General features: G+C 45.0%; 5 protein-coding genes across 17 annotated transcripts; 3 read left to right on the plus strand and 2 right to left on the minus strand.

The window, feature by feature from the left end:
• The first annotated feature begins 2,310 nt into the window (after positions 1 to 2,310).
• Positions 2,311 to 205,432, plus strand: COL23A1 (collagen type XXIII alpha 1 chain). 3 transcript variants are annotated; one of them, XM_041119310.1, is made up of 30 exons: positions 2,311 to 2,661; positions 6,679 to 6,748; positions 140,652 to 140,696; positions 148,743 to 148,750; positions 152,659 to 152,685; positions 169,215 to 169,241; positions 171,157 to 171,183; positions 171,877 to 171,903; positions 177,318 to 177,389; positions 178,679 to 178,795; positions 179,241 to 179,276; positions 179,790 to 179,816; positions 180,248 to 180,274; positions 181,401 to 181,445; positions 182,055 to 182,117; positions 183,376 to 183,420; positions 183,920 to 183,997; positions 185,561 to 185,614; positions 186,403 to 186,447; positions 186,945 to 187,034; positions 187,399 to 187,470; positions 188,208 to 188,249; positions 189,121 to 189,147; positions 189,570 to 189,641; positions 189,733 to 189,786; positions 190,055 to 190,081; positions 190,599 to 190,652; positions 191,331 to 191,417; positions 195,416 to 195,454; positions 196,411 to 205,432. In XM_041119310.1, the coding sequence occupies exons 1-30, from the start codon at positions 2,446 to 2,448 to the stop codon at positions 196,411 to 196,413; spliced, it is 1,623 nt and encodes a 540-aa protein (XP_040975244.1). In that variant the 5' UTR covers positions 2,311 to 2,445; the 3' UTR covers positions 196,414 to 205,432. The 3 variants fall into 3 exon arrangements, with proteins under 3 accessions (XP_040975244.1, XP_029853697.1, XP_040975245.1); XM_029997837.2 differs by lacking the exon at positions 177,318 to 177,389; XM_041119311.1 differs by lacking the exons at positions 177,318 to 177,389; positions 178,679 to 178,795; positions 196,411 to 205,432 and having other exon boundaries at positions 195,416 to 195,463.
• Positions 194,369 to 225,747, minus strand: HNRNPAB (heterogeneous nuclear ribonucleoprotein A/B). Of its 7 annotated transcripts, XR_005931118.1 has the most exons (10): positions 225,521 to 225,747; positions 225,069 to 225,388; positions 221,716 to 221,884; positions 221,473 to 221,631; positions 220,921 to 221,052; positions 219,012 to 219,120; positions 218,766 to 218,918; positions 218,603 to 218,687; positions 199,875 to 199,949; positions 198,579 to 199,270 (listed from the first exon to the last, which is right to left on the minus strand). XR_005931118.1 is itself a non-coding variant. In XM_029997846.2 (9 exons), exons 2-8 carry the CDS (start codon positions 225,347 to 225,349, stop codon positions 218,617 to 218,619), a joined length of 1,074 nt encoding a protein of 357 aa, XP_029853706.1. In that variant the 5' UTR covers positions 225,350 to 225,388; positions 225,521 to 225,747; the 3' UTR covers positions 194,369 to 194,833; positions 218,603 to 218,616. The 7 variants fall into 7 exon arrangements, 6 of the variants coding, with proteins under 6 accessions (XP_029853706.1, XP_029853709.1, XP_029853703.1 ...); XM_029997846.2 differs by lacking the exons at positions 198,579 to 199,270; positions 199,875 to 199,949 and adding an exon at positions 194,369 to 194,833; XM_029997843.2 differs by lacking the exon at positions 199,875 to 199,949.
• On the plus strand, positions 206,813 to 215,949 carry PHYKPL (5-phosphohydroxy-L-lysine phospho-lyase). Of its 2 annotated transcripts, none has more exons than XM_029997842.2 (13): positions 206,813 to 206,932; positions 208,783 to 208,901; positions 209,729 to 209,888; positions 210,537 to 210,611; positions 211,462 to 211,549; positions 211,642 to 211,758; positions 211,979 to 212,061; positions 212,368 to 212,593; positions 212,863 to 213,017; positions 213,506 to 213,595; positions 213,784 to 213,914; positions 214,321 to 214,377; positions 215,765 to 215,949. In XM_029997842.2, exons 1-12 carry the CDS (start codon positions 206,874 to 206,876, stop codon positions 214,347 to 214,349), a joined length of 1,332 nt encoding a protein of 443 aa, XP_029853702.1. In that variant the 5' UTR covers positions 206,813 to 206,873; the 3' UTR covers positions 214,350 to 214,377; positions 215,765 to 215,949. The 2 variants fall into 2 exon arrangements, with proteins under 2 accessions (XP_029853702.1, XP_040975248.1); XM_041119314.1 differs by lacking the exon at positions 206,813 to 206,932 and adding an exon at positions 207,009 to 207,173.
• A 3,815-nt stretch (positions 225,748 to 229,562) lies between the features above and the next one.
• On the plus strand, positions 229,563 to 244,979 carry NME5 (NME/NM23 family member 5). 4 transcript variants are annotated; one of them, XR_005931120.1, is made up of 7 exons: positions 229,563 to 231,728; positions 233,641 to 234,525; positions 235,236 to 235,324; positions 236,091 to 236,257; positions 238,954 to 239,054; positions 240,047 to 240,165; positions 243,267 to 244,979. XR_005931120.1 is itself a non-coding variant. In XM_041119315.1 (7 exons), the coding sequence occupies exons 3-7, from the start codon at positions 236,129 to 236,131 to the stop codon at positions 241,178 to 241,180; spliced, it is 723 nt and encodes a 240-aa protein (XP_040975249.1). In that variant the 5' UTR covers positions 233,727 to 234,525; positions 235,236 to 235,324; positions 236,091 to 236,128; the 3' UTR covers positions 241,181 to 242,075. The 4 variants fall into 4 exon arrangements, 2 of the variants coding, with proteins under 2 accessions (XP_040975249.1, XP_029854279.1); XM_041119315.1 differs by lacking the exons at positions 229,563 to 231,728; positions 243,267 to 244,979 and adding exons at positions 238,368 to 238,573; positions 241,013 to 242,075 and having other exon boundaries at positions 233,727 to 234,525; XR_005931119.1 differs by lacking the exons at positions 229,563 to 231,728; positions 233,641 to 234,525; positions 235,236 to 235,324 and adding exons at positions 238,368 to 238,573; positions 241,013 to 241,051; positions 242,093 to 242,888 and having other exon boundaries at positions 236,072 to 236,257.
• A 19,063-nt stretch (positions 244,980 to 264,042) lies between these two features.
• Positions 264,043 to 267,566, minus strand: WNT8A (Wnt family member 8A). Its single transcript, XM_029997973.1, has 6 exons — positions 267,481 to 267,566; positions 267,356 to 267,389; positions 267,001 to 267,139; positions 265,881 to 266,006; positions 265,611 to 265,753; positions 264,043 to 264,616 (listed from the first exon to the last, which is right to left on the minus strand). The coding sequence occupies exons 1-6, from the start codon at positions 267,549 to 267,551 to the stop codon at positions 264,050 to 264,052; spliced, it is 1,080 nt and encodes a 359-aa protein (XP_029853833.1). The 5' UTR covers positions 267,552 to 267,566; the 3' UTR covers positions 264,043 to 264,049.
• Positions 267,567 to 274,460: the final 6,894 nt, after the last annotated feature.

Here is a 274,460-nt window from a genome sequence, read left to right on the forward strand (position 1 = left end):
TTGTTCAATGCTCTTTTAATCCATTTGACACAGCATGGATGGCTTGCTGAGCCAGAGGAAGGGAAGCTTCCATGGTAGGGTTTGTTCTGGCTGTCAGTGTAGATGCAGTAGGCAAGTTTTCGCCATTTATTTTGGTCCTGACTTTACCATGCAAGCCTTTCTTAAGAAAGGAAACGGTAAATTGTTTCGGCTCCACAGGAGCCCGACTTCAGGTTTTGTGCTTGCTGAGTAAGTCCTCATGCACAGTAAGATTTTCAGCTGATGTCCTTGTTCCACTGATGTGGAGGAGGCTTAATTTGCAAGAGGCTCCAGACATGCATATCTCTGACTTGGGGGTAGAAAATAGCTGGGAGAGGCTTTGAAAGCTTATCTTCTGTAACCAGTGCCACCTCCTGTGCTTGATTATATCTCATAATAGACACCCCCCCTTCCTAGGGTGTTGATGTTCGCATCATTGTTTCTTCTCTGCGTGACAGTTGGTACCATCCAGGTCAGCTCGGTAGGACTGAGGAGGACGGGAGTGCATTCCTTCCCCTGCTTCTTCCCACAATACTTTCTATCCCACACCTTCAGAGGCAAAGCAAGGACTTGGCTGAGCCTATCGACTAAGCAATGCAAATCAAAGGCAGATGGGGGGCGGGGGGGGGAAGTTTATATGCTGCTATAACTATAAAACTGTAGCTATAAAACAGTTCTATCAAAATTAAAAAGGGAAACATTGTGTATTCTTGCTTAAGGAGTACTTCTAGCCTTTGTTAACGTAGTTACCAAAATGCATTGTACTTGCTAAAGGAGGTACATGCTAGGAAAAAATACTTATTACAGAAACCTGTTCACTTTCCTTCTCCCAGTAACCTTAAAAAAAAAAAAAAAAAATTGCGCTATCAAGATTAATACGGCACCTGCAGCGAGGTGCCAAGTAGTTTTGCAGGCCTTGCAGCACATATAAAAGAAGTTTTAGTTGGCAGGGGCAGGCATCCAACGCAGCGCAGAGCTGTTAGCAGTTGAGCAACAGCCAGGTGCCAGGGGGTCTGTCTTTAACAGGTCTGGTTTCTCCTCTGAGCTTCCCTGAGCTTGTGAGCAAAGTCTTAGCAGGCTCATAGGAAGGAGAGGGGGAGAAGAAGGTAAGGAAAAGGTTGCTCAGGAAAACCTGGAGTTCTCTTCTTTGTATCTCCAGGCAGGTGGAGGAGAGCACGAAATAGTTGTTAGCAGATGCTACAGCTGTGCCTGGCTAACTGTTTGCAAATAGTGGCTACAAAAAAGCGGTGCATGTATCTAACACGGCAGTTTAGCTGTGTGCATGGGTGCGTTTCATTAACGAGCTCACTGGATACTGACACCACTCCTAGTAGCACCTTCTAACTGTCCTAGGCTTCACTCACCTATTCTAGGAGTAAGAATTACTCCTAGAAGGGCAGGGTCTGTGGCCGGGAGGCAAAGAGTGCATTTGGGTTTGTAGGCTGTGTGCGTGGAGCCTAGACAGGCATCAAGTTATCCGAGGACGGCTTACCGGGGAGGTATGAGCTGAGGTGATGCAGTCTGTAACAGTGAGGAAAAGGCGAGGAAGTTTGGCGAAGTCCGGGGCTGCTTAGTGCTTGTAGAGGAGCATAGCTGCCCTCATTCAAAGGCTCCCTGAGGTGCACGGGGTGCTTTACTGTGATAAAGCGGGGAATTTACAAGGTGCGGTGGCAGACCGCTGGGCTTTGCAGAGGAGGTCTCTTCCCTAAACCAGCTCGCTCTCCGACCAGGGGCTGCAGCACCGAAACACCACCACCACCACCAAAAAACCCACCCCAAACCGTTGCCGCCTCTCCGAGGAGAGGCGAGGCCCTTTCCCCCCGGGGCAAGGCTGGCCGCAGCCGGCTGCCCGCTGTCCCGGCTGGGGTTGGGGGGGCGAACCCGCTCCGGCCGCACCGACCCCGCTGGAGGGCGCCCGGCTCCGCGCCCGCGGCCGCCCCCGCCGGCTGCCCTGCGCGGCTGCTGCCCGCCTCGGCGGCCGGAGCGGGGCTTCCCCCCCCCCCCCCCGGCTCGCCTCTGCGGAGCTCCCCGCACCCCGGAGCGGCTCCGCAGGGCTCCACCGGGCACCCCGGGGAGGGGACGGGACGGAGAGGCGGAGCGGTGCGGGCAGCGGGGGTGGGATCCGCTCCGCGTAATCCCCCATGGGGGGGAGCGGCGGAGCCGCGCTCGGAGCATCCCCCCTTCCCCAGCGCGGGGGAGGCGGCGGCGGCGGCTCGGGGGGGGGGGAGCCGCCACCCGCCCCCCCCCCCCCCCCCCCCCGCTTCCTCCGTTTAAGACCCGGGGCCGGCGGGGTTGAGGGGAGGAGAGGGGCCGCTCCGCAGCTGCCGGCCCCATTTCCGCGGCGGGGGGCGCGCAGGGCGGGCGCTGGATGCGCCGGCGGGGGAAGGCGGGCGGCAGCCGAGCGGGACCTGCGCGCGGCGCGGAGCGATGAGCGCGGGCAGCGGCCCCGCCGGCGCGGCGGGTACCGCCACCTCCGCCCTCTGCCTGCTCCTCTCGCTCACCGCCGTGGCCGTCTGCCTGCTGCTGGGAGCCAAAACGGCGGAGCTGCAGGGCCGGCTGGCCGCCCTGGAGGAGCGGAGCGCGGCCGGCCCCGGGCCGCTGCTGGACGCGCTGCAGCCCCGCGTGGAGCAGCTTTTCCGCGAGGTGAGTGTGTCGGGGCCGTCCCGTAGCGCCCGCGGGCGGGCAGAGCCGCTCGGGGAGGAGAGCTCCGGTCCGCGGCTCAGCCGGCTCCTGTTGCCCGCTGGGAAACCCTCCTCCCTTTTCCCGGACTTTTCCCCTTTTTATTGCCGGTGCCACCGACGGGACCGTGGGGCCAGGCGTGGGCGAAGCCCTCCCGGTTCAGAAGAGCGAATGCCCCAGGTGGGAAGGCGAGCAGTTCAGTGGCTGAGACCGTGCCTCGTTCTGTTCACCGGCACGGGGAACCCGAGTACTTAAATACTCTTTATCTTTGGATGTAATGGACCGTAATTTCCTTGTTGGAAATTCACGAACATGATCCCTCTTATCCGGACTGTCTAGCACGGAGTAAGTATCATGTGGTCCAGCAGTGCTCAACTGATTTGCGATGGGTAGAAGACACTAGCAACTAGTTACTTCCCTTTCAATCCCAGGGTTTTCTGAAATTACTCAGTAAAGATTTCTGTGCCGAAAGATTTCTCCTACTTGGAGAACAATTGTCCACGCTGACGCCCTTCTCCGTAGCTAAACCAAATCTCTGGGAGCCGCTACGCTTGGTCCCAGGGTTATATTTTTTTCCCCGGACTCTGGTGTTTAGGTTTGGGGCTCTTCACAGGCGAGGGGGACGGGGAGGGCTCCCATCGCTCATAGGAAACGCTTGAAGGTCCCACAGCTGGTTTGCTGGATTTGTGTAAACAGTAGTTCATAAAGTGCAGCAAGATTCACCACGGCTTTCGGGGCTGCCGCAGGACACTCCTGAGTGATCGATTCTGACATCTGGGAAAGGTTTTACACTGGGATTTTATTAACGGCCTGACTGGGGTGCGAAACGTGGTGCTGCATTAAAATCGTTACAGCCACGAAGCCTCAATCGTGCAAAAATGTATTTGCGCGCAGTGCCTTCCAGCTGTGAGCGGCTCTGGGGACGCGAGGGGGGTGGAGGCAGCGCTGAGGGGACGGGGAGACGATTCCTCGTGTGCGTGTTACTGTTGGAGTTGCAGTGAGGGTATCGCTGGCACCGCCGCGGCGTGTCCGTTTGGTTGCATCGATGTGCCTTGATAAAAGGGAAATGTTAAAAAATATTTTTGTGAAAACCTTGAATACCAGACCAGAGGGGTGCCTGTGAGGCGTAATCACAAAATCTAGTTAACGTCTTTTCTCCAGGCAGGAATTAGCCTGCCAGTCGTGGCAGTGGTTCTGTTCCAATTACTCCAATAAATGTGCTTAGCAATGGGAATGGTTTCTGTGGCACTGCCTAAGATCATGTGCAACCTCTTGCTGAGATTTAGTTAAGTGTGGAAAGCTTGTTTTGTACTGGGAACGCTCAGATGGAGATTGTACAGGGGAAAATAAAGCAAAACCACATAATTGGGTTTCTAATGCAAGAGTGAGCTTGTTGAAACATTTAGTATGACCAAACTTTTGTCAATACTGAAAGTAAATTTGGAAACGACTAGCAGATTCAAGGAATGCATGGTAGTGGTTGGGCTATCTGTTAATAGTCATTTTAAATGAACTTACGCATTTATGTTAAAGTTTCAGAACGCGTCCGTTTCTTGACCAAACTCCTCTCCGTTACATAAGACCGCTCGCTCGTCGGGCAACTTCTGTCCTTTCTGTGCTTGAGAGTTTGTGGAGAGCGAGAGAATATTTCCATCACCATGAACATCAACTGATGCCTGGGGTCAGTTTTTTTGTTAAGTTCTGTGTTGGTCCTCCTTTGAAGTTTACCACAATATTTCAGAAGTGAAACCAAAGCTCCATACGCTCTCTGTGCATGACCCGGCATACTTTGTTCTCTGCCACTACCCAAAAAGCATTAATCCATATACCAATCTAGGGGTTTGCTGGCATAATTTATGGCAGAGCTGCATATGAAGAGCAGCAAATAAAACACCAACGTGCTGGCTCTGTTCCCTTTAGTGTTGTTTAAAAGTTTGGCAAGTAGGAGAGGCTAGGAAATAATAAAGGAAGGGTGAGTGTGTAGTTAAGGCAATGAAAGCCAATGTGGACAACTAGGATTTAGTTTCTGGCCCTGTGACAGGCATCTGTCTAACTTTGGAGAAATTGCTGATTTTAATATGGCAGCACCTTGCCCTTCCCTTGGCTGTTCCTTTAGCGGGACGTGCTGCCGGGTCCCGCTTTGATGCCCTCCGCAACATTTCCAAGAGCGTGGTCCGAACGTGGCAGCATCTCCACTTGCTCTATGTCAAAAGCCCCAGTTCAAAGCGTATAGTTTTCATACTGAAGGGAAAATGTTAACAGGAGGAGGATTGCAGAAGCATCCAGTTGTTGTAAACAAAGCTGGACCGTTTTGTTCACAAAGGATTTATTGTCCGTGGTAGGCAGAGAGTGTCCAGATTAATCGGTTTCATGACAAGAACAATTCAATGGGAGAACAGAGGACTCGCTTCAGGATTCAGATCTCCTCTGCTGTTCCCAGTGATGTCTGCTGAACTAAAAGGAAGGAAGAGCTTATTTTCATTTCCTCAAGCATCTTCATCATCCAAATGACTTTAAAAATAAACAGATAAAAATTGAGCGACTCTCTAACATTTAGACTGCAAGTGGCTGTCAGAAAAGTCTCTTTAGATACTTTCTTGCCACTTTTTCTCAAGGAAAGCATATGTTTTGCAGAAGGCAGCTGGATCGTTCTGGTATTTATACTTCCCTTAGGACGACTTCTCTGTCAGGTCCTGTGAAACCCTGTTGATACTTTCAGGACCTCTTAGCATCACACCCGAGCAGCTAGAGAGGAATGCACAGGATTTCAACAACAGCTAAAACTACTTAATCCCCAGAATAAAAGGAAAAGAACCTAATTCACAGGTAGCCTAATTCCTGAATAGTCCACAGCGTTCAAATGTTTGAATGTAGACTGGGTTGTCAGCTGTATAAATTTCAAGTCTGAAAACCCTGAATTCAGTAAGTACTTTGAATTTTCTCTCTTTGAAATGTGGGGACTCCAGTTATCAGATTATTGGTTTCTCTCTTGGTAAATACTTTAGGTGAGACAGGGCATTCCTGGAGGACTGAGGGAACAACGATTGCGGGTGAAGATGAGATGTTCCCACCCTTGCCGGGCTGCCCCAGCCATGAAGCGCTATGCCTGAGCTAATATAACTTACCTGTCATCAGGGCTTATTAACTTGGGCTTGGCAGCGTCCTAAATGCAGGCACGAACATTTTGGTTGGCTTAGAGAGCAGGCAGAGTGCGCTCACATCTGCCTGCAATATGCCACGTAGACATTGCTTTAGTTTTGCGAATTTTTACGGGTTCTGGTTGTCCCACTGATGAGTTTTTCACCTTGGAGGTGGATGGAAACACTGGGCGGACCTGGGGGCGGATGAGCACCCCGGTCTCGCTGGCAGTGCCCACCCCACCGTCCTTCACCTCCTCATCCCTCTCCTAAAGAAACCTGTAATACTCCACGTGGCATGAATTTTAAGTATAAAATCAGCCAAATCAGGCCACGTCTGTTGTGCAAATATCACCCTGCTATGCAAACTCCAGGGCATTTGGAAGCAGCTTCGCTGTCGGTGGCAGTGGGGCTTTCCCCGGGGCGTTTGCCCCGCTGTCGGGGCCGGCCGTGGCGGAGCAGAGGGCTCTTTCTCCCCAGCACCGTTCCTGCCACCAAACACGCCGAGACGATGCTGACGTCTGAACACAGGACTCGTAAGAGCTGCTCAGGATGAATCCAGCCCACGGTGCTTGGCTCAAGAGACTTTTGGGATGTGCAGAAGGAGTCTCTGCCTGCCCCGTGCGAGGGTCGTAGGCTGGCCACTTGCTAAGAAACATTTAATATTTTGTGTCCTACTATAGCATGGGGTATTATCCAAAGCGGCTGAACGCAACAGGATGAAACTATTACCTCTCACTGGAAGGAAGCGTGCTGGATGGTTTGGCTGTTGGCATGCACGCGCAGTCCGCATTTAGATATAATGTATTCTCTAAATGGCTATTTTTATTCCTCCTCCAAACAGAAACTGGGTGAAGGATTAGCAAAACTGCGGACGGCGAGAGAGGCTCCGTCAGACTGCATGTGTCCCCCAGGTAGGTGCAAACGTTCCGGCATGGCCAACGCCAGACTGCCCAGGGGCCGCCTGCTCGCTGGACCGATGCCCCTGAGCTCCTCCTCTTCTACCTTATATATTCCTCCGTATCAAGGAAAATGCGTTAAGAAGTGTTTTTTTTTCCAAGCTGAAGCCCTCTGTTGTGCTTGAGACTGTTAACTTCTTCCATTGCCTTGCTTTGGCCTGTTTACAGATAAAGGAGTTTGAGGTTTGGACAAAAGCAACGTTTGGCTATAAGAATAAAAGAGCGAATAGCTTTACTCGGTTGTGAGCCGTGGGTGTTGGGCCAAAACAATTTAGAAGTAGTAACAAAATCACTGGGGCTTAATGCAAGTGTGATAATTAAAAGCTGCAGCCTCTCTGTCTTTTAGGAGGGTAGCGACTTCTCCAGCGCTGCCTTGCTGTATGAAAGCTGTCACTGATTGTTTAAATTTCCTCCCAGAGTTTAATGAACTTCTTAAACTGTCAAAACTTCCTGTTCTGCTGTGGAAGTGCATGCTCCTTGGAAACAATAAACAGCTTAGATTAGTTTGTAAAGGAATCTCATTTATAGAAATGCTCCATTAAGTGCTCTGCTGTCTTACTGAAAGGCATGAATGACTTTGGGCTGAGGCATTTCAAGCTTTCTCTCGTCTTCTCTCTCGTCTTCTCTCTCGTCTTCTCTCTCGTCTTCTCTCTCGTCTTCTCTCTCGTCTTCTCTCTCGTCTTCTCTCTCGTCTTCTCTCTCGTCTTCTCTCTCGTCTTCTCTCTCGTCTTCTCTCTCGTCTTCTCTCTCGTCTTCTCTCTCGTCTTCTCTCTCGTCTTCTCTCTCGTCTTCTCTCTCGTCTTCTCTCTTTTCACAGAAGTAGCAAAAGATGGGTGAAAGATGCGCAGTGCTTTGATGGGGGAGAGTGCATAGCCCTGTTACAAAGCCTTGCAAGCAGCAGATAGTTCAATTCTGGTTTTAAAGAAAAAAACAAAGCTTAAATGCTACATGTAGATGCATAATAGGCAAATGGACAGTCACAATTTCTCCTGCCATCCTGGATACGAATCCTACCAGAACACACAGCGTTAGTCCATGCTCGCAGGACAAAAAAGATGGACTTTTTTCCCTGTAAGATTATGTGTAATAACCTTGGAAACATTTCAGCAACGACGCTCTTAAATGTGCTGCTGCAGTTGTACTCACTGGTTTTCTAGTGGAAGGTTCCTATGAGAGTCCCGTATGCCTCACTGCCTTGTAACCAAACCCTGTCAGCTGAGACACAAATCATGCTTATTTTCAGCTCTTCGGACACTGGTGGTCAAATTAGTTTTCTCCCTTCTGATGCGCAGACACAACCAAGTCCGTCAGCCTCACGGGGCTCTGCGGGCTGCATCTTGCTCTTGCCTGTGCAACTGGGGCACTACTGGTGTGCTTAAGCGGTCAAGAGGCTTTTCCTTTGCTCTGCAGAAAGCAATTGGGATTGAAGAGGCTCCTTTGTGGCCAGGAAAGTCCCGATTCTGTTCTGGGTCACTGAGTTTGCTGGTTGCTGCGTTTGAGAGATGGGGAGAAGAGAGGGGGGGAAGGTTTTCCCACGTGCTGCTGAAATACTTGTTTCAGTCATTAGTAACGAATGTCAAAGTAATTTGTGAGCTGAAGGAAGGAGAAGTGATTTCCTGGTGGGTAGGAAATGTTGTGGCATCGGTGGCTGCTCCCGGCTACCACCGCTGGGAGCCGAGCGCTGTGCTAAGGCGAGGATGTGCTGCCGAGCTGTCGTGAAGCCTTTCAGCTATTTTTGAGCAAAGCAAAGGAATCTTCACACGCGTTTCTTTTTTTTCCTCTTTCTCCTGAAGAAGGCTGAAATGCTGTCTGGTCTGTAGTTAAAGAGCTTGGTCCGGAAGCATCCTGAGAGCTTGTGGCCCTCACTGGTATTTGCTGCAGGGCTACGCCAGGTTGCAAACCAACAGCTAAGCTTCGATTCGCCTCCGTGCACCAAAAAAGCAGCCCCTGGGGAAAAGAAAATCCCCCCATGGAGGGGACAAGGAGATGGGGAGATCCTGCCAGCCCTGCCGACGGGGATGCAGGGAGCGTGGCCGGCATCGGCAGCCCTGGCTGCAGCCCCGCTCCCGCTTCCCAGGGGCAGCTGGAAGCTGGTGGGTGTCCTAAACGCCTGGGCTGGGGGGCTTTTCTCCTCCAGAAACCCTGCTAAGCTTAAGCAGACTTCCTTCGTATCACGGGATTTGAAGCGAGCCCACCGAAGAGCTGTCGATCGTCACGCCGGTGCGGTCCCTCCCTCGGTGACTCTTCGGGAAGAGGGGGACTTGCCGCCCTGCAGACCCGCGGGCAGCGGCGGGAGCAAGCCGTGTCCTGGGCTTGTTTTAAACAAGACCTGTTTTTCCTTGAAGCGAGTCACTTTGGGGGGTTGTTGGGGTTTGAGGGGGTGGGGGTTGTTTGTAGAGGATCGCTTTGGTAAAATTGACTTGCTACACATGAAAAGCAGTTTGGGACAAGATGACTATGATCCACTTAAATGAAGCTCGAGTTATTTCAACTACAGCGAAGTCCCAAATGAGTGCTTGTAAAACACACAAACAAAACAAATACACCCTCCCCCCCCCAAAAAAAAACCCAACCCCAAACTGACCCATTTTGTGCTTTGTGCTCTGCAGTAAGTCACTTCTTTGGCTTATAGGGCTCAAGTGGGTTGTTAAAAAGCAGCTGGACTTCTAAAATGGGACTCTTTGGGGCGAGCAGGGCTGTGGGGGTGCGGGCGGTGGGGCCGGTGGCCAGCAGAGGGGGCCCGGCCATTTTGCCAGGGCCACGGAGACATCCCAATCGTCCAGAAAAATAATAACAATTTAAAAAAAAAACAAGCTTAAAAAATGACTACTCTGGCTCTGACGCTGGGCACGCTGCAGAAAGGTGTCTCCGTAGTCGCTCTCGGCATCTGCGCGCTGCTTTGAGTTGAGTTGTTTTGCTTTATTTGCTCAACCAAAGCGGTGGGAGGAACGATGACAACAACTTCGTGTCACTTTGGCTCCTTCGTGGTTTGGGCATTCCCGTGGCTGAGGGAGACAAAAGCATCCTGGGGGGGTTTGGGGCAGCTGGACCCAGGTGCGGGTCGGGCTCCGAAATGCCGTGACGGGGTGGGTTGGTGACCCCGCTCCGGTGAGGAACGTGGCCTTTCGTCCCCCGTCGTCCCCCCCCCAGCTATTTGGGACGGGACGGCAGCGGTTGCGTGCTGCTGGCGCCAGGCGGGCCCAGGACAGGCTGTCCCCATATGTTGGCTCGCTGTGAAACAGCAGCTCAATATTTTTATTATTGTCATTCCCTGAGCCAGGCCTGTAATATTTTGCAGAGAGGCCCCTCGTCCCCTTATGTTCAGCCTCTTTCTCTGGTGGGATCCTCACACAGCCTTCGCTGCGAGATAAAATCCGGCAGGTGCAGGAACACTTGTTTATGTGGCATTTAGGACAGCTTTCAGCTGATGAGCACTTGGAGGTGGGTTGAAAGCAAGACTAAAGCTTCGTGCTTGCAAACACTTTGTTTTTTAGTTGTGTGGCCTCTGGCTGCCTTCTTTTTTTTTTTTTTTTAAGGAGTCTTTTTTATTTTTCCCCCTCGTATTTTTAAGCACAGTCTTTTGAAACCTGAGGTGCAAAAGGCTCTTGTTAAATACAGTATTTGCCATGCCAAAAGTCTTCAGGGTCTGTAAGAAGGTCCCTGAAGGTGCTAGCTGCACCATTCCTCTTAAATCCAGTAAAAAAAGGCTTAAAACAAGCCCCAGTCCACAGAAAATGCCCTGCCCGGCAGCTGGTCCTTGCTGTATTGCAGACTGAGGGTGTGAAAATCTCCAGCTCTTTCGGCTGCTCTTGCACTGCGTATTTCAACGTATGAGTTGTGTTCCTGTGTGCCTTCTTATTTAAGAGTACCTCCGCAGGCTTTGCACTCCAGAGCCTTGACTGCAAATTTCCTGGCTGCTGGATGATGCATAACCCTGTCTTCATCTTGAATTCACGCTGAGACGGTGTCATATGCTTTTGAACGTATGTATATATTACAAAACAGTGTTAAATGTTCAGTGTAGTAATCTGATGTTCCAGTTAATATGTGACAAATATTTCCCAATAATGGCTTGGCAGCGGGAGGAGCGGAGTGGTACTCCAGCCTGCAGGACGGCGGATTGCTCCATTTCTCCGCAATTCAAACCATGTGTACTAGGGGAAGCTGATCATTTAAAATCCTCCCTACCTCTGCAGACTCAGCAACTCCAGAGGCTCTCTTGTTGTGCTTATTATTATTTAAATAATTTTTTGTTTATTATTATTATTTTTATTTTTTTTTATTTTTACCCTAACTTTATACACAGGGATCAGCTTTCTCCAGCTTGCTGTGGAAGTTTGGCACTGGACTTTTTGTGGTTTCCAGCGATTTGAAATGTCTGCCTAATTTTTACTGGGGTAAATGTTGTCTTCAAGTGTCACTCGGTATCTGCCTTCTCCCCACGTTGTCTCCCCAGGTAATTAGCACAACAGAATTTCCCTAATTGCTGGAGATCAAGGAAGAGAGGGCTCTGCTTGCTTTGTAGTTCTGACAAATGGCAGATGTTTTCCAGCAGGCCAAATGGGATGTGCTGAGCTCTGTTAATGCTGGCTCTTTGTTTCGCACTCTTGCGTGATAGCAGCTCTCTATTATTACTCTCCTTTACATCTTCAGTATCTGGGTCTGTAGTGCTGCGTTTCTGAGTCATGAGTCCTTCAGGATAGTTAAGTAAATATGGAGAAATATCAAATGCAAGCAAGTATTTCTTTTTTAAATTAGTGGTGATCTCTGCTTTTCTGAGTTGCTTTGCATCTACTGAGCTTAAACGTCTGAAGTATTCCTTACTGTGACCTCAAGAGATGCTTTTCTGCCTACTGAAACCATTAAAACTCAGTATTTGTCTGTAATTTCTATGATTTAGAATGAGACAAAGAGCTTTACAACATCTTCAAGTTTTAAAATGTTTCCTAAATCCTCCTTGCCTCAGTTTCCCATACCCTGCCAGTCACTTTGCTTCAGCAGGGTTTACTTTCTTGGTCGGACTTTGCATGCAGGAGGCTAGGGCATTATAATTACAGTATTAGTATAAACAGGATTTTTTTGCACTAAACTTACAAACACAATCAGAATTCTCTCCTGCACAGAAAAACCTGTGCCAGGATTTTAAAAAATGAGCCAGAAGCCAAGCGTTCAAGCTTCTAAATAACGAAGAACAACTGGCTGGGAAGGACTTTTGACAAATGGTGCCATTTAAATGCAGGCACTTACTTTCTGTTTAACGTGTTTTCGAATCCTACCCCTTCAAAAGTACAATCTGATCGCAGATCTTAGCAACTTTTGGAAAAACGCTCTTTGAGCATAGAAATTACTGCTGGCTACCTTCCATCAGCTCCTTCCTGGCGACCATTCCCCAGTCCCTTTTGGATATTTGTGGAAGGCCCCGAGGACATCTGGAGCCGTGTCTGCATGCCACATGTGCGGGAGCCGCCAGCCGCCTTCTCCCAGGAGCTACCTGGGGTGGGCACGGATACCCTCCAGCTTCTTACTGTGGGCACGGATACCCTCCATCATCTTCTTACTGTGGGCACGGATACCCTCCATCATCTTCTTACTGTGGGCACGGATACCCTCCATCATCTTCTTACTAGAAGGTCCCGGAAAGCAGCCGCCGCCGCACCGTGGTGGTCCCCCATCTCATCCTTGGGAACCTCGAAGCTCTGCTTAGGGAGTTGTTTTGTGGCTTTGGAGCTCTCCGTTGATGGAAACCTATGGGTCAGGGGGTTGTTTTCTTGAGCGGTTGCTGTCGATGGAAATAAATGGAGGAGAGGGAGTCTTGCTTGGTTTGGCGTCTCCTCCCAGCCGTACAACTCGTACGTGTGTTGAGCGCTGCAGGGTGCCAGCCGGCAAGGGGGAAGGAGCCCAAAGTCCCTCTTGAAAGTAGAGGAATGATTTTCTCGTGGTCCTGTGGGTTACCGTGTGTCCGGAGAGGGCTGCTGGCACCGAAGCAGCAGCAGCCGGGTATGTCACGGCAGTGTCAGGGGGACTTCTGCTCAGGCTGGCTTGCTTTTCTCTCTCGCAAAGCCACTTTTGGCACTGTTCCGCACCCCTGTTGAGGAGCTGGTGGCGGTGGAGGGAGCGGCAGGCAACAGCCAGGTGTGCAGCAAGGAGCAGGTTTGGGTCTGGGAATTTGGGGATTGCTCTCAAACGGAGCTCCCCAGCACGCTAGCATCCAAGGGAAGGCACGTCCTCCGTTCAACACCCGTCCAAACAATACCCTTACCAGATCAGCTGCTGTGTCAGCCAGCACTGACGTTTAATGTCCTACCGAGGTGACATTAAATGCTGGCTGTGGCCAGGACTTTCCGAGGCAGGAAATAGCGTGGTACCAGTGTTATTCCCAGAGCTGGCAGCACCTCTGACACGGAGTCAGAGGCGTGAGCTAAAAGGCAGTCTGGCCTCAAAACCACTGGTGCAGGAAAATGGGCCGGAGCCATCTCCCAGGGAGACTGCGGCAGCATTTCTCCTGGTGGCATTTGGTGCATCTCCGGCGTTTGGACGCGAAGGCCCAGAGCAGCACACCAGGAACCAGCCCTTTCCCAGCAGCATTCATCTTTAGACCGCTTCAGCAAAAATTAATTAAAACTGGTGACATCAATGGGAGAAGGCTTTGAAAATTTATTTTTTCTAAGTCTGCCAAAGTTATTTTGAGTGTAATGAAAACTACAAAAATAAACCTGATGACCATATCCTCTGCGAGAGGCTCTGTGTAACTTTATCTTTGTCTCGACATATGAAGTCATTTATCTAGGCACAGATATTTTTTGCTGCCAGCCCCTTCAGCGCTGCCTTTCCAGAGAGGAGGCTCTGAAGCAGGTTGGTTCAATGCTCATGGACTGACTCACCTGGGAGTTTCCCATCAGTTTCCAGTTGGTTTCCTCCTCTTTCTTGTTCAAGTGATAGATTAATGTCACCCACGTGAGCAGCGACTTGGCTTTGTAGAACCGATTATTGAAAATAGCCTGCGCTTGGCGTGGTACCCACTGTATCTCCATGCTGTCTCATTGAGGCGGTAGTGCTGTCATCTCCTGTCCATCCTGGGTGTAACAGGATGGGAATGTGTTTCAAACCCAGCATGCTTTAGGTTGATCTTATCATTCATGCAGTGTTGATAGAAACAGGTTTTATGACAGAAATGATTTTTGGGCAGTCAGCTACCGCTGATGTATTCCTGAAGCAAGAGCTGCCTTATTTCTCCACCACCGAGAAGCTCCAGGCTGATGTTTCATGACTCGCGTCGCACAAATACACGCTGCGTAGTAAGCACGATCACTTGCACGTGTGGCTGGGAGTGTGTAGATAACAGCAGTCAAGATCAAACCGGAGCAGAGGGGCTGTATGACTGTGATGCCTCTGCTCTCGCTGCACTGGGTGGGTTTTGCTTCATTCCTCAACAGACACTGTTAAATAACGATCCCTCTGGCCTCTTCCAGGGAGCATCAGCCTAGGCAAAGGCTGGACAAACTGCCCCACCAACCTCTGCCCTTGGCTTCCCACTTGAGAAGTCCCAGACTATCCATAAACCTGGTGTTATCTCCTGGTTTGCCATTCAAAGACCAGAGACGTCGCTCTTACCCTGGTGCTGCTTGTTTGCTCCTGGTTTGTTGCTCTAAGACACGGTCGTTTGTTTTACTTTGTAGGGTTGCAGGGGCAGTAGGTGTAATGCACTTTAAAGAATCCAAATATATCTCCATCACTTGTGTCAATCCTATAAAGGCTGGAATTAATCCCCAAGAGGCAAATCTATCAGTAGCTTTTGGGTTATTTTACAGATTTCTGGACCAGAGAGTCCCTTTCAGCTCTTGTTAAATAGAGTTTCCTTAAAGGAAGGTATTCCTCTGAACTCCAGCACCTGAACAGCACGCCTTCGCGTTGCCAAATCTGCTCATCCTTTGACTGTCATATTTTCACAGGAGGGAGGAGGGTGAATTGGAGAGTAAGACCCATAGTTGGCTGTAGCGGAGAGTCCTAATAGGATTTTAACCAAGTAATGATGTTGCAACAGTTGCTCAGAGAAGTGTGGCTTGCCTGGCTTATGAGGACCAGGGTATGAATCCAAATACCAGCCACGAGCGTGGATCGCCGTGCTTCTCTCTTGCCCTGCTGCTACCACCCCAAAACACAAGCCAAGCATCAATCATGCCAGCTGGGATCATCCTTAAGGGTCCAGGTGTTATTTCAGACATAAAAGCAGAGAGAGATCAGGAAACTTTTGCCTGTTTTCTCAAAATATGTGTCTCGGTTCACTGGGAAGATGCAAAGGGGTTAAAGGGGGAAACCTGTAAATACAGTGAATAACTTCTAGGAACTGCTGGGAGTCAGTGAAGGCAAAGAACAAGAGTGGGTCATACCTCCAAAGAGTTTGGGAAAAAATGTGTTTAGATCATTAAACATTTGTACAACAGAACTTCTTGGGAATTTGGCTTGAGTGAGCTGTTCAGTTAAGCCAGCGGCAGGGAGGAAGGAGGCAGGATTTTCTTTTGCCGAAGGGTTTCATAGCTAAAGCTGCAATAACCCAAGTGAATGGGCATTTTACAGCATGAAAATCCGACTTTTGTCAGAGTCTTTAGTAGATGCTGAGCTTGGTGCATCCTAGTCTTAATCCTGAGCATGGACCAGGATTTACCTTTATTTCAGCAACTGGCTATCTAAATCAGCAGTGAAATTATTTAACTTATCATAGCTGGCACGCAGAGCACCCGGACCTTGGTCCATGGGAAGGTGGTGTGACACCAGCAGGTTTGTCCCCAGATGTGTTAAGGGGGTGGCAGTTCTCCTGCGGCCGTGTGACCGAGTACTCCTGCACCTTCATTTTTCATGAAGCCAGTCTGGCTGTAGGAAATCACTGAAAAGCTATTTTAAAAGCAGCCGCCGTGGAGGATTTGGCCACGGGTTTGTCCATCCGTGGTTGTGAGGACTCTGGAGACAGCATTGCTGCGGTGGTGTCCCTGGGGTCCCTTGGCCCCGGGGTGCCGGGGGGGTGGCAGAGACGCGGTGGCTGTACCTGGCTGAGGTTGGTGCTGGGTGTGCAGGAACCGACCCTTGAACTGACCTCGCCACGCGCGTGCACGAGGTACACGGGTCTCTGAGTGACGGGTCCTCGTGGTGACACGCCGCGAGGAGAAGTAGCATGAGGAGACAGATTCAGCTGCCGATCTTTTTTTAATTGCACCTGTCCTGCCATGATAAACTAGACCGTAAAAAGGCTGGATTTCTTTCTGCTTTTCTAAATCGGACCCAAGAGGCAACAATTCTCGTCATTTCCCAGCTATGACCCCATGGTAATGCCACCACTCGTATGCAGCATCCAGCCCTGGGGGGAGGCGATCGTCTCTGCAGGCTGCGGCTTTCCACCCCGAGCACGGTGGGCGCAAGCGTTTGCGTTAATGCAACCTCGCAGGTTGCACTCACGCGGTTTAGTGACCTCATTAAACCTCCACCTGTTCTTCGTTTGTCACCATCAGTCTTTGTTTTATCATGTGGCAGAAGATACGCTGGTGCCAAGATACTCTTGAACGCTCGGATTTGGCAGCCTGTGCAAATACAATGTGCTTCTTGGGTTTCATCCCTGCGGCAGATGGATCGAGCTCGCAGCCTTTTGTACGAGCGGGGCAAAGAGCTGCTGGAAATGCAGGGAATGGCAGGTCCTGAATGTCCCCCTGCCCACCCGGTCTGTGCTCGTTTGCTTTTTTTAATGTGACCTAGCGGGGCAAGAAGGAGAAAAAACGGCACACGCAGGATGAATCGAGTGCGGCCAGGGGGCTCCCGGAGGGGGCTCCAGAGAGTCTGGTTAAATGCTAATTTGGTGCCAGAAGTCCACCTTTTTCTACAAATTGGAGTTGGGGAGGTATTCATGAAAGATCTCACATTCATCTTGTAGGCCACACTAAATCTTGGTTGGGGTAGGGATTTGGGGCTGCGCTGGTTGCATTTGAAGCTGTTATTTGTGTTTCTGGCACGCTTTTAAATTTGGTCTATTTATGTAATTATTTATTGAAGACATTAAGAGAACTTGGCTTCTCCTGAATGGCGGCTGCCCTTTATGGTTTGTTTTTTCAAAATGATCGCAATCATGACAAGACTCGAAGGCCGAGAAGAGGCAAGCTTTACCTGGGGATGGCTGTATAACACAAATTACTTTTTAAGCCCCCCTGAGCGACCCCATGGCAAGAGCCACTGACCCCCGACAGCACGGGACTTCGTTCATCAGAAGGTCCCCTTTGGTGCAAGTTGACTGGGACCATTTATGTCAAGACAACTCCAGTGGTGGACTTGGCTCCAGCCCACGTGTGATGTTTCTTATGCACTTGCAAGAAATCCCACGTTTCTCCCTTTGCTGCTGGCCCTTTGTAGCACGACCGTGGTCGTTGGCTGTACAAGCAGCACGTGGAGGCCAGTGGCCCCTGGGTGGACATCTTACACTCAAGCTCTGTGCACCACATAAAAATTTTACCCCTCGTGCCCCAGGGTCTTGGGTGGCTTCCCAGCAAGTATGACATGGAGAGGGAAGTATTTACAAAGAAAAATTAAATTGGTTCGATGGAGTTCCCAACCATCTGTATGCTTGTGGTCAGACTTCTAAAAAAAAATACTAATAGAGATGAGGTCTATCAGTACAGTACATCTGGAAATGTTTCTTTCTGGCTTGAGTTTGTCTGGGTTTTCTCCCCGTTTTGTGCTGTCTCTGAGCGGTCCCCATTCGTGCTACTCCAGCGCGTGGCGCGCTCGGTGCAGGAGGATCGAGCAGGTTTGTGCTGCTTCACTGCTAAGAGAGACTGAAGAGCTTGGATGAGATGTTGAACAGATTTTTCTTTTTTTTTTTTTTGTCCTCAGCAGATCTGTCTGGAAGATGAGAACAGTTGGTATTGATATGATCTGCTTCATATTTTGGGAAGCTTTGGCAGTAACTACTAGAAAATAATGATGTTTCTGGGTCCCTATTGTGCAAACATTTAAATATGTTCAACCGTGTTGCGCCGAGACCCTGTCAAGAGACTTAACGCGCCGTCCCAGGGGGACTTGAGGGCATGGCTGATTGCAGAAATGGGTCCTGATAGGGAACTGTAAGGAACGTATGTCCCATTTCTTAAGAGAAAGCCCGTTTTTTTGGCTACTGGCAGCTGCTGTTAACTTATCTGAAAACAGCTGGTTATTTGTTGGAGGAAGAGTAGATGGGAAACGTGCTGTTGGTAGTGGGCTGTGTGCTGCTGGTATGGGTGACGATGCTCATCGGTGCCATGGATGCTGGGACTTCTTGCGTTCATTTGCTTTTTTAAATTTTTGTCCTAAACTTTGCATCCTAAGCCACAGCTTTCCCAGCTCAGTCCTGGAGGGCTGGAGTCGGGGGTCATCCTCGTTACTGGGGTGACTGCTGCGTGTGGGTCGGCCCCTGCCCTCGTCCTGGGCGCATCCTGATCCCACGCTGGAGCGCGGTGTGAAGGCAGAGATGCCCTGACCCCGGACAGAAGTTGCACGTGCTTTTCTTTTCTGATGCATTTTCTTTTTTTAAATTTTTTTTTGATCTATCCATTTTGTAGATCAGGACTGTATAAAAGTCTTATTTTAATTCCAAAGATAGGGTTAAATTCCTCAAGAAGGGGTGTTCAACTCTGACTTGGGAGTTTATGCAGCCCACTTTGACTTGGAGGATAAAAAGCACTGTATTTCAGCTCCTTGAGGGTTGCTTTAATGTGAATTAAGCCAGACTTTAAGGAACTCCGTTTCATTTTCGGAGTGAAAAGATTCACAGTCTTTAAACAATTTCTTCATACAGACGTAAGGTCAGAGTGCATCAGTGCCTTGCAGCATCCCCAGGCGCTCGGTCGTGCCCCAGCGCCGGGGCAGACGGCCGTGCTGGAGATGATCAGACACACGAGGTCTGGAGTATCTGGAGGAGTAGGGGCACAATCACCCCCCTGGTTTGGTTCCCCTTGGTTATAGTGACACAAAGGCACTTTCAGGCCTTTGATAAAAGCCAGGCTTCTCTGCTTTTATACACACACGCAGAAAAAAAAAAAAAAAAAAAGCAGAGAGGGGGAGGCTGTGTTTTGTTAAAGTAGGGACTTGGGATTTAGCAAGAAAAAAACCCCAAACCTCACTTTCTTGAATTAACGGGGGATCTGAAGTTGGAAGCACCCCTTCTCCATCCCTCCCACCCCATCAGGTCAGTGGACATTTCCAACCCCCTCCCGCCCCAGGAACAGCCCCCCTCCTCTTCATCCCTATGGTGGTGTTTATAAGGAAGAAGGGGTTTTTTATATATACAACTATATATATCCCATCCCATTTATAATCCCATATATATGTGTATATACTCTTTAGTGCTTATTAAGTGGCAAAGCAAAATGCAATGAAAACAGAGGAGCAGGGAGTATCAAACAGGTTCCTTCTCCTTGGTGACTAAATGCCCATCCTCTTTTACTGGGTTTTATTCTGAGCTTTGCTTATTGCAGGTTTTAGCTCCTCTTTGCTCCAGAGTGGCCCTGAGTGACAGCCCTGTGCCAAGAGCTCGTCCCCGGGGGGTTTCACTGCAGGAAATGGGTGAAATTGGGTGGCTCCATCCTGATTTGGTTTAAGCTGGTTATTACGTATTGCTTGAACCCAACAGTCCGTTGAACTGTTTTGCTTTAAAATTGATTTGATACCTAATTTTGGGAGTTTTGCCTGCTGTATTTGGGGATTCCCGATGGCTGTAACCACTGCGTGTGTCTATATGCCATTACAGCCCTGAATTTCAGCCACTCTGTAGAGCGAGCTCAGTGCTGCTGGCAGGAATCCCATGCAGAGCCACTGTAATGAACTGACAACGTCAAATCTGGCTCTGATGCCCTGAGGAGTTTGGCCTTTGCCACCAAATGCTGAAAATGTTTCCTTTTTCCTGGGTGTAAAACTGTGCGCAGTCGAGGGAGGGGAAAGGCGTGCATTGAAGCTGTGTCATTTAAGATCTAAAATGCCATTTTGTAGCATCATCACACGCAGGAGTGTTTTATTCTTTAGCTGCTGTCCCGATGGCTGACGTGCTGTCAGCCCCAGCGGGGAGCCCTGGACCTCTAAATGCCTCGCAGCATCCTTCTAGGGGCAAAATAATAAAAAACACTTGGTAGACTTTAGAACTTATGTATATTGACGCTTTTAATGCAATTTTAAAAAATTTGATTGCACATTGGAAAAGTGATGAAATAAGCAACATTTCTTCTCTTAATTGCATAGCTCGCTGTCCTTTTTGACGGTGGAAGGAAAAGCAGCACCGACCGCCAGCCTGGGGAGCGGAGGAGCTGTGCGGCTCCGGGGCTGTGACCCTGGAGGGACTGGGGCCAGGACCTCCTCACCTCGCGAGGCACTCGTCTGCAGGCTGAAAACCGTAACACCGAGCCTGTATTGCCAGATTCTTCTCTCATCCCTTTCTCAAATCCTCCCTGCCCCCCAAGAATCATAGAATCATAGAATCATTTCACCCCAAAACTGGCTGCTGCTTCTTTTTCCGAGGAGCCAGGAGGAACGGCAGGAGCATCTCTCCCTCCTCTGAATATCTCGGGGAGGGGGACAGAAAAGGCAGTAGGGCTGCTCCCCCTCTTCTTGCAGGAGGGAGCAGTGCTTGGTGCGTGCTCTTCCCCCCCCGCACACACAGCCCGTTAAGGAGCATTGCTGTCACCTGCTTTGCTGGGAACTTCACAGCTTCTGCTCCTGATTCATCGCCCTTATCCCAGGTGTGTCTGGAAGGTCCCTCCTGCCCTTCTGGCAAAGTCCGGGCTCGCTGAGCTCTTGTGAGGTCTCGTGTTGATCTACTGAGGCTTTGGTGGGTTTTTCAGGAGCATGGATGGAGCTCCAGGCTGGTGGGATGTGGTTCTGTTCTCCATGGCTGAGGTGAGTCTTGTGATATTTGCTGTTTCTCAGTTCTCGGGGAGGTGCAGCAAAGGGACGATTTGCAAGTGCGTGCTCATGCTGGTGTTAGTTGGGATTGCCTTTCAGCCTGGGAATGGGAGTTACGCACAGATGTCTTTAAAATATCCGAATCCCCTTGCCTTTTAAAATACATGGGAGGGATTAAGATGTACTGGAGTGAAACTCATTGCACGCAGGCAGGAAAGCAGAGGTACGTGTATATTTATGTTCACGCGTGTGTGTGGAAGGGCTTTTGTAAGGTCTGGTCTGTGGGCGGCTGTTGAAGCAGCCTGGGTGCTACCTTGAGAAGCTCTTTGTGTTTTTGCTGTTGGAGATGCGAGGCTGTAGCAAGGCTCTCCGTGCCCAATTTGTTGCAGGAGGTGGTGTTGCTGCCACGGGGGGCTTTTGGTCCGACCGGGGGCACAAGTGTGTTATTTTGAAGTCTGTTTTAACTCATCCCCTCTGGCGCTGGGTGTCAGCTTGCTGCAGACCGTGCTGTAATTGGTGGATGTGAGAAATATTTAACAAATGTGCACCTCGAGGAGAAATCCTGAGTAGAAGGATGAAGTGGCTCAACTTCAAGATGTTAAACCACAGGATGCTTCTGAGGGGTCTTGGCCTTCCTGGCTGGTTTTTGTAGTGCTTTGCTTGTGTAAAGTATTGCTTTTAACCTGGAATAGCTGCAGAGCCTGTGTGTGTTCTCGACCCTCCTGAGCAGGTGGTTTCACTGGAGACCCCTGTGAGCTACCACTTGTAGTCCCCCTGGTTTGTCTGTGAAAGAAGAGGTGTCTGAGGAGTCGAGAAACTTTGTTGAGATGGCTGCTCCCCGAATCCTCCATCCCAGGTTTCCATTTCGTTTGGTGGAGAGCAGGGGCAGAGCCTGGCCATTAGCCCTGGTGAAACAGCAATGTGAGATTTGTGTAGGAATGGCAGATGAAGTGCTGGGTTGTAATCCCAAAAAGGTGACTCCTAGAGATGATGAGGTTTTCCAGGCAGCGGGGGAAAGTTAGTAATAACAGTAATTGGCTTCTGTGTGTGGCAGCCTTTCCAACTCTGTTATGTGACTGCACTATTGACTTCGAGATTTTTTTTTTTCTTTTTTTTTTTTTTTTTTTAATGGAGCGTCTATATTGGGGCAGGGTGGAGCAAGACAAACCTTTATGGATGAAGGAAACATTGTCTGGGGTGGGTGTTACAGAATGCAAAGAGCGGGGGGAGATCCCCCAAATACCCCAAAGCAAGCCCCAATCTTGGAAAAGCATCTTCCCCTGCGATGGGCAGTGACTGCTACCCGCTGTTCGTGCTGCTCATCCGCGCTGATGAAGCGCAAGCTCGTGGCTGGCGGGCGCAGAGGTCACTGCCGACGGGTGCCAGCTTTTGTGTGGTCGGTGCTGAACTCTCTGCTCTTAAACCTCGGTGCTTGGTAGAAGTTAGCAATAGCCTGGCTTAATGTAAAATGGGACGCTGGGTTTAAGCCGTTAATCTTTTCTGCTCGGGGCTGTACCCTTGCCGAGGAGTAAGGAACAGCCTAACGAACGGGGCCAGCTGAAATATGGTTTTCAGCTGGGAGACTGATGGGGACCTCTCTGATCAAGGCCACTTACTGAAGCTGTTTCCACTCAAATTAGGACATGCTGACAGGGCATGGGGATGACACAGCCGTTAGCACCTGAGATGTTGAATAATAATGCCTGTTGAAGGCAATTTGTACTTATCTGATAGTTTGAAGTGCAAAAGCTGGAAGAAGGAAGATGAAGGGACGGAGGCTCAGCCCAGGAGCGGAGGGTTTGATTTCCCTCTCCCGGCTGCCAGCATTTTGATGGGGAGCCAGGAATGCTGTGGGCTGTGAAATGTTTTTGTTTCGCTTCATCAGGTTTGTGCAGCCAAGTCCTAATCGGGGCTGTCATTTCCACGGAGGGAAAATGGGAGGTCTGTGTTTTGAACACCTCTGTGGGACTGTTGGGGGGGAAAGGGTCCTTCCTGGTAGTTTTAAGAGAGCTAAATGTTGCTGGATATTCTTTTTTTTTTTTTTTTTCCTGTTTTCCTTAAAAAGCCTTTTTTTTTTTTTTAGCAGCACAAACTGATTTGCTGGTTAGAGCTGTAAGTGGTACAAAATGGGGCTGAGCTGAAGCTTTCTAGTGCCAAGCATTGCATGTAGCTCTGATCAGCTGGAGGGCTGCAGCCACTATCTGCTTCTTCCAGCTCATCTAGGTAAAAATACATTGGAGATGAACATGTCCCACTGTCTGCATCTTTTTTTTTTTTTTTTTTTTAGGCATCAGCCTAGACGTATGAACATTGCTAATGTGTTATCACTTAAGTCTCTAATTTCTGTTCACATGTGACTCTTCAGCTCTTGTCTATAAATAATACATCTTAAATTGTCAATAGCAAACTGAAGTTGTTTGTCTGCAGATATTTTGGGTTGGAGGAGCCCTCTTTGGTTTGCTTGTCGTCTTTACCAGTTTATATATCTTGACATGTTATTTCCTTCGTGGTCTTCCAACCCTCTCAAAATGGATTTGCATATAAATAATTAAAACCAAAAGGAGACAAATCTCCATCATAAATGTCTTTCACATTGGGTAAGACACGACTTTGGGGGTGAAAGATGACTGATGTAGCCTGTAATTCAAACATTGCAGGCCAACTACCTGGGAATGAAAGGGAACCTGCTCTACAGCTCCAGCTTCTCTCCTGTATCATCTTCTCTTGCTGAACGCTCTGCTTGTACCTGCTGCCCTTTCTTGAATCCCCTCAAAAGAGCAGGAGGGAACCATAGTGATTAAACTAGATAGGAATATGTATTTTTGCAGCAAGTTGCTTAAGGGCGTTGATTTAGTCGACAAGCCCATCCTCTTCTGACAGCCTTCAGTGCAGCCCGTGCTTGCTGAGCCCTTGCCTTACCTTATGCTGCTGAGTTAATCCCAGGTCTCCCTGCAGTATGCAACGAGTCAGGTGTGATTTTAAGGTAGCTCATAATGAGAATGTAACTTTAAATCCGTGGGTTACAGTCAGTCCTGGTTCTAACTTTTGTTGGTCAGTATTGGTTCTGGTTATTGTTAGCAGATTTATTTATTCTTTATTAGGATTGAAAGGTTTTTATTGGGACGTAGAGATTTTTATTAGGCTTGCGTGTGCATTGATTTGTCCAATTGTTGCAATGTTTCTTGTTGAACAGATCACCCAGAAGATCACATTTCCTGCAGGCGGTTTAACTGTATATTCTGTAATGTTGTGATACCACTCCTTAAATAGATTGACCTTTTGGTTCCAGTTCTGCTCTCTTCTGCCAAAATAATTTCCTCCTTACTCTGGTTCACATTATCAAATCGCAAAGCCATTAGTTCTAGTTCTCGGTAAGGGTGCTGCTATCCAAATCTGGGCTTCACTCGGGCTTAATGAAACTCATGGTTATTTGCACAGCCTGAGGCGAAGGACTGGGAAAAATCAGATACAGGATTGAATAGTCCCATCAATGAGAAATGCGTATATCTTTTAAAATTATTTTATTTTGATCACAGCAATGTGTGCTGGGGAGCTCAGGGTGCAGTGCCTATGTGACAAGGACAGCTGTGAATCCTCTTTAGGAAAAAGCAGTGGTGCTGGCTAGTGCTGGTCACTCTCGTGGGGGGCTGGAGGGCTCCACTAAATATCCTCTGCGTCCCTGTACAGGTGTGTGGACAGCACTGGTCTGTGACACCTGCTTTGCAGGAGGGACTTTCAGGAGGAAATAAATTATTTGCGTTTTGGTAGAAACTGGAGTGTGTGTAACTTTTTTCATCCCCCCCCCAAATTACTGGGTAAAAATTCTATTTGAAAATATTGGACTGTTATTTCAAACATTGGCATAAGGAAACTTTTATTAAGCTTGAATTCATCGCTCCCCTATCCCTGCTACATACAAACAGACAACCCAAACGAGCAAATGGTCCTGTAGGAACCCGGCTTGCTTTTGCTTTCTGGGTCCCTCTGGGCTCGCAGGTCGCCGAGTCACATCAGAGAAGCAGGAGCAGCGCTGCTCCGGGGGTCCCAGCACCGCGCAGCCTCTGCGGCTCCCACCAGCATAGAAGAGCTTGTGGAAACTGCAAGCCTGCTGGGATCTAAGGCTTTAGTTATTGAAAAACAACAAAAAAGTCCACCCCCAAAACCACAAACAAACAAGAAACCCCCGCACCACTCCCCACTAAAAAAAAATCCTACAATTTTGAGTATTTACTTTCTTTGGCTTTGAGTGCATTATTCTGATGCTGTTAGTCTACTGTGAGCATCCTACTGTGAGTCTGCAGGTTCCAGTGCAAATCTGCAAAAGGCAAATGGGAACCTGCTGTACTGAACAGCTCTAACTTGTTTCTTTTGCAGGGCAGTAACTCAGATCTAAAATTGTTACTGAGAGTTCAAGAATCACAGTCTTAGTGATAGAAGTGTGTCTGAATAACACAGATGCATTTTGCCATCTGGTGTCAGACCTTCACAAACCAGATTTTTCGTAGATATTCACCTGCTGACCCAGCAGAGCAAACGGTGCGCGCTTGTGGCAGATTCGCTGCTGGTGCACATCGTGCTGAGGGATGCTCGAGGCATTGCTGCTGGTGGGGCAGGAGGAAGAAATCTGGGGTGGGAAGGGGGCAAAGTGGCAAAAAGAGTTTAAAAACTGGCTAGATCCTTGTAATAGTCAGTATATGAAATACTGGCTTGCACTGAATGAGGAGATAGTCTTGGCATAATTTAGCAAAGAACACGACTCTTAAAAATGTGTGGCTTTTCTTTAGATTTCCTCTTAATACACTAAATAATCTCTGGCTTTGACATTTTAATTGTATAGCCCAGATGTGAAAACTTTCCATCAGATCCTGGCAGAAATCCCAGCAAACTGTTTCAAATAGAGAAGTTTAAAAGGGGGAAAAAAAGTGTTTCTTGCACTTGTAAAGCCTATTGTTTCAGAATTTATCAGTTAATATTGAGCTCTCCAGGCTTTATAAAAGTGTTGCAAGTGATAGTGTGGAGGAGATGTGATAGAGGCACTTTTTCTTGAACGTGAAGTAGTGTATTTGGCACTGAAGAAATAGGAAGCTTTTGACACTTCTTTGGTTTTTGTAAGGTCAGAGAGAGGCAGAGATCCAGTCACTGGTGCTCAAAACTGGCCGATATGTTACAGTTTTAGCACTGCTCCTTTGAATTTTATTCAGCTGTACTTTCTTGCAGGGGTCAGAGACTTTTTCCATCTGTTCAGCGAGTAATACCGGACTTGATTGCTTTTGTATCCACTCTGCTGCCAGGAAAGATAGGAAATAGCATAAAAGCTACAAAATATGCATAAAATCAATTATGTAGGGTTTGGGGATTCTTTTGAGTCTGTCTGCTCTAATGGACAAGCTCCTTGAGAGGAGCCAGCCCAGCCCCGCAGCTATCCTCCCTGTGTCCGGAGCGCGTTTGGGGAGGTGGAGGGAGCTCGTGCGGCTGTTTCTTCCCTAAAAGCAGCATCCTGGCTCTGTGCGTGCACGATGGGGCTCTCCCTTAGTAGAGGCCTCCGCTTTCGGAGGTGAAAATGGAGTTTTAATGCAATTCGTGGATTGCTTTTACCAGTTTCTGTGCTGGATGCTTTTGGCATTGATGCCCTCTGTTTGCATCCCGCTTGGCAGCCAAGCGTTTGCCGATTTGTAACAGCTTTGAGGTCGGTAACGTGGTGGGCAGAGCAGGCGAGGGCCGTGGTGATGGAGGGAAGCAGCTTTGCCAGCCCAGCATCTGTGACCGGCGTCTCTGCTCGCGCAGGGTCGGGCACAGCCATGCCGCTTTGCGCCTCTTGCACCCGGGCACGACGCCCGGGTGGTGGAATGGAAAGCATCCCCTGCCTCAGTTCCCAAAGTGCCCGTTAATATCAGCTCGGTTGCAATTAAAGCAGTGTGGTGATGGCCTTCCCCATCCCTTGGTGGGATGCTTGTATGAGGCTAAGCAAAGCAAGATGCACTCTGCTAGATTGCCTGGAGCGTGATGCCTTTTGAGCTTGGTGTCGCATCGGTTCAATAGCTCCTGGGGGAGTTGTAGGCATCCGCAGACAGAGCCTTTGTTGTCCAAGTGTCTTTCCCTGTCCCAGCGGGGGCTGGAAAACCAGTAAGGAAAGATGCAGAACACGGAGCCCTTGTAATTGGGCTGGTAAAGTCAGAATATTGAAACCCCACGCAGACATCTTCCCCTTATCACACAGAGTTTGGACTGATGAATGAGGTAAATCCACAGAAGAGGGATGGGTGAGTACAGAGGGGCCATAGAGGGGCTGTAAATGAAATTCCCATGTGGGAATTTTCTCCCTCTGGGAGGGAGGACTGGTGCATGGCGTGGCTACCACCATAGGAGAGAGGGACTGGAGCTCGCGAGGGCTCAAGTACTGAGGCAAAGAAACATCGCTGGGGGTTTAGCGCTGCTGTAGCAGGGGAGAGAGGGATGAAGTTGAGTTCGCAGACCTCCAGCGGCGTGGCTAGCCTGCTCACGATGGTTCCCGCTGTCATTCTGGCATATGGGAGCCCATCGTGTCCCCTCTGAGGGCACTCGGACCAGCATCGCTATTTAGGGAGGCAGACGCACTAGCAACGCTATTTGGCTTGTCTGTCTCTGGTCTATACCATGCAGTTTTCCTTTGGTGCCAGTTAAAATATTTTTCAAAAATTTGGGGGTTTTTTGTGGATTGCTGGGCTCTTCCACAGAGCTCCAACATCTGAAATCACAGCGAGGCATCTCTGGTGCTTTGCTGATGGAAATCTGAGACATTAGCTTGGAATTGCTGTTAGTGCACTAATTGTATTTCCCCCCCCCCCCCCCTTTTTTTTTTTTTTTTGCCTGCAGGAAAACGTATGGTTTTTTACAAACACTGTTTGTTATTTAGCTCTGGCTTCACAGAATGCCTGTGAAGATTGGTCTCCATGAGAATCAATTGCAGATAATTTTCATTGCAAACAGAATCCTGTAGTACATACATGTGCAGCTGGGTTGGCTTCTCCTCGGAGCATATGTAATGGTTTCTAGATGGAAAGGAAAGTCTGAGATGAAATAGATCATGACATGACATTTTCAAAGTTTATGAAACAATAAAACACAATAATCATGGTTAAAATTTGATAAATATGTGGTGGTGTTTTTCTAGCACAGAATACAGTTCTGCAATAAACCCTAATTAATACAGTCTGTGGTAAACAGATTAATTCCTTTTAAAATCAGAAACTTTCCATGCCCTGAACTGAGACAAACACGCATTTTAGCAGCCAGTGTCTAACCCAGGGAGTAAAAATCTTTCTGCTCTCTTTTTTAAATTGTTATTATATTTTAGTGTATGCCTTGAGCAAAGACAAAAAAGAAAAAAAGCTCAAAAACTGCCCTGGGTGGCACTGGGCTCTGGCTGTGCGTACACAAACCCCTTTCTCTTGCTCTGAAGCACGTATAGCTTAATGTCTGCCTACGTGGGATTGTGTGGGTTTATTTTTTCGTGGAAAGAGTGACTTCTTTGCTAGCTCTGATACGTTTTCTCCAGTGGGCACAATTTCACACCCTCCCCTTTCCCCCGGGCTGAAGCATGTGGCTGCGGGAAGGGACAGAAATGTCCTTGCGAAGCAATGCCTCGAGTGGGGCGAGGTGCTGGAAATAGTTTGAACTGAACTTAATGTTGACTTCAGCTGAAAAGATGCATGGTTGGGGTTTTCTTTTTCTTTTTTTTTTTTTCTTCCCCTGTGCAGAAATGTAGTTAGAATTAATTAACTTGGCTAGTCATCCTCTGGTAAATCAGGATTTCAGAATCCAAGATGCACAGGACATCAGTGTGCGGTGGTGACTGTATCAGGGGACCCATGTTTCAGGAGCAGGAGAACATTTGCCTCCCCAGGTCTGAATTTCCAAGGCCACTTGTGCATCAACTTGATGTTTCCTGGGTGACTACATCTAAAATTGCTGTTGTATCAAGCCTTTAATTTCTTGAAAGCTGGAATATTGCCTAGGTTTTCGGTGTTGATGAAATGAACTTTGTCCTTGCTACCTGCACCGAATAGAATCTGCTCTGAAGATGTACCTTTTCACCTCTGTCCAGCTGTGGTTTTCCTAATATCTGTTTCTGAAATAGACCTGACTGCCAAGGAAAACAATAACTCTTCCGCTTGCTGGGAAGAGAGGATTAAATTCTGCTTCCTGATGGGATGGTGGTGGGATTTCACACAGGTAGTTTAGACCTAATAAAATTCCGTTCTGGGGTGTGCAAAAAAAAAAGAGATTTTTATATTGGCACTGACTTGCAGCTTGGAGAGTGTGTACTTTGGCTTCAGTCATGCAGATTTTGTTTCACTGGAGCGACCTCCTATACCAGCAGCATAAGAAGCCTCTCGTGCAGCTCTAGCTCTGGCCTCCAGAGAAGATGCTCTGCTGTAAAATGTATCTGCAATGTTATTTTAAAAATAAAAAAAAAAAGTTCACTGAGGTGAATGAAAACTTGACAGAATTAGGTGGAGGGTGTATTTATCAAAGCTTTGCGCTCCTACAGTTTGTATTGCGGTTATTGAAAGAAGCAATAGCGATTGTGTTGCGTCTTCCATTTGGCAGCGGTGCCTCAGGTGTGACTCTTGAAAAAAGCAGACAAAATAGCATAGTTGAGCGTGATGGGATCTTTTCTCCAATGCAGCAAGTTTGGTGGAGTCGAATAATGTGCTGGCTAACCAGGAGCTGCGCGCACAGCAGCGGTGGCTGATTGCCTACAGCCCGAAGCCCTAGCAGCCTGATGGGCAGCTGACACTTGCTATGGAAAGCCAAAGGCAAGATCCCCACTGGGAGCAGGGATTGGAAATAACAATTTAAGCAAATGTTCCCGTGAAGTTCAGCTTACTGGTGTGTAAGCCTGTGGTCAGAGCTGGCTTTGGGCTCTCTCTGCTCCATAGACGTAATTAAGAAATTGTCCCGAGAGGATGGGATTTGCTGCAGAGGAATTCCAGGTGGCTGTGGCTTTAAAGAGGAGAGTATGAATCTTTAAGTGCAAAAATGTCTTTCTGTTTGTTAATGTAGGATATATGACTCAAAACCTGATAACATGCCACTGAATATTTCCTAAGTGAATATATAAGTGCCTTGTTTGTTTACTGAACTGACTTTATCATGTCCACAATGTTTATGGCTGTCCCTGGAATACTTCAGGCAGACATATTAATGTGTTTTCACATACCTAAAATTTAAAAAACCGATTGTTTATTGTGCACTTAACCATAAAGAATTGTGCCAGACTGAGTTTTCACTCTGATGCTTATAGACACCGTAAGCATTTCTGCTGTTAATACCTCCTCTGTTAGAGGACTCCCTAGCCTGGACTGATTTCACTGCCTTTAAAACACAGTGACTTCTTCTCACAACCCCTTACATAGCATTGCCTTTGAGTGGTGTGTGTATAACGCGCACGTGCGTGTGTGCATATGTATGTGCGTAGCCATATTAAAAAATAAAGAATACATGCTTTTCCCCCTAGAGAGAGTGATGCTTGAGGCAGGCTGTTTTCAATAATGGGAGAGGATCAGCTGCTGGGTAGGTGCATAAAAAGTGTATTTCAATAGTGGCATAAAATCAACAAGAAAGTCTTGCTTCCTTACTGCCCTCTTTTTTTCAAAGCATGCACAGTATTGGAGATGTAATAACCTGTAAATGTGACGGGCAGGCATCCAGGTGTACTGTGTGGTGTTACAAAATAGTCCTGAATGTTTGAGACTGGACTGTGTTTTATGAAATTATGTGTATTGGTATTTGTAATTGGGGGGATAAGATCAAATGTTCTTAAATATCTCCATAACAAAGTCCCTGGCCACGGGTGGGCTGTCCCCATGCTGGGCTTTGGGAGGGCACAGCAAGGTCTACAACTCGGAGGAGTTTGCTCAGTTAGGATCTCTGTGCATCTAATGATCTCCTGAATCTCCAAGGCTGAAGGAAAAAGCAGTTGTCTGGCTTGTTGTGAGGACTGTTGCAGAAACGCATGGAGACACGTGAATCTCAAATTAAGACTGTTTATAAGCTGTTATCCCCAGGAAGCAACAGGTAGTGAGAAATCCAGTGAGTGAGTAATATTCTCTGTTTAGAATGGTTTCCAGTTTTCTTTTTCCTCTGAGTACCAAAAGGCCTTCAACTAATTCTGACCTGAGTTAAATGAATGCTTTAATTAACGTGTGTTTCTGTTGCTTAACCATGAGGAAAATCACTTGGAAAAAGGTTTGGGGTTGTTTGGGAAACTCTAAATGGCCTGAATAGTTTCAGCCTGAAAACATCCCTGCTTACATTAACACAGCTCTTATTTCGCCAGCCCCCTGTTTCTTTTCTTTAGTAAGCACAGCACTAGCGAGGGAATTTGCGAACTTGGAAGTGAAATAGGTGACAATGCAGGCCCTTTACCCGTTGGGATAAAACACCGCCCTGAATTTCTTGATGGAAGGGGTGATGATGTTGGGGCTCCATGAGAAATGCATCACCAGGTCAGACCTGCATCTGTCTGTCCCAGTACATTCGCGGGACTGGTGGCAATGCACAATGCTGCTTAGGACTTGCGAGTCAGATTGATGTAATGCAGCAGAACTACTGTCAAGGAGTTAACACCTTGCTCCTAAAATCGAGTCAGGAGGTTTCACACGTTCAGCTGCAAAGCAGGTGGAGTGGTTTTAGATGCATGGAAGTGCCTTTGATCACTGGGAAGGTTTCACTGTGGCAAATGTTCCTTCCTTCCCGCAATGGTCAATCATTGCAAATTTGCAAAGCAAACGACTTACCTAGCCTTAAACAAAATCCCTTGTCCTCCTTGGAGCAGCTGCTCCTGCTGGAGCTCCCTCTGAACACTGCTGTCTGCTGTCCTTTTTAATGTCGAGGCAATTAGGGTGACTTAGATACACAGCTGGCTTTCTGCTGTAACCCCTCGGGAAGGAGGTGCTGGGGCTGCTTTTGGTACGGTGCGTTGGGACTTGCAGCCTTGGGTTGGCACTGCATGGGCATGGGTTGTTCTGGAGAACGAATGCAAGAATTCTGATGTTTACCAGGTCTATAAATGTCCTGCTCCTGGCCTTGGTGAACGTGGCCACAGTCCTAAAGGAAATCTTGGGAGAAAGACAAATGGTTGCATTGTCCTATGAAGAGCTCACCATTGCACTGTTGTGTGCCTTGAACTTTCCTACCTGAAATGAATTCTAGCAAGCGCTAAGAGATGGCTCTACTTGAGGGATGTTGTCATGACGGTATTGAGGGGACTGGTACAATTCTCCAACCAGAGTCCTTCTTTTCCCTATACTTCTGTAATCAAGGATGAATAACAAAGTTATTTCATACATGAGAAGGGACTACTCCTTTTGAGTAATTTTTAGTAAAGAGAAGACTAAGTAACTGTTTATAGTGATTAGTTATGAGTTTTCAGATTGAATCAATAGCAGATGTTACTTTTGAATGACCTTTATGAAACGTGTATGTGTTTTCATGCTAGGCTGACTCTTCAGGGTACCCTTGAGGTAAATCAGATGTCTTGAAAAACCCTAACCTGTGGTGTGCCAGAATGCCATGCGCTTATGAAATAAATGACAGACAGCTCTGCTGGCCAGAGCAGCTTGGGATCACCGTAAGTGATTTTGTACTCTTGCGGTGAATGAACATCAGGGTGTGGTTTTCATGCTAATTGACTTGTATCATGTTAGTTTTTGCATGTATAAAATCAACTTCATTTTCATAGAGCAGCTGCAGGAAAAAAAGTGACCAGAGGTTATCTCTGTGGTTCATTTTGGGAACTGTTAATTTAGAAGATGGGACAACTTTATTTCTAACATACTACTTCATGTAACTGGCTGTCTGCTCATTAACAGGATTATAGCTTTTTTTGGCAGTGCAATTAGCAAGCGTCTATGTGAATGGAAAGATCAGATTAAAACCCAAAAATCTGTCCCTTGTCAAAAGTATTTGACTTTGATTTATATGGTTATTCTTCAGGGTTTTTTTTAATGCCAATTTGGCTGCTCTGGAATCTGGTATCATCATCATCATCTACAGCAGAAATATAGAATTGTGATGCTCGAGTTGGATTAACCTGCCTTGCAAAAACATGTTTGAACATGGGTAATCAGCGAATAGGCATCTCAGAATTCTCCCACTTGGTGGGTGAATACCTTGTGTTTTAGGGACTGGAGTAAGACAAAGCGCTCTGGGAGTCTTCATTTTGCTTGCAAGCAGCAGATACCACACCGAGGTCTTCATTCGTGAGTGAGATCTCTTGATATGTTGTGCTCAAACAGCAGGTAACTGAGTTGCTGGCAGGCTGCAGCGACTTTTATCTGTTCCCCATGGAGTTCTGTCTCAAACCAGAGAAGAATGGACGTTTCAAATTTCATCATGATTTTTCTCAATCGGTTGCTAGACTTTGTTTTAACTTGCCTGCAAAATTTACTTGCTGTTTCAGGTATTTCTTAATGTGTTCTTTTGAATAATACAAAGATTTGAGTTAAATCTTTGTTGGCAGCTTAACTCTTTTTCTCCCATCTCTATAATGTTGTTGAACAAAAAGCATTCAGAATCCTTAGCAGGGAGAGATGTTTCCTGATCAGTATTTTTTTCCTGTTAGGAAAACATCCAGATCAACTGTAAAACATGGATGAAATCACAGGTCCATTTCCTCTGGAATGACCCACTTTTATGATGAACACTGAACGTATTTACAGTACGATACCAACTGGATCCCATTTGCAGAGAGCATCCATGCCTGTGCATGATTCACTTTCAGAGAAACTTTCCAGATGTGTTTTTTTACTTGGCCGTTTGATACGTTAACGTGGGAGTGCTCAGTAGCACCTGGCCGTGGTCTTTGTGAAGTTGAAAGCACAGGTGATATCCCAACATCACACATGAGGCACTTAAATCTCACCTGGGGTGGAGGGAAGAAGGAAAGGGAAAATCCAAATAAGTCCCATGAGATGACTTCTCTGCAAACTTTTTGGCCTCAGCTTGATGGACTGAGCTGCTGTGTATGAATGTAGAAATGCAGATAAACTCAAAGCTCACCAGGATATTTCTGAACCTGAAGAAAAAGACAATAGAGTCATTTTAATTGTTACTAAAATCTTCGGTGTGATCAGTAATTACAGTGAATCATCTTCAAGCTCTGGAATTTGTATGCAGAGTGTGGGTGTGTGTTTTGGGAGAGGCAAGGTATGCACTGTTATTTTTTTTTTTTCTTTTCTTTCTTTTGTAGCAGCCTTGCATATGTGGTGTTATATGTAGCACCCAGAAACCTCAGTTAAGAACCATTGTTATACACATCCCAGAAACAAAGTGACCTGAGGGCTTGTAATTCATGGGACTGTTACTGTGGCAGGTTAAAAAAAAGTGGTACTAATTAAGCATTTTTAGGTATTTGGTTGTGTGATATAGCAATGTAGAAAGTACTTGACAAATTTTTCACCATAAACTGCAGGAGAAGGAGAATAAAATCTGTCAGATGCACGTGTGGATGCCTCACTTCTGTTTGAGTGTGTACGTTTTAGTTCAGTGTAATTCTGGTTAAAAGCAATATGCTTAAGTGTACTTGTTCTTTGAAAATCTGGCCCATCCTCTTGGGCTGCGCAAATAATATGGGGAGAAAACCCATCTGGGTCTGATTTGGAAGGGATGTGCTGTGGCACTTGGCTGCCTCTCCCCATCAGAGGCTGTGCGGCATCTCCTGCTGCCCTGCGCTGCCTTCTGGCTGGCTTGCTTTTGCTTCGTCCCTCACTACACATCAAGCTTGGAATATCGAAATCCATTTTTTAGAAGCTCAGTTTTAGCCCAATGTCTAGAAAGAAATAGTGGTGCCATAAGTGGGACTAAATGGAAAATGGGTTTTTAAAGCGCAGTGAATTCTGGTGTTACTTCAGTCTTGGTCCCTCTCTGTCCTAGTTGTGAGAAGTTGTCAACCATGGAGAAAGTTGTGCTGTTGTGAATGCAAGATTTAGAAGTCAATGGGAGATGCACAAAATACTTGCTTTTGACTCTGTTGCTTATAAATTTTTATATTCTTTATATACAGCTTGGCAAAAGATATTTCTTGCATTACACTGTTCTTTGAGTAAGCATAGCAATGTGAGTTCCACATCTACTTGGGGTGACTTAATGAACCTGTGACTCATGATGTAAGACCTGCTTCATGCAATTTAAAGCAGACACAGGTGTTTTCAAGTAATTTGAATTTCTTACAGAAGAATTTTCTTAAGAATGGATGAAATGAGTTAAGTGAGCATTTCTTTTGGACCCAAGGTGAAAATTCTGTCATTGTGAAATGGCCATTGTAAATTACAACAGAGCCCTCTGCTTCAGCGGTGGTGTGGATTAATGTATTGGCTGTTTTTAACTCAGGAGATTCCTGAGGAACTAAACTGAAGCTTCACAAATCGGCCATGTGCTTGATGACACAAAATCAGCAGTTGAAACCCATTTCCTCTGTAGCCGTAGGTGTAGCCAGCTTGCTCTGCAACCTGCTCGGTTATTAATATTAAGCACCCTGCTATGACACGTTTTATGTCTTGAACTAAGTCTCGTGCCTGTAAAGTCTTTGTTAATGATTGTCTAATGTGGAGAAAAAGGCTGTGTGTGACTGTCTCTCCATTGGCAAATAGATCTTCTAAGTCAACTTCTCCAGTGATGTTGTCATCACCCTTGTGCCAGTCTAGTGCACCCTCATTTCTTGCAGGACCGAGGCAGATGATGCAATCACAAGGCAATTGCTCTCTGCCAGATGTTGCTTGCTTTGCTGTTGGGATTATCTAGCCACTTTTTTTCCTTGTTATTAAAGTGGACTTCTTGGTGTCAGTCGGTGATCTAGGTACCGCAAGTCTGTGGTTTAATTGCACGTAAACAGTAAAAGTAATTTAATGAAGGTCCAAGGTGTCAGTGTCTCTTTTTTTACCCTTGCCTGTGTTTCATTCTGGGTCTCGGGTTCTCAGCTCAAGAGGACACTGTTGTGTGTTGTTCACGTGCAGCGTGGGAGAAAGCTGACCGGAGGGGGGGCTGCCCCTGGGGCTGAGTCCCTTCCTCCCTCCTTCCCCTCCGAGGTGCTGCCAGGATAACGGTTGCATCTAGTTTTGCCTATTATTTGGCACGCTCTGTGCTTTTTTTAAATATAGTGTTTCCCTTCTGAGTTTTACTGCCTAAATGTATAATATTACCCTAGCTTTTGCTCAGCAAGTTTTAAAGGCTGTAAACATTTCATAAGTACTGCAACTCGGGGCTGTGTTGAAGCTGTGGCGTGAGAATAGCACCTTCCTTTTTAGCATATGTGTATTTTGAATCCTCTTGGTAGGGGTTTTATTTCTCCTAATGCTGTGGTGTCAATTTGGCAAAGAAGGAAGAAGCTGGGTTTTCTTGTTCTTTTTGGGCTCATGTACCATTAGCAGGGTTTTCCCTTCCTGTGGGAAGGACCTAGCTTGGCTTCCAGACCTTGGGGTGATCTTGGGGGACTGGGAGCTGGATCAATTGGGGTTTTTTTCCTTGATATCTGTAACTGTGAAAATGAGTCAGGACCTCCAGCTAAGCCTTTGCGTAGCTGCTCTTCACACACTTTACTGAAACTGAGGGATAATGGAGAAACTCTTAAAGCCTTGGTGACATTAACAATGCGTTTGGTCTAGCTCTAAGCAAGAGATACAGGCATAGAAATTGTCTCATTCTGACATGGTAAGGTCAACGTATAGAATAAAGTGTCCAAAACAAGCAATACAAGGCAATCCTGAATGAGGTTACGGCAGTGTGAACTGATGTATTGTAGTAACAGTTGTACCAGCCAGAGATCTCAGTTGGGCAGAGCAATGGGCATGCCAAAAGTGCTGTTAAATGTCCTTTTATTAGTTTGGTTAAAACACTTGTAGCTGTAATAGAGTGGCAAAAACTCTTCAAAAGTGAACAATTGCTTTATGGCAATAAAATCTCTGAGCAGGCCTGTCCCTTTGCGAGGGCATAGGCTGCACGCGCCTCCAAGGCGCTTGCCCTTTAGCAAGCATTAATTAGTCTGTTAAGAAAAGACTGCAAAATAGTTTGTTACCCCAGGAAAAATCTTTGTTTAAACTTTTTGAGCTGCTATTGTTTCTTCCGAAGGGAACCTTGAATCGCAGAAACATTGGTGGGAAGGGGTTGCTGGAGGGCTCTCGTCCAGGTTCCTGCGCAGAAGGGTTTGATCAACGTCCCCCTTGATTTGGGGGGCCCAAAGCTGGGTCCAGCCCCCATCTGCACCCATGCCAGCCCCCGCGGAGGGGGATAGTGCTGCTCTCCATCCGCTGCCCACATGGTGCTATTGAGTAATGCAAACCAATAAATCTGTAGTGGATACGGTGTCCTCCTCTAGCCAGCCCCGTGCCACCCTGGGTCATGATATTAGTTTGTAAGGCTAAGCCTTGCTGTTGAAGGATGTGACATTTAACAGTCTGCATTGTAAAATCCATCATCTGTGTTTGGACATCCTCAAATGCCAGCAGGAGAATACAAGGTCACCCGTTAGGCTCACACGTGCGCTTGCACATGTCTGGCTGTGCAACCCTCCATGCTGGAGGGGCTTTTTTTTTTTTTTTTTTTTTTTGCCTTTTGTGCATCACAAACTGTTGCAGCTCTGTGGACCCCACTGAGCTACTGTTTTTTATATTGTGATAAGCCACAGCAGTTTAATTCTCTTGTGAAAAGCATTGTTAAGTGTGTTTAGGCTGAAGGAGCATTTATAACTGTTTGATGTGGTCTGATTATGAATATCATGTGTTGAAAACATAGACTACTTTTTTTAAACACACAACACATGGTGTGGAAGGTGGAAAGCTTTTTTTTTTTTTTTTTTTTCCCTTTGGTCCCACCCCAGCATATAGGGGAAAAACTTAGTCTGACTCTTGTCATGCCTCTGGAGGTTCACCTTAGGTAGCTGTTTGGAGGTTTCCTTCTCACTGGCTTATTTTTAAAAGAGCCGTTAGGGAAAAACTGGATGCTGCTTCATGAAGCTGCATGCATGAACCATCAAAACAAATGGGAAACGGAGCACCAGTCATTCTACTAAATTTGGGCTTTGAAGTGGATACTTGCTGTATACAAGCTTCTGCTTTTGTCAAGCCAAATGTTCTGTGTATCTGCCCCTTTTACTTATAGCATCCATCTCAGTTTCCTGGTCCACTTGCACAGAGAAAGTAGCGCCTTGTGTCACGTGTGTAGGGCAGTGTATAATGGTAACCACTTTCTACATATTATGAAATTTATTATCCGAAAGTATGCATTTTTGCAAGAGACTAGGTTGAGGGAATAAGCAGAGGGGGATGTATGTCTCAGGGTATTCAGCTTGTGAAGAGATGGTAGCTGATGTGGATGGGCTGGAGCACAGTGGCAGAGGTGGAACAGGACATTGACCCCGGAGGCTGCTGTGGTTTGGCTTTAGTGCAATATTGCTGTGACTTACAGAAGAGTAAATCCAACATGACTCCTTCAAGACCTGTGAATTGCTAGCAGAGTTGGATCTGCTCTGCTGAATCTGTTAATACCTGCCTGCAGAATAGGAGAATAGTCCTGTGAAGCTTTGGTACTGCTAAGCTAGTTCCATGTTTTGGTATGCACTTAGGATATTTTATCACTTACAGAAAAATCAGATTTTTTTTTTTTTTTTTTTTTTTGAGAAGGTAAAATTTCTGCAAAAGCGAACACATCAGTAAATTCCATGGAAAGGTTGGTAGGTAATTCAAAATGCTGGCAATACTTTTTGGTTGCTGAAGCTATTTTAATTGTATAAAAACGTGTTGATTAACATAATCTCTGATCTTCAGATAGTTTTGAAAGGGAGCAGGCTTCCTTGTGGGAAGTGAGCTCTCCCATGCTGCCTGGGCGGACCAAAGAACAGGAGAAATGGTGATTGTCTGGAAAAAGACTCTTGTGATTCACTCAAATTCTGTAAACTGATGTGTGCAGGGTTTATTCTTGCTAAAATCCAGAGTGGTAACACCTGGTTTTAGTTTTTAAAGGAGCCTGTTGCCTACACTACTCTATCAGTAGAGCATGACATTTTCCATTACTTTAGGCAAGAGTTTTAAGATGTTTGTTTAACAGATGTACTACTGTGGATTTTTTCCAGCTTCTAAAAATACAAATATTCCATTTTCTAGTAGGAGAGGATGTGTTTCCAGGCGCAAACTGATTACACTCTACATCTTGCCTTATAGTTCAATAGTGTGTATATATCCTTTTTCCAAGGAAAACCCAGAGCTTAGAAGTAGCAGGGAAAGAGTCACAAATACAAATTGCTGCTGCTTTGTTGGATATTCTCACCCTGCACACATGGACGGGTTTATGTGAACTCTTGTAATTATGATCTGGTCCCTAAAATCTGGTTTAATCTCTGCATTGCATTTAATTGTACCTTTTTGCCTATAAACATCTGAAATAAGTCACCATTAGACTTTGCACACGATTTGAGAGAACTCTCCAAAAGCTGAGACTCAATGCTGACAGCAGGAATCAATTATGAAACCTAATATGAGATTAAAAGGTTCCTGAGTATATTTGTAATTGAATTGTACAAAATGCCTGATTTGTGCACTGGACAGTGCACAAGAGACCACAAGCCTAAATGAAGCAAATTATAATTCAATTATATAAATGCTTCCAGAGCAGTTCAAATCCCATCTTTAAGACCGCTTAACGTGGAGAAAATGCTTTTGCTTTTTTCTTTTAAGATATAAAAATAAGCCCTTATCCGAAGGGTGTCCTCTTTACCACTTCTGGCAGCAAAACAAAGTGGAGTATATAACCACACCAGCTATGGTGAAGTTAGTCTCTAGAAGAGAAGAAAAAGAGATGGTTTGTAGAGAAATGAGAGAAAATTATGATCACTTGTAGTGGTGAAAAACAGTCCACTGTGGGAGCTATCTTGCAAGCGCAGCTCAAATTTTACCGTTTTCATGAGGCATTTATGAATTCAGTCCACTCGCAGAAGTTGTCACCAACTAAGTCCACGCTGACTTAAATTTAATTCAATCCAACTTGTGCTTAGCGTCGGGTTTCTGTTTGTTTCCTCCCTTGTAATCTTTCTTTTTTTTTAACTTGTAAAATAAATAAACTCCCAAGCATGCATTGATTTATTTTTATGACAAGCGCTGTAATGTTTAATTAACCCTCTCAGCTGCTTTTAGTTGCATGAGAAATTTAGTCCTCACTAGAGATGCATGTCTATGCCTTACAATAGCAAAAAAATTTGCTAATTTGAACATAAGAACCCAAAATGTCAGAAGATTTGTGAAACATGAACGTTTCAAGTCACTTCTCACTCTTTTTTTTTTTTTCTTTTTTCCAGAAGGTGATATTGGAGTCAATTATTACCACCCCTAGCAAACAAGCAAGGGTATAGCTGTATTCAAAGAGTTGCGAAGAAGTGATGGATAAGGTGTGAAATAAATTAGGCTGGTGACTTGCAGGACTCCTGAAAGCTTAGTTGAGACTGGGATGCTTGGCAAATCACAGGAGAAACAGGAGTTTGGTTGCTTGCTTGACATAAGTCTGACACTAATTCTCATTGTTTTCTAGCAGGTTACTTTAAGAGTAAAAAAAAAATCCCTATTAAATTTTTTTTTTTTTCCTTCCTGGTGGGGCAGATGAGTGTAACATGGCATTAGACTCCTGCAGAGCCAGCAGCAGAAATAACTCTGGCGACAGAGTTGGGTTGTGCTTTCTTGGCCAGACTTCTCAGCTGTTTGGGCATCACTGTTAGTCCCTAAAAAACCTCATTAAAATTAAAAAACAACAAAAAAAAGACACCTTGAAAAACTTGGATGCTGGAAGGGGTACGGCTGTCGGGTGTGCTGGCAGGCTGTAGCCACTCAGTAAATACCACAGGAAATTGCTTAATGAGAGCAGATATAAGAATATCTCTGCCTCTCAAAAGTTTTTGGCTTGGCTGCTCCCAGATAATGTGAATTAGGCTGTGTGCGTCGTGAGGCCCAGAGGGCAAAACTGGCATGACTTTGCTGCCTGTATTAGGAAATAATTGCTGCCTAGATAAGGAAGGGCAAGGTTGCCTATTAATTTTAACTGTAAGCAGTGAATGGGCTTGCTGGTTACTTCAACATATCCTATGGAAAAGCCACTGTTCCTCCATCAGTGGTAACGTAAAAACAAATTTGTGCAATGGTTTGTCGTGTCTCGTCCTGCCCGGAGGAGCTCTGGCTTGGGATGCTCCCGATGCCCTCCTGGCCCAGGGGAAACCTTCTCCAGGATGACCAGGACTGACCCGGGTGAAGAACGCTGATATGAAAAGCTCTATTTCTATACATCAAATTGCTGTGTAAACAAATCGGGTTCAGAAATGAGTCATATATTTAGCTATTTAGCACAAATCTTCAGTGTTATCCAACAGAGTACTGACGAACACGAGCGCTCACATTAACTCTTGTGCAAGTCTTGCATAGCTATAATGTACCCAACAAGTTTAAATGGCTGTCACCTGCAGTCTATAAATATTTTAATTAAAAAAACCCTCTTCCGTATAATTATGCTGAATTTTTAGACGTGATGATATAAATAGCGTTCCACGGATGCATTCAGAACAGCATGCCAGACATGCTTGTCTCAAAGTCAGGAGAGTTGTACCAGAGATGAGTTGAACTTGGTGCATTTAAGGCAAATATCCTTATGTCTGATAGTTCTGGTGTTTGTGGTAGGCATTTCTCAACATTAAACATCTTGCTCATTTTAGTTTCTTCTTTGAAAATTCTGAAGTCTGAAAGACTGTGTGATGAATTGCCAAAGTTCACATTTTAAATTGCATTCCTTCTGGGCTATATAAGAAATAAATGAGCATCATGCTGCTTGTGTATTTCTTGTTCACTTTATTATGTTCTGGTTTCAAAAGAAGTGAATTTTTTTTTAAACTTGTGAAATGAAATATGCTCTTTTGCCAAAATAATGCACATTCAGATTTAGTGGAGAGCCAGTGCTCATGGACAAGGCTTGTATATTGTGCAGCTCTGGGTTTCTGGTACAACCATTTGGACATGTTAATGGAGGTGTTAAAACCCAGTGACTCATCATTCCCTGACTTGAGCTCAAGATACGATCCATGGAGGCTATTTTAAAGAATGAATTAAGACCCACCCATATGCTCCTATAATTATCTTTTCTCTTAAATTCTTCCTGGCTTGATTCTATTCCTTCCGCACAAGCAGTTTGTTCTTCAGCCTGTGCCTCCAGCTCCGTGCTCATCTTCTTTTTCCCTGGGAAAGGCTGTATGAATTGCAGTGGCTCTCGTGAAGCTTTTTGGCTCTCCTCTGACTTGTCATGGCTCACCTGCCTTTCTCTTGTTCCCCAAGGTGAAATGCAGCAGGGCAGATGCCCCCAGGTCTCTGACCGTGGGGATTTGCTTTCCTTTCTCCCTTCCCTGTGCATCGAGCCGGTGGGAAGCGGGGCTTTGGCTTGGTGGCCATGATGTCCCCGTGGAGCTCTGCTTCATGCCCTGGGTGCCTCTGGCCGTGCCGCTGCTCTCTGCAGGTGTCCCCTTAATCCTGACCACACGGACATGTTGCAGCAGGGCGCTTTGCCATCTTGCAGAGCTTTTTTGGGCACGAGGCTCTCGGTTGGCTCCCCCAGCGCAGAGCCCGGCTTCTTCTGTCCTCGTGTGCCAGCCAGCGTGGGAGGTAGGGTGTGTTTTGGAGGGAAAGAGAGAAGTTTTAGGAGACTGTAAGCCTCAGCCAAGTTGACAGTGGCTCATGCACAGCGCAGTTGCTCAGACCTCAGGTTGTCCTCACCATAACTTTTCTTGGTTTGCATTCTTTCCCTGGGCCAGATGAAGAATATTGCTCCTCTGACCTCAGTCTGTGGCTGCTGGCTTTCCTACACCTACTGTAATTCTCCTTTTCATCTCTCCTCCTTGCTCTGAAATGAGTTTGTCTCTTTTCTCCAGGTGCATATGGGCCACATGGCTGAGTTCCTGTAGGTCTGTTGGCTTTGTTGGCAGCTTGGCCATTAGTAACAATGGGATTTTCTGCCAGTATATTTGAGACCACCTTCCATTGGGCCATTAATGGTTATGTGACTTGATGGTATCTTGCCTGCCTTCCCTGCAACCTTGATGCTGATGTAACGTATTAAGCATGGTTTTTAATGTGCTTGCAAGTCATTTGTGCCAAAGGTGGATGTTTGAGAGGTTGCTTATCGCAATAACAGTCCCAAGCGAGATGGGGAAGCGTTGCTGTGCCAGAAGTTGTGAGAATTTGTTTCAGTGCAGGGAAGGGGACAAATCCCACTGGTTATAGAGGGCAGAGTGAAGACCCTGCCCCGTGGCACGAGGAGTAGCGAGAGCCTGTGAGCCGCGGGTCCCTAGCCTTGTGTTTCCTCCTAACGTACACTTGTGACTGAATGGTGGGAAGACCAGTAGGATTTGAGCTTATTGCATCCTACACCAATACTGAAAGCACCAGTGTGTTTAAAGTGACCTAAAGATACATTTACCAGCTGTATTAATTTTTGTGGTCAGGCTGAAGGAGTTGCTTTGTTGTTCTTGAGTGTATTTTAACACCAAATCCCCCAGTTTGTTCTATCTATCAGCAGCACATCTGCAGACCACAGGAGCTGCTCTGTGCAATGGGGTCTCTAAAATGTTGGCGGGCGGTTTGCTGCAAAACTTCCCTTCTTGAGCGTGTTAAGATCTGCCATGAGCTGAGAGCTCAACCCTGTGCTCCACATAAACGTTTCACAGTGCAGCAGGGAAAACTAAGCTCCTTCTGGTCTCAAAAATACTTGCTTCCAAACTGCTCCGCTATTACCCTTGGCCCAGTCTTCCACACAAATACCCCAATAATAAAAACAAGATCTTTATTTTTTAGAGCTCAGTTTCTTTCTGCTTTCCTGAAGTCCTCGTCTTCTGCTAGTGATATGCTCCAACCAGACAACAGACTCTGAATGAATCCACTAGCAATCAAGAAGTTTTCTTGTTTCTTATCCTTTTAAAAACTCTTCTCCCTTCCCTTTCTACGCTTATTCCTACCTCAGTTAAAATATTTATGAGGATAAGTGCAAATTCATAGGCTTTGCTTGCTCAGCTTGAATCTGTTCTCTTTTATGAACGATATTATGTCTTTCCCCAGCTCTACTGAACTGAACATCATCTTTAATCGTCAATAAAGCTCCCAGCGCAGTACACCATGAATGCCTCCAACTTCTTGCTACAGGAACTTCATTTGTTATGTACTTTTTTAGCCTAAGATTAAGGGTTTTGTTAGCTCCCTTTCTCAAATGGTTAATTAAACAACAACAACAAACCAAAACAACCCCAAAACCCCAAAGAAATAATAAAACTTTGAATGAGTTAATTTAGGAAATGGCCCTAAAATACCTTTTGGCAAACTTTTCCAGGAATGGGCAGCTTGCCATACTTGTCTTTGGAGATGCAGGAAGTTTAATCCTCTAGAGCCGATCAAATTTGCAAAGCTTTGAGCTTTTAGTGGCTTGGGTTTTGTGGTAAATGACTGGGTTGAAACAACCCGTGTGTCCCCATGGCCCTTTTTGGGTTAAAAGGGAGAAAACTTCTCCAACGCAGAACAAGTGCTGCTGTTCTTGGCTGCCCCAGCTCTATGTTGTAGGGTTGGGAGCTTTTTTTTTTTTTGGGGGGGGGGGGGGGGGGGTTGGTTGGTTGGTTTTTTTTTACACCTGTTTCTTGAAATTTAACTTGTAACATGTAAGGATGTCTGGTTTAGTATGACATAGCAGGTAGTGGAGGTTAAGCTGGGTGACTGTGGGTGTGATGGAGAAGTGGAGGCGTGGGGCTTAGGTGCGCATTGCCTTGGGGTCAGCCCTTGAGCAAGAGACTTGAGGCCTGGGAAGGGGTGGGGTGATGGGGGGTGGGTTTGGTTTTTTGGTTTTTTTTTTTTTTCTTCCCCCCCCCCCCCCCCCCCCCCCCCCCCCCCAAAAAACCTGCGCTATGCAGACTGAGCTTGCACAGAGCTGGCTGTTTTGGGGAGGTGAGGACTTGGATAAAGAGTCAAGGTTGAGCCCAGTGCAGCATGGTGGGGCTTGTGCCACATTTGCTTCTGCATGCAGGAGAGGTGGCTTTCATTTAAATTAAAAAAAAAAAATAAATTGTGAGTGCTTTAACATGTATATTTTTATGTGTGTGTACTTCATATTCCCTTAGAAATATAGCAAATTACCTATTGCCAGTGCTGGCTCTCTGAAATCTTCCCACTGTATCTCCTGTCATTTCAGGGCAGGAAAGACAGCAAATAGACTATTGTGCCCCTTCTTTAGAGGAAGGCAGAAGGTGGCAGAAAAATCATCACATCTTGTGATGTGAACTTCTTGGTGGAAAAGCCTCCCTTTACTTTTTTTTTTCCCTCCCCCCCCAAAAGGTAAGCTATAAAAGATGGGGCTGATGAATGCTGACTTCAGCTGTAATTCATTTTTTTTCCCCAAAATTAATTATTTTCTTTAAAAAAAAGGTACTTTTGTGTAAGTGAGCAATAGTTCCTCCCAGAGCCCTGTCTGTAGCAGGGTAAGAGGATGTGTAAGAAAATGAAGTAAACCAGACCCTGACCTGCTGCTTTTTATCTGGTTGCCGTCAACTCAACTGATCTTGATTGTCGACTTCTGCGTTCCTGCAGTTTACTTGTTTATCTGAGCGCAGGCCAAATCAAACAGCCGCAGAATGTGCCTTTAATCTCCAGCGATAAAGAATACCTTGGAGAGGAAATTACACTGTAATGCTGGGAGAAGAGGAATAACTGGAGAGAAATGCACGTGAAAGCATTGCTCTGCTTTCCTTAGAAACTTTTTTCCCATCACATTTTTCTCACAGTTCTCCTGAAAGGGGGTGGCTGGAGGGGGAAGGGAAGCTGTGGGGACGGGCAGGTTTCTGCTTGCCATTTCGGAAGGAAATTGCAAAATATTAATTAGGAAGATAAAATTGGGGGGGAATTAAGAGTTGTTATCTTGAAACATTAGTTTTTTTCCTGAATGCTTTGCTGACTTTGCTGTGATGCTGCCTGCCTTTTTTTAATAAGAATTTTTAACTTTGTCCTTACTTGATGCAGTATGCATTAATTATCTTAAAGTTTTCTTTTCTCTTTCTCCATATTTCAAAATATGGGCTGGTGCTGAATTACTTTGAGTTTTTCTGGCCTCATTTGAGTCTCTGGACTTAGCCCTCAGATTGTCAGGCCTTTGAGGAAGGGATCGTATTTCATTATGTGTGGACTATCTAGCCCAGAGGTTTCCTCTCTCCCAGTTGGAAATGCTGATGCCCATATGTTCAGAAATATTCTGCTTTTTAAGTAAAAATAATTGTGAATAAATTTTCCCATGAGTTGTTTTTTTTTTCCTCCTCCAACCAATGGGTTGTCTAAAACCTGGTTTGTGTTTTCTTATTTTCTAGCCCTCGTAATTCTGACTTAACGTTGCTTAAAGTTTTACAAGGAAAGCTGCCTTCGGGCTCAGACGACGCATGGAAAACTTTAGTCCTTTGCAAAATTTGTTTAATAAAGCTATTTGCAACTGAAAAAGGGGATTAAATGGGAAATGCCATCCAGTCCTAATGCTCTCTGCCGTAACCTATGCCCGTACGCGTGCAATAGTGCATATCTTTACCATAACCTCTTGCCTTACCGAGTGGCTTATCTCTGCATGAAATTCCTGCTTAAATATTTTCAGTGAACAAGTTTAAATAAACTGATGGATAATTGCTTTCCCTAGCTTCTTATAGCATTTGGCACTTCTAGACTTTGCAGAGTTTTTTATGAGGCGTTTTAGTCTCATGCTTTAAATTGGTAACCTGAGAAGAAAACTGGTATATGCTTTATTTAAGTGAAATCAGAGCGTTTTAATTAAGCCAATTCTTTGGCTGTGATCGGGACTGGCAGAGATGCAGAATGCAGTGGAGGAGGGATGCTGCGTTGAGCGATGTGGATCTGTCTGTCTCTTGAAGAGGCATCTCTGAGATGTTGCCGAGCCCACGGCTGCGGAGTTGACCTCAGGGTTTGCATTTCTGGAGAGGACTGAGAAACAGGAGGCATCTTGCTTGTCATCAAGAGCCATGGACATCCTCTGCGAAAGGGTTCCTCTGGGTTGGGTGATGCCAATTAGGCAGTTCTCTTGTACAGCAGGAGGAGAGACTGGCATCAGCCCAGTGCTGGTGTTGGCAGTGCGTGTCCCAATTCTGACTTGTTGCTGGTTTTAGCTTCTGTATTTTTTTCAGTGTTTTCGGTTTCAATCTCGTACAAGCCAATGACATGTTAACCTGGTCTTTCAGGTTCATAACCAGCCTGGAAATCTGAGGAAAGTAGCTGTTCCCTAAAGTAAACCCTCATATTATGTTACCAAGTGTGCTGTGAACCAAAGCCAGTCTTGGAAACGTACCATAAAACATAGCTCTGGTGACTCTAATCCCTGGTTTAGGATGGGGTGGAAACTGGCTTCCTGTGCTGTACTGGGTAGTGCTTTCACTGGGGAGCTTATCTGATGGCTGGGAACATAACTTGGTATTTCAAACCTGTCCAGCTGACTTTGGTTGTGATATTTTGCTCTCCCCGGGAGTTTGGGGCATGGAGCCGGAGCTGCGTATCACAGCCGCAAACTTCTGTGGGATTCTGAGAGGAAAATGTTATCCTCCCCTTGTTGCTTTTGAGTAATAAACTCCCATAGTGACTTATGCATTTCATCTCCTCTAACTCCCCAGAGTGAGTTACGTGTTTAGTGGTATTTTGTAGCCAAGAAAGGGAAGGAAATGGACAGGTCCCCTAATGCGTTGCCATTGGTATATTTTTTGTTGAGTTTTTGGGGGGTTGGAAAAGAATATGCAATTGTCCTCTTTAATCTAGATCTTGTGACACATTGCAGATTAAATGCCATGACTCAAAGCTTAATGTTGCCTGAACGTGACAGTTTCAGCCATAAGAAATCAATCATTTTGCAATATAGCCTTGCAGCGCATAAAATGCCCCAGCAATTACATTCACATGCATTGCTTGGACTCATACACTTTAAAATGTTGCTATTTCTGTGCTCTGTTAGAAATGGAGACATCAGAAAGGAGGAACTGGTTGAACCGAATACTTCGCTGTTAACGCAGAAAAAATACTAATACTTGATTAAGTACAAAGTCCCTCGTGTCTGGCTTAGGTATGTGTGTTTGACTGTTGAGTATATGATCGTTTTTTGAGCCTGAAACCGTGAGGGACACAAGTAGCCAAAGCTAGGAAGATGTACGACTAAACTATTTTCATGGAAATAGTGAAAAATCTTGCAAAATTACTCTGATCAGTCAGGGCATGAAACTATGGCATTTAAGGTACTTGCACTCCTGAATAGACTACCCACGTTGGACTTTTGTAAATGTGGGGGGTTTATCCATGGTTGTGAGAGCTGACCATAAACACGCAGGCAAATAAAAATAGAAAAAGCTTCCTTCTTAAAAAGAGTAGTTGCAGACTATGAGGACAAAGCCATGTGTAAAGCTTGTTTTCTCAGTCTTTTAACTCTTTTTTTGGCAGTAAAAAGACCACAACTAGGCTATTGATAGCTCAGAGCGAACATGGAAGAAGCGGATGCTGAACAGGTAACTCCATTCACCTTTCACCTCTGAACTGTGGCACCATCAGTGAAGTTTCCATGATGCCTTCTGAGGCAGATGGAGGATTGCAATAAAAACCTGGGGCTGGGCTCTCATTTTACATACCGAGAAAGGGAGAAGTCACATCCATAGCTTGAAAAACACCAAGTATAGAAAATTTTCTTGTGTTCTAGTTCATGAATTAATACTGGATTGAGTTTAATACCTTAAGGTCGATTTGGATTCATGTCTCTTGCCCTGTTGGGTTAAAAAGCAATTTTAAAGTATATGTGTTCAGATGGTGTTATTCCTGCATTGCTTCTGTGTTTTCATAAAGAAATTTCTCTGAGGAACTTAAATTTTAATAGCTTAAGGAAGCAAAAAGTTTTGAAGTGGACAGTTGTGGTTTTGTCCAAATCTGAAATGATGGTTTACAATTTGATAAGCACAAGTGCTGCTGAGCTGAAATCACTGTGTCCCTCAATAGCTTTTTTTTTTTTTCTGCCAATGTCACGTTGACCCAACCTTTTCTTCTGTTTTGGGGATTAGTCATTGCTTCCTTCTGTTTTTAATCAACCTAATTTATAAAAAACAAAATTAAAGAAAAGCTGAGGCTTGTACCATTCAATTTGTTGATCACAACTGTGGTGTGCGGTTTGACGTAGATACTAGCTGTTGTTGCTGGTTGTCTCTGCAGTAGTGCTTTTGATGTTAAAATACGCCAGAGTTCTTCTATTTGATTGCAAGCACTTTCCAAACCAACCCAAAAAATGGCATTGGACCCCAACTCCTCTGCCTCGTGGCAATCGGGGCTGAATCAGAGTTTCGTGGCAGGCTGAAACCCTGGGATTTGGCAGAACTTAAAAGGGGGGCAGTGTCCGGCTCGTCGCTGGTGGTGGAGACTTGTGCTGTAATCAGGACCATAAAGCAGTTTTCTTACTCACTTAGCTGGATGCTTGCCGTTAGAAATATTTTGGTGGAATATGTGCTGAATTCTGAGATGTGGGCAGTGACATTGATGCCATCAGTCAGAGAGGCTCTGGGTTGCTTGGGAGTCGCAAGCAGTGGGGTCTGGCTGCATTTACATCTCTTTATGCAGGTTCGGAGTTGTAAAATCACTCGGGGTGACCAGAAGAGCTCAAGTTCCCAAGAGGGTCCTTGAGGGGACTCTACCTGGCCAGCTTAAATACGTTGCACTTTGTGTTTGTCATTACCGAGACAGCCTAATTACTGCATTCACGATAGCCAAAGCCTGCTGAAGAAAACAGCAGATGCCAAACGCACCCTGAGCTGTGGGGCTGAGCACGGCTCACTCGCCCTCGCCAAAGTGACTCTGCTAGAAAAGATAAAACCATGTGGCTAAAACCCTGTAGGTCTGTGTTTAGGGACCATGATGTTGAGAGTCCAGCTAGTGCCCTGACAGTACTGATCAGGGCTTTTTAATAACAAATTACTTCCACAGAGTCAATTAGCGCTGTGCTTGCACAGATGTTGTTGAGTGGAGAATTTCTTGCCCTGTGCTCACGGGGAGCAGTGGGGGCTCTGTGCGATTCATCAGATACAGCCTTGTTCATCGTATACCACTAACGTGTTATGCAGGTTTATGTTTTGCAGGGAAGAGGTGATATCTTTTCATTACTCTAGCAGATACGCTTATGAAAGACAGACGTGCTTTTGAACACGAGTGCTTCAGTCCCACAGAGACCTCACCTCTCGGACATACTCAGTCACCTCTGAGGCCATGCTGCTGCTTGTACGACCAGCTCTTCACTTGAGTGGCTGAATATCTCGAGAGCTAAGTGATTTTTCTTTGCAACCTTAATGGTTTTGGTGTTGAACAGTCAATGTAACGTTGAACGATCAGTGCTCTGGGTGGCCGTAAAGTGCCGTTTCTGTTCTGTCAGAGCAGTGCAATAACACGTCCTGTAAAGTGTGGAGTGAAAGGTGTGAGCCTTATTGGAAATGCAGCTGTGCCAGCTGTAATGCTGAAGGAAAGAGCTGGAGTGGTTTTGGCTTCAGCTTAGCAAATGACTGTCAAGCCAGTAGAGCCGCTGTATCTCTGGCGCTGGAAATTCCCCAGGCATGTCATCGAATTGCTGAAAAAGGTCTGATGAGCAGAATTCCCAGGTGATATGGGGGTCTAGCAAGGAAATCCTCGAAGAGAAGGAAGACATTGGGGGAGGGGTGATTATGCTGTATTTTTTCTTTCTTTTTTTTTTTAAAGAAGATAAAGCAAAAAAAAAAAAAAAAGCATGGGTTTCAAAGACGCTACTCAATATCTCTGTGCAGTATGATTTTCTGAGCAAAGATAAAACTCTGTGCTGCAGTAATAGACATAGTTTCACGCAAAGGGATTCCTCTACCGCAAACAACAAAAGCGAGTATTAGTGTACGTTGACTGGGAGAGCAGCTGAACTCTGCAGAACGGCGTGAGATGGAGAGAGGAGACCAAATGGCTACGGGGGAAGAATAAATTGCAGTTGTTTACAGCTCGCATCTGAGTCAGCCACGAGCTGAAAGGTCAGCTTTCCTTGGAGGAAGATGATGCTTGTTGCTGGCATCCTGTTTCAGGCCTGAGGACAAGTCAGATGGCTGAAGAGATGTTTAGACTTTTTTTTTTTTACTATTATTATTTTTAACTGAGTGTAGGTGGGTAACAGGAGGCAATTGGTGGCCCTGGTATCGCTGCCCTCGTATGGCGCTCGGCTTCCCCAGGGACCGGCTGCACGGTTCAGGACAGCTGCAAGCAGACTTTGTGATTTAGAGTAAACCATCCAAGAAATTAAAGGATAAATCTGGTGGCACACAATGTTCCCGAAGGGCAAAACTTAAGACATTTCTGAAAAGAGTAGTTCTCACTCTAAACCTTGGACTACAACAGCTCTCTTGGAGCTTGGAGGGTTCATAAATGTCAGGAAAACATCTGTATTTCTAGGACCTTGGAAGTGCATTCCTGATAAAAACTTGGCTTTGTGCTGCCTGGTCTCTGTGTGGAAGCTCCTGTTGTATTTGACAGATTCCTAATGGTAGCATCATGCACGGTGGCTTTGCTGTTGTTTAAAATATGATAATTGGAACCACTGAAGATAGTGAATTTGGAAATGAGACACTGCACTCTGTCAGCTGGCTGGGACAAGCACGGGGCTACCAGTCTTGCAAGGGAAGTTGTCCCAGTGTCTTGCTTCCACTTTCTACAGAAGAAATGGGAAGTATTATTTAAATAACTGAAGAACTTCTAAGTATTTTGATAAAAAGAGTAAATATCACTGTTTGTAATGGAGTTTGCATTTTAAACTCCGTCAGGCCCCCTGTGAGTACCTACTACCCATGCTGGGGACATGGTTTCATGTTTATGCAGGCTGATGTGCAGCTCAAAAGAGGGCATGGACTCCCCTTTTTCCTTGTGCTTGACTGTGGCGAGTAGCTGGGTCAGCCCGAGAGATTGTCAGTCCCTTTTGCAGGTGCTCTTGGGTTTTGGTGCAGCTCGGTGCTCTGAGCAGCAGGGAGACGTGGGGGAGAAGTTTGCTGTTCCCATGACATGGGAGAGCAAAATGGGGTTGGAAGAAGTTTCCCTTGCGCACTCGGAGTAATTGGAAAAATACCTCCAAGTAACAGGAGTCCTAAAATGATCCATTCTTGCCCTTGAATATCTTTCTTAAAAGGAGTGGAGAAAAGATGAGCAGATGCTAAGCAGCTGAGCAAGGAGGATTAAGGTGTGGGTATTTACTATTTATTGTCTTTTCCTTGGCAGCTGCTGGTTCTTCAGGCTTTTTTTTTTTTTATAGCTATGCGTGAGACTTGGTTTGCTAGTGCTTTTAATTATGAGATACTTCTAAGCTGAGTTGCCTCATTTGGTTTACAGGGGGATTTCAGAAGTCTGTCCAGTCATTTGTCAGCTTTATTTATGTAAACTGAAAATGTCCATGCTCTGAAATACCACATGAAACACTCAGGCTTTCCTGGAAGTTTGCAGCTCTCATTGATAAATTTTGCAGGCCTTTCCACCATGGGACTTGGAGGTAGGAAGAGCATCTGCTGTCAGTCTTTACTTAATGATCGTTCAAGCTGGGGAGGTACCAGATGCCTCATGAAATGCTGGCTCCCCAGCTTTGGGCAGGCGCAGCCCTGGCAGGACAGGGCTCAGGCAGGGCTGAGCTGCCGGCTTCTAGGCATGCACCAGTGATGGTGGTTGTACTATGGGGTGTCTGTCCTCATCTTGGCTGCAGTTCAAAAATTCCATGTTTTTTAAAGCACGCCTGAAGGCTTCTCCTAGACCTCAGCGTGTTCCAGGTCCTTATGGGGAGGAAAGACAAGGTGGAGCATCCCGTTCAGATGTTGGTGTGAAAGAAGCCTTCCAAGGAGACTAACTCTGAGGCTTCTGCCAGATTTGAGTTTTGTCTATTTTTCTGCAGATGTGTTTACACATGCAAATGCATGTGTACAGATGTACGGTGTCCTGCATGAAGGCGCCTTACCCGTGAGTGCGAGAGAGAGCCTCCAGTCTGCTTCACACTGCAACAAATTGATGAACAAGGAACTGCCACCAAAAGGTGCAGCGTCCCTCCGTCCCTGGCAGTGTTCTTGGTGTCAGGGTCATCTTTGCATTGATCTCTGCCCAGGTCCCATGGCAGGGAGAGAGGGCTACTCTTGGAGAAATCCTGCTCTTAGATCCATTTAGACACAACATGAGACTTCTCCATAACACGCGTTTTCCCAGGCAACGTGAACCAGATCTACTCATGTTGCTACCAAAAGAGCTTCATCCACCCTGTGCTGGCTCTTGACCCTCTACCTTCTCCTCCCCTTTGTTGGCATAAACTTTTAGGGATTCAGCCCAACCTTGTTCTCTCCATTTGCCCCCACTAATCTCTATTTTGTGACTGCAGGGTGAACCAGAATAGAGACACCAGCAGTAGGCTAGCACAGGGTTGGATGGGGCTGGAGTTGGGAGCAAGCAGCCGAGCGTCTTCCAGGGGCAGTACTGGATTAAACCTCTCCCATGACAGTAGCTGTAGGTTAAACAATGTGTTGAAACATCCATGGGGGGAAAAACTGACACAACCGCAAGTCCAAGCTCTCATGCCTGGTGCTCTGCGCTGTTCCTGATGAGCTGTACACAGGTTTTTTTTGTTCGCATTTTGTTACTGAGGAAATTGTAAATATTTATAACCTATGACTTGGGAAAACATGTTTGCGAGTGCAACGTGCAACTTAAAACTGAATTAATCTGATTGGGATGGGTTTAAGCTAAAGTGCTGTTACTGAGGATTTTTCTCCTCGAGTTTGTGTACATTAGCCTAAAATTCTGGGAAACTGGCCTCTGCATGACGAGGGTGACAGGATGCTAGAAAAATACTGGCAAGTCACATCTGCTTGTGACCTGGTCCCCCGCCTGTCGAATTGGTGGAAGATCTCCCAATTACTTGTAAAGCTTATCTCCTTAAGTTGCTTTTCCTCTGCTCTTTAAATTTTTGGGTCTCTGCCAAACCCAGCTAGGGCAAGCACAGGACACATCCCGCTTCCCCCATCTCCATTACCACTGAAGGATGTTGTGTGGGTTGAGGCTACAGGGGCTGCTACACAGAGTCAAAGACCTCACTCAGCCCTTTCTGGGGGATTCCCTTGCCCCCTCTCTCTTCTGCTAGGAAAGTGCCTTCTCTTGTCTTCATTAATTTGCCTGCAAAACGAGAGGGTCGTTTCCTTTTTCAATGCTGGGGGAGTCAGGGTGTAAGGAGGGCTTTTGGAGGGGGGAGCAGCAGGGATGAGGTGCGTGGTCCCCCCCAAATTCTGCCAAATCTAAACACTTGGCTACTGGGCTGTGCTGTGGCTTAGTGGACCTCAAGCCTTCCCACCAGTGCTTGCGTAGGGGAGGGTGGCTCTGCTACAGTCTGTGGAGAGCAGTGGTGTTGCAGGACACTGGTCTCCCCAGGTGTGTATTGGTGTTTCTTCATTCAGCCCTTCATCTGTAACAGTTTTTCCAATGTGAAATGTGGAGAAGTGACCGTGCTGGCGGGTAGCTGGGACTTCGGGATGGATATGATCAGAGCTGAACACAAATTGGGTTGTATCCTGGGGTGCTGCTGCATTATCACCCTCTGTTTCTGGCTGGAGGGAGGCTGGTGCTTCCTTGCAGCTCTGTTCTGGGTTATCAGAGCCTTGGAGCTTTTCTGGTTAGGTGGTTTTTTTTGGTTTTTTTGGTTTTTTTTCTTCCACAGTTGTATAAGGATCAGGCTTTCTCACTCATATTCTGATGAAAACAAACCGGAGAATTCCCATATGCTAAATACACTTTCAGCCACCTCTGGCTTATCTAAGGAAGCCTGTGCTTGGGCAATGTTTTGCAGAGGCAAGCAACTGCTTTGTTTTATGAAATCTGCATTTAAAGAGTACATGTGCCATTTGGTCACCAGCTGACTTAGCTTGAAAACGAAAGGCCCTCTTTGACTTCATAAGCTTTCAACTCATGTGTGGCACCTACAGAGACTGACTTAGCAAAGAGAAGTTTTCCAGTAATAATAATTTCATTATAAGGATAAAAATAAGTGTATGAGTCACATAGTAGGGTTAAACACATGGGGAGAATGTCAGCTTTTTGACTACATGGATTATTTGGAAGCTGATGGATGGTTTTTCATAACACGTTCATATCGTCCTGTAGGATGAAGTGGAAAGCTATTGCCCTGTTGATTAAAATACCAAGCATCTACTGTATTGAACTCGAAATTAATTCATTTTGATTTAATTGCCCTTCCTTTAAAATGTCAGTGAGCAACTTATGTAAAACATACATTCACAAAAGATGGTGGGTCCTTGCCAGAGATCTAAAGGCAGAGTTGAGGCCTGAGGAACGAAAAGAAAAACTGCAGGTTATATCTGCAAGGGATGAATCACCTGGGTTCATATTTTGGTTTGCCATTCCTTGCTTGTATCAAATCAAGCTTGCGATTGTCACAAAGTTTTGCAAAACCAACGATGATAATGCTGTCCCAGGGATAACAGGGAATCCTCTTTTCCCAATTCTAGGCTGGAAGAAGCCGTGCCCTTCGAGTGAGCTGCAGTTACTCATAACATGATAGTTAGGAAGAAGCAAGGCAACATCTGCCTGCCCCGTACAGTAGTTGTGTCTGGGGGAGGCGTGAGCGCTTGGGGCTCTGGTTTCTGTTTGCTGAACACTGATACCTGTTGTTCATGTGAACGAATTCCTACCTTCCAGTTGATATTTTTTAATGCCTATTTCTTATGTGTTTTTGTCAACTGGGGGACATCAAAGCTGCTCTACCCAGGAAAAACAAGAGAGATAGAGAATAGCAATTGTTTCAAATTAGATCTTAATGGGGTGCAGATGTTGAGCTGTGCTTGCTAGAATTTCTTTGAAACTGCAGATGGTCTGGTAGTTCAGGGGTAAGAGAGGGGCTGGGAGGTTTTTTGGTTTCGTTTTCCCTTCTGTGCCATTTGCATGACATGTTAGATTAGGGCTGAATGTAAATGAAGAGGTAATACCCTGCTTGGGTCTCTGGTCCTGCAAAAGCAGTGCATGTGTAATTGTGTTATTGGAGCAGATTTTGTTAAGCAGCTTGGGCTTATGTATAATACATCTCCATGCGTTCCCTTTGCATTTAATATTGCTCTGGGTTGGAGGTGAATGGAGGAGAGCAGAGGGGCTGTGAAGTATGCAGAGATATCCCAACTGGCTAGAAATGCTTTGGACTGCTCAAAAATGTATGATTGTATTTTAACAGACCTGGCACAAATTGTCATATTTAAAATGTATACGGCTTTCTCTGCTCTCTTAAACTTGGTAGAATGTAAAATCTGCCTTCTCCCACTAGTTCATACATTTTACTGCTCTCTGGGGTGAATCTCAATAAATAACTGGGAACAAGATCAAAGGCCCATCTTTAAAAGACTTACTGTTCGTAAATGCTCATGTTCTCTAGAAGAGATGATTGTGCACGTTGGAGGACAGGGTTTGGTCTGAACACAATGTGCGTGAGACATGTAAGGCCTGCTTTAAAATACATGTTTTGGTGGCTGCATTTCCTATCCTAAAGGTGCTGAACCTCAGCTTGGCTGAACTCGACAGGGGTTTCAGGCCCTTAGCATATTTGCAAGCCACACTACCCACGCTTATCAGGATAAGTGGGAAGCCCCAAGGAGTGTTTTTAAGCTACTTCAACACCTTGGTGAATAGAGGGATGTGGTTGCTGGTGCCTGTATCCTGCCCCGCTGGGTGTTCTCAGCAGATCTGGCTCCTCTGGTCACACTGCTGAGCCCCAAAGCTCCCACTGCCTGCTGTGAAAGAGGGATTTCCCCCAGAAAATGGGGAACGGCAGCAGTGTTTGTGCTGCAACACCTTGTGTGGCCCCTTATCTCCACGGTGGATTTCTTTGGTGCTGTTTGCACGCTTGGTACTAGCCCTCCTGGTAACGAATGTGGAACGAAGCCCTTATGGTCCCTTTGATGTGATCTTCTGCCTTTTTTCCTCTCTATGTAGTGTTAAGCCTTTTAAATCTAGATAGATAAATACACTATCTAAGGCTGTAAAAGCACTAACGTAATTAAACCTTCAGTAATAAGGTCGCACTTTGTTAGCTCAAAATCCGAGTTATTCTGAAGTAACAGGGCAAGTGAGTTTCAGCATCTCAAAGCCTTTTTCCTATTCAGTAGAGGTTGATGGAGGCATGACGTGGTGCATCTGCTGCCCAGTGCCTCCCCGCAATGCGAGGAGGAATGTGCAATGGGCACGTTTCTGATAACGGGTCAAGGTTGCTGGACCTGGGCTGGCCGTGAGTGCAACTGTGTGGACAAAATGGTTGGGGAAAACAAATGGGGGTTTGTACTGGTGTAGAGGTGGAGGCACCAAAACTGTCTTATGTCATGCTTCTAGGAAACAGAGTTACCAGAATATAGATGGTATTTGTGAGTTTTATGTGACAGGATAAAATGTTTATAATGTAAGACCTACAAAAAATGGTAAATTATGGGGGGGGGGGGTGTAATTTGGAAATGCATATAAGGAAAAGCATTGGCTCTTTTAATTAAGACTGAGCATTTCAAGATATTTTAATGAAATGTTAACTCAAAGTGAAGCTTTTATTTTGTGATGACATCCAGTTTACAACACTGTTATGACAGCAGTTTGCATCAAAGTGTCAATCTGTGTAGTTAAATGTTTCATTTGAAATGAGTATTTGGATGAGCAGATTTAGCCCACAAATTGGAAGATCTTTAACTAGTTAAGGGGAGAGGCTCTGCAACATCATGCAGGCTTTGCCGAGTTTGGCTCTGAGAGGAACTTTTATAATCGAGTTGCACCATTTGTGTTGGTGCAGTGGTGACTTTAGGGAAATACTAGTCCAAGCAGTAATGCGAATACTTGATTTTTAACCTGTCTTTATCTGGCATTAGTTGTTCTTCACTAAATAAAGCTACTGTGGGCTGCAATCTTGCATAGCTCCTCTTTTGAGGAAGGATAATAGGGAATAACATCTGATCTCTGAAAAATGGTGTCATCTTCAAATAAAGGTCAACGTGTCCTTGGGATGTTGGGTAAGGGTGTGCGTTGCCTGGAGTTGTACAGAGGAAGAGGTGGATGTAAGGATTCCCTGACCCCCCCAGTGGGTGCTCAGGGCTGGAGCTATTGGTCCCTTTGAAGCCACCCAAGGTGCTTGGGTGCACGATGCAGATATGCGATGACTGCTTAGTCAAGGTTTGTCTGGATTTTGGAAGGAAAGGGCTCTAGGTGCACTGCAGTTGGCAGTGGCCATCTGTTGATCAGCAAGTCCATAGTTATTAAACATTTCATATTTATCCTCCTTTTTTTTTTTTTTTTTTTCCTTGGAGATAAGTCTTGTGAGATTTTATGTAGGTTTATGTGATTGCAGAGGAGCAACAGGGTTGTAATCTCAGCTCTGGATAACAGATGCCTGACACCCCCAGATTACAGATTAGACTTTTTTTTTTTTTTTTTAAGGCCAGAAAGAATTATTAGGGTTGTTAAGTCTGTGTTTGATACCCTCCACTGCAGGATTTCTTCCAGAAACCAGATTAAAACCTCTCATTTTAGAGAGGTATCTAATCTCTTCTGTAAGACTCCAAGCAGTGGCAAGTCATCCATCACAGACTGCGCTAGTCAAACAGCAATGGGCCAGCAGCAGAGATTTCAGATTTGGGTTTGGAGCAGCACCCAGACTTCACATTCTTGCTCAGAGCTTATCTGGCAAACTCAGACTGCTGGAGCCTGGTGGATTGAGCGCGAGAGCTAATGTGAACAGGCTTCTTCCTTGCGTGGCTGCGCGGAAGCTGCTTTGCCCTTTTTCGTGTGTATCTGGGCACGGAGTAGAGCAATATACCTGGGCTTTTGGAAAAGATTGAGTGCAGGTGCTGGTGTCTTACACCAGGTGTCGAAGCTTTGCTTGATTCTTCCCTTTCCCATGTGCATGTCCTGTATGGACCCAGATAACTACAGAAGTTTGGCCAGAAACAAAATGTGCCTGAAAGCATCTCTTTGTCCATTCCCTTTGGTTTAATCTATGCCAGAGGCATGTGGCTTTAAATTTTCTCACCTTCTTTATTGATCTGTTTGGTCCTCTATCTTAAACAACGTTTTCTTGAGGGGATGTGTTGGAGAAGCAGCTCGTACTGAACTGAGGAAGTGTACGAGCGTCCCAGCTTGTGTCAGGAGCTGCTTTTGAATTTCATGAGTGAAAAGTGAGAAGCTGCAGTGACATAACCTGTCACTGCTGGTGAATGTCGCAGTGCCTACGGGAGAGAAGTGTGGCAAGGGAGGAAGATTTAAAATGAGAAGAGAAAGCATAAAATCAACAAACTTGATGTTCTTCAGTGAAAGTTCGATCTACCCTGTGAGAAAGAGCAGTTCAAAGGGGAAAGGCTCTATTACTTGTTTATTGACAGACAAACTGCATCTGTGTTGTCTATTTTTTAAATACAAGATGCTTTATAGGGATTTGAAACGTATCTGATCGTAAATGATAAACTTGAGCCTGAAGTGGGACATAAGTGGCTGTTAATTGAGGTGGGGGCTTAAATGGTCTTGAGCTGTATTTGAAAGGTGGGAATATTGACAGACAGGTTATATAGTCAGTGCTGTGGTCAGAGTTACAATGTCTACTGACAAGGCTGGGTAAGCTCAAAAAAATCAGGTGATGGTAAAATACAGCCATTATGTAGACATTAACTGCTAATGAGGTGTTTTCTGACTGGTGAAAAGCTGGAGAAAGAGGTTTAGTGACACAGGAATCTTTCTTCTCTGCTCTTTGCACAAAGAACTTTTCTTTATAGGAATTTCTGTCATTAGGAGCTGACTTTGGGTTGAGTTTTTCTTTTGTGTAAAGTTCTCTGAACCTTTTGTAAGCGACTACTAATGATTTTTTTTTTTTTTTGCTTTACTCTTGTTTCAAATAAATTTCTGCTGCAGTGGTCTGTAGAGGCTTTTCTTGCTTTCGCTGGCTGACAGCAGCCCTGCGTCTCAGTCTCTCGTTTAGGTTTCTGCTTACTTTGTTTCAGGCATTGGCATGTTGGCATGGAAAGTGGTCGAAATTTCAAAAATGCTAAAATCTTGACTATCTAGTATTGTGGTGAGAGAAGGAGATTTAAGACATGAGTGGCTTCTTCATGCCCTTGCCATCATGGGAAAGAGAGTGTTGCTGCAGAAAGGATGACCCGAGATGCGAGTCACCGCTTGGGATTCAGAGAGAGCAGCTCTCGGGTGGGAGCGTTGGTGGTGTGAGCCGGGGCAGCTCGTTGCGAAACAGCATCACGCTCGTCGCTGCTGGTCGCCCGTGGGGCCGTGTCTGAACGAGGCGCCTCCCGGCACAGATTGCATCCCCGGGTTGGGGACCGCCTCATTGTTGTGTTTGCTTTTAACTGCAATGCAATTTGGAAGGGATTGTGTTTGCTGCCCACAGACATTCCTGGAGCAGGAGTGCCAACTGGACCCACGGCGTCGTTTTCTCTCCATAACTGCTCAGCTCTAGTCTGAGAAGAAAATGTGTTTTGGACTTTAGAAGAAACGAGTTGTGTTTGATTCACTGCTGATGATCTGGCCTCATGCATAGCCTGGGCTTGAAGTTACACAAAGAGGTAAGCTGTGTTGTTCTCAAAACACAGCAAGTAATGGGTCTGCACAGCAACTGTGTTTCCAGTAGGGTTTCTTAAGAAGTCATGTACAGCAGTGGGATGGCTTGAATTTCTCTGGATATGTCTGGTGCAGACGGGCAAGTGGCAGCAAACTCAGTAAAACTCGGACAAGGTAAAGATCTCGCTCGGTGCTATCAGCTCTGGATTCGCAAACTCTTCCTTGTTGACCCTTGTCTTAAAGGGCTAATCAGAAAATCAATTACAGAGTAAAAACAAGCAGTTAATTTGGGAAGGATTAGACAAGATGAAGTCCCACAGAGTGTCAGAACTGGAAGTGCCTCTTTTCATGTCATCAGCATCAGCAAGGCAATGTTTCTTGGCTGGTTGCTGGTTATTAAGCTGACTACAACCTACATAGTAGCTGGTTAGCAGCCTGGGGCTTGCATGACACCCCAGAACTGTTTCTAGCAATTCAAATAATTAAGACTTTATTACAAAACAAACAAACAAACACACAAAACCCTAACCCTTAATGCCAGGAGTTGTAAGGATATTTATTTATTTATTTAAAGACTTGCATGCCAGAAACGTAAGCAGGTTGGAGCTTTACCTTTGTTTTGCCCACTGAACATAACCTGTTTGCTTTTTCTTCCTAAACTCATCAGTTCCAAGCTGCGGTGAGGGGAAGTTACGAGCTTTAAATGAAAGGAACGTCTTGCCTTGTCTAGAATAAAATAGTGGCAAAGAAGCTTACGGGGCTTAGCGCACCCATGTGTCTGCCGACGTGTCTCTGGGGTGGGCTGGGAGCCTGCAGCTGTGTCAGGGCTCTTGTCTCTACAGCTGGAAGAGGCTCAGCGTCCCCAAGGGTGGCACCGTCCCTGCGCGTAGCACGATGCGGTTGTCCCCCAGGGCTCTTTGCCATCCTTCTCTATTGTGGTCCCTTTCCGTATCGCGGCTCTCCTTCCTCCCCGTCGTGCCAGAGGAAGCCGTCCCTCCGCTCCCCAGCCCTCTCGGCGGTGAAGGGTGCAGCCCTGCGGTCACCGGCTCTTCCTCCCTCGGGCTCTGCCCTCCTTTGAAGGCTCGCCAGGCGTCGGGCAAGCCAGCCCTCTACGTGGGGGGTTCGGGGCAGGTCGGGTGCCGCGGGGCAGAGAAACAGCACGAGCGGTTCTCGTCCTGGTTTTAATCGCTATGGCGGGGATGGCAAAATTGTTTTTCCTTTTGCCTTTGAGTCAACATTCCTGTCTCTTCCTAAACTAGGGTGAGTTTGGAGGATGTATGGCATTTCCTGTCCTCGCCTGTGTTTTGGGTTAAAAGATGGAAAATTCTGTGTTATAATTTTGATGTGGCCTACATAAAAAATGGTTTGATCTGTGCGCAGTGTACACGAACGCTCCGCTGCAAAGGAAGCTCTTTGTAGCTCTTAGTGGTGACTGTCCGTCTCGATCTGGAGGAGACTGGTGGTTTAGGGCACGTATATTAAGTCGGACGTTCAGGCTCCAGCTCCCAAAGGGAATCATTAAGCTTAATCTTGTTGCCCCGGTGGTTTTGCTCCATTGTTCGGTGGCAGCTCTGGATGAAGTGATGCACTGATGGTATCCTGCATTTTGTGGTGCTGCAGTGCTAAGGAAACGAGCTCTGTATGCCTCTTCCTGAAGAAAAGGCTTAAAGGAAAAGATAAAAAAAAACCCCAATTTTTCAGCTGAATAGAAGGCAGGGAAATGATGAAATAAGTGGTATGTTCCTAGTGCCTCCTATTTAACTGCAGAAACTTGATCAGGACCTCCCTTTCTGCTTTCCTGTGACACTTTCCCACCTTTACTCTGGTATTCCCCTGTGCTCCCAAACCGTATCCTTTTCCACCAGCACCCAGAGAGCGGCAGGTCGCGGCCGTTCACCTCCCCTGCGTCGCTGGCTCTGTTCAGCCCAATGCCCCGAATCCCACAGCCCGCGGAGCTGCAAAGCTGCTTCCACCGTGGTGGCATCTACCCAAGCATCCGTGTGGCATGGCCCTTCCAAAAGCAGCCTCTCGCCCAGCCCCTGGAGGTTTGCTGAAGAACCATCTACTCTAATTTTGGAGATGACCAGGAGCTTTCTCTTCCAAAGCACACAAATGGCATTGCAGCGACTCTTGAACTCTGCCTCTCGGGACCCTGCTCCGAGCAGCCGTTTCTTCATGCTGTTTTGTTGGGTTCTTGTACTTCTTTCTAGAAGAAAAAGGAGCATCAGGAAAAGCCCTGAAGAATTTAGCTTTGTCACAATGACTGCTTTATTGCTTCAAATTATAGGAAGAAAATACTGTGCTGTGTATCGATGCTTCCCAGTACACTTGTTCCTGTATTTTTGGCTTCTTGTTGTGTTGCTGTATATAAATCCCATCTTCTGGGGGTTTGTAGACTTTTAGTGCTAATAGCGTCATAGTGTTCCTTTACTTGATTTTTCAGATTCATTAGAAATTGCCAGCTCCCTGGAGGGTTTTCTTTCTTCAAGTAGATGAACCTGCGAGAGAAATTTGAACCAGGTAGACACTGAAAGCTCTGGTTGAGGTGTGTTCCCCCTCGCTGCCCAGCTTTCCTGGGCACCCACCAGCATGGGTACGGGCTGGGGGTTCGTTTCTCCTGCACTGGCTCTTACTGGTCCAGCTGTTTCAGCTTGCTTTTGACTTGATGCACAAGGGTTGCAGGGCAGAATTAAGTATTCGTTATGTATTAAATGAGTATTTGTATACTTGTAATTGAATTTTAGCTTGTCAAAGAAGGACTTTGATTTTTAACAATGGAATTGATAATCGCAAAATCTTAAAATCGTGGCACAGTTTCACCACAGTTCAAGTGTATCTTTGAAATGTTTTCAAGTTGTTCAATCCCCTGTTGCATTCACGTCCTCCTTTTCCCCCGGGGGGACAGGAATCTTCTCTGGTGGAAAGTGGGATTTTTATGCAACGCCCAGCTTCCAGGAACTGCTGTTTGGGGGCGAAGTGCCCATTCTAGCATAAGATTTTTAAAAACAATAGTGATCACTAATGTGTTGATAAAACTAAAATGCTGTTAGTGTTTGACGGGGGCTACACAGCTTCTTGCTAGCGGTGACGCCTTTGAGTTGGTCCCCTGGTGCTGCTAATGCTGAGCCGACAAGACGTCGGTGGTGGCGTGGCATCAGATGGCACAAGCACATGGGATGACTTTCCCCATGCTTTGTGCTCATGGAAAAAACATTAAAAAAACTTTATAGCACGCTTCTACAGAGTTTAAAGAACTGGGGCTGAGCTAGCCAGGATGCCTTGTAGCACCGCAAATACCGGAGATAATAGGGATGTTGTGTTTTCATTTCTTAACTGTAGCGTGCTTGTGCCTTTTCCTGTCCGCAGGAGTCCTGCTCTGTAAAACTGGCTCTCGTGTTTATGGGATTTTCACTTGCAGTGGTACATGTTAGCTGGAATGGAAGGTATTTGAGTGGTCTCCTAATGAACAGGAGGGGGAAAAAAAATTTGCACAGCCATCGCCTACCCTTTTTTGATGGGGAGAGGGAGCGGGATGAGGGCTTTACATAGTGCTACACCTCCTTCCTCGGAGGGAAGCGAGCTGCTCGCTCTCTGCCAGCCCCCAGCTGACGCTGCCTCTGGGGGTTTTGTTGTTTCCCTGTTCACTTTGTGCAAGAACTAACAGACACCAGCTCAAAGACCCTCTGCGCTTTTTTCTTTTGTTCTTTCCTCCCCCAGCCCCATGAAGTTGCTTCCCAGGGAGCCTGAGCCACGCGCTGGGGGTTCCCAGGGAGCATGGAGAGAGAGGCACGGCTTTGGGAATCTTACTTTATTTTTTTTCCCTGTCCTGCTGCTTTCTCAAGCTAGCTATCTCTGAAGTCAGGGCAGGAAATGAAGGGGCTGAGAGGTCAGGGGTGCCTGGGGAGTGCTAAGGACCAGCCTGCCGAAAGCCTGCAGTGACTCTCCAGGCGTGCGCACAAAAGCGGAAGAATTTGCATATACTTAGAAGGGTTTCTTGTTTGGTTTTGTTCATAGCCAAGCCAAAAAATAAACCTGTGGCCCTTCCGAAAGGGGAATATAACTTTGTGTTGAACTGGATGCTGTAGTCGGAGTGCAGGGTTGTATTTTGGGTAGGAGCAGCGTGGATGCTGCCGGATATACGACGCATTGCTCGTTAAAAGTCTATAGGGATTACCTTTGGAGCTCTGTCCTTGTTGCTGTCTTAATTAGCTCGCCCATCAGCTGTCATGAAAAAACTGCAAGACGCTGTCCAGAACTTGAGTCTCAAACTACAAGTGTCCTATTGTAGTTTCCTGGTGGTATTCTGTGTATGAGAGGATATTTTTAAACACTTTCCCAAAACTTTCCATATAAATTTTTCAGTGTTGAGTAACACAGCTCACAGCATCATTAGAGAGGGCTTCTAAGCAGCTTCTCAAAGGATTCCCAGTTCATCAGGGCATGACTGAAGGGAAATGGAAGAGGCTTTCCTCAGTCTGAGCCTTAGTTTAAGCTAAGCCTTATTTAGACACTGTGCTGTGCCAGTGTGTGATCTCCTGTCCAAGTTAAAACCAGTTAAATGAGGTTGTGCGCAAGGGAAATGGGAAAGAGGTGCAGTGCCTGGGGCCGGGGTGCGTGGTTGGGAACGGGGAATTGAAGAACAGGAATGGCTGTTTTTAGCAGCCCCCTGGTCCTGGCCGGCCCCGTCCAACGGCCCATCTGCATCCTCTGCTGCAGGCAGTATTTGCAGCCACGTCTTCTAGGTGTTTGTCCTCTCTATACACGCCCAACCCCTTTTGGGTTGGCAAAAGAGCTTTCCCAGGTTAAATGCCTGTGCCTTTTTAGACGACTGGCTGTTATTTGGCTATTTGCCGTCCGTGCGTGTTCAGTTTAAGGGTGGATTGAGAAAAGTGATGAGCTTCTGGCATGGCCAGAGATGACCTTGCTGATGTGCTGCAGCTGTTTTGCTCCCAGGAGGTAGCTGGGGCTGCTCAGCTATCCTCACCTTGCAGGGATGCCAGTTTAAAAAAAAATGCTCTGAGGAATGGTGTTCAGTGCTTTTGCTTTTTCAGTATAAGTAATTGCAAATAGTAATTGTTTGTTTATTTTGCACCTTTGCTCCCAAGTCATGGTGCGTGTGGTGGGTGCCACTCACCCTGTGGGTGCTGACAGATTGAAGCCTGGAGTGTTTTACCTTATGAGGATGTTTTTCCCCGACTGCTAACGAAGCTTTGTTACCATATGCTTGATGATCTTGTGAGAACTCCAGAAAAAACATTTGGAAAGCAAGATTTCTTTCCTTTTTTGCATTGTCTCCCCATGAGTTTAAATAATAGGGAAGTAAATTCTTGGGCTTTTTAATTAGAATTTTGTTTAGTACTCGTTTATGAGTAATAGATCAGATATCTGCTGTGCAGGTCTCTCTCCTGGCTTGAATTACTTTACTTAGTTCCACATATTTTTTGCCTGAAACCTCTCAGGCTTCTTTATTTTACAAGAAATTTGTTCCCTTCTCTTTCCTTCTGTTATGATTTTTGAATTGTGCCTTACAAAAAAAAAAAAAAAAAAAAAAAACCACCCAAACCCAAGCCAACCAAAAAAACCCCTGCATGTGTGTAGTGTGCTTTTGGGGCATTGCTAATAAGCACACATTTGTAAACCATTAGCTTAAGAATTAATAAGAACAGTTTTGGCGATTCTGTCAAATTGGACATTCCTTTATCTTGGAGGAAGACTTTCCAAGTCATAAGCAGACCAACTCCCATTGGCTTTTTGGAAGAGTAAGATGCATTTCTGCCTTATACAGCACTCTCTTAATGGGATGCAACTTTTTGACCTCCTAAGTTTATGTAGATACAACTATAATTGTATAGCACTTTTATTATTTAATTATGAAGTTCCAAAGGGGTGATTAAAAATTGCTGGTATTCCTCCAATATTCCTGAAGATAAGTTCTCCTGTGGCCTTATACTGAATGCTTTTTCAAGTAGCTTGTGTGTAAACTGCTCTATGGCCTTAAAAGGAGTAGGAAAGGTGTCCTCTTCCGTCTGTATGGTGATATCTAATGTTCACGGGGAAAAAACAGATGGGATACTTATGACTGCTTCATTTCTTCCTGTATTTTCTCAGGTCATTTCACACTTCTTTTCCTGCTTTTTACCCCATTAGTCGGTGTTTGGGTTTGGACCTTCTCTGAGGTATTCTTGGCTCTTCCTTTCTTCCTGCTGCAGCTGGAAATGTCCTGTTGCAGGAGCTGCTGCGTGACGGTTGCTCCCATCACGTGCCGAGAAGCTTGTGCCTTTGGGGCAGGAGGAGGCAGAGGTACTGTAGCCATCCCTGCCAAAAGCCTGGGTCTCCTTGGGGTCACTGTCCTGGCATGGCCTTGGCAATTGGTGCTGGGAGCCTGGCGTGGGACCTCTCGTTGTGTTGGTGCCTCTCCGTCCTGGACCGCTGGAAGAGCGTGCTCGTGCCTTAAGTAGCAGGGCAGACTTAACATGGGTTTATAGTGGTTTTTCCCTTGAACCGTGTGGCTTGCTGCACATTGGGAGCACTGATACCCCGTGCACTGCATGTGCAGCCCATGAGCTGTGTCAGACATCAGCAACTTGCACCAGTTACCATCATGAGCTGTGTTTTCTGGGAGATGAGCTGCCCTGGTCTCTTGCTGCCTATTTTTGATGTTAGGGAGTCACTTTCTTTACCAGACTGAGTGACTTCCAGCTCTTGCTCATTTACTTGCCAAAGCTGTGAATGTGGAGCCTTTTAACGCTGGCGTGGCTTTTTTTGGTCCTATAGGTCTCTTGACCACAGATTCATACGTTAGGTTATAACTGAGTGTCAGCATCTGCAAAAGTTCCTTTCTGTTTGTATTCAGAAATATATGCTCAGTTTTCAGATGTAGAGTTGTAAAATCATCTCATAGAGGAAACACGCTTTCTGCATTACCTCAGTTAGTGTTGCAACTTTGTAGAAAAACAAATGATCTTCATCAAAAATAACACAGAGCTGGTGCCAGTTCTTCTATTGCTCAATTCTCACATTTTTTCATACAAGCACCTTCATGCTTGGGAGGGGCTGCATGTAGACATCTGCAAAGCCATCTCATCATTCCCATCCTCATTCCTACTCATAAATCTCTCTCTGGCTATCAAGACTTTAAAAAATAGAAAATGCTAGGACATTGATACTACGTTGATCATTAGGGGGTTTTGTGCTCCTCTGTTGGTTAGATTGGGCTGTTACCTTATGAATTGAAGGGATTTGGGGTAAGAGATTACCTGTGTTTATGTGTTTATGGGGTACTTGCCATGGTTCTTGTGCATGACTGGGGTGGGATAACACAGTAATGCCAAAAACTACAAGTGCTGCTAATAAGGGTAAAATTTGCCTGGCAGGACTGTAAGCTCCTTAGTTTCCAAGGAGAGGAATGAATTTCCATTATGGATGGCGCTTGCTTGCTCACTTCCCAAAGCTGTTGAATTGCTTTTCTTCTCTGAAAACATTTTTTTGTACTGGAAAAACCACCAAAGCAGATCTGTACTTTTCTCCTCCCTCCTTCTTGCTGGGTTTTGAGGATGGCTAACAGGGAGCCAGGTGTTTAGCTGGAGGGAAAGCCATTGGCACAACTGCGCAATGGCTGTTGTTGCTGCTCTACAATGCCATGGCAGATCTTGTAGAGCTCCCTGTTCTGAAGCTGCTCTCTCCTGAGGACACTCATAGCTGAAGAGTGAGTAGTCATTCCTGAAGGGTCAGAGAGGAAACAGTTTGTCTTCTCCGAGTCCAGTGATACTTCCTTGTCATTAATTGATCTTCCAGTGCTGAACATCAGAACGACTTTTTAAGAATGAAACAAGCAGTCAGGACTGTTCTTTAGAAGATATTTTAAGTGTTTGTAATATAATCTGTGTGGTTCATGGTCTTAGTAGTCATTTTCCAGAGTAGCTAAGAGTCAATGGAGGGGTCAATTACACATGCATGGAGAGGAGGAGTTGGGAGAATAAACACAGGAGAAAAATATTGTATGCTGCAATAAAAATAAGCAAAGTCTTTCTCATGGGCTCCTGGACTCTGGCCTGGGTTTGATGGGCAGCATGAGGTTTGCAGCTGTCATTCTCCAGCCTCTTGATGTGACAGCTTCATAACTTGGGAGGTCTTTAAATAAAAGCAGCAGATCAAAAACAAGAGGAGGAATTCAAGCTCTGGGCTTGATGCTTGCCCACTAGGTAATGTTACTTGTTTTAATAGCTCGCTCTTTTTTTTTTTTTTTTTAAAGCATGCAAGGAATTGTGTGCTGCTAGCACCGCAACTTTTTTTTGCGGTTTGCAGATGTAAATGCAGTGCTCAGTGCTAACAACACTAACTAAAAGGCTCTCAACTTTGATTTATGGCTGCTACGCATGGCAGTGAAATAGTATCCCCAACGTGAGTGCGCTGGTATGAGTGCCATGCAGAATGCGTCTGCGCAAGAAACAGGTGGTCACGTATTATTTGGGGCTCCGAATCTCCTGTGTTGTATGTTTTGTATAGGGTGAAAATTAATGTTCAGCTGTTGGCTGCCTTTGATGGCCATGCTTGTCTCCACAGGAAAAGTGGCTGGTGCTGCAAAGGCAGGATAGTTCTGCTCCTGCAGCTGTATTGGCAGATTTCCTTTCTGTAGCCCAAACAAATCTTATTTTGGTGCAGGTTGTCAGTAGTAGCTATTTTCCCCTGCAGACAAGATAGAGCGGTCATCCATGCCTTCAATAGTTATCCTTAGGTTTGCATACAGTCCCCTTTTCTAAAAGGGTTAATGAATTTTGTTACGAATGTGCAGCAGAAATCTTATTTGACTAGTACCATCAAACACCAAAACATTTCTATTCTGCAGTGAACTTCAAAGGGGGAGAAGCAGAAGAACAAGGCTAGAAAGAAGATAAAAACAAACATGCTGACTATCCAGGATGCTGTAAAGCCTTTATTGCTTTTGCTTGGGAAGACCTTCATAATTCTACCAGACCTGAACTCAAAGCAATAAAATCTTTAAAGGAATCTCTACCATCATATGTTCTCTCTATACTTGAATTTCATAAGCAGTGTAAACATGGAATTTTACCAGACTCTAGTCCCGGAGGGAGGCTTTTACATACACAAATAAGAGCAAGGATATTAGTGCTTTTCCCAATTTTTTTTCCCCTTGCGTGTTGTTTACCATCTAGATTTCATGGACTCATATATTTTCCTGATTATTATCCAAAGGGAAACCACAGTAATTAGGGAGGTTTTGGTATATACTAACATCCTAGTATGTCTCCATAAAAGACAAAATGATGATGATATGACTTGGGGACTTGGGGTCAAATAGTGTTGTAAACCTCCGTCTGAGAGTCCCTCCCTTGGAGCTGTGCTCTTCGTGGCAGTATCGAAGCAGCACACTGGGATGTTATTGTGGGGACGCTCTCAGACTTGTGTGTCTGTGATGAGTATCAGCAGGACATTAGGGTACTATTAGTTATCTGAAGGCCAGGGAGTCTGTGGAAATTGTTTTTTAAAAGGAAAAGAAGGAGAAACACTTTAAGATGCGTGTTTATTTTCTTAGGATTCTGTTTCCAATCGAGAACATGATTCAACTATATGGTTTAAAGTCTTCTGCAAATGTTCACATGTTAGGTTTTGTAGCAGAAATATTGTTGTTCTGAAATGCACTTTCATGTCTGCATTGAGATATGCAATTTGTGGACTCATGTAGAAAGCAAGCTGCTTTCGGTTCTTGTGATGATAAACTTGAAAAGTGGAGGTTAGAGATCCCTGTTTGGTGGAAACCACTGTAATCCTGTGGTGTAAAGTGGAGAAATTGTGTGGTATGGATGAAAGATGTGTGCTTTTCTTGGAAATAAGAAAGGAAAAGAGACTCAAACTTCTTGAAGAATGTATCGGTTGGGCGTAATCCAGTTGTGGACTTTGAAGAAAGCGAGATGTGTGATGAACGTGGTTTATCGTATTGTAAAATCACTGCTCACTATCTAATTATTTGTTGTGTTCTTCAGCTGGAATTTTCTCAGGTTTTTTTAACACATATAAATGCACATTTTTTTGATAGATGCAGAAGTGATCTGGCCAGAACCAGATACAAATTCTTATGATGTTTATGCATCCAGGAGGTAACTTTTGTTTGTGGAGACAACTTTTAACAGTACTCCCAAATAATAATCTCTCGTGTTTGTGCTTTTTTAAAAAGTATCTCTCTGAAACGCATGGTTCCGATCAACCTTTGTCCCTCCTTTGTCTCTTTCTAACCAGGCTCACTCAAACTTCTTAAGATATAGCTGTCATAGTAGCTTGAAAGGTGTGGTGGGATGTTTGGCAAAGTGGTTTCTATAAAAGCGGGACAGGCCTGTGGCACAGATCTGTTACAAGCCCTCCAGGGAGCTTTCCTTGAGGTCAGAGCTGCACATGTGTCGTGAAGAGCTCGGGTGTGGTTGGGTTGGGGTTTTGCTCTGCTACGTGGGGTTTTGGAGGTTGCTTTCTAATGACTAGATACATGTGGCGTATCCGTGTTGTAATTTCCCAACAGCTGCTTGAGTGCCAGGCGATAAAATGACAGACAAAATGTGGTGCAGATAAATAGTCGTGCGTGTGGGAGAGGAGTAATTAGTGGGAAAGACGAAAGAAATTTAGGCCTCACCTACATCTTGAAACAGTATGTGCATCTTCTCTCTTCTCCAGGAGGAGATAGAGGACCTCCAAAGTGTGTGGAGGAGGGTGAAAAGGATGATGAAATTTATGGGACAGCAAGGAATGGTTAAATATACAGTTCTTGCATGTTTTTAAGTACCTGCCCAAGAGCAAGAGAGGCCCCTGGCTGTTTTGGTTGCACGATTTGGGTTTTTAGTCAGGAAAGAGTGCAAATGCGGTTCCCCCCAGCACAGATTCCACAGTTGTTTCCTGCTCCCAGGGAAATGATAGGAGTTGGTGCAAGCACGTAGCACAAGAGACGATCCTCGGACTGGGAAAACCATCCTCCTGATCTCCACCATTGGACACGGGTTAATAATAAGGAGAAGAGTCATCCCACACATGTTCATGTTTCAGCTTCTTACTAATGTTGTCATGTTCCTCAGCAAAACTGACAACAGCAGAACCGTGTAATGCTTTCTTCCCCCAGCACGGCTGTACTCCCTTGTGCAGTACAGTTGGAAGTCTCGCTCCCAGTGCCTTTTTTTTTTTTTTTTTTTTTTCTTTAGTCTAGATCCTGTTCATACTCATGGCATGTAATCTTAACCCACCATAGAGAAAATTGGATTTGTGGGTTTAGCAGACCCATTATGATGGCACGTGAGCACCAAAAACTAGGCAAATCATTGCACAGTTGTGGAAGAGCTTGAAGCAAGCACCTTGCTCCTGCTAGACAGCCTGTGCGGGTAGGCAGCACTGGAAGAGTAGCTGTCTTTTACTGAAACCCTTTTGTTAGCAAACTCTTGAGGTGGTTCTTTTGGTTATTCACTGGGCCTTCTCTTTTCATTAAAAAGAATCTAATAGTGGTTTTCTGATTAGAATTAAGCTTTCACTTTTTCTGAAGCATGTCCATAGGCTAAGTTCTGTTGAAGCCAATTCTTGGGCAGTTGTGTAACCAAATGTTAAGGTTCTCCTCTTGATTTCGCTAGAGCTCTGGTTGGGTCTGAAGTTATGTGGGAGCTTTTTTGGTAGGTTGATTTTTTTCTTTTTTTCTTTTTTTCTTTTTTTCTTTTTTTCTTTTTTTCTTTTTTTCTTTTTTTCTTTTTTCTTTTTTTCTTTTTTTCTTTTTTTCTTTTTTTCTTTTTTTCTTTTTTTCTTTTTTTCTTTTTTTCTTTTTTTCTTTTTTTCTTTTTTTCTTTTTTTCTTTTTTTCTTTCCCCCTGTAGAGTAAAAAGGCATCATCTCTCAAGTTCGGGCAGCTGCAGTTGAGATTTCCTGGTTTTAATAAAGCATCATGTAGCTGGATAAATGGTTGTCTCTTATGTTGACCCAGGAACTGGTCTTGCTTGCCTGTTTGTGAAGGGGAATATTGTCATATCAAAACAAAGGAAGAACTTCCAAATGTTAGAACCACTGGTGTAAGACATGTGCAGACATTTATGAGTCTTTGGACCCCTAAAAAAAGAGTATGAATATTGGAAGGAAAAAACCCCTGTTTATAAGTAGCCTTATGTCAATGATAGGCTCAGAATAATTTGCCATGCATGGTTTTACTAGCAGTGTTCATTAACAAGGAAATGTCTTTGGTCATTTTATGTGCTACATTAATCTTTCTAGTTAATGTTCTCCAATTAAGCAGGCCAGAGATGGGCAGACACTAAGCTGAATTCATCTGTCTAAATGTATGCACTGTCAAATGTCAAAATGTACCTGTTCTCTGGGTCTGAGTCCACCAGACAGACCCAGTTAAAAGTCGATGGTGAGAAGCCGGCTCTTCTGAGGACAGCAGACCTCTCTGGAGGCTGCCATCAAGAGGAAACAAGTTGTGAGCAATCCTTTCCTCTCACTGTAAAGGGGTTGGGATGACCAGCTCTAATGGAAAACTCAACCTTGAAGGCAAGTCAAGGCAGGTGAGAGAAATCCCACTCTCAAATCCTTATCAAACATGCTGGAATAATATTGCTTTGGTTTGAGGCTTTCTCTCATAACGTAGTGCCAAGAATAGTGAACTATCTTCAATTTACTCAAGAATTTAGTTTTTATAACTTCTTTCAGATAGCAACATGTGAACACGTTTCATAATTTCCTCTACAATTGTGTGCATCCATCTATGCAAATATACAGGCTGTTTGAATTATTTAATGTTGGAGTGCTTTGAAAATGTAATGTGCTGTGTAAATGCAAAGTATCAACGATATAGTCCTACGATTAATAAGGCCTTTTATTAAATAAATGCCGGCCCCTGCCAAAATTCCAGAGAGACTTGTGGTAGAGCATGTGTACTTAACAGGTCAGAATGTGAAAGTAATAACACACATTCTCAAATAGAAAACACATGTATTTGTTTTTAAACTTGGATATATTATTTTAAATTCTTAATACCCTCACCCTTCTTTGATTAAAGGGCCATAGACTAAGTGGGGTTTTGTAAGAGATTTTCTAACAGATGTTCACTGCTGAGAACATTTCAAACTGAAGACAGAACAGATGAAAATCTGTAGAGGAAAATATAATATAATATTGATCTTTAAACTTGTAAGACTGTGGGAAATAACAAGCATAGCTTTCCTTCTCTTAGCAGTTGGTGCTTCGTACTGACTGGGAGGTTGCAGAACTCCGTGTGCAGCGGTAGTAAGGGGAAGAAATGAAATGGTAAAAATGGGAAAATGGGTTTGAGTATTAAATAATACTCTGATCACACAGAGAAATTAGGCTGGTTGTGCTAATCCCAATGAATGCCACTTAAGTGAGCAAGTACGTAAAGTTATACTAAGGCTTAGGTCTCTGACCTGTCTCAACTGCATTGTCTTAAGTGGAAATGTTGCTCAGATTGATGGAGGTCTGGTTATCAAGTGCTCCTTTATTAGTATTAGGCTCAGGTCTTGTTTCTGTTCCATTTATCAGCTGTTACTACAAACAGATTAGAAGCACTAGAAGCTTTATCTCAGCAAAAAATGAGCTGAAAGCCTCAAGATTTGGTCATGAATAATACTGTTTTGTTACAAAGACCACTGGAAAAAAAGTGAACTAATCAATGAAATAAATTGCATGGACACTTAGAAGCTTGGGCTTTTGAAAAGAGATTACCTTTGCTATTGAATAGCATGGGTTGCAGTAAATTACTTTGTAGTGGTTTGGTGGTAGGGAGATGGCGGAGGATGGGACTTCAGATCTGGGGCTTCAGTGTCCCAAAGTATTTAAGTTTCCAAGCATGATGTGAAGGTGCCTAACAGACTCCCTAGCTGCTTGCATCAAAGTGGGTGTTTTGACCATTACAAAGGAATCTGAGATCAAAATCTATTGTAGCACAACTATAGATAACATCAGTAAACAAACAGAATAACCACATTTAAAAAAAAAGAGAACAAAGAAAACCCCTGAAACTGAAGAACATGTGACCTTCAATGCTCTGGGCTCCCTTCTTTCTTTTTTTTCCCCTAACAAAAAAAGGGGATGGGAACCTCTCGGAGTGAGAACTTGCTGTATTTTACTGGTTCAGGGCTGTGGTGTTCCAGCCTCAATCCACACCTTGTTCCTTGTCGGGGAGGCACAGTAACCAAAGGGGACGGGGCTGGCACAGCTGGCTGCGGTGTGTGCCCAGCGGCGGGCTCCCCAGGGACGGACTGCTGGGAGCACCGTTATTAACATGTAGGCTGGAGCCGCGTATTGATTTGGAAATCCACTGCAGATGAGTGTTTAGGGGGCAAATGGACACCACCATTGACGTGGTACGTCCTATCTGTTTTGATGGATGCGAGATGGTATGTTCTCCCCATCATGAACTCTTGTTTTTCGCATTGCTGTGTGAGAGCGTGCACGGAGCAGCTGGCAGCGTGGGTTGATTTTTAACTGATAGAGCACAAGGACACCGATACTGATTTGTGGCAGCTTCTCTCACAAGCAAGTTCATTTTGCATATTAAACTGCTGAGTAGCTGCTAAAAATGGTTAGAACAGAATATGGTCATTCTTACTATTAGAATGTATCTGTTAATTAGTTTCTACCTCTGTTTAAGCTGCTTTCATTCTTCCTTTTGTTTATCTATTGATTTAAATAGTGAACCAAGCAGGTGAGAACAGTTTGATCTTCACTGTCAACCTCCTATAATTTTCGAGTTGTCTTTAGACTTATATTTTACTTCATAGCATACTGCAAATATGAAACTGGTTTCTGATTCTGCAAAACTTTGGCATATCTTCTTTGAAAAAATTTTGCTCTGCTTATTATCTTGATGCTGTGATGTGGCTATATCTAATGTCTCTTTGTTCTGGGTTGGTTGTTTGGGGGGGGGGGGGTTTGCTATTAAATATTAATAGACAATATGTTTGGGGAAAGCTTTTTTTTTTTCTGCATTGAATTTTGCGTTAGCTGTGCTGGAGCTCCGTGGTGTGCGTGTCAGGAACCAGCTCCCCTGCCCATTTTGGTATGGGGAGAGTCTGGCTTTGGTTTCTATACAAGAATTTGTTAAAAGCAGGAGGACCATCTTTCGTTTCATTTACGAAGGGAAACATGTTTCGCTGCAAACCAAGTTTGGAAATAGGAGAATGCAGTTTGGGGAGAAGGAAAATTATCAGGGTTGGGATAGCAAGGGCTGTCAGCTTGGGAGGCAGTGGCCCTGCTGCTCACCCGCTGCTGAAAAATGGTGACATCTATCAATCCATCAAAGGGCAGAGCAGTAAGGTAAACAACGGCTGTAAACAGGGACATCTGGCTCCCATAAATTAATTGGCCATTTACACAGTGAGGGCTGTTTGCATGTAAAAGAAGGCTTTCCTGCTAACACTGTCATACGCTTTTGATTCTCCTGGTTCATCTGTGAATTAGGTCGGCTTGTTTTAGTCAGCTGGATTTAATTTATTTTACTTTGTCACTCTTGAAATGAAGAGGAACTGGGCGGTCATGAATCATCTGACACTGACACTTTGTCTTTTGATCCTCTGGGGTCTTGCTTATATTTTCTCTTATAATAAGAAACCCAAGAAAAGGGGATGATGAGCCTGTCTGCACGAACGTGAGTTCAGACTCCTCTTCCCCTGAGAAATCTTTCCCCCCCGCACTGCCACCAGTGCTGTTGAGTGTAATTGATGGTGCCTTGGGCTGAAGAGGTTTCCTTCTTGCTAAAAACGTTCTGAAAAGTCCCCGTATGTGAGAGCAGTCCAGGTTCCCTGAACCAACGGTGGCAACGCCTCATGAGTTACTAACTGGGCATGATGAGCTCCGAGGCCTGGGCTTCACTCTGGTGCAATCAAAATGTTGTAGCTGACCGGACTTTTGAAAAATGCAAGGGCGGACGGAGGGGTGCAGAGATGCTGCCGTTAGGATGGACAGGGCTTTGGACTACATCCAGTGGAAAGACTGAAGCAAACTCAATCCAGTGTAGGGAATAGATTTATGTTCCTGGGCCCGAGGCCAGGACATGCTGAATGCATCCCAGAAGTGTTGTACTACTTAGTTCACATGCCTTTTGCAGGGTTAAGAGAAGTTTGCCCTTCAGGGTTGCTCTCCTTGATTCATCCATTAAGTAGTGTTGCGGGAGGAGGGGAGGGCAATGCTACTAACATGTTGTTTTAGCTTGAATGAAGTAACCCCTGCTGCCATATGTGGCACTGAGGATTGTCATCCAAATTTTTGAGTCTCTTAAATAGTTGAGGCTTCCTCTCTTCTTCACCCTGAGGTGAACAACACATGGTCCTGCTTTTCCAGGAGCGTAGTTGAACTGAGATGGTGGGGGGAAGGAGGTTTGGGTTTGGTGGTGTTTTGGGGGGTTGGTTTGTTTTGGTTTTTTTCCTGGCATCTGTCAGCAGTGCTGTGGGGTGGGCGGCTGACGGGACAGCCTGTGCCCTGCGATGCTCTTCTGCTTCCCCGCTGCACCCATTCCTAAGCACCAACCGACCTACTGAGGAACAGGAGCAGAGCTTCTGCAGACTTTCTAAAACCTATAGAAGTCACCCAAATATCTTTCCATTGATAAGCATTGCTGAAGATAAGCCCAATGGGCAGTAGTTAGCAGTTGTTGGGGTTGTGTTGGGCTATCCTGTCCTACTGGCAATGAAACATAACACAAATGCTGTTAATGTGATGGACAAACTGGTTTTGTGAATGGTACCAAAATATTTCTGGAGTTCTCAGGGAGAAGATTATTGATTTTAATCATTCCAGGTATAATTGCTTGAGTGTGTTATGGGGGGGGGGAGGCGGATCAAAAAGGTATTTTAAGGAGGGAGGGAGGAAGCAATTTAAAACTGTTTTCATGTTTATATTCCTCTTTGGGTTTTAATGGTAATTATCCCTGGCTCCTGACAGTATCCCCTTACATGCATCTCCCACCCACCATTGTGCTGCACTGTTAGACGTCTCCCACCACCCATTTCCCTCATCCTGCTCCTCCGTGGTTTCAGCTGCCCCACGGCAGGTCAGCCTTGCAGGGACTGGGACCTCCTGGGGGGTTTTCCTGCAGCAGAAAGCTTTCTGTCAGCCCAGGGAGCTCAAAACACCTTCACGAACTGCAGCCATGTAAGGGTAAAAGTTATTTCTCACACATAAGGTACTAGGTCAGTTATGGCTTTGCAGGTTAAAATGATATCCCTATAAGCTAGGTGCCTCTGACAATCTTATGTATTCAGGTTTGAGTTTCTTTTAATTTGCTGCTCAGCAGATGTATTTGAGGAGGCAAAAGAATAAGTCCTGCTGTGTGAAGCTAATGAAATATGTACTGGAGTGGAAGAAGCACTGCTGGCTTACGAGACAAGATGCTTGCTCTAGACCTGATGGGTCTGAGAACATGTGTTTTGCTGCTGCTTTTTTCTTTGAGACTATGCAAAGATTTTTTGTTTTTTTTTTTTTTTTTTCTTCTTCTGTTTGGCAATCTCTGCTCCAAGATTTCAGGATTTTACTCTGCCAAACAGCCCCTCAACTGCGTCGTGGTTTGGCTGGGTGGATGGACCCTCCACAAACCCATGAGTCTGGTAGATGTGGGTTTCAGGATCAGGACCATCTGGAGTGCAATGAAAAGAAATTTGCCATTGCATCCAACCAGGGAATCCAGCTTTTCTTGAAAAAGCACTATGGGATTTTTTTTTTTTTTTTTTTTTGAGCCAGTCTGTAAGCCACTTGAGAGAATACTAAGTAAATATGTACAGTTGGATCAGGCAGGCTTTGTAGTAAAGAGGGAATTTATTAGAAAGTATTCAGAGAATAATAAACATCACTGAGAATTCCTGGGTTCCTGCCCATGGATTTATGAGTTCATGCTTTAGCTGGATAAATCTCTCTGCCTTAGTTTCCCCTTTGGGATGGAGTGTCATCTCCAGCCCTCTTTCCCTGCTCTTATCTTGAAACTGGAAAATGCTATAACCAAAAAGATATGTTAATCGTTCCTGTAAGCCTTCCATCATATGTCGCTCCGTGGGCTTGTCTGACTCATGGTGAAAGTTCTGTTGATTGCTAAGTGGCTGTTACTGTCAGGGTGGAGATTTAGGGAGATCCCTGCAGGGTCCAGGGTCTCAGTGAGTTGTTCCCCACGCAGTAACTTCTTTGCCGTCTGCTTGGATGTGTTTCCCTGAGCTGTAAGTCCTTGGGGCTGCTTCTGAACACTTCCAGTTCTGAGAACAGAGGAGGCATATTTTCAACAAGAGCACGTAAAAGCGAATGAGTCTGAAAGCAGGTACACCGTTCCAATGTTGTCAAAGAGATACTAAATCCTGTTCTGCAGCTTTGTGAGTTACCATTGTTTTAAATGCTGGTGCTGGCACCTTGGCTGTAAAACCCACTGATTTTTAGTATGACTAATTGAGGTCTGCCCTGGGAAGGGGAGATGCAGCGCTGACCCTCGCAACCTCCCAGGAGCATCTCCTCTCCACTGAGGGTTCCCTGCAGGAATGAAAAAACCACCGACCTTTCTGTACCAAATACGCGCCTCTTTTGAGGGATGTTTTCTAAGGAGAAATGTTCTTGCTTCATGCTGCCCAGTATGATACCAAACATAGCTGAAGAGGAGGTTGGTTGTAGCTTTCTGAGCAGTGACAACTTGAGGTATGGGGACTTGCTAACCTTGGGAAAGTAAGAGCTGTCTTGGAGCGCTTCATTAGGTGAGACTTGCAGGGAGATAAAAAAACTGCACGATGGGGAGCACTGGTTTGGGGTTTGCTTTTTCTGAAGTGAAGGCAAAGTTAACTGGAGATAGAAACTCTTCTCCCTACTTCCTACTTGAGCAGAGAAGTTTATCAGTATCTGAGCCCACCAGGCTTCACACTGTGCCTATGACTTCCCCAGCCAGCAGTGGCGTGGTGGCTTTTGCTAGAGGGAGGGAAATGATAAGAAAAGTCAACGGCGAATTCTCTGCTCTTTTCACCTGGTTCAGGTAAAGTCTTCCATGATGCAAAGTCTCCAGGGGTCCAACCCAGAAACAAATGATGGGACTCCAGGCACTTTTCAGCAGGACCTGTCTACATCTTCCCGTCCTCCCTTTCCAGCCCCAGGAAGAAACTGCCTTAAAAACTGCCGTGTTTCCGAGGTTACTTTTTTTTTTTTTTTTTGCCAAAACCTTTTGTTGCCAGGCCACTGCGATGGTAAATGGAGCGGTGTGTGATTTGGGGAGTGCTGTTGAAAGAGGCCTTCCGCTCGTTTCCTTCTCAAGGTGGTCCAGGTTGAACCCACTTATCTCCTTTCCTGTGGATTATCAAGAACTTGTTTGCGCGCTCCCAAGCCCTGTCTCTTGGGCTTCATCTGCTCGCTTTAAAACGTAGCAGGCTTTCGGAAGCTGCGAGGCATCAATGGCAAAGCACGGGAGCAGTATTTGGGTTTTGATGGTAAAGATACAAGCAGCAGGGGTTTTTTTTTTTTGTATTTGCGTTACTTCTGAAGCTCGGAGCAGTGAAGAGTTTTCATTTGTGCTTCCAGAAGTTACCTCCAGAATGAACAATGTAGGTCTTTGTGTGGCTACATATTAATTCTCTTAGTGTGTTTCTACTCATATTTCATCAATAAAGGAAACATGTTCTAATAAATGTTTTTCTAGTGACATTCAATAATGCATTCTCTTATGAACAAGTTGAAATATATCCATAAATTTTAAGCAGACTCTTTGTTAGTCAGGGTTGGCTCGAATATTTGAATCTCTGTCCAGTGCTGTAAAATGTAACAAGCATTTTGGATAAGTAGTCTGGGGCTATTTTTTTACTTCAGTGTGAATGTTGGTTTTTTTTTTTTTCTAGTACGTCTAACTTAAATAATCAAATTGATACTGCTTGCATTTTCTAAGCAGAGAAATAGTTTTGATGGATGGCATGCTTTGATAAGAAGAGATTAAAGTAGCAAATGTTTACTTTAATGATGTAGTGAGATACAGTTTGCAGATACTCCTTATAATTTAGGATTTGATAAAAGTCTTTCTAGGTTTATAGTGCATTCTTGTAGTCTCATTTCCCATTATCTTGTTGTGGTACAGGGACTATAACTTATTAAATGAGGAGCTGGAGTTTAATTTATTATGGGTAACTCTCTCTTAAATTCTACTTTCATGTACAGATGGGCTGTAGCACTTTTAAGTGACTGGTGGACAGAATGATCTATTTATTTTTGTTACTGCTTGATAGAGAAGAATTTTCCCCAGGGATGCAGTACTGCACAACTGACCTATTGCATTAAATAAATTCTCTGCTTTCCTTTGGAGTAAGCAAACCAGTCTATTCCCAGAGCAATTATGGATGTGTGCCCCTTCCCCTTGCTTATTCGTACCACATTGGTACAAAGTCTGTAAATAAACAGAGCTGAATTTTTACCTAACTGTTTTACATGGGAATGATGCACGTTCGGCTGGCTGTGAGGGTGATGTGATCCATTTGAACAATTGCAGCTGTGCCTGAGAATTGCCTTGACACATCGACCTCGTGGAAAAGGCTCGGAGGTGAGCGTTGCAGGCACGGGGGGCTGGAGAGACGGTTGCAGCCTTGAGTGGTTATAAAGAATAAAGCAGTAGCTCTGGCACGATGGCTTTGAGCCTCAAGGAAGAGACAAGTACAGTACAGCACACAGTCTTGAGCTATCCTCGATGGGTAGCTGAGGACAGAAATACGATGCAGCTCCATCTTGATGATGGTGCTTGCAGCCTGGGGTGCGGTGCTGAGCTGCCTATAGTACCACGGTGGCACGGGAACGGGCAAATACCGTGCAGTGTTTTGCTCTGTAGCCGAGATGATTAAAGCAGCTCTAATGCTAATTCTCAGCCCTGTTCCAGATTTCCTTTCTAGATTTTACAAACTGCCGTTTGTGGGAGAGCCCAGTTTATCTTGATATCATCTGAGCGCTTGACATGAGCACAGATGTTGTCGACAGAAACTCCCAAAGAATTGGCACCAGATCTGCTGCTTTGCCTCTCTTTATTGAGCCTCTATTCCCCTAATGAGCAGACATGCTCAGGGGCCGAGAGGAGCAATCTGGCCTCCTGTCTTCAGCACACCTGACACATCTGCTGGCTTATTCTTTATGGATGGTTTTCCCCAAACATGACTTTGTTCTCATCGCTGGAGTTTTTCTTTGCTTTAATTCCCTTTGACTTCCCACCTTCTGATAAGCATTTAAAGCAAAGAATTATGCAATAGAGACATGAACAACCTAAGCCCTGTTCCCAACATGTTTTAATGAACAACAGAAAATGAGAAGGAAGTAACACTACTGCCAAACCCTAATGTATGACATAAGTTCCAGAAAGCATCACAAACTCATACATGTAGTCTTGAGTCCTAGCACTCAGGCTGAGGGTTTTATGGGAAATTCTACCACTGCAACAGCTTTCTTAACAAATTATGTCAGGCAGTGGTCTAAAATAGTCAAGAAATTGTCCTCATTTTGCTTCAGATGGTGACAAACTTACTCTTAAAGTGAGAACCTGTTAAACTTGGATTTGAAGCTGGATATAGTTACCTTAAATGCACAAATTCAGCCTATTAAGCCTCGCCTCTGGTCATGGGGACTATATAGGGAAAAACTCTGGAAAGTAAAGTATTCTCTGGTTTTGATTGCAAAAAAAACCCCCTGTTTTCTTTCCTTATAGCTTCAGGGCTTGCTTATACTGCATGGTAGCTACACTTCATAACAACTTTATAATATACAAAATTGACTTGGCATTAAGTACTTTGCTTATAAAAAAGGAGTACTTTAGCCTGCAAGTGCTGGTGTTCCTGAGACTCGGGGATATTAGTTATTCTAAAGTATGCAATAATTTCTATCACTCAAAGTTTTAGACTTACATACAGAAAGCAAACCTTTCCTAAATGTATTCCATGTCTGTTCTGTGAAATGGGAGTGCTGCTACGAAAAGGGATCCTCTGAAAATATTTTTGTATGCAGATGTCTCTAATAATTGGTTTTTTTGAAGGCAAGTGTCAGGGCATTCTTCCACAAAGCTTTATGGTTATGAAGTTGAAGATCACAAAAAAGCAGTGTTGTGTTTTATCTGATGGATTGCTGCTGTAGATAAGTCTAAAGCTTTCAATGAAATGCAACAGCAGATTCCCCACCAGCCTTAGTGTTGTAGGGTGTCTTATTCACTGCTATTAACTTGGAGGTTTTGTTGTTGAAAAGCAGGTTGTGATACTGAAATAGATACGCCACTATCCTGTCCCATGTAGGCCAGTAGAAATCCCATCAGACTCACACTAAACTTTATCTACGACTTCTTGACTTTCCCCAGTGCTGTGTCCAGCTGTAGTGTCTGATTTCATGGGCAGGAAAACAGAATATCATGTGAGCTTTAAATGATAAACAGCTGTCAATCCAGGCTGTGTGCTTTTACTGTTTTTTATCCTTTTTCTGTATTGAAACCTGGTATTGTGTTTGAGTTGTTTAGTTTTCTTTCTGTGAGAACACGAGACCCACATCTTTGGAGTATTAGAAGGACACGGAGTCATTTGTTGTGATTATTTTCAAAATGAATTATTTACTGTTTTTATAGTAAAACATGACAGCTTGAAAGAAACTTGTGCCCTGTCCAGGGATAGCTGGGTCTTCCTCAGTTACATGCACAGCCTCAAGCTTTTGTGTGATTACTGAAAGCAGCTAATAGGATGTCTGAGGAGTAAATTAACTCCATCCCTTATGGCTGTATCCTTCCGTTATTAGCAGCAGCATTTAATTAAGAACTGCAGAGCCTGGAATACTAACCCAACTATAGGAAGGTACACCTTGTCCTGAAGAAATGAGTATTTAAACAAATGAAAAACACTTCTAAGAGGCATAGGCACAGAAAGAAATTACTTACTGAAGGCTACAGCATCGTAACCTTGAGCAAGCTGTTACTGAAGGGCAGCAGTGAGTAAATCCAGGCCTCCTGGGGCATGGTCAGGTCTTCTGCCCCATGGATCAGGCTCTTCTGAACTTTCTTCTTTATCCCAAGATTTTCCACTTACTGCCCCTTTCCGACGGCTTCTCGGCACGTGCTGCCAATGTAGTCTCATCTCTGCCTCCACGATTGCTGCCCACCTCTCTCCTGAGGATGCCCTGCAACAGCATCTCTGCTTGCAGCTGAGTTTTGTGGAGCTGGGGCTGTTGCCAACGCTAATGTCTGTGTCAGCTGAAGGAGCTGCTTCTGTCGAGTGATTGCTCTTCATTTCAGACCGCCCTCGATAGTTTTCTTTTCTTCCATCTCTTTGGAGTTCTGATTTTACTGAGTTTCGCTTCATGTATGTTGTTTTAAGCTGATAACTGTGCCCTGTTGAGACATTTTTCAACTGTACAGGAATTGATTAATCTGAGCACTGGAGTGGTGCCATTGACAAAATATGTGCACATGTTTCTGTGTTTTGATCAGTATAGAAAGACTAGTAGTCATTCATCATTGTTTTTTTCCAATAAAGTTTTTATTTTAAGAGATGTCAAATACCTCTTGGAGCCAAGGAGAGGTTTGTTCTGAGTCAACTGAAAAACAAGATCCTAAATACCAGTAGGAGATTTTTCTAATCAGATTTGTTGATCATATGCGAATGTAGCATGCTAAAATGGAGCTCTTTGAAACACATGCCGTTTCTTGGATTATGGTAATTACAGAGCAGAGAAAAACTTAGGCTAGTGGAAAAATAAACTTGTACTTGACAATTTACATACTGACATCCAGAAACAATAAGATGTACTTGATGTGCAAATAAACAGATTCTCCTCTCTGATGAATTCAAGTGGCATAGCTCCAAGCACAATAGTTTTCCAAGGAGGACGTTTTCAGGAAAAAAGCATGGGTTTACAACTTTTTTTGTTTTCATCCCTAGAGAATGTACAATTTGGGCAATTATAAGGGTCTTGCTAGAAACTGTGCCAATAAATGGACCTTGGTGGTGTTGTCTTTGGCAGCCAACCAGGGAATAATTCTGAATTAGTTTTGAAAGTCCTGTTTCTAAGAAGTCCTAGCAGACCAAGGTCAGGGTTGAAATGACCCAGTAAGGCAGGATACCAAGGCCATTTTGTATCTTAAACTACGCCTGTTTTAGCATGCTAATCTCGCTCTGTGTGTCGAGCACTGATAATTGTGCCCAGGCACCTGTGCGAGCGAGATAGTGCTTGCGTGGGCTGATGGAAAAGGATGCAGCAGAAGTCCTTGACACAGCTACCTTTAAGGAAGAAAGTGATAGTGCACGTGGTATTGTTGGAAGACTGCTGGGGGACACTAAATGTTGATTTTTGTGACTTGAATGTCTTTGATAAAATATTCTGATTTAAAGAAGAAATGGTATGGTTGAAGAATTGATCATCAGGAAAGGTTGGTTGGTGTAAATACAGTGTTTATTTCTTCTTTGGACATGTAACTCGTGGGCACAAAGCCACAGCGGGAATGCACTGCTCCTGTCTGTCCAGCAAGAGGAAGGGAGCTGGGCCAGCAGCCTTGGGCGCTCAGCGCCACCAGGGTATCCTGAGGGTCAGGGATGGATGCCTGGAGGTTTAGCACCTCTTTTTTATCCCTCTGGTTGCTCAAGGTCTAATCCTGCAAATGCTAATGGGGAGTGAGGAGCAGGATGCTGTGGAAGGGAAGGAGCCCTGTGGTGGGCTTTTGGGGCTCACCAGGAGGAGCTCCTGGTGGGGATCAGCCAAGCTTCGAGCTCTCCATCGCTGAGGACTGGTGGAGGTGATTTTCTTCTCCTCACTTCTATGAAAGAGCAGGAAGGAATACAGTCTGTAGCTTTGAATTCGTGGGCGAAGAACTGAGTTACCGTCTTGTCGTGGTTTAACCCCAGCCAGCAACTAAGCACCACGCAGCCGCTCACTCACTCCACCCCCACCCAGTGGGATGGGGGAGAAAATCGGGAAAAGAAGCAAAACCCATGGGTTGAGATAAGAACAGTTTAATAGAACAGAAAAGAAGAAACGAATAATGATAATGATAACACTAATAAAATGACAACAGCAATAATGAAAGGATTGGAATGTACAAATGATGCGCAGTGCAATTGCTCACCACCCACTGACCGACACCCAGCCAGTCCCCGAGCGGCGATTCCCCGCCCCCACTTCCCAGTTCCTATACTGGATGGGATGTCACATGGTCTGGAATACCCTGTTGGCCAGTTTGGGTCAGGTGCCCTGGCTGTGTCCTGTGCCAACTTCTTGTGCCCCTCCAGCTTTCTCGCTGGCTGGGCATGAGAAGCTGAAAAATCCTTGACATTAGTCTAAACACTACTAGCAGCAACTGAAAACATCAGTGTTATCAACATTCTTCACATACTGAACTCAAAACATAGTACCGTACCAGCTACTAGGAAGACAGTTAACTCTATCCCAGCTGAAACTAGGACATGTCTTTGTCAGCCAAAAGTCAGTTGAAAAGGTTTTCAATTCACTACCACCCCCCACGCCGAGTAGATCTGCATTATACAGTATATTGCAAAGCTGACAGGATATCACTGCAGTGTGTTTCTCTTGCATATACGTATGTGACTTTTTTACATATATAATGGATGCAATTTATATGTATGTGTGTGCGGATGAGTTGCATCCATATATAGGAAAAAAACCAAACGCACATGGATGTTGTCGTGAACACCTTTCCAGAAACTAGTCTTTTTGCTGCTTATTTAGTGCAGAACATCTGAGAAAGGAGGTGTGCAGGTGCCTGTAGGGGAGTGCTGGCCGTAGCCCCAGCTCCACGTGTTCCGTCACGTGAGGAAACCCCGCTGTCCTCATGAACCTCGCTGCAGCTGGTGATGCTCTGCGCACATACTGGGTCTGCAGATCCGCTTGCGTGATTGCAGCCCATGTTTCATGTTTGGGATGACTGTAAATTCTGTAATATGACAAAGGTTTAAAAAAAACCCTCTTCCACGGAATATTGTGCTGCTTAAACGCTGAAGTCATTTTGATTTACTACATAATGAAGTTATACGTGGCTTTGAAATATTATGTGCGTAGTTTACCAAGAGGTCCTTCCAAATTTTTTTAAATCTTACCACAAAGTATCACGACTGCGGAATGGCTTGTATTTGGTCTGTGGTTTTGCAAATAGACTCCAAGACTGGAGTTTAAAAAACAACAACGAAAACCTCAGAACTTCGAAACATGTCCCTAGCTCTATTTTAGGATCCAGAGCTACAAAGGAGCTGGAAGAAGCGGGAGCCGAGGTCTGCTCTTGGTTACCCTACTGAAGTAGGGAGTTATTTAAAGCTGTCGTCCGACCAATGCTTCTTGCAGCAAGAATGCCAGCATAAGTAGCATCTGATGCTCTGCATGGTGAAACGGGCTGGGACCTGACTCGGTTACCGAAAATAACATGTGGAAATGGCTCTTCTGAGTCTCAGCCAGGTCCTAATCGGGTACCATTGGCACTGTCACCCAGGGAAATCCTTCTCGTATTGCATGCTCAGGTAATTGCAGCAGCCCTCTTGCTGCATGGAGTAAACAAGACTGTTTGCGGCCAGCTGCTCGTTTTCTAGACAAAAAAAAAACCCTATTTGAAAACCTCAAACCTGCTGCTGTGAAAAAAGGGCAAGGGGATGCGTTTGAAAGGTTGAGAGAGGGCTTGGGGTGGACTTTGTCCAGTCCTGGTCATGGATGTAAGTGCTCGGTGCTGGGGTGATGCTCAGCTGTGCCAGTGGGACTGAGGTTCTTGTACTTGATTTACCCAGGAGACATCAGCTGAGAAACAGCATCTGGTTTTCAGCTTGCTTTTACCTAGATTTTCAGCTGGGTTGACAAAGGCCCAGGGAAGCCCACAGCAATCTGTCCTGGGCCATGTGGTGAATCAATGGCTTATTTTAGTTACCAAATGATCACAAGCCCTTCTAGGTTGTGGTCCTGGTAGTCATTGCTAGAGCTGTACTAACTTTATTAAAATACACAGATGTCCTTCATCTTAATAAGCCAATAATTCACATATTGTTTGGAAATGCAGAGAGATGAATCCAGCTGAATCTCAGTGTTGCTGGAGTATTGCATTTATAATTACTAAATTTGATCTCCTTAAGGCACAATGTGTTCATGTTTCACATGGTATGTAAAATATTACCTGGACCGTGAAACCCAAGAGCCAAGGGATGAACTGTTCTTTACCTGCTGTACCTAAAGCAAGTTTATCTCGGAAATACCAGCTGAATGCAGAGCTGACTCTTGCATATGCAACTTGGGAGCTGCTTACTTTTTTTTTAATCGCTAAAAGCTTATTGCTAGCACCAGGGTATCCTGTGTTGAGGCATTCTTTTTGTGGTTTTCCTTTTGGAAATGCTCCCACGTTGCCTGAAAGCGCAGACACACTGCTGTCTAGTTGAGCCTCTCCAACTCACGGAGCAGGAGGCTGCGCGAAGGTGCTGCCAGCTTTTTAAGACCCGAGACGTACAAATACCTTTGTTTTAGTGTGACATGGCAAGCAGAGGTGTCTGGCCTCTGTCAGATCTTACAGGGAAAAGGAGTTTTGCCAAGGAAAGCTGCGTATCTCCCCTCCAGCTGGACTGGGGCTCTTGGTTCACCGAAGGGTGCTGTCAGGGGTGGGAAGCGCATCTCAAAAGCAAAGTCCAGAAATGGAAAGAGCAATAGCGGCATGAGGGGAATACAAGCATTAGCGTGTTGTGCTTTTCTGTAGCACCTGGCAGTTTGAGGTCTTGTGGGTGCAGCTATGTGCCCGTCTCTGGTGCGGGCTGTGGGTGCTGCTGCGTGGCAAAGCCGGAGCTGAGCTGTGCTGTGCGTCTCCCCCAACCTTACACAATTCAGATCAGCTACACGTGGGTGTTTAGGTTGCTCTGGAGTTGGTTTATTGCATTCACATGCTGCTTTCATTATACCTTACAGCCGCCTTTTTTTTTTTTTTCCCCCCCTCATTCTTAGGGGAGGGAATAAAAAGAGGAACAAATCCAAAACTAAAATTAGTCAATTGAGAGTCCAAGTTTGTTTTTCATTTGTTTGCAGTTAGGATGGGTTTGGGTTGGGGGAGGTTTGCCGAGGGAAGGGAACGGCAAAGATGAGTTGTGGGGCTGAGGCGTTGATGTTTCTTCTCCCTCGATGTCCGCGTAGTCCTTTTGCAGTCACACCTATGCTAACGGAACACTGAGGTCTTGGTGTTTTATTACAGTTTTCCTCCCCCGGCTCTTCTCACTCGAGGCGTTTATGTGGTGGAGACGAGTTACGGCCAAGCCACCCTCATCAGCACTCACAAGCACCTCGATGCTTGGTGCTGGGGTGGCTGATCTCCTCGTGGGGCTCTTGCTGTGCCCCATCATTGCTTCATGCTGGAGTGACTGGTGGGACAGGCTCCGAGTGAAAAAAATAGCACAGGTCAGATGTGGTCCAGGTGTCATCCCCCACTGCCTCCCTGATGCTGGTGTCTTTTTGGTGGGTATTTCTGATATTTAGTCAATGGCATGTCTATGTCATCGTTGTGTCCTGTTAGCGCTCAGAAATCATGATGTATTCTCCAGTCTCCTGGGGCTGGCCTGGAAATGGTGCTGTTCTCGGGTGAGATAGTGGTTTGGTGTGTGCCAGGGTGATTGGTGTGTGCTCCAGCTTGAGCTGCAGTCTTGATTTTGACAGGGTGCCCACCCCCAGGCACCCTTCCCTGCCACCGTACCACCAGTCCTCATCCTGACTCAAAACCAGCACGTTTTGTACATCTGCGCTAATTTGCCAACAGAAGTCTGAGGGACGGGGCTTCATTGGCTGGGGCTCCTTAGTCTGCTCAAATTGCAGCTTTTGGGATACTCAGCACAGGGGCTCCCCGCTGCCCTTGTCCCAAAGTTTTTTGGTTTTTTTGTTTGTTTTTTTTTTTTCCCTGCGATTACAAAACTGTCTTTTCCCCAGTGCCTGGCCTTCTCCTACAGCTTGCAATACCGCTGGGAGATCTGGCCGTACTGATCGACAGCTCCTCCCTGGCAGTGGGCTTGGGGCCAGTCGCTCATTAACACGTACTTAGATCCCTGTTGAATAGTAAAAAAATATAGTTGTTTCCAACATGTGCTGGCCCCCTACCAATCACCTGGAGGTAAAATGCGTAGTGTCTATTGCTGTTCCTTAATTCTGCGCCTTCCCCGCCGTTCCTCTTGCAGACCCCGTGTAGGGACAGGCTCCATCCAGCATCCCTGCACGGTGCTGGGCTGCCCAGGGGAGGGAGCAGGGCAACGTGCCCGTGTTTCCTGCCAGGGGATATCTCGGCTTGAGGGGTTTCAGAAAGTTGGGTCTTGGTCCTGCCACAGCGTTAGCAAACCTGCTGGTGGGGTATCGTAAAACTGAAACAAGATAAATCTCCTTCATCCCCCTAATCCTGCCTCACTTCTGGCTTCTCCTGTGCAGGATTGTGCCCTCCCACAAAGCTGTCTAGGTGATTTTTAAAAGTAGCAAGAAACTCTTTTCTACTTCTCCCCGTGGGAGCTTATGCTGTGAGCTCATACATCTTCCTGATGGGATGTTTCTCCTGGCTGCCAACCTAAACTTTATCTTTTCCATTTTCCTAGGGGTCAGGTAGCAGCATGCACTAGATCATGGCTGTCCTCTTTGTGTTTATGCTACCTCTGCTTGGTCAAGTCACTACAAGGCTCTTTTCAGGTTTTCTTTAGCCACCTCATCATCATCTTTCTTTTTTTTTTTTTTCCTGTATTTCTTTTTTTTCCTCCTGTATGAAGGTAATATTGTGGTTGCAGAAGAACTGAAGTGACTCATTGCCACCCTGGTTTCCGGTCGGAGCGCAGCAAAAATGAGAAAACTTTCTTCCTTGTTTGCAGGCTTGTTAACACTGCAACCTTTTGTCTAATATATAGATCTTTTTATTCACACTTTCCTTCTGGAGTTACTGCTTCTCTGATTTCTTCCATTTGAAGAAGTTGCTAGGAATGATGGTACTGGCCTTACCCAGCAATAACCGTAGCATAGGGCTACAATGCATTCACTTGCACCCTGTTGGTGATAAAAACACGTCCTGGTGTGCTTTTACAGTGTATCAATTCAAGCATCAGCTTTGTTCATATTTTCTTTTAAACATTGATAAATCCCCTTGTATAAAATCTAATTTGAGATTTATAAGGAGAGATTTGAAACAGGAAAAACATCTGAGTAGAAACGGAACAAAAATCCTATTAATGATGTGTTATTGAATTTCATGTCAGTCAAACGGTCATAAAACATGTTACAGTAACTACGCTGAGAACAAAATTGCTCGCTACTTTTTGGCTCTGGTGATTTAGTTCTTCAATGTGAACGTAACTTTATAATACTGGTTTTGTACATATTTTTATAGATTTTTTTTTTTAAATATGTGCTGGAGAGAGTCTTATAAGATCCTTATCGATTACTTTTAACCCCTTCAATGTTCCTAATGGAAATTTCAGGAGAACAGGCTGTTGCATTTGCTGTAAGTTGTTTCTGATGGTGTTTTGTTGAGACGTAGAACGTATGTCTTAAGAGCTGCACGAGTGCCCTTTGGGTGGAAACAGGCTGCGCTGTGAGTTAACAAAAATTGATCGTGCCTGGGCAGAGAGAGGAGGGAGAAAATGCACTACATATCCTCCTTCCTCCCACCCCCTTTTCCTCTTTGGCATCAAATAAAACGATGTCTCATATGGTATAGTACGCGGTTCCTGATGAGCTTACTGTCTCCATACCACCCAGGATGGGTCTGGTTCTTATTGTGCATACTTGCACAGTGTGGAAAACCAGACTCCTGTGCCAAAACCCAGAAATTTCAAAGCACAGTTAAGTGACAATTACACACCTATTACCTTAGGGGAGAAGCCTGCAGGGTGGATGTAATTTTCTTCAACTGGGATTTGTGCAGATTGGGATGGAAAAGGAGATGGTGAACTCTTTCCTTCTTTGATGAACAGTCCAGCTCTGATCTTGTTTTTTTGTGGGCTCTCCGCATCTCTCCTGCTTTTGCTATTTTGTGCACAAGTGTAACCTGTGGATTTATCTCTTGTTGCTCATGCCCTACTGTTAGTCAGTAATAAATATAAGCACAAATGATAGCAGAGCTGTGCTACCCAACAGAGAAAGGGCGGGGGCTGTGGTAAGGGGCTGTGCACTAGAGGAGCTGAGTGAGAGCACTTGGCTTTGGTTTCCACCTCAAGCACGGTGTGAACGAAGCTTGACAAATTGTTGTCATTTTGTCTCCTGTCTAAAAAGTGCAGAAATTATGTCACAGCCTCAAGATAACTACTGAAATGCATGGTGGTCATTCATGGCTCCGGTCTGACTCCAGTACGTGGCCTCCCCAAAAACAGGGGAAGGACCTTTGGAGGAAGTGTCTTTATAGAAAGAGATATTGCTTCATCCTCAGCCCTGCTGTTTCTTGGTAAGTGGCAAAATCAAGGTAGAGAAGTGAGGCATTTTACCTCTAGCAGGTTGGAAATGGTGTTATTTGTTAGCATTTCCTCCATGCTCAGAAGCCCAACAATAGCGGCTCTAGTTTGGCTTGGGTTCAGCCTGAAAGTGCTGGCCACGTTACGACAGCGTGTCGCCTCCCCAAAGGCGAGGAGGATAAATGTGTGTGGAAAATGTCCCAGCTGTGGGCTCGCTTGGCATAATTCACCTGAAATCACCTAAAGTAAATTCTGTATTTAAAAAAAAAAAAAGTAAATTTCTTCTTTCCCACCCACTTCTGTATGACAGTTTTATGACTCAAGAGATGCAGAACAGGTCTGTGATGGACTGGACAGCTTGTTTAGAGCTTTTATCTACCTTTGAATCCAAAATGCTGTAACGCTGAAGAGTCAAAGTGTGCTGTAAATTATTGGAATGAGGGAACCAGCAGAATTTGTCTGAGCTTCTTTTGACTCTGAAGAAACTTTGGGTTTTGCCTAGAGCAGTTGATGTAGGAATATAATCATGTCCATGCTAAATATTACAACAGTGTAATATACTTTCAGTGAATTTGGGGTCCAGAAACTCTACTCCAGGGAATGTTAAAATTGTCTTGGATGTGCAAGTAACCAATGTGTATTTATGAGATTCACTGTTGGACTTGGTGTGAGAATGTGAATCACAGCAGGTATTTGTGGATTTTATAGGGATCTTTTACGATACACTTTAATGAGGGGTTTATTACTGGTTCTAGATTTGGGTTTGGCACCATGCTGGCACCAAAGTGTTGGGAGAGTCTCAGCATGAGATTTGCAACATTCAGATAAAACATTAAGCCCACGTTGAGTGGTTTTTCCAGACAAATTTAAGATTGTTGTGACATACTTGCAAAAGATGGGGGAGCACCTCTCCATCCTCTTTTCCCACTGGGAGGCCCCCCTCCCAACAAGCCCTGAGCTCCAAGGCTCAACACAAGCCCTTGCGAAGCATATAATAACTGCTCTGTCTGCCCACGCCGCCGTGGAGGGCCAGCGCTGGCACCGCTTGCGTGCTATGGGAAGCGCAACTATGCAGAACAAAACAGCTTAACAGCCCACAAAAATCTTGTAGACGCCAATATACTTCATCAGCCAATGTTTTCATGAGGATTAGGTTAGGTCGTTTGATAAAATGCACTGGGTGCATACAAGAGCCATTGTGTGTTATCGTCTGGTACACCAGGGCAGATTCGCATTAGCACTGATGTGCTAACGTCAATGAAAGGCAGCCGCAATGACTCTTCAGATGTCCAAGGAGGCTGATGACAAGCGTGCTCACTCAGACCCCTTCAATAAAGTCACTCGTGGGCTGCGGTATTCCCTCTGTGGGCAGCGCGGTCGGATGGGGCCGTGGCTGGCAGACGGACCGGCCACAGCCGATGGGAAACCCTATGAGGGCTCCAGCGTGGAGCTAAGAAGAAATTAGAGACATGGGCAGAAACAGTTAGATAAACAGAGATTATGCTTAAGATATTTTTCTTTCATTTTGATTTATGACAGCTGCGCAGAGAAATCTAAATAAGTTAATCTTGCCTAATAAAAACATGGAGTCATTTATCCTGCAAGAGAAGGCGGTGCTGGGGGAGGGATGGGATGTGACAGCATGGGGACTCCAGGGTGGGAATTTTCCTTGGTTTACATGAACTTGCTGTTTTCATTGGGGTGTTTGCCCCACTGTTGGGGATGGTGGTGTAAGAAGTTGGCTGTTTGAAGTGTGGGAGCCCTGTCCCAGATGTGTAGTGCTGTCTCGGAAAGGAGGAGGGAGGAAAGGGTTTTGATATAAGCTGCATGCTCCTTGCTGCAGCTTGTTGTGTTGGGTACACCCCAAGGGGGTTAGTGGCTATTCATATTGGCCTGGTAAGACCTTCCATGTAGGTCTTAACACCAGTTTCCAGCCAGATACAAGGATTTGTAAGCATGTCCCAAAAGGAAAAATAAAAATTATCTTTCCCGCTTGCAGATTAAACCAAAAAAGTTTTGGTTTGGGTTTTGGTCAGAGCGAAATCAGAGCTTCAGCAGTATGTTTCTCTTTTTAATGTGAAATGCTGAGCTCCTTCCTCTCAGGCTGAGCAAATCCAGACTGACATCTACAAGCAGGTCTCCCAGGGTTGTCCTTTCTCAGCCAGGTGTTTTTGGTGTAGCGGAAATGAGGAGCTGGAGTGTTGGGAAGCAGCTGTAGGAATTAGCTCTCTGAAGCAGTAAATCCATAGCCGGGCAGCTCACAAGTACTGCAGGGGGGATTTTCACTCTGCTTTGAGCCACTGTAGTTTCACTAGTGAGGGAAATAAAGCTTAGCAGCTCCCCTTAGCTGTGGTTTGAACTCTAAAAAGAAAAAATAGCTTGTTTTTAAAAATTGAGTTTTAATACTGCTCTTAATATATCCTTTCCAAGAACTAAAATCTGCCTTCTTTGAAAGTGACACTGGGGTATTGCATCTGCTACTCAAACACATTAATAAATTCCATATTTAAGTCTCCACCATAAAACCCTGGGCTGTTGTGTTTTCTTCTTTTCCATGTTTCAAATATCTGTGCGCTCCACCGTGATGTGTCTAGTCCCACTTAAAAGCCTTAATGGTGTCTCTGGGAGAAACGTGGAATAGTTTCTGCTTTGTAATGAGGTTTAAAGCCATACACCCAATTATTTAGTGTTAAATACTGAAGAAGAAGATAATACTACTCAACAAAGAACAACCAAAACTCGTGTTAGAGGGAAAAGGGAAGATTTTACTGTTATAAAAAAAAAAAAAATAAGTTAATCTTTGACTTTTGCAAACAGTTCCTGATGGTGCGAATCATCAGCACCACTAAAATACACACACACATTCCCTAACCCCAAGTTATTAAAAGTGCGGTGGCTGCTATGTGCAGGCAGCTGAACGGCACAGTGTGTGAAATGAGACCCGAGTTTTGAAAAGCATCTACACTTGAAAAATCAGATGGGTGAAACTGGACCTCTAACTGTGGGTGCACTGAGGCTGCGGGGGTCTGGGCAGCACAGCTCATGCAACTTCTTGACTCCGTGCTAAACACTAAAGAGCAACATCTGAAAGGAAAATACCGAAATACCTAAGGGATGCCTGTACTGATTTTTTTTTAAAGTATTAGTCACTATGAGAAAGGGAGCAACTTCCCGTCTGCATGGCAGAAGTTTATCGCAATGTGGAAGTACTGTGCTGACAGCAAATAAAATTATCTCTTCAGATTACTTTCTAGCTGACTCTTCTGATCACTTCAGTGCCTTTTTAAAGTGAGCGGAGATGTTACAAACTCCAAATTATTGTTCTTTTATAGGATTCTTCATTCTAATGTGCTGTTTCCTTGGGCTTGGAAAGTTTTCCCTCTTTAAACTCAGCAGTAGGAGGCAATAAGAGGTTCTGAGAAGAAAGGACTGTGCTGGATCCCCTGATAATAAGGGTTTGCTGCCAGTAACTTGCTGCTTCTGAACTCTTGACTTGGGAGAGAAGTTCATTTATGGTCTGCCTGGGAAGCCAGGCAGGTCATTCCCACACACGTCTGCACTCCAACAGGCTTTTTGGACATGATGTGTCTCATTGACGTGACCAAGGGGGAATTTCCAATGTTTCCTGTTAATGGCAATTAGCCAACCTCCTATTCCTTCAGAAATGGATTTGGGGAGCGCGTGGCAGTGCGGTGGGCTGGGGGCAATGGCAAGCTCCCGTGGCTGGGGCATGGAGCTGGGCGTTTGAAGAGTTGGGTTTGGGTCTCACTGTGCGATCGTGCACATCAGTGTGCATTATAATATCTCTATGTGAATCCATTGCTGTCTGTGGGTGCAAAAATCACATGAATGCTCCATTGTGAGGCTTCTGGTTCCACAAAGGTGTGTGAAGATCCTAACTTGTGTTACAAGTGGTAATTAGCGCTTAAATTCACTACACGCCAGTAGTTGCAATTACCTACTAACGTTGCAATTGAGTTTTCCCTGCTTTTGAGCAACCCGCGCCATAAAGCCTAAAACAGCATACGCTGAAGTAGACTTTCACAATCTGTTCTTAATCCTAACCTAGGGCAAGACAACCTCTGCTGGAAATGAGTCTTCAAGTAATCGTGACAGTTTGGCAAAAGAGGGAGAGCGTGTTAAATCTCACGTTATGTGACCTACCATTCTACTTACTGAATCATCTACTACTTTAGTCACTTTTTGGAAGGGAGGCTTTTATTTTTATTTTTATTTTGCTATGTGCTTAGCAGAGGTTCAAATGCTACTAATATTATGGAAACTTTTTTCCCCTGTGTGTCTCCTGGTACTTTGCAAGCAGCACCAGTTTGCTCGTTGGCCTGCTTTTATTAGGGTTGTTGCCCTTGCATAACAATGAAAGTTTGGGTTACTTTGGGTAGTAACTGGATGTTAGTGTAGTTACAAGTCCAAATTCTTCATTTGCTTTAATGCGGAAGCAACTGAAACTCTTAAACTTTACTGGTCCCAAAGTAAAGAAGCAAGCAAGGGTTAGTAATTAGGTTAAGTACAATGCCTTGTAAAGGCAGTTTGTCTTTATGGTGTTATTTGAACCTTACAAACGTATTTTCTTTTTGGACCAAAAGACTTCAAAACTGACAGTTGAAAACCCAAAGGAAAACATAATCCTACAGCGATTTATTCCCATCAGAGCACTCAGATATTTTAGTGTCTGACCTACACAACCTATTTTCATTTTAAAGACAACTAGATATCAACCACAATCAACGTGTAACACTGGAAGAGTGGTAAAAGGCTGATGGATTAGTGCTTCCCCTCCCCTTTTGAAGCCTTAGGAATTGGATTATTGCTGTGAATGCACAAAAAAATAGTCTCTTGTAAGGCAGGGTTGGGAGTCAGAAAGTCTTTCTAGGGATGAAAGGTCAAAAGCTGGTGTTCAGAGGCAGGATATCAGAGTAAGTGTCATACAGACATTTTTAAGAAGCCTCCACAACTTCAAAGCCCAGACAACTGGGTGTTCGTGCCAGAGGGTCACTTCCTCTATGAATTGCTAAGATGCACGAAGAAACCCTTCAGAGAAATCCATGGCTTAGAAATTCATGGTACAGTGCCAAAAGTTTAATACTCATAGGGTCATCTTTGTTGTTTGGTTTGGGGTTTTTTCTCCTTATAAAAATATTTTGGGAAGAGAAATACTGCTTTTCAGGATCTTACTCTTTCTTGAGTTTTTGCAACCCCTGGTAATACCTTGCAAGTCTTTATTCTTTCATGCAGAGATAGTGTTAGGTTTGTTTATTTTATTGTTGTGTCTCATTGGACTATTTCATTCCCTATTTGTAATTAAATCTTTTGCATTTGTTTCTTAGCTCATTGCTTACCCTGGTGCTTATGCATAGGCGTATGGGGCTGGGAACAGCAGACTGGGAGGAGAGAAGGAAGGGCAGAGAGTGGGTGGTTGTTTCTGTATCAGCTTCTGCGATGGTCCTGGAGGGCAGCTGGGAAGGGCTGTGGGGGGAGTCTCACGTCTCGCCTTGGATGGACCAATATCACAGACCCCTGACTTGCGTCAAAGACCAGAAATAGGTATTTCACCCTGCATCTTTCACCAACTTTGCTTTGTGCTTTCCGGGCTGGGGACAGTCCAGCCACTGTTGCTGCAAGAAGGTATTCCCTGTTTTATTATCATTCGAACAGCAGCAGCTATTTGAATTCCCAGCCTAGCAGTGAAGAAAACAGAACCAGTTCTTACTGAGAAAACCGTGGGTGTTAGGAGCAATAAAACCAGGCCTGTTGTTTAAGGGCTTGACTTAGCGCAACTGGTATTTATGACTGTACAGACAACAGGAACGCTTATTGAGGATGCTTATTTTAGACTAACATTTTTGCGGGGTTAAATTGTCTTTGTCCCTTCTGCCCCCACTTAGATGCTTGCTGATACTGTGATTTCAATAGCTGGGATGCCATGGCATGGCTTGCGAGCTCAAGCAGCACTATGCAAGTGCATGAGCTTATTTTGCACTGGTTTGGGCAGCTGTATGGAAAGCACCCACCCACACCTGCCCTTCCCCTGGTACCTGTACTTAGTAAGTGTGAAAAAGCAACTTGAAATAAACTGCCACTGGGCGAAGGAATGGGATGGGAGGAATTGGGCTAGCCTTGAAAGTTTCCTGCATTTGCCAGCTGCTGGGCTTGTTTTATGAGCAGTACGTAAATCTGATGGAATTCCTTTTAGAAATCTCACTTTGGACTGCACTTGTGCAGCTTTCCAAGAACTGTCATGTTGGCAGACTCTCTGAGAGTCATTCACATTCAAGCTAGACCGTGCTCGCAGGAGGATGGTTTTTCCTTCAAGACCTGTGCAAGCAGGTTTGGAATTAGTTTTAAAAAAAAAAAAAAAAAAAAAAAAATCATACCGGTTCATGGAAAGGGGAGGTATATAAACCCCTTTGCCAGTAGCCTCCTTATTTGGTGTTTTGTGCTTCCCTGCAGCCCAATTTGGACCAGCAACTAGTTTCTTTGTGGGGCAAACAGATCCTGATGTGATTTTGGTTAAGTGTCTTGCAGGTCTCTGGGGGCAGCCACTGAAACACGTCAAAGAAGAGCAATTAGTTCATGTAAGAGGGAAAATTGAGTGTCTTCTCCTTCCCCCGTTGCAGTGGGTTGATGGGACCTGCTCCATGGGGTCCATCAGCAGTGGTCCAGAGAAGTAGGGTCACTTCTCTGGCCTCTTTCCTTCAAAGGGCAGTGGGATTGCTATAACACCCGTTACCTAAACGTTTGCTTTCTGTCCTTCCCGTGAGTCTATCCAGAGACTATTGCAGACCTGCTCAGGTCTGTGTAAGATCAGACGATCAGTTCCCTGTGTGGCCTGAAGTTGGTTGGTTGCCACGCAGTCTGTGAGAGGATCTGCCGCACGTTGCTTTCTTTAAACTGGAACTTAGTTGTACTGTGTGGTTTTTGCAAACTTTCTAAATTTAAGAACAACTCTAGAGCATGCAGTGTTTCAGTAGCTGTATGAGAGAGACATCAATTTTTTGGCAAAAAAGGCAAAACCTTTTGTGTGTAGTGTGGGTTCTGTTCTACCCTAAATGGGCTATTTTAAGTCATGTTGCTGTGATAGAAATCATTTCAAGATTGGTAAATCTTGCTCCTGCAGTGAGTATCAGAAGCAGTTAGAATTTTACATACAGTGTAAACAAAAGGATGATCATTAGCCATAATAAGATTTTTATGGGTTTGTAAGCTGACTCATGCCCCCTGGAACTTTTGCGCAGCAAGCTAAAGACATGCCAAGGTTTAGAAAAGCGTGATTGGTCTTAGGCTTGTAAAAATATCAAGTTTGGATGTACAGCTGTTGTGTGTTCCCTAATAATAATAAGACAAAAATGCTGTAACCTTTACTCGTTGCTTCTTCCAGCAAACTTTCCATGGGATTGAGTAAGAGCTTCAGGATGTAGTTTGCGGACACTGGCTGTTAATGTTAGATTGGAAAGCCAGCAGCAAAAATAGCCAAACTCTGATGTTTCTTCAGTTTTGGGGGGTGCCAAAGATAGCAGGCTTCTGAGTGGGCAGCAGATCTCAGTCCAGGCTTTGAAGTGCTGAAAAATATCAACTGTAACAGCAAGCCTTGGCATTTTGGAAGACCTGAAACCATGTGGTACATTGTGGGTGAGGAGCAAGACTTTCTGTAGGGCACTCCTGAAGATCTTGAAACAGCTCTAGCAAAGTTCCCTCTGAAACTCAACAGGTGACTAACTCCTGAGCACGTCGTGCAAGTCTGTGTCTTGTACCTATGAGGCTTTTATAGCTTCTTACAACTGTCTATTGACACAGAGCACGCTGGGTTAGATAATTCTTCTTTTGATCTGCAAATCTGTTGACATTAATTTCTATTTTCAAACCCTTTACAAAAAATATTTTCTTGAAATGCAGCTTGCTGCTTAGGTGGTCCCTGAGGCAATTGGCTATCATCGGAGCTCTTCTGGCTCCTTTGAGGTGAGAAGTTCAGTCTGGCACCTGAAGGTCTCTGGGTTGAATGTGGTGGGCAGGACTCGGGGACAGTGACGATGTCCCTTCTCCCTGTGCAGCCTGATGTCTTCTGCCATCACTTTGTCACCATTGCTGCTGCAGGTGTGCTTGATCTTCCCTGATGTCAGTGTCCAGCACAGCTGTGCCTGGATAAGGTACAGGCTTGACCCCAGACTCCGACTGCCCAGGTAATGCTTTGTGGGGCTGGTGGGTTTGGACACTGTTTTCCCTTGCCAGTGTCTGTACCTCACACCTTGATCTGGCAAAATTCTCTGCTTCTCGTGTCTCTATGCAATAAATTAAATTGCACGTGTAAGAGACAGGAAAGTCCTCCTCCTGGTTGACAAAATGATTGCATAATTTCTCTGAAGAAAATCAGAAAATTGAAAAATACGGAACTACTCTCCCTCAAAATGGCTGTTCCCTCTGGGGTTTTTTTTTGCATATGGAGGAGGTTTTCTGCATGGTTAGGGGATACTGAGATGGTTCAAATGAAGGTACGCCTGTCCTCAAAGGACTGAGCACATAGATATGTGTAAATATGGAAATAAGCAGACTGGTTTCTCAGTGCTGATCTCCCCATTAGAAGGCACAGAGGCTGCAAGGCACAGAGTCACTTCTACAGCTCTGGCAAAATGCATGAACTGGCCTAAGACGATGATGTACTGGGGTCTGTTCAGACTGAAATTGTATAGATGCTGCTCACTTAAGAAGGGGGTTGCTTTACCACTGTGTTAAAGCATAATGATAATACAGTAGCGTAAAGCATATCGCTTTTTTATTTAACCCTGTTGGTACTGCTGCTTATCACCTGATAAGAGACCGTGGGCAAGAAATGGTCCTGTGTCGCTTGGAAAAAATCAGACAATAGAATTGACTAGCATTTGTACGCTTCTACAGTGTGTCATTCTGGAAACCCCTAATCAGAAACAGGAGCTTTGAGCTGTTCTGGGTCTGAATTCTCAGTCGCTTACTTGTCCTTCCTCGCCCACTTGCCCAGTCATTGCTGGGTGATGCTGAAGGTTGGTAGCCAGATGACTGAGAGTGGCTTGTGGGCTGTTTGCAAGTTTGCTTTTGACTTTCGGGAGTGGATGCTGTGCTACCTCTGTGGAGATTTTTTTTTTTTTTTTTTTTTAAGCATCTGTTGTACATTTGTCTATGGCAAGAATTACAATCCCCGAAGGAATTGTTGGCTGATGTATAGATGATGCCAGATGAGGAAAAGCACCGTTTGGCACATTCCAAATTAAGCAGCTCTCCGTGTATGACACTGTCATTTGGAGATGATTTACACAGCCGCTTTTGCCATCAGGATGTCATCTGCCCTCTCTGCACTGTTGAGCTTTAAGGCTTGGATGCCGCCTGACTACTTAAACACACTGCCATGATTGGAAACACACCGAGGAAAACAAATGCATGCGCTTGCCTTTTGTTGCAAACTGTTTTATTTCAATGGAAAGCAGAAGTAGTGGAGTCATTTTTCCCCCCTCTGATGTTGATGTCAGGATTTCAAGCCTGACTGCCTGAATGACGAGAGCCGTGGTATTTCCATAGGACAGAGCCGTTGTCAGGTTTCAATGTGTTCCCATTAATGTGGAGGGAGAAAACTTCAGTCTCCTTCCCATCTCGGCCAGATGTTTCCATGCATTAGCATTGGGATTGTGCGTGTTCTTCCAGCTGCATTTTGTCCTTGGGAGATGATTTTGGTTTTCGTCCTTTCCTCTCCATTTTGCACAATGTAAAAATAACCATGGGCAAGTTGTGATGATTAGCACTTCTCTCCGGATAAGGTCTGGATCCTGTGCTGGTGTAAATCAGCATAGCTCTGTTGACTTCTACGAGATGACCAAGTCTGATCTCCTTGCTGGTTTTTGCCCATGTGCGTTGTTGTTGGAGGGGGGTTGTCTCCATCCCCCATTGCGGGTGGCTGTGGCGATGGCTGGACCAGCAGCTCCTCTTCCCTCCAGCCCTCAGCTGAGCTGCTTACAGAGCTCTTACCTAGTTTCAGTGAAAATGGGCTTATCAGTTTTAGTAGCAGCAAAATCCCTAATGTTAACATTGTTGAAACAACGCAAGAAGGTCGAAAAGATCTTATCCCCGTCTCTCTGCCCTGCCTCCCCAATTTGGGGCAAAAGAAAGTCTGTCTATTGATATAACCATCCCAACTGTAGGAGTTGACTTGTACCACTGAAATCGATCTGTGGACAGTTCTTTGTTTTCAGCTTTATATTTAGTGTGTTAAGATTTGTACATGTCTAGAAGACAAATATTTCATTCTGTAGTTAACTTTAATAGTCTTTCTGAGACCGTGAAGTTACTTAATCAGTAATCCTTGCCCCCAAATGCTGTCTTTCCCCACCAAAAGCTTCCAACTTGAGACAGATCCAGTTCTGCAAATTTTCCATAAAGTTCCAGTTTTCCCAGCATACGTCTGCCCTTACTGGCTTAATAAAGCATTTGCTGGAGTAAAGCTTGTGGCTCTGAGAGGATGATGGTGGTGACTTCTCCCCTTCGTATGACAAGGAAACACTGGCAAATATAAGTCAAGCTTAAAACCAGAGTTTTCCTCCTCTCTCAGGTAGCATACTGATTTTAAGCTGAATTTAGGACAACTTAGACAATTGTTTTACTTCCTGGGTTTGGTCTGTGGAAGCTAAATTTGATATTTTCAAAGGAATAAAGCAAAAATGAATTTCCATTCTGCTGTTGGCACTGTATCAACGTTTATGTAGCAATGTGAAAGTTTTAAACTGTGAAAGAAATAATTGCCTGCTCTAATCAATATTTTAGGGGGAAGGCTTATTAAAGCACTGATACATTATCTTAAACTTTTGAGTACTGTTCCTTCCATTTACAAGAACGTGAACTTTCCATAGCTGCTTTGATAAACTTTTCAACAGGGTTCGAAAAAACTAACAAATGATCCCATTACACCATACGTTAAAAATCTATTCGTCTTATACTAATGAGTTAGTGGACATGCATAAAATGAAAATATCTGTTGCTTTTATATTGTTTAAATTGCTACTGTCAGGTACTTCAACTCCAAATGATAGCGTGTGTTTAAAAAAATAAATACGTTTATGTTTCATGTTATTTTAAAATGTCTGTGACTTTTTTCAACTGATTTATATTGTGTTTGTGATCCAAGCCTGAAAGTATGCTAAGAGGCCCAGGGAGAAGAAAACTTGTTTTAAAAGCAGAGTGTTTCCCATGCTATTACCCCCAACCAGTGGAGTAATGAAATACAGTAAAGATATTGGAACAGACTGCTGTTTTTATCTTTAGTGAGTTTATTTAAAACACAATATTTTATAAAATGACAAATCAATTTAGTGATGAGACCTATAATATGGAATGCCTGAGTAATCCTTCTGTATTACGCCTCATTTGCTTCCCCTTGTGGTTTGTTTTCAAGACATGCAACTGTAATATCTTGGAAGAATCAGTCACGTATTATTGTAAGCACCTCTTTCAAATGGTGGCCAGTCTTCTGGTTTGATATGCATCTCTGACATTAAATTATAATGCAGAAAGAGCACTGACCTTTCAGAAACTCTTCATGGACATGCGTGCTAAATGGAAAGGGCTGTAGGTACAAAAAGCCCTGTTTGGCTTAATCTGTAGGAGAGAGAACAAGAAGCTCCTATAGAGAGATATCTCTACAGTGAGAAAATATACGCTGGGTAGTATCTTTCCCATACAGCTTCTGCTTTACCCATCTCGTGCTGTGAAGACATGCCGTCAGCATCTTCCTCCTGGTGCAGTAGCTATGTGTTGATGTATTCTGGTTGCCTTCAGCAGTCTGATGCAAGTAGATTTGGAGAGCGCTTGAATAGCTGATGTCAACTAACGTTTAAGTAAGATATCCAGCAAAAGCCGTCATTGATCAGACAGCCGGTTCCTGCGCTGAAACAGGAACACATGTGAAGTATAATTACCAAGAGGAGTCAGGGGTTTTATAGCTGCTAATGCAGCTCAACTCTGGTGACTGTGGACTATCAAGTTTGTCCCAACAGATTCCCTGCAGGGAACTTCTTGATTCAACTCCCTCTGTATCGTTCAGAGATGCTCCAGGAAAGTGGAAACAGCACAGGGATGATGGATCTCCTGAGAGCACTGCCCAGCAAGTAATCACATTTGTTTAATCCTAATTTTAAAACAGTGACGCTCTTAAAACCACTTTTTTTTGTCTGTACTCATCTGTCCAAAAACTATTCCATATCTTTTGTCGGTCGCAAACCTCCTAATTTTTAACATCAGTTTATTCACGGTCAGTTTATTATTCTTATGCCAGCACTGTCCTATAGTTTAAACAGCTTTTTGAGAACAAAACTGGGCGTATCTCCCTTTTGTTGTGTTTATAGATGGCAATCTGTCCCATCTGTCTTTGTTTTTCTAGGCTAAGCATGGCAGGCTCCTCTGGTCCCTTGGCCAAGGCTGGACCTCCAGTGTCCTGCTCCTCTCTGGCTCCCACTGGTTAAGGAATCAAAGTAGGAATAAATGTTTCCGCTAAAAGCCACCTTCAGAAGGCAACACAGAGCCAGGCTTCTCTCTGGAGCTTCATTGTTTTAGTTTTATTGTATTTCCTGATGGCAATTTAAAAAATGTGTGTGAGAAGTGCGAGAATGCTGTTGTGGATCCAAAGGGCTCTCCTTTGAAACAAAGTGGGTGTGCGTTCACCGTGTCCAGGCACTGGTGAAAATGCCATAGTGGTGGTGTATTTCCACATCTCTAAGGCAGTGATTGTGCTGACATTAATCTGTAGGGAACAAAAGTAAAATCAGATGTAAGCTTATTACTTTAGCTCTTTGCATTTTCAGTGTTATCTTGAAATTGAATAACTCGGTAATTTTGATTTTTTTTTTTTTTAGAACCTTCACCCTTAGCAAATCCTACTGATATTTTTTAAAAGAATAACTTTTTTTGAAATTTGCCTGGTTATTTGGGGAGGATGTGCAAAACTAACTTGAAGCAACCCGTAAACACGTTCTTTCAAGAAAGAGTCTACAAACATTACTTTGACGATAGCGTCGTGTCCTTCTGAAGACACACCTGGGTTTGAAATAGGACTAGCAAAGGGAAGGCAGGTATGGCCCATGCGGTGGTTTTACCAAGCTGATGTCTGTCACAGCAGTGGAAATGCTGCTTATGGATTAAGACTATTTTCTTAACTGTGTGGCTGAAAACCAGCCGATCTTAAAAGCACTGTCCTGAAAAACCAGCTGTGTAAATATTTCAGTACATTTTTCCCTCCTGATTTGTTATTCTTCCCCCACCCCCAGCCCCCTTTGCGATAGCAGATTATTCACTTTTCCTTCGGAAAAGGATCTTTGCAGTTTGAAGTTTCCCGGCATCAAACTCCGGGGGGGACCTTCACTCTCCTTTCCAGCAGCATGTCAAGCCCTTGCCGTCCCATCGGTCAGAATTAAAACTAAATGATCCTTGGTATCTTCTTGCCAGATGACCAGATGTCACGCACAGTGAAAAGGACGTAGCGGGCAAGTCCAGCACCTGACTACCCAAATCTCTGGCTGTTTCATTCCCGCTTTTGGTATTGAATATGGGAATTTTACTGTAGATCTTGCAGATGGAGTTGTCTGAACCTGGGGTTTTGGTTTAGTCTCTAATCTATTTTGTTATTAGCTGTATTGTTATCTGTTTTTTAATCTGCTGGAATAATTTGCAGGAAATCAGTGTGACTTTCTCTAAACCAAGAGAAGCAGAAAGACTTTGCTTTCCTGTTTTCACAAGGGCTTCAGTTCTGCAGGTTGAAAAAATCCAGTGGGTTTTTCGAAGCTTGTAATAAAGTCTAGTCAGTAAATATTTATTCCACTTGAGATACCATCTTAATGGGCACAAAGAGGAGTGTCCAGCTAGAAGTGTGCTTCAGAAATAGAGCTGCTTTTCCAGTATAGACCAAATTATCCGGGCAGACTTGGTTTACTGCTGCAACTGTAGCCTGTGACTGATGCTCCCGAGGAATTGCTCTGGAGACAAGTCTGGTCCCTAGCAGGTGATTTACTTACGTCCTTCAAAAGGATGAAAGGGTGGTTTGGGGGTTTGTTTGGGTTTTTTTCCTTTTTTAATATGGACCAGTCTGGACTGGCAGACCTTCTTATATTCATATGTAATCTTCAGAAGAGGAGGAAGCGCTGCCCTGCAAGGCACTGAGCATTCCTCACTCCCACTTTGCTGCGGGACTTCTGCAGACCAGCTCAGGACCCGGCGGTGCCCTGAACCAGGCTTCAGGCACTGGATGAGACCCCCCCCCCAAGGATGCGGCACCCAGGGTTTCTACCACCCTGCACCTCCACCCTGCTTGCAGCCAGAGCAACACTTGCGCACATCTGCTTGCAGAATACTGGGAGAGCTGGGAGGGCTGATGGGGCTGTAACTGGTGGGGCTGTTTGGGTGTGAATTGGCAACCAGTTGTCAGCGGCGAGCCCTCCTCCCTTGCTCGTGCTGGGACCTCCATCCTTGTTATTATGAACCCCAGCTTGGATTTTTCCTTAACTGACACCTGATACATGCAAATGAGCTTTTTTTTTTTTCTTTGTGGCTTGTAGTTTTCTCCTGCAATATTGTATTCTAGTTTCTGTCCAGGGATGCCATCATAGCTGTGTTAGTCCACAAGGTTTATCATTGTGGTTTGCTCTTAACTTCTCTTAAACTGGGAATTGCAAAGCCTGCAAGAGCTGGACACTGATAACCTTATAACAGGAATTGTTTCATGTAACTGTATCTTAAATGGATAAATCCATACCTAAACAGCCTTTTCATATGCAGTACCCTAAAGAATGTCTAGTCTTTCTGAAATACAGGTCAGTTTTCTGAAATTAAACACAAAAATTTTTGTAGAAGATGGGAAAAAAGCATTATATTCAGATCTCCCTGCAAGCACCATTCACTTGATTTTTGATGTCGGATCTTAAAAGCAGGATCTTTGGTGGGAAATACCAACACCAGGCTGGGTGACTGCCAGCTGTGCGTGTCTGGCTCGTGGTATTTGTAAGCAAATGCGGCAGCTACTGCTCAGAAACCACCCGGGTGCAAGGGGAAAGCACGAGTCTTACGTGAGACATAGAAGTTCTTGTTCAACGTATGCTTTTTTTTTTTTTTTTTTTTTTTAAAACATCACTCTGTGTATGAACTTGAGAAAGGGGATCTGTGGAGTCAGGAAAGCCTGGAAACATTATAGCTGATAAAGTGCTCCCTTTAGCACTGCTCTCCGTCCTAATGCACTTTGCAGGCTGCGAACAAGCAGTATGAAAGTCATTGGTTTGCTACTGAAATGCAACTTGGGTCTTTTTACGTCTGTGTTGACTTAGAATAGAAAATAAATGTATAAACGGTGTCCAGTTGATGTTGCAGGGGACTCTTTAAATGGGCTGAAGGAAATTCCTCTGGCCAGAATTTAGTGCAGCTATTCCCGGCTGCACCTGCGGGTTTTCCCCATCTTCTGCTTGCAGGAGATGCGTCATCCCACGTATCACTTGTACTTAAGTAAAAAAACTCTTTAAAAAGAAAGAAAGAAAAAAAAAATGAAAACAAAACCAAACAAGTTACCATGGTGGGGAAATGGGCATTTGCCTGTAGCATGGCATTGGCTTGCTGAAGGCTGGAGATGAGCGGAGCTGGCTTGGGGCAAACTGTATCTGGTGGGATCACTTGGAGGTGTGCTAGTGAAGGGTTTGGACTCCCCATATTTTAAATTCTGCTTTTTCCCTCCCTTCCACTGGCTTTTCGTATCAATTATGAAGACTGGAGGGAAATGAAGTTCCAGGCTTGTGTCTAAAGACAGGATTCGTGTGCTATACGCACGGCTCCGGAGGAGACTCGGGATGCGTTTATGCTCCTTATTGTGAAGGAGCTGAGTAACCTGGCTCGTACCGAGCTCCTCGCCCTTGTTGGTTTGCAGAATCCCAGTTACCGTGCGCATGTCTACCTGCATGGCACAAATTGCTGGGGGTGGTACATCTGCCAGCCAAACAAAAAGGTATTATTTGGGATGAAGCTGATATTCTTTCATCAAAAGTGGATTTGGATGCCACTTTTACATCACTACGCTTGCATCTATCTTTATTGTAGTCATTGTTAGGTGTCTTAGGAGCTTTTCCTCAATGGGTGGAGCCTAAGGAGATAGTAGCCAAAAATATTCTGTATGTTGTTCAAATTCTGCCTGCAAGTAAGGACTGAACATGTTAACACTTGACAAAAAAACAAAAACCCCTCTGCTTTAGAGAGAGATGTCAAGCCCTTATTTAAATTGGCACTCTGTGCTGTGTCCCCCATTGACGGACAGTATTCCCTCTGATTATTTTTTTTTAAAGTAGTAATTTAATAGAGTGGAATTTAATTAAGTGGAAACTTTTTCAGAAAGGCACTGACTTGTATAATCGCAAATGAAAAATAGGCTGTAACCACCATCATTCTCTAAGCATAATTTGCAAAAAATACTTACATCAACTGAGTAAATGTGATCTGAATCAGAAAATGATCCTGAAAGACTGTTTTAGCTTAGCTTCAACCAAATTAATGTCAGTATGGTTAGTGGCTTGATAATAAACATGCTTCTGCTTTCTGAAGCCACTACTGTATAATCTGATTACAGCTGATGTGGCTGGCGGCGAGCCAGCCCCGGCTCTCGCAGCGGCCTCCTTCCCCGCTGGAATGTTCCAATAAAAAACACAAAATTTGCTTTTGAAAGCGATCGGCCGAGGCGGCAGCGTGGGACTGCATCCCAACCGGTGGCTCTGCTCCTCGCCTTCGTTCCCTCAAGGTGACTTCTTGGCTTTAATGTCTTTTTCTAGCTGCAAGGGGAGAAGCAGCTGGGGTGGCAGCGATTCGGGGCCCCTCTCTGAAGGCTAGCTCGTGCTGAGCGTGCTCAAGCTAGAGGGTCGACGTTCAGAGGTGATGTCTCTCTTGGGGCTGGCATTATCGAAAAACAGCGAACGCAGGGGTTCCTTGCAAGGTTTTATCAGATATCGGTTAAGGTGCTGCTTCTACTGCTTACATTCGCTTCCCAATCAGCCACCGTGGTGTGACTGTCTGACGCTTCTCAGTCAGAAACCTTGCCCCCAGACCCTGCTGTTAATGGAACGTTTTTTCTATATCGAGTTGTACGGCTTGCTGTAACTTATTTGCAGTTTTGCTGATGGCCTTTTCAACACCACGCTTTTTCTACTCGTGCAGTAAGGGCTGTTGTATTGCTGTCTGCAGCAGAAGGTGGTGCTGGGAATAAAGCACGGGCAATGCAGTGGAGAAACCTGCAGTGATGAAGGGCTGCAGCTTCATGCAGCGTTACTGGAATGGGAATTTTTCTTGTGATAAGCTCTTATTGAAGTGTTCTATTTCTATTTTAAAAATTGAAAGTTTTCCAAGGTTTGTTTTTTTTTATGTTTTACTCTCTGTCTCTGCAGTACAGGGACATTCTGCAAAGTGGGTTGGATACCACAAGGGTGGTTTCCTGGGCAAGTCAAATGCAAAGGATCATCTCTTCCAGATAAGAATTATTTTATTTCTTGGCAGCTGGATTGCTTTTAGTGCCTGAACATCTTCAAAGACTATAAAAATGGAGACTTCTTACTGTTATTTCAAGGACTTTGTCCAAGATGTTGCTCCCCGGATGCTATATATATACACACAGGGTCTGTTTCTTATATTTCCAGAGTTGCTGGCATGAAGGCTAATGTAGGAAATCAGAAACAACGTCTTCTGAAGTGGAAGAAAATTAGAAATACCTTCACCTGAAGGTAACCAGTGATGAGTAAAGGAGTTTAAAAGAAAAAAATTATTAGTGAAGTCTTTCCATATTGCTAGTAAAATCAGCAAGCTATTTTGGTGCTTTCGTGACAATGAGCTTTTCCTCCGCTGATGACTTCTCCAACCCTCTCGGAAAAGCTCACAGGGTGCAGGATCGGCCAAGCTCACGGGCAGTGAAATTCTCCTGGGACACGTCCCGAGAGCCAGATCAAGACTTCAGAAATGGCAGCTTGTGCGTTCTGGTGTTGGTTGGGGGTTTTTTTCGTTGTTGGTTTTTTTTTTTTTTTAAATAGGGTTTTAGATAATATGGCCACAAATGCTTGTTGTTGGTCCAGGCTCTAAATTCTTTGAAGCTGGTTATCAAAGTCTTAACCGCGAAGCAAGCAGGCCTTTGAGAGATAGCGGTGATGGTCAAGGCTGGCTCTGCAGAAGCGCTTGTTGGATTAGGGGTGGGATGTATTTGGCCATTTACCTTGAAGTCTGATTAGATACCAGCGATGAATAAATACTTTTTCCGGCTGCGAGGAGGCGATGCCTTTGGTGGGCATTGCAGTGGGACACGTACACTGGGGGGAGCGGCACGGGGTGGTTTCATGCTGGGTGAGTCGGTGGTGTGGGGAAGGTGCGTGGTGGAACAACGTAGCCATCAAAACATGGTGCAAAGTTGGGGGGCTGTGCCCGTCTGCACCCACAGCCTCAGCCCCAAGAGCAGGAGGGGGTGAGCTGCTTGGGGTGGAAATGGGTGTCCCTCAGGTTTGTAAAGCTTTTGGATCAAAGCAGACACACCTTTGGGTGCCAAAAGAGCTTGTTGCTCTGCATCATTCATTTGTCCCGCACGTTGTAAAAGTGGCACCTCCTTCAAGCCATACACTTGTTCGTATGTGCGTGTAGGGGGTGAACTCCATCTCTCCATTATAAATTATAATGTCAGCTAATAGAAAACAGAACTGTGCTCTGTTTGCTTACAGTCATTACACTGTAATAGGTTAAATTTTTATATTCCAGCTGAAAAGAGTTAGACATAGATGATTGACACGCAAAATAGGAGAAGATTGGGGTGGAAAAGAAAATTATGTTGACTTTTTAAAGAACTAACTCTAAAATTGCATTTAATGTTGTTTAATGGATTGCTAAGAAAAGCACCTGAAACAATAATTTCACATAAACTGCAGATCATTAGTGGGTTTTTAATAACGGAGACAGAACAGGAACCTGAAAGAATTTCAGGAAAGAAAAATCAACTTGTAAATGGGTACCTCATTTCCTAGCAAGATTCATCTCTAAATTTTCCAAATGTTTTAAGCATTCTCTAAAGTGCTGCAGATACTGAAATCTGGAGAGTGTGCTGGTGTTCTGATAAGTTGAACAAAATAACGAGTCTTCCTGCAGCTTTAGAGAGGCATTTTATTTAAGTTTATATTTGTATAATATAGAATACAGTCTGCACCAAAGAGGTCTGGACTGTGGAGATATTAACTATTTCTTTGCCAAGATGGGAAATCTGCCACAAGATTAGCAGAAAGTATCTGTTCTGCCATTCTCTTCTCTGCTTCCCATGGGACACGAGAAATAAAAACAACTTGTGTCCCAAGCTTTTCAATTTGCAAAGCAATTTGTTCAGTTTTCCAATACCTGATTGCTGAATGGAGGAGACACACAAGACCCTTGAAAATATGGACTTCTGTATAGTTTGCATTTATTTTGCAAGAGAGCATCTAATGTTTCAGTAAATTCATTCGGTAGAAATGTTTGGTTAGCTAAGAGAAAAATGGGACATTAGAAAAGTTTTCCCACTTCATTGTCTTGCCTTTTTTTTACATGTTTCTGCAAAGGTTTTACAGATTTTAACTGGAACCTTTATTGGGACCATAAATCACTGAGTTTCATTGGGGTTTTTTTTTGTTTTGCTTTTATAAATACATATCACTGCCAAAGCAGACAAACAGCTTCAAGGTTAATAAAGGCAGAGGAGATGCAGGTTCTTCCAGAGCCATGAATGTTTTTGGTTTATTTGTTGCTATTGAATTTGAACCTACTTTTCAATAAAACTGGAAAGGAAATGCTATTATTTTCCCACAAAATTGTGCCAGGAAATGAATTTGCTGTGATTCAGTTTCATCTTGGATGTGGTGGCTGAAGCACTTATTGAAAGTTCTCAATTATTACAGCCATGGTCATCCTGCACGTGGCTCTAAATGGGGAATCTGAGTCCCTGGGGGTTTCTTGGAGCTTTGAGGTAGGACTCCAAGTCCAAAAGTGTGCTGTGGTCCTCCTCATCATCTCTGCCATCGGGTCTCGCATCAGCCTGCCCTTTCCTGCTCTGTCTAAAGGAGATGCTGGGGCTCATTTATTGCTCATGGGGTTTTTTGGTAGGGATGACTATAGGAAAATACAGGAACTGGCATATCTACTTGGACTATAACTCTTTTTTTTTTTTTTTTTTTATTTCTTCTAGGTGTGATGTGTAAAGCTGTATATATGCAGGTGTGTGGGCACCACTTCTGTGTGCAAGTGTCTGTGCAACAGATCTGCACTACTCAAAACCCATGAGAATTTTAGTATGTGGTGAGATTCTGCTCATCATCTAGGCAGCATTGTGCCTCCGTAGTAATTACTGTGCACCTTATGGGTTGAAAACCCGTTTTTAAAGAGTTATATGGAAATCTTAATCCTGGGGACTAAACTGTTGTAACTGACTGGAATCATGTAACATCTTGCAACAAAACGTGTGTGTGTGTGGTGTGTTTGTATATGTAACCTTTTCTTTTGAATAAAAGCACAATGCTTTTTCTGGTTTCTTTAATTTCCTTCCCAGCAGGCCAGGTCTCTGCAGCACTCCTGCCTGCACCTCAGCTGTGCTGGACCAACACAAGAGACAGTGGAGGAGGTATCAGACCTTTTTCCATGAAACCAGCGCTGAAGGACACACTTGTAGTGCAAATGGAGACGCAGCCTCCTGTTGCTTTTCTAGCATAGGTGTGGCAACTGCGAAGCCAGGGGATTTCCAGATCAAACGGGGGGAGGGCATCCTTGTTTGGGAGGTACCAGCAATTCCCCAGCCTGCTCCCGCACCTCCTCCTCCTCCATCGGGGCATCTCCATGTACTTGCAAAAAGCAGAATTCTTGAATCTAGACTGGAAGTGATGAAAACAGCTTCATCAGGTCCTGGTCCTGGTCTGTAGCCTCTTTTCTCCAGTCTGCTCAGTTTCTCCTTGCTCCCTTATGTAGTGAAGTTACAGGCAGAGTTTCTCTGCTGACTGACCATGTATACGGGGAGGGATTTCTCTGCATAGGTTAGGTACGGTGCAAATACTAAGTGCTTGGCCCTGGCCACCCTCCTGCTCTACCCCGGGGTGATTCAGCTCTTATTTTGCGAATACGTGGCTGTAATGTTTTGAGAAATCATGGCAATTGAGTTAATGTTATCTACCCTGCTTTCACTGGCCTCTGATGCCAGGGAAGAGGGAACTTCCCTGCTGCAGTTAATCCCTAGGGTGAGACCACCCTTTCTCTTTTGTTTAAAAGTGTTCGAATTGGTAAATGAATGCGGTAGCATCTGCAGCTCCGTGCTTCCTGGGCAGGCTCCCGGGGGAGGCACAGCAGATGTCGGGACCTGCCGCAGTAACTGCATCAGAAATTGTGGCCAAGCGAAGCTGCTGGAAAAGCTCTTCCCCACAACAGGAGGCCCAAGGCACTGGCAGTTTCCTGCACAAATAATCCACTTTCACTTGGTCCTAAGGAGATTTTGGTTTTCCATGTCCTTAAAATAGAGGAAGACCGGCTGTTCCCCCCCCTCCTTTGCACGGGTCACATGTGAAACAAGGAGCTGCAAGGCTTTTGGGGCAAAGGGTGTCTCTTCGTACTGGGTTCCTACAGAACCAGGTGTCCCGATGCTCAGAGCTGTGGCTGTTGCCCTTAGGATGCACCTACAAAAAAAAAAAAAAAAAAAAAAAAAAAAGCCATCCCTGTGCACCTGGAGCTGAGAGATTTTGAAATTTTGTGCCTCTTTCTCAGATTGAAGTTGGCCATGGACATCCCTGTTTGCTGATGCCTGTTGCCGTACATTAGTTGCACATAGTGCCAAGGGATGTTAAGCGGTGCTGGTGGTATTGACTGGAGGTTTTCCACCAGTATGATTTTCCGTTTTTTAAGCCAGCTGTTGCTGGGGGGGCTTTGCGTGCGTGTCTGAGTGTTTTGGAATTGCAGAGGATTTGGGGTTCTGTTTTTTAGCAGACTCATAAAATTCTACCAGGGTCTTTAACGCGGTGTGTACTTCTAGCACTGCTGCTCTGCAGCTGTATGGTTATTGAAATGTTTTATTATTTCAATAACATTTTGAAAGGGATGTTTCCCTCCCAGCTTGAGAGAAGAAAATTGAATCCCCTTTCTGTTGTCTTATGGCCATGGGACTAAAACTGATGTGCTTGGACCTCATCTGAAAAGGGTTCATTGCCTGTGCCCACGCATACTGGTGTGGGAGAGGACAGAGCATGTCTCTCAGCAGATATCTGTTGCAAAGACCAGTTTTATGAGTATATTTTGCTCACTGTGAGATGTTACTTGCGAATATAAAGGCTTTCTTCCAATAAGTCTTAAGAGATTTCTGCTGTCTGGCTCTGTGCTGATACGTACTCTAGCAAGGAGCAGCAGGTAATGTATTTATACTAAAAAAAAAAAAAAAAAAAAAAAATCTGTTTAAGAATAGTTTTTCCCAGAGATCCCCTGGCTTATGAAGTTGTAAATTAGAGATGAATTCATACCAGCTGATAAAAACAAAAAGTATTGAGCTTTTCTGCTCTATATTGATGAAGGTCATATGTGCAAAATGCTCTCTTTTATTTTCATTGTCAGCCCCTGGTGCTGCCAGCATTGGTATGCCCATCCTGCACGATGCATGCCTGGCACCAGGTCCTGGGCAGGGCTTTCCAGCCACCCTGCTCCCAGGCTGGGCAGCCTCAGAGCACTCGGATGGCATCACTCGGGATTTTCTGAGTCATCATGACGTTGGTTGGGCTCTGCTTGTGTTGTGCAAGGAGGGTTTTACTTTGAAGTCGCTCCTGGCCTCTGTTCCGTTGAGCAAACGTGTAGTAGGACCTTGTTTTCTGGCTGTCCTGTGTTGGATTAGTTCATTCCTGGCTTGGTGTGTCAGAGAGTGGTGGTTGACAGTTGACATTAGGACCAGGTTTTCCTGTGTGCGGCATTCCCTGTTCAGATGGGAGTGGGCACTGATGTGAAAGCAAGATCGGTTTTCAGTGTTTTATCCATTATTTTTGTTCTTTCTTCTGAAAGGAGGAATTCCTATCTGTGTAAGAAGAGTTTGCGCTCTGGAGGTTAGGTTGAGAAGCTATTTAGATCCCATGTTAAAGTTGGATGTTCTGCTTAAATGTGTTTCCAACATCCTACTGGTTTAATAACAGCTTCAGAGTCACCAGACCTACGCTCTTCAGGTCCGTCCTCAGGGCTGGCAATGCCGCCTTGGTGGCTCTTGAAGGGTACTGAAAGAAACCAGAAGTTAAATGCATTTATTGAATTTTGTACTCTTTGTGGCTGGAAATGAATTAATTAGCTCAAAACAATAATAAAGAGGTGACTCCGCTGTGCTGGTCTCCAGTGAGGCAAGCAGGGTGGGCTGGGCTGGTGAGTTTTGCTGGGGGGGATAGCTGTGCTGCTGGCCGGGAAGGGAAGGCAAGGATGGGTCGTGCTTCAGAAGGGTGGAGGGATCGAGAGTATTTGATTTTTAAGTAAAAGTTAACTTAAGCATAAAACCTCAGGAACAGCCGAGGAGCACTGTTTACAAAATCCTGCTGAGTGGAAAGTCTCTGGTGAGGGTGCCAGAGGTGGTGTGAGCCTCTGAGCCGCCTCGGTGCCCAGCCAGGACCCAGTTGGTGCTTCGGCTCCTGCCCAGCTTGGGTACTGGGAGGGGAGTGCTCCCTTTCACAAGGCTTGGTTGTATGGTGAGCACATGTACACATTAATATCTCTTACTATTGTTAATATGAGCATTTTTATTACTATTTAATATTAAGCAGTTGTCATTTGCACTACTTTCATGCCTCCAAGATTCAGCAAAGAGCCGGACCCCGTTTTGTACTCAGTTGTCTGTGCTGCCAAGGAACCCGGCCGCGCTGCAAGTCGTGGCTGCCATCTGCTCAGCATCGCTCGTGGCTGGCTTTGCACCGAGCCTTTCCCAAACTACACCAAGATAACCCCATAGTATAGGCAGGGCTGCACAACAGCATCAAAACGTGCAGCTGTACAGTTACAGAGAGCGACTCACGGGCTAAATTGTCTGAGATGGCTCCAGAAAATTTTCCTTATTATTTAGTAGCAGATTTACAGCTTCATTTTCTGAAATAGATTCCAAGATGGGTGATTAAAGAAAGGGGTGAATTGGAAAGCATATGTGTTATTCTCAAATACCAAATCAAGAAGGGGATGGGGAGGTGGGGAACAACCCTTGTCAGGTCAATAGCTGGAAAGCACAGGGAAAGGTGAGGCTGAAGACCTGCTTAGGCTGACTTTTAGATCTTCCCTTGCTTGACTTTTTTCCTTGCCCCACCATCCCCAGCAACGCAGGTGAAAGTAAGATGCCCAAGGTGTGGACCTGATGACAGAACACGGGTCCCTTTGTTCGCTGCTAAGCACAGGGTTCTGTAAGCAAACCAAAGGATTAATGAAAGAAGTTCCTATAGACACAATGAAAAATGATTTGATTGCCAAGAAACTGTCGTCCTAATGAACTCAGATAGTCTGTTTGTTGGAAACACCAGAAAATGGAAATGGGCTTGCATAGCTTTATTATATTCAAAAATAGACTTTAACTAGAACGTTCTGTATTCTTTCCTGTTTGAGTAAAAACAGGGGCTGATAGAAGTTGAAAGCAGTAGATAAGCTGATGTGGAGACACATATGGCTTGAAGCTAGTGTTTAAAAAGCAAAGAAACTATAATCGGTTGAAGGTAAAAAGAAAAATGTTCATAGTATAGAGTCCTGTTCTCAAGGCATCGCTTCACATTGGTATGAAGACAAGTTTCGATTAACTCCAGATAAATTCTTTTTTTTAATGTGCACCTCATGCAGAGTGGATGTTTGTCACCGTTTCTCTTCGTTACTAGGGAGGAAAAAATGTGGAAGCATGTTGCTGCTCATGCATTTGGGGTCTTAATGCTAGAAATCAATTCAATGTGATCATCTTAGGAAAATGCTCTAAACAGCCCATGTGCTGCTCTGATTTTTAGTTGAAAAGGATAAATTTCCTTCATAATCAGTACAGTAAGATGGGATACAGAAAATTCAGTTTTCTCTCTGAAGACTGCTTTTTCTAGGGGTGTTCAACGGACCTGGGAAATGGTTCGGTAAAGTAACTTAGATTTGCTGGAGGAGGGAGGACCCATGGTGATGGGAAAAGGGACCTGTCCCGTCTGACATGATGTGTGGCCAAGCGCAAGGACCTGGCTGCGTCTCTGCTGGTGGGACCTTGAACCGTGGTCACTTGTGCCTCGTATCTCTGGGACACCTGCAATATTGTTGGTATTTGCTGGGATCTTTCACTTCCACATAGTGAAGTCACTAGAGCAGGATGCCTGCGTGAAAATGTTCTCTGCCTCGGACACTTTCTATTTTGAAAGAAAAGAGGGAAAAGAGTTTTTACAAAATTCAGAACATTTTCAACTTGAATACTGTTTTCAATTGGAAAATGTAAATGGTTGTGTTGAATTCTTGGCTATTTACTTTTTAAGTTAAAATATTCACTGGAGAACACCCCCACTTTCTCTCCGGTATCAGGGTCTTGATACTTTGGATAAGGCAATGGTTGTCTGGTCTCAGTTTCCTGTGGCAGAAGTGCAACATTGGCCTTTTATAGATGCTATGAATTTGAGAAGCAGCATCATGACACTGGCAAATCAGCAGAATGATGGGGAGTTATCTCACATAGACAGGAATGAAATATAAAAAGACAATATGGGGGGGGGTTTCATAAACTGTTGCCCTTAGTTTTCAGCAATCAGATTAGAGTATAAAAAGCAAAGATAGTTGCAGAAAATTGAACCCGAAGGAGTAATTTGCTTGCTTTCAAGACTTTGTGTACCTAGAATTTAGTTGGTAGGGAATATGTAAGTGATTCTTAAAGTTAGGCAGCAACACAGCACGTACATGGGTGAACGCAGCAGTACAAGTGCTCCAGGTGGTACCCAGGATGAGTGTTGCCTTTTGAACTGGAAACCAGAAAACTTGACATTGTTCCTGGCCATAACTGCTATTATTGGGTAAACACTTCAAATGTTGAAGAGTTGTGTTCCCTGTATGTAAAATATGAATAATAACACTGTATAAATGTTCTTTGATCTCTTCCTATGAAAAGCTCTATGGAAATTCCAAGAATTCAATATTTAATGCTGGATTTAACCTTTGATGAAAATTAAGACTGTTAAGTTATTTATAAATATTTTTTTTAAGTAAAATATTCATTTGGCACAGTTAATGCTTTTTACTGTAGTCAAATACAAGTGGCTAACAATAAAAGCAGTTCTATAGTAGCAGTGATTAAACAATACAATGTCTGTATCTACGGTATGTTCAGAGGCAGATTAAAAATGCCACAATGCAACGAGTACTGCAGTAATATGGAGTTCGTGAATTATCTGAGGTAAATCCGAGGCAAGAATTGTGGCTGGGACTGTATAGCACTGGAAGAGAGAGTTGTCACCACATGTGAAAGGAGTCGAAATGGTACTTCTCCAAGTCAAACGGGAATTGACTGGTTATTTCTGGTTTAACAGGCATAAAATCTAAGTCAAGAAGAATACTGCAATTCAGGCTTTGTCACATAATTTTGTATCATTTGAACTTATGTGCAACAGCTTCTTGATTCCCCACCATCAGCCTTCTCCTTAGGAACTGCAAGCTGAAGTTAATGGCTTTCATCATAACGGCAATGAAAATACCATTTACCTATTTAAAATGCTCAGCAGGGAAATGCTCAAGAATGATTCCTTGTGCTCCAGGCTATTCATCCAGTTTGATGAAATCTCAATTTTTCCTTATGGCTGTGTGTACGCAGACGTGCCGCGAAGCTTTGAGCTCTCTATCGGTTTTGAGCATGATTAATTTGTGTCCGCACCAGACAGCTTGTTGTGCATTAAGCCCTGCCAGCCAACAGATAATTTTTCTAGCATTTAAACCAATTTACGATCTAGCTGACGTGCTCATTGTTTCACTAAACCTGGCCAGTCAGCGCCGTCTCTGCCACAGAGCAGGAAATTAATCTTTGCAGATATTTGACTCCATCAGCTTTCCTACCTGCTGCATGCAATTGTAGAGGAATTTGGCAAACTTTCTGCAAGAGCTGCATCCTCAAACTGTGTTCACAATAGCTCCCAGTAATCCTCCGCTCCCTTTCCTGGACGATGTCTCCCGGGGCATCATCTCTTCTCCCACCCACCCAGCTGGGTGGAACCAGAGCACCCAAAGCCCAGGGGAGAGGGTTTGGCTGTGGCATCTGTACAACCCAGGAGGGAGTGTCGGAGGTTGCTGGACTCACCTTAGGAGTACACAGTAAATACGTGACTGGGGTGATCTGAAGACCCATCTTAAATCTTGTACTGTTGGCTTTAATAGCTTGGGGCTATTAAAAGAAAGACTTGGAGGGTACCAGCTTAGCTCTTTGGTTTATGTACCTGGTTTAAGGTATGGGCACGGATGAAATTAGGCTGAAACTTCAGCAGGGTCAAGAGAGAAATCGCAAAGGAGGCGTTAGCCAAAATGTATACTTTTACCTGTGTGTTCATACAGATGCTTTACAAAAAGACGAATACGAAGCTCGTGTGTTGATTGCGCTGTGCTGTTGCAGTTGTCGCTCTTAAGAGATGAAAAACCATATAGGAATTGGAAAGGAAGTTCAGTTCAAATTTCCCTTAATAAAGAGTGCAGTAAAACTGGCACAAAACCAGGCCTGTGCCCAAGCCCTGTTCAGGTAACCCCCCCTATTTGCATAATGAAGGTAAGACTGAGCCTTGCGTGCAGCCCGGCGGGGTGGGATGGGTTTGGCTCTGCCGAAGCCTTGCTGGGACTCTCTCATTTCGGTCTTCCCGATATCTACCTGTGTCCTTGCACTGGAAGGAGTTCACTTTGAATCTCTCATACACAATTTGAGCTAGTGTCAATTTTATGATGACTCTCTGCTTAAAATGAAAGCTTGTAAATTCAAGTTATTGGGCTTACAACTTGCATGACTAGGAAAAGGCAGTTTGATTTGTTTTTTTTAATTTTCAAGGACTGTGGAGACAGCTGTCGTGCGGAGAGATTCACAGCAGATAATGAGATCCATCAAAGACATGCAAGAAGATAAATTTCAAGCAATCTGAAATTAATTCGGAGATCCCAAGGAGATCCCACTAAGTGACCAGTGTTTTGCTGAAATGCCAGCATCATTTTTCTTTCCAATTTTGTTTTCTCTCTGAGCCATATCTATTGCCTTTGAAGTAGCTACAGCTGAGGCCAAAATTTGTGAATGCTGGGAAACCAGCAGTTCTGAGCAAGGAAAAACCTTTGTAGTCTGTTCACAGACAGAGCAACAGAGTAGGCAAAGATATTTTTTTTTTCTTATTAATATTTTATTTCCAAGCCTCTAGCATTTGGCCCTCAGCTTCAGCCTGGCTGCATTAAAATGCATGGTGCAATCTTAAAGGTTAGTCAGCCGTTAAGCAAAGAGCTTCCTGGTCAAGGAGACCTGATGGGGAGAGTTTCCCTCTATGCTCCTGTATTGCCAAATGGTTTAGGTTAAGGAAAGCAAGTCATGGGCTGAAACGTGATTGACTTCAAGATGCAACACATTGCCCCTTCCGGGCAGTTGCATTGGTTAGTTAGGAGTGTGGTTAATGTCAGGAAATCTAGCCTTGGTTAAAACGTATGCAGTGCTTGCATTGGCCAACTTGGATTTCAAAAATTAAGCATCGTGAGCATTAAAGCTAAGCAGTAAAATGTGTGTTCTTTGTGATTACCATTTGCGTGTTGTAGCTTGTTCATGTTTCAGTTCTCAACCTCATGTCCACAATTGCTAAATTGGAAATACCTTTGGTTGTGACACTTACAATTCCTGTTACCATCTGATTTCTAGTCTGTGCTATTGTAAGAACCAGCAGGTATTATTTAGGCGTGTTAAAAAATAAAGATAAAAACCAATATTAAATCTCATACTTAAGATGCTCACTCAACTGAGCAACAGAAGTTGGCATCTTGTAGCATGGATCCTGCCACGACAGTGCTGCTGTTGCAAGTGAAAGCTGAAACTAATGCCACTTCTTTCAGGGATTTCAAGATCTTTATATTTTCCCATGATACTGTGTTCCTTTCGATTAATTTCAAAAGAAAAGACTACAAAAATTCAAATACAAAACAGTCTGGATGTCATCTGGAATTTATTTGACCTCTTACACTGGCTCTAAAAGAAATCATAAACAAATAAACAAATAAAACTTCTTTTCTAAGATAAAAAAGACACTTCATTTAATAACTAGATTAAAAAACAATTTGAAACTTAGTGGGGGAGGTTGCGTGTGGCACAAGGAAGGAAGGAGCACATTTCATTTTCATGGTGAGTGGAGATGCTGCCAGTTTGTTTGGTATGAACCCCTTGTCAGGGGCGTGAAGAAATTCCTGTTGTGCTGAGCACCCTGCAGCTGCAGTGACCTGTGCTCCCTCAAGTTAGTGAAGTTGGGATCTTTATATGGAGGGTTTGGATGTTTGAGAAGAAAATGGTTATTTTCTTTTGGAGGGAGTGAAATTTTAGGGCTGGTATTTGGAAAGGGCATCTTTCTTCACTAGGCAGCCCCAGTACTCCCCAGTTACTCTAAATCTATGTGACGATCACCAGTCTTTTTTTGGAAAATTAATAACTAGCTTTCTCCACCTTTAAAAAGCTAACTTTTATTTAGGCTCAAATGCACAGTTTGGGGCACAGAGGGGTCCTTGCTTTTTTTAGTAGGACATGGTCCCAGCTCTCTCCCTGTCTCCCCCAACACCACTCTTCCTTCCCATGAGGCGCCACTGTAGATCTCTTGGATAAAATGTGTTGCTAGACATAAAACAAGAAAAATATTTGTTTATTCTGCTGCAGACAGCTGTTTAGGATGCTGTGGAAGTCCAAGTCTTCCAGTAGTTTTGCAGTTGTTGTTTGTATGTGACTTTTTCTTGGAAATCATCCTTGTTAGGAGGCACTGAGGGTTTCTGTGCATCCCTTGGTAAAGAGTCAGGCTTTTTTCCTGCAGTATCTTTGTCCAAGGAGTTTGAAGGAGAAGGGACAGTGTGTCGCCAATGTTCAGTCAAAAAGAGGACCCATTTGTCCTTGAGCTACCAAAAAGTTTTTCTGGGCATGAACTGGGACGTTCAGTGTGTCCAAAGTCCAACTGGGCTGGAAAAAAAAACCTTCCCTCCCTTCTGGTAAAATGTAGAGCAAACTTGGAGTGACCTGTATGGAAGTGGTGGACAATGTCTAGGAACAGGTCTTTTATGCAGGAAAACTGTTTTGGATGGTCTGTGCTTCCAGTTGGGTTAAAAAGAGCTGGTTTGGTGGGATTAATCTGCAAATCTCTGATGCACAGTGAGAAAAGTGGCTCCCCGGGGTGATGGCTGTAGGGCAAAGCAGGTTTCTCTCCAGAGGTGCGGATATACGTGCACTCACATTTGAATACTTACGTATTTCTATTAAGATAATTCGGCCAACAAAACCTATAGCCAAGGGTGATAGAAATTGAGGAATGTGGACTCTTTCTTGGCAGCTCAAATCTGGCTTGGAAATGTTTCAGGGGAGGATTAAATCTTGCTGCTCGGCAGGTCAGGGTTGGGGTAATCAGCAGAGGTTGGGGATGGCTGAACCGGGGATTAGTGCGGCACAGCGGAGAGTCTGGGACTGCTGTAAATGAGGATACAAATGAAAATATGTCAAGCGCCTTTCATCTTAGGCATTTCCAAAGGGACTGTGGTATTTTTCAGGTGCTTTGAGTCTGTTGAGTGGGGAGAGACAGCAAAGCTGCTATCTCTGCTCAGCACGGGTTTCTGTCTGGGGTTAGGTGGGAAGGCAAGAGCACTCTGGGCTTGTTTGATCCTGTTTTGTTTCCTTGGGGGGGACTCCAATACCTGAAGTCCCACAATGAAAAACTGATTTCTGTGCCCTGATGTTGTTTGCTTTGTGAAACTATCCACTTTGTCATTAGTTCGCCTGGTTTTGTGCAATATGTGCATTGTATGCAAATTAATATGGTTAAAACAATGTCAAACAGGCTTACATTTGAGAAAAGTTAATATTTCTCTTGGCAGTTCCGATGTCCTTTGTTCTTTATATGCTGAATTAATTTCTTCTGCCAGCTCTTGCTCTGTGCACATGGTGATAGCGTCCGAGTGACTTGCTGAAAGGGCTTTGCTTTTTCTGAACAAGGTAGCAATTCCTCTGTTTTGTAAAGTGCATATCTGATATGTAACTGCTTCTGCACAGCTTCTAGAACAAGACAGTGGAGCAAAACAAAAGCTAATATTAAACAGTTTATGGTATGAAGCTACCACAACCAAAGCAAAGCTGGCCTTGGCCTCGTCTTTGGGTTTCTCCAGTTTGCCGGATGGACTGTGCCAGGAGGCTCGGTGCCGGGATATGGGATGGATCCAGAGTGGTGGCTCGGTGCTCGTGTCCTTGCCACGCTGCTGTACATGCCAGTAACGGGGTTTAAACCTAAACGTAGGGTGCAATCACCCAGGCTCCAAATGCAAACTGCAATTTTTGGATGCATAGCTACAAATTTGGATTTCACCTACTGTTGTCAACAAGAACTAAAACCAGAGATGGTGCTGGTCTGCACTATGCTCAGTGCGGGTGTTAATTGCTGTCTTTAACTGCTGGGCAGGAGCTGCTGCCAATGGTGCGGTAGCACTTCAAGAATACAGCGTTTCTCAGCCATTTCTCAGGTTGTCACATCCATTAAAACAGATTCAGGTTGGTTTGTCGGGTGTAAACTAAGCCCTCGGGTTTTGTGCAGGTTGGTTCAGCGGTGGTATGTGGGGCAGGTCATCGTGGCCCTACGAAAGGTGCAATTTCCCCAGTGCTGTTGGTGCAGCCGTGTGGAAACGGCAAAGCGGCGCTGGTTTTGTAGTTGGTCTAAATTGAGAATTTTGTGAAGTTAGAAATGCTTATAATTTCCATAGTGTTGTCCAGGGGAGCAAACCTCCTATGGTGTCTCCATGAGCTGCTTCTCTCTCTTCTGGGCTCCATCGCTGCTTCTTCTACCCAGCAGAAGAACGAGTAAATGCTTTCGACTTTGGGGTTTTCGGTGGCTTAAATGAAGGCACTGATGTATGTCCCAGGCCGTGTCCGTGGTGGAGCCCATCGGGCAGGACCAGGGAGGTAGGTGGTGGTGCAGGAGCAGTGCTGGAGGAGAAGGGAATGCTCGATATACATGCACAAAGGTTTTGGGCTGAACCCATCCATTATTCTTGTGTTTATTTCGCATTCCATCAACTTAAGTTGTGTTTCTGGCAACTGTTTGTTTGCTTTGGGCAGTTATAGTTATATTAGTGTAAATATTTTCTAGTGATTGTCAAGTGTCCCATTTACTTTAGTTTCTTGCAATTTCCTGCTGTAGTTTAAAAAAAAAAAAAAAAAAAAATTTAAAGGCAGAAAATCACCCTTCCCATAAGCATCAAACTGTCCTTTTTCAGGCAAAACTCATACCTCTGAAATTTCAAAAGGTGCTTTTTTTGTGATTTGAGAACTGAAAAAAAAAAAAAAAAAAATAGGTGGCATCTACACAATTGGAGTGAATTCTCCATGGTTGTGAAATGGTACAATAAAACCCGCATGAGTCACGGCTGCTGGAGTTAAGTGACCACGGGAAATTTATGGTCATACCCTAGTTCTTGTTTATCCTCTTCTTTATCCCATCCGTTTCCTATTGAGACTCATTTTTGTTGTTGTGTATGTATATTAAATAGCAGTGTCTTTGGAACGGGAGTCTTGTATGCGTGCGCTTTGCAAAGCATAAAAGTCTCCTGGTTGCTGTAACAGTAATAGCATAATAAATGCTCAGAGTCAAACCATGCTGAATATCTGTAATCTGGGATTTTCTTTTTCTTTTTTTTTTTTCCATTGTAAAGGTACTCTTTTTTTCCTAAATGCTTTCTCCAGTTTCCCATTCAGATCCTGGGCAAGTGGGCACAGGCATCATGAGAGCTGGCTTGTGCGCTGCGCTGGTCTTGCGATGCCCTACTTTTGCAAAATTAATTTTTCTTGCAGAAATATGAGCAAGGGCTGGATCTTATTTATTTTACTGAAGTCATTTTTTCAGTATGCGAACAATTAATAAATGATTATGGAAAAGAAATTCAGCATTTGTTCCCCAACCCCTATAAATAAGGTAATTGCCTTCTCCAGAGGGAATGGAGTTGGCAGAAGTTTCACAGGGAACTGTTGAACTGTAGTATTTGTTTGACATGTTTTAAATGGTTTACCAAGTAAAATCAGACACAAAAGGAAAGGGGCTTGTCAATCAGCCGGCTTGCATTGGGCTCTGAATGTCCCCCTGTCAATCAGAGCAATAGCGACTTTTCTAGGCGGCTGAGAAGTTGCTGGAGGCAGGGGGGGAGCAGCTGTGATAATTTGGGTTTTTTTAGACTTTCCAATTTTATACAAGTGAGACACGTAGTTTCTTGGAGAATCTGATTTATTATTATATGGATTCAGGCAGAGTGTTTCCGAAATTTACTCTACTTTATGGTATTGCAGCAAATGTAAACATGTATAATTCAACAGTGCCAGAAGAAAATGGCCTTTGTCAGCAGCAGGGGGGGGGTTAGAGAGAGCTGTGAAAAAGAGACAAGAGGCAGAGTTGTGACCAATAGTAAGATTTTTTTTTTTTTTTTTTTTTTTTTTTTATCTCGAAGAGGAAGACTATGGGTCATTTTTGAGGAAAAAACAGAAGTAAAGCGATGCCAGGAGTTAGGGCAGGCTCATGCTTCATGGGATGGCGCCCGGCACCAGACCGGCGATGGGGAAGGTGCCGTGGTGGGTTTCCCTGCCTGGGACCCAGGGTACGGGGGGCCCGTCGGGGCTGACCCCCGCAGCAGCTGGCTCCTTCGCTCAGCTGGAACTTGTTTTAGCTCCAAACGCAAGCAAAACGATAAGAAACAGAAACATCAGCAAGAGAGAGGTTTGACAGCCAAGTTGTGCAGAAACCAGATGTCGTTCTTCAGAGCTTGCTTTCACCCGGGTAACGCGGGTTGTTGCACCTCTCTGGGTAAGGGAACGTCTCCCTCCCAACCAAAAGTCTGCTTTAGGACCAATTTTTAGCTGTGGTTGCAGTGGGCTTCGTGGTTATGGGCCTGTACAAGCACTTGTGAGCGTGTGGCAGTGATGGACAAACGTGACCGGAGCCTCCCATGCCGAAGGAGACGCTTCCCAGGGACATGGGGCTCCCCAGCAGGCAGCGGTACCCCCCTGGGGACAAGATTTTCTGCTCCCCAGTTCAGTAAATGTCATTGCTCTGTATCGCATTAATTTTTTTCAATGGCAGAGAATTGTGCGGTGTGAAATACCCGTTCTCTGCTGTAGGGCAGCGTTGCTCCAAGACACAGGCAGCCGGCAGCGGTACGTTTCGCAGGGGATGCTCAGCCACGTACGGACCTGACTGAAGCGTCGCGCTAAGATAACGTGGAGACGATGTGGTTGCAAAGCAAAATATAGTTTGGGGATTTACTCTGGCTTTGTGGTCTTTCTAATAACCTGGAAAATCCAGACCCAGAACTGATCTTTACTGAATTCTGAGGCTGTTGAAAAATTTAGAGGGGGGAGGAAATACCATTTTTTGTTATTTTGTGTGAGTTCTTAGTTTAGTTCTACAGACGCCTATTTAGTTTCTGTAAAACCTTGTTGGATCTATAGGTATTTCTGCTCTTAGGTTGGGGATTCTTTAAATATTTTCTGAAACCTACAATGATTGGAAATGTTGGGATTTGGTTTTGCTTTCAGACTGGGCTTCATGGCTCAGTACTCCCTCAATCCCTCAAAGTCCCATTCTGTAACACAAACTGGCTGTGCATTATTCAGCTGGGGATGCAGTAAATGCTGAAAGGCTGATTGTGAATATTGATTAATAATCAAGTGACACCAACCCAATTCTTGGAGGAATGAGTCAGATATGCTAAAAAACTTTCATCTGTGGGGAGAAAAATACGGGTTGAAGCAGTGGGTTGAAAAGGTTATGATCCTGAAGACCACTACCAGCATGCAGGACTTTTCCAGGATACAGATGAACTTACCTGAAGACCTTGTGAATTCAGCTAATGAAACCCAGACAGCTCACAGCTGTTCATTGTGGCTTTGTGGATCACAATTAGGAGGGTGGTGACCCAGAGAGGGAAATGGGCATATGGATATATGGGGGGGTGTCCTGCTTTCAGTGTTAATTTCCATCTGTTACACTCTCATACATGGTTAACTGCCTTTCCAAAGACTTCACTTATCTCCATTTCAGAATTAGGCAGCAATATATCTATATTCATACAGGACTCTCAAGGTTTCTACTTGAAGTACTCTTAGATCCTCAGGTGAAATTACATCCAGTATATCAATAGTTTAAAAGTGTATCCTGGAATCCAGAAAGTAAAATTGAAAGCAGGATTCGGCTTATTGTGTTATGTCTTAAATCCAGGTCTGATTTTAGTTAAAAACTTGGCAAGATGCGGCAATAGGCATCGTATATTAATCAATGAAAGATGAAGGCCAACCCGCTGCCCTGCTTTGGGGAGAAACCTGCCTTTTTTTACTGTCTTTCAAGAACAAGGTAGACTTGGAGAGTTAGCAAAAGTCTTCATGCGGTAACTGGAGCATATAATTGGGAAAATGGTGGTCTATGGACAAAATGGTTCATAGAATGGTTCAATCGAGCCTCAAATTGACGTACTTGGTAAGTGAAATCTTACGTGCTGATTCTGTTTTGCAAATATTTGTCCCTTACTGTGGCAAAAGGATGTGATGTTTCTCCCATGCCCATGTATCTGCAGCTTCGGTCCACGCGGTTCCACCACTGCACTTATCCCTAACACCAAACCAAAAGAAAGTCGGGTGCTTTTTGTGTTTCCCTTTTGTATTTCTCTGGCCTGGTTTCCTGCTTTCACCATATTTTGCACCTTTTTTTCTCAAACTTGGACAGTTTAAAACACAAGTGGAAACTGATGGTAGTATCCAAACTTAGTAACATATTGGATAGCTTTGCTTGGAATAATTGCCTCTTTCTTTTCATCTCATCTCAATGTTTAAAGAACAACAATACCTCATCTCCGCTAAACCTTTGAACCTTTCCTGGATATTGTTTGGTAAGTTAAACTGGCAATCCAGCATTTGTTTAGCTGATCTCTAAAACACACAGACGATAGGAACTCAAGTGTTTGGAGGTAAAAAGTTGCACCTTTGGGATTGTCAGAAATAATTTATATTTCCTGTTTGATCTTTGAGATGCTTTTTGCTATTAAAAAAGAAAGTAAAACACCGCATCTCCCACACTGCTGCCTTTCTAGTCTATCAATACTTTAAAATGGGGAAAGAATGTGTTTAGCTGTCATGGTAAAAGATTTATAGACCTACTGCTTTATAGACAACCCAAACTTTGGAGCTGAAAATGGTCTAAGTACCTCTGAAAGATGCATTTGGCTGTTTGGTAACAAATTAAGCATCTGGAAGAAGCAGCTGAGCAAAGTCAGTCACTTCATTATGGCTTTTTGAGCTGTTTGCAAGACTAGTGGTCCTGAAGCAGCCAAATAAAACAAACTATTCATCAAATATGATGCATGGAGTAAGCAAGTGAACATGGTTAAACAAATCATGGTGGTAATTTTGCTAATTCATGAATTTAATGTGCACTCGCAGAGCTCCACAATGGAAAGCCGTTGGCCGAGCCGCGCGCTTGGAAGCGGCTCGGTGCAACGCGTTGGCCTGGGAGAAGGCTTTGGTCTAAAATGAAGTTGTTACCGAAACATTCCCCGGATGTGTGAGCAATATATCATCCCCTCTTTGCACTTGAATAAAAACAACCATTGCCACTGAATTCTGGGCCAGAGCAGGCCCAAAACATGGTAGAAAGGGGCAATAACAGAGTTTGCCTTTGCAATTTCTGTGAGTGTTGGCTCGTGCTGTTTCATTAATTGCGCCTGTTCCCCACCTTGTGCCAACCACCTCCGAGGCATGGCATGTGCCAAAGAAATGTCAGCATGCTCTCTGGTATCTCAACTATGTTTTTATACATACCGATATACTTTCCTTCCCTCTCCAGTCTCCCTACAGCAGTTTTATACTCGGTCTTATTGCTAACTGTATGCTTAGCATCCACGTTCCCAGCCTGGGGCGAGCTATCGTTCACCCTGACTCTGATCTCTGCAGCCTGGTCACCCGGGGCTGGACATGACCAAAGGGAGATTTTGTGTCTCTGTGGCCAGGTATCTTAGATTTGAGTTGTCTTGCCTTCTGGTGGCAGTTGTAATTAATTTCTGGGGTGGCCTTTTATATTTCATGGGGTTGCCCAGAGGCTTGTGCAGTTGTTGTTGCCTGTGTCCAGCCTGAAAGCGCTGGTGCTCTTTGATTTGTTTTTGGTTTGGGTTTTTTTTAATATTTTTTTATCAATGCCTTTGCATTAGCTGTCGTGCTCCTGCTTGTTAATTGAATTCAGACTTGACACAGATTAGCATTATGACTGGAAGCCTAATTCTTTAAACGGAGACACAAATGCTGCTCTTAAGTTAGTTGTTAATTGCTTTTATTTATCAGAGCTCTTAAGTGTGGCTGTTTAGATCTCAGCTAGCAATTTTAACTGCGACTGCCTCAGCGTATTTCTGCTGGAAGCTGTGCGATGTAGGTCAGATACATGACAGTAAAAAGTATTATATTGTTTTGATCATTCACACTTGCTACAGGAAACACCATATTCTTTCTATGGAGTGAATATGACTGTAGCACATGCTGGTTCTGTCTATATAATGGAAACTATATTTTCCATAAAAGTTCATATATTCCTTTATTGGAAGGATCTCAGATGAGTGGAAAAGCAAACAGTTTACACGCAGCAAGTCTGGTGTTTGCCCAGGGTCGTCAGGGAGAGAAGACAACTGTACCTTTAATTATATGCTCAGTTAAAATGAGGAGAAGCTTGGTGATTAAATCTTCAGCATGGTGAAAACTCAAGGTATAAATGTTGCATTTCAACAGGCAACAAACCCAAAGTCTTTAAAAAAGAAATACTTTTTTTTTTTTCTCTGTATCTCTTCTGTAAAATTTTTTCATCACTGATTTCATTGCATTATCAGGACTAGAATGAGAAACACTGCTTACGAGCAAATATAGCATTTGAATATGGGCCAGGAATTCCTTTTACAGTATAAGCTTTTGTGTGAAATAAATCCAAACAGCTGCTCACAACTTAAGTCTGAGTAAGTGAGCTAATGCTATTGCTCTGGTCTCAAATTTGAGGCTAAATTGTTTCTTTGCCAAAGACTTCGTGCCAACCTACCTGGTCCCAATTTGTGAGAACAAAGTACATTGTTTCTGCTGATCTGGGAGTGAAATCATTTTATTTGACATTTTTTTCCATTATAATTTCAACCCTCATGTGGGAAGCCTCCACGAGGTTGAGACTTTACTTCTCATCTCCAGTTCTCCAGGATATATCTCAAGCAGGAAAAAACCTCCTTGTAAGGCTAGTCCAGCGTGATGTATAGGGGTATTTTAATATACCTGAAGACTCTTTTTTTTGGCCATTAGTGTAATTGGCTTTTGATTTCTTTTGTTCTTTTTTCCTTAGATCTTCTATTCTCATTCTTTTCCTCCTACTTATTTTGCTGTGCTCTTCATCAGCTGCTTTCCAGGCTTTCCCTAGATCACCCTGCCGCCATGTGAAACCTCTTCCCAAGGGCTGCCCGAGAGACCGCCACAGCCCAAACTGGACACCCCCATCCAGAGCCGAGCCTTGGTGGAGCATTAGCCATGACTAAGCCTTTTGGCATCAAAGCTCCCTCAGACCTCGCGGAAAAGCTTAATTTGGGACAAGGAAGATATCCCCAAATGACTTAAGTAAAGATTTCTAAGGACTTTGGATGCTCCTAAATACAGGAGATAACCAAAGGCTAGTATACGTGGGGCAGCTGGCTTTTCAGTTGTCTGGTTCCTCCTCCATACAACCACACTTGTACATTATTGGGAGGATAGAGGGAATGTTTAAAATAACTACAAAACATTGTGGCCCGGTGGTGTTTCAATTTAGACCACTAATTTTCATGCTTCAGGAAAAAAAGGTCAAAGTACCAAGAAGGGAACTTCCCTAGCTATGGAAAAGGCAGAGTATTTTCTACAACCGTGTGGGGCACAGGATGTATCTCTCAAATAAATGGTTATGCACTTGCCCTTTCACAAAAGGTTATAATTTCCAAAGAATTTGAATTATGCTCTAAGTGTACAGTTAGAGCTTCAGTTCCTGTAAGATTTATTGCAAACAAATTAGCAGAAGGGAGGAGAAAAACCCATTGGCCAAGAAATGTCATGTCCTCTCCCGTGGTGGTGACTGCCTTAGCTGCTACCCAGAGAAATATCAGAGACCCCAGCCTCACAGGGCAAAACAGAGGATTTACATACTCATTCTAAAAATTGTTTATTTTAATAGAAACTAAAAATGAAGATGTTTGAAGTATGTATGTATTGTATTTAGAAGTTTACGTTGTTATTGAGCTTTTTTCTACCTAAAAAACTAACTACAGGTTTAAAGAGTTTAGGTGCATTGATGTGATAAACACAGCATAAAAATTTGGGTGCTAAGAAAATAGGAAGATTTCCTGAAGTCACTTGGTCTGCCTCCTGAATGTGTTAAATCATCCACTCAATTCACATGGTGCAGTTGCCTGTGTTTCTTCTGGTTGCTCTTCCATTCCACCCGTGGCCAGTTAGAAGATGTTTTCCTGGCAGTGAACAGCATCATTTTGTATCTGTTGCCACTGTCCTCAGACAAATTCCAATCTCTGCAAGGTCACAGTAATGTTAATAATAGCCCTTTCCTGAGTGCTGAGTGGTATTTTAACACCACTGCTCAGAGTACCTCTCCTAGCATTGTTCCACTGACACATTTACTGGGAGAGTGGAGTTCCTGATGGCTGAATCATGTCTCCTTTAAATTACATTGTCAAAAAGATCATTTATCTTGTGCGTTATGACTGGCGCAAACAGTAAATTGAATAACACTCAGTCGGTAATCGTCTAATGTACTAGTCTGTGCTGCAACATAGTTCATCTTGCAAAATCCTCTCCCGAAATCATCAGTCGTAGTTGCCTGGCTTCGCAGATAACTGCACGTGTTCCTGCTTCTAGATCCCACGTGGTGCTGAGCGGTGGGTGAGATGCAGTGTCCTGAAGCTGTATGCCCCATCTCTGCTCCAGGAGCCCCTTAAACAGCTATGCCAGGAGAAGGGTCACTCTGTATGCAGGAGAGGACTTTTTTCTTTTTACTTTTCTCTCTTTTTTTTTTTTTTTTTTTTTTTTCTTGTGTCAGCAACTGGCTGCTGGCAGATGGTCTACTTTCTTAGATGGACTTCTTGTTGGATAATTCAGGGCAGTATGAATTCACACATCAATTTCATTTTGAGTGTTTGGGAGGAGGATCGCCTGGGTCCATCTTTTATCACTTCACTCTGTTGAAGACAGTGTGGTAGTTTCACTGGGAATTTTATACCAGGTAAAATTACTTTGAAACAGCCAACCTTGTTAATATCCATCATTTATAGGTGTGACGCTGCTGTCATTGTTATAAAATTATATGATTAATTTTTTTTTTGTTCTGCACAGCCTTTACGAGGCTTCATTAATGCTAGCTTGTTGCTCATCACCTGGTTGGATTCCTGGAGACTGCAGGCTTTTTGGAAGCTAAGCCAACATAATACTATTAGGTTTTCAAAATCAGTTGTTGTTGCTTATGCTGAACTTGGCCAGGAGCACACAAACACCAAATGGCTGCTGTAGTTGGTTCGGAGCAAAACTTAAATCCCCGATGTAGTGTTCTCTGGTTTCCCTTGATCTGTAGCATCTGCCGGGATGTGCATGTGCTGGTGGTAGCTTGCTGGTACCATCGTGTAGAAGAAAATATCCCTAGCTGTGGCATTTTCTCCCCATGTAATATATCCCACATGGAAGGGATTTTGCTCTGTGGGTTTTGTTTTGCTAAGGTGAGCTTTTGCTCGGTCTTCTGAAGCATATGGCATCGTGGAGCCCTGGTCAAAGGTTAATGCAGGTAGTGGAAATAGAAACAGCTCCAGAAGCTGACTTCGTATTTGTTTGACAGGCTATTCCTGATCTTCTGTCTTTATAAAGATGTTGCCTGGGGGGCAATGTGTAGAAAACAAGGTGGTTCTTAAAGAGGTTGATGAAATGCCTTCTGCATGCAGAAAACTTGGGGGGAGGATTAAACAGGAGAAAAATGTTTCTTTTGAAGACCACAGGAGGAAGAATTTAAAAGCTTTTTTAAAGATGCTGAAATTGTGACATGTAATAGTGCAGTGTTGGATGAGTTTTGAAACAGGAAAACTTTGATTTTTATGTCCAACTTGATTTGTAACATGGAAGTGAAATCTGTTGGTGATATTAGCGTGATAGTTGTGGGCTTGCTCTTAGGATGGGCTTGGCCCCGTCCCTTGGATGCTTTATGGTTTGCACATGGCAGCTTGTGCGCTCTTTTTTAGGAAGCTGAGGAACAATGAGGGTGGAAAATCCTGCCAAAATGGGCATTAACTGTAGACTATGTCCACAAATGTGTTTGTGTAATAATAATATTTAAATATGAAGTACGTGATTCTTTGCTTAAAGTCTCTAATGTATACGCTTCTCTATAGTTACTGGGATCTTTTTTGGATATATGAGAAACAGCATTATTCAGCTGCTCTCAGTCTTGACTTGCTGGTTTCTCTTCTCCTGCAATTTTTGTATATTGAAAATGACAAAGAATATTTTATTTTTTTGCTGTGGGATTCCGGCTCTGGAATGACTAATTTTGATTGTAGATAATAAGCATTAGCTTTGAGTACTTCTCTGCTCCAAAAATGCAATTCATCAAAACCCAAGTACTTTGTGTCAGATCTGAATGTTTCACGAGAGATTTTGTAATCCAACATGTCAAACTTGTTTAATTGTGAGACTGTAACTGAAAACCAAAGGAAGCAGTAAGTGCTTCTTTATCTTGCTTACCTTATAGATGTGACTTGCAGTTCTGGGGAAAAAAGAAAATTACCTCATTTCTGCAAGAAATACACAACTACCTCATGCTGTAGAGGCATTCCCAATATGTGCATCTGCTCCCTGTGTTTGTAAACAGCCTGATGTTTCAGAGGGGCAAATGTATTGACTCGAGTAGAGCAATGCTTATCTCCCTCTGCTGAATAACCCCATGCAACTTGGTCACTGGTGACTTCTTGCTTCTTCCCGGAGACACCTTTGTGTTAGCAATTATCTGAGCAGGAAAAAGCCTAATTTACAAATGCTTTCTGAGAAAGCAGACCTTGAGGGTATCCATTTGTTCGTCTGTTCCAGGCAGCGATGCTTCAAGTTACCTAGTGCTGAAGATACTGTAAGGGTGATGAATTTCAGTCAAATGCTACCAGCAGACTCCAGTGTGAGTTTGGCATCACTTTTGTTCCCCAGTTCTATCGCTACATGGTTTTCTGACTTGTATCCGTAGCAGGAAAAGTAGTCTGTGTTCATTTTCCAGATTCACATTGATAAAACTGTGCCTGACTTGCCTAACCCATAAATCTCTGAAAAGAAGAGACTGTGACTTGCTTATGATTTTTCTAACCTTTCTAGGTGTTTTAAGTGTGTAGGAGCATATGGGTGCGATGCACAGGGTCACCGTTCTCACAAAGAAACACAAAACCGAATATGTGTGCGTGTTTGTGCGTAGACCCTTACTTTCTGAAAGATTTTCAAAGTTACCGTCTCTGTCCAGGACTCGTACTGAAGCAGCTGTCTCGGTGCAGATGTGAGAAACTGAAATCTGCTATGAAAACCTTTCTACCTTGTATATAGCAGCCCCTAGAGCTGCCAAAATATGCATCCTCTTGTTTTAAAAATAGAGGGGAGTATACTGCATACATCTGCTCCTGCCCTGCACAGTGCTGCAGCTGTGCCAGCATATTATCTGGAAATGGCCTGAGTAAGACCAGCCATAACAAGAGGGAAAAAAATCCCATGTTTGATGTAAGTGCAATTGTGGCTTTATTCCAGTCACTTCTTAATTTATATCTCAAATTCAGTTTATCTTCATGCCCTAGTGACTAAACAAAAGAGCTATATGCACTTGACTGTTTGAAGAAACTGTCTCTGGGTGTGGGGGGAAAAAAAAAAAAAAAAAAGATGGGGGTGTGTGCAAATCCAGAGTACTGAGCGAGCAGCACCATCTCAGTTGTTTTAAATGGAGCATAATTAGCGCTTTGAGTGGTTTCAGTACGCTTGTATATAACACTTCACTCTTTGAATGAGCTTGAATATTTTTTTTTCTTTTGCAACAAGCATCCACCCAGGGGAACAGTGGCCTCCGTTGGCTGCAATTAAGAAAAACACATAAACACCCCAAATTTGCCTCTGGTCTTGAACAGTTGTGTCATCTCAAGCTAATATATCTCGTGTGCGGGTTTCATTGGTGCTGGTGAACGTTAGATTTGGGACTTGGACTGGCTCTGCCCCATCTTGTTGGGAGGGTTTAAGACTCTGCCCCCCCACCCCCAGCTGCATGCCCCATCCCATCCTCTCACTGGGAATCCCTCATTTTAGCTCAGCTGTAGGTAAAGGAGAGTTTAAGACTGTAAACCTTTAGTCTTGAGGTCCTGAGATGCTTTAGCCAAAACATACCTTAAATGTTACCCCCTTATTATTCCAATAATAATAGCAATATTCCAGTTTGGTTCCTGGAGCAGGAGTTTTCTTCCCCGACACGTTGCAAGGAGGATGCTTGTGTGCGTCCTCGCTCAGAAAGGCTGCGGTGGAGGTATAAGAAGGAAAACTATTTGTTGCTTGTTCTGTATCTTGAAAGCAACTGGATCACGTGTTGAACTGCAAGGAGCTCTCCTCAGCTAACAACCAGAGGTTGCTTTCTGGGTGGCTTTTCTACTAACATAAAACGTAGCCCAGGATTTCAGAGAGCTTTTGGGGCACTGGGGCCAAATTTGAAATGAATCTAGATATTATTTTTTTTGTTTTATTTGGAAAAACGGCTGTAGACTGTATGTGCTGCGTGTTTCCAATCTGCATCTGGTATTTGCTTTGAATCTTTGGGTCCGTTGGAATCCAAAGCCAAAAAGGTTCACGCAAAGTGTTGTGACCCAAAACTGTTTAATCTTAGATCTGTGGTCTCGGAGCCTGTAGCTCGACTTGAATACCTGATGAGTATCAGCTGAGCAAGCAGCGCAGAATCTGACTTCTGCCCATGAACCATAAACCTTTTCCCCAGGGAACAAGAAAGTAAATTGGCCTTTGTGGAGGAACAGCCAGCCTAGACCAGGGCCGTGGTTTCCTCATGCTCAATACCAGACCCTGCGGTACGCTGCCGCGAAGTTCTCCTTGCTTCTAAGTGAAGCCATATGAAAAAAAAAAAAAAAAAATCCACTTTCCTGAGAGTGGCTGAACCAACCAATTTGTTCAAGCTATTCTTCTGGTTGACTCATTTTTAAATGAAAAAACACTGACATATTAAAGGCAACTTGAAAAATGCCGAACGGGAAGAAGGGGAAACAGAATCTAAACCATTTCAACCTCACAAAAAAAAAAAAAAAAAAAAAAAAATTAAGTGAAAGCACGTGAGCAGGTAGACCCTCCGAAATGGTTTAAAAACTTAATCCCATGTTAGAGTATGATGAGTTAGATATGAGTTCATCTAGAAAATAAGGCTCTAAAAGTAAGCTCAACATTTATGACTAAGAGGTTACAACATGATCATCTCACTGTGTCATGCTTGTAAGGGAAAAAGAATCCTCTGATTTAAAGATACGCAGTAAACCAGGTCTTCATTTTGCTTGGCCAAGGTTTTTACTTGAACGTTGTTCCCAACTACTTCTCTGTATCAATGTACCCCCAAAAAAGTCCCCAAGAGCCTCAGCAGCACATGGCCTGAAGAAAGAGATGGGCACAGATTTATGGTTAATATGTCTGTGTATATGTTCTCTGTGGAAAAGGGCGATGTGTAGAAGTGTAAGTGAAAAGAGAGCGCAAGCCTTGTGCCACGAGTTCTTGGGTAAAAATGTGCTTCGCTGGCTTAACGTTTAAAACGCGTCGGCTATCTTCAGTGAGGTTTTGTATCAGGCTCTTTTTCTTGCTGGCATTTTAAACTTGCTTTATGTTTGATGAACATTGATTTCCCGTATGCCCAACAGTAAGGCAGGCAGCAATTTGCCCATCAAGCTGAAGGGGCAGGAGGCAGTGATACAGCCTCCCAAGCCTGGGAACGTGGGTCAAGGACCAGATCTGATTTAATTACAAGGGGTAAAAAGACATTAAACACGCGTAGTACCATAGACCTGCTTTCCTGATACTGATGGATTACGGTGTTCATTGAGCAGCTCGACTTGCAGTTGCCCAATTTGCAATGGATAAATTAGTTCAAGTAAGGGTAACTTACTGCACTGTGGACAAATACATGGTTTTGGCTTTTGACAATATTTTACGTGAACTATGCAGTGATGTTGATTTTTTTTTTTTAATATTTCATTTACTCACCCACAATAGATGACATAAGTGGCTGCTACCCAGCAGAACAGCGAAGTCAATCGAGTCTATTTACTGTGAACTTTTTACCTTGTTTCTGAGTAGCTATTCTTTAGATGCACCCATCAGCTCATCCTCATAATGTTTCCAAATAGCAATATATTTCATTCTCTTCCTTTGTCTTTGGTTTACTAAATCTATCATCTTACTGGAAAGCTTACGGTGTTGTCAGAAGCTGCATATTATGCCCTGGATTAAGGCTGTTTAGCTTGAACGTGACAAGTTGTTTAAAAATAGACTGGTTTATGCTTTGTATTCATTCTCCTCTCCAAAACTGTCTTTCATAACAACGTAAATAAGGAACTCCCAGAACTGATACAGCGGAGCTGGCACGGTTAGAAGAAAAGGCTCAGCTATTACCCAACAGACATTAATGCAACATAAATCTTAATTATATTGAACAAGCATCAAACTGCAAGGTCTTAGGAGAAGGAGTCATTAGGTAACAGTTTACAGTCAACATTTATCTTCAAACAAATTCTTAGGCCTCCTTAATTTCCTTTGTAGTCTCTTAAATGGTTTGGAAATGAGAGGTGTGATATGGATTCACTTTATGCCTTTTAGTGAGTATCTTTTAGCAGTATCCATCATAGGCTAGAAATCGCTAAAATAATAATTTCCAGTCGTGCAGACCATGGACTTAATCCCATCTGCACAGGGCGAGGTTGTAGATAGCGTTAATGACTCCTGGGTTACTCCTGTGTGCTGTCCTCCCGCTGCAGGGAGCCGGGAGGTCTCTGTCCTTCTGCTCACCCACATCTGTATCACAGGAGTGCGACTTGCAAGTCTTGCCCACAGTGGATACTGAGTGTGATGTTCTTCCTTTAAATCCCCGCTAAAATCTTCTCTCCTCAGAGATGTTGCCATATTCAGCTATCGATTGGCAGCAGGATTCTAGATACTGTTTCTAAAATACTACTTTTTTGTTGTTGTTTTTGACCAAATTGCTTTCTGATAAAAAACAGCAAGTAAAACAGATGAGAATGGGTTTGGTTGGTTTTTGGGCTGGTTTTTTTTTTTTGCTTTGTCAACTTTGGTTTAATTAACGGTTTCCACAAGCGTGCTATACTTGTAATTCCATGTGCTGCCCCCATCTTACAGTTTTCCTTGAAGACTGTAGGGAAAGAATTACAGGATCACAGCATGGCTTGGGTTGGAAGGGAACTTTAAAGGTCATGTAGTCCAACCCCACTGCAATGAGCAGGGACATCCTCAACTCGATCAGGTTGCTCACAGCTCTGTCCAACCTGACCTTGAATGTTTCCAGGGATGGGAATCTACCCATGGTAGGCATCTACCACCTCTCTGGGGAGCCTGTTCCAGCGTAGGCAATAGTCAGTTTTTCACTTTTGGCATGATACGTTAAGAAATCCCTTAAATTTTAAAAAATACAAAAACCAGTATTAAATTTCTTTTTAAACAGAATTTTTGGTTTCTCATGTTGGCAGTTGAAAGGCTCCAACCTGAGCTTTATGTAGGAGCTCTGTGCATTCACCCTTCGATATCAGTCCTCCTCTGAATTGCCTAAAAGCATCGCTACCAACTCATTAGTCACTTGCTTAAAATCTTGGCCTCCCGCTCCTACAGCTTCATTAGGACCTTTCCTCCTCCCTAGGAAACCCTGGGCTTTCTCATCACTGCTAGCAGAAGAGGTAAAGTAAAATTGTTAGCGAGTCGCCCCAGATAAAATGCATCCAGGAGGAGTCTATCACAAGACACCGGAGGATTAAGCAAGGCTGGTGTTTAAAGCACCCTGGGGCAGCGGTGGGTGGACGGGGAGGCTGCAGCCTGCTGAAGCCCAGGCTCTGCCGCAATTAGCCAAGAGGGTGGCACAGGTAGATTAGCTTTAATTGCTCAGTCACGTCTGGTCTCCGAGGTTGGAAAAGGTGCTTCATCAGAGTTGTGGTTCCCCTCCGGAGCAGCTTGACTTCAGGCTGGAGGGAGTAAAACATTCCTCCTGGGTGTAATGTGGTATAAGCATCTACCTGATTTCAAGAATTAATGAGGCTGAAAATATGCCTTTTTTTTTTTTTTTTTTCCTTTTTTTCCTCCCCCAAAGAAAATTGCAAGCAAGTTGCTTAGGGAATTCTGATAGACGTTTTCTACCAAGCCGTTGCGAGCTAACCCCTATAGCTGCCATCCCCATAGCAGAGGAGCATGTGGGGCTTGGAGCTCCTGCCATAGCCCACCTGCAAGGGCTCCGGAGAGGGAGCGCTGGGCAGTTCGTCCAAACTTTAAAGAGAAAAGGCCATGGCTGGAGACGCAGTTACACATTTGGGTACAGAAACATTTAGGCAGCAGGGGAAATTTTGATAGGAGTGCAGAAATATTTAGTGATCTTTGTTTATCATCCTTTTCCCTTAAAACTAAAAAAAAAAAAAAAAAGGCAGCAGAAAGGAGGGGAAGCAGCGTAGTTTCACAGATAAAAAGTGAGCTCTTGCTTTTTGTTGTTAACATCGCTGTCACCCAGCAAACATTCCTCCAGAGCTGGCTGACCTGCTGCAGAAGGCTACAAAAAAGTGGGTTTTTGTTTCCTTCTGGCAACGCACTTGTTGCAGGAGCGTGGATGCTGCCAGATCCCGGGCAGGGAAGCCTTGCTCCAGCCGAGAGGCTGTAACGTGTCAGCTAACAGCACAGCGGACACGGCGTTACGGCTTTGTCGGAGAGCTGGATGCTCTACGTGTGCTGGAGGAGCAGTGTTCTGCATCTGTGTTTATTGTTTTAAGTGCCTTTTTCTTTCTTGATTAAAGGTATTTTGTCATTTATGGTATTTTATGAATCACTTAGCTATTGCTATCCAGAAGGGTGAGAATACAAGCAAGTTTTATATCTGAAACCTGGGTCTGAAATTATAAATGTATGATCAGATCTAGGCTGCGTTAGTAGTCTGCACAAAAACTTTTTCTGACTCATATAACAATTAGTAGCAGAAGGTTTCCGTTCCTCATTTTAATACTCTAAATATTGTGATTTGCAAGACTGTAACAGCCATTTGCAGCATGCATGAACTGTGCAGGACTGCCAACTGCTCTGCAAAGTTTTTTCCGGAATTTTGGAGCGCTTAAGACCTGGTTCCCTCTACTACGTGGGCAACGCCGATAACTTCAAAACCTGCTTCCCACCTTGCCTAGGAGCCTGGGCTCAGCTTTTTCACCAAAATTATATATTTTGTGAAAAAAGCGGTGTTAAAGATGTGCAGCCTACTATTTTTTTTGGGTAGTTGGGAAAGGGGGGAAGACCCAAGGTGGTCTGGATCCGAAGAGAAGGTCATGGGGCGGGTTCCCTCCCGAACTCGCTGCCTGCTAACCCTCTACTCTCTGCTTTCCGCAGGCCCTCCGGGGAGGCGGGGGAAGCCCGGCCGGCGCGGAGAACCGGGTAAGCATCGCCTTTCCCCAGCGACATCGCTGGGCACCCTGCGAGTCTCACTGGGCTGGGTGTGGGAACCTTTCAATCGTGATGCTGGTCATCTTCATCTAATGGGCTGCAGAATGGGGGCTTCCCACATCCCTGTGTGCTGGACACAAAAGTTTTTATGAAAACGAAAAAAATAAACCCAAACCCTAAAAAAAAACCCAAAAAACCCAACCAACCAAACGCAACTCCCCCCAAAAAACCCAACGACGACAAAAAAAACCAACCAAACAAAAAAACCCTCAAAACACCCACTGCTGTCACATATTTTATCCATCCTTCCGTTTCTCCCTCATAGCATTCAGACCCGTTATTATCCCATTCAGCAGTGAAGCGGGACTGGGAATTAGCACAAATCCGTAGAAGCCCCACAGCCGTGCTAGATGGGAGGTGTGCGCTGGCTTGTTCCCCGCGTGTGGACGTGCCCATACGTTGCCTGCGGGTGCCACGTGTGTGATGGATGGTGTCTGCGTTTTGGAGCCGGGGGGTAACCAAACCTCGACCACCGGCCTTGGGCACATCCCCGGAGCGCTCAGTGTGCCCTCGGACCGGGTGAAACCACAGACTGGCCTCACTGGGAATCTTTATTTGAGCTGTTTGGTTTAATTATATGCCTCTGTCATTTTGGTGTCTGGTGGGTTGGGTTTTTTTTTCTTCCTGTCTTGTGAAATGGGAAAGCACAGATCCCGTTTCAGCTGGGGAGAAGTGTTGTTTATATTCTGCTGTTAGGTCTGAAGTGCTGTTGGAGAGGGGAGAGATGCGGTTGGTGTTGCTCTTTCTAAGGAAAACAGAGAGGAATGTACCTAGAAAGCCACACGGAGTTTGCAACTGCCTCTGTGTATCGGAAAGCAGCAGACGGAATTTTATGCTCCTCGGCTCTTATGTTCTTGAATGTTAAGAGAATGAATGGAGGCCGGGTAGATTTTTATTTAGTGTGGAGGCTGTTCTCTGCTGCCTGTTGCTATAGGAAATACATGGCTGGGTTTTCAAAAAAAGAATAGGCAAAAAAAGGGCAGCATAACTTTCTGATCACTGATATTTTAAACAATTTTTTTAACTCTGGGGAAAGGAAATCAGGGGGTTTGTGCTGCCGACTATGGACTGATCTCCGTGGAAGGCAGGCAGGCATTTCCCTTCTCTCTCTTCCACGGATGGTATTTCACGGTGCTTTATGTGTTTTCGGAGATATTTGTGCTCCTGAAGCATCAGGGATTACTCATGCCTAAGGGATGGGTACTGCACTCATGGGGGTAGTGATGGATCCCAGCCAGCTTCATTAAACTCCATTTTCCTAGCAGTTAGGCTGTAGGAATAGCCACCAGGTAGCTTTGATTCTCTTATTGTTCGTTTGTTGTTTGTTTTTTTTTTTAAATATTACTAAGGGCTTTAAGGAGCACAGTGGAGTACAGCATTCAGCCAAGGGCAGCTGGTGAGGTCAGCTAATGAATTTGGGTTTTATATGCAGGCTTTTATGTAAACATTGTCCGAGATGTCTCTCTAGTCCATACAAAAATTGGGGAGGTAGTGCTGAGCTTGAGCATGCCCTTGCCCTTTGCTGCCTTCTCCCTATTTCACGCAAGACCTTCTGAGAAGTGATGTTTGCCCTCGTGCAGCGGCATGTCCACAGGTGCTGCTCGAGCATCGTTCTGACAAAGCGGAAAGCTGCTAGGGAGTTGATGCAGGACCAGCAGGAAAACAAGCATTATAAAATATATTAAAAAAAAAAAAAAAAAAAAAAGAAAAAAGAAAAAAATCAATCATTAATAACAACTTATGATCTTTTTTGAACTTCTCTGCAATTGCTGAGGAAAACTGAGGAGAGTGCAGCAGACACCCACGTGCACACAAACGCACGCACAGACACACTTGATGGGACACAACAGTTAAATCCATCTAATGCAACGCAGCCCCTGCGGATTCCTCCGCTGCACTGCAGATAGAAACACAGAGAGCAGATGTCCCTCTGTGTATTGATTTTGGCTGAGCTGCCAGATGTTTGTTTTCATAGCTAGCTTGAATATATATTTCTATATTTGTTTGAGAACCTGACCACACATAAACCAGGTCCTTGTTCCTTTGCTACAGCTGATAAATGTGAATAAAACTTTGTTTGCATAGCATGATAGTGTCCATCCCCAGGGACCCTGCGTGGTTATAGCTTTACAGCCTCCAGACAAATGCTGCTGTAGAGCCAGAAGGCTCAGAGCTGGTCTCAGCCCTGCCAAGGGGAGCGTTTTTTCTGGCAATTGTTGAAATGGTCATGTTGAAAAACTTTTTCTGATTCATATTGAAACTTTCAACATATATCTCTTAGAAACAAGCAGAGAAACCTTTAAGAGAACATTCTGGCCCTTTTCAATCGCACCTTCTTGTTGATTTAAACCGAGACTGAATTTTACTTTTTTTCTTTTGCTGTGATGGATTCATAGAATTTTTTTCTTTTCCAAATTATAACAGCTCTGTTTCTCTAAACTAAGAATTCATCATTCTGAAAGCATGCCCAAGACAACCGCTCTCTGCCATAGAAAGACACCGTACCATAAGAGATTCATTTTTAAACCATTTCTGGGGAGGGGGCGGGGGGGAATCACTATTTAGACTGATTGGAAGAGCGGCAAGCCTGGCTGCACATACATGCTTCAAAAAGCACTTACCAAAATGTGGGGGTGAACCACTGTTGCTGCCTCCTGATTCCCCCCCCCCAGGGAGCTGCCTCTGGGCTTGGAATAGTTTATTTTGTTGTAGAGAAGCATAAATGCAACAAGTTTCTCCCCTCCCAGGGAGCCTGTGAGCAGGGGGGCTGCGCTAAACCCCAGCCTTTCCTTCTGGTTCCTTTCTCTGGCAGCAGCTCGAGCTTCCCATGGTGGCACGGTCGTCCCCGCTGTCATCTCTTCCCTGACCTCAAACACGAAGATCGGGCACCTGGGGGTCTGCCGCTGTCAGCCCGAGCTCAACAAACCAGGGAGTAACTGAGTCGGATGGCTCCATCCGACCCGTTTTAATTCCTCTCGCTGTCGTCTGGCCCCGCGGGATTCGCGGCCGCGGCAGGGAAACGGCACGCGTGTCCTACGGGGATGGAGCTGCCGTAGCGACAGTCACCCGAGCGCTACCGCTGTGGGAGAGGTTACTTCTAAAAACCAATTTGTTGGTGCTACCGCGAGGCCAGGAAAAGTCACACCAGCAGCCTCCCTGGGAAGGTGTCACTCCTGACCTGGCCCTTCAGCTGCCCAGTCTGGTCCAGCGTGTCCCCAGCTCCATCCCAACCTGCCAGGGCCAACGCACGGGTCCCATCGTCCTCGTTCCCACACACGAGCATCAGGGGGAGCTGGAAAGCAAGCGCAGCCTTGAAGACCCGCGTGCACGCACCCAGGGAAAAGGTGTATAAAAAAGAAAAACACGTTTTAATACAACCTTCCGTGGGATTTGCAGCCTTCTCTGAGCGTGAGGTGGAAGGAAGGTTTTGCAGCACTAGCTGCTGTGGTTGGTCCTGACAGCCAGCCTGCACGCCTCAGATACAGTTCCCTTTCCATGCCAAAGACAAAATCATGTTTAATGTCATGTTAGCTTATTTTTTTAACATGATATGTCCCAGCGAGGACGTAGTTCAACTGTTGTAGTGAGCGTTTGTGAAATAACATGGATTTTTAGCAGGGGACCTGGGAGGTTTTGCTTCCCCTCTTGCTGCCAGCTGGTGCTGCGTGAGCGGGATGGAGTATGGCTGCGCAGTCCTCCTGGGGCTTTATGTTTATTTTTTTTAAAGATTGATCTATTTTGGGGTGTTCCTGAAGGATGGATTAATCACATCCAGGATTTGGGAATTTAGTTAGTTTAAGTATTGGTTCAAAGTCTCTGCATAACTAGATGGTGGGAGATGATGCTCGTGTCTGTTGTAATGGCATGCTGCTTTCTTCCCGTGGCTTGAAGATTATCCAAAACCTGATCTAAATCTCAAAATTCATCAAGAAAAAACAGGAAAAAATATACCTGAAATACTTGTACTCAGAGATTTCCCGGACTATCTCTGCTCTCCTCTTATGAAGCAAGAGCTGGTTCTGGAGGTAAACACCCAAAGCTAATGGCTGCAGTGTTGGGTAGCGCCTGTTTGCATCAACTGTCTGCAGCTTCAGCAGAAGGGAATAAATGTTGGCCATTTTAGGCACAAAATTGCCCTTACAGGTAGGCCTGGAAGGGTATTTTTTGACGAAGTGTTATTTCATGGGAAAATGTTGACTCGGCAAAATTGCTGTTTCTGGCAGTAAAAGTTTTGTCTACAGAATTTTTCCATTTCAAAAACACTTGTAGGGGAAATATTTTGAAATTGTTGAAATGGGATAAAAGTCTTCTGCCCCATCCCCCATCACTTTTGGTTTCCAAATTTACATTACGCTACAACTGTTTCTTTAATTTGAACTTCTAACAAAGTTTTGATTCAAAGTTTGTTTGTAAGGGTTTTTTTCTTACCGCTGTTCTGTTTACAGTAATATCCTGATTTGGAACAGGGAAGAATCTAAAGCTCTTTTTAAGAAACAAAATCAATTTATTTCTCTCCCAGCCCTACATGTACTTAAACCCCATATTTTACACATTAAGAGCCTTTCAAAGCCCTTGGCCATGTGATTGTGTGGACAAGTGTAAATATACCGTTGTTATTCAGTAAGCACGTGTGTGCCTGCATGCATGTGGGTAAATCATGCAGAACTTTGTATTTATTTGGGGATTTTCATTGCTCCCTGTATTTCTCATGATGAATTGCATACATATACCCTTGTACCTGAGGACTGCTTTGGCTTCTGCTGAACTTTAGGAAAAATCCGATCTGTCCCACGTTTGCTCTCAATAACAAGACTCTCTGCTAGGAGAGCGTATTCCCTGTGTGCACCGGTGCTGAGGCACGGATAGGAATTATTGAGGTCAACAGGCAATAACAAATACTCTTTTTCAGACTGATGTAGAGTCGATCTCTGCAACTTCTTGTGACTGTAGCAGTTGCCCTCCTTCCTTGTTGCCTATGACTTAGTTATTCCCCTTATTGTATCCTGGGTTAATAACTCTGTGTGTATGTATAGACATACTCTGTGTGTGTATGAGTACACATACATATGTTTATATATTAAAGATATTTATCTGTATACATGTTTTTTTAAATTATCATTTTTTTAATGTCTTCAGGTGGCCACAGATGTGTGTGTGCTCCCTTGGGGATGGGTCCTTTGCCCAGTAAGGGCAGCAGCAAAGTCCCCTCTGACTTTTCTTGAGCTGTTGGAAAGGTCTGGCTGGGTTTGTTTCCCCCACCTGGCAGTGCTCTCTCCTGTCCTGGCAGGAAAGCTTGCATGATAAATGATTTACAGATTAAGTAGAAATAGTAGCTTATCCCAAAATTCCCAAGCTGCAAAAATACTTGGAAATAAATGACTGTGACCTGTCATTTCCCATATGTTTGTGTACTGCTGGGGATGATGCCACTGTGACCTGCCAGGTCTCTGGATATACAAAATAACATTCGTGTTAGTCAATCAGGAAATCTGGGTCATTTATTTTGAATGAGTTTCTATTTTCACATCCCGCTAGCACAATTGTTCATGGTCTTAAGGAATCTCTTGGTGTTTCCAAATATCTTCGTGCCCTTGCAGGCTCAGGTACTAGGTGTTCACTCCCAGCAATACAGCAGTAACATATGCTGCAGATCATGGAAAAGCACGGCACATTTCCTGTGTTTGGAGCAAATCAATCATAGACCAAGCCCTGTGTATTTGCAGGTTATTTTGTCTTTTTCCTCTCTGTTCTGTAATAAGCCCCCAAGTGAATTTGTTACAGAGTTTTAAATACACAAAGGCTGTTTCTAACTTTTATTCATTATAATAAGAATTTCCAAGTGGTTTCATTCTTCCTTTTGAGCTCTCAAATTGATTCTCACTAGTCCAAATTATTAGCAGTAAATTCTGGCAAATGTCTGTGAAAAGAGTGTGTGTCTTGTGCAATGTGCCCACATTGAGGAGACGACTGGGTGGGGGGCAGCCCCTGGGTACACGATTAACTTTATTTATTGTTGCCTTGCAAAATATTTGACTTTCTTCCATAGGAAACAAGTGTCTTGTGGCTAGGCTTTTGAAAAACACGTTCAGCAAGTTATCTTGTTCTTAGGAGGAGAAAAGATCAATTCAATAGGTTTAACTTCATGCCTTGATGACGGTTTATCTAGCCCCATTTGGCCAACAGTGCAGCTGAAGACTAGAGTAACCCCACTGATGTGGATGGAGAGCATCCCATGTTGCATATACAGACCCCCCATCTAGGTTTGATTCCTGTATTTGAGAGGAAAGCATTTTAAAAGAGCACTTGCCTGCACATGTTGGGAGAAAACAGTAGCTGAGAAAAGGAAAGAGGCAACGAATTCCAAGGAGATTATAATTGGTACATGATTGAAATCCCATATTAAAATAATTTCCTGACCGCTTCTTATTCGAGACTTAGTTTTCACTTTTCTACAAAAGGACTTTTGTGGGTAGCTTGGCATAAGTGAGTTAATAAATCGGGTTTATGATTCTCAGTTAATAAATTGGCATAGAGCCATTGACTTCTGTATTCATAAGAAATTAAACCAAGGAGAGCGAGCTAAGAGCCTGTGTGAATTTTAGCCCTAAAGAAAATAGGCTTCTGGGCACGGAGGGAGATTTGGAGGTTGTCTTCTCCCCTCCATGGCGGCTGGGTGCTTGGCCGCGGTCGTGTGCGGAGTTGACTACGTTAAGCTGACGAATGCAGGTTAACGGGCTAATTCTTGGCAGCAGGCGCTGCCTGTTGTTACTTGCTTCCAGTCCTCGTTCTTGGGCTTTTCTGGGGTTTTGCTATTCAACTTTTCAATGTTTTAATTTTTATAAAAATTTTAAGAACCTTGAAAACACGTTAGCTTGAAATATGCTTCTTGTTTTATATTCTTGAATAATATAAGATGAACCAAGCTGATATTTTTTTTTTCCCCCTCCATTTTAATTTTTCCCACATTTTTTCTTTTTTAATTGTGATTAGTTTCTGGTTTTGATCAGGCAGGAAATGGAGCATGAAGAAGCCCTAAACAGAGTACTATAGGCTGTCTTGCGAACAAGAGTGAAATGTGGATTGCATTAGATTAGGGGCTCCGAGTTCACCTCTGCGTAGCACCAGCCCGGGCGAGCGGTGGGAAAGCTGCAGAAATCGGTGCGGCAGGCGGCAAAGACCCCTGCGCCGCACGGCGATGTAGGGTGTTTATTTTTTTCCTAACTGCCATTAATCACAGCTTCAGACTGTGGCACCGGTACCCAAAGCCCGTTGTAGATGCGATGGTTTTTTTTTTTTCCCCTGGGTCTAAGGCACCGTGCGTCAGCCCACCGGCTGCCTCTGAGCGCAGCAAAGCCCTCGAGCGGGGGCTGCGTGGAGGTGACGCAGGACCGCGGGGCTGTGTGACGTGTTTTGAGGTCAGGGAGGAGTGGGAACCAAATTACAGTGATGTTTGGGATCGGTGGCAGCTGCATCCTTGCCCGGTGCCCCTGGCACCGCACTGCTTCTTGGCTTTTGCAAGTGTATCTCTAGCTCCTCTTGTATAACCTGAAGAAAAACAAGCTCCGTAGTGAAAACGTACTTCTTGCTCATAAAATTCCAGCTGCGTCTATCTGCTTTTTGCTGGCGCTGCTCTGCGGTGGCTCGTGGTGCCCCAAGCCCTGAACGCGGGCGATGCCTTGTGACGTGCCCGGGGTCTCGTGGGGGGAGACGGAACAGAGCGACTCTGGGGAAAAGGTGGGAAAAGATTGGGTTTACACCCCTGTGAGTACTGCCGTGCCAGCAGCAGGGGTGAGATGTTCCCGTAACGGGAGGATGCGGATGGTGTGAAGTGTATCTGGAAAGTCATCCCGTTGGAAATGAACTGAAAAGTACTGAATCGTTCTGATTTCGGTTCCTGCTATGTGCTGTTTTATCGGATTATACTTTTTCTTTGTAATTAAGTGACTTTTTTTTCTTTGTTTTTCTTTTGTTTTCCAGGACCTGCCGTAAGTATCCTGGATTTTACTGTTGGATCAACAAAGTTAAGGCTTCCCCTTCCCCCCTCCCCTGCCGTTCGGTGTCATTGCAAAAGCACAGCATTTTTTGGTAGAGGTGTGTCTGGAAGCAAAATTGGTACCAGATGCTGCTGTATTTTTTTTTTTTCACGATTGTAGACAAATAGAGAAGGGGAAAAAAAGTTTTTAAATGTTTAACTTGTTGCCCTGAGGGACTTGCAGTAATTTTAAACCCAGAAAATATTCAGTAAAAAAGAGTTTTCCCTTTAAAGAGTTCTTTGGTCCGCTTCCATTTAGCAGAAAGAGTGCTGTACTAATATTTTAACATTTTAGTGGGTTTTTTAGTTCTAAAACTCTGTCTTGCTTTTCTTATCTGTCGTGTTTCTATCATTTAATATGGGTTTGGTAGCCTCACAAGGGTGGCTAGAAGGAAAACCATAGCTTGCTTGCTTCTCTCTTTGAAGTGTTGGGGAGAATAACGAGCATTCCCACCAATGCAACCAGAAAATTTATGGGGAATTTGTTGTTTGAAGGGATAATAGTTGAAAATGTGTCAACTCCTCCTTCCAAATGTGCAGACGTGCCTTTGGCTGTGCCACCACCACGTCCAAATCTGATGTTCTCCTGCTGGTTTTGGAGTGAGAAAACAGCATTTCATTTGTGCCCTCCAAGTTGCTGAGGGATTCTTAAAAAAGAAATTAGGGGCATTAGGTGCTTCTGGTTTTCTACCTTTCTTCCCTGAGAGGAAGAGGAGGAGGAGGAGAGGCACAGGCTGTTTGCAGCCATGTATTTCCTTCTCCGTCGTTGCACTAAGAGATGTTTCTTCACGTTGTTCTCTTCCTATAGAGCATCACTGAGTTGAAAAGGGATCGCTTCAGGAAAAATAAATTTGCTAACTATTCCTGGGCTAATTAATTTCCAGTTCTGTAAATCTGTGTAAAAGCCAAAAGGCGGCAAGGAAATGGACGTGAAGCGTGGGGGCTGTCACGGTGCCGTGGCTTGGTTCTCCTGGGATCGGCAGCGCTGCCTGTGGGTTTAGCTGATGGCTTTCAGCCCTTTGAATTTTTGCTTCTATTTCAAGTTCATTTTTTAATGTAAAGATTTAAGAGGGCTTTGAGCAAAATTATTATTTGGCCAGGTTTTGAAGGAGCAAATCGGGGAAATTTAAGACTTAAAAGCTTTGGCTTGACTATCCTTACGGGAGATCTAAATTAATTTGCTCTGAAAGTTGTACCCAGCATTTGCAATAAATCCAAGACTCTGGCTCGAGAAATGCAAACAGATGAATTTTTCTTGCTAGTTTGTGTTCAGAAATGTAGCCTATCAATAAATTAATTTTCCGGTAAATATTCTGTAATTAAAAACTGCAGCGCAGCCTCTCCAACCCACACAACAAAAGTGACTCTGTGGGTTTTTGAAATATTAGTGACTTGGGCATTGACTGCAGGAGCACCGTTGGGAGGTGAATTCCCACCTGCCCGGCCCAGAGCTCGGCACCGCTGCCCGGCAGCACGGCTGTTTACCTGCTTCACCAAAACCTGCATCGCAGTCACGTCGTCGGGCAAGATCCTGAGGTCACGGAGAGCATCCGCTGAGGCTGAGCGCAGCCTTGTGCAGCTGGGGAGCCCTTTTGGGTGCTAGAGTCGGTCCCTGCAGGGCTTCTGCCTGGTGATTATATGGTTTTGGTTTTTTTTCCCTCTCTGCAATTCATGCAATTGGGCTTAATTATTGAAAAGAAAAAAAAAAAAAAAAAAAATTTCTCAGTCAATGGCGGGTTACCAATGAAGAGGATACTGCCTATTTAAAACTCCATATTATACATCTTTTAAGGGATGTTTTTCTCTTCTTTGAAGTACTTTGGCTTATTTAAAATGGATTTATTTAACCATTTCGGCTCTGCTCCTGCTCAGAGGCAGTTATCAGCCCACACGCAGCCAGCTGGGTTACGCTTCCTCACGTGTGCTGTCTGTTCACTTTTATTGTATGCGATTTGACATAGGCAACATATGGTGCACTATTAATTTTTCTTTGTCTCTAGTTGGTTTCATTTCCTGGTTCCCACGGCACTATTGGATTGCAAACGGAGTACAGGGGAGATTTAACACAAACAAGACTTTTTTCTCCCCCCGCCCCGCCCCTTGCCCTTCTTTAAAAGACAACTCCTGGTTTAGTTCATTTAAAAAAAAAAAAAAAAAAAAAAAAAAATCCTGCAAGCAGTATTTGCCAGAGACTTCTTTAAACATAATATATAATAAAAGTCCTAGAACCCACAGAACCACAATATTATTTTATTTCAACAGTACTGTATTTAACTCTATTAGTTTCTTCTGTTTCTTGATTTTGGCCATAAGGAATCGATTACATCTTACATGTACAGCATCACACTCTGCTAAAACTGTATCCTCAATTCTGTTGTTCCCTAGTAGCAGTTGTTCTGGTATTTTATTTTTTGGCTGTCATAAGCTAGTTGTGTATATGAAATTATTAGAATTTGTGGTACAGGATTTGTGGCTGTTGGATGATTTATCGTCCTGTCTGTGAGTAAGGGGTATTCTGCTCAGATGTGCTATAAACCCTCTGTTTTGGAGGGTATTAAAATCACATGCTGGGTAGGAAATTTCTACAGTTGAAGGATAGACTTACCACAGACCGTAATTAAACATTTACAGTCCCAGATATTAACAAACACTTTATGTATTAGCATGCTGGCTGGGGAACTCACCAGCGAGCAAGGGCTGGGAGTTACAAGTGTTTCCTATTTATCTGCGTGTGCTCCAGTGCCATACATCTCCATAAAAATCTCACTGTACACTTTATCCCAAGACTGTAATTTGTTAAATAGGTGGTTGTTGAAGTCAATGTTGTTTCTGGATGAATCAGTAGGGCTGCAGGAGGCATTGAAAGCTGCAGGGGCACTTAGCAAGACGGGAGAACCACCGTACGTGGTATGAAGGGGGCTGCCAGAGCTATTTCGTGCCCTAAGAAATGTATGAATCCGACTGTATAGCCGCAGCATGCTGACATAACCTATGTTTATGGTAGCAGACGACATTGCTGTACCAGATACACGCTTTACTGCCTACTTGTGTACCAGCTAATACTTAACAGCTCCTTCCCGGGAATCTGCCTTACGTCTGGCTTGCAGCAGGCTCCTCTGCTCTTGCTCACGGCATGTTTAACGGCAGCTCGAGCTGTAAATGCCTTTGGGAACCCCCCTGAGGAGAGCAGAAAAGGTGAAATATCCTGAAATGGGTTGTGGTTTCTTCCGCTGATCTTGCAGGTGTTGCTAGCAGCTTAAGTAAGGTCTTTTCCCGTAGCATCAGCTTTTCTTTCTGCTTCGTTGCAAACTAAAGCAAAGCTTAGAGGTGAGCTGGGAGAGCCGCATCCTGCGAGGAAATTAATGGATCTAAGAGGGGGGGAAACCTTCATTGAACCAAGGGCTGGAATAGGAGTTTGAAGCTCAGCAATTGCTCCGGGCAGGCGGGCTGTCCCAGCCGCCGGCTCGGCATCGCCGCAGCCTCCCCGGCCTCTCCCCGGCACCCGGGTGCTCCCGTACCCCTCGGTACCCACGTCCCGGGGGGGTTTATGGCCGGGATCTGGTGGGTACCGTGCACATCCACGGCGGCAGGGACCGAGCGCAGGCAGCCGGGGTGGGTGTGAGTTGGCAAAAGCCTCGGTAAGTAGCTAAAGGGAAGCACGAGATCAAAATCTGCGGAAAATGTGCTGTAAGTGTGACCTTCCTGAAAGGAAAATTTGCCCTGAGAGGTTTCTCTGGAGAGAGTTTAGTCCCGGGGCTGGCTGGGGAGCTGATGGCCCCGTCTCCTGCCTGCTGCTATGTGTTGTGATGCTGCTACGGGTGCATTGACTGACTTGTTATCTCACTTGTTCCCCCACCACAGGGGCAGTCAGGACGTGATGGTTACCCGGTAACTCCGCTATTCCTTTTATTTTTATTCTCTTCTAATCTGCTCTCCGTGGTCCTCTCCATCTTTTCCATGACACTTGATTTTCTTTCCCTGTCTTGGTCTGTCTCTTTTTTTTTTTTTTTTATCTTGCTTCCCTCCCTTTTCATTAGTGATAGCTTTTGAGGGATTCAGCCGTAAAATGCAGGAGCCTGTGCAGTATTCTCCATTAATGTTTATAGGGGTGAAATACTTGAGCCCTTTCATGGTATTATTTGTGCTCTTGCCTAAGAGTTCACTGGACTGCAAAGTCAGTGAAGGCTTTGGGGTTTGTCCCACTCGCAGCTGGAGGTGGCCAAATTTGGGGACATTGGTGAAAGAGCTTCAGGTGTTGAAAGAGGTCCTCATTCACCAATCTCCAAAAAAATTTTCCCTGGGGGCAGAGGTGTCCTGCCCAGCCTGTCGGCAAGGAGAGATTTTGCAGAGGCTCGGAGGAGGAGGAGGAGGGGTAGTCTGGGAGTTGGTGCCCTTGCCGTGCCCGTGGGCACCACTGAAATGTCTGTGTTAGAGGGAGGCGTCTTCTCGGGGAGAAATAACGCTGGTGACCTGGGGCTGTTAAAGGCTCTGAGCCGCTTTCCGCAGGAGGAGGGAGACCTTGTTCTGGCCAGATCCCAAAGTGCAGCCTCCCGGCTGGTTCCCCTCGTCCCCGTTAATGCACTTGGATGGCCGCGGTGCTCCAGCTCCGAGGGGCTCGATGGCTCGTCGGGGAGCGACTCCCATGTTAGGCGCTCATTGTGATGGGTTGGTAAAAAGCGCTGTCTAGATCCTCCGTGTTCACAGCACGTTTCCAGCTCTGTTCGTGCTTTTTCAATGGGTGCAGCAAGTCCTGCACTGCCTGATGCTCTGGAAGGGTCTTCCTGGCTATTTGCCCTGCTGTTCCATTTATGAGGTAAAGAAAAGTACTTAGCCTTCTCCTTCCTGTGGTTGATGCCCTTTTTTTTTCTTTTCCTTCCTTCTTTTCCTTCCTTCTTTTCCTTCCTTCTTTTCCTTCCTTCTTTTCCTTCCTTCTTTTCCTTCCTTCTTTTCCTTCCTTCTTTTCCTTCCTTCTTTTCCTTCCTTCTTTTCCTTCCTTCTTTTCCTTCCTTCTTTTCCTTCCTTCCTTCTTTTCCTTCCTTCCTTCTTTTCCTTCCTTCCTTCTTTTCCTTCCTTCCTTCTTTTCCTTCCCCCCAAAGGGAGTGTGTGTTAGGAAAACTCAGTCCTTGTCTCTGCCACCTCATGCCCTGGCCCGGTTCCCCCTGAACACCCATAAACCACGGAAACATCTGTTGAGTTTTCTGTGTGTGATGGACTTGGGAGCTCAAGGGAAGGAGGATCGGAAGGGAAAGAGAGCGCTGTTTTCAGTTTTCATTCCCCCTGGACCCCTGTGAGCCTCCCTGGGGAAGACAGCAGCGTTTCTTTCCCCAGCAGCACCGGCCGCAGAAGGGGAGCGGTGCGAGATGGGGTTAATTTTGCAGAACGAATCTGCGCTGCTGTTGCATCCCTAACACGAAAGCACCCGGGGCTTCACCAATTTCAAAAAATTTAGTGTGAGGGAAGGGTGGGGAAGTCTGTGAGCAAACAGGGCTGCTGATTTGGGAGGGCAGGAGGGCCGGGGTGGGCGCAGAGCGGTGGTTTGTCTCCCTCAGGCGGTGCCTGCCTGGCCCTGGAGGTTATACAAATGTACAAGTGGTTTGTTGGAAATGAAGAGTTTAATTGATTACAAATTAAGATGGGAGAGTTTGCTCTAATTGGGCTGTTTAATGGCAGTTTTAGGGTGGCTTTCTGTTCTTGGGGGATGTGGGTAACCGCCTCTGGATTAGCAGTGCCCATGGCAGGTTTGCCCCCTTCTCTGTGTCAGTCGTATTCTGGCAAAGCTTGTGCGTATGGTTTGGTTGCAGAGCTCTGAAAACCAGAAACGCTGGGGGGAAATAGTGACTTTTCCCTAGGACGGAGCATCACCCCCAGCCTGTCCGGGTGGGCAGCCCCGGCACTGTACCCATCCCAGCTCCTGGTGAGGGATTTTGGTGCTGCTTCGGCTCTCCTGGATGGTGTCAGGGCCTGGCAGCGATCTCCAGCTCTGCTGCCGTATCTGCACCGGGGAAATGGTGTTACTGTTGCCGAGAGGTTTTCCCTCCTCTCTCCTTCCCTCCAGGACCTGCAGTCCAGGCGAGCTGTGTGGCTGGTCTTATTCCTGACTTTGTAAAACTGGCTGAGCCAAACCCAGCAAACACTGAGTTACTGCATCCACATGGCTGTGGCTATGCTAATTAGCTTTATCTAATAAGGAGGTGGCGATAATTGCATTTCCAAAGCAATACGTATACCTGAAGAAGGAGGAAACTAAACATAAAACAGCCTTGAGAGTCTTACTCAGCAGAAGCATATGGACAGGCTTTATTACATCCAGTTGTGTAGTCAAATCAATTTAATTATTCAGTTCCCTTCAGGGTGATCAAACAAATTCCGAGCTGTTTCAGGAGGTGAATGTGGTGCAAATGCAGAAGTAGCAAGTGGTGTCAGAGACAGGTGTGGTGACACGTGCATCCCTTGGCTAGCAGTGCTTTGAGTTTATTTGTGAGCTGCTGGTGTATAACCGACCTGCAAGCAATGGAAGCTTTAAAGGGATGAAGTGAACCAGAGCTCTGGAGACAGGGCCCAAAGAGAAAACAGCTTTTGTAAGATGCTTTCAATATTTTGATAGTTAACATCTTAAGGGGAGGGGTTTGTGCCCTGCAATAAAACTTTACAGCAGAAACAGTTTCTTCTTTATGAAGTTCTATAGGTTCATTATTATTATTTTTTAAACCCTGGAGAGGATTTAGTTTCTATTTTTAGACCTATGGCGTAGCCTACTAACATTACCATAACAGCGATGAAGAATGTCGGGTTTTGTTGCTTTTCTGGTCTTGTTTGACTTGGTTTTGACATCCCATTGAACGTGGATCGCAGCATATAACTCAGCCTGAATTTCAACGTAGGTTCCTATGGGCTAAGGGCTGCATGGGTCTGTCTTCTCTCCTCTTTCCCCAGTAACTTTTGAACCTGGCCCATTTCAGCCAAATTTGACAGCAGGACAAAGGCTGTGCAGATGATTAGTTTAACATGGACTTTTGATATCAGGGGCAGGTTAAGCAAAAAAGAGCCTTTTTGGTATCTGTGGTGAGGCACGAACTCGTGCTGCCATACACGTGCCTTTGTAGTATCAGCTGCTTCAGAGGTTGCCTGAAGATTGTCTTTTCTGAGACTTTCTGTTTCTTTTTTAATTGCAGTGCTGGGGAGGCTTTTAAAACTTTTTTTGAGCCCCTGGCCAATAATCTAATCCATTTCGGGGTTTTTCTAACAGGTGGGGAAAGCTGATGTCGGAAGGGTGAAACTTGGGCTGTCAGATTTGTAACTGCACTTAACAAATAACAAAATTGCGACATAAAAACCGCTCTGCAGGTAATCCAGTTACACACAGGGGAAATTGCATTCAGCCTGGGTCGGGCAGAGACGGCTCCCACGGGCTCACCCAGACCCCGGTGACTGATGAACGAGGCAGAAGCCCACGGCTCGCTGTGCTTCTCGCTTTAGCTGCTGAGAGAACCGGCTCTTGGGGGGAAGAAGGGTCTCGGAGCCAATTTAAGAGTCATTATATTGAATATCATTTGGGTTCTGCGGGGACTTGAATGTGGGTCGTGCGTGTGTGTGCTCTGTGGAGAGCTGAGGGCAGAGAAAGGCAGAAGATCTCTTTAGTGTCCAAAGCACTGGCAGTTTTTTCGGTTTTTTTCTTATCTTGGCTGTGTAATTTGCCCATGGTAATGGTGTCAGTGTGATAATCATAAGCTCCTGAGTTTCAAGGGGCAAATCTGCTTAGTCTGAGAGCCTGCCTTGCACCTCCTGAGCTTGCAAGAACGCAAATGAAGGCAGCGGGGAGGCTTTTACTCTTTTGGATGCCAAAACGCTAATCTTGGAAAGTCCTTTTTGGAGAAAATTACCTAAAAAAACTTCTGGGGGGGAAGCAGAGCGCTTTACCCCGAAGATGGAGGAGAACCAGCAGGTCGCTTTTCTCATCTGATGTCTGCGTGGTCCTTCTTGCTGGACACCACGATGTTCCTCTGGCTCTTTGTGCTGGTGGTGGTGGGCTGGAGTAACACATCGGTGTGTGGCGGATCGTGTCCTGGGGTGAACTGGCAGCATCGGTGACTGAAAACTACAGGATAAATGATTCCTTTCTACAGAAACCCCAGAATAATTGATAATTACAGATTGATTACAGGGCTCCATTGATTCATTAGAGACGCAGCGGTCTCTAAGGAAAAAACAGGGATAAAAAACCGCTGCAAAACAAGCCGTTCAGGAGAGAAAAACGTCAGTTTTCTAGACGAGGTCCTGAGCAACCTGCTCTACCTTTGGTTAGCCCTGCCTGGTGGTACGGCTGTGTCGGCAAGTCCCCTGCTGGGGGACCTGCCCAGTGGCTGTGGGTATGGTGGTGGAGCCGCGGTTGTCCTCTCTCCGGGCTTTGCGCGGGTCCGAGTGCGTGCTGAGGTCTGCCTGCTGCCGTGGAGGGTGTTCCTGCAGGAGGGCCGCCAGCCACCGCCGGTTTAACTGCTTCGTTTTGCTCTGGTGCTTCCCATCGCCAGCTCTTCTGAAGAGACGACAGCGGCCTTTAGATCAGATTGATGAGGAAAATTTGGGTGACACCTTTGCCAAAAGCCCACCCCGCCCATCCCCAAACCGAAGCGCAGCCCTGAAGTTTGAGCTCGGGTTTGCACAAGGGCGTGCCGGAGCAGAGCAAAAGCAGATGTGCGGCCGCCGCGGTGATGGAAATGTGTTTCTTGTTGGGCAGACCCAGGCGCTGGGACCGGGATCCCCTGGGACTTGTCCCGAGCCATGCTTTCTGAAGCAAGGAGCATCCGCGCTGCCGAGTGGCTCCCCTCGACTTGATGTGCTGTCAGTGCGTCAGCGTGTCGGGGGGCATTTGCCCTCGTAAAGCTGGGAGGGGAGCAGAGGGATTGGCTGTGCAGAGGGCTGATGCGGCGGGGCTTTCAGCTGCTTACGTTAGCAGGGCGGGCAGCTGCATCTGGGCAGGAGGAAAAAAGAGAAAATGAGGAGCAGATGGAAGAGCTGAACTGCAAGTAGGCTTTGCAGCTGACCTTTCAGTGCAGGCGGATCTTCCCGTTATGTAGCTGTTTAATGGAGTCAAAAAAACGTATGGAGGGGAGAAGCAATGGTTGGGTGATGCTTTTTGCCCCCATCCCTTCCCCTGCCCCATGCAGGGATGGTTTTATACTTGCCTTCAAACTACTCAGCTGTCCTCCTGCACGATGTTTCTCTTTTCCAATGAGATGCTGCCTTTGTGGTTCATCAGAACCCATTCCCTTCCCTCTTCCCGTCTACTGGAGAGGCCTTTTGAAGCCAAAGTCTCTGTTTCTCGAGAGTTTCATCTGTCTCTGCTACTTGTCCCTCCCTAAAATTAGTCTCTGCTACGTGACATCCCGAATGGAGGGTTGTCACTTCAAGTGGGAAGAAACCAAAAGAATGAAGTTGATTAATGAGGGGAATTACTTCATGTGCATGTCTTCATTAATAAAAAGCAGAGCAGGGAAGAGGCTTTGCAGAAAAAAAAGTATGATATGAAACAGAGTTGTCTCCTATGTTATACATTTTCCTTAGAATATTAGCATCTATTTTTAGTTGAGCAGTGTTATTAATTTTGTTTCTCTAGCATATAATGTTTGCCTTCTGAATTTTGTAAGTCACTCGTGTTGCCTGAAAGAGCCCAAGCATCGTCCTGCCTGTCTCTCTTAATGGTGGGAACTCTTTAGGAAGGCAGGGAGAAAAGGGCTTCAAGTTCTGTCTGCTTAGAAGTAATGCAGCTTGTTACTCAAAATAATTCAATAATGAGTAGTAGCATCCTTTTCTAATGACAGGTAACTACACCAATATAATTAAATAATGGACTTATGGCAAAGGAGAGACACAACACAGGCATTGCTCAACACTGGCACACCTTCCAGGGAATAATTGCTCAGTCAAAATTGAAATATTCTTGTACAGGCCATTCTCAGGTATTTAAAGTCCACTTCACGCTAAGATGCTGTTGGAGCTAAGCAGCTCAGCATCTTCAGAAACTTTATTTTGGGAGCCATGTACAGTGAGCTAATGTCTTCCTTTTGCTACAGTGTTGTAAATCCAGAGTTATCCACTGAAGTCAACTGTAATGCCTGTAGCCGGAAATCAGCTTGTAAGGATGATAAACTCTGTTTTTAATTAATTTTCAAGACATAAAGTGAAGCCAAATGTTTTTTCTGAGCTGATGTCTGGGAGAGGGGTTGGAGGAGCACATGCAGAAGGGAAGTTGGTTCCTTGACTTGCACGACCCCAGTGCAGTGGAGTAGCGTGACGGGGGCTTTGGTGGCAGCTCTAGACCTTGGCCGTAACCAATGGAGTTTGGGGTTTTCTCCCCTCAGCAATTAAGAATTTCAATTAGTGTAGATAACTTAGCAAGGGAAAGTCTGTGCAGGCTGTTTGTGTGTTGACCCATAAATGTATTATGAATACAGACAGGCTGACCTGGGGGAAATGAGGAACACGTGCCCAAGCCCGTTCCTGGTGGCAGTTCCTCCGTCCCGTTGCGGTCCCTCAGAGTTTACCAGAAAGCTCCAAGACTTGCACTTAGCCAGGCATTTTGGAAATGGCAACACCAGAAAACCAGATGTGATGTTAATAATAAACTGTTTTTTCAGGAGAACTGTAAAAGTAACTTGGAATTGGACTGCCTGGTGACTCGATGAGTTGCCTCTATCTATGCAATTATCTCCAAGTCCCGCTTGGGCACGCTCAGGGTGCAGCCGGGGAGGGTCACAGAAGGAGCCGTGCAGAGCTCGAGATTGCTCCGTGCCCAAACCAGAGCAACAGGCAGTGGTTTAACTCTTCAGGAGGGCTGCCAGAAATCCCATGTGAGATATGGGAGACCACGCTACGTGGCCAGATCTAATGGGCTGTAGGGAAGAGCGTGTGGATCTCAGACTTTTCCTGTTTTTTCACAGTGGGTGGATGCTTTCCAGACCCTGGGTGGTAGCTCATGCACGGACACGGAGCGTCTGTACATTGCGTGGGTGTTTTGGTTGGTTGTGCATGCACAGAATAAAAAAATTTCATATTTAATATCTGGCATCTCTAGACAGATATTTTCAAATACTGCATCATGTGATCGGTGTCCATCCCCAAAATGAAGGCTTCTGTTGGTAAGCTGGCTATTTAGTTTTCTTAGCAAGGTTCATCAAGGTCATAACTGTAATTTAGGGTTTGGTCCTGTGTTTGTTCTTCTGAGTATCTTTACTCATAAATATTCAGAATTCAAGGAGCATGAATTCTCCTGTGAATGAAGTCATTTGCACGCATACTTCTCCCAGTAAGAGCCCAAAAGACAGAAGTAACAAATATTCATTTTACAAGGCAAAGTTTGTAGTTCTAGTCTTTTTCATTTTATTTTAATATCAGTTTTGTGGCCAATTCACGTAATTATTTGCCTAGAGGGGAAAATCGCTTTATGCAAGGAAAGCAGATCCAGCGTATTTTCCTGCTACATCTGTTTACTGGCTCTCTGATGTGGAGACAACAATGACTTTGTAAAGACCAGCTCTTCGTGGCAGCAGTTTATTTTTCTTTTGATTTAGAGGTAATTCTTCCACAGGGGAAATAAGAAGTTGTCTTATATCTCACCCAGCAGAGGAATTGCAGATGCATTTGTTGATCTTCTGCGCTCCCCGTGTTTCTGGCCAGGGAGAGGAGAGGGCCTGGTGAAGGTGCCGACAGCAATAGCAAGGAGAACTTTTCTGCCCAAATTGCACAAACAGATTTCTGACATGGGGCATGCACGGCTTTTCAGGTGATGGCTTGGACCCAGCTGGCCGCCTTGTCCTGAGCTGGCTCGTGCAGGGGGAGGCTTAGGGATATGGATGGTGGAAAAGGTCCTTCACCACCCGATGCCTGGTTGAAGCAGGGATTTGGTTTCTGGCTTCTCATGCTGCTTTTCCTCTGGTTTCCTGCTTCAAGTGCGGGTGCAGCTGGTGGATCTATGTCTCTGTTTCCAGTGCATTCGGGCACAGCCATGTGGTACTGAGGCTTGGCTTGTAGGCAGAGGAAAACTGAGGAAAAACAAGAAGTTTGCTCATTAACCACAAAAGAGAGGTAAACCAAACAGCAGCTGTCAACTAGGGGTGGCGCTGGTGGGGGAAGAATATAAAACAGCAAGTGGTTGAAGTGTTTGCTTGAAATGTCAATATTCTTCCAAAACAATTGCTTACCAACTTCAAAATTGCATTCCCACCACAGAGGCTATCTCCTCTCTCATAGTTGGACATTAAAAAAAAAAAAAAAAAGAAAATCCAAAACCCAATTGAAAACCAAATGCTTGAAACAAGCAGTTGCACAGAACACGTGGAACTCATTTAAGCCTCAGAAATTTGGGGGAAGTCGGGGGAACTCTTTCTTCCATAAAACCACTTTGTTGTTTTGGAAGGAAACTGGTGCAATGTGATGCACAGATGAGTGAGCTGTTGCTTCTGAAATGATGCTAAGCAGCAGATAAGCTGGTGTGACATGCTGGGGTGCTCCTGGCAGAGAGCTGCTGGCCCAGGAGTCGAGGCAGTTGGCCGCGGTGGCTCCTGCCCTTCCCTTTGCATCAGGAGGAGCGAACGAAGCGGCTCTGTTGTGGCATTTCTTTGCACTTTATCCGAGTAACCTTGCTCGCAAACGCAAGCGGTGTCCCACGCAGCTCCAGCCCAGCGCTTGCTTTCCGCCCCTTTGGACCGGTCAGCGTTAGATTTGCTTCCAGGTGTTTTTCTCGAGCATCTTTGAGAAGACATCCAGTAAAACAAGGAGGGAGCTCCGCGAACGGATGGAAGGAGGCATATCTTGCGTTTAAGGAAAAGGAGAAAAGGTGCCTTAACTCCACAACGAAGCCCTGATGGAGGTGATTGGCATGTCTGGGAAGAGAGCTGGGAACCGAAATGCTCCGGTGAGCCCACGCTGGCGATGCAAAGGAGGGGCTGAACAGCAGGCAGGGCCTGGCGCTGCCCCAAAAACATTCTCAAGATAGGGTTTGGGTGGTGTTTGTTTTTTTTTTCCTGGGATTTTTTTTGTTTTGTTTTTGTTTCCCAAGGATTTCAGAAACCCTTGCAAGTGTTTGTGCCCTGTGGAAGGGAGCTGGGCTCTCGTTGCAGAGGCTGCGCGGCTGCCGGATGCCCGGCGTGGACCAGCCCAGCCTCCGAGGTGGCTGCTCTCTTGCAGAGCCCCACAGTCTGGTTTGCATTATGGGTGAAGTTTTTAGCAAATTACTGCTCCTTTCTGCTCTGTTTCCATCAAAGAATGGGCAGAGGCCGCCCAGCAGTCTGAGGACAGATTTTTTTTTTTTTTTTTTTTTTTTTTTTCTTGGACTAGAGCACAGATTTGTGGGGTTTTTTTTGGTTGGTTTGTTAACACACACTTGGCTCTTATCAGGCTGCTGCTCTGCATCGTTTGCCTGACATCTCTATTGGGGGATTTACTGCTGTCAGTTTGGACTGTGGGATGCTGTTTACCCCCAAAGAAATGTTTCAGAGGAGCCTTTGGGGCTTTGGTGATGCTGAGCCCCACCAGATGCTGCGGGCAATGCCTGGGCTGTGCTCAGGTGGCCTTTTGGGAAAGAAATTTAGCAGAGGGGTGAGAACTGCTACAGCCTGGGGGGATTTGCAGGCAAGGGGGGCTCAGGTCACCCCACTGCCTGGAGCAGCCCCATCGGGATCCCCCCCCAAGACTGGGGTTGGATGTTACGTGCAGGGTTGTGGTTTGCAAGGAGATGGATTTTGGGGAACCCCTAATTGCCTTCCCTGGTAAAACGAAATAGGGTTTTCTCGCTGAACCTGGCTCTGAGACCGTACAGGACGGCAGCAACAAATGGAATAGAGGAGGGAGAGAACCAAACCAGAAGATGGTTTCCCATTAAACTCTCAAAAACCTTCATGGCAGTGACTCTTCCCCCCAAAACTTGTACACCGAGCTGTCTCCAGGCATGGGGTAATACGCACATATAGGCAGAAGTGGCCGTGCCTGGGTTTCGGAATCCTCTTGCTTCTTGTGCTACACCACGAGCAGGGTTTGGTCTATCGAGGGAAGCCGAATGAAAACGCTGTGCAACACCTTCTGTTACACAGGTGTCTCCTGCTGGGCTTTAAATCCAGAGCTGTCCCGAAGGGGAGCTGCCACTGGTAATAGTAATTTCTCTTACCTGCTGCCCTCATGATAAATAGACTAATGAAGCCTGACATCTAAAGTAGCTTTTGATCCAGGAATACAACTTAATGGCTAAATAAATACCCACGTCTGGCTTATCTTCTACTTCTATGACATCTTGCCGCCGCCTTGGAGAAGACTATAAATCAGCTGATACTTGCGTGCGGAAAGCTGTGGACCCAGTGCCTGGCTGTCAGCCTGCGTTAGGATGCAGGTGCCATCAAGGCTGATTTGGGGGGTGGCAGCAGCCCCTGGACTACCTGCCACGATGGCCTGGGGGGGGACCTGCCCTGCAGGAGGTACCTGTGTTTGCAAAAAGGTATTACCTAAATTACCGAGGTTGGATGTATTTAAAGCTTAACTTATGCAAAACTGGGACCTCAGGGAATGCCGTGTGTAAATGGTTTCTGTGTTAAATCTGGCAACAGGGTGTTTATCAGGACTTGCTTTAGAGCTTTGCTCTTTTTAGTGATTTTGAAAAAAAGAAAAAAAGATCTTTTATCGATTTACCCAGACAATATGTTTAAAAGACCTGTATGCCTTGTGGGGCAGCCGAGCTAGTGAAGTTGCCCTCTTTTCAATTATTCTTTGCTTCTGTTTTTAAAGCAAATATACTGATGTGTGGCATGACAAGTGTAAATTAATTTCAAAGTTAAAACAATTAGTATTACAAACATTAAAAAAATAATCATGCCTCATCAATATCACTGTTTTGTGCTTGTAAGAGAACTGTAGAAGCTATATGATTTTTTTAAAAATGAAGAAAAAAACCCTATCACCTAGTAATGAAAAAGTAGGCTTTGGGGTTTTATGCAGATATGGACCAAAGGGGAATTTGTGTTGGACAGTACTGAAGTAGCTTTTTTTGAACAAAGAAACAAAGAAAACTGTTAGCAAAGGATTGTTAATAATCCTGTTCATGCTGAAAAAAAATTACTTATTTATTTTTAAGTGCAGGGCTGTTCCCCTGTGAAGCAACCCCATCCTATTCCAGTGAGACCATCCACACTGTATATAATTAAACATGAAGCTATCGTGATTTTGATGATCTTAATGCTTAAATACGACAGCTTCTGGTAGGAACGTTTCCAATGCTGTGTCGTGCCCCAGGCTGATGTGATTTCAGGGTCTCACACCGGGGACCCCAGAGGTCAGGGCAGATGCAGGAGGAACCTCCCACCAAGGATTTGTCTTCTGGGCTCAGAGCCATTGCAGTCGGTGTGCGGGCAGCATAATTCCTTGTATGTCTAAATTCATACGTGAAGTCTACCTCTTCACAGATATTTAAATGCTGTTATTTGGAAGGGCAAATGATTACTGTAGCAGAGGTGGTATTGGATGGAGTAGAAACCTGCTTTTTTTATAAGGGCTTCTGCACTGAGGACTTTTCGGGAGGGAGGAGAGAGTAGCAGTAATTGGGGATGAGGATGAGGTGACATCCCAGAGCATGTCTCTTGTACTCGATTCATTTGCAGTTAGCACCAGTGGTTCTCAGCTGCTATTTAGGGGACTCACTTTTCATTTCTCAGTCCCTCTTCTCTCCTTTTCCTTCAGCTGGGAAGTTCGGGGGAGCCGCAGCAACCTGGCTGCCATTCTCCACTTTCCTTGTGACGGGTCTGGCAGGGCGTGCGTGGCCACAGCTTTCGACAGAGCTTTCTTCTCATACAAAAATGTGCTGAGGAACCGCATCGCCAGCAGACACTGTCCCACTTGCGAAGATTTACAGCGTAGCCTATAGGAAAGGATGGTCCCTGCTCCCTGGCTGCACTGCAAACCATGCTGCCTAATGACCCAGGGCCCTTTGCAGGGATACTAAAATATTGTCGTGCTCTTTTGTTCTGACACTTTCCTCCTTCTCAAATGTAAGATTTTACCATTTTTTGAAACCACAGAGACAGAGATTGAAGGCAGCCCTTTGAATTTGTTAAAATTTGACTGCAGGGTTCCTTCTGACCCCTGTGCTAATTTTTAGCAGAGCAGGAAACATTAAAAATAACTATGAGAGAAGATTTCCCAACTCAGAAGGATTGTCCTCTTAATAATATCTGGCTTTGTTTTCACTAGATATTTTCCCCCCTTAAATTCCTGTAACGCTGCTAGAGCAAGTACATCCCTGCCAGCAGCAGTAGTGGCACCAGAGGAGGAAGGCAGAAGGCCAGTTAGCCAGGCTGGCACCTAGGCTTGCTCTGAGCAGGGGTAAGGAATGTATGGGGAAAATGCTTGTTACTTATTGGAAGAGCTTTTGCACATGAATCAGAGCTCGTAAACTCCATGTCTTCCCTTTTTGGTGAACTCAAAACTGTTCCCAAGCCTTCAGCTGATCTCGGCATGGGGTGAACCTCACTTTTGCAATGAGAGGTGATATTTTGGTGCTATATCTCAAGACTTCTGAGCTTCTACTGTGAAACAAAACAAAAAAATCGGAATTTGTTTTAAAACATATCTGAACGTAGCCCCTTCCCCTGAAATTCAAATGTTGCATGGACAAACCAAGGCATGCAGCAAGAGCGCATGACGTAGTAACGAGCTCTGCTCAAGCCCCAGCATCTAATCTGACATGTGTCTGCATTCTCAGCATCATTGTATCAAATATATATCATTAAATAATATATCATTAATGTATACCACAAAATATATATTATTAGATGAATAATGTCCTCACCCGGGTGATGGCAGTGGGGGACGCACCATGGTTTGGGTCATTACGCCCGCAGGAACACCACGTGCTTATGTTACTGTTTGTGAGGGGTGAAAGCAAGGCAAGAATCGCAATTATCACTCACCCCTGCTCCGTGTCACTAGCTCTCCCCGCTAACCCAGCTCCTCCCAGCCTGGCAACCTGAGGGCTCCAGCCAGATGTTGCGGATATATTTTCTTTATCAAACTGACTGCAAAATTTCCTCTTTTCTCTTCAAACATGAAAGATGCCTCGCAGAGCTGCGTTGGCCTGGCACCGAACGCAGCTGATCCTTACTGCTGTGTGGTCAGAAAATGAGATCTGAGTTGATTATCAGCTAGGAGTGAGCTCTGACGTCCACCGAATGATGTTGGCTGGGACAACATCAGCGTTGTCTTCCTTGAAGCACCCAGGATCGATGGGTTTTGTGCTACTTGGCCGGTGCAGCGACGGTTTTGGCCAGAGCCATGTTTCGGGGGAAGTTGGTCAAGTTTTCTCTCTACCTTGTCTTAAAGCATCAGGTTTGTCCTAGGCAGAAAATTCATCCTGTCTCGATGTAGTGAGCATGTAATTATGTAAAGTGCGATCACTGTGTGTGTGATTTGGAGCAAAAGGCTTGTAACTGAGAGTGGGCAAAGGCATGAGCGAAATTTTTCCCTGGGCAATAAGCACAGCATGAAGCTACTGTGATGCTCTCTCTTAATTAGGCCCTGTAACGGGGTGCCCAGAAAACTCACCTTTTTCTTATGCTTTGTGCTGGTCGTTTAAGTGGAAGTGATTTTTGTCCCCCCAAAATGAAAACTTCTATAGAGGTGGTTTTTGACTGGAGGAGTAAGTGGTTACTTCTTGTTTTCCTGTTTCTTAGTTATCAAATAAACTAAAGATTGCTTCATCTTTAATTAAATGACATGGAGCAGAATTCAAATAAGACAATAACGATCTCAACACATGGGTGCTCCTCAAAGTTGCAGGCAATCAAGTAAGCAAGCCCGGATTTCAGATGCTCTCTCCTACTTCACACGTGCAGTCCTCTGGCTGCTCTCGGAAACCTGGCCTTTGCTCACGCAGACGTTTGGCTGGGCAGGTAAAGTGGAGTCAATTAAATCTCCAGACTAACAAAACATTTAAAAGTCTGAGTTAGTCTTGTCCATTCAGTGGCACAGCTGGCTGAGAGCCCCTTTGAAAGCCCGACAGATATTGTTTCTCTCAAGCATTAAATGCTTTCCCTCAAACAAACATCCTTTGAATAGGCTATTGTTTTTCCTTCTGGATGTCCCTTTGTGGATTGATACAAGAATAGCTAAAAGCTGCTGAATTGGTATTGTAAATTAAAAAAAAAAAAAAAAAAAAAAAAAAAAAAAATTCTGGGACTTCTACTCCTTTGAGAAGTTGAATGTGCTGCAAGTTCTCTGCTCGGGTCCTGCATATTGTCCTCTAGAGGTCAGCGAGTTGCATCAAGAGCTTCAGGTGAATCGCCTCAATCAATCATAGTTTCAGGAAAGAAGCTCCATGCACCCCATGCCTTTCCCAGGTGTTATAACGCAAGGAATTGAGGTGAGACAAAGTATGGAGGGGGTGTTAGGGGAAGGAAGTAGTAGTTTGGTTGTGACCTGTAAGCCTTTGCATTAATGGACGCAACTGCATTCGTTTATATTTTTCATTACTGCTATGTAGCAGTTGTGTACTGGTAGTTCCTTATGAGAAACAATACACATCATGTGAACAATATAACCTATGTTTGGTCACTTCAGAAATCTTGTGTGTAAAGAAAACCTCATTTATTTTTGGTTGAACATCTCTTGTACAGCTCCCTTAGTCCTTATAACGCAGGTACCGATGCCCTGCCCAAGATTCAGCCGCCTGGATTTACCTCTTTTTCCTAACAGAGCTGTGTTGTTTCATATTCTAAGCCCCATCCCCATAGCCACTCCAGACTGATTTATTCCTTATCGATGGCCAGAGCTGTGAGCTGGAAGGATGCTATTTTCAATGCGGCCCTTAGGCTTCTCTTACACACCTTTCTCTTTTTTGCTCAATTTCACCATCCTAGATTTAAGCTGCACTAAAAAAGGTTCACCCTAATCGGTTCCCTAAGAAATACAGAAAACTCTGATGCTTTATCATTGTGCTATAGCGTAGTCCAAACTACATTTGCTTCGGTGCGTCCTCCTGGTTTACAGGGCTGCAATGCAAGAAGATGTTTCAGCCCCGCATGTCTGTAGAAGGAGCCAGGAGGATGCGCGTGTGGCCGTGTTGGGCAGACGTAGGAGGGAGCGGGTGCTGATCCCAAGGTACCGTTTTGCAAGTAGCCCTTGAATTTGCAGCAGTGAGTGACAAGAGCAAGGCCAGGTTGGGTTTGCGATCACAGGAGCAGCCAGCCAGGCTGCAGCGCCGGGGCAGGCTTTGCCGCCGTTCGGCACAGCCCACGGCTCGCTCCGGAGCAGATCCTTGCCCAGCAAAGCATGTGAGCGCGTGTTGGAAATCTGGGAATGAACCAGGTCTCCGAGGGCTTTGCTGACTCGCGACCATCGTGCCGTGTCTCTTCAGGAATGGTTTGTAGGTCTGAGCCTTCTTTGGGTTTAAATGAGGATAGGTTTTAATTTCTGGGGCGGCAGGTCGTGGATCGGTGGAAATGCTGTTCTGGGATTTACTGAAACTGTTGGGTTTTGAACTGCTTCTCTTCATCCCCAAGTGCCTGCGTGCCAGCTCCAGCTGACAGAGGGGGCAGCTTTGGCTTTGTCCGTGGGCCTTGGAGCATCTGTGCCTCCTCTCCCCACGCGCATCCTTCCTCAAAAGCAAGGTTTCCTATGGCCCAATATGTTCAGTGGCTTCCTGTTATTTAAGGGCTGCATGCCAGAAACAATGGGGAAATAACCATTTATCACGTCAATTTACCATGCAGTCCTGCGGCACCCCTAGAAAGGGGAGGCCTGGGGAAGAACTGGGGTGACCAAGCGTTTGGTCCTGCAAATACAAGCGTGTTTCCAGCTTTGTACCGCTGCAGATGAGTAAATCACTCGGGTATCAGCCCGCAGGGCAGATGCACCCTTCCTTCCTCCGCAGCAAAGACGCTCCTTCCCATCAGTGAGATTTACCATTATGGGCTGAGGGTGATGGCTGATTCCCACATCTTGGGTAAAATGGTAGAGTTTCAGCAAGTCCTTTTGCCAAAACAAATGGTTCAGATCTGAGGCTGATGTCAATGACTCCCAGGATCTGTTCAGTTTAACCAAATCAGGCGTGTTTTACTGCTGCTTTCTTAGTCTTTAAAAACCTCAGGGAGTCCCAAGCGCTGTGCCAGAGCAGTGTCACCTTATCCCTGTCACTAATCCTGTCGCTTCTTTTCACGCTCCTTCATACTCTGCAAATTGTTTGACGCCTCTTACTGTACTTCTGTGAAACCTTCCTGCTGGATTGCATGGATGAAGGATTAGGTATATAAGTAACATAGCCAAAGATTGTACTGTATGTAAGCAGAGCCTGTTTCAGAGCATGACTGATATTGCTATGTTCGTAAATTGATTATTTTATTATTCTTATTTCTTTTTTTAATAATACTGTCTTTTCCTTCCCTTTTCAGGGGCCTCTTGGTTTGGATGGCAAACCAGTAAGTAGCACCGCGTACCAAATGTAACATGTCTTTATTCACACTGCTCTGCAATAGATGGGCAGAATCTCAACTATTACTCATTTATTACTACATATGTAACTGTTCAGGAGACAAAATTGTATTTAGAAAAAAACATTCTGTGGTCTGTAACACATGCAAGTTTAAATTCTGAGCCAGGGCTGGCCAGCACAGCTAGAAGTGAGCTTTCTCTACCTGTCAGCTCATCTCGGCTGCTGCTCCCCTTCCTGTGCCAGCTCAGCTAGCGGAGACGTTGCAGATGGGCGGCAGGCCAAATTTGGGAAATAAACTTCAGTAGCACCTTGGAAGAAGCAAAGTCAGTAATCTTGGTTGTGTGCTCCTGGTACTACAAATGGGTATCATAAAAATAATTGTTCCCAAACTGGGTTCATTTGCCTCCAAAGGAGCTCAGGTGGGAAGTGCTTGAGAGTGTCCAGTGTCTATGCAATACTTTGTGGAACAGCCTGGACTTCATTTTATGAGCCGTTTTCTTGACTTCATTTTTGCTCAGAAGCCTTTTGGATAGTCAGGTGCTCCAGCCTTTTCTTACTTATTTTACAGAAACACAGACTTTTTTATTTTTATGCTAGCTGAACGCTAGCCAGCTCTGATTCCTTCGACTGGATGGTTGCTGCAGGAGGTCGCAGCTCAGTATTTTGTGGCCAAATCCCACTCTATTCCACCACGTTCACTAGAGGGCACCATTTGAAATCTTTCCAAGCTCTGGTCTTAAACCAACTGTGATTTTCAAAGTGTGCAGAAGTCTTTCAGTCTTTGCAATTGAAAAGTTACTCCAGACGCTTATTTTTAGCCAGTTGGGGAGCGTTTTGTTATAGCTGTACGTTGCTGCAGTTGGTTTTTATCCTACCCCTGAAGATGACAAATGTGAATGAAAAGAAAACTAGAAATAAAGCATTAGAAAAGAAAAAAGGCAGGCCAGCTCACACCGCTGTGCTCAGGGCTTGGCTTTGAATTAGCAAAACCCCGTGATGGAAGAGCAGCGCAAACCCCAGCAGCACGCTCCTGCGCCCGCTGCCCTTGGCAGGCGTGTGGATGCGAATGGCTGCAAGTCGTGCCGGTGCACCGGGCAGGAGCGAGACCTCCGAGTGAGAGGCAGGGAAAATCTGGACGAAAAAGCAAACTTATCAAATGGCCAAACTCCAACCAGACTGTTCGTGATCTCTTCCGTGACAGCAAGGGGCCAGCAGCGTTGCTTAGAGCCAAATTAACAGCAGGAGGGATGCTGCGCGGGGATGCAGATGCTGCTGCTGTCAGCTACTGCATCCCACCGGGTCCCGCTTCGGCAAACACTGTGAATCGGGCTGAACCCTGAGATTCGGCATTTTTCTGTGCTGGATGGAGGATGCAGAGCAGGCACATCAAAGCGTGGCTCTGCAGCTTCTCTTTGGGGCTGCAGCGTGTCTCTGCCTGCCTGTCTTACGGAGAGCCGCTTAGAGGGGAAGATGACTTATGTCTTCAGCAAATAGGCCAAAGAAAGCAGCCCATCCTCCTTGTTTATTTCAAACAGATGTATAATTGTTGTAATGATATGCTGAGCATGTGTTTTTCTAGAAGTGATTTAATACTTCAAGAAATCTCTTGCATCTATTTCGAGTCACGTGTTTGCGAGCGGCTGTCACTGTCCCTGCCGGGCCCCGGTCCTTCTCCCGTCCTCTGTCCTGGCAAGAGCAGGCAGGACCTCACTGGGGCTTTTTAGTAGCCTGCAGCTCATGTGAAGCAGTGTATAAGTTGAAATAATAGCATGTATAACTTAAAATAATAGCAAACATGGCTCAGGTTTGTGAATTGATGAATGTAGTCTCCTTGGTTTTGATGTTGTGTGCATTGACGATTCTGCTGTTTCTTAACTCGGATCCTTCTTGCGTATTTCCAGGGACCTCCAGGACCAAAAGGGGAAAAGGTAAAGACTGCATTAACACATGGCTTTTGGGGAAGCAGCTGTATATTCTCCTTCTGCTGTAATTCTTTCAGTTCAGATTATTCCAATACGCCAGCATGACATTAACACCGAGTTTTGTTGAGACATGGAGCCGTGACAGCAGCTTGTCAGGTTGCCCTTGGAAAAGCCCCAGGAAGGGGAGGGCAGAAAGAATTTGCAAAAATGTAGGAGGAGTAAGCGTGGCCTTAAAGCTCATCCATGCTATAGGGTTCCTGGTAACCCACTGAGGGTTAGAAGAGTGGGATACAACTCTCTTCTTGTTCTCCTCCAAGAGCAAGGCTGTGGGCTCCATCGCTCTGTGTTTGCATGACATCCTCCCACAAAATTAGAGCAGCCAAAGAAGGTCATTACTGTACTGAAAGTGATGTTAATCCTCGCATGTGTAGGACATAAGTAGTTGCTGGGGAGCCTTAGAGTTGGAAACAATCCGCTATTTCTGATTTATTACCTGTTTCATCGCCTGCCAGGGCAGAATCATTCCCTATTGTGTTGTCTGGAGCCCTTCTCCTCCCTGGTTTTGAATACGTTAAGCAATAGGACTCTTCCCACTTCCCTTGTGTGCTGTTCCCGCGTCCAGCTGACCCTGCGCTCGGTCCTTCGTGGTTGAAATTTGAACTCTAATAGCTGACCCTTGCTGTTTTGCCTGATGCGCAGGGTGAAGCAGGGGACATCGGCCCGAGGGTAAGTAGTGACACGGCACGTTGATTTGTTCTAAAATCTGGTTGGGTTTGGTCACTGCACAAAACAAGGCTCCATGCAGCTTTGTCGCTGCAAACCGAGGTACGGTAACGGTTCTTGAAACGTTTAGTTTTGCCATTGGAGCTCTTTGTGGCGGTGGTTTTCCTAACTTTGACCGTGGGAAAACAAGAGTTAAAGATCTTCAGGTACCTCATGAAGGGTTTTGCTTTTACTGGGCTTTCCTATCCCTGATGCCCTCTTCCAGTGTCAGAGGCAGACTCCATGATTCCCTTGAAGCCGTGCTCCTCTTTTGTTGGTATTAGAGCAACAGTGTGTGGTGGTAAGACCTGGTGTCCCAAGGAAAGGCCCGGCACGGTGTTGGGCAGGGTGGAAAGTTCCTCCTTTCTTGCTGAGCTACCTGCCTGGGAGTGTGGTGGCATGCAGGCGATATCTAGGCTGCCTTTGAAAATAAAGGGTTTAAAGTAACTGGGAAAACTGTTTTGGCCATAACATAGAGAAATCAGTGGAGTTTTTTGGAAATGGCTCTCATGGGGCTGCGTGAAGTTGAGATTTACTGCAGTGCATCAGGATAGGTCCCCACGTGGCGCAAAGGGCATGCGGCTGTCCCACGGTCCCCGCAGCGGTGCTGGTGATGGCGGCAGCAGCAGCACGAGGTCTCTCACGTTGGGGATGAGACGGGAGGGCTCGCCACGAGGTGTGTGGTATTTCCGAGGTGGGCTCCGTCGCAGTAAGGGAGGTGCGGTTGGCCGTGGGTTACGGATGGAAACCCGCCGCGGGGGTGCGCTGGGATGCTGGCGTATGGGCCTCACGCAGAGGCCGGATTCGGAACTGGCGCCCGGGAGTCTGCTGGTAGGTTTAGATGCGGTTGCTGGAAACGTAGCCAGGCCCTCGGAGGCTAACATCGGGCGGAGATGCCTCGGAGTCATTTTTCTTTTTTCCCCTAGAGGCTGTTAAGTCACTTTTTGAAGTCGGTGTCATTTTCTGAAGCGGCTCCCAACCGTCTTGGGTGCCTTTAGAAAAGTCACCCTCGGGCTCTGAGAGCCCCTAAAACTTCTCCGATAGATTTATGCCCTGCGTGGCTAAGGAGGAGCTCGGCATAAGGTCTCAACCTTGTCTAAGTGCCCACCCACGCACTCAGAAAAGGCTTTAAGAGGTGATTCAGCGGCACATGGGCATGAGTTTTCAGTCCTCAGCCGGGGCTGCGGATGACTTTGGGGCTGGTGACTCGGGCGATGCCGGAGGAGCTGCTCAGGCTCCGAAGCCCCTGTGGTCTGTGCTGCCAAATAACGCAGGAACCCACCTCCTGCTGCGGCTCCTGTTTGCGCTGCGGGAGATGCTCGGGGGACGGGCTCCGCCTGGACTCGCAGGGGCAGGTGCCAGCTCCCAAGGTAACGTTTGTCCTATGTTTTATCAGTAGATTAAAAACATGTGCTTTTTTTTTCTCCTGATGTGCATTTGTCTAGATTTCGCTTTACTTTTAGATTTATTTATGTCTTTTTGCACAAGAGTAAGAAAAAGGCTCGGAAACAATTTGGGAGGAAAGGGAGAGAAACAAGCCTGGCAGAGCCATGCACAAGTAGGTCTAACAACTGGTGCCTGGCTTTGAAAATAGCTTTCTTTATGTCTCCAGACACTCGGGGTTGTGGATTGGGTACGAAACTTTTTAGTACCATCTGGCCTAGATTATTTTTTATTTCTTAATTTAATCTATCTTCTTCCTCAAATTTCAGCGGTGGCTTTGTTTAGCTGATTTTGAAAGATGTGTCGCAGCAAGTCATCGCATCAACGGGAGGATAAATAACTTGGAATATATCCAGCGCTGCCTCCCTTGTAAATGTGCATGTCTATGGGCGGTGGAGTGGGGATCGTGTGTGTCAGTGAACACAAAAATATTATCATTGGGAATGATAGATTAAAAGAGAGTAACGCTTGGGGAGGCTTTGGAGGGACTGTCTGCAGTGGAAGTGAGACGAAGGCAATTAGGGATTAGCTACTGAATATGTTTGTGTGTGCGCTGCTTCTCTTTCTGTCTCTAATAAACACCTGCCACCAGCGTGGACAAAGAAGAGGTTATTGCACGTGTGAGCGTAATGCAGATGTTGGAGGGTGATTTTGGGGAGGTGAGGAAGGAGTTCACGTTGGGTTGAGTTAGGTGCTGAACGCCAGTGCTTGCAAATGGCATCAGGGAGGCTGTTGTGCAGCCTCACCTAATCAAGATGGGGAATAAACCTACTCAAATATACTGACAAAATGCATGTAAGTGTATTTACAGGCAGAAAATGAGAACATGCTCTGGGGAGGAAAGAGAAAGTCGAAGCGGGATGCTGCCAAGGCTGGGACTGGTGTGCCTGATATTTGTGGTTGTACTTCCCTCTTAAAATCAAATATATTGCTACCGCTGTGAAAAGGACTGTTCTCATAAGCCAGACTCGCTCCCTGAGCCGGCACTGGGCTGACCACTCTGGACTGGGTGATCTTGTTCTTACTGACTGTTCCGGTGTTTAGACAAATGATGGGATTGATGAATCTTTGCACATCTGCCGAGGGAGGTGGCACCAGTAATGTTTGTACCTGTATGTTGAGTTGCTGTGGGACTAAACACTGGCATGGCTGGACTGGCTTTATAGCGACAGGCTGGAGTTTAGGCTGCAGACAGAAAAGTGGCTTCTCTCTTACTTTCTGCAGAAATGTAAGTGCTTGCCAAGCTCACATTGCAGATAAAAGCTCAGCACACAAAGCGTCCTGCAGAGCTCACAACGACAGTCAACAGAGACACCTATGGATACTTCTATTTTATTTTATTTTATTTGCTTGTTTTGGAACATTATGTTGAAATGGCTAAATCTTGTAGTCTAAAGCTGGAAATTACTGGTGTTCAAGGTTTCTGTGCTCTAAGACTCCATTGCTACACAGAGTCAGACCCAAGAGCCACTTAGCCCAGTGTCCCGTGACCAGGTGGGCCCATCTGTAACAGGGATTGTTGAAAATTAAATGTGTGATGGCTGGATTTGGTGGGGTATGGCGTGTTTGGCCTCAGAGCAAATGCAAATTGTCATTTCACGTTAAAACAGATAGGGCTGGACTTGGAAGGTGTTTACTTGGATGGTGCTCAGCAACCTGAGCGGTAAGAAAAAGGTTTCAGTTCCCATCTGGCTCCTTGGGCTTTTTTGAAAATCCCGCTTAATGCTCTTGTGTATCTTCACGCATATAAGAAGCCATAAAACTAGGTCCCTTGGGTCTACCACAAAACCCTTTGCTCTCAGTAGAGCCTGTTTGGTGGTTTCTGTAGTATCTGGAGGGCCTGGCCAAGTGCAAGGGCTCTGTGTCCCCATTAATTTCAATGTGGCATCATCTTGGGTTTTTAAAATCTCAGGATTTCAGTGTTGTTCCTCCCCAAAATGGCTGTATTTAAGTGAGGGCCGAGCTAAAGCCTCTCTCTACAGCTTGAAAAAAATCCTTGGGAGGGGTTTGTTTTCCAGGGCTGATTAGTTTTTTCTATCTGGCTTTGGTTTTCCCCTCCCATTCCAAGATGACTGCGTTAAAATATCCGTGCTCGATTACCTGTGGATGCCTGCTGCTAAGCCTGTCCTGGGAGGCTGGGCAGGACGGTGGGCTTGCCTATGCAATATTTACCCCAAAATTGAGTTTTGGGGTTATCTGTTATTTGCATGAAAGGTTTAAAAGCTCCCTGGGCAATTTGGACAAGAGGTTTGTTCCTTAGAACTCTTCCAAAATCCTTATGGAGGATGTACTGTGTGTTCCTGCTGGGCTTCTCGTGGCTTCGTTCCATCCCTTTGGTCCTCCTACGGATGCGTGCAGGGATGGACGGGGGAAAGGGAGACGCAAGCAGTGTGCTGAGAAAGGAAATGTCTTACTGGTTCTCCCTAGATAGATAAGTGGAAAGGCTAAAAGACAATAGCAATGACTACTGACACGGTCTGAATACATTGTTTTTGCATCATATAAATCTGAGAGATTTATCTGTGTTTTGCAGGCTGGGGAATACATCAGTATTCATTTTAGCCTCTGAAAAAAAAATACAAAATTTGGTCTCAGGAGAAATGCTGGGATATATCCCCTGTGGGGTTTACTGGAATAATGCTCTTTATTCTGCAGAAAGCCCTGCAGTAGGGGAATCCTCTGTACCCCAGCTGCTTTGAATGTCCTATTGTGCAGTAAACTAATGAAAAGATACTTGTTTCCCTCTGTTTACAGCTTACCAAGCTCCAGTGTATCCAGAATGTTAAAACAATCACTATTGGCTACCTAGATTATTTAATAAAATTATAGAATGGTTTGGGTTGGAAGGGACCTTAAAGATCATCCAGTTCCAGCCCCCCTGCCATGGGCAGGGACACCTTCCACTAGACCAGGTTGCTCAAAGCCCCGTCCAACCTGGCCTTGAACACTGCCAGGGACGGGGCATCCACAGCCTCTCTGGGCAACCTGTCCCAGTGCCTCACCACCCTCACAGTGAGGAACTTCTTCCTTCCATCTAATCTAAATCTGCCCTCTTTCAGTTTAAATCCATTACCCCTTGTCCTATCACTACACGCCCTTGTACAAAGTCCCTCTCCAGCTTTCCTGTAGGTCCCCTTTAGGTACTGGCAGGCTGCCATAAGGTCTGCCCAGAGCCTTCTCTTCTCCAGGCTGAAGAACCTCAACCCTCTCAGCCTCACTTCATAGGAGAGGTGCTCCAGCCCTCTGATCGTTTTTGTGCCCTTCCTCTGGACCCACTCCAACAGGTCCATGTCCTGCTGATGTTGGGGCCCCAGAGCTGAACGCAGTACTGCAGGGGGGGTCTCACCCGAGCGGAGCAGAGGGGCAGAATCCCCTCCCTCGACCTGCTGGTCACGCTGCTTTTGATGCAGCCCAGGATACGGTTGGCTTTCTGGGCTGCAAACGCACGTTGGTGGGTCATGTTGAGCTTCTCACCAACCAACACCCCCAAGTCCTTCTCCTCGGGACTGCTCTCAATCCACTCATCGCCCAGCCTGTATTTGTGCCTGGGATTGCCCCGACCCATGTGCAGGACCTTGCACTTGGCCTTGTTGAACTTCGTGAGGTTCACACGGGCTCACCTCAAGCCTGTCCAGGTCCCTCTGGATGGCATCCCTTCCCTCCAGCCTGTCGACCGCACCACACAGCTTGGTGTCGTTGGCAAACTTGCGAAGGGCGCACTCGATCCCGCTGTCCGTGTCACTGACAAAGATGTTAAACGGCACCGGTCCCAGTACCGACCCCTGAGGAACACCAGTCGTTCATCCTCATGCATTAATTAATTATCGAGGAAAAATTGTTATGTATTGTTACAGCCTTTAAAACATATTGTTCTGCTGTGCTTTCATCTTGAATTCTTGCTCTTTCCTCCTCTGCCTCCCACTTCACCTGGCTAGATGGTTTTTCCCCGGCTCAATCATGGATTTCTGGCTAACGATCAGCTTGTCTTTAGCCGGCGAGTGCTCAAGGTAGATGTATCGGATCTGATGCCGCTGGTTTGCTGTGATTCTTTGAGTTGCTTTCGTTTCTTCTTTCTGGCTGATAGTGCACTATTGCTATTTTAAGTTGTCGCTACTGTGGCTACGTTCAGAAGTGCTTGTTGGGAGCACGCTTGAGTGAAACCCCATTGGATTTAGAGGGAGTTTTTTCAACAGACACATAAAAGTGATGGGTTTTAGGATTTGGCCACTTGTGGGAAGTGGGGATCAAGCAGCAAAGTCCTATAAATGTTCATATGAACAGTGCGGGTATTGTAAAATAAAATGCATTAAAACTAGAGTTGTCTAAATCCTTGTACTCTTAAATGTGAATTTTGCCTAATTAAAACATCAGTGGGAGACTCCTGACTTGACATAATTGGATGCAGTGTTCAGCGTTTGCAATAGGATTTTTTTCAAAACTATGCAAGTGATTTAGGAGCACAGATCTTGTTGAAAGGCCGTGGGATTTGTGCTGCTAAGTCACTTAAGGACTTCTGAAAATCCCACACTTGTCCCTGATTTGAGGGTGGACCACATATTAAATACAGTCCTCATACTGCCTCGGTGGTAACCCTTCCAGATGTTGCTAAAAGATTTACGAGACGGCCTTTCCATGAGGCTTTCCATTGTGCAGCCACATGGCTGTGCCCGGCCACAGCCCCGGGGCTGGGCTGCGGCGGCCGGCGGGGGGTCCGGAGCCGATAACTGGGTGGCGAAGCCCCGCGGGGTGCTCACCTCCGGAGCGGGCACCTACCAAACCTTCGCGATCACACGGAGATACAGCTGCTGCTTTTTAATTTGCGTCCAAGCGATGCAGGGCGTGAGCTACGCTGCGTGTTTATATATGACCTTGGCTGTATTTAAAGGGTACCGCTAAGCACTACTTTTGTGCGTGTGTGTGTTTATTTTGGTGTGGTGCACTAAGCTATGGAAGTGCGTGCATGCTCTGTGCCGGCATGTTGTCGGGACTGGGTTAATTCTGGGTACTGTCAAATTGGTGGTTTCCACGGAGAGTCGCTGGCCAAGGCTTAATGAGATAAAACCTCGTTGGAAGGCATGGGGCAAAATCCTCATTAAGGAACCAGACCCAAAGGGCGTGAATCGGCCATGAGCTCGCTTCCAGCCTTCCCAATTGGAAGCTGTAATTAAATTCCTCTGGGACGGCAGAGGCCAGCGTGCCGATGGCCCGGGGACGCGGTGCATGTGTCGCGGGCACCTCGTGGGCACCGCTTGCCGACGCCGCTTCATCTCACCATGTCTGTGTGAACTTCTTCCAGGGTGATCAAGGTCGAGATGGAGCCACTGGCCCCCCTGGTCCGCCAGGACCCCCAGGTGCCCGGGGGCCTCCTGGTGACACGGGAAAAGATGGCCCAAGAGGACCTTCAGGCCCCCCTGTAAGGACGGGAGATGCGCAGCGAGCACGTGCCGGGCAGTTCCCACCCCAGCGAGGGACAGGAGGGTGAAGGGCGTCCCCTTCACTGGTGCTGGGTCCCCAGCCTGGGCCAGCAGTTGGGCTCCGGTGGCTGCTCGTACAGCAAAACTTTGGGGCATGGGGCCGAGGGAGCAGGAGGGGACCTTCCACCTTCAGTTTCGGAGCAAAGAGCTGGACCCGGAGCGTGTATTTGCAGGTGCTGGTTGTCATTCAGAGAGCCCGGAGGAGATCTCTTCCCCAATCTGTAGCCTTCAGATGACCTGTTGCAAATCTCCAGATCACCGGCAATTTATTTAATAAAAAAAAAAATAGGCTAAAACATAATGCTGCTGAACATTCTCCTTGCTGCTGAGCATTTTGGAGAATGAGGGGTAATAGTTTCAATGTGGGCCTTTTTATTTTTGCAGGGTTTCAAAGGCGAGCCGGGAGAGGATGGCCTCGTGGTTAGTATTGCCCAGAAGCATCCGTGCGTGCGTGCCTCTCGCTTTACATCACCCTTCAGCTCGCTGCAGCGAGTGGTTTTGTGTCGTTGCTTACGGAGGCCAAAAAACCCCACTGGCAATTATAGATGCCCTAAAATGGATGTTTGTCCAGGGGTACCTGTGCCCTGGGGAGAAGAGAGGCCAGTGTTTGTCCCCTTGGCTCCTCTGGAGGGATGTGCTGCTCCTGTATCCCCACTGCTGCCCCTCTGAAGCCTCCTGGCATTGTAACTCCAATTCACTAAGGTCTAGGTTGGAGAAAAAGGTGCTCATTATACATAAAATACACCAGCTGTAAAAGAATATTTATTATTTACTGGGAGCACAGAGAACTTATGGCTTTATTTGTAAGGGAAGATGAGAAGTTGGTATCTATGTCATTTTTTTTTCACGGGAATTCAAGTACTCTTGGAAATGTTTTTATGCCGTTATACTCTATTGTCAAACAAGTATACCAACTACTCTTACATTCAACAGGGTGCCAGGGGACCTCCCGGACCAAAGGTGGGTAACAAGTAATTTCTTAGCTGTCTAATTTTAATATGAATTCTTGAAATATTGCTGTGTAATGGGGGTGGAGATGAACATAGGTATTTTGCACCGGACTTGCACTCATCTGTATATATCAGATACAAAATTTCTAAGGTATCACATTAGCCATTGACTTGGAGCTGCCAATGTCTGAATGTTGCCTCCTACTCAGTATCACACCCACTGCCCATGTTAAAACCTTGAAATGGGAGTGGAGGGAGCCACAAGGGGCTGGACACTGGTGTACTGTGGGAATGTGCTTTCTTGCATTTGGGGAGGATAAAGATGATCAACACAAGCCAAGTATTTTAGTTTTACAATTAATTTTTACTATCTATACAGTTGGTCTTATTTTCTATTATGTCCCTAAACTTCTTTCTCCTCTGTGCGTGTTGCTGTTGAAGGGTGAGCCTGGCATCCAAGGCAAAAAGGTAAAATGGTGATTTCCCCCCCCCCCCCCCCCCCCCCCCCCCCCCCCCCCCCCTTTGCATTACTTGGTGCTCAACTAGGGAAACCATTGCCAGAGACTGATGAAGCTGTGGCTGTCCATACCGAGCCCTTCCTTTTGTTCCCCGGGGTTTCTCACACATGAGACCCTGAGGCACGGGCACGGCTGTGCCTTCAGCCTGGTTTTCATTACCACAAGCAAGCCAGAAGCTGCAATCACATCTGCCCAACAGACAAAGAATAAAATAGCAAATGCCAAACAAAGCAGTAGGTCTTGAGCCCTTTCGCTCCAATAATTCAGGCTGAACCGGGAAGCGCCTGGAGGCTGTTATCTGCCCAGGGGCCCCTGGGCTGGGTTTGAGGTTCCCGGGATGGGCATCGCCAGGCAGCACCTCGGTCTCGTGGGGGTTGCCCACTCTCTTAAGGACAGGCACGCTGCTTGGGTCGGGCGTTGAAGACTGCGGGAGATGCACGTGTCCAAGCTCTCCACATTTTCTTCTGGTGGTGCCATCCAGTAGTGGATAAATCACTGCCTTTAACTGAAGCTGAAGCGCTGACAGGGCCCAGCGTTTCCCTCTTACTGCTTTGCCCCAGAACAGGCGTGGCCGCGGGTGTTTTTCAGGCCAGAATTTGGCTTAAAAAATTTCATAACTGGCCAGTAAAATTAACCTCTTCAGCACCTATGAAGTGGTCACGCTTCATTGTTCTCCTGGAGTAAAACAAGTGAAACAAGAATCTGCTCCTGGCAGATAGGTGTGCTGGTGACTTGTGATGGAAGTCCATGAAGATGAGTGGCAGCTTGCAGGAGGTCTTTGGGATCCAAAAAGCCTAAATGGATTAAATACCTAATTTCTATTAAAGGTGGGAGAGCACCTTCCCCAGGGCCTGCTGTAGGCAAATGCTGGGAGATGCCCGTCCACCTCCCTGGGAGCAGGAGACCGTGCTGGAGCCTCCTGGGCTCCTTGCTGCAGCTTTCCCCTGGCCTCCTGCAAACCTGTGTGGGTCTCGGTGGGATCAATGACACTCCGTGGGGTCAAATGACGTGTTGGATCCTAATGATACATGTGTAAGAGCTCGTTGTATTTCACCTTTTATATTTTATTTCGTTAGGGTGATGATGGGGTGCCTGGGGAACCAGGACTTACGGGCCCTAAGGTATGTTCTGCTCTGCGTCCATCCGACGTATGTGCTTGGCAGCACCTTTTGCTATCTGGGTTCTTGGCACAGTATCACGGTTGGGGCAGACAGAGAAGCACATTTCTCCCCTGACATGGAAAAAGAACAAAAAAAAAAAGAGAAAGAGAAGCATAACCCACCTCTCTGCCATGGTATCTCACCCAGAAGAAGTTTGCAAACGCAACTTGTTGGCTTTGGCAGAGAATTGCTATTTAGAGGCTCGTCTTGCAGAAGTGAATTGGGGAGCGTTGCTGGGGGTGGCCGGGAGCGGGGGTTCGGGATGTGGGTTTGTGCTGCCCAGATCAGGGTGCAGCGGGCTCTCCACGGGAGCCTTCTCCAGGTGCTGCAGTTTTGGGGCTAACTTTATGGCTGAACATACCACCCGCAGCCAAGCCATTAAGCCTGAAAGCTTCGTTTTTACCTCAAAGACTCCCCTTGTGCACCTAGGCAACGTGATGTATTTCAGGCTAGAAGCAGAGCTTTGCTCATTCACGTATGTAAAAGTAAAGCTAAAGCAAGAAAATTATAACCTGAAGAAATCTCTCCATCCTACCCGTATAGCGTTTATCGAAATTGTCTTGTTTTCAGGGAGAAAAAGGAAGCGTGGGTCCCAAGGGAGAGAACGGCACAGATGGCTTGCCAGGACCCAAGGTAAATAAAAGTCCATTAGCTGGGAAGCTGGGCACAGCCCTCTTGAGGCAGAGGGGTTCAGCTGAGTAGGTGTTTTAGGCCTTTGCCTTCTAAAAGGCTCATAAAATGCCCAAACTGAAATAAAACAGGGGGATGTTAAGTATTTTACCTTTTTGCGGTGATGAAAGCTGGATTCAAGCAGAGAACAGCGTAAGAGTTCTTAAAATCGTCTCCTTGCATGTTTTTCATTGAATTGCCTCCTTTTCCCCAAGAGAGCTAAACCTCTGATCACATTTTGATCCGATGTATTGATGGCTGCAGTATCGCTTCAAAGCCTAGAGCACTTAAGTGCCGTCCTGTTCTACTGACCTTCCTAACTGCCAAGAAATGCAATAAGACAGTCTTGATCTGTTACGTGGTGATGATGAGACCCGGACAGCATTTGTGGGCTGTTGTTTTCCCCCCTCAGCTGCTTCTTATTTAGTATGATCTGCATCCAGTCGTGTTTTCTATATCAAACAGTCGTGGCTCCTTGTTGGGCAAGAAACTGTATATGATGGAGAAATGTGGGCTCAGGTGACCCTTAGCCATTTTTTCTTCTAAAACCATAGCAGCAGTGCTGGTTTGTTCCCTCTGGGATCTGCTGAATTGAGTTTTCTTATGGAGAGTCTTTGTGTTTATACCTTTTTTTTACTTTTTGGAGAGCTTTAATTTGGCCAACAAATGGATTTCCATGGTATGGCGAAAGGTACATTTTTTGAATACCGAACTGAATTTTAGGTCACTGCTGTGAGAGTGCTACAGCTTTCCAAAACTTCCCAATTAAAAAAAAAAAAAGGAAAAAAAAAAAAAGGGGGGGGGGGGGAAATTTGGCACAGCCCTTTTCCTTAAACTCATCCTTGAAAATGGTTTAAAAGTGTCGGCCGACACTTTCCATGCGCAAAATTCAGCCTAAAGCAAAGAGAGGGCTATGTGAAACTTCAGCACAAAGAGCCAGAGCTTGGCACGCTCAGAGCGGACAGCTTGGCCCCGAGCAGGCCACTCTGCTCCCTCTGCGATGAGACATTTTCTTACTGTCAACTAGCTCACACCAATGTTATTTTTTGCAAAATATTTGCTCTGAAGTCAAATCTTTTTTTTTTTTGCTTTCCTTGTTGGTGCCATACTTTTCCTCATCTAAACCGTATCTTGGCATCTCATGTAGTTACAGTATTTTTAAGATAAATATCCTATATTTTCCTTGGTCTCTTTGAACCAAAAATGTGATTTTGATTTTCAGGGTGAACCTGGTGAGAAGGGAGGAATTGGCTCCATTGGACCCCGGGTATGGATGTTCAGGGTTTTGCTTTTTCAGTTTGGAGTTGTGTATTTGCCTTGACCTGAGCTGTTCCCCACCACCTCTTTCTGCTTAGTGTGAGGTTGAATTGCTTCAGGATCATTCAGTGCTAGAAAATAGAGATGGTGCATATTTAAACAAATCATTATGTAGGTACTGAACGCTGCCATGGGAGATAGCTCTGGGAAATGCAATCAAAATCCAATTTTCTTATCAAAGTGACCATCCTGTGACCCTTTTTTTGCAAGAGGGAAGCTGTGAATAGTGATAATGAAGTGAGGATTTCTATGCAGTTCTCCATTACACAAATTGATGCCCTTTTGAGGTTTGGTTGGGTGACGGTTACAGCTGTCAGACTAGGAATTGATTAAATTGATGGTGTTTGTAAGGTGAGAATCCCCAAACACCTGGGTGTCAGGTCTTTGCTTTCGTACCACCTGCTTCTCAGATGCTGCAAAAACTAAATAGGATTCGTCCCCGGTTGCAGGGTCCCCCCGGCCTGAAAGGGGAACAGGGTGACACCGTAGTGATCGACTACGATGGCCGAATCCTGGATGCGCTCAAGGTAAGTCGCACCATGGCCATGTCAATTCCTGTGGGTTAATGGGAAAGGACTGAAAAACTGCCAAGCTTTGCCACAGTGATGTTGTGGCATTGCGTCTGTCCCCGTCCTACATCTCCTTCCCGAGATCTCGGTCTCAGCACAGAGCTGGCCGGGAGGCAAGAGCTTATTGCGTCTGGGAGCTGAGGATATTTGGGATGTACCAGCAAAAGAGTGGCAAAACTCGAGGCTGTGAACTCAGGCTGGGTACCAGGCTCGTGGGATCCGGCTGTGGGATGTGAGTTAATATTCTGCAGGTAACAGCAACCTGACACAGCCCGTGACATATAAACAACCGACGCAACGAGTGCGAGCAGCCAAATTACAGCTTAAACCCTGCTGGCTGCGGGGCGTTATTCCCACGGCACGGTGCGGAGCTGCGATTTTCACTGCGCGTCCTCTGGAGCGGTTTTCTCTGCAAGCAGCGGTCGGGATGCGGGAGGAAGGGAAACTGTGCCCAAGCCCTCATCTGCCTGACCGAACAATGCCCTACCATTTTTGTTAAGATGAAAGAAGCTGAATAGAATAAATACTTAATTACAGATATATTTGAGAACCATCCTAATTGTTTTATAACAGGCTGCAGGGATACACAAAGTGATGGTAATTACCGTTTGCCAGATGTCTGCACGGCATGCAGCTTTGTGAGTGGAGTTTGTGGAGTGCAGTGGTTGGAGAGGCTCCATCAAACGTCTGGAGACTTCATCTGCTGGGCCCAGACCCTCTCCCCTGTGCTGCATGCGGAGATTGCCGAGGGGCACGTCATTGAACCTCCCTAACTTTGCCGTTTTCCTGCTTATGAGCCGTTTTCAGTGTTTGCGTGCTGACCTGTCTCATGGACAGTGCTTTGGAAAGGGGTGGCTCTACATGCTTCCAGTGGGATTAAATGTAACAGTATCTGACTGTGCACTCATGGAAAAAGGTGCTTGAGGATATGATACCGTTTTGTTTTTCAGCTGAGCGAGACCATGCGTTTTGCTGTTTGGGATAAATTTGCAAGTTGAAAAATATTTGTTCATCTCAAGGCAGATCGTGGTCTCCACACCCAGCAGTGCCCAGGAAAAACAGATTATTTAAGTGTGCAAGTTTTCCTGCTGTTAGTGCTCACACAAACCCCTTCATTTCCCCTCTTTAATTGCACCTCCCTGGCTGGTTGTTGCACTTTTCAGCAGGATGCTTCTCCCCAGGCCAGCTGGCTGGAGCGGGGAGAGTGCAAAAAGAGACCACCAGATCTGGGGCCACATCTCCAGCTAAAGGCATTTTGCCTCTTAACACATGTACTGCTGCACCTGTACACCCGGCTAGCTCCGGTTGTGTTTTCTTTTGCATGACCTTCCCCTGTGCCAGAGGGGCCCTTGGGTCGCTTTGTGTCAGCTGAGCTCATCGTGGTGTTTGGGCAACCCCGGTCCCACAAGTGTCTGTTGTAGATCATGGTTGGGAGCTTCTCCCAGCTCATCCCCAGCAGCATGAGGACAGCGTGCTTTAGTATTAGTCATGCTCATGCCCGTTTTGTTTGCTGTGTTTCAGGGTTCACCAGGTCCCCCAGGGCCACCGGGGCCCCAAGGCGCTCCAGGTCCCAAGGTGAGCCCAACCTCTGCCATGCAGACCTTGTTTCCTAGAGAGCGATGCGGTCGTTAGCAGCTCTCCATGTAGCAAGTGTTTCCCAAGCCAAAATAAGGCAGGCAATGCTGGCTGTGGGACCTGAGACTACGCGTGGTAAAGGAAATGCTATTTAACACTTTCTTGGGCTGAAAAAGGAGGTTTTCACACAAAAGCCAAAGTTTTGTTGACCTCTCTCTGGTCTCCAGCCTCTTCTGGAGGATGCTGTCCCAGAAACGAATCTGCTCCCAATTCCACACCTGATGGGTGAAATCCCAGCCCCTCCGAGACTTCCTCATTGCACGTGGCAGGAGGCAGAAGTAAATGGGAGAAGCAGTTGTGAAGAAGGGCCGGCATTCCCAAAGGCTGTGCCGAGCCGCCCTCCATCCCGCCTGCCCCGTGTGCCACTTACTGCCCCGGCACCGCATCCGAGCGGGACTCCTGTCCTCCCCCTCCACAAGCAATAGCCGGTAACCTACAGTCAGCTGTAGTTTCTGTAAGAGAAGAATTTAACCTACAGAAAAGCATCTCTCGGGATGGAGCAGGATTTTGGTGCCTCTCGAGGTCACCATGCTGCCCAAATCCAGATGAGACGGTAATGCTGGCACATCACTGAAACCTCCTTGCTGCTGCTCCTGAGCCTGGCAATGCCAAACCCATAACCACAACAGTTGATACACACGAATAACTCGTTTCCTTGCAAAATGCTTTCCCGAGATGATTTTCTGATTTAACTTACCGTGGGCTCCCCTTTCTTTGTGTCGCTTCAGGGAGAGCTGGGCTTGCCGGGTCCACCTGGACTGGACGGTGAAAAGGTGCGCGGGGCATGGCTGGAGCGAGACCTCGCAGGAGCTGAGTTAAAAAGGAGTTTACGTGTGTGTCTGTGAGAGCTGTTGCTGTGAAAAGTAAATCTCAGCCTGCCAGGAGCAAGTTCCTGCCCTGTAATGTTCAGCTGCATCTCCTTGAATTAATTGCCCTTTGCCTACGGCCCTGTGCTCAGCCGTGAGTGCGCAGATGCTGCTCACGGTCATGTCTGCTGGGTTAAAGGGGCTCCTTTTACGAGTGGTTCATCAGACACTGTCTCAAATTTTGTCATAAACCTTCCCAACCCTAACTGGCTGCAATCCCTGCTACGGCCCAGCCAAATTCTGCTGTGCCCGCAAAATTGGCATGTGTAAGTTTTAATGTTAAAACATGTTTTTGTAAGCTCGTGCTGCGATATGGAGAGAAAGAGTGGAAAGGCAGAAATGGCTGTTGTGGGGGGGGTTTAAATGGTTTTCTCCTAAGCAAGTTGTTTTCTGTAAACTTCCAGGGTCCCAAAGGAGCAAAGGGTGACCAGGGCAGCGTGGGAATCACGGGACAGAAAGGAGAGACAGGAGAAATGGGCTTAGCGGGTCCACCGGTACGTCCCTCCTTCTGTCCCTGTACGTCTGCTGCTTGGTTCTTTAATGTATTGATTTCTGCAAATGCTCAGAATATGGCCGGGTTTGCTGATTTAAGCAATGGCCTGTCCACACCTCGTTACTGCGGAGCTGGAGGATGCGGGAGCTTTAAATTTTCTTTGCTAATGATGATGATAACAGCTTATTCAGAAGGTGATCTAAGCCGGTAGCAAAAGGAGAAAATCTTTTCTCAAAGTCCCCTGGGGATGAACATGAGTTTTGCTTGAGCCAAGGCTGGAGTTTAGAGGAAAACAAATGTATTTTTCTCTTGGTTTTGCTTTCCTGGAAGACTCACCACATTGGCATTACACTGTTATCTTTTAGGGAGCAGAAGGGCCAAAAGGAGACAAAGGAGAAAAAGGAGACACCGGGTCACCGTGTTTGCAGAATAATCATGTAAGATCCTGGCAACATAAAGCCTCTTCCATGACGTGGGGTCAGGCGAAATCGGGGTGTGCAGGCTGGAGCCACCAGTCTCATATTCATCAATGTAGCAGAGGGGAACAAAACCCAGCTGCTTTCTACGGGAACTTTCAAATGCATCTAAATGGGGTTTATTTGTTAGGGAAGAACAGTTTGCATACTCGGCACCGCAAAGTTACTTTAGATTTTGCATTGATGGTTGAGATACTGGATGCTGCTGTTATAATTATATTTTGTTCTAAAAACATATCGGGCTCCTTGCAGTTTTATAGCATTTCTGCATCCTTTTTAACTTATTCATGCCTTTTGCTTAAAAAAAGAAGTGGTGGTGGGTTTGATAGCTTTTTATTAATGACATGAGAGCTCTAATTTTGTTCTGGTTTTTTTGTTTGTTTTGTTTTTTTTTTTAATCAAAAAGTCTGGTTTCCTCCAGTCTGTACAGAAAATGGCATCATTTTCCATTACATCCATTTTGCGACTGGCAAATACACTGAGTAGTGTGGGTTACATCTCTCATTTCAGAAGCTATCTTGATTCATATGCTTATTACGACTCATTTGTTTATAAGTCCTACAAGCAGCTCTTTGATTAGCAGATATTTTGATTAAAGCCATTAAATCATGATTTTGGGCCGTGTGAGGTTTCTATTCCCAAACTGTCTTCTCTCTGTGCCCAGCCCCATTAACATGCTGTTTAATTCCCTTCTGCAGATCATACCCGAGCCTGGACCCCCCGGATTACCCGGCCCTATGGTAGGACTCTGGAAAGAGGCTCTTTGAGCATTGCTGCAGATTTGTTATCGCATGTGATTAGTTGAGGACAAGGGTGGCTTGCTCTGTTTAATCGTTGTGGGCTGCTGTGAATCCAGGAAAAAAATGAAGGATGAGCTACAGCACTGGGTGCTCTTGTTGGAGAGATGGAAGGACCTGATTTAGGAGAGTACGTCAGCATTTGTGGCATAGTTTGCAAATAACCAAGCCGTTCCTTGGGATGGGGAAAAGATAAAACCTTGTGGGATGGGAAAACCTGTTCCCCACCACAGTGGTGTCTGTATTCCCATAAATTTGCCATGGTTTTTTGCCGTCAACTGCAGCGGGAGAGGCTGCGGGTGGTGATGAACCCGCAGAGCGTTTTTGATGCGGATGTCTAAGGTGTTTGGGTACCTGCGATGCTCCAAAAGGCTGAGGAGCCGTCAAGTGCATCAGGAGGGTCAGGATGCCTCTGCTGTGTCCAAGATGCACCTTGAGAGACCGCACTTCAAAACCAGGCCGCCTTCCAGGTGGCATTCGTAACCGGGGAGGTGTCCCCAGCCCTGCCCGAGCTCGGAGGGCCGTGGTGGCAGCGTGCCGCCCTCCGCAGCTTGCTGTCACTTGCTTCAGCAGCGCTCGCTCCCCAAAGCTCATGTTGCAGAGCTTTATTGTTGCCTGTTACGCAAAGCGGTCCCTTTCAGTTCCCCTTCCCTCTGACTTGACGTCGGAGAACCAAATAAACTGCCACCTGTCTTGAAAAGAAATATTTGGCCATTGTCAGCCCATAATTTGAGCAAGAAATGGTTTGGGAAGCAAACTTTGGGGTTTGTTTTTTAAAATCTGGTTTTCAAATGCACCATTGTCTTTCCCGCAGGGTCCTCCAGGAATCCAGGGGCCTAAAGTAAGTCAATAAATTAAATGTCACCCACTGTTTCCAGGCTGCCAGTGCATTATTTACAGGCTCACAAAGGCCTGTCAGCTCTGGGGACTGATTTTTTTGTCAGTTTGACAACACATCCCTGGGTTGTGCTGTGCAGCGGTTGGTGTTTTGGAAAACAAGCCATTTTTCCTTCCAAACACATTTACAATCTTAAATCCTCCTCCAGCACGGAGTCCTGAGGGCCAGCGGCACATGCGAGTTAGGGTTTCCAAACCCACAGGCTTAAACCTGTATTTTCAACTATTTTCTTATATGAGCCGGTCAAGAGGAGAATGTTACCAGCCGCGCAGGTATAAGCATCCCAGGAGGTGGTGGATGCACGGGGTGGCTGTCCTGGGCAGAGCTGCCCGGTCTTCTTGGTTGATGCCATTTCATTTATGCAGGGCTTGGACGGGGCAAAGGGAGAAAAAGGTGACAGCGGTGAGAAGGGGGACCACGGCGACACTGGACCTGCTGTGAGTCGTTTTCCCGTATCTCATTTCTGGCCATCAACAGAAACCTGCCTTACAGCAACTATCCCAATGCCTTGTTCCTGTTTTCTTTAAGGGTCTCCCGGGTGCTCCAGGGCTCATCGGTTTACCCGGTACCAAAGGAGAGAAGGTAATTATCGGTGTGGGAAAGAGGCGGTGAAGTTGTGGTGTAATCCTAAAATAGGGGCTGTAAAATCCTGCCACGGTGGGTCCAGCCAGAACTGCAGAGCTGGGCTTACCAGCACTATCCCGATGCGTGGCGAGGAGCTCCCCTCGAACCCCAGGGGCTGTTGGGTGAGCCCGTGCTGTCACTACACTATTTCACCAACTGGATATAAGTTTGCCTGCAATGCCAAACTCAATACGGCATGTCTTAATTTTTATTTTTACAACTGCAGGGAAAGCCAGGGGAGCCGGGATTGGATGTGAGTATGGAAAACATGAATTGTGATATATAGAAACATGAACAACACGCATGTAAAGGCCATCAAATTGCTTGAGGTTGTTGGAAAAATGTGCAGCTAACACTGTATAGACTACTCTGCCTTAAACATGGTGCCTGTGGAATGATGTCTGTAGGAAGGGGCTTAATTCAGGCCAGCTGCCAGACTACTTCCACTGCACAGCAGTAACTGCTCAGCTAAAGATGTCACAGGGGTTTCCCTTTCCAATTGAAAATATTTGTATTGGATTCAGTGAAATGAAAATCTCTAATAGCTGTAATGTTAGTGGGGTATGGTGAAGCACTAGCTTTCCCAAGAAATTGCTGGCATACTAAGTCAACAGGAAGAAAATGTCATATTCGTCACCATGGGAGGATGGGTTGATTGCTGGGGATTGCTTATGTTGAACTGAGATGCCAGGATGCTTGCACACTAAACTTAGAAACTTTTTTTTTTTTTTTTTTCCCCTTTAACCCCACCAAAAAAATTGTTGTGATAGGGTTTCCCAGGTCTCAGAGGAGAGAAAGGAGAGAGAAGTGAAAGAGGCGAGAAGGTGAGTGGGTTATGGCTGTAGAGATGCTCGGGGGGGCAGGACTGGCCGCTCTTTTCGGCAGGCGGCGATGCTTGCCCTGGGTGCTGGTTCCTTCTTCAGTCTGGCAGTGTTTCTCAGGTCGCTGCTGTAAGGCCTTTTCTGTGGCACAAGTATCTACGTGGTCCCAGTGTAGGGCAGGACATGCAGTTAATTTCTGCCCACTTGGAAGTGCTTTCTGCAAGCCTATCTCCTCCCAGCACAACCATTATAGCGAAATGGAGCAGCCTGACAGCTCCAAGTTGCAAAGAATTGCTAATTTTGGTTTATAGACCTTGAAAATGGATCCAAGTCAAAGGTTTTGTTACAGGGATCCTTAAATAAAGGGGTGCCCAGCTGGAGGCAGGAGCCCAGCTGAGCGCAGGGCAGTGGCTGGAAGCTGGGGTTCCCACTTACTGTCAGATACCAGCCTGGTTTCTAGCAGAAACTGGTCATTTAGTCATTCTGTTATAAAATTATCTATTAAAATATCTCCACCCAGCTTTAACTGAAGATTTTCGCAGTGATTTAATTAGTCAGCTGAGGCTACAGTAGTGCAAACGTCCCTACTCTGGCTGAGGTGTGGGACTCTGCAAGTGCTGTGCGACTTAAAGCCAAGGTGTTTCCTCTCCTGTTCCTGATATTTTCCTGTTGTGCCAACAGGGTGAGCGAGGAATACCAGGGAGAAAAGGAGCCAAAGGGCAGAAGGGGGAACCAGGCCCTCCCGGACTGGATCAGCCTTGTCCTGTGGTACGTCTTTTATTTCACTCACCCTAAGCATGCGTTGCCGGGACTGAAAAGGAGATGCAGCTTTGCAGCCAGGGAAAGAGAGGGAGGATTTGGTAGTTCTTTATTTTGCAGTAAATCAGAGCAGATGGTTATTGTTTTCTCACTTTTCTTAATGGTTTGTTTTATCTGCACTGCTGGAAGTTCACTGCTCGCTGTAAGGGCTCCTCACTGGCCAGATGGGAGCAAGCCACAGCAGTAAAAATAAAGAATCTTTGTGTAAAGACCTTCTTATTGTAGTCAGGAACAATGGGCTTCAGTAATGCTCTTCAGGAGATAGCGTGCCCTGGTGAAGCTGCTGGCCTGGCTTTTGAGTACATTTGAAATCAGGGAGTAACTCAGTGCAGTGGATGGGAATCAGTCTGAAAACAAGGTCAGCTCCATCCCTTCATCTCCGCAAACCGAGCAGGGGATGAGCCCAGATCGCTCTCCCCTGCGTGGAGAAGCGGGTGAGAGTTGCTAGCATCTTAGTACTGCCAAAGGTAAGTGATGTACGAGCTGGAGCTCCCCTGGGAGAAGAGACCTCGCTGTGTTTCTCTGCCTGAGACAGCAGCTCACACCTCAGATCTGTCCCTTCTCAGACGCGTCCCGGGCCGCCGCCGTGCAGCGTGTACACAAAGAGCCTTTCCAGGAAACCTCCTGGGTGTTTGAGCCTGAGGAACGTGGATCTCCCAAGTCCACTTCCAGAACCTTTCATTCCTTTGATAGGGCCCAGGAAAAAAAAAAAAACCTGTACTCGTTTATAAGCAGTTACTTGGTCTGGTAACGTTTACCTCCTTTTCATTACTATTTCTCATATAAAGACTAAAACCAGAGATCCCTTCCCTGAAATGCTTTGAGGCTGCAGGATGAAAGAGCGATTCGTATCAACTATTGAACTAAAACTACTGAAACGTAGCTGTTAGCCCCTAGTTCAGCTGCACCTAACTAGTAGTGCCAGGTACTTGCTCCAACATGCTCCAACAAACCCATTTCTTTTCTAAATGTGTGACTTTTTCTCACCCCATCAGCACAGCTATGGCAATCAAAGCTGTTGTGTGGCTCCGCTATACCAGCAAAAAGCTCCTTCAGTCAATACACTTTATTGTGCTTGGAGATTGAATGTGAACTACAATTAATTTTTTCGTTTGTTATGATCATCTTTCCTCCCTCAACATGCTGCATGATTTAACCCTCATCTTTTTCAACAGGCTGTTACAAACATGAATCTCTGGTTTGTGTATAAAGATCTTTCCCAGATGACAGACTATGTGTCTGTGAATTCCCTACCATAAAACCACTCTGCTGACTTGCTGTGTCATCAGAAATGGAGGTGTAAAGTTCTAGACCTGTCCTCCTCTGCCGAAACATTGCGCGTCTGTTCGAGTAACTCCCCTGTCCTTTACCATTCTCAACAAGCAGTTATTTTTTCAAACAGGGAGATCGTAGCATTGCAGGCAGCAAAAGGGACCCAGGTTTCCCAGGCCTGGACGGGGTGAGCGTGCCCTGCCCTTTGGTACAGTATCTGCTCTCTTTCTTTCTTTCTTTCTTGCATGGCTTGTGTGTGTTTCTGCTGTGGCCCAGCCCTGTCCCGAGGAGCGAATCCCTCCGGGGAGAGGAAGGACACAAGGCAGCAGAGCTGGACAAGATGTTTCACTTTGGCATTTGGGGAAGGATGCCAATGTGTTGTGCCTTCTCCCTCCCAGTTAAAATGACTTTAGGAGAGGAGCATAAGCAATGGGAGATCACGTAGGGGATGCTTGCCCCTTTATGATAACAGACGCTAAAAATTAGTTCTGGTTTCTCTCAGCACCTATGGCCAAGTTTGGTTCCCCTCGTGCCTGTGCTGCTGCAGCCCTGTGAGTCCAATTCCCAGCTGGGTTTTGAAAAGTTCCCTCAAGTGACCGGCCAGTTCTGTAGCACGGGGGTCACTGGCACTCTGGGCATTAGAATGGCTTTTGCTGTGTCAGCACGTAGCTCTGCCCTGCAGAGCTCAGGTTGAAGTCCAACCGTTATGCAGGAAGGTTTGTGCTCTGCTCCCTGAAAGGGCTCTGCACGACTAGCTAAAAGAGGTCATTGTTTTATTTTCATTTTTTTTTAACCATAGAAAATGCTGCATGTTCGATGATTTGCGGTTGTCTTCGGAGAAACAAAGGGCAGTAAGCTGTCTCTCTTTCAAAAAGTTAAATTACTTTCATATGTGTCAAAGAAACCAATTACTAGCAGCAGGCCTGCTTCAACTCTACATATCTACTCTCCAGAGATGTTATATTTACCAAGCATCTCCCATCTTAACTATATAGAAAACACAAGACCTGTCTGGATTGGAGGCAATGTAAACTGCAGTAGGCAATTTCTCCGATACCTAACTACTACACGACTAGTTAGTAAAGCACTTGCACATCTTCCCGCTTACGTATGTGAGGGTTAGTTACACATTGGCTGGGATTGTTGTCTTCGTTCTCCACCCCACCGTGCGGTGGAGGCTTGTTGGGCTCTCGGCGATGGCTTTCAGTCCAGCAGCACAAGCGTGAGCCTTACACGCAGGTTGCAAAGCTCTTTTTAAGTTGACGAGTCATTTTTTAATCACTTGAGTGAAACATGGTAGAAAGATGTGCAGTTTTAGGATGGCCAAAATAAGTATTTTGAGTGCACGGGAAGAAGAAAAAGCCCAGGGCAGAAATCAACCCCGTGATGGTCAGTGTTAGGATGCGCTTTAACAGCAGGTCAGGATCTTTCTAGGTTTAACAACTGCGCTGTGCCTTGTCCCCTTTACCCTTCACCCCCAGACAACTCTGGTAAATGTACAAGTTGCACTTTTTTTATGAATAGTCATGGACCAAAATAATGACTGGTGTCAGCAGAAAAATGTGTATGTTTTCTAACTAATGTTATAGGAAAGCATGTGAAAATAACTTGACCTGTTACACTAGGAGTAGCTGGAGAGGGTAACCTTACTTCACTGCATCTGTTTTATTGGGCATAGGCTATTTTACATATAAAATCAATACAGAATACAAAAAATGTGATGACTGACATTTACAGTAAAAAATGTAAAAATGCATTTTGACCTATATTTGCACTAGCAGTTATCTCCGCTGCGTACACATCCTCGTGGCTTCCCACCCCTAGTTAATGTGGAGGTGGCTCTGAGGGAAGGATCAGTGCATGTGTGCTCTCTGTAGCTCTACATGCAGAAATTCATGCAATCAGAGATCCAAGAGCCTTAAAAAAATCCAGCATCAGAAAAGGCAGCTGAAGTCAGCTATTTCTTCTAAAGTATCTTGAAAGAGTTGGTCACATATAGTCCATTCCTCTTCTAAGGGGCTCCTTCCTTTTCAGTGTTTTCCTCCTGGTAAGTAAGCTCTTCTGGCTTTCTGATTTCTGTATGTTTCTTGTATCTCCATCAGAAAAAGACAAATATTTTCACTCCCTTTGCATAGTCCACAACTCATCCTATTTCAATCAGTTCAGCAAATCAAGATTTCTAAAGAAACTAAGTACTGCAGGATCGAATTTAACACAATTACGATATCATCTGGGAAAAAAAAAAAATACATCACCGCCCCCAAACTGAAAAGCGCATACTAACAAAAAAATACATTTCCACATCATGCTTTCCATATATATATGTCCGACTGCAAAAACCACTACCTTATAAAGCAGATTATGAAGTTAATTAACTGTTGTTCCAAATTTTTGTATTTGTTCACATTTTCTTTTTTGTTCAAAGGAGAAAGAAAGTGTAGAGTTATTTTATTTTTCTTTTTACCCTGGGGTGTATTCAATTTTGTGTTGTGCGTGAGACATGGATTACATTGCCTGCATATTTATTTTTGTGCATATAACAGTAAATGGGTCTTGCATGGTAATTAAAGGTGCTGCTGAACCTTTCATCGTTGTGAACATTGAGCTTCAGGTTTTTGGGTCTGACACTTAAGTCACTGTCAACAGAAATTAAATCTGTAAATTCAATTTTGCAGGGACCAGATGGACTGCCAGTAGCAGGATGTTGGCATAAGGTACAGTAATAATAATAATTGTACATCCTTGAGCAGGTCCTGAGTAATGTTTTTTGCTGCATGGTGATTGTTTGCACTGCTGCGCATCCTTTAAGCAACAGGCACACATAATGTCAAGCCTTGGGAGAGCAGGATTCCATCTAGCTTCATGTCTTGTTCCCCACAGCTGTAGACTGGTGCTAGGAACACCGCTCCAAAAACTGGCTAAGCATGAAAAATCACTCTCGTTAATATTGTCAGTAGCAATGTCTTTTTTCAGGCTCGCTCAGGCTAGGCTTTTATTATGCCCTAGGCAGTTTAAGAACCACTCATGCAAAGACTGCACCACCTGCAAAATGCGCTCGTGTGACTTAGCCCATACGCTCTATCTGAGACTTTTACAGTGGGTTACCTCTTGTCACAGAGTTCCAAAACATTTATTTCCAAAGAAAGACTTTTCTGCCATTGTAATTACAATCCACAACCACTACGCTGCTTCAGTGCTCAAATCAGTAGATGTGGGTGCAGGTGGTCAGGTAATTCCTACAGTCTCACGCGCCCAGAACGGCCAGGCTAAGGGCTAAAGGCAGCCCGGGAGAATGAGGAGAGACGTGTTCCCCCGTAAGATGAGGATTTGATCCAGACTTGTAGGAGGATGCTGTAACCTCATTCTCCGACAAGGGTATGACACTGAAGCTGAGTGGAATTACTAACCCAGCCTCAAACATGTGGTGTGTGGACACACTTCAAGTTAGTAGCAAGCATGTTACTAACTAGTTGCAAACCCTCGGTTAGAACGTGAGCACGCCCTTAGGATATAAAAGTTTTTAAATCTGTGGTTAAGTTGTTGGGATGTACTGTTAACATTAAAAGAAATCTGAAGGCCAATCCTTATAATGTTAACAATAAGATAAGTAAGTGTAATGAATGGAGCATTTCTCTTTGATTAAAATGTTTGTCTGTGTGTTCTTTTTCAGTGATCTCTAAGCATGAAGCACAATATGTAAATAATGTGATATATTTTGATCTTTTTAATTTTTGTATAAAAAAAGGAAAAAAAAAAACTTTCAACAGTAATATATTGACCTTTTTTTATACTGGATTCTGTCATTTATGGACTTTGAAAATACTGTAAAGCTCCCAAACCCGTAAGATACGCATGATAACATCAAGATTTGATAAAGGTACCAATGACAGTAGCTGGGAATGAACGGTATTCACTGCTAATGTTGCTGCACGAACTAACAGTACTGAGACAGCGTGTTGCCTAGTGTGCCTTATCACATGAAGGAGGGAGAAATCCCTGTCCTAACTTGGCTCTCAACTCTGTATTTGCCTTGCACATGCACATTAAAAGGGTGAAAAAAACTGGCTGAAAACAAAGAAGAAAAAAAGGATGCAGCCCTAGAAATGAAAGAAGCTGCTGTATACCATCTGGTCAAACAAGAGAAGGACTTGCCACTTGCAGAGGAAACAAAGCCAAGCTCCATTCATTGCTACCTGTTGTTGATATGATGGAAATAGCAATCCTTTGGCTAAACAGAACAACCTTGACTACCTGTGGTTATTTCCACTACTATCAAGAAAAGCTTTTTTTTCTCAAGAGGAAGCACCTCTGGGTCCTGTTCTGGGGTCTGTGGCTGAAGATGTGCAAGCGCTTTATTACTGTGGAATCCAAATTCCCCAAGAAACCTCCACTGCAGAATTTCAAAACACAAAAACTGAGTAATACTTTCAGTGTAGAGAGTTGCAGGACAGGGAGGGCTCTGCTGAAGTATTTTCTGAAACAACAGAGCACATAATGTTGCTGTTGGGCTTCCCAAAACTTAGGAGTTTGGAGTATTTAATTGTCTTGGTTTGTGGGGTTCATTTGCATTTGATTTTTCTTGGTTTACGTGGTTTTAATTGTAAACTCTGTAACTCTGCACACCCCTCTTGTCCTCTTCCTTCTCTCCCTTTTTTCGCTCTTTCTTTAAATTATCTCATCTCGGGCACATCCCATGCAGAGCAGGGTAATGAATAAAAGGAGGATTATGATTTTGGTATCTTCATATGGCATTAAATGAGATCAATTAAAAAATTGCCACCTATTATGCTGTTCACATTTTTAAAGATGTTGGAAAAAACAGAGACACTGCAGTAAAGAGCCATAAAAAAATGATTTCAGGGAGGAAGAAAATGGCTTACAGCCAAGTCTGTTCAGCTTACAATGAAGATCAAGAGGCAATTGGATTCCTTTACAGGGAGGAGATACTTTATATTAACAAGTTCTTAAACTGAGCAGAGAAAGATGTACAAATATCCGTCCAATGGGTAGAAGCTGAAGCTATGCAAAATCAAATAAAGCAAGCCATGGATTTTTAAAGGTGATACTGGTTAATCCTAACCAGACCAGTGATGTAATCCCCATCACTTTAATGCCTTTTTGATTTAACAGATCATTTCTGGAGGAAATACTTTAGCCCAATGCAAGTTGCTAGGCTCTTTGTAAGAGTCTTAGGTGAAATTAAGAGCCTGACCACGATATCAAACCAGATGATATCGGGGCCCTTTGTGGCCTTGATCCTGGAGAATACAGAAGGGAGTCATTTTTTGAGCACTGAGTAGATCCAAACCCTCTATTAGACCCTTGTTCCACTGCATGTCTTATGGCAGCTACTGCCAGAGAGGACTCGAGAGAGGGATGCGACCATCCAGGGGCAACCTGCCCCGTACAGGCTGACCTAGCACGAAGGTAGCTCTTGCTCCGATATTCTGAAGAACAGTAGGAACATGCTCAGTGCTCCACGCAGGCAGGGTGATGATTGACTGATGGCTGTGAGTTCTTATCTGTGACTGGGTCCTAGGTGTCCTTGAGCTGACCCTTTTAGTCAGCTGGGAGCATTTGTTATCTGCTGGCAAATGCTGCAACAGCCATCTAGCTTGGTAGACGTGGACACAAAAGACTTACGGCTGTAGGCAGTGAACTTTTGTTACCTGTCTTTGTTAGCTGCTTAGGGTCTACACCTACACATTGTTTGCTTTGTGGCTATACTTTGCATCTTTACCAGTTACTGACCGTTTTCTTGGTCACCACATAGATTAAATCCATGTAAATTCAGATCAACTAACAAATCAAGAAACAAGAATTATTTAACTCAAAACAGCAATGAAAATGCATTTTATTTACTTCCATTTCATGTTGTTAGCTATCACTTTTGGTGTAGGGGTTTTTAAAGGCATAAGGAGCAGTTGAACAAGCTCCCACTGGCTTCTAGTGCTTTTGAAAAACCCCTTTACTGTCCCAAATTAAAGCTAAAAATCTTCTTCTGTGGAAGGTTGAAGGCAAATCTCTCATTGATGTCACCGGGAAGAAGATCTGTATTTGTTCCCTTAATGTACAGTTGCTCTTCCCATCTCCCCCAGTCATCTCCAAACTAAAAGCAATTCACTACTCCAAACCACGCTGTGGGCTTCTACACTCAAATTCCTGCACGTGTCCTGTTCATGGAACCTCTATCGATATCAATGAGAGTTCAGTCCCCAGAATGACTGCAGAAAGCACAAGAATCTGGAAGTGTCCACAAACAATCTACAATGCAGATAGAAAAGTCTTGTTTTACATACGCTGGCAAAAACTAAACAGCTTTCTATCTAGCTCCTACTTGAAGAAGTTTGATATCACTGAAGCTACAAGACAAGCTAACCTCCAAAGCTTATGAAATTATATTAAAATTTATATTTTCTCTGAGGAAATACCCCGAAGTCCTATTATCTTCAGGTAAACAAGTCAGTATTCCGTCTTCAACTTGTGGAATATCCAGTGCTTGTAGGCATCAACTGTGACCACTGCCAGGCCTGCAAAACATTGATACAGAATACCAGAATAGTGCTTTACCTATTGCTCTAATCGCTCTGCATGGCAGCCGTCCCCCTCCCAACACAGAGCCTCTGCTGCCACAGAACCCAAGACATTTGTTTGTAACGGAGGAAGAGAGCCCATTTTGAATCGACTAAACCTCTAAACCGGGATTTTTCTTCCCCGTCCCCGAGGCACAGCCTGACCACTCACGGCGCTTCCATGCCACTCAAGGAGGAAGGCTAGAATTATCTTCCAAGCACAGGACTGCGGCTGGTATCCATACCCATCAGCGCTACCACCTCAGCTGCCAGACCTTTTAGTGATCACCTTTGAAAATTCCCAGGTAAATGCTCTCTCTGCATTGGTTTATTCTGCACCCCAAATACGGTGAGTCCAGCACGTACAAAGGAGATCCAGCTACGCACCTGCAGCAAGTCTGGTACGTTCAGGACGTCTGACTTACTGCACGTGTACGGATCTGCAGCCTGTGTGCAGCAGCTTCTCTGGACTTCTGCCGCTGTCATTCCCATTGGAAATGCCAGCAGGTACGGATCCTGCTGCATACAGCGCCTAGTGCCGCTTCAGCTACGAGGAACTAACCAGTAGATGTCCGAGGATCTGCTGGTGGTACGTCTACTCTACTAACTCCTCCTGTTGCCAAAGCTCAGCTGAGACCTGTGGAAAGCGGAGCTCCCCGGGCAAGGCTGCTGCGGGGGGCTGCGGCTGGGATCTGCGCTTGAAGTCCTTCCCGATCCTCAGCTGAGATCAGTGCATTTGGCCTTTGCATTCTGAACTCAGTGTTCCTTGTCGATCGTATCACGTGGATCGACAGACTGTATCAGAGGAACTGCTGATTTTTGTATCGATTGCTCAGAGTCTAAGAGGAAATCTGTTTAGACTTCCATGTGCTTTCCACACACACATATTTAGAAGAGTAGGTGGTTAAATGATAAATTGTTTCAGAGCAGTCATGATCTTATTGGGAAGAGTTAAAAAAAGATGTGCTTTGCTCAGCAAATTCGTGCCAGATCGGTTGAGTATTTTTTCCTTCCATATGAAAACGTTTATGTGGGTCTTTTTGAATACTTTGAATTTGCAAATAGCTCATGAAGATAAATTTTACTTTTAGGTAGTACTGGCAGTCTTGCTTAAAACTCAGTAATTATCTCAGCCTCTCACAAAGCATAGTGCATTTCTCCCCCAGGAAACCTCTCTCTCTTTTTTTTTTTTTTTTCCTCTGGTTTGAGAGAATGCAAGATTGTTTTACAGGAATTCAGAAATGCAGCTAAATGTTACCACTAGATGTCAGTAGCAATAAAGATGATTGACAGGGAGGCTGCTAATGCTTATAAAATGTAGGTCAGTCTGAGACTGAGCAATTGATTTATCTTGATCGCTAAAATATTACGTTAGCTTCATGGATTCATCAATAGACATTTTGGATAACACACTTAAGTTACTGATTGTGGGGGAATCTGAAGGCCAGCCAAATTTATGTTTTGTTTTCTAGTTTACAAAACAAAATTCCTTAGTCTAATTTAACTGACCATGAAAGCATGGTGATTTCCATTATGTTAAGATAACCACAGCTGCCTGCTGCCCAGGAGCAGAGGACAAGTAGCTTTCTTTAAGGCTTGTTCTATTTAAAATTGTAGCTAATGACTATCTTTCCAGTTACTACCAACGTCCTCTCTCTAACATACTGTAGCCTAATCAATTCTGGGAGCAAAGTTCCCGAACTGAGTCCTAAGGGCACAAGCACTCACTCGAAACCCCTCCGAAGTTTTTCAGCCACAAAGCTCTGCAGGCAGGGCTACCTTGCCACGAGACACGGCAAACGCGTTACGTGACCGACGCTGGAGCTGCTGCTCGCTGTGGCTGTGGCGGTTGCATCGGTCCTGGCCCCTGCTGCTCCACGAGTGGTGATGCTGCACCCCACCGTAAGCGCGGGGAGCGCTCCCTAAAGCTTCTGGTGGGAATGGATTTTTGGGGGAGGAGGGAACATGGCCAAATAACCCCCATGTCTGTAACGGCAGTTCAGTGCTGAAAGCCTGCTGGCGGCTCGAGAGGCCCCTTGCTAGAGTATGAACCTGATGATTTGGCCTGTGCTGATGGGGGCAGGTGAGATTAATTAGTTTTGCAGCTGAATTGTGGGCTTGGCCAGAGAGTTCAGGAATAATTTCTCTGAGTTATGAAACCAGTGGAGAGAAAACCCGGTCTGACTCCAAACTGAAACTGTTTCCAAGCCTTAATGCACTGGGATTTTAGGTTTTGGTTTTTTGGTTGGTTGTTTATTTGTTTTTGTTTTAAATCAAGACATTGCCACGTGCTTTGTTTTATTGTCATGGAGGGAGTCACCTTTCTTGTAAACACTGCTTCTAACACTTGCTGTATATATAATGGTGATGAATTTATTTCCATATGGATTTTTCTCCTGTGTATTTAAAAATAAGAATGTTTCTTCTAACGATGAAAGACTTTCTGATGTGTTTTCTTTTTAGGAAACCAATAGATGAAAATATTTAGGTGAGCTTTTGTCTTCTGTAATTTCATAAATTCAGCATTTGAAATCCTTAAGCAAACCAGCAAAACATGTGTGAGGTTTCAGCAGTTCAAGACATCCTATGCAATGATGAAAAGTAATCCATGGAGAATGACACAGGTCATTACCTGTGGTTTTAAGATTGTTATAGTAACCCACTACCCAGGAAGCATGTCTGTGATGACCAAGGCTTTCATGCTAGAAAGCCTGTGTTCTAGTTTGGCTGCTTTCTCCTCTTCCCCCTACATGCAAGCTCAGTGTCTCATTTCAGCTGCTGTAACTGAGCACAACCGTGTTGGCTGTAATAGTGCTGAACTAGATTACACCAGCAAAGGTTTCAGTCTGCAGTATTTACTATCTCACCAGCCCACAGCTCAGCTGTGATTTTTTTATACGTAGCACATGGTTTTGCAGTCAGCCAAATACAGTGGACTCTTGGGCCAGAATGAAAGAACTCATCCATTTGTAATGCATAGCTTAATTAAAATATTAAGATGCCAGAAATTTCCAGCTTTATCGTAATGGTAAATAACGATCCTTGGTCAATATAACTGTGCCTTATTAGCCTGTAAATTTAGTGTGTATTATAAAGGGAGCATTACAGGTTAGGTTTCCTGGTCATTGAATACTGATTTAATGCTGCCCTCTAGAGGAGATCTTTTTTTAATAGAGAGGAACCAATTTTATGGTAGGACAAATTTTATGTCGTGACACTGTCCCTTAATTGACAGCAGACATAGGGATGGGCGCACCCTTTGCATTGACTATATGGTTTGAATAGATATTTGTAAAACAGGAGCGCATAGATAGAAACTTTAATCTTTTTTTCCAAATCTGGTGCTTTTTTCTTGGGAAATACCATCATATTCCCGGGTCTTTTGTTTTTTTGGGGGTTTTTTGGGTTTTTTTTTTTTTTTTTAGTCCTATTGTTGCCCAGACAATTTAAAGCGTTATACAAATAAAATCTATTTGTAGTAGGTTACCCGTCAAGTTTCCATTTTTAAATTTCAGAGAATGGAAGTTTTGAATTATTTTCTTTACAGACAACAGATTTATATTTAAGATACACAAAAATATTGGTAACAACAAATAATAAAAATGTAAATGCCCCCAAACCACTTATCCTGGACAAATACTGCAGGTATCTGGCTGAATTCAGATCAGTGAGTTTTGTTCCAACTTGCACTAGCATAGCTAGGAGTGTCTTCAGTAGCCACCTGAGGGTGGAGTAAAACCTCAGTACTGCCTTATTTCATTTTAAGTTCCTAAGTTCCACCTGTTAAATATCTGCTGACATGCTTAGTAGCACTTCCAGCCTTCTAGTTGTTTAACCAGGAAGATTTTCACGTGGGAGGTGAAGTATTTGGATAGATTTCCAGAGGCCTAAGACACTTTAGCTTGCCAAAGCAATCACTGTGGCATATACTGACATTAGCAACCTTACAGGACAGCATTTATGTAAGAATATTTCTGGGACCCTTTTGCAATAGTGATTTTTTTTTTTGTTTGTTTGGGTTTTTTTTGTTTTTAAAGGAAAAAGAAGGGGATGGGGAGGAGGGGAAGAAAACACCTGGTCACTCTAGTTAGTCTAGTCTCACTGTCATTTACTGGAGTCACCTGCCTTTTAATTGTGTCCCTGGCACTGCAGTGAACCTGACCGTAATTAGTACAGTTTGAAATACTTCACAGCTCCACTTTGGGGAATCTATTGCAGACTGAAGCAAACCAGTGAGTAAAAAATCCATTTCCTAAACTTTGTTTTCCTTGGTTGATTATCATTTACGTTTGTAAGCTAAAAATTACTTCTAGTATTTTCACGTCCCCAGGTGAACTACTGCAACTTTTCCATATGCTTGTGTACCATCAGATGGCACAACAAAAGGGATGTCTAACTATTGTGTAATCTGCAGCTAAAGTAAGTGCCGAAAACCTGTCACTTAGAAATGAATGGAAGAAGGACCTAATAGATTGTATGACTCTATACTACTGTAGGGAGCCTGGGGGAAAACCACAGGAAAGCTGGGAAACATGAGTTTTCAATGCATAAGAAGTGGCATTATTGACAACAGAGTGGAATAAGAAATACATTATTAACATTTGCGGTTTTCCTATGTCTTAGGACAACAATCAACCCCTGTTCGCTAAGTTCTGGTAGAAGTTGCCTCATAGTTGCGCAGTTTCATGGAACAGTCAGCTCGCTTGTGTGTGTTTGTGGTTTCTTATATAATGTAGATATTAATGAACAGAACCTTAAAATGGAGATGTCCTAAGTATCTGTAAATGACACTAATACTACTTGCTGCTTTTTTATATGCTGTTAAACATTGTATTGTATGCTTAACTTTGAAAAGTGCATTTTACATGATGTTGTTAAGTATAGGTGGGTGCATATCAAACTTGCATTTCTGCAATTACATTAAAAAATTAGGACCTGGTTTTGCAAAGCAAAAGCACCCATGTTACCCACTGAATTTCCAAATTAAGCAGAAGAGGTAGTATATTGCTATCAGCTAGAATGAGAGTTGGAGTCCTGTTGTGTTTGCCGGTTAGTTTCACAGACGGAGTGCAGTTTTATAGAAAATTTCTTAACGTAGCAACTTTTTGCGCTACTATTTGGGGTTCTTTTTTCTGGTATCTTAAAAATTAATAAAAAATATTCAATGTGAAGAATGTTCAGCACAAAATACCAGTGTCAAAACTGAAAGCCACCTGCTCTGTTGCATTAAATTACTTCGGACAGAAATATTTTTAAACTGGCATGTACACTAGCATTTCTGAAACACCATAATTTGAGAAAATAACTACACCTGCTGGTATTTAAAATCTAAATGAAAATCGCACTTATTTGTATACAGTTTAGAAAAATACATGCAATGCGTGCTTTGTCTGTCCATATTTGTTTTGAAATTGTGCTGATAGGGCTTAATCCTCTACCATGTTATGCAAGTGTCCCTTATTTATGAGAGTGGTTGCATCACTCCGGTAAGGCTGTTCAGAGGAGAAAGGGCTATTCGCGTGTGTGTGCAGTTTGGACACCTTGCAAAAATCAGTTTTGTTTTGAATTTATTTACATGGTATTCTATACAACGCTGACTAAATCTCTGTAAAATGTATCACCTTTAAAAAGAAATATATATATATAGATATTAAAAATACAGAAAACGTACTTAACATCTCTATTTGCAAACTCTTTGTGGTCTTTAATCGTGTATGTGCCATGAAAAGTATTCTATTTACTCAGTTCTTTGGGGAACAATTACTTTAAAAATGAAGGCATTAATAACAGTATTTCTTAACCATTGTTTTAATGTGTTTAAATGGTATTAATTAGTACTGCATCATGTATTTCTAGTTTAAAGCTGTAATGGACAGTACGTTAGCTTGAGACCTCCAAAAATATTTTTTCTCGTGCTTTCTGTACTAAAAGCAAAGACTAGATTTTAAAAAATGGTCTCTCTGTACAGATTGCTTTTACAACTGTGTGAATATGTATAATGAACTCTGCATTTGTAACCAAGAATTAACTTTCCAAACTGTAAATGTTCAGGTTGTTATTATAAATAGCTACTAAATATCTTAACCAGACAAGAGTTCAAATAAAGATTAACAGCCATTATTAACTTTTCCTCCACTGTCTTTTGTTACTTAAAACCTGACTTCTGTGCAACAACTGAGTTTGACTTCCTAAGTTCAATCTAACTCTAAGTGCATAGCAATTTGGTTTTGGATTCTCCATGTTACACAAAATTTAAATTGCTTCTCTGTTTATCAAATAACTGCAACTAGAGATAATTATTGGTGGCTATAGCCAGTCGCCAACAAAGTCTGTGAAGTGTGTAGTTTTAAAAGGGTCTGCTCCATTTTCTAGAGTCTTCTTAACAGATGTTGTCAGTTTAAAACAAAAGACTGTGAAGATGTACTTGGAAGGAAGAAAAATCTACCATCTTTTAGAATGAAGCTTGGTAAGTGTATGAACTTATCAGTTACAGTATACAACACCCGCAGTGGCAGAGGACTCAACCCATCCCAGAACATCCTTTTTGGTTCTTTATCCTCCTATTTTCTTCTAAGTAATTCCAATCAAACAAACAGGAACGGAGGAATGACCGTTGTAATCTGATGACAGCATTTCCTCTTTTAATCCTAACTATTGCCTATGCTAGGATTGGCTCTTAACTAGTCGGTCAGGTCTACCTATCTGGCACTGACCAAACACAAGAGTACAACGATATAAATGGTTTGGTTTTGCTTTTGCTTAAATAACGAAGTATGTGTTGAACAATTCATACAGTTGTAACACCTAGGCTACCACCTCAAATTATTTTCAACTGTAAAAGAAACCTCCTTGATGTGCAAGTACTTCAAAAGAGAGAATGTTATGATATAGCTCTACTAATGACCTGAAGAGCCCTCAAAAACATGTTACTACCTCCGAGGCGCCTGATAACCGAGTGGGATCTGGGGCCGTATGCCGCCACCAGTGGTGCAGCCCCACGAGGTACAGCTTGCGCGTGAGCTGCCACCAGCCTTGCAGGACCCCGGTGGATGCAGCCTCTCCCCCATTCGTGCTACGCGACCTCGGAGCTGAAGTCACCACTCCGGATGCTGTAAGCGAAGAGTCCAGCCTCGCAGCCGGAGGAGCCTGAAAGCACGGTGGAGTTCCTGTTCTACTCCTTGTGAAACCAGCTTCCCTAGAGCTGCGTTTCGGATGTTATCTGGGAGAGGCTGGTCGGTCGGTGCAGGGTTACCGCTGGAGCAGACACGCGTGCGAGGCCCGTGTCCTTGCCCACCTTCTGCTATATGTGTCACGGCCCGGCCCTTCGTCCCGCAGCGGTAACCGGTACGGCTCTCGCACCGCTCCCCCCCCGCGCCCCGACCGAAGGCGGCACCGCCTCTCCCGGGGGCAGCGCTGCGCCGGCAGCTCGGCGCGGCCTGCAGGGGGCGCCGCAGGGCCGGGTGGGCGGGGCGGGGCGGGCCCCTCCCCTCCCCTCCCTTCCCTTCCCTTCCCCGGTCCGCCCCTCCCGGCCCCGGGTCCTTCCGAGGCGGCGAGAGCGGCCATGAGGCCGGCGCAGCGCTCCCGGCAGGAGACCCTGGCCCTGCGGCGGCAGCTCATCGGGTAAGTAAGTGCCATGGGGGGGGGGGGAAGTGCCGCCGCCCCTCGGGCCGGGAGAGCGCTACCGCCGGGCTGCCCCTCCCGCCGCGGGGCGCCTGACGTGGCTTGTAGGGCCCCGGGCTGGGAGCGGGCCCCGCTGCCCGTCGGCAGCGGCGGGTTCTGGCCGCTCCGAGCCCGGCCCTCGGACACCCGTCGCGGTTGTCGCCGGGGGTGAAGTCAAGCAGGTCCCTGCCTGGCCAGCATGGTAAGTCGAAACCAGCAACGTCGCCGGGAAAGTCGGCGCTGTTAGGGTACAAAGCCCGATTTTTACTGGTGTAATTAGCAGTAACTAGCATTTCTGAAGGAGGGGGGGTTTACGAAACTGAAGTATAAAAGCTGTATGATATCTGGCATGCCTGTTTAAACTTTAAACTGCTTAGAAAGCATTTCCCATCAGCTCAGCCGAGAGCACGAGGTGCAGCTGGGCTAACCCACCTGCAGAACTGCCGGAGGCTCGGCAGTGGCACTGCCAGGCGATGCTGGGCTAGGCAGAGGTTCTGGCAGACCTAGTAGTATAGCCTGTCTTTCAGAAAACTTCTTCTTACACCCAAAACGTGATAAAATTAACAACATATGTCTGCCTAGTTTGATAGAATTAAGCATGAGACTCGGTTCCAAATTTCCATTGCTTGTGTTGCTTCAACTGACCCCCAAAAAACTTAGTTCTGTAGACTGCTATCAGGAATGGTAGCCAAACTGTTACATTTAACTGTCAGAATGCTTTCATATTGTCCCTTATATATATATATATATATATAAAAAAACAAGGCTACTTTAATCTTTATACATTTTATGAATCCAGAAGTTGGGCTGAAAGTAAATGCTGGAATGTTAACTGTGCCAGTTACACAAATCTGAAGAATAGCACCCTATGTATTAATCTTTTTGTAACTAACTGATTTGCCCTGCCACTGGGAACAAAGACCCAGCCTCTGTACATGCTTTCTTAGCATCTGTTAAACAGTCAGGATAAGCTTAGAAAAAAAACTGACTGTTTTACCATTCTACTGCTAGCTCACACAGAAAGTATAGGATTTCTATAGGGGAGGGATAGTGAAGCAGTTTGTCATTTTATCGTTGTCTTTTGTTGCTCATTTGACAATGACTTTGTATTTACGATCAAACTGTTTTATTTTTGTATAAGCAGTCTTTTACTAAATGAAGCATAAAAGTTTGGCATTGCCCTTCAGAGTCAAATCTCTGCAACTCCTACTTAGGCAGACATGTGTTTCAATTTTACTTGTTTGGCAATTTATTTAAAAAATGAAACAAAACAAACATGCTTAAGTAGACCCAGCCTTATAAAATCACTCAAGGTTTCAAGGTTAGTGAAGCTTTTTACAGATGTAACCATCACCCACACCATACCATCTGGAAAATCAGGACCTTAGCGAGAATAGCAAGAATATAATGAAAACAATCACGAGGTAAGAGACACCAGAGAGGGTTTCAAGAACAGGAAGAGCAGGCAGCATAGACAATAAGGAACTGCAGTTAAGACTGGATGAAATTATAGTGGTAAGTCCTATCCATATGCAGTGGCTAGATTACCAGTGAAGGATTTTCAGTTCTGAAGCTTGTTTTTTCCCTGCAAGTCTTACAAAACTTGACTTGATTTAGAGCACAAGGCCTGTTCTCTTCCCCATCCCAAGCTTTGTTTTAGGGGCCAGAAGTAGGATGATGCCATGTGCCGGCAACTGGGGAAATGTCTTTCACTTGATTAACTCACTTAACTGAAAATATTACCAGCAGAATAAACTATGCAACTTTTAGAATTCACTAAGATATATTTCGCTTTCTGATGCTTGCCATAGCTCTTCTTGCAAGCTGTTTTTTTCTAATGATCCAGTGAAGATCGTAAAGGCAAAAGGCCAGTATATGTACGATGAGAATGGAAGACGATACCTTGACTGCATAAACAACGTTGCTCATGGTAAGTTATGTTATTTGATACCATGTTTTTCTAAGCAGAACAAGGAACAATCAGTACTTTTACCACTGTTGCATTGTGTCGAGGGAGGGATTGTTTAAGTGGAAAAGTGGAAGAAAACTTTCTCGAGCCTACAGTTTGCAAAATTATGGTTCATGTTTGAATTTCTGTGTGCGTGAATGTGCTTTCCAGACTCGCTCCCTGTTCTGTCTTCCTAGAAACATACTGGTCTAAAATGCAGGGGTTTTTTTTCCATGAAAGCTCAAGTAAAGCACCTAACTGTAAAACTAACAAATGGCTTAACGTTTTGTTGTGTTTGTAAAAGTTACTGCTAAGCATACAGTCACAGGCCCACCATTGAGTGTAGTGCCTTAATTGTCTATTATGAAGTAGCTGCTGCTTTCTTACAGTATTTGAAATCTAACTGGTCAGTGCTGTCACTAACACCCCAGCAGGGCTAGTAATTCTTTGATGGAAAAGCTTACCTGCACGTTCCCAAGCCCCTAAATTATGTAAATATCTAAATCCAAATATCAAATTAGATACTACTGGTTTTAAAGTATCAATTTCCAGTATTAACTACAAACCTTAAAGTACAGTAGCAGGCAACTTCAAACTTTTGGGGCTGGGGGAAGTTTTTAGAGAAAGCTTACAGGGTTTACTGACATGCATTGTCTTCCACTGACAATATCATTAATGCCCCACTGATTAAATACAATCATCAGTGATAATACCTCTGTACTATAAGAGAAATATAAAAGTTATTATGTGAATGAACACCATGGGTTATATGGAAGAACTCTCAAACCACTCTCCACACTCTCTTGCAGTTGGACATTGTCACCCTGATATAGTAAAAGCAGCCCATGAACAAAATCAATTATTAAATACAAATTCTCGTTACCTTCACGACAATTTGGTCGATTATGCAGAGAGACTTTCAAAAACACTACCTGAGAAGTTATGCATCTTTTATTTTTTGAATTCTGGGTAAGTAAGTCGGGTATATTAGAATTGATGCTGTGCTTTCACTAGGTATGTACAGACGAGTACAATACTTTATCAGCAGCCAATTGCATGATCTGGCGTGGATCACTAAATACTGACAAAAAACATGGTTTGGGGTTTTTGAAGAAACTGTGGTCCTTTTTAGAACTTCAGTGACTCTGAAGTTCACATTTAGCAAGCTCTCAATCACGAAACTAAAGCAGTGCTTTATTTAAGAAGGGTTTTATTCTATTTATAGGGCCCTGGACCACAAAACATTAACGTAAATATTTACTGTATCAAGTTTCTGGTCTGACTTCTGAACTGGGAATTACTTCTATTATCAAGATTAAATGTAACAATGTATATTGGGGGGGGGGGGGGGCATATTCCCAAGCAAACTACAGCTAAAAAAAAAAAAAAAAAAAAAGCACTGTTTCCAAAGTAGTTTCTGTACTCTAGCTTTTTAAGATGGATTCTGTTCTGGTGAACAGTCCTACCCTAACAAGTGTTGATTACTAAGGGATCTGTGAGTAACATGCATTGAGTTATGTCTCTTTCTCACAGACACGAACGGCATTGCAAGGGAGGTTAGAATTTCAAAACTCAAGACAACCACAATGAAACACTTATCAAATTTTTCAATTGTAGATCTGAAGCGAACGATCTTGCCCTAAGATTGGCACGACAGTATACAAAACATGAGGATGTTATAGTTTTAGACCAGTAAGTACATTGGCAATTTTATCTACTGCGGGGTACAAAGCTCAGTTTTGGTCTGTGGTCAGAGCATTTCTGAAAACCTGTTGTAGTAGAACGACTGTAACCAGGAAGTTGAGGGAAGTAATTTTTCCCTCTGTTCAGTATTTTGAGAGCAGCCCAGAGAACTGTGTCCAGGTTGGGCTCTCAGTACATGACAGACTTTGACATACTTACTGGAAGGAGGCCATCAGTGGCCTGCCACAATGGCTAGGGAGCCACAGGCTTGATAGGTTAAGAAAATTGGATTTGTTCAGCTGTAAGAGACTGCTAGAGGGAGATCTTACTGTAACTACAACTGTCCAATGGGAAGGAGCAGAAAAGATGGAACCAGGCCTGAAGATGTATGGTGACAGGAAGAAAGGCAACAGACATAAGCTGAAACCTGAGGAATTCTGATGAGACATAGGGAAAAACTCTTCTACCATGAAGGTGGTCAATATTAGAAGAGGATGCCCAGAGAGACTGGAAACTCCATTGTTGGAGGATATTCAGAAGTAGGCCAGACATGCCTCTTCCAGTTGTTCTGCAATCTTGTAATACTGCTCATGACTTACACTGCTGTGATTCTAGTCACTGCTCCAGGCAAACCAGTGACTGAGTACTGTCCCTCTGCATCCCTTATATTCAGATATGGAAAAAAATCCAAATAGTACTAAGCTCATTGATAGAAACTGCAGAGCTGTTCTCAGCTTAAGTGACTGTATTCCCACTAGGTGAGAGAGGCTAGCTACTCTTTAGCTATCAGTAATGCTAATCCTAAAGAACTCTTGATACTGAGGAAATTACTGTTTAGTTCTGCTAATTGTTTTTTAAGTGCTTACCATGGACATCTGACATCCTTGATTGACATAAGCCCATATAAATTCAGAAATCTAGAAGGACAAAAGGAATGGGTCCACGTGGTATGTACTTCAGCCTATAACTATCAACTACTTGTCAATTTAACAGTCTTATTTATGATACACTGAATATAAGAAACTGTTCCTTTGCATAGGCTCCTGTTCCAGACACATACAGAGGACTTTATAGGGAAGACCATGAAGATTCAGTAACAGCCTATGCTAATGAAGTGAAAAATATTATTGAGCAAGCACATAAGAGAGGCAGAAAGGTAAAAAGTTATTTATTTCCTTTGTCTTGCCTTAGAAATAAGCATAGCTGACTGTCAATGCCATTCAGGATTACTGAGCTAAGTGGTATGGACTTGTCAAAAAGAAAAGATCACATAGCAATGCAAGAACCATCTAATGACAAAGAACTTGCTAATTGTTAACACAATTTCCACAACTTTCTGTATTGTGTTCAAAGACTACATGCTACATATGTTTCAGATTGCTGCATTTTTTGTTGAATCTCTGCCAAGCGTGGGTGGTCAAATCATTCCACCAGCAGGCTATTTTCAGAAGGTTGCAGAGTAAGTGGTCACTCATTATCTTAACTTTTTTAATTTAATGTACTTGCTAAATACAGATGATAGAGAATTTCTCTGCCTGCTGTAGCATACAGCTTGATAGGCAGGACACGGCCTGCGCCTTCATGTTAGAATGTAAACTTAGTATGGCAAAGACCTGCTTTTAAACACGATACAGAGTAAATATAGGCCTGTACAATTTTGTTTCCTGGAAATTTGCAAAGTAATGCTTTCTGCATGCTCTTAAACATTATGTAAATATTATGTTCCATTTCCTTTTAAGAGACAATAAAATCTGTTATGTTACAGGCATGTGCGCAAGGCAGGAGGTGTATTTATTGCTGATGAAATTCAAGTTGGCTTTGGCAGGGTTGGCAAGCACTTTTGGGCATTCCAGCTTCAGGGAGAAGATTTTATACCTGATATTGTCACTATGGGGAAACCAATAGGAAATGGGCACCCTATTGCCTGTGTAGCAACAACAAAAGAAATTGCAGAAGCATTTGCATCCACAGGAGTAGAGTATTTTAATACAGTAAGTAAAAAGTTTCCCAAACTCTCCTTCTCTACAGGAGTCTTAAGTATTAAAATTAGATAATCATGCAGCATTTTTATTAATCTTTATCATTCCCACTGTTACTGTTTATAGTATTTATATCTTTCTAGTACATAACTTTATGTTTACTGGCTCCATCTGATAAAAATGGCAGTATGCTCATTTTATCACTGAGGCTGTACTTTCAGTCACATGATTGCATCTTTCTTCCCTTTCCATGGCTATGTGTGTTCCTTTCCTGAACTCAGTTTGGAGGAAACCCTGTCTCATGTGCGATTGGATTAGCTGTGTTGGATGTGATTGAGAAAGAACACCTTCAGGCTCATGCCACAGAAGTAGGCAACTTCTTGATGAAGCTCCTGAAGGAGCAGAAAATCAAGCATCCCATCATTGGTGATGTCAGGTATTAGTGCCTTATTTACATTTTTAGCTGCTTGTTGTTTGGTTCAGTCAGTCAAACAACTCAGTCCAACCGATGTGGTTTTAAGAAATTCATTAAATCTGTGTTTTCAGCAAAAAAATCAACAGCCTGCTGTACATTAGATCAAAACAAACTTGAGCTTATTTGCCACTCTAGGCCAGTACTGCTTTATTGATTTATTAGTTACTAAAGGAATTCACTTTCCTGTTTGAACTGTTACTTCAAGTGCACGAAGAACAGCATTAATGAGCTGGATGGAAAATATGCTTAACATCACATCCTGCACTGCCATAGTTTATACTGTATTACTACGTTTCTTCAGAACAGCAATACCTTTTCTACCACTAGCCAAACATCAAGTAATTCTCATGCAGTAAAGGTTTGGTCTCACAAAAACCTTTCTCAATGTTTTTAGTTCACTTGCAGTTCCTTCCTCTGACACAGACTGACTATTTTTATTTCTTTTAAAGGGGTTCTGGCTTATTCATTGGAGTGGATTTAATCAAGGATCAAGCACAAAGGACCCCAGCCACAGAAGAAGCAGAGCATCTAATAACAAGGTACGAGCAAGCACACAATTACAAAGTAACCTTGCCACTCAATAGTCGTTAACATATAGCTAACTGGCAGAAAAAGAAACCAGTCTGTGTACAAAGGCATTGTCTGCACAGCCTGCATGCTGATGCTTGTAAGTTTTTCTGAAATACATGCAAAGGTAAACATAATTCTTTGTTATTGCTCTTTCCAGACTTAAGGAAGAATATATTCTACTGAGTACAGATGGGCCAGGAAGAAATGTGCTTAAATTCAAGCCCCCAATGTGCTTCAACATGGAGGATGCAAAATTTGTTGTGGACACAATTGACAAGCTACTAACAGGTAATACAGGTCAAAACTGCCTTACAGAGGGTTGCTGTCAATTCTGAGCCTGCTTTTCAGAAGTGCTAAAACAGAGCCAAGATGGCAGATGCTCAGCACACAGGAAATGCAAGCTTAGCCTTCACTTCTAAATTATTGTTTTAAAGTTCTCTAACAGAACTATTTACTCCACAGATGCATATGCCTTTCAAAATAGCTTTGCTGTGGCAGAGGTTGAAGTGTTTACCTATCTGAACAAGGGCAACTGGTAAAAGCTGTCCAAATTTCATTCTTGAAAGCCATAATCTGTGTGCATTTGCCACTTAGCTTTTTATACAATTTCTGCATGCTCAGTGTTAACCAAGTTTGAGACAAGTTTTTGCACTAAGTCGTCAGTTTGCTAAATTGTTGCTTATTCTCTCTCCAGACATGGAAAAGGAATGTCTGAACCAATAGAAAACATCCACTTGTTCTATCTGAGCAGGTATTTATCTATATTTACCCTTTACTATTTAAAAGCCGTGGTCCCTAAACATAACTTCACAAGCATCTTGTCAATGGTCTGAGGACCAAGCTTCCTCAGAGATGCTTTTACTTGAAGTTAGTTTGCAGGAATTTCTGGCAATCTAGAAGCATGACGGACCAGACTTGTGTACATCTGCCATTCACAGCTACCTTCTATCAGAGTCTGACACTTTTAGTAACACTATATGTATTCATTTGTTTGTAAGCTAGGTCCAACATGTCCCAGAAATGCCTACCAGTAACTAGAGCATGCTATGCTTGTCTGGGAAGCTTTAAGAGTGACTGGGTGTAACTCTGAGTATGCAAATGACATGCACATCAAGATAAAAAACCATAGCTGTTATGCTAGCTGCTCAGTGCCTTAAGTCTCTAGACAGAAGCTGTTCCAGCTGCCTAACCACTTCTCAGCAAGTCTCCCCTTAACTGCCCTTAAAGGCAGGAGCACCATACATTCTGCATGCCACAATTTGGGAACCTCCACTTAGGCTAACAGCTTTATGACGAGCTATAAACAGTACTTTTACTTAACGACTGACTTTGAATTAGTATTGCCTTCTGTTCTCTTGAGCACTTTTGACTACTTTGTAGGATCATTTCAGGTTCATGGCTGTTATCTCACACTTGAGCATCAGTTTACCCCTATACTCAGGCATTTGTGGGCATCAGTCAGACTGAGTCCTGTTAAGTCTCCCAAGCCTTTTCAATCTTACTATCTGTTGAGGCCCCCTCTATAGCTTGCTTACAGAGAGCTGCAACTCACTGCCACATGCTCACAAGCACAGCGCACACTTACAGTTAACACCTCACTAACAGCACCCTTTGGTACACTTAGTACTTCTTCAGCCTACTCTAAAAGACAACCAAGTGTTTTTTAACCAAGTGCCCAGTTAAACTCTAGGTACCTATACAGGAATGTACCTAATGTAATCACTGTAATCAATGTAATCACTGGTGGCCTCAACCACCACACTAGATTCAGTGCTAAGGCCCTGAGAAACATGCTTTTAGTTCAGTGCAATATTAGTATAGCAGGCACAAGAAAAATGTGTTAATATTTTATTTAGCAAGTTAATGGAAAGACATACAGCTGTTTGTACTACTTACTTCTTGAGAACAGAAAGGTTACTCAACAGTGCCAGTTTAACTTAGAGGCCTAATGACTTAATGTGCTTGTCTGCAGTCTAAACTAAGCAAGAAAAATACCTTTTATTTTCTACAGGAAACCAAGAATGCAAAAAGCCTCTTACTAAGTACAGTACTAGTATGACACTTACATATAATGTAAGCGAAAATTCCTTTTAATGATGCTTTTACAAAAAAACCATAACATTATTTTCTTTCCATAGGTTTCAAACAATGTTCAAGATCTACTACTAAGAAACATTATTCTACTGTAATAATGCACATTTAATCATCATCCTAGCATGTCTCAGACCAGATAAGTTACCTTTGATTTTGTTATTTTCGGTTATCTTGTTATTAGTAAAAGCTTTAGGAGAAATAAATTTTACAAGAGCTTGTTTCAACTCTGGCAGAAGTGTGGAATTGGCTTTTATTTAAAACAGCATATATAAAACTTATTATAAAGGAATATATTTCTAGTAGCTACTATAAACTACATTTTCTAAACTCATGCTCTTTCAGGTTATAACTTTTGCAAATTAAGATGAGCCAATGGGTTCTGTTATTATTTTTTTTTAAATCTGCCTCTACTGATGCAAATGCCATTCTAGCTGCCAGTACACCCAGTCTTTCCCAGGCTCCTCTGACCAGTTTCAGTAGCCAGTTTCATAACAAGGTCCCTAGTAGCACTATATTTAACAAATGGTCTCAGTGACCAGATTAAGTCAAAAACTTCAGTCCCAATTCATAACATCAAATGCATGAGGAACAGACAACTGAGGGCCATGACTCCCAAACAGGTTCTTACAAAATATTCTGTCCTCAAGAAATATCCAAATAGGATTAGTAAATTAAGAGTACGTTACAGCCATAAGCAACAACCTTGTGTACAAGCCCTTGCTTTCACCAGGCAATTACATGTTCTTTGTATCACAAACTTTTCATGCAAAGAAGAAAGGGAAAGCCAGCTCTGCATTTAAGTACCAGTATCCTCTATTTCTGCTTAAGGCCACATCACCTGTCAAGGAAGCATTACCTGAGAACCTACTTCCAAAAAACAGCAAAATAACAGCCAGCTGACAAACTATTGCTAAGACACTAGCCAGAAGTACTGCAGCAGTATGGTCCTGATACTATGCAAATTCCCTGTTGGTGGGCAAAACTGTTTGCTAGAACAATATTCTGCTACCCCTTCTTTCATAAGAAAACGAGTAAAAATATGCAAGAAAGCATTTCAATTTTAAATCTTGAGACAGTAATACTTTTAAATACTGTACTCATATGTTTCAGTGGTCTTCAATTTTTTTTTTATTTGCAAGTAAGTTGGGCATTAGGTTACAGACTCTAGCTGTAAAGTTGTCACGTCAACTATCAGATTTGAAGTCTGATTCATCTTTTGTATACTCAAGATTTCCACTTAACCCCAGAAAAGCCTTATAGACTTCTAACTTTACAGCAAGTTTTTCTTTTCAAGGACAGCCAGCAGGGAGCAGCATATTATAGTCCCTGCAGGAATAGCTGCATCCCTTGTTAGAAAAAAATCTGAACAGGTCACCAGTAACATCTGTTTATGTCTTCTCTTAGTTACTTGGTTTGATTCCATTTCTGGTTCCCATTTGTTCAAATACATTTACTACAAGAAAAAAAAATTGTCAGATTTTTAGCTTTAAAAGAAAAGTAAAAATCAAACCCATTACTGCAACAAAGATTAGAAGTTTACTTTGTGCAGCAGCGCTTGCTACTTATTTATAAATCTGAGATTGGGACTATTCTGCAGCAAGCCAGGCAAATCACATGATAGTTATTGCCTTAAAATAGTGGTAAACTAGTCAAAAAAGGAGAGCATGTTTCTAGCTGGACACTTATCTCTAAGGAAAGAGATCATGTTTTGTTTTTCCACCCACAACTTTAGTGGAAGTTCTTTTAGCCTTTTTTGATATACAAAAAGGCTGCAAAAATTCAGACTTTGCATTGGTAATTTTATGTCTGTCTAACCTGTCTTTCAAGGCAGGTATACATACTATTAAGAACTTGTAGAAAAGTCTCAGGTTCAAGAGAGTGAAACATGAAGGAAGTGCAGCTAGCTTCTTGCATGCCTCTCAGCTTCCTCCAGCAATGCTGTCTAGACTCCCAAGCCCTACCTGAAACCTATGCCTCTGGCTCCTCCTAGCAGAGCCCTACAATGGAGACACAACCACAGTTATGCTGAGCCTCTGTCCTTGTCTAGGACATGAGCCACCAGCACAGCCTCCACAACAGCTGGGGCTTTCCACCTGAGTCCTCTTCCATAACCTCCAGGCAGAAGTGACTGCAGTTTTTAGCTGCCACTTAACTGCAAGCGAGCACAACTACCAATACAGCCTTCAAGATTAAAAACAGTTAAGCACAACTCTTCATCTACCAAGGTACTGCCATGAACTAAGTTCTGGGAACAGTATACTGGCATTTTACTAATACATAAGCTGAAGAATGGCACAAGACACTAGATTACGCCTTTTTTATTTCAAAAGCTAGGATAGCTTCAATATCCATGTCATGGTGAATCAGAACACATGTAAAATACCTTACAATACATTAGATTCCAAAAAGGTACCAAAAAGTACAGTAAAATTAACACTTCCATTACAGGAAATGTATGACACAAAAACAATACAAAATAAAAAGGTGGAAAGTGACACTGGTTCCCTAAGATGCATCTCATTCTGTACAACTGGAGTAATGCAGAGTCCATAGTTAACTCCAAGAGGCAGTCCCTAGATGCAGAGCTGCAGCTTTAAGCAGACCCTCAAAATCAGTTTCAGTTTAACCTATTAATAAAATCATTAATTAATATCTTCAGCAAGGCTGAAATTTACACACCACACTGTCTAGACAACTAGTTATCTGTAAGTATTAAACATGTAAAACATTTCCAGGGAGCTCTTCCAAGTAAGATGCACATTTAACAGGCCATAGAAATTTATTGTAAAGTTAAATTTGGTACAGAACTGAAATATCCATCTACAGCATTGTATACAAAACCTATGCAGTCATTTTCCAAAAGAGACCATGCCACTGCATACCTGAATAAGTTTGATCAATATGGCTTGTAGTTATTCTGATGACCACCACGTCTTGGTGTCTTCCCATAATTTGCACTGCCTTGACCTATGAACAAGAGAACAAATGCATTAAACTGCTAATTAGTTACGCTTGCTTATACCCAATACAGTTCTCTTTACTTACTGTAATCATAGCCTGGTCCATATCCATAATACCCATATCCTGAATAATCATAGCCTCCATAGCCACCATAACCTTGCTGATAGCCGTATCCTTGATTCCCATAACCCTGGTTCCAGTAATTGCCATAACCTTGATTCCAATTTTGACTTTGAGCTATAGAAGGGAAAACCATCCACAAAATCCCATTTTAGTACACACAACTTATTTAGAATGTGTCCATACTAAAGTAGTGCGTGTAGTACTTACCGCCGCCTCTTCCACCTCTGCCTCTTCCTCCATAGCTACCTCTTCCTCCACCACTACTGAACTGTTGCTGCTGGTATACTTCTTTTGGCTGTGCTACCTTAATCTCGCACTGAAAATAAAAAACAAGGAAGAGTATGTATACTGTCTTACAGCAGCAGCAGCACCCACACCCAACCTAACCACCTAGGAAAGCCAGAGGTTACTCTGGAGGCAAAGGAAGTATACATGCTGTGCTCCCTATCATGTGAGCAGAACTAATGCATACCCAGAAGCATCTGATATATTGTGCCACCTGGGCAAAGGTAAGTCACTGACAGCCATTTCAAGCAGGCCACTGCTTTCAGAGTATTTTACACCACCTATTCCCTACCATCAACTCCCAGATGGAAGACAAAGGTAAGTCATTATTGGCCATTTAAAGCAGGCCACTGCTTTCAGAGTATTTTATACCACCTATTCCCTACCATCAACTCCCAGATGGAAGACAAAGGTTAAATCATTATTGCCCATACAAAGCAGGACACTGCTTTCAGAGTATTTTAATACTGCCTATTCTCCACTATGAACTCCCCCATGGAAGAGGTGCTGAGGCCACCCCAGCATAGCTGCTGCTCCTGTAGGAGCTGCAAGGCTTCCTGGCACAATCTCCACAATGAGGCTGTTGCTATTGGACAGCTTCACCTGAGCAGCCCTGGATGAATAAGGGTCTGAGAAATGTACAAGAACAAGTTTTCCTGGCAGCCCTCGTACACCCTACACACCGAACATTGTGTTGGACTGTACAGTACACCTACCAACACTTGAAATCATCACTTATCAAATACTAAGAACAGCTAAAAACAACCAGAATTGACGTTTCCAAGACAGGTTCCCAAGCTGCAGTTCAAGCTGTCAGCCAGCTTCCTAGTTCCTGAATCTGTGCACAGTCCAAGATGAAAGCTGCTGCTGCTGTGAAAGGAACAACTCCCTATGATAACAGCACCTCAGCAAGCCGGGCTTGGAATTCTTCACCACAAGAGCTTTAAGGTAACCTGCTCTTTTTATTATCACTTGGCACATAAGCATTCATCTCTCCTGAAAACAAACTTTACTGCTAACTAGAGTGTCTTGTCAACTACCAGTGCAATTAGGTTTGCCAAAGTTTATTCTGTGCTGTATCAAGACCAGTCTTAAACTGAGTGCAATCCAAGTCACTGTGTCAGACAGTATGACCAGGTCTAATAGGGCTTTGAAGTTAGTGTGTGGTCAGCACTGAGAGAAGAGCGATACCTCCAAGCCAGCACACATCATTTGCCTCCAGTCCTCTTCTCCTTAGCTTGACACTCTATCAGCTATTCCCACAGATGAGCAGTCAGCTGTTCAGAGCATCTCACCACTTTTACAGTAGTTCACATAACCAGCTGACCAAGAACAAGTTACCATAAGCACACATTTACGCTCTGGATCCTTGTATTGGGTTTACATGACAATGTTTTGGTAGCAGGAGGCACCAGAAGCTGCGCCCATGTCAGACAGAGCCAGTTTCAGCTTACAAAGTTAGTGTCTGTAAGTCTTGAATTTATGCAAGTGCTCTATGCTGAAAATAGGTACATATCTGTTGAAATGGCTTGTATTGCTAGACTGATAAATAAGCCAGTTTTTCCACCTGTATTTAATGAATGCAATTAGATACTTTACATACAAAGCCCCTAGAACAGAGCAAGTATTAAAGCCACAAGTACTGGCAAGGAAACTTCGTAGCCTCTGTGACTGAACTTATGGCAAAACACCCCTGTGGTAAACTGCAAGCTGTCCTTATTGTAATTTTGCCATCTTGAGAGCAGAGGTCTACAAAATCCTTTTCAGATTACTGATCTAGTGGTATTATGCTTAATAACTTGGACAAAGATTTACAAGTCAAAGTGTCTACCTTGCTTCCACTGACGTTATGGAATTTCTTCTCCAAAACCTTCTTCACCGGATCCTCTTCCTTGAAGGTGATGAACACAAACCCCCTCCTTTTGTTGGTCTTTGGATCCATGGGAAGTTCAATTGCTTCAATCTGAAAACATGAAATACTATTTTCAGACTGGTATTTTAGCAGAACTGTTCAACGCATGGCATTTGGGACAGTAAAACTGTAGGTTTCCCATCTATGCATATTATGCAACACCAAAGTTGCAATATTCTTTCTACGCTAACATTGGCTTTCAGACCAGAGGTTTCAATTTTACAACTCTTAAAACAATTTTAACATCAGATAAAATGGTTTGAGTTAAAGACAAGGGTATCTATAACTAGCAATGGAAGCATCTAGTGCAGTATGTGCCTTCCTTGCTCTCAAGATGGGAAACCTCTGGATCAGTTACAAAAGACTTGATACATCTGAAATTAATTTAATGTGCAACTTGCAAATTATTAGTAAGCTAAACAGCAACTGAAGACTATAGTTATCTTAGTAAACACTGAAACCATTACACACCTCTCCAAACTCTCCAAAGTATTCCCTGATTTTCTCTTCTGTGGCTTCTGGGTTTAGTCCACCAACAAATATTTTCTTCACTGGATCCTTTTTCATTGCCATGGCCTTCTTGGGGTCAATTAGTCGTCCATCTAGCCTGTGTTCTTTCTGTTCCAGAACCTGAAAGATAGTTTGATGTGATTAACTCAAGCTGAAAAGTTTCTCCTAGAAGTTAAGAATCTGAAATACGAAGCTTAAATTCACCTTTTCAACACTCCCAGGTTCTTTGAAGAGAATAAATCCAAAGCCTCTGGATCTTCCTGTGTTAGGGTCCATCTTTATCGTACAGTCGGTTACCTCACCAAATTTGGTGAAGTAATCTTTCAAGTCTTTTTTGCTTGTATCCCAACTGAGGCCACCAACAAACATCTTCCTGAAATTTCAAAGAGATAAGCTATTTAGATTCAGGAAGTACTACAGAAAAGCACATGCAGCAAGATGCTCACAGTGGTACACACCCCAGCAGCATTGTCAGAAACAGAACCAACTGTTGCAAGTTAAATACTTTTGCATCTTGTCAAAAGTTAGTGGAACTACAGGAGTGCACAAGAATGGGTTCCACCCCTCCTGAAGGAATGACACAATGCACGCTGAATTTTAATACAGGTATAAGAAACAGCAAAAATTGCCTAAAATATTCCTCACCAGTAACTTACGTTCTTTCAACAGTATTCAGTTATTTGCAACAAAGCAGTACTGATTGTCAAGTACTACCAACTCAGTTTTTTGAAAGAACCTAGAATCACTCCTACTGCTTTGAAAGCACTCAGGATAGAATAAGGCATCAAAAGCAAAATACTTGAGCTCTTTCAGGATTTGGACAAATGGCTGTAAAAATTTTAGTCCTAAGAACGATCTGCAAAATTTAAACCAGGTATCTATGTCAGTCACATACAACAGGTGGGACTTTGGACCTGCCTTAACTACTATGTTGTGCACTTCTTCCTGCTTAGTTACTGAATCTGCTTCTATCTTCATCAGTACGACAGGAGTATCTCCACTATTCTTCTTTACTTGCATGAATGGCCAATACAGTACCTTCCCTGCCCACTTTCCCACACAAAATATCCTCTGAAGCATCTCAAAGAACTAAATACTAGTGAAGCACAATACAGAAGTGAATCTAACAAACAAAACTTAGATAAGTCAATAAGGCACTTTTCAAATGCCTCACTTCAAATGAAAACATTAATAACACGGCTGTATTTTCTATTTTCATAGTTTCCAAGGTAACAAACTAAGCTTTTAAAAGCATTCGAGCCTTTTTATCTAACTATAGACTAAAGCAGTTTAAGTTGTCATTACTCTGTTTAGAGGCAACCTAGATTTGGCACTAGAAGCTAGCAGCACTTTAGAAACTAGACTATGTTTAAATAAAATTGGCTTTTGGTGTTTATGTGTAACTTTGATTTGCTAGAACTAACATCCATTTATGTTCAAAAGGCAATATGAGAAAAAAACTATACATGCTTTTTTTTTTTTTTGCCTTTTTTCCTTAAACTGGGTGAAACCATACCCCTTGTAGGCTAAACCCTTATTTTTTCAGAAGATCAAGCTGTGCACTCTTAACTGACAGTGCAGCATGATACATAGGGTCTAAGTAAAGTCTGTGTGCTTCTTGCAGCCATTACTATAGAGCCTTACAGAAAAGACATTACAAAGTCTACTAAGCCTTTCAATAACAGGTGAAAGAAAGGTAACTTGAGGGATTCCTTCTCATCACAACAGCTTCCTGACCAAGCATAACTGCCATAATCTGTACAGACCAACAGTGGCTTTCCCATAGCATACCCTGTCATCATTGACTACACTTGCAGAATGATCAAGAGAAATTCAATGGTTGGGGGATGACAGGAATTTGTCTAGAGGCAGCTTTAGCTGCTTTATGCCATCGGGTTGGAGCTGTGGTATGCACACAGATACTGCCACATGCTAAATTCACCTCTTACTACATCCATAGATATTACACTTTGTAACTTACAGTCCTTTGTTTTGTAATTGGAATGATTGATACCTACATCTATTTAAGTAACAGAAAATAGAGCCCCTGAAATTAAGACCGAATTCCTAGTATTTGACTTTGCCTTCAGAGGCCCCACAAACTGGGCAATTTCACTCTTAACATGTAGCCTCTTTTTTTCCTCCTCAGTGTATTAGTGCAGCTGAATCAAAGCATGTTTCAGCTCTTAACAAAATATTCTGATGTCAGCACCCTGAACTCTGCCTTGGACAGCTCTTGTTTTAGCACAGCACTAGATTTTCCACATAGGTCAATCCCCCCTGCTTTTCTTATAAGTTCCATTTTACACGGATTTGGGGTTGAAACTTGTCACTTCCTATGCAAGAAAGGGAAAGAGTTATCACCCACTTTTCAGGGCAGAATACTTGAAGTAAAAAGAAAATTCACACACATCTAAGCGGCCTGGTTCTCAATCCTTGTAGTGTCTGTAAAAGGTACATCCAGCCCTAGCTTATAGGAAACTTGTGCAAGTCTTACTCCTTTCCTTACAGCCAAAATCTGTTACACTACTGTGGCTTCAGCTCTCTGTTCAACTTAAGGGATCTGACCCTCTGGTTCAGGGCCCACGGATAACAAAGGGAGTTCCAATTAAATACATGGAGTAGCTTGAATCACAAAGAGCCACTTGAGAAACAGGGAGGTAATTTTTCAAGTCAAGCACATAAACAGACCAACTATGATAGGAGAGAAATTACTCTTTTGTATACAAGGATGCCACTACCAAAACACAGCGAAACTATGCTGACGCCCTCCAACATCACTTGCAAGAGATAAGCCGTTTTCTGACAACGTTGCAAAGAAGTACACCAAAATCGCTCTTACTGGTTTAAACACACCGCACATCGTCTCCATCACGCTGTTTTTCTCTTTACTCCCTCCACAAATACTTGGCTTACCCCGACTAGCTTCCAAAGCCAGGATTTTTTTTTTTTATAGGCGTGACACAAAACATGTTCGCATCTACACCGACGCCGCTGGCGATCGGTCACGCAATCCCCAGAAAGTTTGAAGCAGCCTCCCCCCCCCCCCCCGCGCCCTGCCAGAAAACAACTCCTTCCCTCCGCTCCTTTCGTTAAAAAAAAAAAAAGGGAAAGGGATGAGGAAAACGCGGGATGCGAAGCCAGCCGAGGTAAATCCCCTTCCATTTTACAGCGTGAGACGGCAACAAACCCGCTCCCCGCCCCTCCCCCAGCCACCACATGGCGCCAACAAAAGGCAGCTCCAGAACAAAGGAAGCGCTGGTGCTGCAGGGGCCGCCGGCTCACCGCCCGCCCGCTCGATCCCTCCGCAGCCGGGGCCGCCCGCCGCCCTCCCCCGCCGGGCGGAGCGGAGCCCCGGGGGCGGCGGAGCGCGCCAGCCGCCCGCCTCTCCCTTCCGCTCCCGCCGAAGGGCCGCGCCGGGGCCTAGCGGCCGCGCTCCGCCGCCGCACATGGCGCCCGGGGGTAGGGAAGGAAGAGGAGGAGGAGGAGGGGGGGGTATGGCGGCGGGGGCGCGGCCTGCTCCCGCCTCAGCCCGCCGAGGGAGGCGCGGCGCTTACCCCGCGTCCTCCTCGTTCTTGCTGGCGTTGATCTGGTCGCCTTCGGCTCCGTTCTGGCTAGCGGCCGTCCCCGCTGTTCCCGCCGCCGGTCCGGCTCCCGCTGCCGCCGCTGCCCCCGCCGCCGTTCCCGCCGTCGCCGCTACGCCCGCTGCCGCCGCCGCTGCTGCCGCCGCCGGAGCCCCGCCGGTTTCGGCCTGCTGCTCTCCGGCGCTTTCGGCCGCTTCGTGCCCGTTCTGGGTGGCGCCGGTGGCGGCCGCCAACTGCTGCTCCGCTTCGGACATGCTGCCCCGTCCGCAGAGGCGAGAGGGACGACAGGGCGCCTGCGAGAGACGAGCGCGGGTCAGCGAGGCGGCTCCCCCCCCCCGCCGGGCCGGTCTGATCCGGTCCGGTCCCGCCGCCCCTCCCCCCCACCCTCCCCCCTTTTCCGCCGGCGCCATCCCGCTCATACTCACTTTAAAACCCGCTCCCAATAAAAATCCGGGCCGGCCGGAATTCGGATTAAAATCCCCTACGCGCTGGAGCTGACAGCCCTCCCCGCGGTGCTCGGCTGCTCCGCACCGGCACCGCCGCCGCCGCCACCTTCTCCTCCCCCTGAGACACGTACTCTCCGGCCCGGAGCCTTAACGCGTGGCCGCCTTTATACGGCCGGAGCCTCAGCCACACAGCAATAAGGAGCTTCCGAGTTGGCCGCCGACGCCTGTCAGTCATATCGTTCGGCGTTTCCTGTTGGCTGCGCCGCGGGGGGCGGGCGGGGTGAAGCGAATGGCGGCCCGCGGGACTGGGCTTGGGAGGGAAGGCACGGCGCGCGGAGGCCTCGCGCTTCTCGCCTCAGCGCTGCGGGCGGTTCTGCCCGACGCGGGGCGGCCCCGGCCCCCGCCCGCCTGCGAGGAGAAGGAGGAGAAGGAGGAGAAGGAGAAGGAGAAGGAGGAGGAGGAGGAGGGCGGCCGTGGTGCCGTTATCGCCTGGGCAGCCCGGGAGTTGCGCGCCGCCCGGGGAGCACCGTCCTCCCTCAGGGCCCGCGGGTCCGGCGCCGTTGTCCCCGTGTGACGGGCGGGGAAAGGCCCGCTCCGGCGAAAGTTACCGTCCAGGAAAATCACAAGCGTGACAGGGAGGAAAGCCAACCCCTGAGGGTGCAGAGCCCCGGCGAGACAGTCAAGAGTCAGCGCTCTCCTAACGCTCCTGCGTTGTTCGGTCGCGGCGGGACCCGAACGGCGCAGAGCCCCTTCCCGCCGCACCGGGCAGGCCGGCCCCGCCGGGGCCCGCGCGGCAAAAGTTGTGGAAACACGCCTGTGACTTGAGCGCAGTATTTACTTACAGTGTCGCACTGGTTTAACTTAAGGTGTGGTATGTACACTGAGTCAGTTACTCCAGTACGAGAGGTTTACTTAATGTTTCCAGCTCTGCTGGTTTTGCAACCGAGAGGGCCAGTATTTATTGTTTTTAATGGAAACTTAGGTTTAGATATTACATAACTCTGGGAGCTGGAGCCCTGAGCATGTGCCTAGGCCATAATTCCTTTTGCCTGAGGATATATCAACTTTGTTGACAAAGTTGTGTGTGGAAAGCGCAGAAGACAACTGCTCCTTGTAATCATACTTTAAATTCTCATACAATATACCATTCCTAATATCCCACTTGTCCAGTCAAAGGGATGGGGTCTGGCTTTTGGGTAGACAGCCAAAGCTCACTGCCGCATCTTAAAAAAAAAAAAAAAAAAAAAAACAAGCCAGTTGCTTGTGGGCAAAAAGTAACAATTATTACTTAACTTTCTGTAGTAATGAATGCATACATTATTACTTGCTTGCTCCACCCTCTGTCAAATACCTCCTCTGGCTCAACTTGCATATTTTCATCTGCTATTACAATTCAGCAAGAGTGCACATAGCTACTTGTGAATAAAAATAAATTGTGGTGATAACATTTTGTTGTTAAGTAATCTGGTCTAAGATCCAGGCTGTTCTTCAGTGAACTGCTTGCAGAGCACTTTTTATCCTCTACAGGATTCATTTTCTGAAGTAGGAACTTGGTAAAACAGGGGACATTAGGTTTGCTTTGTAAGCTTTGTTGCAGTACAACAAGCAGAGCATTAAAGATGAACACGAAATAAAATCAACAGGGTATGTTCAGAGTAAGGGCCTGATCCGCTGCTTTTTTTTTTTTTTTTAATAAAAACATTCCATTGCTTCAGGCTATAACCCAGACCTCTTCTTAAGGGGAAGAGGGGAAAAAGAAGGAAATTGTGCTTAGTATTGGGAGATTGTTTGAAAAATAGCCCCTCACTACAGCCAAGAATTTCAAGCCACTCTTTTGCTTTGGTGCTTGCCACGAGCATCACTTTAACTGGTCCAAGCTGAGCTTTCTGCTTTGACACCTACGCACATGTGCAGCAAGACTGCATTGTATTTGTTACTGGAATTGCAACAGACTTTCTTGTAATTTCTAGATTTTAAATCCTCAGCCATAGCGGCTATTTGCTTTTGGAAATCTCCCCCTTCCCCACCCCCCATTTTTGCTGCTCACAAATGGAACAGTATTAAACCAATCTAAGTGCCCAACATGAGTTATTTCAAGAATAGAGCATAGGGTAGTAGTATGTGTGATGTATCAGCCAGGTGTTCTATCCATGAAGGATATTAATTTGTAAGCATCCTGCCACACTTTCAGCCCAAGCTACAATAGCTAAGAACTTTAGAGATGTTTATCTCAACCTAGTCTGCTGACAGGGTGGGGTACACTAGGGAGAAGCTCTACAACCAGCTCTTTAGGCTAAAGTTTGTGAAACACTGTTATATGAGGTCAGGTCTAGTAAAGACAGCACAAAGATTACCTAACCAGTACACTTGAAAATTGTAATGTCCGCAAGACAGGTCGTGTATGTTGTCTGATAAAGATACTCATATTTATGAGAATATATTTTTTAAATTGTTTTTCTTGTATTGTACTTTAAATAAAATGTTAGAAGCAAAGAAATTTTTCATAAGATACTGTTTATCCTGATTTATACCACCTCAGAGAAACTTACCCCACATCCAGCAAATGAACTTCTTTTGATTTTTTTTTTAGGCAGCTTGGCTTAAATTGTAAACCTCTCAATCAGGTCTGTACCGAAAAGGTATGGTTTGTGATTAAAACCAACTAAGCCACTGGCTGTCAGCTGACTGCATTCATTTATACAGAGCTGTTAGCCTGCTTCAATTGGAAAACACCACGTATTTGCTTAAGTCACTACAGGTGACTAAGGCCAAACTGGTATTTGCAGGTTGATCTAATTGGGATGGTTGAAGTGGTAAATGCTACCACCCTTGTGCTCTGTCCACCTTCTTTTTGCAGGTCTTTATGGATGCAGCTGTGGCAGCTGACTACAGAAATACATCTGTGCTGAAGTTACAAGTTTATAGACCAACACCTGAGAGTAAACTGAAGTTGGAAGCAGTTTATATGAGCCTGTCACATCAGTTTAGGTTCAGCTGATGGATATAACCTGAGTGCTTTTGATGATATATGTATTACTTAATTTCCTTGCAAGATTCACTGCTCCAAACAGCTCCTTTGTATTTCATCAAGCCTTGCTAAGGACTTGAATGATTGTCATTTTGACTTCTCCGTACGTTTCCCTTTTCTTTCTTTTCTCTTTTTCAGTTTTCTCTTGTTTTGCTGAACCTGTCTCGTCTTTCCTTTCGTAGCCCTTGCACTGGTACTTGGGCACGTGTTATCCTTTTCCTGCTTAACAGTGCTTTCTTTAAAGCTGTACTCTTTTCCAGCTGCCCATTTCTCCTGGTTAGGTCCACCTCCGTCTCTCATCTTGGCAATTCCAAACAGTAGCTCCCAACTGCCAAGGCTTTCTGTGATTCCCAGTTGCCCCATTTTAATAGCTGTTTGATGCCTTGTATGTCTCATATCCAACAGCAGGATAACAATGTGGTTGTAGACTGGCTACACAGCCTGGTTTGAAAATGGTGACTGTCATGACTAACAAAGTCACTTTTTACATATCTAGACATCAAAGACTGAATAAAAAAAACTTGAGAATATGGGTTGTTAAGATTAGATGGGGTCTCACCAGGCCCCATGGTGCCACAGGTAATTTTAAAGCATTCTTCTGGGTTGTGACTTGGGTTTTGGTCTTGCATTTCACTCCCCACTCAAAGCCTGTGGTTAATGAAAGAAAAATACACACATACCTTCTCCGGTGGTAATCCTCCTTACATGACACATTTACTGCTGAGAAAAAAAACTATCACTGCCATTTTTTTTAATCCTATAATTACTATGATTATTCATGGTGTTGACTGAAATGGAACTGAATTTTACTTGTGTATGGACTTTCTGATCTTGAGCCTAATTTTGCTGTTCTATCAAACTTGCTCCTTACTCCAAGCCCTGCCTTTGCTGTCTGTTCATACCAGTTTTGTGCCATACCTGTCTTCATCGCCTCCTTCCCTTTCTTCTTTATCCTATTTCCTCATTATTTCCATTGTGTTGATTTTTCTAGTTCCCCTCTTCCAAAAAAAAAAAAAAAAAAGAGAACCAACATATCATTCACTGCCTTGAAATTGTTGATGTAATTTATCCCTTTCCCACACCCTATGTCCGTCTTGTCTCAATTGATTGTAAGCATCTCAGGTCACGGACTACCTACTATATACAAAATACTATGCTATAAGAAGGTTCTGTCTGAGTTAGTCTTTATGCACAGTATAAATAAATAAATTTTATTAATAATAATAACTATGTGAGTAAACCCACTGATTTTAATGGTACAGCTGACAGTAAGTGGTCAAAGTAAGTGTCAAAAGGATGCCTTATGCTACATGGAATTAAGAAGAAAAGATGCATTTAAGGAAGCATTGACAAAACTTTAAAAAAACCCTTATTTAACTGATTGCCTCTTGTAATTTGCCAAATAAAAGATTTTTATTGGTTTATTCTTACAGTCATTTATTCATTGTGGATAGTATCACACTGAATACTTATCTCAGCTTAGTGGCCTCAGGGATAATCCAAGCCAGTATTATGTTAAACATTATGCAGAACAATGAAAGAGCAAATGAGCGCAAGTGTTTCTGCTCCAAAAAGTTAGGTAAAAGCCTAATATCTACATGCGGTAGCTATACAGAACATCTATATACCGATGAGGAGGAGCTTTATAGAAAATAAGTTGTCAATGCCAACCTCTACAGGTGTTCAACAGGAGCTCAAAGTGGGATAAAGCAGGAAGGTCTTTATTTGAAAGTCCATTAGTGGAGTTCAGTTGTACCAGCTGGCAGGAAACAGGAGATACCCTTGCAGAGTGAAACAAAAGGTACAGTAGGACCAGATCAGTGTGTGAATGGGCTTGCAATTGAAGACTAACAATTTTGTGTGATAGAGAAGACTCTCTTTGGAAAGGTGTGGAGAACTTACATAGTTAAACTGAAGAACTAAGAAAATCGTGTTGCAGAGCTTTCTGAATGGAAGCAAATGCTTTATTTGTTGAGGCCAGAGGAAAGGATGTCAACAATAACTGAGGTGAGGAGAGCTTGAGCAAGATTCCTAGCCATGTCAATAAATAACAAAGATCACGTCTCGGCTGACATCTGCACAGCAGTTTAGACCAATCTGAGCCCAAACCCCACAGTCCTGGCTGTAAGGTTCCACCTGCTCCTTTGCACATTTGGCTGTAAAACGATGGTACATCAGGCAGATGGTTTGTCTAACACATGCTCATTACCAAGGCTTTAAATGCAATGGAGACACCTGAAGTTTGAAAGGAGACAGTAGTAAGAGGCAATCATATCTGTATTTGCCCATTAGGCTGTTGAGCTATGAGCTAGAAGGGATGGGAGGAGAGTCAAGAACGGTGCTCACCACTGCTCTTGCAGAAAAGGGAAAGAAACACAAGGTACAGTACTGACAAGCCAAGCTGAAATAGTGATTGGAGAAGCAACAGATGAGAGTAATTGCAAAAGCTAAGATAGGGCACTAGCTAGCTAGGCCAAACGTGACTGAAGGCCAAAGAAGAGATTGGTTTAAGTTGGGTTGAGAAGCTTTCAGATGACAAGAGGAAGCAAAACCAAGTTTGTAGGGGATTTAGGGTAGAACCAGACAAGAGGTGTGATTGGAAGATTTGTAAAAGTAAGAAGACAAGAGGTGCTTCTACCAAAGGCTTTTTTTTTTTTTTTTTTTTCCTAACATAAGAGACAAGCATATCTGTGGGAGTGCTGGGGGGGTCAGAGCAGACTGAATGACTAAAGCTGTGAACAAATGAAAGAGTGGGTGGTGAGGAAGATCAGGAAATGAAATAGGGTGAGGTTAATAGGGCAAGCGATGGAGTTACAGAAGATGTGTAGGTAAGATTTTTGTTATTGCCACCTAGACACTTGTAGAAAGGGGAAGCATCAAGAGAATATTTTGTTGATTTTTATCTCTGAAGAAAATGGTCAGATAGCAAGTAGAGGAAAGCAGAAAGGAAAGCTTGACAAGGGTTAGTCAGCAGCAATGAAAAGCTAGCTAGGATTACAGGCGTGCAGATAAGCTGCAGAAGTAGAATTGTTTAGCTGTAAGAAGGCAGAAATGGAGGAGAGGGCAGGCTTGCAGGAAAGGAAGTTAGCTTGATCACAGGATTTCCGTCAGAGACACTTTGCGCTGCAAAAGCAAGCATGGATGAAGCAAGTGCTGAAGGTAAGCCTGCGCTGTGGGTAGGTATGACAGTTTAGCATGAGAGACAGAAGCAAAAAAAAGTCAGTGGTGGATGAAAGTTGTATGTGTGATAAATGTGTAGCTAGTAAATTACTGTTAAAGCAAATACATTTTTTTGTGCTTAATGTCAAAATGTAAATAAAGCTAAAAGATGTGCAAGCTTCATTTTTAATCAATGCAACTAGTTGGTATTATTTCTTTAGCTTTTCTTTGCTCTATTATTTTCATCATTCTGTTTTTCTTTCCTTCTTTTTTTAACAGTCTACAAGACATTAGTTTCTCCACCTTCTTGCAGTACTGGAGTACAAAGCTCTGAAATAATATTTTTCCTTAAAAAGCTACTTATCTGCTGTTACTAGAATACAAATATGCCTGCAGCCACAATCTTCCAGTGTTTTATATTCCATGCCAGCTAAAAATAAGTGAGACAACTAAGGCTTGTTAAACCGCTTAACAGATAAGATACAGCAGCAAAGCTATGCCCAGAGAAGTATTCAGAACTGTAACGGTTCATTACATTGTAATTATAATTTTACTTTTTTGTTTGTTTGTTTCTTTTCTTAAAATCACATCCCTGGCCTACAGAAGTTAAGGAAGATGCTTTAGACCAGCCTTTTAGTTGTCAGAAATATTTTTTCCAGCACTGTAGAGATAGTAAATATAAGATAATGATATTAACACAGGGTTGTAAGGTTAGGTTTATGGAATCCAAGGCTTTAGAAGAAACCTTTGAGATCCTACTACTGTTAAAAGATATGTCTTTGTTAGGGAACGCATAATGTTATTTTCTCTTAACGTGTGGGGCCACTTTAAATTTGTAAGTCTGCTTTATTAAACCATCGTGGGAAGCGTAGCAGGAGGAAACCCTGGGTAATTGGCTGCGGCTCCAGATGCAGCCGCCCGCTCATTGGAGAGCAGAGGATTCTCCGAGGTACTAAAATTAGACAATCTCCGCCCTCCAGAAATGCTTCTGGAAACAGCGAGGAGGAGAAATTCTGACACAGACTGAGGGCCCGTGGTGGGGAGTGAAGCGCACAGAACCCTGCTCCTGGCAAAACTGCAGCATATAAGAATGCACAGGAAGATACTTTTTTTTTTTTTAAACTTCGTTAGCTGAAAAACCCCGCACACAATAAAGAAATTGCAAGAGATTAATGTTAGCAATGTTTTACTTGTGAATATTAAATTCACCATTTCTTATGTAATAATAATTCTGAAGTATTCAGCCAGGCTGAGGAAGCCTTTGAACTGCTAAATCTAAGCTAGGGCTGGCAGACTTGTGCTCATTGACTTTGAAAAGAAACGACTCTTGTCGAATTAACTCTCAACTAAACTAAATAACTGGTAAACTCTTTCTATCAGCTTTTTTTTTTTTTTTTTTTAATAAAACGTGTTTATCCATTATCTCTGTGTAGTTGCAGTGTTCACAATGTCTTCAAATTAAATATTGGATAAGGTATCTCTGTGAAAGAAACAAACACCATGTGCCTGTATCAGTGAAGGAAAGTCTGTATCTGAGTTACTCAGTCTTGTGCACTTGGAACCTTTATTTTTTAAAGTCTGTGAATAAAAACTTCAGTGTTTGATTTTTAAACATATCTCAAACTGGCTGCAAGGAAATAATCGCATAGCTTTGTTTCTCGTTTCTATTTTTACATTATTTACATTACTCACTAAAAAGATTAAGGCAAAGTGGATTTTTCTTACACTAGAAACAGCTTTTGCAGTAAATTTGCTATTTCCTCTGCTAACCAGGGTACACAGTGTCAGCATCTATGGCTCTTAAAGTGGTTGGGGTTTTTTTGTCTTTTCTTCTTTGCATCTACTTGCGGTCCGATTTCATTAAAAAAATTGAAGCCTATATACCCGTGTTTTCTCCCCGTCCCTTTGTCAGTGTCACCTCAAGGACCCACACGCAATGGCCAGTTTCAGCTGAATTCACCAGCAGGCCGGAGGCCTTAACGGCACCTCAGATCCCACAATTTTTGAGAAAGCGGCAATAAGAGGAGATGAGGCCCAAAGGAGAGAGGCACGGCTGCAGAGCGAGCTCAGTAGTTATCAGCGCCGTCCGCCGGTCCACACCCCGATAGTGCCGGGCCAGCTGGCAGGCGTTCAGCCCGGAGAGCCGGCCGCGGCACGCGCAGCCCTGCCCGGGGTAAACAGGGCGGCCAGGGAGGCGATACCGGAGCACCCAACGCTTCGGCTTCCAGGGCACGGGCCGGGCTACGGCACAGAAGCTCACGTCGGATGGATGATGGCTGCCCTGTAATTGCTCCGAGCGGGAGCGACCCCGGGGAGACGGGGAAACAGGGAGCGCGCAGGGAGCAAGGGTGTTGGCACGACGGTGGTAAAATCTCGTAGAAATCCCCAGGGAGCGCGGCTTCCCCAGCTCTGTTTATGGCTCACCTCATTATGGTTTAACTCGGAAAACAGTGACTGTTTCTTACTCATTACACGTTTGGTTTTGTGACAAAAGTTAAGTAGCACTGGATAGACACTGTAATTCAATAAAAAATGCTGAAAAACACTATCAGAGAGCTGTAGATTCAGGTTACTACGTCTGGTATGCTGGAAGGCTGCGTACTCTAAGCTCCAGATCCCACTGACGGTGATCGGGCATGTAAACAGGAAACCTCGGCACGCTCCCACAATAAATACTGATATTTAAATAACCTGAAGAATGGCTTGTGTGCTTAGTCCTTTTCCAATAAGCAGCGTTACCTCAGTTTATGAACGTTTACGGTGTGATCATGCTTCCCTCAGCAGTCCTGAGTGTGAGGTAAGACCGACATAAAGCTTTTATTGTCACAGAGAAAGGAGATTTTTGATAGCTCCCCTCCAGATCACGCTGCTCCCTTCCTTATCCTCGTAGCCCATGAGATGCCCATAAACACGCAGATGTGGCCCTCAGTTATTTGCCCGGAGACCGCGGCTGTCCCGGCCTGCGAGACGCGTTCCGCGGCAGGCCGAGGGCGGCTGCCTCTCCCTCCCCACACACCGGCGCTCCCCGGCCGCCATTTTTGACACCCCCCCTCAGCGCCTCAGCACGCAGCCGAGGGGCGCGGAGGCCATCTTGTGGCCGCTCCGCCCGGGGAGCCGGCCCCGCCGTCACCTAGCAACGGCGGCGGAGCGGGAAGGTGCGTGGCATGGCGGTGCCGGCGGGCCGGGCCGGGCCGGGCCGGGCAGGGGGACCCATCGCAACCGCTGTGGGGGGCAGAGCAGGCGGAGCTGGTGGTATGGCGGCGGGTCCCTCAGGGTAGGTGGGGATGAGCCCTTCTCCCAGTCGGGCGGCGGGGAGGGGTCTGTGGAGAAATGGGGTCTGTCTCCGCCGAGTCCCGGGTCCCTCGGCCGCCGGTGTCCGTGACAGGGTGCTCTGGCTCCAGGCCGGCTGCTCCGAGCGCTCCGGGTGTCTGTACTTTCAACCTGGTTCCTAGGCAATGGCAGCCCCGGCGGTCCTGTGCTCAGGTCTCCGTCTTTACTCCCCAACAGAGGCCGCAGGCTGTTCAGCCAAATTTGAAAGCCAAGGAGAAGTCTCGAAGGTATAGGTGCAGAAAAGATCATCCCGACCAAGGCGGCAGGTATAACTCAGCAATTATATATGGTTTTTGCAGCAGTGAGCTGGCCGGTCGGCTGTGTACCCGTGTCTTGTCCAGCGCAGATGGAGAGAGACCCAGGGCTGGGAGTGTGGAGGCAGAGGGAAGAAGGGGGAAAAGAGAAGGTCACAAGTGGTCACAAGTCTGTAGGAAACCCGTCTGCCTGCGCTAGTTCTGCGATTCACAAAACAATTTTGTATCCTAATAGCTTGCTAATGGCCTGATCCACTCAGACAGAGAACTGGCACTTTGTCCTGAGTCCATAAATGTAGGAATTAAATAACAATTGAGAAATACCCTGAGGCTTACAGATGGACTAGCTCCAAGTAGTAAGTCCCACACCACAATCTTCATGCATGAGAATACAGATTTTGGGTTTGGTGGAACACACAGTTGGGGGATGGAGGATGTGGGAGTGCAGTGAGCCAGGCTCACTCTTGCACATAGCAAAGTGTATGGTAACGCTTCTCCTTCTCTCATATGTTGTCTGAGTTAATTAGTGAAATATTAGAATAGTTTACACTTTATGATTGGCTAACGACTTTTAATTTTTGGCTTATTTTCCACAAAATATTGCTGCACTCAGAACGGGAGTGTCAACTACAAGAGTACTAACTAGTCCAGAGAAAATCTCACGTGGGTGTTGTGAAACGGGGATGATCTGCTCCATTTCTAGAGTACATGGTAAATGTCACCGCGGGTGACTGCACAGTCGACAAACTCCAATTATCATGAACTGGTGTCATTGCAGTACAAAAGGAGTACGTGAATTCTAATTCAGAAGCCAAGATGCAGATGCTAATGCCCGAACCTCAGATTTTTGTGGAAAGAACTCTGGCCCTCATCAAACCAGATGTTGTTGATAAAGAAGAAGAAATAGAGGATCTCATTCTCCGATCAGGATTCCTGATCGTTCAGGTAACAGGCTGTGCTCCAGAGAAAATAACTGCAGTTTATAAGTCAGAACAATATTTATTTTAAGTTTCAGCAGTCAAGCCAGTGACTGAAAGCTGGTATGTCCAAAAATCAATTTATATTTTTCATACGTCATCAACCACTGCTGCCAGATTCTGTAAGGATACATTTTACTGGTGCATGGGATGGAACAGACCGACTATTTTGCTGACCACAGGAAAACACAGACTTTGTTAATAAACTTGGATTTAGCAAACAGATGTAGCAGATATGTAGACTCTCCAAAGTAACTCTCTGGAGAGCATGCCATTCTGGTATCACAAGTTTTCATACAGCATGCATTTGCCAAAAGGATACTCAGAAAATTGGTTGAATTAGATAGCTGGCCAGTTGCAGTCTGACGTATTTTTCGTTTCCACTGTTTTTAATGTAAATGGACTTTCTGGATATTTAAATGTATTACAAATGTTTCACTTAAATAGGCCTTACTGAGCTTGTCCTTTTACATTTTGGACGTGCCATGGAGGCCATGGGGACGTTGCCTCGAGCACCCCTGTCAGACCCCACGCTGCTGGGACAGGCTCTAGAGTGTGACTTTCAGCAGAGATTGCTTTAAGAGAAAATCTGCCGTTAGCTGACGAGAAATGTATTCTCTCAGTCCTCTTTTATGGGGCTCTTTATACACTCGCTCTGTAAGAGCATTTGAAAAAAAAAGAAATTGTTACAGTAGGTCAGAATCTGGGAAATAGAACAGGAGGAGCGCTGGATCGCTTGAAGCGAGGGGTGCGTCGGGCTCTTCGGCGAGGAGCCGGCAACGCTGCTCGGTGCCTGGCAGGACGATTTTCCTCGCCTTCCACGGTCGTCTGTAGCCGGGCCGTGACCAGGCAGAGCCCCGCGCCGCCTTCCCGGCGGGTCGGCACCGCGCTGCGCCCCGGGCAGCCCGCGGCGGCGGCGGCCGCTGGGGGGCGCTCTTCCCCCGCGCCTGCCTGCGGCGGCGGGGCGCGGCCGGGGCCTCCCCGCAGCGGCGGCGGCGCCTCCTCCGCCTCCTCGTTCTCCTCCTCCTCCTCCTTCTCCTCTTCCTCCTCATCCCCTCCCGCCTCCTCCTCCTCACCATCACCCGCACCCCCCCGCCGCCTCCTCCTCCTCCTCCTCCTCCTCATGGCGGCCCCGCGGCAGCGCCCTTGGCCCTGGCAGCTGGCTCTGTGTCACTGAGCTGAGCGACGACCGGGCTTCTAGATATAATTTTAAGGTGATTCCACCCCCACCCTACCCCCGGAAATGTAATAATTTTTCTTATTCTTGTAAATGCCCCTTTTCCACATTTGTTCTTTTTAATTTCCTCCATTACCTTTCTGGTTGTTTTATTTATATGAAATGTATCAGAAGATGAGTGAGACTAGATTTTATTTTTTTTTTTTTTTTTTTTTTTTAATGACAAGATGTTTACAGCATCTTTAATGTCTCCAGTGACTTTTGGCACCAAAGTCATTAGGAATCCAAATTTGTGATACTCTGTGTTGCATAAGTTCAGGCTCAAAGAATGCACTTTAAAATTTATTTATTTATTTTTTTATTTACTTCTCTTTTCATGACTGCCCTGTGCCTTCTGATAACCTCCCAAACTTGTCCTAATCCTAGCCACCTGCAGGCTGGGCAGCTATTGAGAGAACCATAAAGCATGAGTCCTGAATGAAAAATAGAACAATTGCATAATTAATGGTGTGGGCTGAAGAGAAAATTGTTTAAAAGTAGAATATTATGCTGGAGCAGCTGAGTAATTAAATCCTGCCCATGTAATGCTCTTCACTTTTTCTGTACTGTGCCCTGACTAAGTCATCCAGCAGTTTTAAAATGCTGTAGTTTTTGTAGGCTAAAATGACATCTTACTCAAAGGGCCTGTTTGCTTAATTAACTTGGAAAACTCTTGCTCTTTGTTACTGTGTATCTCAAAGAGGATCAGATCTGGGACAATCAGCTTAGGCTGGGTTGTTACTGTATCTGTTCTGCACTTGAAGATAAGTCTGCAGGAGAGGACTGTATCCTACCTGAGGTAGCAAGCTATCTTAATTTGGCAAGCTTTTTTTCCTTTTTTTTTTTCTTTTACACTTTATAGAAACGGACACTCCAGTTAAGCCCAGAGCAATGTAGCAACTTTTATGCAGACCAATATGGAAAAGTGTTTTTTCCCAATTTAACAGCCTATATGAGTTCTGGACCTTTAGTTGCTATGGTTCTTGCCAGATATTGTGCAGTCTCACACTGGAAGGAATTGCTTGGACCATCAAACAGCATAAGAGCTAGGAGAACTCACCCTCACAGGTAACTCATTGATTGGCCTTGGGGAAGTCAGTAGGATTTTGTCATTCTTTTAACTGAGACCAGAATTCCTCTCTCTCTCTCTCTTTTTTTTTTTTTTTTGTACAGTAGAGATACGGTGTTGGAGTGGCTTCTTATCTCTTAAATTTTGCTTAACATAGCTGTTCACCTTTGTTTTTTAGTATGTAAAGTTCACCCATTTTATGGAGAATGCTACGTGCATGAACCTAAATTTTAGGTAGCTACTTATTTTGTTTAAAAACAAAATCAAGCCAATGCCTTGTTAATTAGTCCATATATTTTGCTTTTATATGCTCTCAGACTGTAGAGACTTGGAAGGGATTTGCAGTCACCTACCAAGCACTTATTTCTCTTGTTTTTAGCTTAAGAGCAATCTATGGGACTGATGATCTGAGGAATGCACTTCACGGCAGTCTCAGCATTTCCTCAGCAGAAAGAGAAATTCGATTCATGTTTCCAGAAGGTAAAATGGTGCAAATAATACATTGCCAGTCTTTGGGAGGATAGTGTCCTTCCCCATTATTACTTGTCTCTGTCCAGACTCTAGATACAATCGGATTTAGAAGAGGTTGGGTTTGTTTGCTTTATGAGCGTGTGAGTCTCCTTATGTATAAGCTGGTATTTTCTGCTATGAAAGGTATACCAAAATGTATCTGAAGAGCCATTATAGTTAGAGGGATTGCTTCTACTTTTCAAACTCTGTGGTCTGGGAGTGGGAGCAAAGCTGGTAAATGAGAGGAAATGGGAAGCTATCACACTGTTGGCTTGAGAAGACTGACTCTTCTTGGACTCAGGTTGAGTAATTCCTGTTCAACAGCAGCTGGATGCTTACGTGATAGTGCAATTCCAAAGTTAAGTGCCAGAGAATTGGGCCATAGAACCTGGAGAGGCTGGGAGAGAATCTCTTGTTTAATGTAACAGTTGGAAGACAGCTTTGCTCTTTGACAGAAAGATACAAGGGAAACTGCTAGAAAAACTTCTCTGGTTTTGTCAACTGTATCAGTTAGTTTAATAATAAAAGATGTTGCACTTCCCTGCAGACCTTACCTGTTGTAAACCATGTCTCTTCTCCTCACCCTAACGACACAGCTGGACTTAAGGTGAAATTTTTAGGGTCTTCAGAAACCAGCTTCACACTGCAAGAAGGAAGTACTAAATATGGGATATATTGTTTCTCTCCTGCCCTCAATGTATCTTCAAGGATATAGCTTTTCCCCAGATGATCTGATTTCCTCCCCTTTCATAATTCGCTGTAATTAGTAAGATTATCTCAGGGACATTGTAAAGGGGTTTAGGTAGTTTCTTTGCAGTTTGTTGTGGAAGAAGCTATAAAAACCATTATGTATTATTAACTTATTAAGGAAAACAGCAGCTCATATCTAAACAAACTTTGAAAGATGCCTTTTTTAATTGCTCTATAAGCTGCTTTCCAACACCTGTGGTTATTCCTTACAGTGATCTTGGAGCCAATTCCAGCTGGACAAAGAGCTAGGGATTACTTGAACCTTTATGTAAAGCCTACATTATTAGCTGGGCTCACTGCACTGTGTAAAGAGAAGCCAGCAGATCCAATGGTATGTACAGTATATCAGTATTGTGTGGTATGCTTTGTGATACATTTACTTTGTATTAGTAAAGTCCCTGTATGTAGGAAAGCTACTCTTTTGTTAAAGAGCTGTGCTGTTTTAGCTACCTGCTAATGAGCTAATCAAATAACATTTGCCTTTCAAGAAGTTGATTGGTTTGTTAATAGATGAAATGAGGGGCAGGACTAAATGAAATCAGCCTTGATGAAATGATGGGGGGGGTTTAGGTGACTTCTGTAAAACTCTTTCTAACATATAGTTGTTACAGATGGCTGGAAAGGTAAATGGGTACTATCATATGATGTCGAATATAAGTTTTTACTTTATTTACTGTTTCTGAGGTGAGTTTGTAATGAAATAGCTTTCATACAATAGATACTAAGTGAGATTAGATGCTAATCACACTGGTAGTAGTTACACAGTTGAGTAAAATACTGTAGAGTTCTTAGCAAGGCTGTCTATATCTTGCCATTGTTATGTTTGTTTAGATCAATATTATCAATCTTTCAGGATTAGCTATTATTTTGACTATACAGCATGGATTAGCATTTACTTGGGTTGTTCCACAGTTCACCAGGAAAATGAATTATGATTCTTCTGAGTGAAACCTATCTTGAATAGTCAAACTGCCCTGCAGAAAATTCTTCTGTCTTCTTATGACCCCTTTCTAGTTATCAAGCTGGCGCATCTTGCCGTCCTCTCGCATGTTATTCCTTTTAACCATGGATGTCATTCAAATTACAGTTCTTTGTGGAAAGACTAGAGTTAATTTCCTGTTGTTCTTTTGGTGGTGGTGGTGTTTTTTTAGTTTGTTTTTTTTTTTTTTTTTTCCCAGCTCCTAAACAAAATTAGCTTGCTTTCTTCTGGAAAAATGGTAAATGTTTTTTGTATTCTTAAAGTTCAAGTCATTCACAGTAATACTTATTTAAGAATGCAGATAATTAATCAATGTGACAATTTACTGGCAGTCGTGGTGCATTCTACATCATTATCAGGTTTTTAATCAACATTGCATTTTTCTAAAAGATACATTTCAGGAAAAAAAAGCCTGAAAAATAATTCAGGGGTGTTTCTATGAATTATGTGGTATACATGGGGTCAGATTAAGTGTACTGTGATTGTTCCAGCTTTATAATCTGTTCACTATGTCTGTAGATCTGGCACTGTTACCATAGAAATCTAGAAAACAGAGATGAAGAGGTCTTTTCATCCATCCCTTTGCCCAAAGGCCAGTCCAATTGTATCTAACCATTCCTAACAAATGTTTGTCTGGCCTGTTCTTTAGCATTCCAAATGATGGAGAATCTACAGTCTCCCTAGGCAATCTGTTTCAGTGCTTAATTATACTTGGTTGAAAAGCTTTCACTAAAAGTTAGCCTAGATCTCCCATGCTCCAATTTTAAGCTCATTATTTTTATTTTTTTTCCTTTTACTATCCCCACAGGACATTGGAGACAATGTAATATCTCCTTTTTTTTTTTGAGGCAACCTATTGCATATTTGAAGAGCGTTACCATCTTTTTTTCCCTTTAGTCATCACTTCGCTATATGAAAAACTGATTATTTTTTTTCCTCTTACTTTATAAGTCACATTTTTCTAACTCATTGTTTGTTTTTGCTTCCAATTAATCTCTACATTCTGAGCACAATTTTCTAGCCAGTTGTGGTAACTAATAGTAACTTCATTGAGCTTGTAAGAAAGCTATATGAAGCAGTGTCAATAGCTTTACTAAAATGAAAACATGATATTTGCTCCTTCTTCTCTCTCCATAATGTCTGTGACAGAAGGAAAATAATGTTGATTTGATACTGCTTTTTTTCCAAAATATATGATGGCTCTTGCTTTTCAGTTCGTTATCTGCTAGGTGACTTATAGGGAGATTGATGGAATTTTTTTTTTTTTTTTTTTTCCTAGTATCCTTCCAGGAACTGAAGAACTGAAGTTGGGGTGATTGGGCTGCTCTTTTTTTTTTTTTTTTTTTTTTTCTTTTTCTTTCTTTTTGAAGATGGCATCAGAAACTATCTGTCCACTCAGAAATATTAGCAGCACAGAGGTTATCTCATACAATTCCCTAAGTAACACAGAATAAATTTAATCAGGCTCAAATGATTTAAAAATTTCTTTTTCCCAAGTAGTTTTTCTAAGGGCTTTTGGGCTTTTAAGTTTTGGGATTTGTTTGGGTTTTTGTTTTTGTTTTCCGTTTTTGTCTTGAGTTCTTAAGGTTCTTCTGCTACTGCTGACTAACTTGTGAGGATTGTCATAGGGCTCTGCTTGTTGTCTCTTTCTTTGCAAACCAATCTTTTTGTACCTGATAATAAAAGGAGAGTGTTGCTTACCTTACTGATGTACTATTCTATCAGTTCTTTCACTTCACAGTATGGTATGAACTTTGTTGTACTTAGCATTCCAGAAACTAATCGTCAACAGCCTTGTGAAGTAAATAAGGATGTGTTAAAAACTTCTCTTTACAAGTGGAGAAATAGAGGCAAAGGGTTAATTTGTCTAAGGCCAGGCCGAGACATTGGCAGCTGGAATCAGGGCTCCAGGCATTCCTACCTCTCACATTCTTATTTAAGTACAATGTGCTGGAAAACTCGCAAGATGAATTTAAAAAAGTAACCATGTGTTGTTATTAAGTTTTAGGTACTATAAGGTGATTTCAGTGCAGAAGACTGGCACTTTTAATGAATGGTTACTAGAGAAAGTATCTGTAAGTGTTGTCGGGAGTAATATTTCATTAAGCAGTTTCATGCATATTGTACAGCCTCATTCCAAAACAGTTGATGGGATTATATGAAGTATGGCTCAAATGTTCTTATACATACACAAAGATAGACATTGCCAGAAAAAGCTGTCTTCTGAAGGTCAGTGTGAATTGTTCAAAAACCAATATAAGTTGTGAAGATTTAAAAGAATATTTTGAAAAAACAGGTTATTTGTATGTCCATTTTTTCTGAAAGGTCTTAATTTTGCAGCACGGTAGGAGAGTGTCTGTATCGGAGGTTTGAAATAATGCTTTTAATATTCTCCCATACACTTCCTAGAAAATGACAGAAAACTGAAAATGTTTGGGTTTTTTGTTCCACAGATTTGGCTTGCTGACTGGTTGATTGAACACAATCCTAATAAACCTAGGCTACAACATCACATCCCTCAGGAAGAGCATCAGGGGTGAGAGCTCAGTGGAAACCATCTCAAGCATTCCAAGTTACAGACACTGGAAAGCATAATACGTGTATCCCTTGGCTATGTAATCAATATTATCTGAAGTAAATGTTATTGTCATGACTACCTGTATCCTCTTGGGATAAATAACCTTACACTTAATCAGCATGTAATAGTTCCAGTAGCTTTTCTATTGACAAAGTGAATGTAGAATTACATGATAAATTTATGGTGTCAGGTGAGTATAAAAAGACAAAATTCTCAACAGGTGTGACTTAACTGCTATTTTCCCCCATTTATCTTGGTTTGGCTGTCTGGGGAGAACAAAATTATTTATACCAGAGCAGATTCCCAAATGACATACAGCTGGCCTGTGCTTTGTGAAACTAAGACTTGTGTTTCAGCATTTTTTTAGCAGACACAAATTCCATTATGGAGGGAGGTACTTGGATGTAACTTAGAAAACAATTACTGGAGGCATATTAGTAACTTTAGAATTTTAATTGCTGATTACATCACTGAGCTAAGGTCTCTTGAAGATGATTCCCTTGAGCCTGATGTATTTTGTCAGAATATAATTTGAAGGACTTATTTGAAGGTCCCATCTCAGTGGTGAAAAGCACTGTGGTTATAAATCAGTGTTTGATTTCCATTAGAAGTCACAAGAAGGTGTATTTTAGTCAAGGACTAAAGCTGTCTTCCAACATTTGTTTGAAAGAAAGGTGCTTAATTGGAATAGCTCACCTTAAGGGTGTTTTCTGTGTTCTCCTGCTGTTAAAAGGTATGCTGATTTCTGTTGTTTTCCTTGTATCGTTGTTTACCCTTGAACTTTAATGTGTTCTATTTGAGAATTTTGAGAGAATGGGTTAGGGGCCATGCTATTCAACAGGCACTATTACGTTTTCTAAAGTAACTGGACTGTTTTGGGGGGGGGGGGGGGGGGGGGGGCAGCATGGGTCTTTTTAATTTTCTTCAGAGAGCTGTACTTGCACTGTTAACTTCAAGCTTTGTATCTTATGGTTTGACTGGCTAGGCTGGAGAAACCAATGTCATTTTCACAACTCTGAAATATTAGTATGCTTGACTATTACTAAACAAACAAGTAATTTCATAATTTGTTTCATGAAAAAACTTGCTCCCCCAGCTTGAGTAATTACGAGAAACATAAGTCATTTGTCTGTAACATTAAACTTTGTTTAAGCTAATTGTTTATCTTCTCAGTGGAATAAACCACTAGTGCTAGCCCAGAGAATAAACATTTAGAAAACTGGTCCCTACAGTACCAAGACCTAAGAATATTGGGACTTTTAGGATGAGGGAAAAAAAAAGCAGCAAGCCCAAATCCTCAAATATGAAGAAAAAAATATTAGGTGGTTAGAAACACAGTAAATAAATCCATTTACAACTAATTTATTTTGCCTATAATTATTGTCACCATGTATGTCTGCTCCATTTACAGGACAGTTGTACTTTGTGGTTTCCTGTAAGCCAAACCAAAACTTTCTTTTTTGAAGATGTCAGAAACTAAAATTGGGTGAATTCACAAGATATTCACCTGTATTTTGTTAGTTACTATGGCATTTTCTTTCTTACTTTGCTGTGATACTGCTTGACAATAAATATCTGCTTTACTTTACTGCTGGAGTTTTCAGTTTTGCTTTTGTGACAGACCTGTATTATATTGTATCTATAGAAGATCATAACTTCCATAGAGAGTATGTGGGTCCTTACTAGGAGGGCTAGGAGAAAGGGCAAAAGCAGTTGATGTTGCAAGTGTTACCTTTATAACCCATGCATAAAGTTTCAGTCATTCAAGTGTATGTCTATAATGGATTTATTCTCTAATATTAGAGCTAACACCTTCACTTGCTGACTGGTGTTCACTTCCATTTTTCTAAGGGAAAGGTAGAAAGAGAGACAGTACCTTCATCCCTTGGGTGCCATCCTGACTCACTGTATCTGTACACCTAGGACAAGTATTGATCCAGCAAATCTCACAGCTGAGATCTTGAGGAACCTGCATTAATAAGTAGAATGTGGGCAGAAGGTCAGTCCTGGGAATGTAAAATGGAAAACCAGCCTGGTCCCCTGGGGGAGCTGTGACACTGCAGGAGAGGCTGTTGGAGGGTGTGCTGCTTATGTTTCTTTTGGTCTTTAGGTTTTTGTTTGGCCCAGAGTAGTATAGGCTTGGCCAGTGTTATAAATCCATATCACAGAAAACATAGCTTTGGAAAAAAACAGATGAACTGAAAGATGTCTTACTATTTGGTGCCAGCAAGGTAAGCTGTTCTCTGTGGGAATGAGTGACCTGTCGTCTTCCCCTGTCGAGTCAAAATAATTACCTTGCCTATTGAGTTTTATTGGGTATTTTTAACTTTGAGGGAGTTCATTTTAGTTTTACTGCCTGAGTGCTGGAGTAGAGCTATGTCCATAAAACCAGCAGTTCAGTCTGTTTCCCATAATTCTGTTTTTTCAACAGACTTTCTCCTGGAACTTTGCTTATCATATGCTTGCTATCACCTGCACTGGAAGTTATTCTTGGAACTATACAGATTGAGCTAATCTGAAGTATTTGATTGTTCAGCCTTCCTGTCTCATAAGGGTTTTATTATCTTTAAGAGCAATTAAACTGCCAGGAACCTTGAACATACTTTAAAGATGGCAGAAACCTCAGTCAAAGCCAGTTCCCCGTTGCCTATGTAAGTCAGAGCATTCCAGCATGCCGAGCCTCAGAAATGAGTTGCTGTTCAGAGTTCAGGACTTTCATTCAGCAACCCTAAGCAAAAAAAACCCCAACCAAACAAAAAAAAAAAAAAACCCCAAACAAAAAACCCCCAAAAGTGTTACATGGAGATTTGCAAACCCTTGTCTTTCTCAGGTAGGAAAAGAAGAGAGGATTTGTCTGTCTTCTTTTGTTCAAGCTATTGATCTTGACTGTTCTTTAAACAACAGTTGTCTAAGGAAAATTGGTACATTGGTGATAAACTGATGGACGTTTGTCTCACGGCACTGTATGAAGGGAAGGAGTGACTCAAACTCTTACTTTTTTTCAGTGCCACATTAGAATGACAGATTCTATTTAAAGCCACAAGAGTCATAGTTAATTTTAATTCATTAAGTTGGAGCAGTCAGATCAAGATAATTCATATTATTCTGGACAGCAAATGTTGGTCGTTTTTGGCACTACCCAACAACAGTACATCCTCTGAACATATTGTGGTTTTTCAATTTCCCTTTTTAAAAAAGTCTGAAGAGTAATTATTTTTATTTTGTTGGAAAGAGAGACTCTTTGCACATCATAAAAAGGTAAATTGCAATTGTTTTTGCAGTACTATTTCCTTTTAGATGCCAGTCAGTAGATTTGCTCTTGGACTAGAAATAGGACTTCAGTCCTCTCTACTGATTACCTGCTGCTTTGCTTTACTCGGGCAGACTTAGCTCAAACCTGCATGGTAACGTCACAAGGACCATCGCAGGAAATGGGTACTTTCTTGTTCTGCTGTTAGTGCAACTTGCTATCTTTTGGAGAGTCAATCAAGAGCAGCTGCCTGTACCTAGCAATCTTCTGTAGTCTGGATGAGCTCCTTTGGGTGTGGAGTGTGTCAGCAGCATGACTGATGTGTTGAGTCTCCTTGGGAGGATGCCTGTCAAATTATTGTTATGCTGCCTCCTGCCAAGTGATCACGGAGATGCTGCCATAAGCTCAGGGGAGAGCCTATTGTTGGTCTTCTGAGCCAGAAATGAGGCATTGTTGTAAGACGGAGCAGTTGGTGGGAGAAGAAGGCAGCTTGCAGACAAGTGGGTGAATGATACTCTGATAATGATAACGCTGAAGGATTAAGAATTCTCTTCAGTTTACTGCTTGTGATTGTTTTACAGCTGAGGGAGGTGATGCTTTCTTACAAAGTACTTCATGTAGTGCCTTGCTGGGTAGGCTTACATTTGTCTTGTACGGCATCATATGTTGTCCCCTGAGAACGCCTGGCTGATTCATTCTTGCTTAGCTCTGGTACTATTCTGATGTATGATTATTTAAAAAAAAAAAAAACAAACAGACACTCACTTGTACCATATCTGCAACTTCTTTACCATCTCATTTACTTTATTTAAAAGTCTTCTCACCTGAAATGTCTGAGTTGGCCTGGATGGATCCTCTGTATTACCAGAGAGAATTGCGAAAGGCAGTTGGGTGCAGTCTGTCAGCCCCAGACTGCCTAGGCGAGGAATCGCGTATGAACTCACCCTAAATTCCAGGGAATTTTTGTGTGCAAGAACCTAATTTGGCTCTAAATACTCTCGGCTTTAGTAAACTACCCTGCAAACCACCCATGTTTCTTTATGATCTATTTATAGTCAACACCTAAGCTCTCATTTCCTTGCAAGGAGACAGTTGTTTTTTGTTACGTTACCAAAATCTGCACTGATTGTCAAGTTAGGAAATTCTGCACTGATTGTCAAGTTAGGAAATTCTGCACTTCCAAAAGCAACATCTTCTTGCTATGCTGGCTATTGGTTCTTATCTCTTTTAGGTGTTGTAAATTTTTTTCTTACTGGGTGGCATTTCTGTTGCAGTGTGAATGACGGCAATGTTTTGTACGTATTTAGTTTTGTGTCAGGCCTTGTCTCTCTATGTGAGAAAATTCCCAGGAGTATTTAACGTACGCGTGCGGATAAATCTCCTGCATGCCCCATAAAGTACTTTACTATGGGCCAATATAAAGCAGTCATTACAGGGCGATGTTTAAACTTCTGAGATTAACACAGTCTCTCAATTGCACTTACTTATTTTTATAATGTGTAATTTAGCAACTGAACCGTGAAAAGTTATGGCGTAGCAAGGTCTTCTTAAAAACAGTGGTTCCAACTGTGATTTGAGTTTGCTTCATTGTAAATCCGGAGCAATTCCATTCTCTTGGTTAAAAGAAAGAAGGAAAATCGGATCATTTCTGGGACCTGCTCAGATGGTATGTTATATATATGTCTGAAATGTATTGTCAGACGTTGGCATGGCACGTTCCCCGCTCCTATTGAAAGCAAAGAGTTTGTGCCATATTTCTCTGGAGCCAGACTTGGACAATACTGTTGTCTGCGTGCAGAACACTTTGTCATTTGCCATTTTGCTAAGGGGCTTGTGTGATGGTATTTTTGCCTGGACGAGGAAAGTTTGATCAAGCCTCTGTCTGAAAACCAGATGCTTTTTTGTGTGGCCACCACACATTTAGATAGCTGTGAGATCATTCCCTGCTACTTACCACTTCCAAATAACCTATCCCATGAGGCTATTTCAGAATTTTTTTTTTTTTTTTTCCTTCAGAGGTCTTCCATGTAAATATACTGAATTGACCAGCAAAGTTTTGACCGTGACTGTCTTTGTTTTGCAAAGTTCTCTTGTAAACAGGCACCATGCTGGCTTCTCTGAATAGCACCATCAGTGCAATTGAATGGGAGCAACAAAGGCATAGGAAATGAAATGTCCATTCAATTTCCTATTCATGTAAATCATAGTTTATCATACCGATTATTAGCTTTGTGTAGTTAGGTTCTGTGATGGTTCTTAAGCCTCTTATTGCCTTTTTTTTTTTTTTTTTTTAATGAACTGCAATAAAACATTGCCTCACCTGTGCGCTGACTCAGTGTCGAGGCATTCTCCAAACTTAGTGTTATAATTGCTATTAATTCATCACTACCTATGGCAAAGAATGTCACCACACTACAAAGCAGCCATGATGTATCTTTACCAGTTGCTCATTCTCTCTGCAAAGCGTTCCGTTTTAAGACTACATGGGATTCCTAGAATGAACAACTTGAAGTAATCCATAAACATGGTTTTAGTAACGATACGTAGTTTCTTTATAACATCTCTCCTCAGTAGATGAGGCAATGCTGTACCAAAGGAACTAGCAGTACACAAATGGTACAAGCGTGAAGGTCAGGGACAGAGAACTGAAATGACTCTCCTTGGGTCATCCTTTGGAGCAGCAGCAGGATCAAGAATAAAACCCATCTCTCTTTAGTTCCAGCTTTGTGTCATATCAGCTGAGCAGTATATCAGTATATCTCTTCAATAAAAAAACGCCTGCTTGTAGTTAAGGAGATTCAGCACCGTGTACTGGATCTGTAGCCCAGTCTAAAGTCCTCTGAGCTAATGTGGAAGAAGTCTTTTCACTGCCTTTTTTGGAACAGAACACAAGTCAAGGCTCAGACTTTTCCACCAGTCTTCTGTGTGCCTAACATCTCAATTTTCCTACCTGAACTTGGGCAAATATTCATATGATCATCCAACACCTCATGGGCTGCTAGGTTGAGCAGTCCATTTCTTGGAGCGTTAGTGCTCATGCACCTATTGCCTGCATTAAACTTTGGAGTGGAAATATGGGTAATTGCACAAGCAGATGGTTACTGCATATGCACTGCTGGGATCTGCATGTTTAAGTACCTACTTGTACGTAGGAATGGGGAGTTTAACACCTGTGTTCTCAAGGTTTGCCAGTCGTTTGGTGCTTGGATCATTTGGTATGTCGTGTTTTGAAATGTTTCTTTGGAGACCGTGACTGTTGCCTGAATATGTGCAGAGAATTTCTCTGTGTGGTATGATGTTTTAATGAAGAAAGCTGCTGTCACTGTAGTAATGCCTGTTACAAGTCTGTTAAGGACTTCTGGACTTCCTAAATCAGTGATGAGAAATTAGTGGCCAGTTTTCTTTCAGTGCAGCCAAGGCTTATTTTTGAAAATAACATATATTGCAGAATAACCTTAAAGAATCTGTTGGTCTAACATCTTACAAGAATGTCTTATAGTAAAGGAAAAGGTGGTATTTTAGCATGTCTCTAGCTAAGGCATTGCAGTAACCATGTAAATTCAGTTTAGTGGGAATAAATTGAAGCCAAAACAACATTTCAACTGAAAATAGTCATAAGAAAACTTTTATGTAACACAGCTGCGAGAGAGGGAAGCTGGGGAGCTGTAACGGACAGTGAGAAGTCATGCTTCGTCTGTGGAAGTGAAAATGAGCAGAGCCGGCATAATTCTGATGTCGTGTCTGTCTGTATTGAACTAGCAAGTTTGGAGCGCAGCCCTGAGGCTGGAGTAATTCAGCTCCAGTGATACAGGTGAGTGTCACTGGGAGGATCCCTGTTTCTCTGTTCTAGTGGCATCTCTGACTGTTTTGTTTGCTGTTCTGTGTTGCTGTCTACAGCCACTAAAGGCGATGATCCAAGAGGAAACCTCACGGTGTATTCACTTACACCATTGTTGGGAGCTGTGAAAAAAAGAGAACGGGTAGAGAAAAGGCCAAATGAGGACAGGAATATTCCTCTTCTCTGCTAACTCAGCTTTGGCTGCTTGTGTCTTCCTCCGTCCCTGCAACGCTGAAATAAATTATTTCCCTATGCCTCCGCCTTGCAAATGTTCTTACTGAACTCTGCTCAGCTCAGTGATTATTGCAGGTGTGTGTAGGCAGGACTGATCTGGACAGCGAGAGCAAAGACTGATGGACAATTACATTTTCTAGCTATTTTTTTTCCCCCTAACTGCTTTTTCTCTGCGTACAAACAGTTGATGTGATGATCTTTGTCAGCTGACATGAGGGAAAAGGTGTAAGTTGAAGTATATTTTTTAAATGAAATGGACAGTTCTATGTGTGCTTTTATAGATTTACTGCAGAAGATGATGTTGGGGCACGTCCTTGGGTACTATGATCTGGTGTAATTCTATTGAGGTGAACGCTATTATGTCAATTTGGGTATGACCTGAGAACAAAATGTCCTGGCAGTATAAACTGGCAGCTTTTGATTTTTCACTCCCTTGTACCGACAAGAAATTGGATCTTTATTTATCTCTCCAGTTCCAATGAAAATGAATTGTTTCATTGTCACCTAGTATTAAGTTGCAGTCCTGCTACACGTTTTCTTCCTTACAATTGAGAAAGTTTAAACACAGAAGAATTTTCAGAAGTCACTTTTCGTATGTGCCAACCCCCCTGTGCATGTGAAATAGCAGTACCTGGTGCCGGGTGGGTTTTCCAGAAATATAATGTGTCTTTTATGTGCACACACATTTAACGTTGAATCGTTTCTGCTCACGGAGGTTGTAGGATTTGCACACTGGTCCGGAGGTGACAGATTGCTGATGGGAATTTGTTTAAGCTTTAGAGGAAAATGTAGTCTTCTAAAAGTTTCTTCTTACCTTGGTATCTAGCACAAGGGGAATGTGCTGAGGAATGCCCTTTTCTGTTTGCTTTCAACAAAAATGGGAATTCTTTGGTTAAATACAAAAAAACGGAAATTTCCTTTTTTCCCCCTTTCAAGTATGTTTAGGTAACTGAAGCACATTCACACTTGGAGAGATGGGCCTGTTTTGCAAGGGAAAACCAAAACATTCCAGTGCAGCTAATATTGCAGCTCCTCTGGTGTCTTAAGTTCAGGCCACAGCAGGGGTTGCAGACACCTAAGGGGAATGCGGTAACTTTCTGGATCTTTTCTTTGGAAGAAATAATAAGATGAGTCACAATTAACCCGTTCAGCTAAATTAGTAGGGCTCTGGGAGATGAGAAGATGGGGAGTCTTTTCAGTGAGGTTGCAGAGAAGAGGGGCTGCCTTGGGGTAGTCTAAGTCTCCAAAGACTGGGCAGTCCTGTCCTTGCCATCCATGCTGTTATACCTGACTTTCCTTTGTGGAAATCGAGATTTTTTGGCATCACTCTCTAGTTTCAAAGAGCTATTGCTTTCTTGAATGACTGAAAGTACAGAGAGAGTGTCCCGAGAAGGTATCTAGACCCTTACTTTGGAGGACATGTGGTGCTCCCCACATAAAGGGGGCTGTGCCCATGTGAAGAGCTGATGGCATGTTTTATTCTAGGCTTGACTTTCCCTGACTCCCGCACTAGCTATCTGACTTGCCAGCCACACCGTAAGTTTACTTGACTGCCCGCTGCAGCGGACAGGGCGTTTTTCCTTGGCTGAAACACTTTGAAGAGTTCCAAGCCTGGGTTGTGAATTAATCACTTAGCAATAGGCTCTGCTTCTGGCTTAGACCTCTTAGCTCTAATGGTTTGTCCTGCAGAAAAGAAGTCTTTTTTTCTTACGTCCCTTCAGGGCCAATCAAGACATTCGTCTTTGTCATTGCAGGAAGCATAAATTTGCTCCCTTTCTTAGCACCTTCTCTTGTACATCCTTCCCTGAGATGTCCAAGCCTGATGTAATGATCTTGCTTTGATTATCTTGCTCTGGCATACCAATGGGCTTGGTCCAGGCGTCCTCTGTCATGGAGTGTACTACTCTCTAGGGAAAAAGGGCTCTCCAGGGCAAGTATCGGTATGTTGGCACAAAATATTTTGTTCCTCTTACATAATTAATGTGGAAGGAGTGTTTTTAAGTATACTGGGTATGTGTAGGATCCTGAACAAGTACTTTTAAAAAAAAATCAGTGGAAATAAACATAGCAGCAAAGTAATATGAAAACGTATACCACTGCCAAAACGGATTACATCTGTTTTTCTCCATCAGAGAGGGTGACGGTGTGACAGAGCCTGGGAAACAGATTGTCTGCTCCTCCGGACCATCAGCCGGGGAGTCGAAGGCATTGCTCAGGATGTTTGAAGGTAATAGGAGATTGAGGCTAGATCTGAGGATGTCAGAGTCTTCTGACCTCCTAAACAGGACAAAAATATAGTTGGGAGGAGGCCGTCCAACCTTTCCACAGCCCAGAGGTGTTTCCAGGTGACCTCTCAGTGTTCCCAAAGCCTTATTGCTTGTGGGACGGAGAAGTGAGAACGCAGCGTCAGGTGGCTCCAGGCATTCGGCCCGCTGTGATCTCTTCTTGCATCACAGCAAGCGCATTGTAAAACTTTTAAGTGAGAATACAGGCTGCTGTGATTCTTTGCCAAGCAATTGCATTACTCACCTTTTCCCCAGCTGTTCGCATATTTGCAGTGGTATTATTTGCATGTCATGCACTGCAGGCCTGTAGTGGAGTTAGTCAGAAATTGCTTTCTGCTGGAAACGGCTACCACTTTTGCAAAAAAGTTCAAAAAAAATATTAAAGGGCGTCAAGAAATGCTGGATATTTAGAAAAAAAATACATTAAAAAATGTGAAATGTAGAAACTGCACATCATCAGCTACCTCATCTGTGCAATCTGGAGTTTTTCTTAAATATAAATACTACTGAAGGCATTTCAGTGAAAGAACACTTTGTAATTTGTCACAGCGTGACTTGCAATGGAAAGCACACGATAGCGGCAGCAGCCAGGACCATAAAGTGCTGTCTTATCGGCTGGGCTGTCATTGGGAAGTGAGGACTATTTCTAACCCAGATGCAATCTCCAGAGCGTTTCTTCCTCAAGGACTGGTGGGTGGATTAGCAGTCAAACCTCTGAGGAAGAGGCTGAAAGCCAAATGTGTCCATGGTGGTAGGGACGCAGCTGGAATTGAGAAGGAAGACTAGCACATCCAAAACTTCTTTTAAAGAATTTTGGTGTTTTTTACAATTAGACCTTTTCTGGTTTCATTTATTGAGCTGTCTTGAGAATCCATGTCTTTCAGCAAGCAGAGAAGCGTGTGTGGCTTCCCTGGTGTCTCAGAAAATAAGGGTATGTCTCTGGTCCGCCACAGAAACAGCTGCACACTGGTGAGATGGGCGAGCTGGAGATTTCGTGTCCCGTTGCTCGCTGCCCGTCTCTAGCAGCTGAGTGCTTGTGGAGAAGCCCCTCGGTCATTAGATAGCTGCCGAACGATGATCGATGGACCTTCACTCGACAGAGCAGAGGACAATGCTGGGCTAAACCTGGGGAGCGGACCCGCCACCACAGCTCTTCCCCCTTCGCTGCCGAATGTCGCTCCTGTGGGGCACGTATCTCCGGCGAGTCTCCTTGTGCCCTGTAAGCACCGATCCACTTGTCTCAGCCATGCTTCGCTGCTTTCTGTTTTCATTTTTCCAGCCTTTGGGCCTTAATTTTTTTTTTTTTTCCCCCCATCGCCACGTGGCTGTGGAAAAGAAGCGTCTGAGGGTGAAGAGGTCTGTGTGAAAAACTGCCTGTCATTCAAAACGCAGGCCAGGGTGGCATTTATTCCAGGGAGTAGCACCTGAAGGACAGGTCTGTTATTCCATGGGTCCTTAGTTGATACATTTTCCCAAAAGCCAGTAATCTCCAAGGAAGAAATGGCCTGTCTGGGAAAATAAAGCAAGACGTGTAAATTGCTTTAATGGGATGCTCTAATGCATTTATATCTCCTTAAAAGCAAGCTAAACTGTGTGCACAAGATGATAGATGAATTTATTTTCACATGTGGATTTAATAGCCTACCAAGATGTACCTGCGTTTTTAGTGCTAGAAAAACTCTTCAGGAAAATAGTTCCCCGGGGTGAGGTCAGTGTCCTCCTACAGTCAACTTTCAAGGGAATGAGTTGAAGAGTTTTTGTCAGTGGTTAGCTTCGTTACGAGGTGGGGTGATTAATACGCTACTGAACAAATCATGGTGATGTGGAAATTAATTACATCGTCTTCGCTGAACAGAGAAAGTGAAAGTGCCCCAAAGACCATCTGGGGTTTAAAACTCCGCTTGGCTTCCTGCTGGAAGGTGCCAATTGCCACTCTCGGTTCTCTTCGTAGTGCTATCTGTCACTCTTCCCAAACATTTATTTGATCATAGTTATAATTAAATTTGTGCTGAAAACGTACAAAGCACCCCGTACTTAGTTTCACATGAAATCTGAGATCCTCTTCGCTGAAGCAGAACGGTGGCAGATCCTTGGCCAGAGCAGCCCCCTTCAGAAAGTGAGATAATCTAAAATGACCTAAATCAGACTCTCCCACAGATATGGCACTTGCCAGGTTAAAGCACAGGAAATTGTGAACTTTGGGCTCCATCCTGTTTGACCATTTACACTATCTCCTTATCAATGTACCTGGCCCGGCCCTGGGAGATTGGATGGTGTCTGGGTACGAGAGGTACAATTTACTGCTCCCAACTGCTTGAAAGGGACTGGATGGTGATTTGTGACCTCTCTGGTGATCGGTGAGATAAAGCTCTGCAGCGGGGATGTCCCCTGCCCTGCCGCTGAGCCTGGCCAGAGCCGTCCCAGGCTCCCCGAGCACACCTCGGAGCTGGAGCTGGGGGACGGCTGTGCCCTGATCGCTCCCGAAGCGCGGGCTCTCTCAAATCCAGATTCAGGTCTCGCAGCCTGTAGTAGATTGGGGGGAGGGAAATGAACGTGCTGCAGCCAAAAGCATATAGATGTTTCACAGGGAATTGAAATAGTAGGCTGTTTGGTAAAACAGAGGCTGAGGCTGCTACCTGAGATGATAGCCCTGGCACCCCGCAGGGGGAAAGCCCACGGGACAAGAACGAACCAGGAGGATAAAGTAGTCCAAGCTGAGAAGTACAACTGTGTTTGCCCTGGGATAAGTCTTATTAACTTAAGCACATCAAAGCATAAATGGGGCTGTTTTATTCCCGGACCTGAGCTGGCTCGAGCAAAGCCATCCCGAGAGTTTCTTCCCAGCGCTCCTGTCCAGGATCGGCTGCCGCCGGTGCTCCCGCGCCAGCAGAGATGTCCCCCGGAGCCACGTTTGCAGCCTGCTACTGACTGGAATTACCTGCTCTCCAGACACCTGCGGTGCTGCTGCAATGCTGGGAATGCTTGGCACCTCAGGAGGTATTTGGGACTGAGTTAATTTAATTATTCTCTTGCTTATTGCCTTTGAAATCCACTTAGTGATAGGGAGGAGGTGCCTTGTCCCTATCATAGTCAATGGCAGCTGGCCAGCAGAAGTCTCTGCCTGGCAGGAGTGGGGATGGAGATCTGGGTCAGAGCAGGTTTAGCTTCAAGGCACTGGGCAAAAGGGAGAGAAATAGAAATCATTGTGTTTAAAGTTGCCGGCTATAGTCTTGAAGATGATCCCCTAGAAGTGTCGGGCTAGGAGCCATAGTGCCGTGAGTTAGAAAAGTCCGTGCAATTGGGAAGAAATGTGAGAACTGTTGTCCTCACCCTTGCCTGCGTCCGACTGAACCGTCAGGCTTGATCTAAATCAATGACAAGAATCCCACCGAGTTCAGAACCCAGCGTTTCAGACCACGTAACTCGTCACAGCGCGGTTTTGAGCACTGGCAGCCAGGCTGTATGGGGGGACGTGGGGTGCAGCTGCTGTCCCAAGCACAAGAGTTTGCAACCAGCAAACTCAGTCCATGCATGGCCCGAGTTTGAGCCCAAGTGAGGTAACGCTTGTGCCTCTCCCCACTGTTTTACAGTCTTTCCACTGACCTAGTCATTATCATCTTTTATGGCATCCCATGAGCTATTGAAAGCATCCGAGGAGGAAATTAAGGGCCGTATACTGTCCAGGCTCTGTGGTCGTATGTCCCCTGACGAGCTATTCTCTCCTGGACATGCCCACAGGTGGCTTCGATTAACGTTGCATGGGACACTGAGGAAACACTAGAGAGAGAAAGAAAAGAAAAGCTAAAATACTACTTGAGATCTCCCTCTCTATCTCCCATCATGTCCTTCTCCTTGTAAACCTCTACACTCCCTTTGCACAACAGACTTAGACTTATTCTCTTTCATTTTCTGGCCCTGTCCCGCTCTGTCCCACATGATTGCTACTCTTCTTTGCATCCTAACTGCATTTGGTGAATATTTCCTAGCTGTGGTCATCAGTCTCTGCTCCTTACTTCACTTGGAGTAACCACCAACTCCCTCTTCTTTCCTCTCTGCATTTCAGACCCTCTGGAAGGGATGAGTTTGTGCGCAAGACCTGATATAGGCTTTAAACAGTGTCTTTTCTAAACGCCAGAAGTGTTTGGACCGAGTCCACTTCGGCGGGGAGTGCTCTTGTGTGAAGTTGTCCCAGCAGTCACCTCTGCACCTAAATAAATGGTTTAGTTAGGGAACACGTCATCTTTCTTGTTCCTAAATTATAGGCCACTGTGTGTGTTTGCAGGAAAGGAGAGTGGGATGGGAGAGGAAAAGAGGAGGAAGGAATTAATTTTGAAAGTACATTGCAAGTTACATTTATTTGATTTTCTTTAATCCATCAATCTTCTGTTATATTGCTCATCTCCTCGGGGCTTGTTTGAAAAGGGGGAATTTACTGCACTGTAAGCCAGGGCAGTGATTTGCAAAGTGGGGGGCATGGGATGTATCCTAGGAGAGAGCAGGGAACCAGAAAAAGAGGAGGGGAGCTTGAGAATCCCCGCACGGAGGTGTAAATCTGCCGTACGTTACCCACTCCCCCCCAGCCACCCACGGGGACATCTTTGGAGGGGAACAACCCACCTTACCCACGAGTGGCTCTTGCACTCCATCACGTATGGCTGTATCAGGAGTAAGGACCAGCGGTGGGGGCAGTTAATTCACACCCTGGCTCCCTGTGCACCTGTTTCTCTTTGGAACAACCCTTGGATAAGAAACTTTCCCAGCAGACCTGTGCTGGCTGAGCAGGCGTCCTGGATGGAAGTGCAGTATGAACTCCCGGGGAATATGGACTCGTCCTCTCCAGCCGGGGAGAGCAGATGCACCACATCCCGGGAGACAGTTATTGTAGGTGTTCTCCCCAACTGAGAAATGTTTGGGAAACACTTGTAACTCTCTTTCTCAGGTGTTGCAAAGAGGATTTGTTTTGTAAATAGCGAAGCTGTTAATTGCCTTGACTTTATTAAGAGGGAGCTGAAAAGGTGTTAACAAGTTTCTGTTGCGCTGTGCTGGCGATGAGCCACCACGAGAAGCTTCATAAAGGGAAGGTGGCAGAGTTGCGATGAAAGTACCTTTGCTCTCTAGAGAAGAAAAAATAAAAATTAGGCACCAGTTTAGCCAAAGACTTGGGGTAATGTGTGAATTTTGTAGGAGGGATTTAACTTGAATCGCCACGCAGTTCAGTTCCAGGGGACTCATTTTCTGTCGAGTAACGTGGACTGGAGTGTCCCCACGGAGCACAGCTGTGAGGGTCTGAGCTGGAAGGGCTTTTAAGGGTTGTTTTCTCCCTCTGCTTCTCTCAAGGCACAGGTAGAGGGAAGCTCCTGCACGCACTGTGGGAAGCCCAGGTGCTTAGCAGCTTTGTAAATCAGGTTGGTGAGGTTTAGGGATCTAACTTTAAGCACCTCACTTAAAAAAAAAAGTTGCTTAAAATTAGAGTTGAGGTTTCAAAGTCACTAAAGTCACTAACTGGTCACAAAATCTTTCCTATACTCTCCAGCAAGCCAAACACCCAAATCCCCCATCTTGCCCTGAAAAGTCCTGTCAATAAATCCCGCAGAAGGCATCGCACAGATGCTTTTTCATCCTCCTCTATGGGACTGGCTAACCAGGGGCTGATTAAGGCCCTTTAACTTTGTCATGCTAAGGGTTGGTTTTGCAAGTCGAAAAGGACCTGTGACTTGTTTTTTAAGACTTTAGGGAATTGCTGGCACTCACTGGTTTCACTGCACCAGATGCAGCGTGACCGGGAATCTACGCTGCATATGAAAAGGTCACTTACCCTGTTCAAGAGAGGAGATTCTAACACTTGTCAGCTTGAGTGATGGAGACTCTGCATTGAGAGCCATAATATTCATGTCAGAGAATTGCCAAGCCCGTGCGGAAGCGTTGAAGATGGATGGCCTGGGGATATACTCCTGACACTTTAATACGGGGGGAGGATACAGCACAAACATCTCATACGGAATTATAATCCATGAAAGGGCACCGGTGGCATAAATTAAAGGTAATCCACCAGGCAAGGAGTTTAACGGCTGGAGCGAAGCGGGCTGGGGTGACGGAGGGCTGATGGTGGGATGCGGCGGGGGCTGCTGTGGGGCACGGGGGGAGAGAGCAGCCCCCGCTGGGGTGGGAAGGAGCGGCGCTGGGCCAAAATCTGGCCACCTCCAAACTGCTTTGCAAGGACCGCCTGCAGAGCCTGCACTTCGTGAATGAAATAAACTCGATTCTCGGCTTGCTGATGGTCACCGTACGGCGACGCGACCCGTCGAGGGGAGGGGGACCGGGGCAGGTATTGCTCGCCGCGGTACCTCAACCTGCGAGCGCAAACGTCCCCGCCGGCCTGCGGGGAGAGGCTGACGAGGCGCACGGCCGATGAGGACGGTGTGACTTCTCCGTCGGAGCCATCCTTGCCCTCTCTTCTGGGAGAGGGACCCAAAGCAACAGCGTGGACCCAATTTCCGCGCTGGGTGACGTCCTCAGCCCGCACTGGCGGCGCCGCGGGTCTGCGCTGCTGCCGCCCAAACGCGAACACGAGTTTTCCTCCGTGTGCCGGGGCTGCCCCGAGGGCGTACGACCCGTCCCTATCCACAGCGGGCCGGCGCGGTGCGCGCCTGAGCTTCGCCTCTCCTCCGCGCGGCGATGGAGGCGACGCCAGCCAACGCCGTGCACGGAGTCGTGCCCGTGATCCTGCCTGGAGGGGAATTAGGCTGCGGGGGCATTTCCACCGACTGGGAAGAAGAAACAAGATGAAAAGCCGGCGGCTGCTGCTTCTCCCGCTGAAGGTGCCGGGATGGGTGCCTGGACGGCAGCACGGCACGGCCAAGAGGCAACGGGTGAAACGGTGACAGCGATGATCCTGGGTTAGATGGGAAGGACCGGGAAAGCTTGCAGGCTTAGCCCACGGGGTATCATCATGGTACAAATATCCCATCGCTGATTTTCTGAAAGCCTATTAGTTGAGCAGGCTCCTCTGACATAAGGCTCCTGCCCTGGTCTGTGGTAACGCTATAGCTGGACTGTATTATTTCTTCATTTAGAACATGTTTCCTTTTCTCATGAAAAATGGATTACGAACCAGTCCTTTCCCACAATGAAGGCACAAATACGCTGCTGGGACGGTGGTGGTAAACCTCCACAAAGCCAACGGTGATTTCAGGCCAATTCGACTGCTATCCCACAGGTTTCTGATCGCGTAGGTTACTCTGGCCGTGGCAACGGCTGTGCCCTGCAAACAGCAGCTCTGGGCTGTCCAAGCAGCTCCACAGCCCTGCCCGAAGTGCCCCTTCGGGGTGCCCGGTGGGCTGTGCCCGCTCCGGGGCATCCCCAGCACCCCTCCCGGTGCCGCGGGGCTGTGGGGGGCCGTCGGCACCGAAGGGGAGAAGCCGTGCTGGCAGCTCTTCGGGGGCAGGCAGCAGGGTTTTGGTTTGAGCTCATACAGCGCCTGGCCCAGATTAAGATTTTTAATTTTTCGTTGTAACCAGGATCGTGTTCCTCACGTTCCTCCTCGAGGCTTTATAGGACCAGCCCATCCCTTCCTCCAAGCACGCAGTGAGTTGCAGGTGGTTGGGATCAGTGTCCCAGACTGGAGTTGACTTTGGGTAATCAGGAGTAAATACATTCAGGTTTGAAGACATCATCAGTCGCTTCAAATGCTCCTTGGTTAGAGAACCGAGCCTCTGCAAATCAGCAGGTGACAGGACTTTGCTCTGCTGCGTGCGGTGTTATTTATTTTGAAAACTGCGATGCAGGAGTTTGCTGCCCAGGTAAAATCACTCCTGAAATGATGAAATCAGCCTGACGGATTGTGTCCTGCAGGCAGCCTCAGAGTTTATTACCCCGTGCCACCCTGTGCACGTGGCATTTCTGTGTGTGTTGTTACAGAAACCGAGGACCAGTGGGCAGGGGTGTAGGGGCTCCCTGACAGTGCCGTGATGGATTAAGATGATCCTGAATTTCTATTGTTTTGTAGTGAATGTAGTGAGAATTGATGACTGTTGTATCCAAGCAACAAGGGGGAGGATGAGAGAGCTTCAGCTTCTCCAGGACCATAATATCTCTGGCAAGGTGCAGCTCTAAGCCATAGAGTCATTTTTTGTATTTGTTCAGACTCGGTATTATCTCTGTGAGCTATAAAAAGAGAATGGAAATTTGTATCATGGGATGGTACATAACTTTCTCTTGAGTTTGCTTCAATTTGCATTTGGTCTCTGGCTTTTGCATAAGATATGCTCGTTGCCTTAGATAGTCTGGGTGCCAGAAATGTAAATGGCTTAAAAAAATCAATTAGACAAATACAAGGAAGAACAGTTCATCTCCAGCATTTAAATGCAACGCGGTGGATGCGAGTGCTGGCTCAGCAAGCCCCTGGCTGTGGGCTGGTGGGAATGGGAGGCTTCAGCGGGAGAAGGATCGGTCTCGGCTGTGGCATCTCTGCTCCTCTCTGCAGCCCCGTGTCGCTGGGATGGAGCCTGCATGGGACAGAGATCTGGTCTGGTGCTATGGGCACCTGCGAGTCTGTCACTTCTTCTTTTCTGCAGTAATGTTAGTTTGAAAAGATGCTGCAGAGAGACGCGTAAGATGATACCCAGCATGTCCTGAACATGCCTGCTCACGGGGAGCCCTCATCTCCCGCGATTTACCTATGCGGTTTATTAACCCTGTTACTGATATAACAGCAAGACGTTTTTTATGTGTGCTTGGGAGTTATCCTGGTGAAATGCTGTTTCCCTTCTCTGAGTGCACATCAGTAGCGACCGTCCTGTGCTCTGTGTAACCTCATTTTGTGGGTCCATGGGATTTTGGCAGCGCCCCGTGCCCGCAGCTCCTGGGGCTGCCCAGGCACGGGGCTGGTGCTGCTGAGCGCTGGTCCTGGGGCAGCAGCCGTCCGGGCAACCACAGCAGATGCTACTAAAGTAGAGCCTGGGTTTTTTGTGCAGACAAGCCAGCCAGTGCACAAGATGCAGGAAAGGGCTTTTTTTTGGTCTGGTTTTATCATTTCCAGTTCAGCCTAAATGTTGGTGGGTTGCAAATGCTGTCGTGGCAACGCTGGGCAAAAATCCTGGGCTTTTTTGTTTTGGTGGCGTGGCCTATTAGTTATGGACGTTTTAGAAACAGCTACTCCAAAGGCAGCAAAAAAGCCCCCGAACCGATGGCTCGCTGGCGTAGCCCTCCCAGCCTTAATGAACTGCTCTTTGCAAAAATGAATGCATGGAAGGCAGTTGTGCTTCCCGACTTGTGTGTTTTACACCTTGAGCTTACCCATTTGGCTCGAGCGTGTGTCGAGGCTGTGTTTGCACTAGGAGCCATAGGAATACCCGGATAAAATAGCATCAAAGCATTGGTAGTGTGGGCGCAATAAGCTGGCAGAGCTGTAGGGTTTATTTTTTTTTAACTTGTCTCTCCTCCTCCTCCTCCCCTGGCTGGCAAGCAAGCCTGGCAGAGCATCCTTTGCCCCTGCAGCACGGGTGCGGGTGGTGGCACAGCCCTGGCTCCCTCCGGAGCAGCTCGGTGACTCCCGGGAGCAATCCGGACTGAAGTGCAGCCCTGGGGAGGCCAGGAGAAGAGCAGGACACACTTGGGATGGCAGCAGCCAGCGCGTGTCCCCTCCTGCCCTCCCCGCCGTGGTGTGGGGCTGTTTGCACCCGGAGCAGCGGGGAACCAGCAGACGCATTCACATCTGTCCCCAAGTTTTCTCTCCTGCCCTCAGTTCAAAGGGCTCCTCTCGTGCCTCCAAGAATTTTGCAGTGAGTGCCGATGCTTTCCACATCAAAGCGGGGCAGGCTCGCATTGTCTGGGAGATGTCGGGCCTAGGGAAATTAAAGAGGCGTTGGGAGCTTCAAAATCGGCTTTAGCCAGGCAGTGCCTGCATACTCAGCATTTGAAAAAGGTTAGATATTACGGTGATAGGTATTAAAGCAAAGCCTCCGGGGATTGAAGGCTGGAGCCAACTTTTATTGAGGTCTAGGAGAGCAACCTTCTCGCTGGCTTCGGTGGCTTTTGGATTAGTGACGAGAAATCTCGGAAGTGCTGGGTTTTACACAGAAAGGGACAATTTTGCACCTAAAGTCATACTCCTAGGAAGCCAGAAAGAAAAAAGCCAATCCTTTTCATTGTGGTGTTTATTGCAAAATACAGTCCAAAATCTACCTCTTTAGGGATACCTTCAAAATATATAGAGAAAACAGATTGTGCTAAGCAATAATACAACTTATTAATAAACAACATTAGGCATAAAGAATTCTGAATTCTTATCTGCTAATTTAAAAAAAAAAAAAAAGTGTAGGAATTGTAAACTGCTTAATTTCATCCAGTACAAATACATGAAGCTACTATCTGTTGCGAGCAGGGGTTCTGGTACCAAAATACAAAATCTAAAAAGGAGGGGGGGAAAAAAAGGGGGGAAATGAAATCTGTAAACACTGGCTGTAAACTTATCAAAGCCCTCAAAAGGCTGCAGTTGTTGTAATACACACACCATGACACTGCAAAACCTCCTCTCACATCAGAAAGTGCATAAGTTTTCCACTAGAAATGCTGCTGAGCAGCCGCTGTGCGTGAACGGCTGGGCCGGGGCTGCCCCGGCTGCGGTACCCGGGGCTGCCGGGATGGAGCCGCCCAGCAGGACCCGCTTTTGGCCACAGCATCCATCCCCACCTCGCTTGCCGTGGCGCTGGAGCCCCAACCGCTGGCCTTGGCGGACCCGCCGGTGGCGGCACGAGGAGTTGAGCCCGCCTAAAAAGTGAAATTCTTTCCTCTGTCCGATCCAGAGATAAAGTGACTCGCAAGAAGAAAGAAGGGACTGGTGAATATTGAGGAAAAAAACCACGGAAGCGAGAAGGACCGTGGTCCCTCAGCGTCCGCGCCTTGCGCTTCCTAATGTCACAGCATCCGTCCGCGGGAGACCCCGTCGCCCGGCGCGGTGCCCCGCTCAGCCCCCCCGGACCCCGGGGACGCTCCTTCCCACCCCAGCTCCGCCGGCGGCTGCCGAGCGCGGGGACGCCGACGCGTCCTCCCTCTTATCTCTTATGGCCCTTGTTCCTCCGCTTGATGTGGCTGGGGGGGCCGGCGGCGGCGTCGCGGCGGGAGCAGAAGTGCTTGGCCACCAGTTGCCGGCACTGCTCGCACCGCACCGTGCAGCACCAGTGGAACTTGCAGTTGCAGCTGGCCACCACCTCCGTCCTCCTCTCCTCCACCCGCAGACCGCACTCGGTGCACAGCCGCCGGCAGCTCCTCTTCTCCCACTGCGAGAGGTTCTTGCCGGTCTGCAGGCACTCGCGGCCCTCGGTGCCGTGGTGGCCCAGGCTGGCGTTCCTCGTGCAGTAGTCGGGAGAGTCCTCCAAGAAGACGAGCTCCGTGGCGTGGACGTGGTGGAAGGTCTCCGCCGTGGCCCCGCGGCTGTCGGCGCTGTTGCCGGCTCTCATCCGCCTCTTGTCCATCTCCAGCTTGTGGGCTTGGTCGTATTTTATCTTCAGGTAGTTCCCGATCTCGCGGAACTCGGCCAGCTGAAGCCAGCAGGTCTGGATGCTGCAGCTGCCCGACACCCCGTGGCATTTGCAGGCTCGCTTCATCGTGGCTTTCACGGCCTCGGTGGAAACGGTAGAGAAATTAGGAGCAGCAGAGCATCGTCGTTTAAATCTCAAAACCAGGCTCTACGGCACTTCTAATTTGGGGGACGGTGGGTCAAACGCGGCTCGTGCGGGGCACGACTTCAGGTCCTTCCAAGACACGAGCTGATGCTCTTATTTCAGTTCCTGGAAAACATCTGTCCCCCTTCACTGATTTAAAGGACAGAGATAATGAGTGGGCACAAACTATTGTCTCCAGCCCTTGAAGGAGCTGTTTCTTCAAGCCAGGAATAAAGAGCCTTTGTCGGGTCATGCCCTTCTCACGCCACTCACCTCCCTCATCACAGCATCAACCCATCATCCCTCTCAGAGGTTTCATTTAAAACGTGTGAAACTGCTTTGGAATAATCATACCCAACCTCTCTGCATCTCCTCCAGGCCAAGCACTTCACAGATATTATCTACCTATCTCCCTCTGGTATTTATAAGGTCCCAATCACTGGTATCTATGTGAGATTAAGTCTCGACACACCCTATGAGATAGGTATGTTAAGTGTTGCCATCCTTGTTTTTACAGACAAGGAGGTTTGGCAAGATGCTGAGAGCTCATGCCGGCCCAGGCGGGGAGCGGGGGGCAAGTCTGGCTACACCTGGCTTTCCCAGCCAAATAGCTTGGAAGTGCATATTGCAAGAAAGTAAGGTGGTTCTCGCTTTGTTTTACAGAGCAGACAAGCTCTAGGTGGGTATAAAACCCATGAATTTCTGAATAAGTGGTGTGTGCTAGTAGTTAATTGCTTTGCACCCAGCTGCTGAAGCTGGAAGTGGGAACGACTCTTACAGCAGTTCAGGTTTAGGGTCAGATTCTGGCTGTGTTTTTTTCCCATGCAAACACTACAGGTGTCAGATTGTCACAGAGGGCTGGAGGTGGGGACCTGAACAGCCTACCAGACTCTCAGATTTTGCTTTCAATATAGATATTATTATTATAATTATTATTAAGTATTTGACTTACAAGTCTCCCGACTTCATTGTTGTGCAGGTTAATCAGTGCGCGGGTATCGTGTCCTGTTTCCAAAGCATCCACAAAGAGCTTGGAAATCCTCTCCCCAAACTCCACGTTGTCGCTGCATCCTCCCCAGACCCAGCCTCGGCCACCTGCAAGACAGATGCACGCTAAGCTCAGAACTGCCCCGTTGGGTCAAATTCTGCCCTGAAATCCGCGCGGCTGCATGTGGGGATGGAGAGATAGATGATGCCAGCCCGTTTTGAGACGGCAGCTCACCGACGCGGCCGTTCCTGGAGTCGTCGCAGCCACAGCTCTCAAAGTCTCCCATGCTGCAGTTCCTGGTGAGGGTGTACATGACGCCGGCAGAGCTGATGGCGTGTACAAAGGACGTTTCCCGGGTAGCTGGGGGAGAGGGGAAAAAAAGCTGTCACATGCAAACATAGACATCAGTCCCGGTTTCTTGGGAATGAAGATCTCCCATGCTGCAAAGGTGCGAGAAGGAAAAAAGAAAAAACAGTCTGTGCAAAAGGTAAGGTGCTACAGAAATTAACTGCTCATGACTGGAGTCTTTTCAGGCTTCAGGATCAAGGGTTTCAGCAATTTGGTCTAATATTATGCAGGTGTCCATGCACAGGATGGAGTTTCTTGGCAAGAGTAGGATCTTAATTAAGGGAATGCCCCAGCCCTGCTCTGGCCAAGGTTACTTATCACTCCCTTCACCTGGCACTCAGTTTGTCTCTGTCCTTTCCTGCTGGGGGGGGGGGGGGGGGGGGGTATGTTCGTGCTTTGATCTTGCCTGCCAGGGAAAATCGTCATTGATCTTGTTTCAGTCGGTAGGTCGTTGAACCTGTGCTAACAGCTGTCTGCACCCACACTTCTAATTTAGTTTCTTTTCTGGCTTTCCTAACAGATTCAAATAGAGATGCTGCTCTGGGAAAAAAGAGATTTCTGCTTTTTGAAGTAGATAGTATTGAAATATATCCACAACTTTCTTACAAAGACAGTTTCTTAGCGCATGTCTGGTTTCTCCCTTCGTCTCTCCTGCGCTTCTCCCCATTGCAAGCTCAGGTGCCTCTAGCATTCCGCTCCCTGGGATGCTGCACACAAAGTGGCAGGAGCAAGCCCACGGAGCAGCACTGCGGGAAGGACCGAGCTCTAGCCTAGCACGGATAGAGATCCAGAGAGCGCCTGGGATTCCTAGAAAAATGTTAGTGCTATTTATTACACCAATTAATAGAGCTAGAGGAAAAAACCCCATGATTTTGGGGACACCAAAGCCCTTCTCCATCGGTCGGTTTAATTAGAAGCCCCAGCTCTCTCCGGAGCGCATCCCGGCTCGTACCCAAAGGCATCCCGGGACGAGGATGCTGGTGCCGGCAGGTAAAGGCGCACTCACCGCTGCGGAGCCGGTTGTGGGTGGAAAGCTGCAGGGCGCTCTCGGGGCAGTTCCAGCGCTCCCACCCGAACTGGAACTTGCACTCCTCCATCCCGCTGTGCGCCCCGGCCGCCACGCTGCTGGAGTACGTCAGGTAAGCCTGGCACGGGAAACAGCGGGGTTAAAACCCACCGCGTTTTACCGTTTATCAATGAAAACAGGCGTAAAGAGGTTGCGAGTCCTTTCTCTCCTTACTCGGCGGGATGTGGAGCCAATATGCTCTGGGAAATGGGGTTCCTTGGAAAAGTCCTATTTCCCATTTGCAAAATGAAATTGCTCTACTTAAATTACTGACAGCCGCCCGTGTGTTAATTACCTTAGGTCCTGTCATCAGAAAGTTATTCACAGACCTGAAACAAAGAGAAGAGAATGAGTCGCACAGTTTACCACAGGCTGAAGAGCATCCCTAAAAAATGCCCCTTCTGCTGAGTTGGACCCTACCATGCTGCTGCGTGGAGAACGGCACCGTAGACCCCTGCGATGGAGAGGATGAGGAAGGTGCTTCTCTTCATGGCTGTCACAAGGAGCGGGGTTAGATCCCTTTCGCTGATCCGTATCTCTCCGCACCGCAGGTCCCTGAGCGAGCAGGGCCGCCTCCCTCCGCTCCTTCCCAAGGTGAGCTATGGGGATGGAGGAAAGCTGCAGGAACCTACAGCCCTGATATTTATAAGGTGAAGTTGTGAATAGTCAAAACCCCCCATTCATTTGCTACCCAATGACTTAATGTGGTAAAAAAGCTCCCGCTCCAATGGGTGACAAGGAACCGCCTAAGGTTGCACTTCAAAAGGCGGCGCGGTGTCCCTGGGAGCGGGATGGTCTGGAGGAGAGCAAACTTCCCTAACAATGGGACACTTTTAACTCTCTTCCCCACCGCCAGCCATCCCTTTCTCTTGGCTCCAAGTCCGCTTGCCTTCTCCTTTTCATCCTCTGCTTGCCAGCAGAGGCTCAGTCCCTGCGTCCCTCCGAAATAACAAGCTGATGCATTTCTATAGTTCCCCTGCTATCCGCCTGCTCCCTCCTACAAGAACTCCCCGAGGAGTTTTAACAACCGTTCTCTAAAGATCTATAGGGGATAGACCTCCCAGCTCTTCTTGATCTGAAGAGATGCGTTTAACGGCGGGGCTTTTTTTCCCTTCTCGCCTCTTTACGTCAAAAGTTTCTGCATTTCCATTCTGATAACAGCTTGCACAGCTCGGGAGTGTTTGGAAATCTCTCTAATTTACGCGGCTGCAGCTTGGGAACACTGTGTGAATCATTTATGTGGTTTGCTCCATGCTCCAATGCTGTAATTAGGGGAACAGTTTTCTGGGGTTAGTAATTTCCCTACGGTGAAGGCTGCCGCAGCAGAAGCACGGCTGCTTGCTGGCTCCGCAGCCAGGAGCCCTGCCCGTACCCCCTGAGCGGAGCGAGGGGCCTCCGCCGCTGCTGAGCCATCGGCTGTGCTCAGGAGAGGAAAATCCTTATCAGAGGAAACCTAAAAAAGCCTCTTAATAGTTACGGCCAATATCATTAAGGGCTCTAAGGAGCTGTAATGCTGCGGATGGAGCAACAGCGAGATGGTGTTCATGGAAACTTCTTGGTCTGTTTTCCTCTGGCTGAATGGTCCCAGCTGGGGACTGGCTCACCCCGGGCAGGGATCCTGCCTGCTGAGCGGGGCAGTGTGGGTGCTTAGCCCAAAACCAGCGCCGTGCCATGCCAGCAGTGCCAAGCAGCCCGTCGGCTCTGCCGGGCACTGCCCTGTGGTACAGGAGTGCAGCGTCTGCCCGGCGCTGGCTCCATGGCGGGGTAGAGGTGCTGCCCTCCTCATCCTCCTCATCCTCCTCCTCCTTCTTCTCCTCATCCTCCTCCTCCTCCTCCTCCCCATCCTCCTCCTCCTCCTCTCAGCTCCCCGGCTGACCCCTGGGTACACCCATCTCCTGGTGTTAATCGCTGCTACTGCAAGGGGACTCACGAAGGGGCTGCAAACGTGGGGTTCGAGGGAATGGGACTGCACCGCACGTGGAGGGCTGTGCCACGAGGAAACGGGGCCACACGGGGATAAACCCCATTTTTGCACCCGGGCGAGCAGCCGCAGCCAGCGGCACTGCGGTCAGGCAGGAGGCTGCACGTTTGCCGAGTACTTTGCCGTCTTGCCATGAAATGCACGAGAGCATCGCGAAGCCACCAACCTGCCCTGTGGTTTTACACATGGCAGCGCTGGATGTCGGAAGCGCAGGTCTATCGGCTCGGGTCCCAGGCAGCTGGGGGGCTGTCACTTCTCTTCCCTCCTTCCCAGGAGTGGGCAGAGGAGCTCCTTGCTGCTCCCGGCTGTAGAAAGCACAGGGACTCTCCTTGTAATGCCGCCCGTTAGGGAGCGAGAGGAGAGCCCTCTCCCTGCAGACCCTGCAGAAGGGAAACCTGGAGTCAGTTGGGCAAAGCCGCAAACAACTGTTAGCAGTCGGAGGATTAAAATTGCAGATTGGTTGAAAAGCAGGGATGCAAAATACCTTCCAAGTGAGCACAAAGCTGGTGTAGTCCCGCCAACATGGCAAAACCCTCTGTGAGTCAGCATTTTAATCATTACCATCCCGAACAGATCCTACTTGTTAGAGCTGTCAAAGAACAATTACTGGGAATAAAGTGTTTCCCATGTATCAGTGAAGTTCATTGATTAAAGCCCATGCATACGGTTTGGAAATCTGCTGGGCATTTTCTATATGCATGCACGTAATTTTGGGGTTTGTGCCTGGCTGTCTTGGGAGCATATTGATGTTTTTGTTTTTTTTCTTGTCTGAGAGAGCTTGTACAGCTAAAAAAATGTTGGCGTGTCTGCTATGTCAGTTCACACATGATATTCCTATCACACGCCAGAAGAATAACAGCGTCTCTGGGTGTGAAGCTCTGCCGCAAGCAGTCACTGCAGTTGGCAGGTTCACACAGCTATTTGCTTGGGCTATTAAAAATGTCCTTTCCAATTAAAGTCACAGGGATCTTAAAAGTCACCTGTAACATTGTCACTCACAGTAGCTGTCAGCAAACAAAGCAGCGTGCTGGGACAAGCCTTCCTGCACTGCTGCAGTTTTTCTTCTGCGTTTACAGCTCGGTCCTGGGAAGCGGGAGCCAGCACTTCTGCGGGGTCATCCTGCCCGGCAAACCGATGGGACTGCAACGATCCCAGTCGTATCACCGCAGGACTTCCCCGCTTTAGGCAAAAGCAGACTTTGGTCTTGCTGAGTTAATACATTTTGCACTTCTAGAGCACTTCATGCAATGTCCTTGCAGTAAAAGAGATTAAATATAGCTGTCTCTGTTTGCAGTTGGGTAAACTGAGGCACAGAGACAGGTGGTCTTGAGATCTCGGGGTAAATCAGGGCAGAGCTGGACTGGGCGTAGCTGCTCGGAAGCTGATTTCGGTGCTTTGCTCCGTACATCACGGGGCGCGTGTGGGCGAAGCCCGGCTGGGTTCTGGAGGGCTGCAGGGCTGGGTGCTCCCCCATCACCCCTGAGAAATGCCCGCCGGTCGCAGCCTGTGCCTCCTCAGCTGTAGTCCCATCTGTGAAATGATGCCAAAGGAGTTTCTTTTTGGTTTTCTCGCTGCCTAGAAACTTGCTTTTGGTTTGCTCTTGGATGGGGGAAAAAAAATCTGAAAGGAAAATTCTGTTGAATTTACCTGGTTATGCAGAAAATGAAGCATCAGTTGTTCTGGGCAGCCTCGGACCTCCAAGCGAGCCGTCAGCTGCCCAGCACGGTGGCACCGCGGGAGTTTGCATTGGCTCCACGTGCTGTTGCAGGGCAGGCTGTTTGGAAAGCGGTGTTCTCAACGTCAGCTGGAGCCCCTTGGCTTTGCTGATAAAATGTTGATGCTTTGTTTCTTATTTTCTTGCTACGTGACGAAACGGCCAGTGCTTTGCATGAGACAATCAAAATCCTAAAATATTTTGGTATCTGCCCCAAGTCAAGAGACAGTAATACTGTGTACAGCCCCATGAGCCCATAAAACCCTCTTCACAGCAGGATGTGGGGTTTAAGGGCAGGCAGACAGGACATAAATCGGTTTATATAAGTGCCACACACTCTGCCGGGTCCCACAGGCATGGGCTCTCGGCTTGTCGGGTCGGTGAGCCCCATGGCTGTGGACAACAGGAAAATAAAGCACAGACCGCTTGCTAAATTGCCCCTGGCAGGTGACACATTCAGACCCCTAGCGTCAAATCCTGCGCTGCTGGCTTCATCACAATAAAAATCCACCTGGGTAATTAGAAAGCCACCCTCGCTGGCGAGGTGGAGGATGTTTTATGGTGCTCTCCCACACCGCTCGCCCCGGGAAGCCACCCAAGCCCCCGCGGGTGATACCACGACCTTGGTCTGTCCACAGCCAGCCGCTCAGCAAAGGGGACGTGTCCCTTTGCTTCAAAATACTCCATCACGGAGGACTGCAGCCGCAGGGCGATCCTGCTGCATGCTCAGCTCTACGCAGGAATTGTTTTTTAGTCCTCCCAACTTTCCCGTATTGGGGAAAATATGTCCCCGTTGCTCTGCCTGCTGCGCGGTCCCTCGTGGGCTGCTGCGGTTCCCAGCAGGAGCAAACACCATCAGGACCCAAGCCCTGGACCCGGCAACGCTGGTGGGGGTTTTGCCTGTATAACGAATATGTTTTGATTAATGAATGGTAATTGAGGATGGAGGTGAAACTGAAATCAGGTTTTTATGCCACACCTATCCCACGGGCTTAGTCCTCTTCATTTCTATTTTGGCACATAGTTAGAAGTGGCTCAACGTTCACTGAAAACAAGGTTAAAACGTCCAACAGTGCTAGTTTAGGGTGTGCTTTCCTAGTGACAAAATCATCCTGAGATGTTCCTGTCTCCTGCCTCCCCATAGCGCTTTGTCCCCTCTCAGTTGTACCAATGCAGCCAGTTTTTCTGTCTTACTTTTAATCCTGATTCCCAACAGAGCCTCATGTGCGGCGTGATGGGGCGAGGAACGAACTTCATCAGAGGCCAGGAACGAGCAAGTCCAAGGTAAGCAGCTCTGCTACCGAAGGAAGCACTTTCTGGAATAGAATCCAGGACTCTCAGGATGTCAAAACCCAGGAGGCTCCAGGTTGCACAGTTTGGGTTTTACATCTTTTGGTTTCAGGAAGCAAAAAATTGGGGTTTGGAACCAAATTCTGACTTTTCCAGCCACAAGCCAGCTGGGAACAAGGATGCTTCCCAGCAAGGGCTGTCAAGGTGATTCAGGAAGAGCATAATGTCCCGATGGGGGTTGTAAAAATGGCCCCGGAGCATTGCGGAGCTCTCGGGCTTGTGTGCACAGGACGTTGGGTTTGGGCTAGAAAAGAGAAGACGGAGCAAACGAGGGAGGAAAACCCTCTTTTTTCCATCAGCAAGAGGCAGAGCAAGGGACGCGGGGTGGATTTAATTTGCTGGGGGCCCATCACGCGTCAGGAATGAGACTGGTGAGCGTGGCCCTGCCGCGGTGGGGGATGGACACGGGCTGGATGACGGGTCAGGGTCCCTCCAGCCCGATCGACTGCTCCTCCGCTCTCAGGGGCCGCGGCTGGAGGGGGCTGTTCACCCTGCGAGCAGCAGTGCCCGTTTCCCTGGGGTAAAATCACTTGTTGATCCCCAGATTCCCACGCGGTGCTGCCAGCCCTGGATCCCAGCGGCCGTCTCCCGGCACCGGGGTGTGGAGCCGAGCGGCTGGTCTGGCCGGGATGGGTGTTTGTTGGTGTGGGGCGAGCCACGAAGGTTGCAACCCCTGGCCGAGTCGTCTCGGGGAGGCTGCGAGCTGCGGTGTGCCGAGGCACGGGCGAGCTGCACGCCTGCCGGAGCAGAAGCTCGCAAGAGCGTTCGAGACGGCAACCTCAGCCCGGGAGCCAAGCCGGGACGTTGCTCATGGGAAGAACAAGGCTGTTTCACTTGCGAGCAGATAAAGGGTATTTCTTCCCCTTCCTTCCTCCTGGTTTTGCATTGCATGTTTTAAAGCTGTGTTCTTCCACTGTCTCCTCTCTCCAGTGACTTCCCCGCTGCCCTCCTAAGCCTCTGTCTCCCTGTCCTCACCCCTTTCCAGACTCCCAAAAGCAGCTCCCTTGCCCTCCCAGCATGGGGGCAATGAGCAGATGAGCCTGCAGAGTCAAATATCTCGATAAAAGCTCTGGCACAGCCCTCTGCCAAGGCGCAGGCACCAGCATCCCCTCTGCGCTGCGGAGGGAGGTCACATCTCCTGCCCCAAACTCTCCCGGCCCTTCCAGAGGAGCAAAACTTTTCCTTGTTGACCATCTATGCCTGGAAAAGTGTTGTGGGGTTGTTGGTCCATCCCGGCTGACTTTCCTAAATCCCAGTGGCTACTCCATGCCTCTGTCTCCACAGCATCCGAAAATGATGCACAGCTACTTTTGGGCAATGACATGTCCGAACTTGGTCCTGCCGTGTCTCGAGCTGCCCCAGAAAGCGGAGCAGAGTAAAACACCCCCGTTTAGATCAACCTTCAGATCTCAGCGACTCTCGAGAGGACTCGGCCACCCGGTCCGTCGGCCTCGGAGAGGCAGCTCTGTGACCTGATCAGCCTCACCTCACCTGCCTCCTTTAGGTGTGTCCTTCAAAGCCTACAGGGCTGTTTACACAGCAACATTATAAAGTAGGGACAAGTGCTTTGTTTTTCTCTCCTTCTTTAAAGGAAGTGTCATGCAAAACGGTGTTAGTGCAGCAGATAGGTTACTGCCTGGGCATTCGGTCCTGGCAATGTGTCACCTCAGCAGATAAAAGCCTGTCCAGGAAGAGATTGGGCCCTTGATACAGAGGAAAATTATCACCTCCTTCTTAATCATTCCCGGCCAAACTCAAGTTAAATTAACTGATTACAACCTGGCTCATGTGGTGCTTCCCAGCCTTTCCCAGCGTGGTTCCTCGCAATATCCCTTGGCGGCTGCGGCTGTGTCACCCCGCCTGTCCCCCATCCACTTTGTGTCGTGGGGAACAGATTAAGACCAAAGATCTTAATTTCTGAGCTGCAGCATACGTGTGTCAGTGCCGGCTGTGTCTGGCACACTGAGTGTAGGAGGTTTTGAGACTTGCAGAAGAAAATGGTGATTTGAGCTACAAGTATTTTCTGAAAATTCATCTTTATTTCTTTGGACAGAGGTGATTCTGAGTGCGGAAAACTGAGGCTTCCTCTGGGGGATCCTGGGCTGGATGGCAACTTTAAAAGTTCTTTGAGTCTTGCTGGGAAAAACAAAATGAGAAGAAAACCTGCTTCTGGCACCTGTTTTGCCCCACAAAGGCAGTGGGGAATCTGCGCTGCTCGGGGGCTCACTCCCCCCCCATGGTGCCCGCTGAGGCTCCGGGACTTTGCTCTTCTCCCCCCAAGGAAACTCTTCTTGCCTTGCCTGTCTTTTCGCAGGCATTGAGCTGCATATTTCCATTCCTTAATGGAGCAGGGCA

The sequence above is a fragment of the Aquila chrysaetos genome, chromosome 22 (assembly GCF_900496995.4).
Source record: "Aquila chrysaetos chrysaetos chromosome 22, bAquChr1.4, whole genome shotgun sequence".
Classification (NCBI taxonomy): Eukaryota; Metazoa; Chordata; class Aves; order Accipitriformes; family Accipitridae; genus Aquila; species Aquila chrysaetos.

Coding starts and splice junctions, on each gene's coding strand:
- COL23A1 (XM_041119310.1), top strand. CDS start 2,446: ATGAGCGCGGGCAGCGGCCCCGCCGGCGCGGCGGGTACCGCCACCTCC. Junction 2,662..6,678: donor TGGAGCAGCTTTTCCGCGAG/GTGAGTGTGTCG, acceptor TCCTCCAAACAG/AAACTGGGTGAAGGATTAGC. Junction 187,471..188,207: donor CGTGTTTGCAGAATAATCAT/GTAAGATCCTGG, acceptor TCCCTTCTGCAG/ATCATACCCGAGCCTGGACC.
- PHYKPL (XM_029997842.2), top strand. CDS start 206,874: ATGAGGCCGGCGCAGCGCTCCCGGCAGGAGACCCTGGCCCTGCGGCGG. Junction 208,902..209,728: donor CATAAACAACGTTGCTCATG/GTAAGTTATGTT, acceptor ACTCTCTTGCAG/TTGGACATTGTCACCCTGAT. Junction 211,759..211,978: donor CACATAAGAGAGGCAGAAAG/GTAAAAAGTTAT, acceptor CATATGTTTCAG/ATTGCTGCATTTTTTGTTGA.
- HNRNPAB (XM_029997846.2), bottom strand. CDS start 225,349: ATGTCCGAAGCGGAGCAGCAGTTGGCGGCCGCCACCGGCGCCACCCAG. Junction 221,885..225,068: donor AAGAACGAGGAGGACGCGGG/GTAAGCGCCGCG, acceptor TTGAAATTTCAG/GAAGATGTTTGTTGGTGGCC. Junction 221,632..221,715: donor AACCTGGGAGTGTTGAAAAG/GTGAATTTAAGC, acceptor ACTATCTTTCAG/GTTCTGGAACAGAAAGAACA.
- NME5 (XM_041119315.1), top strand. CDS start 236,129: ATGCAGATGCTAATGCCCGAACCTCAGATTTTTGTGGAAAGAACTCTG. Junction 236,258..238,367: donor CAGGATTCCTGATCGTTCAG/GTAACAGGCTGT, acceptor TACACTTTATAG/AAACGGACACTCCAGTTAAG. Junction 238,574..238,953: donor AGGAGAACTCACCCTCACAG/GTAACTCATTGA, acceptor TCTTGTTTTTAG/CTTAAGAGCAATCTATGGGA.
- WNT8A (XM_029997973.1), bottom strand. CDS start 267,551: ATGAAGAGAAGCACCTTCCTCATCCTCTCCATCGCAGGGGTCTACGGT. Junction 265,754..265,880: donor CTCCAGGAACGGCCGCGTCG/GTGAGCTGCCGT, acceptor TCTGTCTTGCAG/GTGGCCGAGGCTGGGTCTGG. Junction 264,617..265,610: donor ACAATGAAGTCGGGAGACTT/GTAAGTCAAATA, acceptor GTTTCCACCGAG/GCCGTGAAAGCCACGATGAA.